Source organism: Balaenoptera acutorostrata, chromosome 14 (assembly GCF_949987535.1).
Source record: "Balaenoptera acutorostrata chromosome 14, mBalAcu1.1, whole genome shotgun sequence".
NCBI classification, from domain to species: domain Eukaryota; kingdom Metazoa; phylum Chordata; class Mammalia; order Artiodactyla; family Balaenopteridae; genus Balaenoptera; species Balaenoptera acutorostrata.
In genome coordinates, this window is record NC_080077.1 from 27445309 (window position 1) to 27680831 (window position 235523).

The following is a 235523-nucleotide window of genomic DNA, read 5'->3' on the forward strand; positions in this document are numbered from 1 at the left end:
AAGAAATAAATTCAAAGAGGTTAAATTAGTTTTCTAATTTCTCAAGGCTCATTGGTAGTTATTAGAGTCTCTACAGGAAACAGGATAATGTGAGGTGGGTTTATTTACAAAAAGACAAATTGCAAAGGTATGGAGGGGTTATAGGGAAGTTTTAAGGGATTGTGCAGTAACTTGGGGCCAGCAGTTTCAGAGCCATCATCATTTCTAGGTGCCAAAGGACAAGGTGAGGGATGAGTATGAAAGCTTGTACTTCCTTTAGGATCTGCCATCTTGAGAAAAGCAACGACTTCCTATTGAGCAACACAGCCAGCCGGAGGTGACTCGTGAGCCCCAGTATTTGTCCTTCCTCAGAACCCCTGCTGGACTCCCCATTGACCAAACCCAATTGGTAAACAGAAAGCAAGGAAGCCCATTGATTTAATTCATACAGATTAGCCTCCGGGAGGCAGAGACTATGGGGATATGAATGGAGAGTGGCTCTGGAGGGGAGAACTCAGGAACAGCAGGCCAAGGCAGGATTGGATTCGTATTCTTGTTCCTACTCTACCATTCTACCATGCACTAAAATGTTTGTCTACATCCACGGATCTTATATTTGTAGAAATAATTCACGGTCCAGGATGATTTGTCTTTCTCTGGAGTGAGTTTTGTTTGTTGAATGTCTGGAGTTACCTTAATCCAGTTTCAGGGTTTGAGACGTTTTTCTGGGTTACTCATATGTTTGGAAGGAAGAGTTGCTATCCATGAAAGGGTCGTTTTGCGTCCAATTCACACCTACTTCTAGACTAGACTATAACACACTTACTTTTTCTTCATCCTTTGAGGTGTCAGAAATGCAGTTCAGCCTCCCAGTCACCTAATTCCTGTGCACAAAAGTTGCCAGGCCCAAAGCAGCCCCAACTGTAGGCACACCTTCTGAATCCCATTCCTTTCTTTCAGAAGCTGGCCAGATAGTTCCCAATTGTCTCATTAGTTCTTTGATGCCTTTATTTTAAATTTTAAATTTTGTCCAGCCTTCTTAGTCTTCTTTAGTGAGAGGGTTGACCAGTATTACCTAATCAGTTGTAATCAGAAGCAGAAATCTCTCCCTTATATTTCTCTAGCTCTTTATCAGGAAAATTCTTTGCCCTACCTGTAAGTGTTCTCAAAGGTGTCCCCAGGGCAATCGCTAAGTGGAAGTGCAATGGACTCTGAGGGAGGATATAATTTTGACTAGTAAACTTCAGTTCTGTTGCCATGCCTTTTTAAAGTGTAAAGATGTCACAGACTATTTACGAAGTTATAATTCTATCATTCATTGACTGTGATTTAATCTTTGCCAAAAGCTTCTAGGGAAGCCTGCTTTTGTGGTAGGGATCCAAGCAATATGTTACTTCTCTATTTCCTTGAATTCTTTTTTTTCCCTGATGCGGAATGCCAAATTGTGAGCTTTCAATGAACAATATAATCCCCTCAGTTCCTCTTTTTTATTAAGTTAATATAACCAGAAAGCATTGTATCTGACACATTATTTTAGATTCCTCTAAAATAATGCCTTCACTGAATTAATATTTAATATCAGTTTCTTGGTTTTAAAAATATTAAATCTAAATTTGAAGAATATATATACTTTTTTTACAAATCCATATTCAATTGCATTGTATTCCCCAATGTCCTCTATATCAGATTCTATGTAATAAAGTCTCTATAGAATTCAGTGCCAGGTTAAGACTTGACTCTTCACATGAATATATGTACTATCATGTGCTTTCTTTTTATTTTGGCAGTCAAAACACAGAGCTAAATTTAGCAATCAATTGAATTCTTAATTTATCTTAGCTGCTTGATATGTCTTTTACTGGCTTCCTTACTGATTTCTGATAATTTAAAATTATATTTACCTTGTTTTGTATGTAGCATTAAATACTTTTTAGAATTAGGAGTATATAATATTCCTCACTCCCTCTTGTGAGAGTGCCAGAATCACAACTGACTGCTAAACAATCATCAACAGGAAGACACTGGAACTCACCAAAAAAGATACCTCACATCCAAAGATAAGGGAGAAGCCACAATGAGATGGTAGGAGGGGCACAATCACAATAAAATCAAATCCAATAACCACTGGCTGGGGGACTCACAAACTGGAGAACAATTATACCACAGAAGTCCACCCACTGGAGTGAAGGTTCTGAGCCCCATGTCAGGCTTCCCAACCTGGCGGTCCGGCAATGGGAGGAGGAATTCCCAGAGAATCAGACTTTGTGGCTAGTGGGATTTGACTGCAGGACTTCGACAGGACTGGAGGAAACAGAGACTCCGCTCTTGGAGGGCACACAAAAAGTACTGTGTGCATCAGGACCCAGGAGGAAGTAGCAGTGACCCCATAGGAGACTGAAGAAGACCTACCTGCTAGTGTTGGAGGATTTCCTGCAGAGGCAGGGGGTGGCTCTGGCTCACCACAGGGAGAAGGACACTGGCAGCAGAAGTTCTGGGAAGTACTACTTGGCATGAACCCTGCCGGAGTCCGCCATTAGCCCCACCAAAGAGCCTGTAGGCTCCGGTGCTGGGTCACCTCAGGCCAAACAACCAACAGGAAGGGAACTCAGCCCCACCCATCAGCAGACAAGCAGATTAAAGTTTTACTGAGCTCTGCCCACCAGAGCAATACCCAGCTTTACCCACCACTGGTCCCTCCCATCAGGAAGCTTGCACAAGTCTCTTAGATAGCCTCATCCACCAGAGGGCAGACAGCAGAAGCAAGAAGAACTACAATCCTGCAGCCTGTGGAACAAAAACCACATTCACAGAAAGATAGACAAAATGAAAAGGCAGAGGACTATGTACCAGATGAAGGAACAAGATAAAACCCCAGAAAAACAACTAAATGAAGTGGAGATAGGCAACCTTCCAGAAAAAGAAGTCAGAATAATGATAGTGAAGATGATCCAGGACTTCAGAAAAAGAATGGAGGCAAAGATCAAGCAGATGTAAGAAATGTTTAACAAAGACCTAGAAGAATTAAAGAACAAACACCTAGAAGAATTAAAGAACAAACAGAGATGAACAATACACTAACTGAAATGAAAAAGACACTAGAAGGAATCAGTAGCAGAATAACTGAGGCAGAAGGATAGATAAGTGACCTGGAAGACAGTATGGTAGAATTCACTGCTGCAGAACAAAAAAAAGAAAAAAGAATGAAAAGAAATGAAGACACTGGGAAAAAAATGTAAAAAACACAAACACATGGAGGCTAAACAATACATTACTAAATAACCAAGAATCACTGAAGAAATCAAAGAGGGAATCAAAAAATACTTAGAGACAAATGACAATGAAAACACGATGATCCAAAACCTATGGGATGCAGCAAAAGCAGTTCTAAGAGGGAAGTTTATAGATATACAATCCTACCTCAAGAAACAAGAAAAATCTCAATCTAACCTTACACCTGAAGGAACTAGAGAAAGAAGAACAAACAAAACCCAAAGTTAGTAGAAGGAAAGAAATCATAAAGATCAGAGCAGAAATAAATGAATAGAAACAAAGAAAACAATAGCAAAGATCAATAAAACTAAAAGCTGGTTCTTTGAGAACATAAACAAAATTGATAAACCATTAGCCAGACTCATCAAGAAAAAGAGGGAGAGGACACAAATCCATAAAATTAGAGATGAAAAAGGAGAAGTTTCAACGGACACTGCAGAAATACAAAGCATCCTAAGAGACTACTACAAGCAACTCTATGCCAATAAAATGGACAACCTGGAAGAAATGGACAAATTCTTAGAAAGACATAACTTTCCAAGACTGAACCAGGAAGAAACAGAAAATATGAACAGACTAATCACAAGTAATGAAATTGAAACTGTGATTAAAAATCTTCCAACAAACAAAAGTCCAGGACCAGATGGCTTCACAGGTGAATTCTATCAAACATTTAGAGAAGAGCTAACACCATCCTTCTCAAACTCTTTCCAAAAATTGCAGAGGAAGGAACACTCCCAAACTCATTCTATGAGGCCACCATCACCCTGATACCAAAACCAGACAAAGATAATAGAAAAAAAGAAAATTACAGACCAATATCACTGATGAATATAGATGTAAAAATCCTCAACAAAATACTAGCAAACAGAATCAAACAACACATTAAAAGCATCATACGCCATGATCAAGTGGGATTTATCCCAGGGATGCAAGGATTCTTCGATATATGCAAATCAATCAGTGTGATACACCATGTTAACAAATTGAGGAATAAAAACCATATGATCAGCTCAATAGATGCAGAAAAAGCTTTTGACAAAATTCCACACCCATTTATGATAAAAACTCTCCAGAAAGTGGCATAGAGGGAACCTACCTCAACATAATAAAGACCATATATGACAAACCCACAGCCAAGATCATTCTTGATGGTGAAAAACTGAAAGCATTTCCTCTAAGATCAGGAACAAGACAAGGATGTCCACTGTCGCCACTATTATTCAACATAGTTTTGGAAGTCCTAGCCACAGCAATCAGAGAAGAAAAAGAAATAAAAGGAATACAAATTGTAATAGAAGAAGTAAAACTGTCACTGTTTGCAGATGACATGATACTATACAGAGATAATCCTAAAATGCCACCAGAAAACTACTAGAGCTAATCAATGAATTTGGTAAAGTAGCAGGATACAAAATTAATGCACAGAAATCTCTTGCATTCCTATACACTAACAACAAAAGATCAGAAAGAGAAATTAAGGAAACAATTCCATTCACCATTGCAACACAAAGAATAAAATACCTAGGAATAAAACTACTTAAGGAGGTAAAAGACCTGTACTCAGAAAACTATAAGACTATAAAACTATAAGATGAAAGAAATCAAAGGTGGCACAAACAGACAGAGAGATATACCATGTTCTTGGATTGGAAGAATCAATATTGTAAAGATGAATATACTTCCCAAAGAAATCTACAGATTCAGTGCAACCCCTATCAAATTACCGATGGCATTTTTTACAGAACTAGAACAAAAAATCTTAAAATTTGTATGGAGACACAAAAGATCCCGAATAGCCAAAGCAGTCTTGAGGGAAAAAAACAGAGCTGGAGGAATCAGACTCCCTGACTGTAGACTATACTACAAAGCTACAATAATCAAGACAATATGGTACTGGCACAAACACAGAAATATAGATCAATGGAACAGGATAGAAAGCCCAGATATAAACCCATGCACCTATGGTCGACTAAATTATGACAAAGGAGGCAAGGATATACAATGGAGAAAAGACAGTCTCTTCAATAAGTGGTGCTGGGAAAACAGGGCAACTACATGTAAAAGAATGAAATTAGAACACTCCCTAACACCATACACAAAAATAAACTCAAAATGGATTAAAGACCTTAATGTAAGACAGACACTCTAAAACTCTCAGAGGATAACACAGGAAGAACACTCTTTGACATAAATCACAGCAAGATCTTTTTTGACTCACCTCCTAGAGAAATGAAAATAAAAACAAAAATAAACAAATGGGACCTAATGAAACTTAAAAGCTTTTGCACAGCAGAGGAAATTATAAACAAGACGAAAAGACAACCCTCAGAATGGGAGAGATATTTGCAAATGAATCAACGGACAAAGGATTAATCTCCAAAATATATAAACAGCTCATGCAGCTCAATATCAAAAAAACAAACAACCCAATTAAAAAATGGGCAGAAGACCTAAATAGACACTTCTCCAAAGAAGACATACAGATGGCCAAGAAGCACATGAAAAGCTGCTCAACATCACTAATTATTAGAGAAATTCAAATCAAAACTACAATGAGGTATCACCTCACACCAGTTAGAATGGGCATCAACAGAAAATCTACAAACAACAAATGCTGGAGAGGGTGTGCAGAAAAGGTAAGTCTCTTGCACTACTGGTGGGAATGTAAATTGATACAGCCACTATGGAGAACAGTATGGAGGTTCCTTAAAAATCTAAAAATAGAATTACCATATGACCCAGCAATCCCACTACTGGGCATATACCCAGAGTAAAACATAATTTAAAAAGACACATGCACCCCAATGTTCATTGCAGCAGTATTTACAATAGCCAGGACATGGAAGCAACGTAAATGCCCATCAACAGATGAATGGATAAAAAAGATGTGGTACATATATACAGTGGAATATTACTCAGCCATAAAAAGGAATGAAATTGGGTCATTTGTAGAGACGTGGATGGACCTAGAGTCTGTCATACAGAGTGAAGTAAGTCAGAAAAAGAGAAACAAATATCATATATTAATGCATATATGTGGAATCTAGAGAAATGGTACAGATGAACCAGTTTGCAAGGCAGAAATAGAGACACATGTAGAGAACAAACGTATGGACACCAAAGGGGGAAAGCGGGGGCAGGGTGGTGGGAATAATTGGGAGATTGGGATTGACATATGTACACTAATATGTATAAAGTAGATAACTAATAAGAACCTGCTGTATTAAAAAAAAAAAAGAGTATATAATATTTCTACTTATCTTACCTGAGGATACAGAGAAAGAGACAAACTTGTCACCTAAAGCAAAAGCTAGTTAGCTAGGAGACACTTGCCCATTTCAGGTTTAAAATTCACCATTTTGCATCTTCAAGAAGAAACCTGGGAGCCCAAGATAGGCAATGATTTTTCTCCTGTCCACCATTACCACATTAGGTGTGCTTTTGGCTTAGAAAAAGGTGCACCTTCTATACAGATGAATTGCAAAAAGCACAACTGCTGGGTGATCGAATTAGAAAAAGGCTTTCATTCCTCCAGACAGACACCCTGAGGCAGGCCTGGCAAGCTGAAGGCAGGCAGGATTTCAGCACCACGCAAATGCCCTCTGCCTGGTGCCCCTGCCTATGCACAGGACTCAAATTTGAGTTGTAAATGGAACCATCTGAATTTACCTACTTTCAACTGTTTATCAGCTATAAAAATGGAAATTTCATTTGGTTACCCATTGTGTAAGATTAATCAGCTAAACCATGCCTTTTAGGTGGGAGAGCCTTGGGACTAAGAAAAGTAGTCTTTCAGCATTGCATTGGGGTTTGGGTGCCAGTAATCAGTAACATCTTTAAAGTTATTAAATCAATTCAAAGTAAAACAAAGTGAGCAAAATAAAACAAAATTATATATGAACAATGGCTCTGAAAAGATCTGGAAGGGAAGCAAAGGTGACATGGTCTAAAAATTATGGTTTTTAGAAAATAGCTTGATATATAATATTGGGCCTTATTTGTGTAGTCAAGTGCTCTTTGAGAATTTGGGCATTTTAATTTTCCAGACATGGTCCCAACGACTTTCCTGTGTTTATTGTTTTGGGCCAGTATGGGGTGGAGGATTATACACTTTCACAGAAGTTTGGAGGTTTGACAAGTTGTTGGAAATATTAAAAGATACACATCTATTAGTAGTCCATCAACATTTTGTTTCCTTATGATCACGGATTCACTAAATATTTACTTTCCTAATGATATCAAGTTCAAAAGCAGATGTGGATCACATAGAATCCAGTTTCCTTACTAGAAATTTACTTCTATCGTTTTACAAATCTTTAGAAAAAGCTAACGTCACTTTGCTTCATTAAGGATACAATTGTGCAGATACAATTGTTCAGCTGCTAGGTGTTTTCCCCCATTACTATTTTCTTCCTTCTTTTCACTGTTTACTACTCAACTGTTTTATCCTTCCTTTTCCCCCTAGCTTGCATATAATTTGCAATATTCTTCAACCTTTTTCATAGAACTCATTCATCTCGGTTCCTGGAGATGGGAAGCCCAAACCTGTTACTTTATTTCACTGCAGCTTTCACTGGTTTTCCTGAAGTTATAGCATTTTGGAGTTCTCTGAGAATTTACACATCTGTTTTTGCTTCCCAAATAAGTAGATACTTTTCGATTGCTCTTAAGCAATTCAGGCATTCCCCCCCCCGCCCCGCCCTCCCGTGGTGCAATTTAAAAAAATAGCAGTAATCACTTAATTTCCCTCTTTCATCTGGCGGATGATGAGTTGCCAAGTCCAGAATAGAACCGGTTTTCTATCTGAAGTAAGTATGCGCGGTGTTGGGGGAAATTTTAAGAACCCAAATGGGAACGCTATACCGTTCAGCACTTGGAGCTAATCAATTATTCATGATAGCAGAGCTATTGAAAATTTGAAAATGAAAAGTACCAGGGGCAGACACGATACATTTAGCCTGCCACTTGCGGAGAGTCACTGTCACCAATAAACCACCCTCCAGTTCAGGCCGGCTGCAGGACTGTAGTTGAAGTCTTCCCGCCTCGCGCAATGCTGGCCTCCAGATGCTGCCCTAGTCCTGCCGGCGCCGCACGCGCGACCGGAGCGCGCTGCCGAGCGAGGCCGGCTGGGGCCGGAGGGGGGCGCCCTGGCCAAGGGGAACGCTGCAAATGCCTCCTGCGCTGGCTCAGAAGACCCGAGTATTCGCAAGAGAGACTTTTTTTGCGCCATCCTGTCGTCGCGTGCGCTCCGGGCTTTTGCCTACTCCAGGTCTTCTTGGGTGGGGGGCCCGGTGGGTGACGGTGCAGAACCTTGTCCCCGCGCGGCGCTCGGGGCTGGATTGAGGTCCGGGAGCCGCGGCGCATTCGGTTTAGTCCGGACTCGAGCTTCCCAGCAGCGCCCTCCCCCGGGGCGGGCCCTGACTCTCGGTGCCGCGACGAGTGGGCGGCCAAGAAGCCGGTGGCCGACTGGGCGAGTGGCTGCAAGGAGCGGTGAGACTGGAGCGGCCAGGCTGGTGCCAGGACGAAGCGGCCGCGGCGATCGGAAGAGAAACGAGGCCGGGGAAGGAGGAGGAAACAGAGCAGATGAAGGGGAGCCGCCGCCGAGGAAGGAGGCGGATCCTTTCGGCGGCCGCTGCAGCTGTTCCGGGACGCGGTCCAGGGAGTCTGCACGCCTGTGAGGTGCTGGCCAGGTAGCTCCCCACCCAGAGGGCGCCCTCCCCAGCCCCTCCCAGAGCGCCCGGCACGGAAGGAGCCAGGACCGCGCTCGGGTGGCCAGGGCGCACCGCACCCCGAGAGGGGCGCCCTTGAGCCGCGCCGCGGCGCAGGTTCGCTAGCCGACTTGTCCGCCCGCCAAGAAAAGGAAGCGCTGTCCCTTCCCGCTCAACCCGGTTCCCCACCCCTTGTACTCTACACCCTGCAGCGGGCGAGCGGCGCGGCCACGGAGGCGCCGAGGAGGGGCGAGCCGCCGCCGGGCAGCGGCGTCCCTTCGGGGGAGAGGGCGCCGGAGAGGAGGCGGCGGCGCGGCGCGACGCGGGATGGCAGCTGCTTAGCCCGGCGCGCGCGGAGCAGCCCCGAGCTGTGGCTGGCCAGACGGTGCGGCTGGGCGGGGGACGCCGCCGCCACTGCAGCGCGGCCGGGAGAGATGAGCGCGGAGGCGGGCGAGGGCATCACTTTCTCCGTGCCACCCTTGGCCGAGGGCGGCAGCTACCGGAGGGGAGGAGCGGCGGCGGCCGCCGAGGGCGAGGAGAACCAGCTGCCGCCGCCGCCACCGGGCAGCTTCTGGAACGTGGAGAGTGCCGCCGCCCCTGGTGCTGGGGGTCCCAGTGCCACCACCGGGAGCAGCGCCACCCGGTGCCGGGGCAACTCTGGTGGCGGAGGAGGCCGACGGACCACGGTGGCATATGTCATCAACGAAGCGAGCCAGGGGCAGCTGGTGGTGGCCGAGAGCGAGGCCCTGCAGTGCCTGCGGCAGGCGTGCGAGACGGTGGGCGCCACCCTGGAGACCCTGCATTTCGGGAAACTGGACTTTGGGGAAACTGCGGTGCTGGACCGTTTTTACAATGCAGGTGCGTGTGCAACCCCTTCCCCATCCTCCGCGGTCAGGGTTCACTTTTTCACAGGCCGCCGCAGGGGGAAAAATGTTTTTTGTTTTCTTTCCTGGGCAGGAAAAAATAATTTCTGGGCAGCGATCGTGCTTCCTACTTATTTACTTCTCGCCCCATCTTAGAGGCAGCGAGCCGCGCTGCGTGACTGCTCCGGGCGGCCTCTCGCAGCTCTGGGGAGAGTGTATTTGTGCGAGAGTCTGACTGCCCAGCCACCGGGAGCCCTGGGGTGCGTGTGGTCTTCGAGAACTTCTGATCTCGTGCATTGCAAGATATTTGCCCCAATCAGCCTTTCTACATTTAGTGTTTTGGTTTCTGTTCTGTTAGGTTTGGCCTACATTTTCCTTCTATATAAACCTGTGCCTGTTTTAGATGATGTCCTCATTTTTTCTGTGTACTTTTGAGAGTACAGAAATCATGACTTCTGCCACTCAGCCAGCTGCAGGCAGAGTGGATGTGTATGAATTTGCATGTTATGTCATGATCTTCCCAGCTCCCTTTACCTTAAGTTTAGTGGTTTGATTTCCCATCTCTTACCAATTTGAAGTTTTAAGTAATTACTTCCAAAAGCAACTTTGTAATTTACACTAAACTTGTATGATATCTTTGTTAGGATTTTGGTGAAAGAACCAAGGCCTGTTTTTTATTACTCCATATGCCCTGATGGGCTGGAAAGTATATAATTTTAACATTGTTTAAAACACTGATATGCTATTTTAATAACTAAGATTAGATTGGTCATTAAAGTGTGCCCATTAAAGTGGTTGCTAGAATAATTCATGAAAAAAAAATCTTTTCAACCTATTACAGATTTCAGAGTGTCATTGCAATTCAAGTGACTGCAGCAATTCGCTATCTGTTAGCATGTGTTAGAGATGAAAGCATGTTATCGAAATTAACCTTTAGCACCCTGTACAACCAATGTTGAGGATATATACGTATTTTTTTTTTTTATAAGTGGGGGCATAAGTGGTTTCAAGCAATAAGGTTCTTGCATTTGTGATCACGTAGAAGGTTTTATAATCCAGTCTTGTTTCCAGTTCTAATTCTCTTCAGTCTCTTCAAAACACCTGAAGTAGGCTTGTGTCAGTCTTGGAATTCAGCCAAAGCTGAATATTTTAAGAACAAGAAGAACTTCATGTTAAGGAAGCCAGACTAAATAAACTAGGACTTTGGTTCGGGTATATTTTACAGTCTTGGTCTTCATAACTGGACATGAGTATAATATATTTTAGCTTGGTTCTTTGTGTGGCTTGCTTTTCTAAACAAGAAACATAACTTTTCTAAAAATTACAGCACTTTTATTTTTGGATTATAATTTGGAAGAAGTTTCAAAGAACTGAAAGGTATGTGAGGAAAACACCCAGTGAAATAATAAGCCTGTTTTTATTGCATTGATAGATTGGGTATTTTTTATAAAAGTAATCTTAAATTCTACGCTAATTTGAAAGAGTTTCCTAACAAGGCTCACATACTGTTTATTCTCCAAATACTGTCTCTGGGAAAGGGAGAGAGAAAGATTAGAAGGGACCACACATTTGAAATGTATCTCGTTTAATCCTCCAAACAAGCCTGTGAAGGAAGTGCTTAGCAACCTTCTTAGATGAGAAAACCAAGGGGTCCATCACTGGCCCAAGGTCATAGGTAACAACTGGTTAATGGAGGATTTCACTTTGGGTGCCTGATTCTAAAAAGTCTCGCTTCGCCCTGGCTACCTCCATTTAGCTGGGCTGATTTACTCTCAGAATCAAGAGAGGGGAGCATCAAACTCATGTGACAGAGAGCTGGCAGGGACCTTATGAGCCATCTGGGTGCCATGTGGAATAGTGGGGAGGAGGACACGCTCTAGGAAAACCAGTGTTTCTGGGCCAGCTCTGTCCCATCCCACTGCTTTGTTCAACCTGGGCAGGCCCCAGTTTCACCCCTGCCTGTGACATGATCTCTGAGCTCTCTCATTCAGCATGAAGATGTTGAAGATGTGACCGAATAAGGATGGTATCAGTTTTGTCCAAACCCTTTGTTTTTCTAAACTGAGGGCGGCCAAGTTAGATAGTAGTAGAACTTGACTTCTGATTTCTAAAAGAGCGCTTGCTCGTCCTCTACCAGGGTTCAGCAGATTTTTCTGTAAAGGGCCAGATGGTATAAACATTTTAGACTTTGCAGGAGGTGTCTCTCACAACTCCTCAACTCTGCAGGTCTTACTCAAGAGGAGCCATAAAGAGGACCTAAACAAATCATCGTGGCTGTATTCCAGTAAAACTTTGTTAATGGACACTGAAATTTAAATTTCATGTAATTCACAAAGTATTATTCTTTTTTGATGTTTCTCCCCCAACCATTGAAAATGGAAAAACCAATCTTAGCTAGCAGGTCTTACAAACACAGGCCTGGCAAGGTTTTGGCCCCATGCTGACCACTGCTCTGCATCCACTACCTCCACTCGAAAGTTGAACCATTAGGATATAGTGGGAAGAACATCAGCCCTCAAGTTCCATCTGAGTTTTCATCCTGGCTCTGCTCTGAACCACATAATTGTGAGTGAGGCCCTTTGTCTCCTTCAGCGGCCTATAAAGTTGACCAAGGATGGAAGTAGAGGGGGAAATTGAAGTAAATTTCTAAGATTCCCTCATGTAATCCTGTGAGTTTGAAAAGGGAAGGCAGCAGGGTGTGCGGGGACAGAGCATCGGAACAAGAGTTTCAAGATCTGGATCTGGTCCTGGTTCTTCTCTCATCTGGAGCAAGTAATTTAAAATCTCAGAGAAGGGTTGTAATAATTGGGTTCTAAGATTCCTTCCAGCCCTCAAATTCTGTACTTTAAAATTATGACAGTATTGATTAAAAAATGAATCACTTCAGTCCACAGAGATGAATGAACTGCTTGTATTAATATGTATCACATTGCCACCTCCAGGAGCTCAGGGTCCATGAGAAGCGCAGATTCAAGTCCTGGTTGTGAGGGTCTATGCGGAATGCCTTGGGCTTCCAGGAAATAGCCTCTAGAATCAAACTGGGGAGTGGGGTTCAGAGGTGACCCCAATCTGCAATAGAATGGTAAGCAAGAGGGACTTAACAAGGGCCTCAACATTTAAAAAGGAATGTTGGTGTTCGAGCAGCTCAGCTTAATAGAATGAATAAGAACTTAAAGCTTCGTTACATTTTTAGAAGCCTCCGCTATCTTTGTGTACTGATATCTTTCTAAAGGATAGATTGTAGTTAAAGGTTTTCACTGATTTTCCCTATTTGATTATCGTTTAACTGTAATCGAGTTTGTTCTTTGACTACACTTGTCATTCTCTCTTTCATTCCCGTTCTGAGAGGAAACTAATGTTCTATCAAAGATTTTATGAAAATTCATTATACTTACGTATACAATACTGTCACTCAGAGATGGCAGTTGCCAAGCTAACAACACCCCTTCCCAGCCCCCTGCATTGTAGGCAGTAAATTTCTATAAAAGCTAAGAGATGTCAGTGATACAGATGTTAGTGATACAGATGTTAGTGATGCAGAACTATTCCATTCAGCTAGACAGACCCCAACTGGCAGGGTCTCCACATTTTTTAAAAAATGAACATTAGTTTTGTGAAGTATGGCTGGTATAGGCTTTATTATTCCCCTACTTTGCTTATGGAAAAAGCGAACCATAAAGAAGTTATATTCGTTCATTCAGGCTAAATGATTCAAGGTTGCTGCTTAGATCCAGGAGCACACTTTTTCTTAGAAATAGTATTATAGATGGTGGTTAAATTTGGGACTAGACTATAAGAAGCCTTGTTAACTCAGTGTACTTGAAGTGTGAAACGCATTTATCTGTTTAAACATTCAGGAAATTATGTTCCTGCCAACCTAAAACTGGGACTTTTTAAAAAAGTTAATTTATTTTTGGTTGCGTTGGGTCTTCGTTGCTGCGTGTGGGCTCTCTCTGGTTGCGGTGAGCGGGGGCTACTCTTTGTTGTGCTGCGCGGGCTTCTCATTGCAGTGGCTTCTCTTGTTGCGGAGCACAGGCTCTAGGCACGCGGGCTTCAGTAGTTGTGGCACGAGGGTGCAGTAGTTGTGGCTCGTGGGCTCTAGAGCTCAGGCTCAGTAGTTGTGGTGCACGGGCTTAGTTGCTCCGCGGCATGTGGGATCTTCCCGGACCAGGGCTCGAACCCGTGTCCCCTGCATTGGCAGGCGGATTCTTAACCACTGCGCCACCAGGGAAGTCCTAAAACTGGGACTTTGAATACATCTTTCCCTGTGTTAGAATCAGGAACTTTCACGTTCATATAGCTTCTGGTAGCATCCTGGCTGGATGTAGGAACATCACTTTGGATTGGTGGTGTTGAGAAGAGGGGCTCTGGTGAGGCAGAGGACAAAGGAAGGATTGGGTGGCTTTAGGGAGAGGAGGGAGGCTGGGCCGGGACGGAGGAGGAAGGATGCTCAGCGAAGGAGGAAGCGATACCGGCAGGGGATCCATAAACACTTTCACCTTCGTCCCCTCCAAACCTATTTATGGGGCTTGACTTCCAGCTGATGTAAGACCCAGGGACAGTGCTCTGCTCAAGGCCACCTCACTCCCTCTCAGGGGGCTCAGGATTGGATGGCTGCCTGCTTCCCCTTTCCCTGCCCCTAGCCGGAACATCGCCAGGCCTTTCTCTTAGGCAGGCTCTCTGTATTGCAATCTCTTACTCAGCCTTTCACCCAGTAGCAACAGTGGGTAACAGGAAGGAAACACATGGAGGCTGAAATTTTAAGAATTTAGCCTTTATATTTTCATCTCTATAGTGTTCCCGCCTTACTTGGGTTTGTGATAAAAGTCACCCATTTGGGCCATGTCACTGGACAGGCATCTGAACTTTCTGGGTTTGGTTCCGCTTGCTTCCAGCACAGCTCCTTAGGACTTCCAGTCTTATTTGATAACAAAACAAAAGCAAACATAACCTTTGTCTCCTCTCTATCTCAGACTGAGAAGTTCCTGAGAGTCTTCCAGCCCACTTCTGCATTTTCTACTTTTAAATCCAGTGAGGCTTTCATATACACTGTCTCATATACTTGGAGGGAGAAGTATACTTGGGTGGCGTCAGTATTTCCTAAATAGTGGTTCCCATGAACCGGTTTAAAAAAATTGAAGACTGACATGAGTTTGTCAACATTTTATTTTTCCAAGTAAGTGTATTATAAAGAGAGAAAAAGAAAACTTGACAACCAGCCAGCTACTGCCACGATTTCTTAAAAAGAAAACACATTTTTTATGTTGAATTAGGGAAGGCATAACCTTAGAATAAAGAATAGCTTTTTGCATACAGTAAATGTATGGAAAAATGCATTATTTATTATTATTTTTCCCATTTCACCATGATGGATGAAAACTTTATCATGCCAATTAACAGAGCAGTGTTTGAGAACCTCTAGTCTAAACCACCTTATAGCCCCTTCCTACCTCCAGTCACTGCTTCTTCACCCAAGAAACAAGCCTTAGCAAAATTATCAAAAGAGCAAACATAGGCAAACTCATAAAGAAAAATTCTAGTTTAGGAAGGGATTAAAAAAAATATCCCAGTGGAGGCCCACTCATGGTTTTTCTCTGGGCTGTTGACTTTTTGCTGGCATAGCATTGCCTGCCCGCTGTGAGCTCAGAACACTGTGCTTCCTCTTGCTTTCTTGGAGGCGAAGTTAAAATTTTCCAAAAAGAGCTTTTACTAGAAAATTGGAAAAAAGCAAAACGAAAAACAAAACTCCAAAGCACAAAAATGCATTTGTTTTTAGAGCACCCCTTTCTTTTTTTTTTTTTTATAGACTTTTTTTTTTTAAGTATTTGTTTTTTTTTAAATTTATTTATGGCTGTGTTGGGTCTTCGTTTCTGTGCGAGGGCTTTCTCTAGTTGTGGCAAGCGGGGACCACTCTTCATCGCGGTGCGCAGGCCTCTCACTATCGCGGCCTCTCCTTGCGGAGCACAGGCTCCAGACGCGCAGGCTCAGTAATTGTGGCTCACGGGCCCAGCTGCTCCGCGGCACGTGGGATCTTCCCAGACCAGGGCTCGAACCCGTGTCCCCTGCATTGGCAGGCAGACTCCCAACCACTGCGCCACCAGGGAAGCCCGAGCACCCATTTCTTATCCCAGATAGTCAACTGCAGATTGTCACCACTGGTCCTGCTTCCCAGGCTCCTGGGATCCTGGTTTCTTGCTTCAATTTGGTTGCCTTTTGTCTGCTGCATATGTTCATCAGTTGATAGTTCAAGTTGGTTCCACCTCTAGGTGAAGCCTAATTATGGGCACACACTTGGCCTTGTCTCACCAGTGGCCTTGGCTGGTGCCAGCCTTCTGGGAGTTCTCTGCTACAAGTCAGTTCCTCTCTGGTGGCTGCAGGGACTGTCCCTTGCTTCCTGTTTTGGAGGCCTGGTTAGAGGCCCGTTCAGTTCCTGTTTCTGGTTTGCAGGATAGAACTGGTTCACTGCTTCTTTGTGGAGCAGTGGGAGGTTGACAAGCACAAAGCCCAATGAATGTGCAAGTTTCCACCAACAGGCACCAACAGGTTCTGCTTTGCAAGTAGTTGCCCTAAGCGGACCCTTCAAACAGCACCCCACTCTGCCTGAGGCAAGGTGAGAGTTGAGACTATAGTAAATGAGGTGGGAGTGGGCAGTGTTGCAGGAACTACAGCTGTGTGAGTATCAGGAAGAAACCGGTAACCAGCAGCCTTGGGAAAGGTATATCTTGAAGAAAACAGCCTCACTGTCCCATAAACTGGATATAGATAAGTGGGGAAACTGGCTGTTTAAGAAAGATACCCCTTATTTTCAGGGAGCAAAATTAGATTTGCAAATTTTATTAGTGTTATAAAAGAAAAATAGGAAAGCAAAGCAAAATTATAATTTATTTTAAAACCCACTGGTGATTCTAATATGTTGACTTCTTTCATTGCTTTAATATATTGGCTTTTATCTCTGGCTGGAGATGTTGACTTAAGAAGCTCATCAAGGGCTTCCCTGGTGGTGCAGTGGTTGAGAATCCGCCTGCCAATGCAGGGGTCACGGGTTCGAGCCCTGGTCCAGGAGGATCCCACGTGCTGCAGAACAGCTGAGCCCATGCGCCACAGTTGCTGAGCCTGCGCTCTAGAGCCCATGAACCTCAACTACTGAGCCCACGTGCCGCAACTACTGAAGCCTGCGTGCCTAGGGCCCGTGCTCTGCAACAGGAGAAGCCACCGCAATGAGAAGCCTGTGCACAGCAACAAAGAGTAGCCCCCACTCGCTGCAACTAGAGAAAGCCTGCGCGCAGTAAGAAAGACCCAACGCAGCCAAAAATAAATAAATAAATAAATTTATTTTTTTAAAAAAAGAAACTCATCAAAATATGTGTCAGATTATTGGAGGAGAGAGGGTATAAGACAAAGCTGATTTTTAAAGTCTTGTCTGATTATTCCAAAAAATTTTGAAAGTGAGTACTTACATCTTATGCTTTATTTTGTAATTTTGGTTTTTTCCAAAAGAAAACATAAAAACTAAAAGATACAGAACCCAGGCTACATTGTGGCAGTTTTCTTAGGGGGACACAGAAGAGAGGAGAAAAAATTTAAATGTTAACAGCATCTACTACTGAAAATCCTAGCAGAGCGGATCTGTGTAACTTGAATGCTTCAGAAGTTGCACAAGGTAACAGTAAACATTCCATTACAAGCAAAGCATTTCTGTTACAGTAGGTAATCAACAATGGGCAAAGCAATTGCCTTTGGTATATGATTCATGCAGGAAGGAAGTTATATTTCTTTGTACAGCAAGGCTTTATAAGAGGTCATGGCCAATTATATTAGTATTTTCCAATACTTTTAGTCTCTTCTAAGAACTCTTAAGAAACAGAAACATGGAGGAGAGCTACTCTAGTGAATTATCAGTGGATGTCAGGCCATCTGACCACTGACTCCAAACCATATAAAACCAGGTATTTGCCTAAGCCAGAGAATTTGCTCTCCTTTCAAAATCTTAGTTACCCCTATTTCTTATTTAAAAATCATCCCAAAAGAATTAAGGAAACCCAGGCTATTACATGTCAAATACCTCTTTTTTTTTTTTTTTTTTTAAATTTTTATTTATTTATTTATTTATTTATGGCTGTGTTGGGTCTTCGTTTCTGTGCGAGGGCTTTCTCTAGTTGCGGCAAGCGGGGGCCACTCTTCATCGCGGTGCGCGGGCCTCTCACTATCGCAGCCTCTCCCGTTGCGGAGCACAGGCTCCAGACGCGCAGGCTCAGCAATTGTGGCTCACGGGCTTAGTCGCTCCGCGGCATGTGGGATCTTCCCAGACCAGGGCTCGAACCCGTGTCCCCTGCATTGGCAGGCAGATTCTCAACCACTGCGCCACCAGGGAAGCCCTGAAATACCTCTTGATATCACATTCAAGTTTTCTAATAAGTTCATTGTGACAAGTGTCAGCTTAGAGCCAAGGCAACCCAGGACCAGGAGTGTGATTCCTGCTGTCCAGGGGCCATGGCGGCTTTTACCTCCAGCTAGGTATTTTCCAATTTATAGTTTGGTCACACTGGGGCGTAGGTGATTTTATGTTGCTAAATCAGAATGATAATGTAAATGTATATTGTTCTATGCAATGGAGTCCTCTTTTGATTATCTTATTTGCTCCAGAAAATAAATAGATGTGGCAGTGTAGTCCTCTGTCTTTCACAGTTGAGGCAAGTCCTCCTTGGAGAAGGGTATTTGACTTGGCCAGAATAAATCAACTGGTTGAGTAGGGAGTCGAGCTCACCTCTTCTGAATCCCAAATAATCCAGGGTTTTCCCCAGTATACTACAGAGAAAACCATGAAAAAAACCAGTAAGATAATAAAATTGGTTCAAAGGATAATTTGAAGAGCAGATATTACACACACACACACACACACACGCACACAGACAATCAGGAATGCTGAAATGAATTTGCTAATAGATGCCAAACTGCTAATGTACTGTAAGGCAATTCTGTAAGTATGAATGTTGGAGTCATCTTTTCTATAAGGTGGAAATCTATTGTATCTCTACCAAACAATATTCATTTGTATCGCTGTGGACAAGTATTATTTGCGTTACTATCAGTTTTATACAACTTAACGTTTATCTCAAAAGCATTATAAAATGCTTTTATCACTAGAAAGACAGTCAAAGGTGCTTTTTTTTTTTTAAAAAGTCAGATAGTTCCCAGAGGGTGCCTTGACCAGAAACAAGTCAGAAATACACCAGTGTGTTGCTTGCAGTGTCTGCAAACCCAGCTTCATTCATATACTAGGAAATCATCATTACTAACAGGAACTTCAGTAGTCTAGATCACTCCAAACAGGTTTATTTTTTGGAGGGAAAAAATGCATATAATATTTTAGAGGGCTGGCAAATTGCTCTAAGACTCCACACACCAAATATGTTACTTTGATCTTGTAATTTAAGGCAAGTCATACCCAAATGAACACCATGTGTTACTGAGTGCCAGGTGCCGTGGCAGTCACTCTACATGCCTGATCTTATTCCATCTTTATGAGGCAGATAATGTCAGTGGATCAGTTTTACACATGGGGAAACTGAGGCCCTACAGAGTTATCCACTTTCCCAGTGCCACTTGGTAGAACCAAGTTTTGAACCTAAGACTGTCTGATCCCAGAGTCTGTTCATTTATAACTATGCTCTCCTGTCTCCTAGAAATAAATTTTCTGTTTGAGAACATTTAAATTACAGTCTTCTCATCAGTAGACATTTGTCAACTACTTAAAATCTGCAAGATTTCTTCCTAAGGTCTGCACAGAATTAGGTTAAGAGTGCAATTTCTGCCTTTTATGGTCTTAGAGTCTGCCCATTGAATTCAACAATTTAATAACTAATTATTGGGAGCCTACCACATGCAAGGTGATGCTCTAAGTAGTGAATAAGTGAAAAATCCAAGGGAATTTTTTTAAGGACTTCACAATACGGGTGATTTCATTGAACTGGACACATGAGAACAGTGTTCATTACTGCTATAACAGACATGAAAATGCATTGAGAATAATAATCTGACACACCTGTAAACTATGCGTTAGGCTCTTCACTTTATTTTTATATGAAATCAGGATCATGTTCCAAAATTATTTAAATAAATACCCAGATTTTATTAAAAACCTTTAAGGTCTTTTATAAATATTGACAAAATCTCATTAAATTGACTTCAAGGAGGTATTGTAATTCTTTAACGTGGAAGAATTTTTTTATATAATGACTCATAGAAACAAGTGGAGTTACTACTTGAGACTTAGAATCTTTTTTCTTATATACTGTTTCTACAGTAGTGGAATTTGATCTGTATTTAAATTCTCTTGTATTAATCCTTTCAGTTTGTGAAAAAAATTGAGGCTATTTTAGGTAATTGCAACATGCCAACAATGTAGTATCACTTTAGGATTCCTTAGGCGTATGGTCCATGATAAAATTGTGTTGCTTGCTTGTTGATAATGCCTGGGGCCTATGTATGGTCCTTGGTTGACAGAAAATAGCTTGAATGCCAAGTTACTGAGTGGCTGGGCAAGAATGAAGACAGTAAACAAACGAACAATTCCATTTAGAGAATGGAATCTAAATGGCAGACACGTATTAGACACCTTGTTGATGCTTGCAGAGCCATATCTGTGTTATGGTATACATAAAAATGACTAAGGTTGAAATCTGGGCTACCTTTGAACTTTCTAAGCAATATTATGAATGCACATTTTACGTAACCTTTCTAATTATTTTTTTAATGTTTATTTATATTTTTATTTATTTTTGTCTGCATTGAGTCTTCGTTGCTGCGTGTGGGCTTTCTTTAGTTGTGGTGCGCGGGCTTCTCATTGCAGTGGCTTCTCTTGTTTCAGAGCATGGGCTCTAGGCACGCGGGCTCAGTAGTTGTGGCTCTCAGGCTCAGTAGTTGTGGTGCACGGACTTAGTTGCTCCACGGCATGTGGGATCTTCCCAGACCAGGGCTTGAACCCGTGTCCCCTGCATTGGCAGGCGGATTCTTAACCACTGCACCACCAGGGAAGTCCTCTAATTATTTTTGAGTCACATACATACAGTTGATGTATGTTAGTTCTACCAAGACAATTTCTAGATTTTTAGGAATTGGTCTTGGGAAACTAGCTTTGGTTGATCCACTGAAAATTCAGATCTTCAGATCTAGACAGTAGGATTTTAGCTTTTCAAAACTAGCTCTTGGTCAGTTTACTGTTTACTATTTATATACAGTCAGAGTAAGAAAAGATTTCTAGACTATGTAGAGTGGCAGAGTCTGGCTTTAAGACCTAATGTATCTCTGTGTGTGTGTGTGTGTGTGTGTGTGTGTGTTGCAAAACAGGGTTGGGGTGTAAGTTGCTTGACTTGACCTAGTGAAATTCGAGAACAGTGTTGTAGCTTGCACGTGAGTTATGACGAGAATAGTTGGCCTAACTTTTCTTGCCCAGCAACTTAGTGCTGCCAATAGTTTACGTGCTTAAAGTATACTTGGCAGTTGGTAAATCTGAAATAAAGTTGGAAAGGAAATGCTAGCCTAGGCTCTTAACAGAGTCCTAGACTCTTCTTTCCTTTATAAATTCAGTAGTGTAGAACATTTATTTGATCATTAAATATGCCACATGAGTGGGTTACCCAAGAACTGATCCTGCTGTGTTTACTAGAGTGTCAACCTGCAAATCTGCATTTGTGTTGTTTCCAAAGTCTAAAATTAAGGGTTGTCAGCATTATGAAATCTTTGCACAGTCAGCTCTGCTTTTGACTTAACATTTAATTTCCAGGAGTATTTTGTTAGTGTTTACCGGTCCATATAGCATGTATTCAAATGAGTGACACACTTGGTCATAAGTTTTTATTTTGATTGATTTATGTCACACCAAGGTATAAGTGACAAAAATTCATATTTATCACGAACATAGTATGTTTCCAAAGCTCACTTTTTAAGGTTCTTTTGAAGAAATGAGTTAGATGCAAAGATGTACTAATGAAGAAGTAAATTGCAGGAGCGTTTACAAGCTGCTAACATGTAAATATTCATTAGCATTCATTAATGACAGGGTTAAGGCATGGCTTGCTTGGATTTACGGAATGTTTAAAAGTTCAGGCAGAATCCTGTTCTCGATTCTTTGTTTAAGGCAACAGAAGTCAGAAAAAGGCAGACAAGAATTGTAGGTGACTGAGCTTAAGTAACCTCTGTGGAGTTTTATGGTTACATTTATAACTGTCATTCGGTGCCCATTTATGAAATCTTGGAGAAGGTAAAACCTTGATAGCACGAGAGCGACACTTTTCTGTGTCAGCCAAATCTCTTATACACTTGGAACCAAAGTTAAGATATTGCTCTATCTTTCTGGTTTGCCTCCAACATTGAATCATATTTTCACTGTTTGGTGAAAGGGAGATAAGTAATGGAAAAGTGCTACTTCACAATTTCCAAGCTGCACAGAGCTCAGGGCTCTGCATTTAATAAAACTCTGTTTTATTAAAGAAGCAGGTTTCATCTTGTTAAATATATAGTGAACATTCTTCGTGATTGATAATCTCTTAATTATCCAAGGCTGGTAGCTTCTTCTTATTACCTCTTTCCATTTATTGTTAATCTTGGAATAGCCCAAGAGGGGCTAGACACCATCCGTAGCAGCAAGTAAGTTGTTCACACAAAAGCTGTTGCCACTGTGTTGTGACACTGCTTGGGAATTTTGAACAAAATTGTACTATGATATTAATGTGTTGTCATGCCTTAATTTTCCCAGACCACCACTGTTTAATAGGTCTGTGCTTTCCTATGAAAATATCATTAGACATGTTGGAATAAGTTTGCAGAGACAGATGTATGAAGCAGCCCTGATTTTTCTGTTTTCAAATTCCACTTTTTTGGGTTGGTTCTCCTTTATTTATTTGTCAGGGGAGCAAGGGCATGTTCCCTAAACAGAGTTCTGTGCCAGAGGATAAGCCAACTTAATTTGAGAAGATTTTCTAAGAGCATTAAAGGAGGAAAAAAAAGCTATGATTGGAGAATCCAAGGCCCTAATCTGCTTTCAGTTTTCAGTTACCTGGTCTAAACTGTGAAAGCTCCACTTAAGACTTGAACTGGCTTATGAGCTTCTGATGACTTTATATTTATTTATTTATTTATTATTTATTTCTCATAGAATTACCTTCTCAAGTCTTGTAACTGTCCACTTTAACCACAGAAGAACGTATTGCCCAACATTTGAGCTATAATATGTGGTCACCAGGGAAATTCCTTCCTAAATCCAGCATATGGCATAGTTATTTATGAGCTGGAGCTTAGCATTCTTTTTTATTTAAGCTAAGGATAATCATGGAACTCTTTAACTTTCTATTTTTTAGCCCCTCTTTAAGATCTGTGTAATTTTTTATTGATGTTTATGTTAGTCTGTCACCTCTTAAAATAATCTCTTAAGAACTATTATGTTTACTTGATTCTTTGGGGGATATAAAAAGAAGCTGTTGCTACATAAGTGTTGCATCATATGTGAAATGACTAAGAAGGAACAACCGAAAAAGTCAAGTCCAATGTTGTAGGATAATAAGAAACCCTTTGTTAGAAAGGTCTGACATAGAAGAAGCAGTTTCAGGTACTTTAAAAAAGGATCGTTAAAGTATAATTCCACGTCTCTTTTCCTTGTCTGTCTTGTTTATCCTGTATCTCTAGTACCTAATACAGTGCTTGGCACTTAGTAGGCACCTGATACATATTGATGGATTGAATGAATGAATATTGCATTTTCCCTTCCTGGTGTTTAGTTATTGATTTTGCTATCTGCCTTTTCTACTTAAGTGTGAGTGAAGTTCCTAGGTGGCAAAGATCACATTTTATGGGTCTTGACATCCCCCAGGTCTTCTGTATCTGTGCTTGACCTATAGATCTGTGCTTGATGATGAAGTGGCCGCACTTACTGAATTCAGTGAAATCAACCCTTCTGTTGAGGAGCCCACAGTCCAGTGCAGGAGACCAGCTGTAAAGATGGAGTAGGCTATGCTGATTGCTGATTGCCGATTGCTATACTAGAGGTTTATATAAAGTGCTTTGAGAACACAAGTGACAGAGGATTCTTCTGGGGAAGAAGGGAGTGTGGAGGAGGTTGGCTAAGGCTTTGGATAGAAGGTGATATTTGAATTGGGTTTTGAAGGATAACAGTGAAAGCACTTATTACATGCCAGGCATTTTAAATTATGAGAATAAGTGAGACTCCCTATAAGAAAGAGGTAGAATAAAAAGAGGGCCTATGATGGAACAGAGACAACACCAGCACTTAAAGATGGACAGAGGAAGGCATCAACTAGTGAGAAAGAGAAGTGGCCAAGAGGTAAGACAAGGGACGGGGGAAAGTTCAGAGAGTGGAAGGGAGAGGAAAAGAGTGAGCTAGCTGAAAGCGACAGGAAGAGGTCAGAAGTCAGTAAAGTTGAATGTTTCAGAGAAATAGCTGGACTTGGAGATTAGAAAGCCCCTGATAACTTTTGCCAGAGCAATTTCAGGAGACTAGGTGGCGGTGGTTGTCTGGAATAGTGTCTTGAGTGATTGCTGGTGAACAACAGGAGGCATATAACCAAGAGTAGTTTTTAAAGAAGTGTGTTGCAAATGAACCCATCTACGAAACAGACTCACAGACCTAGAGAACAGACTTGGGGTTGCCAATGGTGTGGGGCTAGGGGAGGGGTGGGCTGGGAGTTTGGGTTTTACAGCTGCAAACTGTTACATACAGCATGGATAAACAACAAGGTCCTACTGTCTAGCACAGGGAGCTATATTCGATATCCTGAGATAAACCATAATGGAAAAGAATATGAAAAAAGATATATATATATAGGTATAACTGAATCACTTTGCTATACAGCAGAAATTAACACAACCTCGTAAATCAACTATACTTCAATTTAAAAAATAGATAAATAAAAATAATTTTAAAAAATAAACCAATGTGTTGGTGAGAGAAGCAGAAAGAGAAGGCAGCTGCTGGCAGCAGTGTACCCTGCTCCCGGGCTAAGGGACCTTGCCTGGTCCTGCTGGTGTTTATGCCTTAGAGACACGATGAGGTCAGTAAGCCTTTGTGGGCTCACGTATTATTTAACATTGTTTCTGGGGGAACGTGGAATACAAATTCCCAACCACTTTCTTCCAGAAAGAACTTCGGAGTGTGACCCTTTGTAAATGTACTTGTTTTCTTGGCTAATTGTAATTAGCTGAAAGTAGAGTTGCTTTTCCTTGTGAAATTCTGTAACTTAGATAAATTTGAATTCACAGTGATACAGCTTAAGTTGAGGGTTCTTTACTGGTGGAACTCAGTTTACAGAAGTGTTGGACTTGTTCAGGAGGTGGAAGTGTTCACTAAGAAAATGGTTAGCTCAGGCTAGGTAAGTTTTTCATTCTTTTCTCTCCAATGGCCGGATTTCATAGGTTTTTGAAGCTCAAAGAATAAGAACTGAGATCAAAAATGCTTTTGTTATTTCCTCAGCCACTTGAAACACTTCATTGCATATAAGACTGGCCACTTACACGTAAAAATGATTCTTTCTTTAAAAGAGATCTTTTTTACTTAGTGCCATCTCACTTTGTAAACCTACAATGGAAACACATTTTTTAAAAACTCTGACTGCTTTTTAGGCTTTCTTCACCTTAGGTTCCAATCACTCCTGAGCGGAGAGCTGCTCTGACTACAGTACTGGTATAAATCCTGGGTTACTTTGAAGGTGCTCTCACTACCAGACAGGCTCCTTCACTTGTATTCTTTGTCTATTTGTCCATTCCAAAAGAAGCTCTCTCCCTCTCAAAAAAAAGCTTATCTGAATAGTTACTATTGTTTTACTGGCTTATCTTGGAATCATCTCCCTTCAGCCTTACCTTTTATGCATCCAGTGAAGGACACATGTGTCTGATGTTGACTCATGTTTCTGATGATACCCCCTTACTCTTTCGTGTAATACTTACTGGAGTAGGAGAGAGAAGGAACACATTTACTTAGGAACATTTGCTTAGAAACATTTTGTTTACCTAAGGATGACTTTACCAAGGACTAAGTTCTCTCTCTCTCTTTCTCTTTCTTTCTTTCTCTCTCTCTTTATCTCTCTTTCTTGCTTTCTCTCTCTTTCTTTCCTTTAGTAAAAAACCATTACAGAGCCCAATCTTTTAAAAACTTGTCTCGAAAATCAGTTCTCAGGGTGAAACTTGAATTTTCTAAAAGAGCATTTCCAAAGAAAACATATTTTAAAATATTGGGTTGTCAAGATAGTACAGAATCTTCTAATAGTAATAATATTATTATTATTTGATAATAATAATAATGGTAATTACAATAAATAAAAAGATTAGAGTAGAAAGGTTTAGTTGTACAGGTTTCTAGTAACAATATGGGGGATTAGGTGGATTTCATTCCTTTAGTCCATGTGAAATGAACAAAATGCCTTTTTTGGTGTCAGATGTCTCCCTACTATGTCTTTTTAGCTAGAACCCCCAGCTGTAGCTTCAACGGTCTGATGTATACGCCACATCTGCTGTGGTCCCGCAGATACCTTCAAACTCATTTCCCTACAGAAATTGGTCCCCTCCTCTAGTTCCTAACGTCTCATTAAATGGCACTCAATTGGGACTTCCCTGGTGGTCCAGCGGTTAAGAATCTGCCTTCCAATGCAGGGGACGCGGGTCCCCTCCCTGGTCAGGGAACTAAGATCCCACATGCTGCTGGGCAGCTAGGCCTGCGTGCCAAACTAGAGAGCCCACGTGCTGCAATTACTGAGCCCGCACCCTGCAACTACTGAGCCCGAGTGCTCTAGAGGCCGTGCACCACAACTAGAGAGAAGCCTGCACGCTGCAATGAAAGATCCTACATGCCACAGTGAAGATCCTGCATGCCACAACTAAGACGCAATGCAGCCAAAAAAAAAAAGAAGAGAGAAAAAGAAAAATGGCACCCAATTTTCAAAACCAGATTCTTTTAAAATAATCATGAATTATATACATGTTAAGAATATCAGTCCTTTATTTTTCCCAATGTATTACTTTATTTCCCTAGTTTGATGTTTAGTTTAATTTTTGTCTTAATTCTTGACGTATTTTTATAGTCAAAACTATTATCTTTTGTGAATTCTACTGTTACTTTTAAGTGTAGATTCTTGCTTCATCTGTAGATCTGAGAATTATTTATTTGTACTTTTTTCTAGAAAATTTAATAGACTTTCTTTTACACTTGACTCCCTCCTCCATCTTGAGTTAATTTTGTTGTAATGATGTAGGAAAAGTAATGCGTCTGTATGCCAATGTACTGCGATTCACAAAAGGAAACAACTTGTGAGCTAAGTGAAATTTATAAACATGACATTTCTTTAAATAGCACTTACTGTTTGTTCATGCACGTCTGAACTACATCCGTTATTTCTATAAGTGATCTTGTCTCTTGCTCTGAATATTACCTAATGCCTCCAGCCCATTTCTCGGAGGGAAAGATACCCCTTATATGGCTTCCCCTCCCCTTGGGGGAAGAGGCAAACTTAGCAATCATTTAGTTTTTACTTTACAGAAGTCATTTACTTTTTAGTGTAGCACATTGATGTGCTTAGAGTTAGAGTTATTGCTGTATGTAGTAGCTGTCTGCTCCAAACATCCCCTTCTTCCTCATTTATTCATTCGTTCATTTGTTCATTCATTCAATAAACATTGGTTGGGTCTGCATCATGTGCCAGACTTTGGAGAGAGAAAGCGGCTGGGACATAGTCCCCGCCCACAGAATACTCAGGTGGTGGTTGGTCTTCACTCTCCCATCTCCTCACCATTTGTTTTCTGTTTACTGTTACCCCATCCCACTTCTGTATATTTATCTCTTCTTTTTATTTTTTTAATCTATTTTAAAAATTGAGGTTATAACATAGACCATAAAATTCACTTTTTAAAAGTGTCTAATTCAGTGGTTTTTAGTAGATTTACGAAGTGTGTGGCCGTCGTCAATATTGAATTCCAACGCATTTTTATCACCTCAGGAATAAACCCTGTGCCCATTAGCAGTCACTCCCATGTCCCTTTCCCCTCAGTCCCTGGCAACTACTGTTTTTGGTCTCTCTGAATTTGCCTATTCTAGATATTTCATATAAATGGAATCATACAGTATGTGGCATTTTGTGTCTGGCTTCTTTCACTTAGCATAATGTTTTCAAGCTTCATCCATGTTGTAAACAGGTGTCAATACTTCATTCCTTTTTCTGGCTGGATACTATTCCACTATGTGGGTATATAACATATTTTGTTTATTCATCTGTTGATGGACATTTGGATTGTTTCCACTTCTTGTCCACTATGAATAAAGCTACAGTGAACATTTATATACAGGTTTTCAGTTCTCTTAATTGTATACCTCGGGGTGGAATTGCTGGTTCATATGGTAACTAAACTTTCCGAAGAACCATTGACACACTTTCTAAAATGGCTATATCATTTTCTGGTACCAAGAACAATGTATGAGGGCTCCAATTTATCTACATCCTTACTGATGCATGTTATTGTCTGTCTTTTTGATTCTAGCCATCCTAGTGGATATGTAGTGGTACCGCATTGTGGTTTTGACTTGTATTTTCTTAATGACTAATGATGTTGAACATTTTTTCATGTGTTTATGGCCATTTGTATATCTTTTTTTGGAGAACTGTCTCATCAGATCTTTTGCCCATTTTAAAATTTATCTTCTTATTGTTGAGTTGTAATAATTCTTTACATATTCTGCATATAAGTCTCTTATCAGATATATGATTTGCAAATATTTTCTCCCATTTTGTGGGTTATTTTTTCTTTTTCTTTTTTGATAGTATCTTTTGAAGCACAAAAGTTTTAAATTTTGATAAAGTCCCATTTATCTATTTTTTCTTTTGTTGCTTGTACTTTTGGTGTCTTAACATAAGAAACTGTTGCCCAATCTGAGGTCATGAAGATTTATACCTATATTTTCTTCTAAGAGTTTTATAGTTTTTGCTCTTGAATATAGGTCATTGATCCTTTCTGAGTCAATTTTTATATAACATGTGAGGTAAGGGTCCAGCTTTATTCTTTTGCATGTGGATATCCAGTTGTCTCAGCACCAATTATTGAAAAGACCATTCATTCTTTCATCATTGAATTTTCTGGCACTCCTGCCAAAAATCAATTGACTATAAAAGCATGAGTTCATTTCTTGATTCTGTTCCATTGATCTGTATGTTTATCCTTATGCTAGTATTATATAATCTTGATTACTTGAACTTTGTATTAAGTTTTGAAAAGGAAGGAACTTTGAAAAGGAGTCTGAGACCTCCAACTTTGTTCTTCTTTTCCAAGACTGCTTTGGCTATTTTGGTTCCCTTTGTATTTCCATATGAATTTTAGGCTTGTTCATTTTTGCAAAAAAGACAGTTGGGTCTTCTTACTATTTTTAACTGTCCTTGATATCCTTTCCTTTCTCTTTAAAATGTTTCCCTTCCTGTTTCTCTTGCCTTTCGTGGCTTTTGTGACAGCCAGTCTCAACTTTTGCTTTTTATTTATTGGCTATTGAACTGATCGTGGAACCATGGGTTGCAGAGTTTTCAGGTTTTGGGCATTTATTGTCATTGTCATACTCAGGGTTGGATAGATTTCACTTCCTCCCTTGCTTCTTTTCCTCCTTTCTTTGTTTCCTTTCTCTTTTTCTTCTTCCCTCCTTCCTTTCATCCTTCCTTTCTGTGGGGTTGGCACTTATCAGAATTAGGGATGTTAGTAGAGTCTGACTTCAGAATAAATGGGGAATCACTACTTACCTCTGTCTGCTTATTACTTAAAATTTAAATATTTAAATGTGAAAAGTCAAATATTTCTTGAATTGTGGTGATAAACTTATGATTTGGTTTCTTATACAAAACATAGAAAATCTGGTTTTTATAAGAAAAAAACATTAAAATGTTAATTTTCCTATAACATACTTGTTAGTTCATGCTCTCTTTAAAAATAATCCCAGTTTGTAAATATTTCCAGGTTTAGCACTCTGTGTTTTGCAGACAACATCTTAGTGTTAAGATATTAGATGAAGGAATGGAGTTTATTATAGGTTTAAACTGCCCAATATGGTCTTATGTTGGTGTAATGTGAAACCTTCTCTGAACTGTTGCCTTAACTTGGGCAAGCACATTGACAAGCTCTTTGCTCTGTAAATCTCTTAATGACCTCTGTCCCCAACCACAGATTCCAACCTGTCTAGTTCCATTGAGCCAGATATCCTACTACCTAGTACCCTAAAATGCAGTTGTTGACTGCTGTGTCTGGTAATGAAGGGAAGAGTCAAAACTCCGGTAATCTATCAGTCTGTTCGTTACCATGGGTGAATCAAGGTGAATTGCTTGTGGAAGTATGGAACAGCAAGGGCACAGACTTGACCTACTTGGCTATGAGACCACTGGTGCCCAGCTGTTTTAGTTTTTAAATTGTGAAGGATGACCCAGAGGTCATCCTTATGGGCAATTCTTTGCTGAGTTATTGCTTGGCCTTGTTCGAAGGGGAAACTAGAGCTTCAACTCAGAAACACACCCTGCAGAACAGTTGGTGCGGATTTGCAGGTGAGGTATTTAAGCGGACAGTGCCTGACTGCTCCCCGGGGTTGGGATGGGGGTCCTGGCTTTACCTGAAGCTTCCTTGGTTGTATGCTGTACCAGGTAGATTCCTGCCCACCTCATGACCTGTGGCGCAGCTGGGAGGGCTCATCGGGGTTAGGGACTGTTTCTTGGAATGTTCACATTGGGGATTTCTGTCTCCACTGATGAGAGGACTGGAAAAAGAAATCATATCTTCCTCATGAAGGGAGGGAAGCCATATACTGTAATGATGGAAACGTGGACTGTGGCACTGACAGACCTCTGTGTTTGAGCTTTGACCCTCCCACTTACTGGTTCTGTGTTCTTATTTCTCTAAGCTTTATTTTCTCGTCTATAAGACGGAGGTCAAAACAGTCACTGCCTTATAGATCTACTGAGAAGGTTAAATGGGATCGTGCAAGCAAGGAGCTTTGCACAGTGCCAGGCAGGTCATAGACTGTTGGAATAAAAAGGACTTTAGAGACCATTTAATCCAGTACTTAATCTGATGCTTGAATCTAACAGGAGGCTCTTAGATGTGCTTTTATTATGTTGCCATATTGCCTTATAAATTTGATTTTCATGGTGGTGGGGACATCTAATGATGACTCCTGACTTTGCTAAGATACTGTTTAAAAAGTTCTCCGTTGCCTGGGCATTTGGGGCTGGGAGAGCGACGCAGTCCTGGAAGCAGATGTGTGGCAGTCGTGGTGCCCCAAGTGACAGATTTGCAGGGAGCCGAGAGGTGACCCCACAGAGTTTACACGTTTCAGTTCCCGAGACATGGTGGGAAGAACACATGCTTTAGGGTTAGGAGGCTTGCTTTGAGTTTCGGTTCTGCCTCACATATCCTCTCTGCGATGAGAAAGCCTATATTTACCATCGATTTGAGGATTAACTGAGAAAATAGGAAAGGAGCGGGCAACATTTATATATTCACAGTGACGATTTATTATTTTGAGAAGTGTGTGTTTCACTTTTCTGTGTGCTGCATAATAAACCGTACAAAATGCAGCGGCTTCTAACAACAATCTGTTATTATCCCTCACAACTTAGGGCGTCGACTAGGTTCCGCTGGGCGGTTCTTCCGTTTCACGTGTAGTTGGTTGGGTCTGCAGTCATCTGGGGGCTGGACTGGGCTAGAATGTCCAGGAAGGCTCATTCCCATTCCTGGATGTTAGTGTGGGCTCTCTGCAGTGGCCTCAGTTCTCCGCCTGTGGCCTCTCCACACGGCCAGGTTGGACTTCTCACGTGGTGTTTGCATTCTGAGACGGAGTGTTTCTCAGAAGAAGGAAGTGGAAGCTGTTAGTTCTTTTATGTTTTGGTCTCAAAATTCTCAGGACTTTGGCTGCATTTTGTTGGTCAAAGCAGTCACAGTGCCAACCCAGACTCAAGAGGAGGGGGATAGCTCAATGGGGAAGCGGCCACGTGCAGACCGAGGGGTAAGGAATTGATGGTGGTGGTCTTTGGAAACATCCACCAAGTCTGAATGTCCTTGCGTACTTCACACCATGTGGGAGTGCACATGTGCAGCGGGTTGATCCCCTAGTGAGTAGCTCTCTGCCTGCTTCGCTTCCATGTAGTAGCTAAGTCACGGAGAGAACCAAGGCCTGAGCCTCAAGGAGAATCATTGAATTTTGAGAAAGAAGCAATTAAAACTCAAAATGGAAGGTACCTGAATGGATTCAGCGAGAATATACTTTACATGGAAAACATTTTTTCCCCTATAAAAAAATTTTTTTTTTCTCTACAGATAGGGCTGGTAGAAAATTTGCTGTCAAAATACTTTCCTGAGACTTTTTTCTGTCCACCAGAAGAAGGTTTGTCTGAAAGCTGACCTGGTTCCCCACATATTTGGGTCTATTGGGATTAGATGGTTGAACAGAGACTGGACGGCTGAAAACTTGCCCTGGCTGCCGCTTGAAGTGGACAAGGCAGTGCACAACTTTGTGAAAATCCAGTTTATACATCCAAGACTCCAGATCTTTTTTATTCATTCATTCATTCACTGGCCATGCTGCGGCTTGTGGGATCTTAGTTCCCCGACCAGGGATCGAACCCACGCCCTCAGCAGTGAAAGCACGGAGGCCTAACCACTGGACCGCCAAGGAATTCCCCAAGACTCCAGATCTTAACTGACTCGTTATGCGAAAAAGTGGAGATTGATGCTTTTCAAATATCTGTGCAAATTAACATGCATCCAAGACTTACTACCCCATCTCAGCTTTGGTAATGGACAGGATTTGTTGTTTTTTCCCTCTAACTGTGCAGAAGACAAGGCAAGGAAGGAGTAGGGCCACAGAGAGGACCAGGTGGTAGCAATGGCCTGGCCATTAACCAAGAGACCTCAGGAGGCTGGGAATAAGAAGGGGGAGAGACCTCCCCTTAGGGTCAAGTGCAGATACAGGCATGTGGTTCATGGACTGGTTTAATCTGCAGGCAACGTGCCTATCCCTAGAGAGGTTTGCAGCCAGCATTAAAGTTTCCAGAGAGATAAAGACAGAGTACAGGAGGTACTTTACCTTGGTGCTTTCCACCTGTTGAATTCTACATGGCTTTAGAAACTCGACTAGAAGTTTTCTTTTCTTTTTGTACTTTTCCTAATCTAAGCTCTCCTCCTGCCTTGCCCTCCCACACTCTCTGCCTTGTTTCTGGTGCCATCCATGGATGGCTGAACCAGTGACAAGCATGAGCCAACCTCTCTTTCTAATCTTTGCCCACAGAAAACCTGAGAGTCATGGGCAAACATCGGCAGACAGTTCTTGGCTGGGTATCCTATCAAACGTACTGTTTATATTTGGAAAAAGCATTGGTTCTTCTACTTGGCAAACAAAGTGTGTCCAGCGTTAACCATACAAAGTCAGAAGCTCCGTTGTTCTGTTGGCTCTTTCCCATACCCACTCCCTTCCCCATTTGCTGCCCTGCCTCTTTCTTGCAACTCTTCTCTGGAGGGGCCATCAGTATAGATTTTCCTTTCTTATTTTTGTCCCTCGATCCAAATGGACAGTGTTGTCCTCTGCTTAAATTAGAAACCGAAAGTATATGCCTGCCTTTCTTTAAGGCCATGGATTTTAAATTCAAAGAAGTTGAAGTCTTAATTTTAAAATTATTTTGTTTCCTTTTTCTAGCACCTTGTTGGTCAACGAAGACACTAGCAATCTTGAATTTTTGGTAGAATTGCTGACTGAGCCAGTCTTCCCCAAACGCATTCATTCTATCTGTCTTTGATCTCAAGAGGGCCGTTTGGTGGCTCGCTCTTTTTACCTTCCTTCTCCATCACTTCTCTTTTGTGTTGTCTGAGTAGTCGCTAAGAAATGGCTTTTTAACCAGTGCAGTTTCTTGCTTACGGCTCCTGACCAGCTGCAGGAGGAAACTAAACTTGTTAGCACAGCATTTGCAAAGTCTGCCCAGGTTGGGCGTCCATTTGCCTCCTCGGCAACTCCCTCTCCCAAGCCGTGTCTGGACCCAGATTCAGGGCTGTTTCCCTAATAAATCAAGCTCAGGGATCTCTCCGTTTTTGTGTACAAATGTCATTTTCCGTTTGTTTTTCCATTACCCCCCTTTCAAGTTCTGTAGTTTTACTGTGATGATAGGTTTTAGACCCAGTGATTTGAAAATGGGACCCAGTTCTTCTAGGCTCCTTTCTTCTTCCTGCCTGGAATTTACTTCCCTCCCTTGCTGGGGAGCTCCTCTGCATCCTCTAGGCCAGTTCTGTAAACCTCTCCTCAAGCATCCCCACCCAGGCAGTTAGTAACTCCCTCTTCTGTCTTCCCACAGTGCCAGCTGCCAGGCTTCTACTGAATTTTCATGATTGGCCTCCCTGTTGAGACTGTTAGTTTTTTAAGTTAGGTTAAGGTCTGTTTTCTTCATTTTTGTGTCCCTAGTGCTCACCTGTAATAGGTGTTCGATAAGTATTTCTTAAATAAGTAAATAGTACCGTTAATTAAATTCATTGAACATATGTGACTTAAGGATTTGATTATTTTCATAAGCAATACCTCACGTAAGAGCTTTATTCAGAAAATCTTTTGCCTTTTGTTCTAGCTGTTGCTCATGGCTAAAATGAAAGTGGATCAATATGTATAATGGCATGTGTCTTGACATTTAGTATAGGATTTACTAGTCTTAACTGCCTTTAAGTCCTTTATTGTTTTGGGAAGGAAAAAAATAATCTAGGCTAGTGACAAATAATTGACTGCTGACTATACTTTGCTGTTTAGGCTTGAGATGTTCTTGCCATTTTATGGCAATTTGAATATCACAATTGGATACGTTTCATTTATTTTTTTTAAAGATTTATTTATTATTTATTTAATTTATTTTTAGCTGCGTCGGGTCTTAGTTGTGGTGTGCGGGCTCTTCATCTTGGTGCGCGGGCTTCTCTCTAGTTGTGGCATGTGGGTTTTCTCTCTCTAGTTGTGGTGCACGGGTTCCAGGGCGCGTGGGCTTTGTAGCATGCAGCACGCGGGCTCTAGTTGAGGCACGTGGGCTTAGTTGCCCCGCGGCATGTGGGATCTTAGTTCCCTGACCAAGGATCGAACCTGTGTCCCCTGCATTGTTAGGCGGATTCTTTACCCCTGGACCACTAGTGAAGTCCCTGGATGCGTTTTAAAAATACCATCGTTCTTCCACAAGATGAGGGAGGACTGATTGAATCATCCCATGTGGTTTCTATCCGGCTGTCCCTGGTGCCTGTCAGAACAGGATTCAAAAGTTAGGCAGTGATCGTAGCCCCCTCTCCTGGCTTATTGCATTTATTTGGCACTTGGAGATATAAAAAACTAGGTAAAGACTTTCAAAACCCATTCCCTGCCTCAGTAACTTAAAACATGTGTAAAAATGTTGTTTTAGCTTATTTTCATTTCCCCTTTAAAGTGCTGTGGACTTTTCCCGTGATAATAGTAGATACAGCCTGTTCTTTGAAAATCGGGGATAGTTTGTGTATGGGTAGTCTTCTACATCCTCTAACTTGTACTTTATGTATAGTTTTTAGTATAATGGCTATTTTAGGAAACTTTCTTCTTTAAAGATCTCAGGACCATGTTACTCTTAGGTTACGATATAGATTTTTGTTACTGATTCCTGCCTATCATCAGCAATGGGAAATACGGCACATACATGAGTCAACTTCTTATTCATCTCTGTCCCTATTGTTCAGCCTAGCACCTGGTGTATAGTGTTTATTCAGTAAATATTCATTGAATGAACAAGTAAATTAGGCTGTATAGAGACCAATTTACTTTCAAAAGCCTCTACTTAACAAAGGTTTGGCACATAGAAAAATAGGCAAAAAACAGGATTCCTACTGTGAATGTAAGATGTACAGAAACTCAAAACACATTTTTATTCTCTCAGAGGGACTAACAGTTTAAATCAAGGCAGAATACACTTAAACCTAATAATTGATTATTTATAAATTATTGAAGTATAAACAAAGCCTTCACTTATGAATTTGCCAATTGCTTCCTGCTGGTCTCTATTTTACTGATTTTTCTAAAGCTCAGGTAAGGGAGGAATAAAAATGTTTTTCTTCCAAAATCTACAGATCTGGACTGAATGCGTTAACTACAAAAATTATTTGATATGCCAGTTGAAAATAGTTGGGAGGGAGGGCAGAACCCATTTTTTAAAAATGAGAAACAAAAGGTATTATTAGTCATAGTAGTAGCTTAGAGTCCTGGAAGAATGTCTCAGAGACCTGTAAATGCAGCATAAATGCAGAGACAAGTTTCATTTTGGTTAAATTTTCATCATATAAATTTATAAGACTTTTAAAAAAAATCGTAAAAGATAAAAATTAATCAGAGTAATAAAAGTGAAAAATTCCAAAACTTTATTATGTAATGATTTTTTTGCAGTGCTTTAAAATATTATGTAAGAATAAACTTTGCAGGGGCTAAGAAGCTAACTTTTAAAGTGAATGAAAATTGTTTAATTTAATTTTATTTTTTAAAAATTTATTTATTTTTTATAAATTTAATTAATTAATTAATTAATTAATTTTGGCTGCATTGGGTCTTTGTTGCTGCACGCCGGCTTCCTCTAGTTGCGGCGAGCTGGGGCTACTCTTTGTTGCAGTGTGTGGGTTTGTCACTGTGGTGACTTCTCTTGTTGTGAAGCATGGACTCTAGGGCATGCGGGCTTCAGTAGCTGTGGCACACGGGCTCAGTAGTTGTGTCTTGCGGGCTCTAGGGTGCGCGGGATTCAGTAGTTGTGGCACGCGGGCTCAGTAGTTGTGGCTTGCGGGCTCTAGAGCACAGCCTCAGTAGTTGTGGTACACGGGCTTAGTTGCTCTGTGGCATGTGGGATCTTTGTGGACCAGGGCTCTAACCCGTGTCCCCTGCATTGGCAGGCAGATTCTTAACCACTGTGCCACCAGGGAAGTCCCAATTTTAAATTTTAGTGTGATGTAAGGACACTAATTTACAGTGCATTTAAATGAAAGTAAAATCAAAATAGTATTTGCTCCTAAATTACTAAAGAACCTAATGTACCAAAATATTTAAATAAAAGTCTTACATTGGGTGCCTGTATTAAAATAGGCATTAGTTATTTACACAAAGGCTATTACTTTAGTTCTGATACTTTTATATAACACTCATGACTAGTTTACCACTTTAAATGGTTTCATTTTTACGTTCTCCATTTTATATCTAAAATGTATTCAGATATTTCAAGGTATGAAAAGAAGTCTCTAAGATCTATAAAATGAGTTCTCTGATTAATATGTCTGATGAACTTTTTTTTTTTTTTATAAATTTATTTTATTTATTTATTTTTGGTTGTGTTGGGTCTTCGTTGCTGGGCATGGGCTTTCTCTGGTTGCGGTGAGCGGGGGCTACTCTCTGTTGCGGTGCACAGGCTTCTCATTGCGGTGGCTTCTCTTGTTGCAGAGCACAGGCTCTAGGCACGCGGGCTTCAGTAGTTGTGGCTCTCAGGCTCTAGAGCGCAGGCTCAGTAGTTGTGGCGCACGGACTTAGTTGCTCCGCGGCATGTGGGATCTTCCCGGACCAGGGCTCGAACCCGTGTCCCCTGCATTGGCAGGCGGATTCTTAGCCACTGTGCCACCAAGGAAGCCCTGATGAACTTTTAATTTTTCTAATAGGTAAACACAGTAGCAAAAGGGGATCTTGTTAATAGTTAATATATGAATATTTCACAGATCTGTGGTGCTATCTGATAAGACAGGTGACTCTCATAAAAAAATTCTTGCTTCCCAATATTTAAACAGCTCCCCTGATCTTATTTCTCTGCACATCCAGCCATGACTCTCTTCCTGTGTTGAAATTGAGATGCTGTTATAGTTGTATTTGGCTGGGTTCCTGAGGAATACGACAATTCTGCCCTGGAACTTATTTTCTTGAGAGATCCCAGAGGTAGGTATGTGGCCAGAAAATGCAACAAGGCAAAGCATCTCTTGATTATTACATGGGCCTCTGGCCTCAGGCCCCAGTATAAAACTGGTGAGCTAGGCTGGAGCCCTTGAAGATCTCCTTCTCTGGGCTAGGTGGCTTGAATGGTTTGGAACCAAAGCAGGTCAAAGAGCCTTCCTATCAGTTTCTACCACAGCACTGAAACCTCTGAGTTTCCTCAGGTCTTAACCCTGACTGGATGGAAGTTCATGAAGGTGCTGGAGGAGCAGAAAGGAGCTTTGCTTCAAGGCCTAGAGTGGCTCTGAAGAGAAAGCCCATGTATACACTTGAGAAAGTGTCTCCTGGAGGTGCCTTTGGGGTAACTCTTCCTGATAAGCTGGAAGAGGAAAAGGAGACCTTACCCATGTACTGGACCATCAGCTCCTGCGAGGCCAAAACATCTCTGATAAAATTCTTGAAAAAGTAATCTCTGCTCTCTGACTCATGTTCTTTACCTCTTATGGTTGTCTTTCCCCCCATCACTTATTAGAAATTCATCTCTTCTGATGAATCCACAGAGACTTCAAGTATCACATAATATGGCCTTTTGTCTTCATTCTCCTTAACAGGAAAGTACGTGAGGCTGACAGCTCTCCCTCTGTCTTTCTTACTGTTCTCTCATTATTTAGGATATCTGGGATGAAAAGATGGTGTCAGTCAGTTCAGGCTGCTACAACAGAATACCATAGACTAGGTGGTTTAAACAACAAACGTGTATTACTCACAGATCTGGAGGCTGGGAAGTCCAAGATCAAGGCACTGGAAGATTCAGTGTCTGGTGAGGGCCTGCTTCCTGGTTCGTAAATGGCTATCTACTCATTATGTCCTCACATGGTGGAAGGGGTGAGGGAGCTCTTTGAGGTCTTTTTGGTAAGGGTGCTAATCCCATTCGTGAGAGATCCATCCATATGACCTAACCATCTCTCCAAGACCCATTCTCTAAATGCTATCACTTTGGACTGTGTTTCAACATGTGAATTTTGTGGGGACATGATTGTTCAGTTTATAGCAGCAGGAAACCATGGAGCTTATGGTACCCTTAGGGAGCTTATAGTCTAGTTGGAAAGACAGACATCCCAAAAGATCATTTCACTGTGCTCTGACATAGCCACGTTGTTAACTTTCAAGTACATATTTGCAGCCCATTCTTCCCTCCTTAGCTCCATTTCCATGTATCCAACAATCTACTGAATGAACATCTCTTCTAACCTCAAATTAATGCTATCATCTCTCTGAAACCCGTGTCCCTGGTTGTATTTTCTCTCCAGTCATTCAGACTAGACACCTCAGTGTCATCTTTGGTTCCTTGCTCCTTATTCATCCATTCATCTGAGTGCCTAGCCAGCCTCTATGGATACAGAGAGCCTACAGTACTAGCTGTAGTAAGCACTGTTGCTGCCTAACACTGGGTTCATATAATTTCACAGGAAGGAAAGGTAGAGAACCCCGCGTTCACAGGAAAAAAAGCAAAAAGGCCTCTATTACTGTTTTATGGGTTGATGACTCAGATTTATTTAAATACAGGCTTCCCACATACGAAAAATTATCTAAAATGTAGACATTCTTTTGTATAGCATTTGTGGTCCCCTAGCAGGTCTTAAGAAAATGTCACTCAATAAACAAGCAGACAAGTAAACAAATAATGACTCCCTGTTGGGATAAGTACCATGAAGAAAAAATAAGACGGCATAGGGCAGAGGTGGACTAGAGCCAGGAATTGTAATGGAGGGGCAAGAATTACTAGGAGGTGGTATTGAGACACAGAGCCTGAATGATGTGAAGGAACCATGCAGAGATCTGGGAGGAGCGTGTATCAGGCAGAGCAGGCAGAACCCACCTTCTAAAGCCTGCACTCGGACTTGAACCCAGATCCTCAAACCCTTAAACCTCTGCCTGACCTCTGTCTCCCTTGCCGCCAGCCACTGTCCTAGCCACGCTGAAATTCTCCCTTTTCAAACTCTATGTCTTTGCATTATTTCCTCAGTCTAGAGTGAAACCACACTTCAGAACGCATCTGAAATGTCATATATAACCCACACACTCTCCCATGCACACCTCCCTATCATATAGCCCTTATTGATGCAAATTACAGTCGATTTGTTTAAAATCCTCCTCCGCCTCTAGACTGTAAGCCTTTGAAAACACAGACTTATAGATTAATCATCTCAGTAACACCAGTGCCTAGAACCATGCTTGGGGCATGATAGGTGCTAAAAAAATTGTGGAATATTTGAATGAATGAGGGAGAGAGGGAAGGGGAGAGGGAGGGATAAAGGGACACAGAGAATGAATGTACAAATCTTTCTTGGAAGGTATGAAGCACCCTGAAAAAGATGAACTAAAAGTAAATAAAGGTGACTTTAAAAGAAGACTAGAGATGTTTTTATAAATTGAGCTAGAACCGTGCAAACTATTATATACAGAATGGATAAACAACAGGGTCCTACTTTATAGCACAGAGAACTATATTCAATATCCTATGATAAACCGTAATGGAAAAGAACATGACAAAGACTGTATATGTATGTATAATTGAATCACTTTTCTGTACAGCAGAAATTAACACAACATTGTAAATCAACTATACTTCAATAAAATAAATTTTTAAAAAAAAGAAAGAAATTGAGCTAGAACCCAAATGATTACCGTGGTCATTGGGATACCATCAAGCATAATCATACTAAAGGTTCACCTATACTTCTAGGGTGGTAACCTTCTAAAAGTAGGAGTAGCTTGGCTTTTTCTTTTAAGTCGGTGTGTTTTTGATATTTTACATGTTTGGTGAGTTGGACTACAAGAATGCAAACCTGAATCTACTTTCTGTATAACCACATCCCTTCTTGAGCGGCCTGGGTTGGGAAATAATACTTTGAACCAGAAAACAAGAACCGTAACAACACGCTGTCTTCTTCCCAAGCACTGTTCACAGCCTTTCTAGGCTGAGGTCACATTTTTAAAACATTGCTCTTTGATTGCTGAGAAGGGTGGGGAAGGATTGTTTAATTCGGCACCTGCGGGCTGTAACTTGCCAGCAGATTTCTACATTAGAGGCATTTTGGCATTTTTATGTTCGCTGGATAGAAGGAAGAAATAAGCAGGTTATTGTCTACCAATATGTTTCTTTGTGAAAATATTACTATATTTGACCAAAGTTCTCATAACTGTATTTAACATCCTGTTAGCGTTTGCTTCTGTTTCTTTAGTGCTAGTAAACTCCACATCTCCCAAATTCCCATGGGCTATAATAATGCAATCTGGAATTCAGTTCTTTTTACTAATCCGTGATTTAAACTACCGAAAGACATTGCTGTAATCCCCAAATAAAAGCTTAACATGCCTGGGAAGATGTCGGATGACGGGTCTTTTGGTGACCTCATCCAAAATGAAGGTGGTAAAATCATAAACCAAAAGAGCAGCCAGAGCCCAAGGAGAAGCAAAGATTATGAGCAGATTTCTATAGAGCACTTGAATTATGGCAAAGGAATGCTGCTCTGGAAGGATTAAGCAGTGAAGAAGAGGGAGGGAAAAAAAGAAAACCAGAAAAAGAGGGAAATGCACTCACTGGAGTTAGAAGTCATGAGAAAACGACCTAACGAGGTCCCCAAAGAGAGGAACAAATTCTCTGTTTTACTTGTCATTCTGACAAGCAAAATTTTAAAGTTATATCAGAAAATCCAGAATTTATAGCATCCCTGAAACACTAAGTGAGATTAGTGGAAAGCTTTGCATTTAGTAGTTGATCCGTAGAAGCAGGAGACAATTGTGTAAACACACTGCAGGATGAGGACTTAGAACTACTTAATTTAGAGAGGGGAAGAAAATGAAATGTCTGAGATGATAGCTTTTGACCAATTTAAGACCCTTTTTCTTCCCATCAATCGAAACCAAAGATAAATTGGGGAGAAAAAAAGCCAAATTTTTTAGTCTAGATTCAGAAATACCTTTTAAGAGCAACATGTTCTAAAGCTACCTAAGATACCATGTGATCTTGTTGAGGAAGTAATGTGACAAGTTATTTTTAGCAACAAAAATACTTCGATGCACCATGAACTCTAACAATTCATCCCTTCATCATTAAGGAGAACTAGTGGTCCTCGACAGTTCTTTGAGACACCAAACTAGCATGAGAAGAGTTGTTTATTGTCTTTCAGGGGACAGTAGGACGTGCTTTTGAACCATTCTGTATTGGCTAATGGAAAAATGGAAGGGCAGGGGGCTGTGACTTTTCCCAGAGTCAATGGGGTAAGGAGGGAAGGTGACCACATCTTGTCTCTAATTTCTGCTTTGATGAGTATATTGGTGTAGGGGTGTTTGTGTAATGACAGTTGTTTGCATGTTGCTAAGTTGGAAGAGGATGAGTTTGAAAGGTGCATCAGTAGGTGGTTCACCTATACAGCTGCTTGCCATGAACTGTACTGGGTTGCTCCTTAAACTCTGGATGGAGACGTGCTGCAAGGCGCAGCCTCCATGAGCCCCCTTCATCCCTGGCCTCTAACATCCAGCGTTATTCACTCAGTCACTCAATAGACATTCGTGTAGGCTTATGTGATGCTGATGAATTAGGCTCGTTTTTTACCTGGAAGCTCACATCCTGTTGGACAAGACTGATAAAAAAATGACAGATTCTAAGTTCATGGTAATTGCAAACTAGACTTTGTGCTGTGGGTGACAGAAGATCTAATAGGAGGTCATTTTCGAGCTCAGCCTTTTAGAAGATGAGTGAGCATTCTGTTGGTGTGAAGGGGGTCATCTAACTATGGGCATGAAAATGGTCCTGAGACACTAAAGTCTAGATTCATATTAGTCTAGATTCATATTAGACAACCAGGTAGCATGGAGTGATTGCATCTTCACTGGTTGCCTTAGCATAAGTATCCTACTGGGGCCCCAATAATTATTAAGGCAAAATCTTTTACAACTTTTCAGCCATATTATATAATTTTCTATATTGTTCCACTTTTATTTCTTAACTAAGATCAATAATTTGCCTATAACTGTATAAGAAAGATACTGAAGAAACCCCTTCCACTGGCTGAATTTTTCCTCCTTAATTATAAAAATTGTGTGTACATATGTATTATATATATTATATGTGTGTGTGTGTGTGTGTGTGTGTGCAGGCATCCAGGAACCTTAATTGGTGTTGATCTATTTAAAGCTGTTTTAAAGTATTCTATGCCCTTTCCCTGGAAGTAGTTGTCTCATTTTTTTTTTTTTTAATTTATGTTTATTTTTGGCTGTGTTGGGTCTTCGTTGCTGTGCGCGGGCTTTCTCTAGTTGCTGCGAGCAGGGGCCACTCTTCATTGCGGTGCGCGGGCTTCTCATTGTGGTGGCTTCTCTTGTTGTAGAGCTTGGGCTCTAGGCACGTGGGCTTCAGTAGTTGTGGCATGTGGGCTCAGCAGTTGTGCCTCGCAGGCTTTAGAGTGCAGGCTCAGTAGTTGTGGCACACGGGCTTAGTTGCTCTGCGGCATGTGGGATCTTCCCGGACCAGGGTTCGAACCCATGTCCCCTGCATTGGCAGGCGGATTCTTAACCACTGCACCACCAGGAAGTCCCTAGTTCTCTCATTTTTTATCACAGTTCCTACAAAATGTCTACTTCACCTTTTAATTTTCTTAGATTTGCCTTCAATTTTAAATTCTTAATCTCAAAGGTATTTCTTATTGTACTATGCCACATGTTAAGTTCTGTAGTTTAATTTCACCTTCATTCTTACACAAAAAACAAAATACCAAAAAACTTCCCACCGTTGTATTGACATCATGAAATCTGATATGGAATCTTTTTTCTTTTTTTTTTTAACATCTTTATTGAAGTATAATTGCTTTACAATGTTGTGTTAGTTCCTGTTGTGTAACAAAGTGAATCAGCTATATGTATACATATATCCCCATATCCCTGCCCTCTTGCATCTCCCTCCCACCCTCCCTGTACCACCCCTCTAGGTGGTCACAAAGCACCGAGCTGATCTCCCTGTGCGATATAGCTGCTTCCCACTAGCTAGCTATTTTACATTTGGTAGTGCATATATGTCAGTGCTACTCTCTCACTTCATTCCAGTTTACCCTTCCCCCTCCCTGTGTCCTCAAGTCCATTCTCTATGTCTGCGTCTTTATTGCTGTCCTGCCCCTAGGTTTGTCAGAACCATTTTCTTTTTTAGATTGCATATATATGTGTTAGCATACGGTATTTGTTTTTCTCTTTCTGACTTATTTCACTCTGTATGACAGTCTCTGGGTCTATCCACCTCACTACAAATAACTCAATTTTGTTCCTTTTTATGGCTGAGTAATATTGCATTGTATATATGTGCCACATCTTCATTATCCATTCATCTGTCGATGGACACTTAGGCTGCTTCCATGTCCTGGCTATTGTAAATAGAGCTGCAATGAACATTGTGGTACATGACTCTTTTTGAATTATGGTTTTCTCAGGGTATATGCCCAGTAGTGGGATTGCTGGGTCGTATGGTAGTTCTATTTTTAGTTTTTTAAGGAACCTCCATACTGTTCTCCATAGTGGCTGTATCAGTTTACATTCCCACCAACAGTGCAAGAGGGTTCCCTTTTCTCCAAACCCTTTCCAGCATTTATTGTTGGTAGATTTTTTGATGATGGCCATTCTGACTGGTGTGAGGTGATACCTCATTGTGGTTTCAATTTGTATTTTTCTAATGATTAGTGGTGTTGAGCATTCTTTCATGTGTTTGTTGGCAATCTGTATATCTTCTTTGGAGAAATGTCTATTTAGGTCTTCTGCCCATTTTTGGATTGGGTTGTTTGTTTTATTGATACTGAGCTGCATGAGCTGCTTGTATATTTTGGAGATTAATCCTTTGTCATTTGCTTCGTTTGCCAATATTTTCTCCCATTCTGAGGGCTCTCTTTTCGTCTTGTTTATGGTTTCCTTTGCTGTGCAAAAACTTTTAAGTTTCATTAGGTCCCACTTGTTTATTTTTGTTTTTATTTCCATTTCTCTAGGAGGTGGATCAAAAAGGATCTTGCTGTGATTTATGTCATAGAGTGTTCTACCTATGTTTTCCTCTAAGAGTTTTATAGTGTCTAGCCTTATATTTAGGTCTTTAATCCATTTTGAGTTTATTTTTGTTTGTGGTGTTAGGGAGTGTTCTAATTTCATTCTTTTACATGTAACTGTCCAGTTTTCCCAGCACCACTTATTGAAGCGGCTATCTTTTCTCCAATGTGTATTCTTACTTCCTTTATCAAAAATAAGGTGACCATATGTGTGTGGGTTTATCTCTGGGCTTTCTATCCTGTTCCATTGATCTATATTTCTGTTTTTGTGCCAGTACCATACTGTCTTGATTACTGTAGCTTTGTAGTATAGTCTGAAGTCAGGGAGCCTGATTCCTCCAGCTCCATTTTTCTTTCTCAACATTGCTTTGGCTATTCAGGGTTTTTGTGTTTCCATACAAATTGTGAAATTTTTTGTTCTAGTTCTGTGAAAACTGCCATTGGTAGTTTAATAGGGATTGCACTGAATCTGTAGATTGCTTTGGGTAATATAGTCATTTTCACAATGTTGATTCTTCCAATCCAGGAACATGGTATATCTCTCCATCTGTTTGTATCATCTTTAATTTCTTTCATCAGTGTCTTATAGTTTTCTGCATACAGGTCTTTTGTCTCCTTAGGTAGGTTTATTCCTAGGTATTTTATTTTATTTTTTTTGTTGCAGTGGTAAATGGGAGTGTTTCCTTAATTTCTCTTTCAGATTTTGCATCATTAGTGTATACGAATGCAAGAGATTTCTGTGAATTAATTTTGTATCCTGCTACTTTTCCAAATTCATTGATTAGCTCTAGTAGTTTTCTGGTAACAGCTTTAGGATTGTCTAGGTATAGTATCATATCATCGGTAAACAGTGCAGTGCAGTGACAGTTTTACTTCTTTTCTGATTCGGAATCTTTTTATTTCTTTTTCTTCTCTGATTGCTGTGGCTAAAACTTCCAAAACTATGTTGAATAATAGTGGTGAGAGTGGGCAACCTGGTCTTGTTCCTGATCTTAGAGGATATGGTTTCAGCTTTTCACCATTGAGAATGATGTTGGCTGTGGGTTTGTCATATATGGGCTTTATTATGTTGAGGTAGGTTCCCTCTATGCCTACTTTCTGGAGAGTTTTTATCATAAATGGGTGTTGAATTTTGGCAAAAGCTTTTTCTCCATCTATTGAGATTATCATATGGTTTTTATCCTTCCATTTGTTAATATGGTGTATCACATTAACTGATTTGCGTATATTGAAGGATCCCTGCATTCCTGGGATAAACCCCACTTGATCATGGTGTATGATCCTTTTAATGTGCTGTTGGATTCTGTTTGCTAGTATTTTGTTGAGGATTTTTGCATCTATGTTCATCAGTGATATTGGCCTGTAGTTTTCTTGTTTTGTGGCATCTTTGTCTGGTTTTGGTATCAGGGTGATGGCTGCCTTGTAGAATGAGTTTGCAAGTGTTCCTCCCTCTGCTATATTTTGGAAGAGTTTGGGAAGGATAGGTGTTAGCTCTTCTCTAAATGTTTGATGGAATTCGCCTGTGAAGCCACCTGTTCCTGGGCTTTTGTTTGTTGGAAGATTTTTAATCACAGTTTCAATTTCAGTGCTTGTGATTGGTCTGTTTGTATTTTCTATTTCTTCCTGGTTCAGCCTTGGAAGGTTGTGCTTTTCTAAGAATTTGTCCATTTCTTCCAGGTTGTCCGTTTTACTGGCATATAGTTGCTTGTAGTAATCTCTCATGATCCTTTGTATTTCTGCAGTGTCAGTTGTTACTTCTCCTTTTTCAATTCTGATTCTGTTGATTTGAGTCTTCTCCGTTTTTTTCTTGATGAGTCTGGCTAATGGTTTATCAATTTTGTTTATCTTCTCAAAGAACCAGCTTTTAGTTTTATTGACGTTTGCAAGTGTTTCCTTCATTTGTTTTTCATTTATTTCTGCTCTGATCTTTATGATTTCTTTCCTTCTGCTAACTTTGGGGTTTTTTTTGTTCTTCTTTCTCTAATTGCTTTAGGTGTAAGATTAGGTTGTCTATTTGAGATTTTTCTTGTTTCTTGAGGTAGGATTGTATGGCTGTAAACTTCCCACTTAGAACTGCTTTTGCTGCATCCCATAGGTTTTGGGTCATCGTGTTTTCATTGTCATTTGTTTCTAGGTTTTTGTTTTTTTAAAAAATAAATTTATTTATTTATTTATTTTTGGCTGCATTGGGTCTTCATTGCTGTGCGCAGGCTTTCTCTAGTTGCAGCAAGCGGGGACTACTCTTTCATTGCGGTGTGTAGTCTTCTCATTATGGTGGACTCTCTTGTTGGGGACCACAGGCTCTAGGCACGCAGGCTTCAGTAACTGTGGCATGCAGGCTTAGTAGTTGTGGCTCACGGGCTCCAGAGCGCAGGCTTAGTAGCTGTGGTGCATGGGCTTAGTAGCTCTGAGGCATGTGGGATCTTCCCAGACCAGGGCTCGAACCCATGCCTCCTGCATTGGCAGGTGGATTCTAAACCACTGTGCCACCAGGGAAGCCCTCTAGGTATTTTTTAAGTTCTTCTTTTACTTCTTAAGTGATCTCTTGGTTATTTAGTAGCGTATTGTTTAGCTTACATGTGTATTTTTTACAGTTTTTTTCCTGTAATTGATATCTAGTCTTATAGTGTTGTGGTTGGAAATGATACTTGATATGATTTCAATTTTCTTAAATTTACCAAGGCTTGATTTGTGACCCAAGATATGATCTCTCCTGGAGAATGTTCCAGGAGCACTTGAGAAGAAAGTGTATTCTGTTGTTTTTGGATGGAATATCCCATAAATATCAATTAAGTCCATCTTGTTTAATATGTCATTTAAAGTTTGTGTTTCCTTATTTATTTTCATTTTGGATGACCTGTCCATTGGTGAAAGTTGGGTGTTAAAGTCCCCTACTATGATTGTGTTACTGTCGATTTCCCCTTTTATGGCTGTTAGCATTTGCCTTATGTATTGAGGTGCTCCTATGTTGGGTGCATAAATATTTACAATTGTTATATCTTCATCTTGGATTGATCCCTTGATCATTATGTAGTGTCCTTCTTTGTCTCTTGTTATAGTCTTTAAAGTCTATTTTGTCTGATAAGAGAATTGCTATGCCAGCTTTCTTTTGATTTCCATTTGCATGGAATATCTTTTTCCATCCCCTCACTTTCAGTCTGTATGTGTCCCTAGGTCTGAAGTGGGTCTCTTGTAGACAGCATATATATGGGTCTTGTTTTTGTATCCATTCAGCCAGTCTATGTCTTTTGTTTGGAGTATTTAATCCATTACATTTAAGGTAGTTATCGATATGTATGTTCCTATTACCATTTTCTTAATTGATTTGGGTTTGTTATGTAGGTCTTTTCCTTCTCGTGTTTCCTGCCTAGAGAAGTTCCTTTAGCATTTGTTGTAAAGCTGGTTTGGTGGTGCTGAATTCTCTTAACTTTTTCTTGTCTGTAAAGGTTTTAATTTCTCTGTCTAATCTGAGTGAGATCCTTGCTGGGTAGAGTAATCTTGATTGTAGGTTTTTCCCTTTCATTGCTTTAAATATGTCCTGCCACTCCCTTCTGGCTTGCAGAATTTCTGCTGAAAGATCAGCTGTTAACCTAATGGCAATTCCCTTGTGTGTTATTTGTTGCTTTTCCCTTGCTGCTTTTAATATTTTTTCTTTGTATTTAATTTTTGATAGTTTGATTAATATGTGTCTTGGAATGTTTCTCCTTGAATTTATCCTGTCTGGACTCTCTGTGCTTCCTGGACTTGGTTGACTCTTTCCTTTCCCATGTTAGGGAAGTTTTCAACTATAATCTCTTCAGATATTTTCTCAGACCCGTTCTTTTTCTCTTCTTCTTCTGGGACACCCTATAATTCGAATGTTGGTGTGTTTAATGTTGTCCCAGAGGTCTCTGAGACTGTCCTCAATTCTTTTTTTTTTTTATTCTGCTCTGCAGTAGTTATTTCCCCGATTTTATCTTCCAGGTCACTTATCCATTCTTCTGCCTCGGTTATTCTGCTATTGAATCCTTCTAGAGACTTTTTTTTTTCATTTATTGTGTTGTTCATAATTGTTTGTTTGCTCTTCAGTTCTTCTAGGTCCTTGTTAAATGTTTTTTGTATTTTCTCCATTCTGTTTCTAAGATTTTGGATCACCTTTACTGTCATTACTCTGAGTTCTTTTTCAGGTAGACTGCCTATTTCCTCTTCATATGTTTGGTCTGTTTGGTTTTTACCTTGCTTCTTCACCGGCTGCAAATTTCTCTATCTTCTCATTTAAGTTTAACTTACTGTGTTTGGGGTCTTCTTTTTGCAGTCTGCAGAATCGTAGTTCCCGTTGTTTTTGGTGTCTGTCCCCAGTGAGTGAGGTTGGTTCAGTGGCTTGTGTAGGCTTCCGGGTGGAGGGGACTGGTGTGTGTGTTCTGGTGGGTGGGGCTGCATCTTGTCTTTCTGGTGGGCAGGGCCATGGCTGGTGGTGTGCTTTGGAGTGTCTGTGAATTTAGTATGATTTTAGGCAGCCTCTCTGCTAATGGGTGGGGTTGTGTTCCTGTCTTGCTAGTTGTTTGGCATGGGGCGTCCAGCGCTGGAGTCTGCTGGCCGTTGGGTGGAGCTGGGTCTTAGCGTTGAGACGGAGATCTCTGGGGGAGCTCTCGCCTATTGATATTACGTGGGCCTGGGAGGTCTCTGGTGGTCCAATGTCCTGAACTCGCTTCTCCCACCTCAGAGGCTCAGACCTGACACCAGGCCGGAGCACCAAGACCCTGTCAGCCACATGGCTTTTGGGAAGTCTGAGGTCGTCTGCCAGCATACAGTAGATGTTCTGTAGGAGTTGTTCCACATGCAGATGTATTTTTGATGTATTTGTGGGGAGGGAGGTGATCTTCACGTCTTGCTACTCCGCCATCTTGAAGGTCCCCTTTTATGTAGTCTTTAATACATTTTCTCAGATTTTGTTTGCCCTGTTCCTTTTCATTGCATATGTTTTGTAAAGAACCCTCCTTATTTGTTCAAAGAAAAATTTCTCTCCCAATTTTTTTCTGAATAAGTACATATTTGTGCAAACTCACATAAATAGACGTATTTGGGATTCATTATGGATGGTTATAAGGCCCAGATGTGGATATGTAATGGTAAATATTAACATTTTTCCAAGTGCCTCCTTTATCTGAACACATTTCAGAAAGCTTATCAGCTAAGATTTTCATGCCCGATGCAGAAAGGTGGATTAAGACAGTTGGGTAAGGATATGAGAAGGATAACATCTCATACACTGTGCCTACCTACGTGCGTCCACAGCTTTACACATGACTCAAGGAGTACTGGTTTATTTAGGATTTCTCACTTTGGGACAGAAAATGGAAATGAGTTTCTTTCAGAGACTTGGCATTTTGAAATCTCTCTCTAAGATTATGGTAATAGATGTTATTGCCCCAAAAGAGTTAGCATATATCTGATAGACTGGAGTTGTTTTTTTTGTTTGTTTTGTATAGCAGTGTTTGCCATGTTGGCTAAAGTTTGTTTCATTTTATGCTAAAACATCCCCTATATCCTGTTTACGGATTTGCAATATGGCTGTTGCTTCAAAGGGTGGTCACTGCCCCAGCAGCATGGGCATCATCTGGGCGCTCGTGAGAAAGGCAGAGCCTCATCACTCCCTCCTCCCACAACTGAATCAGAATCTGTTTTCTTAAATTAATTAATTAATTAATTAATTTTTGGCTGCGTTGGGTCTTAGTTGCGGCACATGCGATCTTTCATCATGGTGCGTGGGCTTCTCTCTAGTTGTGGCGCACGGGCTCAGTAGTAGCTGCACGTGGGCTCTCTAGTTTGGTGCGCAGGCTTAGTTGCCCCATGGCATGTGGGATCTTAGTTTCCCGACCAGGGATTGAATCCCTGTCCTCTGCAATGGAAGGCAGATTCTTTTCTTTTTTTTAAAAAAAAAAAAAATTTATTTATTTATTTATCTGGCTGTGCCGGGTCTTAGTTTCGGCATACAGGGTCTTTTAGTGGTGGCATGTGAACTCTAGTTCCCTGAGCAGGGATCGAACCCGGGCCCCCTGCATTGGGAGCACAGAGTCTTAGCCACTGGACCACCAGGGAAGTCTTGGAAGGCGGATTCTTAACCCCTGGACCACCAGGGAAGTCCCCAGAATCTGTTTTTTCAAGAATATCTGGTGATTCGTGTACACGTTAAATTTGAAAACTCTGGTCTTCACTCACTAGTTTTACTTCATAACCTCCCACTTATTCTCCAGTTATTGTCTTTAATCCACCGGTCTTACGAAAGACACTAATGACAGTAATTTAAAGACGCACATCGTTTCTCAGCCTTTGTCATACATTTTCAGCACATACCATGTTGAAGGCTAATCAGTTCTGTAAGTCCCATTAGCAGCTACACTTTGAAAAGTAGTTCTACCTAATTTCACCCCGGAAAACCCTTTTATTGGTCCTTGGCTCCGTATACATTCCTTGGTCAGAGTACAGCCAGAGAGCAGGCATGTTAGCAGAACTGGAAGTCCTGTTACCTTATGAAGGGACTAGAGATGTATGTAACCTGGAGAAAAAAGATGTCAGAAATGCCAAGATTGTTGTTAAACATCTGAAGGCTTTTGGAGGAAGAAGAATTTGGAGGAAGAGGAATTTTTTTCAGGGTGGCTTTAGGAAAGTGGAACTAGAAACAAAAAGAAATTTCAGCAGATTTTGCACTTAGAAGAATTTTAAAATAGAATTTGAATATTCCAGCAACAGTGGAATGCATTTCTTCCAACTACACGTGTGGAACAAGCTGACCATCCTTGGAGTACAGAGGGTGCTCAAGCCAAAGTCTCTGGGAGTACTGACGGGTCCTGGCGGGGAGATAACCGGGTGATTTCTGCAAAATTTTCTCACCTTCATTTTTTGTTGTTGCAAAACAGAAAGAATATTATCGTGCATTCTTAAATTCTTTCTTTTTTTTCCTTTCTTAAACAGTGATTATACATAGATTTTGCCTTTCTTTCTTGGGCATTAGAACCCTGTCTGGCTTTATCTGTATGGATGGGCCACAGCTTTCTACTAGGATGGTTTTCAGGATGCAATCTACTTTCAGTGTTACATCTAGTATTCTTTCTATGATGTTCAGTGCTTCACTGGTCATTTTAGTCTAAGATCATGGGGCCAGTATCTTCAGGCCACAGTAGTTGGAAACTCATACATCTCTAAATTACAATTAATGTTTTAACTAACAGTTCATAATCAGATATCTTATTACAGTTTAGATTAAGTTCTCCTATGTGTATCCTTTTTCACAGACCTAAAAATGAGCATGCTTTTATTTTTCTGGCCACTCAAAATTTTATGTTTTTCCATTTGATTCCCTTATGCCAAGTTTTTTATAACATAGACCTAGGGAAACCTTATTAATTTTAATGTTAGGCCATAAACCTGCTGTATGTACCATGGCAGGTATTTGCTTTATTGAAGAAGTCAAGAATTTTAGATACTAAGTCTAAATTTTATTGGGATTTTATTGGGATACCAATTGAGCTTTGGTGGAGGTGTAGAAAATGATACAGATGAGGGTTTTTTTGAAATTGATAACATTTCACTATTATCTTCCTCTTTCTTTTAAAAAAATTAAAAAAATTTTTTTTTGAACAGGTAATATATTTACAAAGTTGAAAAGGTACAAAAGTATGTACACTGAAGGGTCACCCTCCTACCATTGTTTCACTGCCACCTAATTATTCTCTCCGGATTCAACAACGATATTAATTTCTTCTGTATCCTATAGATACATTTGTTAATACATAGCAAGGAAGTGCATGTCTTTTTTACAGAAAATGATAACACACTTTACTTTTCTGCATCTTGTTTTTTGTTTGTTTACTTAGTATATTTTGGAGATAAAAATAATCTAGATATTAAATCATGTTAAGCATCTATGATTCTCTAAAATGTGTCTGGAACCTATTTGTATCCTTCCATTGTTACTGCTATCTCCCTAGTTGTAATAACATCTTCTTCTCATACCTGGACTTAGGCAAGTACCTCCTGGCTTATTTCTCTGCTTCTTACTTGCCCTGTTTCCAGGCTGTGCTCTCTACAGCAGCTGGCTGATCCTCTACAGCTTAAGTCCCAAAAGCCAACTTCCCAGAATCAATCCAGGTTTTAATGAGAAGAAAACTTTAGAGATCAACCGGATTTCAACTTATTAACTTGAAATGTGACTAAGACATCACTGGATCTCACTGACTATCCTTGAAATTGTCTAGATTAAATTATCTGCCTCAAAAAAGAACAAATAATACATGCCTTCATTGAAAATATTGCAAAGTAGCACACAGATTTCACCCCCTTCTTGTGTACGTGTGTGCGTGCACACACGCGCCCTTTTTCTCTGTGTAGCTGGAAGGTATTGAGGAAACAATAGAAACATGCAGAATACCTGCAGAAAAACAGATGGAAGCAATGGCAGGAGCCAAGCTCATGAATTAAAGGGATTTTATTTTCAAAGTCCACCTTGTGAATAGGGTGTTGTGATTTTCATGGTCAGGAGTAAAGATGTGCTGGGGGTCATGGCCTGTCTGTACTCCCAGCTCAGAGAAGGGGGAGAAAGATCCATTTGCTGGGAGAGTTACCAGCATCTTCCCTCCCTCCCCATAGCAGCCAGAAGGAGAGAGCTGGCTGACCTTTGATTTAATGCTTTGTGTGCCCAGATAAAACCTGTTTTCTAGGCCACATCGGTGTTATTTCATTACTGAAAAGTGCGTTCATGTGTTGAGGGTGGGAAGTTGAAAATGCAAGGGAACGTGTTTTCTTCCCCCAAATTTTTATATTGGTGGAATACATGGGTATAATTATGTTTAGCCCGTTTTTAGTAATTTGATATAGGAAAAGGGAAAAGTAGTCATTATTCAACTAGTTTAAAGGAACTTTTCCAAACAGGATACATAACAGATGCAAAGCACCAATTAAAATTAAATTGCTCAAAAAATAAAAATATTTAATAACTGCCAAGTGTATGCCAGCTGCTGCCCTGTCAGCATTCTGAAGAGGAAAAATTGAGTTCCATCCAAACACTGCTTACCCTGGTCTTCATTATAAGAGCCGTTTATTTTCATTAGTATGCAAATGAATATTTGTTGGCAACATTTCTAAGGAGCACAATAATGGGTCAAAATGCTGAAATAAGCAGTCTGTGCTTTGCTTCTAGGCAGGTTGCATGGTTGATGGATGAGTGAGCGTCTTTAAATCAGCTTCCAAATTGGTAGTTTTGAGCCCTGCTGAAAATTAGAATCACCTGATTCTAAAAATCCTGCTGCCCATGCCACACCCCACAGCGAGTAAATCAGGATCTTTGGAGCGAGTTCTCAGGCTGTTTTTGGAAGTTTCTAGGTGATAACAACCTGCAGCCAAGGCTGTGACTCATCTTGAGATGACTAGGTCTTGTAGCTGCCTTGCATCTGGCTAGGACTCCCAGGTGTGGGGTTGGTGAGGGCTGTGCAGGGTGTGAATGCCAGTGCACATTGGGGCAGATGGGGTCGAAGGGATCCGCTTTCTGCTACTGGAGTGGAGTAGCCGATTCCACACTTCGGTGGCAGGGAACTAGATCCGCCTTCCAGTACAATCTCAGGATGTGTGGGAGCTCCTGCAAAAGGAGCCCTCTTTATAAAATCTGACGTCATGAACACAGCCTTTTTGGGGCAGGGGAGAGGGGTCTAGGATTCTTTTTTTTTAAAAAGTAGACTTTATTTTGAAGAGCTGTTTTAGATTCACAGCAAAACAGAGCAAGAGGTACAGAGATTTCCCATATACCCCCAGCTCCCACAGAAGCATAACTCCCGCCCTGCCCCCAATCAAAATCCCCCGCCAGAGTGGTACATTTGTTACCATTGCTGAACCTACATTGACACATCATCAAAGTCCATTAGGGTTCACTCTTGGTATTGTACATCCTGTGGGTTTTGAGAAAAGTATAATGACATGTATCCACCATTATAGTATCATGCAGAGTAGTTTCAGTGCCTAAAAGTCCTCTGTGTTCTGCCTGTTCATCCCTCTCTCCTCCCTAACTCCTGGCAAACACTGACCCTTTTACTGTCTCCTAAATTTTGCTATTTCCAGAATGTCGTATAGTTGGAGTCATACAGTATATAGCTTTTTCAAATTGTCTTTATTTCACTAGTAATATGCACTTTAAGTCCCTCCATATCTTTTCATGGCTCGATAGCTCATTTCTTTTTAATGCTGAATAATATTCCATTGTCTGGATGTACTGTAGTTTATTTATTCACCTACTGAAAGACATCTTGGTTGCTTCCAAGTTTTGGCAGTTATGAATAAAGCTGCTATAAACATCCATGTACAGGTTTTTGTGTGACATAAGTTTTCAGCTTTTTTGGGTAAATACTAAGCACGATTGCTGGATCATATCACTAGAATATCTTTAATTTTCTATGAAACTGTGGAACTTCTTCCAAAGTGACTGTACCAGTTTACATTTTCACTAGCAGTGAATGAGAGTTCCTGTTGCTCTAAAGCCTCACCAGCATTTGGTGCTGTCAGTGTTTTGAAGTTTAGCCATTCTAATGGGTGTGAAATGGAATCTCATTGTTGTTGGGGTTTTTTGTTTGTTTGTTTTTAATTATTTTTTATTGAAATATCGTTCATTTACAATGTTGTGTTAGTTTCAGCTGTATAGCAAAGTGATTCAGAGAGATATATATATATGTTCTTTTTCAGATTCTTTTCCCTTATGGGTTATTACAAAATATTGAGGAGAGTTCCCTGTGCTCTACAGTAGGTCCTTGTTGGTTATCTATTTTATATATAGTAGTGTGTGTGTGTTAATCACAAACTCCTAATTTATTCCTCCTCCTCCCTTTCCCCTTTGGTAACTGTAAGTTTGTTTTCTATGTCTGTGGGTCTATTTCTGTTTTGTATGTAAGTTCATCTGTATCATTTTTTTTTAGATTCCATATATAAGTGATATCGTATGATATTTGTCATTCTCTGTCTGGCTTACTTGATTTAGTATGATAATCTCTAGGTCCATCCATGTTGCTGCAAATGGCATTATTTCATTCTTTTTATGGCTGACCAGTATTCCACTGTGTATATATACCACATCTTTATCCATTCATCTGTTGATGGACATTTAGGTTGTTTCCATGTCTTGGCTATTGTAAATAGTGCTGCAGTGAACATTGGGGTGCATGTACCTTTTCAAAATATGGTTTTCTCCGGATATATGCCCAGGAGTGGGATTGCTGGATCATATTGTAGCTCTATTTTTAGTTTTTAAAGGAACCTCCATACTGTTCTCCATGGTGGCTACACCAATTTACATTCCCACCAACAGTGCAAGAGGGTTCCCTTTCCTCCACACCCTCTCCAGCATTTATTATTTGTAGACTTTTGGATGATGGTCATTCTGACTGGTGTGAGGTGATACCTCATTGCAGTTTTGATTTGCATTTCTCTACTAATTAGTGATGTTGAACATCTCTTCTCTTATGTCTTTTGGCCATCTGTATGTCTTCTTTGGAGAAATGTCTATTTAGATCTTCTGCCCATTTTTTGATTGTGTTGTGTTTTTTTTGATATTGAGCTGTATGATCTTTTTCTATATTTTGGACATTAATTCCTTGTTGGTTGCATCATTTTCAAGTATTTTCTTCCATTCTATAGGTTGTCTTTTCGTTTTGTTTATGGTTTCCTTTGCTGTGCAAAAGCTTTTAAGTTTAGTTAGGTCACATTTGTTTGTAAGAGATGGATCCAAAAAGATATTGCTGCAATTTATTTCAAAGAGTGTTCTGCCTATGTTTTCCTCTAGGAGTTTTATAGTATCCGGTCTTACATTTAGGTTTTTAATCCATTTTGAGTTTATTTTTGTGTATGGTGTTAGAGAATGTTCTAATTTCATTCTTTTACATGTAGCTGTCCAGTTTTCCCAGCACCATTTATTGAAGAGACTTTTCTCCATTTTATATTCTTGCCTCCATTGTTGCAGATTAATTGACCAAGGGTGTGTGGGTCATTGTTGTTTTAATCTGCATTTCTCCCTGATGACATATGCTGTTGAGCATTTTTTCATATGCTTACATACCACATACCATCAATATGTCTTCCTTGGGTGAGGTGTTTATTCAGGTCTTTTGCCCATTTTTAAATCTGGCTGTTCACTTTCTTATTTTTAAGTGTTTTTGTATACTTGGGGTAACAATCCTTTATCAGAATTTCTTTTACAGATCTTTTTTCCCAGTTTATGGTTTGTCTTCTCATTCTCTTAACCGTGTCTTTCTCAGAGCAGAAGTTTTTTTTTTAAATAAAATCCATCTTATCAATTATTTCTTTTATGGATCATGCCTTTGGTGTAACTAAAAAGACATTGCCATATTCAAGATCATATAGAGGTTCTCCTATGTTATCTTCTAGAAGTTTTATACTTTTGCATTTTACATTTAGGCCTGTGATCCATTTTGAGTTAATTTTGTGTGTCTAGATTCATTTTTTTTCATGCGAATGTCCAGTTGTTCCAGCACTGTTTCTTGTAAGGCTATCTTTGCTCCAGTGTACTGCTTTTGCTTCTTTGTCAAAGATCAGTTGACTATATGTGAGTCTATTTCTGAGCTCTCTATTCTGTTTTATTGATCTGTTTGTATATTCTGTCACCAATACCACATTGTCTTGATTACTGTAGCTTTATAGTAAGTCTTAAAGTCTGGTAGTGTCAGCCCTCCAACTTTGTTCTTCTCCTTTAATATTGTGTTGGCTATTCTGGGTCTTTTGCCTCTCCATATAGAATCAGTTTTTTTTATCTTTACAAAATAACTTGTCAGGATTTTGATTTGGATTCCATTGGATCAAGTTGGAAAGAACTGACATCTTGACAATATTGAGTTTTCCTGTCCATAAACTTGGAATGGAATATCTCTCTATTCATTTAGTTCTTTGTTGATTTTCATGAGAGATTTGTAGTTTTCCTCATGTAGATCTTTTACATATTTTGTTATTGTATGTATTTCATATGTAGGCTCCTAATATAAATGGTATTCTCTTTTTAATTTCAAATTCCATGTGTTTGTTGCTGGTATATAGGAAAGTGATTGACTTTTGTATATTAACCGTGAATCCTGAAACCTTGCTATAATCACTTGTAAGTTCTAGTCGTTTTTTTGTTGATTCTTTCAGATTTTCACATAGATAATTGTCATCTGCAAAGACAGTTTCATTTCTTCCTTCCCAATAGTATACCTTTTATTTCCTTTTTTTGTCTTTTTGCATTAGCTGGGACTTCTAGTACAGTGTTAAAAAGGAATGATGAAGGGGGTGCATTCTTGCCCAATTCCTGATCTTAGTGGGAAAATTTCAAGTTTCTCACTATTAAGCACTGTTAACTTTAATTTATTTTATTTATTTATTTTTTTATTTTTGGCTGTGCTGGGTCTTCGGTTCGTGCGAGGGCTTTCTCTAGTTGCGGCAAGTGGGGGCCACTCTTCATCGCGGTGCGGGGACCGCTCTTCATCGCGGTGCGTGGGCCTTTCACTATCGCGGCCCCTCCCGCTGCGGGGCACAGGCTCCAGACGCGCAGGCTCAGCAGCTGTGGCCCACGGGCCCAGCTGCTCCGCGGCATGTGGGATCTTCCCAGACCAGGGATCGAACCCGCGTCCCCTGCATTAGCAGGCAGACTCTCAACCACTGCGCCACCAGAGAAGCCCAGCACTGTTAACTTTAGTGGGGGTTTTTTGTACATGTTTGAACACAGACTTTTAGTATCTCGATTCAACAGCAAATTGTGAACATCAAACTCAAGCTTTCCTACATATAACCTTAGCAATTAGAAGTGGTTATGATTGGAACATTATATGTAGAATAATTGCAGTTTTGCCCCCATACCATATGGGTGTGTGTATGTACATATGTGTGTGTACGTGTAATAATTGTATAGGGAAAAGCCAAGAAAGAAATACACCAAAACGCTTAATATCTCTATGTGATAAGTTTCAACCATAGATCATTTTAATATGCATAATATTTTACTTCTTTAATGCTGAGGACTAGATACACTATATTTCTGAGAGTTGACAACATTTAAATTTATATCATTTACCTGTATATAGTTTTATTGTTTGATAAATTTAGTAAAGAGAGTCACATTGATGGGGTCATGTTGATAGCTTGTTTAGCTTTAACCAAGACAGTCTTATTGATAGAAAAGCAAGTGCACATATTTAATGAGATATGATGACAGTTACTGGGAATTCAACATGAAGAAGTAAATAGTGGCTCCAGAAGTGAAAAACATTTACCATTTTAATTTAACCCACATTTCTAAGAAAAGGAAAAAATGTAGTTCTTCTTCAGAGGGATAGTCTCCAAGTAAAAGGCAGAAAATTGCTCCTTTGTTATTGAGCCCTCAAGCTCCCTTTCACAAGTCTGATTTGTTTATGACAATAGGTACAAAAGGAAGATCTGCAGTTTAAGAAAATAATTTGTGTCATACTTTTTCTAAAAGCAAGCTAACATAAAAATAATTCAGGGGCTTCCCTGGTGGCGCAGTGGTTGAGAATCTGCCTGCTAATGCAGGGCACACGGGTTCGAGCCCTGGTCTGGGAAGATCCCACATGCCACGGAGCAACTGGGCCCGTGAGCCACAATTACTGAGCCTGCGCGTCTGGAGCCTGTGCTCCGCAACAGGAGAGGCCGCGACAGTGAGAGGCCCGCGCACCGCGATGAAGAGTGGTCCCCACTCGCCGCAGCTGGAGAAAGCCCTCGCACAGAAACGAAGACTCAACACAGTCATAAATAAATAAATAAAAGAACGTGAATTTCAAAAAAAAAAATAATTCAGGAATCATAGTCAAAATAGCATCTGGGTTAATTGTGGTATGATTATGGATGGTGGAATTTCAGGTAATTTTTCTGGGTTTTTTTTTCCATTGTCTCAGTCGTGCTCTGAAAGAAATCACATGGGAGCAGAAATAGCTGGGGAGAATATAGTCTTTCAGATCTGGCTGCCTGGTTTAAACCAGTTCCCAAAAGACCATTTGGGACTTTTAGTCCCAGACTCAGGGAACACGTGTTCTGTTGTAAAACCAGCTCTGGCTTGTAGAGTCTAAAGGAAACTTGACTCTGACTTGTGTATTTTCAGTAGAAATGGTAAGTAAACAACAGAAAGACGAGAGGACAAATATAAGCTCTTGGAGGAAGATGCAGATTCCAAAAAAGGAAAACCAAGATTAGAGTGAAAGAGGGGCCAGGTGAAAAGAGGGAAACATACATACACACACACACATACCACACACACACACATGCATGAGTGCAGACAATGACCAAAGAAAAGGTGAAAAATCCCAGCAAAATGAAATGCATTTCATTGAGAGTAGCAAGAGGCTGAGTTTAAAAGCTGTCTGATTCTACTCCGTGCCATTTACACAGTTTCCTCTATTACCTGGGTCTGGGAGATTTGGCAAAGCAGTTTATGTCCAAAAGTAATTTGAAGAACATCCAGGGCTGAGGTCTTCGTCTAGTGAAAGACCCAGGGCCAAGCTTAATGGGGTGAGGAGGGGCGGTTCTTACTGAGATTTTTGACAGCTGCAGGCCCCCTGCTGCCATGGCCTATGGAAGGTGACAACACAGTGGGACAGGAGCTGCCCCATCGCTCAGGGTGACAGAGTGACGGGCGCTGTACTAGAAATTACAGTGGGACAGAAGGCATCATCTGGGATTGTTTGAAACAAAACAAGATATGTGTTCGGCTGGCCATTCCAGCACCTTCTGGGGGCCTTGCAATTATTTGCCCTCGTCTGCCTCCTTCAAACCCCAAAATGCTGACCACAAATGTTGGTTGTTTCCATATGGTCTAGGGCCTCTCTTGAAGATGTTCTTTAACTAGAGATTTTGTCAAGGCAGCAAGAGTCTGTTGAGGGGAATGAAACTCATTTTATGGATTTTATACGCCCTGTTTATCAAACAGGAAAAGTACAGGAACCTATTTATATAAATTGTGGACAGTTCTCCGTGGTGGAAATAAGGTGTGAGGGTACCTCCCAATCCATGGCCCGCTCTCTAATAATGGCTAATAGGCACTGAGGGCTCATTGTTGTTCAGCCCTTTCTATGACAGGGACTGTTGTTCTTATTTGACAGATGAGGAAACCACTGGGGGAAGGTGGGTTTCCAGCGTAGGGCTACACAGATGAAGCACAGACTCGGGCAGCCTGACCCCAGCCAGCTACCCCCCGCCCCCACCTGGCAGGAGGGACACCTGGCTGTTTGTAATACCTGGTCAGTACTGACTACTGATAGGCCACATTTATTTTGATCTCCCTTTATTTCCACTTCTCCTTCAGATCGCATCACTTGGTCAGGGAGCCCCATCAACTAACTAGCTCTCTCTGTTGTACCTTTCCAAACGCCCTCTGTTTTATCATTTGCATTTGTTTTTGTATGATTATTTGATTTTCTGTCCCCCCACTAGAACGTAAGCTCTCTGAAGACAGGAACTCTGCGTGTGTGTGTGTGTGTGTGTGTGTGTGTGTGTGTGTCTGACTTTTGTATCCCTGGGCCTGGCACGTAGCAAGGATGAGTTGAACTGATGGCTGAACTGGTACCTGGTGTGTCGGAGCTGACGTGGCCATAGGTTACTCTCAGTCCAATAGCAGCTGCTCCCAGAATAGATGCATGTGCTGCCTGAACTCTACTCACTGTAATTTCAGTTCTTTAGCTCTTTCTGTTTCTGGTTGTTAATATACACATAGAAACAAATGCTGAGAATTCGGGAGATATATAGCTCTCCTTGAAGCAAATTAATTGTGTTAATGCCTTTAGCAAATACACATTTTGTGCTCCTCACTGCCTCAGAATACTCTCCATGGCTGTGGTGATGTTTGGTAAACATATCTTTCGGCCAGAGCACTGCCTGGAAGACTTTTTTCTCTTATTCAGAAGCCTTTCCTGTTGGTTGGTTTCTGTTTGTCTCTCCTGCGTCAGCAACGTGAATTAAAAGTTGTCTCCTCACCAGAGTCTTCTGTTCAACTCGTAGGCATCAGCTACCTTCCAGTGCACAGACAGCAGATCCCTAGCTGTCGGATTGTGAGCGGAGCGAGCTCTGCAAAGGGAAGGGAGTGAAACTCACCTTGGACCAAGGAGTAGGGGAGAGGGATAACATGGGCATCCCAGTGACACATAAGGGAAGGGGATGTATTTAGTAATGCAACTTAGAGTGTGTAAAGGCACAAGCAAAATGAAATCTCTCTCTTCCTGGTAAGAAAAAAGTTTTTATTGAAAAGAATTCCAGAAAAAAAAAACAAAACCCACAACATTTGTGCAATTTATTTTACTGTCTGTAAACTTCCTGCAGGAAGACCAGGTAGATGGAGCAATAAGCCTTTCCTTGGTCAGTGGGAGGTTGTGCCCATGTCCATTCTTAGGTGGTGGGGCAATTCTTCTGGCGGAGAGAAACTCCTAAATTATGCAATCACAGAGTAGCCAGAAATGGCCTTCCTTCCCAGCCTCTGTGTACTGAAATATTACCGTTTCTCAAGGCTTATCTCAATGCTGTTGCCCCTACAGTGCCTTCCCTGAGACCCCCATCAGAATCAATCACTTCTCATTCAGTGCTCCCGTGGAATATTTACATCTGTTTCATTTCACCCTGGACTTCTGTAGCTCACATGCACTTGAAGGGCTGATGTTGATTTCTTTGACCTCTTCACAGTCCCTTGCACAGAACAGATAATAAATGCTTGTTAAAATAAACAAGTGTGGGAGCAGAGGAAAGGGAGCATTTCCAGGGTGCTGTGATGACTGAGATTGAAGCAAGGTTAAGAAACCCCATCCTCCCATGCAGTGTGATAAGCAGCTCTTGGAAGGCTCTAAGGAGGGTATAACCTAATGGGTAATGCACGGAAGGGGGTTGCCTGTCATCTCCTGCCCGGCCTATTGCTGTGTCTATGGAACAGGTGTCTCCCATTTTCCCCATTGCAGAGCTGCTAAAGCGGTCTTTCCTTCCCTGTCTTCATCCTAGTGTGGCTGGCCTTTGAGATGGACTGACAGCTCCTTTACTCAGTGACATTTTTATCATCCCATGAATGTGTTGCATTAAAACAAACGAACTGTAACTCTCCTAGAGAATAAGTGAACTCCTGAAGATTGACAGATTTAACTTTAGTGAGAAGGCAAAAAAAGGACCCAGACTATTTCGTTACAGTTAAGGTCAGCAGCCTAAGTCTGACAGCAATAAAAGGATTATTCAACAAAGAATAGTTTCAGTTCTACTCATTCTCTCTAATAGGTCATCTTCCAGAAAGAAGTGTTTAAAAAACCCCAAAATGAATCGTTGTACTCTACTGAAATATCAACATGTAAGCTGTGGAGTGAAATCATTGCTGGCAGAATCATATTTACACATCTGTTGTGCGAACAGAATTACAGATACTCTTAAAGGAAGAACAAAGTAAATTTGAATAAAAATAGCGCACATTTTGACTAGATGCCGATTACTTATTAGGTGTTGGGAGTGACTTTGACAGCGTACAAAGAAAGCAAAAGCTTGGCGTCTTTTAGAGACATGCTAGATGAATCCTGCTTTAGGGGGGTTTCCACTTGTCTGCACTTAAAGAATCCGGAGCACCGTGGAGCTCCCCGGCACTTACCCACACGTCTTAGATCTAGTTGCCTTTATGAGTACAACAGACGACAGTCATATATGCAAGAAGTAAAAACCCTTTCAAACTGGCCTGCTGGCCGTGGTGAGTCACTATTTTTGCCAAACAAGTACTGTGCAAGCTGGGCTTCTTTCATTTGACTACCTGTGTTCTTTCTACAGCAGGAACAGTACAGTGTTTATTGCTTGCAATTAAATTTCATATTGCGTGAGGAATAACACTCTTTGATAAAGAATACATATGTATTAAAAAAATAAAAAGAAAAAGAATACATATGTTGTGTGGTCCTATACGCCAGCAGTTAGCTTTTTTTTTCCTTTTTGTAATATAGGATTAAATTACCATGCTCCTACCACAGGCTCTTATCACACTTAAAATAATTTCTTAATATCATCAATCATCCTGCCAGTTGTCAAATTTTCTCTGTGTCATGATTTTTTAACATTTATTTTAGTTAGAATCCAAATAAGGTCCCTACTTTGCAATTGACAGTGTCCCTTAAGTCTCTTTTAATATCTAATTTTTCCTTCCATCGCTCTCCCTCACCTCCTGTAATGTTTTTGTTGAGGAAACCAGGTCATTTTTCCTGTAGAATTTTCCATAGTCTGAATTTTCTTGATTGTATCCCTGTGTTACACTCCTTTAATCACTATTGTTGTTTATGTAGATATAGCAAACATTTACTACAGCTATTTCCCTAGACAGAGTGAGAAAAATCTCCCCTTAATCAGAACAACCTTCAGTGGGAATGACATTGCCACAGCCATTTTTGCTTTGGAACTACGGGAGATAATGTTCAGCTGTTCTCTGGCCGCTGTCTTTTGTCTCTGCGTGAATAAGTTGAAAAGGTGTAAAGCAATTAGGGAAGAGTATGTCACTCAGGATGCACATCTATGAGGAACAATTAGATTCTTTTTACAGAAACGATCACAAATGGACTCTTGTAACCTTACACAACTTAACGCCAGTGCCAGTTAATCCGGTTGGTAAGGATGACGCTTGTCTAAGAGTCTTACAATGACAGAGGGCTACTCTGTGTGCTTGGGAAATTCACTGAAGCATAAATGCAGACAGCTATGAAGAGTTAATTAAGATTAAATATGAGAGACCTAAAAAAAAAAAAATGCCATACACCATAAAAACTAGAGTAAACTCTTAAAAAGCCTGTTCAAATTTTTCTGAATAGCTCTTTCAGTATCTAGTGAAAATAGATTGGTTACTTAAGGACTGAAATTTAGTACATAAAATGAGTTTATAGAGATCTAAATTTGTGATTATAGACCCTTAAACCCAGTATACCCTCAGGAAATAGAATAATTTCAAGGAGAAAAATAGTTTTCAACGGTGACATAGACATTTTTGCCGTCAAAGCAGCCTCGTATTCCATTTCTGCATATAAGGTGCACCATGGCCCTGTCACATAAATAACTTTAGATTAATTCTGACTCATACTTTTCTTATGTAACATACTCTTTATAGATCATTGTCCAAGTCTACTGTAATTGCCGTAACATTAAAAAATAAATTCTCAGATTATAAACTAGACCCTTTTTTGTACATGCTACACAACTTTTTTTTTTTTTTTTGCCATTCCCCGCGGCATGAGGAATCTTAGTTCCCCAGCCAGGGATTGAACCCGTGCCCCCTGCAGTGGAAGTGGGGATTCTGAACCATTGGACTGCCAGGGAAGTCCCTAGACCCTTTTTTAACTTGGAAAGAGAGTTAATACTTTTTGATGTAGGACCTATTTGTATTTCTTTAATAAGCAAAATTGTAGGGGACTGCTATACCTGTGACCAAGAAATATCACTTTTTAAAGTACTTGCTATTCACCAAAGATAAAAATTGTGATTTATTTACTTTCCTTGTGCACTGATAATAAAGGATTCACTTGAAGATTGAATCTAGTTAGAGTATTTACAGGGCTCCCTTAATGACACTTACTAAACCACCATCAAAATATTGTGTGCTTGAAATTCCTCTCTGATAAGAAGGAAGGATTCTTTATTAGCCCAGTCTTCCTTGTGACCAAGAATACTCATTTGTAAGATTGAGATTTTCATGTCTGGTTAAGGTTTTTGTCTGTAGCCAGTAAGCAGAATAAAATTGAACTCCATTCTTTGGCGTCCCTCTTTTCGTCAAATACTCCTTTACTACATCTTAGGCAGTAGAAGTAAGGAAAATAATAGAGTTTTTGGTTCTTATAAGGCTTGGGTTCACATCTTGCTTCTGTAGCTGCAATAGTTAACATTCTTACTATCACAAACGACGTAAAGTTCTCCTAAAAAAGAAATGTACTGGGGTCATGACTTCCGAGAGCAGAGGTAGTGCCGCCTTCTGGCATGTTTCCAGGGATGTCCACAGGATGTAAGCTTGTTCTTGCCGTCCCCTGGGCTGGGCTTTCCTCTCTGTTGGCCACCAGCACCCGAGCTCTGTCCTAAAAAGTCTTCACCTAAATTGAAGGATCTCAGCATTCTCCCTTCCACTTTATTATTTCTCAGTCTTTGTTTTGTATTACTTCCCTTTCTCTTAAAAGTATCCCTCCTTTTTTCCAAGTTGACTTTTCCCCTTCACCTTTGATCCCATCCCATCTGTCTTATCCAAAAATATAGAGACGGTCTCCACTAATTACTTCCGCCTCTTTAAAATCTTAATCTTTCTACTAACGTTCGAGCACACCATCCTAAAACTAAACACCTTTAGCACTTTCAAATCCCCTTCAGTTGTTTGATCTCTTGGTTTCCTTATTGAATGTGAAAATCCCTCCTCTGGACCTTAGTGGGTGTTAATCCTCTTCCTTGCTGGAGAATGTCTGTGCTTGTTACCTCCATTTCCTTAGCTCTTACTCAACACCTTTAGTTCTGCTGTGTTCACCTTCCTCATCATGTGGCTTCTTTATAATCCTTGCGGTGGGCTGAAAAATGACCCTCACCCCTAGGCTTCAACATCTATGTCAAAACACAGGAACCAGTGAATGCTACTTTATTTGGAAAATTTGATTGCATATGTGATTAAATTAAGGGTTTTGAGATGAGATGATCCTGGATGGGCCATAAATGCCATCACAAGGGTCCTTATAAGAGAGAGGCAGAGGATGCTTTGACACCACAGGCACACATACTACAAGCCGAGGAATGCTTAAAACTTCTAGGTTCTGGAAGAGGCAAGGAACACATTGTGCCCTAGAGCCTCTGAAGAGGCCTGATCCTGGCCCTGCTGACACCTTGATTTTGAACTTCCAGCCTCCAGAACTGTGAAAGAATAAATTTCTGTTGTTTTAAGGGACCAAGTGTGTGGTAATTTGTTAAAATGGCCACAGGAAACTAAATACAGCCCTCTTTTGACATTCTGGACAAAATTATTGACCAAAATGAACATGTCCGAGTAACCAGTACCTAGGTCAGGAAGCAGACCCTTACCAGCTCTCCAGAAGACCCCTGGAGCTCCTCTCAGCCATTGCCCCCCACCAAAGAATCCTCTATTTTGAATATCACATTTATGAACCTAATATGAACAGGATCATAAAGTACCTACTTTTTTGTATCTGGATTCTTTCTTTTATCAGTCTGTTTGTGAGATTCATCCATGTTGTCACATAGGGTTATAGATTTTAAAATTCTCATTGCTGTATAGTATCCATTGTCTGTATATAGCACATGGTATTTCTTCTACTGTTGATGGTTTATAAATACTGCTGTTATGAACATTCATTACATGTCTTTTGGTGAACATCTATTTGTGTTTCTATTGGATGTATAATGAAGAAAGGATGTCCTGAGTCAAAGATGCCTTCTCATTTCTTTCTATACTAAGTTGACAATCTCATCTACAATTCTACTTCAACTATCACCCATCATTCTGACTCTTAAATCGCTCAGTCTGATTCTCATCTTTCTGCTTAGATACAAAGTGACAGCTGTCAGATACACACACACACACACACACACACACACACACACACACAATGTTTAATGTGTCCCAATCCAAAGTCAAGTTACTACCCAAAAAAAGGTTCTTCCTCTTGTCATTTATTGTGTTAATGACAGGTCATCAATCTTAAGCATTCAAGTTCAAAACAGAATCATTTTTAATTCTTTTTTTGATTATCCTGCATCCACCAAATTTCTAAAGCTTCCCCACCATGATTTCCCCACCATGTTATCTCTATATTAGTTTAGGGGCACATGTCCCTTGAATGACTCCTTAACTTAACTGGTTTCCCACTTTCCAGTCTGTTTTGATACTCATCCATCCACAAATTCTAGGTTTATCTTCACAAAAATTTGATCCTGCTGCACCCCTTCTCAAAACTCATGGACATGGATGGATCACCACTGATTGTAAAGTCAAGTCAGAATTCTTTACGTTGGCTTTCTGTGCCTTCATAATTTGATTTCAACATCATTTTGATGAGTAATTATTCATCTGAGGCTTCATCAGGTGGTATTGAGTTATATATTCGCATTGTCTTCAATAACATGATAAATTGCTCAAAGGGCTTCCTATGAACATTTTTTGTAGTGGCTGCATATAATGACGATATATTGAGAGTTTCCTGTGCTTAGTGCACATGTAACCCTTACAACGGTTTTGTGTGGTAAATACCTGCGTTACTATCCTCAATTTACAGTTGAGGAAACCGAAACTCAGAGAATTTAAGGTGTCTAATGTCACCCAGCCAGAAACCTAAGTAGGATTCAGACACTGGAAGTCATGAAACAGCTTGCCTGCCTTTTGCATATTCATGACTCCTCTCAAGGCCGCTGGAGATGGGGAAGTTTCCTTTCCAGCTTTTCAGCTCTGTGGTGTGCTTTTCTGAGGCTGCATCTCCTCCTGGCCGAGAGCTGTGGTTCTAGGTCCTGCCACTCTGGGCTGGGCACCTCCTACAGATGTGTGCTCTTTCCCGCTTGCATTCTCTTAAGCTGGGGCATCGTGAACCGAACTCTTGCAGCTATTGCCCAGGCAAGGTGACTTTAGTTCTTACACCACCAATCTTATTTGGTTCTGCTCCCTCCTTCCTTCTTTCCATACTTCTCTCCTTCCCCTTTCCCCCCTCTTTCTTTCTCTTTTGTTTCTTTTTCCTCTCTAGGCTTCTCCCCTTTTCCCTCCCCGCACCCGCCCCCCTTTGGTAGGTGCAATGGCTCTCAACATTTTTACAAGACCAACCTCTGGAAGTGCAAACCGTCCCTCTGATCACTTACCTCCCAGGCTTCTTTTCAGGTTAAAAAAACCCCCAATACCTCAGTATAATAAACATCAAACAAGCAAATTAGGGCTGGGGTGGGGAGATTATATATATACTTTCTTGAGCAATATATGAATGATTCATGCTTGAATCACTATGCATACATTTATTGGAGTTTAGGGATGAGGAAATTGGGGGCCAAAATCTATTGTTGATACAAATATGTATCATTATACACAGTAGGGTTAACTAAATAACATACAAGAAAATAAAAGGGTGCTGATGAAACTAAATGAGTAGTAAGTTAAAGCAGGAATTGCCAAACCATGACCAATTCAAAACAACAATGATGATGGATTATTCTTCTATCCTTCCTGAAAATCTCAGCAATTCTAGCTGTACAATAGGAGTTTTGCAATTTCTCAACATTGTATCCCTGCCAGACTTTAGAAAACTGACTTAGAATCTTCAGGATACTCTCCTGGGGCACTACTTTTAGGCTATGAGTAATATTTTAGTAATTTTCATATTGTAGATTAGTTGTAAACAGCCCTTATTCATTCATAAAAGAAAAATCAATGGAATGCAGGTTATGCTTCCCTTAAGAATTAGGAAGGGATGATCATTTGGGGGTTAGTGTCTGTCTGCTCTTTAGAGAATCTCTCTTGGTTCACCCATTAAGGATCCCATTGGGAATTGACATAGTTTTCTATTGTGGTTTTCTGTATTTCTCAACCAAGTCCCAGGTACCCTTCCTTTCCTTGGCTTCTTCCGTAATGCCTTTGATGTGCCGGGGGTGCTGTTTGAGGTGCTCCACTTTCTGACTCCATTGCCAGCTGATGCCTCACCCACGTAGGTTTCTGTCATCCATCCTACCAGAGAATGGCTCAGGATGTTTGCTGAATTAAACTGGAACTAATGGGTCATTGTGGGGATTAATCCATCATGACTGGATGGGTAGTTCTGTGTGATAACTTGGCAAGTTTCCAGTGATTATGAAACTTTAGAGCACCTTGTAGACTGCAGAACAAGCTGAATCACTACTGGGCTCTTGCTTTGTCATCAGCGATCCTGATGCTTAAGGAAAAAAACTGAATAGATAGAAATAAACATTCGTGTCTTCCTTCAATGCTGCTTTTTACAAGCAGCAGCAGCAGCTCTTGTGAGCTATTTAACTAACAGACATGGTTTACCAAGGAAAAATTAAATAGAAAGTAACACAGACCATGAACCACTGCCATTTGCTGACCAAAATGCAATAACGCACAACAGTCTTATGTGATTGTCCTAGAAATTTATTATGCTTTAATAAACTCCTGGCAAACCTAATTTGATGCTCCATTTAGCGTTAATTGAATTGGAACAAGGAAAGAAACTACACCTTATATACAACTGTGAGAGATTTTAATGTCTTTGCCTATATTTTTGAATGACTGACTTAGCCTTAAATTTTGAAATGTGGCCATTTTATGCACAATATTACCACAAAAACTCAATTAGACGATTATTAAGTACATTTACTCATGAAATACATTACAGGAGTATATGCAACAGTCCCCAAATCTATTTTTGCAATTCATTTTTGCTCTGATCTTTGGAACCTCCATATTCTATAAGTGTAGTATGTGGCTAATTTAAGAATTAAGGGCATGGATTCTCCAGCCAGATTGCCTGGGTTTGAATCCTGGTGCTACCACTTTCAGACTGATTTTGGGCTGACTACTTATACATTCTCTACCTCAGTGTCCTGAGATAATAACATTACCTACCACAAAAGGGGTATTACGAAGATTAAGTGATTTAATATTTGAAAAGCACAGAATGTCTGACACGTGTAATTACTAAATACATGTTTATAAAATAAAGTGGGTAAACTGTACCCCATATAAGTGGGTTTCAAAAATGGTGGAGTATCAGGCATTTATTTAGTTTGTTTTAATTACATCATCTTATGCATTTTTAGCGTGTCTTAGGATGATTTCACAAGGAAAAAAATTTTCACCTGTTTATTTTATTACTTTTGAGAAGATATGCATCAGAGTCAGAAGGTAGCCATAATAAGATAATATTTTCTTTAGTTAGATAATGAAATATTATTGTGTAAAAAAATGCTGTGTAACTAGAAGTCCTAGCCAGTATAACAAGGTAAAACCAAACAACCAACCAGAAAACAAAAACCACGAAAGACATACAGATTGGAAAGGAAGAAAGAAAACCATTTCTAGTTACAGATGATATGATTGTCCATGTAGAAAATCACAAAGCATGTACCAAAAAAAAAAAAAAAGCTTCTTGAACTAATAAGTGAGTTTAGTAAAGCTTCAGGATACAAGGTCAATATACAAAAATCAACCATTTTTATGTACTAACAATGAACAATTGGGATTTGCAATTTTAAAAAGAGTACCATCTACAATAGCACCCCCAAAATGGAACAGGTATAAATTTAACAAAATATGTGTAGGAACTATATGTTGAAAATTACAAAATACTGATGGACAAAGTAATCAAGGAAGACCTAAATAAGTGGAGAGATATGCCATATTCATGCACTGAAAGACTCAATATTGTTAAGATGTCAGTTCTCCCTGAAATGATCTATAGTCATCATAATCCTAGTCAAAATTCTGGGAGAAGTTTTTGCAGCTATCAACGGATAGCTCTCAGCTACCAATTGATTCTAAAATTTATACAGGAAAGCAAATTGAAGAACTAAAATAGCTACAACAATTTTGAAAACAGAAGAGTTGGAGGACTCACACTGCCTGATTCCAGTACCTACCATAAAGCTACAGTAGACAAAACAGTGTACATAGCACACACGGTCCCCAACTTACAACAGTTCAATTTACGATATTTGGACTTTATGGTGGTGCAAAAATGATACCCATTCAGTAGAAACCATAATTCAAAATTTTGAATTTTGATCTTTTCCCGGGCTAGTGGTACAGTCCTCTGTTGTGATGCTGGGTAGTGACAGCGAGCTGAAGCTCCCAGTCAGCCAGGCAATCAGGAGGTGAAACAACCGATACGCTTACAACCATTCTGTTTTCACTTTCAGTACACTATTCAATAAATTATATGAGATATTCAGCCCTTTATTATAAAATAGGCTTTGTGCTAGATGATTTTGCCCAACTATAGGCTAATGTAAGTGTTCTGAGCACATTGAAGGTAGGCTAGGCTAAGCTATGATGTTTGGTAGTTTAAGTGTATTAAATGTATTTCAATTTACAGTACTTTCAACTTACTGTGGGTTTATCTGGACATAACCCCATTGTAAGTTGAGGAACATCTGTATTGGCAAAAGGTAGACACATAGATCAATGGAATGGAATAGAAAATCCAAAACTTTTTGGAAGAGAAAATCAAAATGGATCATAAACTTAAATGTAAAATGTAAAAGCTATAAAACTTTCAGGAGAAAACAAAGGAGAAAACTTTTGTGCCTTGGGTTAGGCAAAGATTTTTTTGAGATACCACACCTAAAGCACAATCCACAATAGAAAAAAATTTTGATAAATTGGGCTTAAAGTTAAAAACTTCTGCTCTCCTAAAGACACTTAACAGAATGAAGAGGTAAGTCACAAACTGGGAGAAAGTATTTGTAAGTCACATATCTGACAAAGGAAACATATCCAGATGATATAAAAACACACAAAACTCACAGTAAGAAAACAAACTCAACAATAAAAAAATGGGCACTTGCTTTGAACTTTACAAAGCAGATGACAGAGTAAGTTTTCCTCTATGGAAATTAAGAAAAAATTAAGAAAAAAATACAAATACATTAGAACAAATCACTTATCTGAATTTGAGGTAGGAAAAATGCCTGTCTTCTTCTGAGTTATCATATGGTATTATGGTATTTTAAAATTACTATACAATTAAGCATTTTTAATGTTCTATATTGCATCCCCAAATGGGTCTGTTCCTGTTTAGATGTTTAGATCTAGTGAATACACCTTAGTTTGCTTTTACCATTTATTTTAAATGTCTCATTTCTCTCTTCATCTGAAAGCCTTCTGCAGCGTTTGTATTTTGTTTTAGCAACAAATTCCACGAGTCAGTTCTCTGGAAAGAACCCATTTCCCCCCTCTTGTCACTACTTTAACTTAGCATTTTTCTTTGTATATCTCTCATTTATTTTTCATCGACAGCTGTTTTATTTGGTTTCTCTCAGCCTCATTGTATGCCTTCTCTTGATTTTAAAGCGGCGTCGCTGACTGTGAGTGGCTGGCATCTGTGGGAGGAGCAAGCCGTGTGGGCGCAGGAGGCAGATGGGGCGTGTGGGTGGGATGCAGTGACTCAGTTTGTTCGGGTGTTGATTTTTGATGTGTAAATGGTAAGGACCCCAAAAGAAAGCTCTCCATTTGTATTAAAGAGCCCTGAAGTCATGGTTAGCCTTGAAAACATCTTTTGAAGCTCCTGTGACCTGTCCTCCCCTTTTATAACCTCACTCAATCTTCTAGGTCTTTAGCCTCCATTTGATCTGATTTATTTCTCCTTCACAGAATGCAGACTCTAATTTCACATTCATTAGATAAGGCCGACTGTCTCAAACAGCCTCTCGAGGGTCTGTGTCCCTTTTATAAAAGTGCTGCACTTTGGTTTTACATTCAGTCACACGGGGCTTCGATGTTCTTTGTGTATTCTGGTGGGTTCCTAAATTACAAAAGTAATCAATGTTCATAATAGAAATTGTGAAAGACGTAGAAAGTATAAAGAGGAAAAGGTAATTCATAATTCCATCACACAGCTATTATCACAGTGTACACTTTGGTATACAACTTTCCAAAACTTTTATTCATGTGCATATATACGCATAGAATATATATAATAATCTATTCATTATAATGTATACATTATATTTTAATGTGTATGCTATACATTATAATGTATATATTTTAATATTTTTCCTTAATATAACTTGAATTTACCCCAATATTAAATGTTCTCCTATAATATAGTTTTCAGTGGCTGTATAATGTGCCATTAATTGAATTTATCAGTGTGTGTGTGTGTGTGTGTGTGTGTGTGTGTGTGTGTCACCGTTTTTCTACTGATGGATATTTAGGCATTTTCCATTGTTACTGCAAAAATAATATTTCAGTGGATATACTTACAAGTAAATCTGCCACATGTATAGGAATTTTCACAGGATGAATTCTTAGGAATGGAATTATTGAGTCAAAGAGTGTGCATAATTTTAAGGACTCAAGTCTCCTAAAATGTTTACACTTCCCCACAGCATGTAAGAGTATCATTTCTTTGCATCTCCATTGGGTATTTTGAAATATCTTAGGCCACCTGTTAGGGAAAAAACTTGACACTTTATTATTCTTTTAATGTGCATTTATTAGTAGTGAGATGTAGAATATTTTTATATGTTTACTTACCATTTTAGTTATACTTTTGTGATTTTACCTGCCTATGTCCATAGCCTAATTTTCTATTGTAATGTTCTTATTTGTTTTAGATTGACCAATCGCGATAATTTATAAAGATATTAACCTTTCATATGTCACGTATTGCACATATTTTAAACAAGTTAGCATCATCTGTTAAATTTGCTGTATGTTAACATTTTCATTTTAATTGTGAGTAGGATCTGTTTAACTATTAACATTTTCCAGAAGCTTATTATGATTATAAAGGAAGCTCTTGGTTTTCATAATTTTGCTTCTTGACACCTTACTAAATTGTATTATTACTCATAGTGGTTGTTTAATTGGTTCTACTGGGTTTTTTTGGTTGGTAATTGTAACATCTGCAAGTAATGATAATTAAGTATTTTATTTTATAGAATTATGTTTCCATACTTTGTGAAATCTTATTGCATTAGTTAGGATTTTCAGAAAGTGTACTAGTAGTGAGAATAGTTGACAGCCTTGTCTTTTTCCTGATTTTCTTGGGAATACCTGTAAGCACAAAGTTGGCAGTTGTTATGAAATATATATTATTCTTCACTTTAAAGAAGTACCCTTATATTTTCAGTTTGCCGTTATTTTTAATGAGAAATGGAAGTGGATTTTGAATTTTAGTTAAAGTATCAATACTTGGGGCATCTTTGGGAATGCTGATGATTTTTTTTTCCATTGAGCCATCCTTGCATTCCCAAAATAAATTTTAAACCCATGATCTAGTGGTCTTGTAGTATAATGCTTGGTGCATTTTGCTCAGTTTTCTTTCATGTTTTTGTCTGTATACATAAATGAGTTTGAGACTAATCTGAATTTTATTTTTGGGACACTGTCAAATTTTGGTATCAAGTTTATGCCACCCTGGTGTTAGTCATCTATGAGCTTTGGAAGAACTTGTATCTGTGGTTATATTCTCCTTCTTAGTCATAATTTCTATACCTTTGATTTCTCTTTTTCTTGATTATACTTGCTAAGGACTTGCTAGATATTAATTATTATAAAATACAGCTCTGAATTGAGTCATCATCTTACCTGTTTGCTTTTATAAATCTCATTTTACATTTATGACTTCCTTCTGTTTCCCATGGATCTGCTTCTGGAACCTCTGTTAACTTGTTTTCAGTGTTGAGATTTAACAGAGAGAGTAAGTCCTGCTTCCCACCATTGCAGACTCTCCTTAGTTTCCAGTAATTATATGACCCCCTTCTTGTTTTAAAAGTGCAGCTTTGCTGCAGTTTGTAAAACCACTTCTGATAGAACTGCTAATTAAAAAGTCAGTGGTAAATGAAGAGGGAAAGTCCCTATCATTTCCTCATTTCCTCTTTGAATACTAAGTAACTGAAACCGAAAAGTGCTTACTGGGCATTACTTAGGTGTCATCTTTTGGAGGACTTTGTTTTCTGTTTGCAGATATTGCCGTGGTGGAGATGAGTGATGCCTTCCGGCAGCCGTCTTTATTTTACCACCTTGGAGTGAGAGAAAGTTTCAGCATGGCCAACAACATCATCCTCTACTGTGATACTAATTCAGACTCTCTGCAGTCACTGAAGGTACCTCACTTGTTTACTAAATATTTACTCTAGGCACCAGAGTTTTAGGGATAACTCTCCGTCATCCAAAAAAAAATTCACGTAGTGTATGTTTATGAAAGGATGTTTTTTGTTAGTCCAATAAGTATGTAACAGTGACGAATTACATTGTGAGGTTTATCTGGAATTCAATGTGGAAATTTGATGATACACAGATAGGGGAAAGACTTAGTGTTGATTTCTGAGCTCCGATCGGAGTTGCGGTTGAGGAGACTGTGGTTAATAGAAAGTTGTCAGTACGCACACTGGAGAAGGAAGAGGAGATTGCATAAGGTATGGACAGCCCTCGTGCTGTGTCACCATTGGGGGTGACTCGTGACCACTGGGCACCCCCGTCTCCAGCTAGAAATACGCTGCCTACTGAAAGTACTCTGAGTAGAAATTCTCTATCACCAAAAATTGCCATCCTCTTTCGCTGGGATATGATTTCAATTAAAGTGGGAAAAGGGGAAGGAAAACTTACCGTATTTGTCTACAAAATTCAGCATGTCTCATGGCGTTCTCTCCATTACAGGAACTTAATGATAGGAGGGTATTTCCTCCACCCAAAAAGATTGCCTAAAATGCTTTTGCAAGGCCAAGTGATCTTACACTGTGTGATTCTTTGAAAAGCATCTAACAGTTCAGCACATAACTCATGCTGAACCTGATATCATTCATTTCCTTTGTGAAACTTCCATCTACCTCTTTGTGGCTTTTTCTCATCTATACTTTCAAGTTCCCAAATCAAAGCCAACCTTGGAACGTGGAGTCCTAAAACCCAGAGCCATACTTCTAATAGCTTAGGAATTGGTAATATGAAGATCTCTAACCCAAAATCCAAGCCAAAAAAAATTTAATAGTATTTTGCTTTTATCTGAATATCTGAAGCTTATATTACTTTCTCCAAAAAATCTGCAGAGTGTCATTTAGCAAATACCTTTACTGCATACCAGGCATTGTGCTGGGGATTGATAGGCTATCCCTTTCCAGAATACTCTGAAATAGTACTAAGAGATTTTCCCCAACTCCGTCTAAATCTATTTTTCACCTGGAACAATTCTTTAAGCAATCCCTACTTAATTTTGCCCCGGATGTACCCCTTTAATTAATGTATCATACATTTCATGATGGTGTATTTTTAATTAAACATTTTGATTTGGTACTATTTGCAACATATTTTAGCAGTTGATGAAGAGATTATTTTATTTACTCTTTGTATTCTGCTATTTTATTTTCTTTGCATTAAGTTTATTTTCAGCAGGCAGTGTTGTGTTGGACATTTTTCACACTACACTATTTTTATTCTTGTCCTACTGGTATCTGGAGATTTAATTTTATAGCCATCCTTTCCTAAGGAAATTTTTTTTAATTACATTTGAGAGAAAGAGATAAAGCTAATCTTATCAGAAATTTGTGTGGGACAAATAAACTGATTTATTTAATTGCTTTCAGCCAGCCTTTGTATAGAAGCGTTATTGGTATTTGAGTAAAACAGTTCTTTAAAGAGGCTTGTCTATCTAAAATATACTCATTTATCTTGTACATAATCACTGCTTGTTACTGAGCACTTACTATGTGCTAGGTACTAGTGCATAGTGCTTTACCTACATACATATTCACATTTAATTCTTAAAACATCCCTGTGGGGTATATATTCTTTTTTTTTAAAAAATAAATTTATTTGTTTGTTTGTTTGTTTATTTATTTATTTATGGCTGCGTTGGGTCCTTGTTGCTGCATGCGGGCTTTCTCTAGTTGTGGTGAGCAGGGGCTACTCTTTGTTGTGGTGCGCGGGCTTCTCACTGTGGTGGCTTCTCTTGTTGCAGAGCATGGGCTCTGGGCGCGCAGGCTTCAGTAATTGTGGCTCGTGGGCTCTAGAGCGCAGGCTCAGTAGTTGTGGCACACGGGCTTAGTTGCTCCGCAGCATGTGGGATCTTCCTGGACCAGGGATCAAACCTGTGTCCCCTGCATTGGCAGGCGGATTCTTAACCATTGCGCCACCAGGGAAGTCCCTGGGGTATATATTCTATCACCAAATTATAAGATTGCAAACTGAGACTCTGACAAATTCAATCATTTGCCAAAGGTGATATGGAAAATTTGGGACCAGGTCTGCCTGATTCCAAGGCCTGTTCCCCTTAACCACTAAACTTGATTGCAGTTACTTTTAGTTAGAAGGATATCAGACATTCCTGCTAAGTGTGTTCATTTAGAAAAACCCATCAAGCATACGTCCTGAATTGTTCCATGCAACATCTATCCCTTCTTTTGTCTTCCTCCTTCCATTGACTGTATGTTATTGAGTGTATTCCCTAAGCTTTTGCCACTTTCTTATTTAGTTTGTTCCTGGCCCAAATAGGTATCTGGTTGCAGAGGACAAAGTTCTGGGGTAGAAAGTGTTTTTTTTTCAGTCTCTGAGCAATGGAAGTTCCTCGGGTTCTTTCTGAGGAAAGTCTGTGTGTGTGTGTGTGTGTGTGTGTGTGTGTGTGTGTGTATTTTTAATTTTTAAAATTTATTTCTGTTGCAGGTAGTTATATGTGTAACTGTTACCCCTGCCATCTACCAACAGAAAGGAAAACTGCTGTGAAATAAGGCAGAACAAGAGATATTTATAAATAATATATTATGTATGGATTAACCAAATAAGAACGAAGCATCTCCCTATTTTCACAGGGCAAAGACAGAATGAGAATGTTATTCTTATCACATATCTAGCTTCACTTAGGTTGATTCTTTGGGCATCTAGAAAGTACAGCTGCACCAGTTTTATTTTCATCTACTGCTCTTTGTTGAAGAGAACAGTTTTCCTTTGGCAGCAAATTCTTAGGAAGAAATCATAGGAAAAAATTTTTTAAGTTTAAGCTTCTGAAAAATAATTGTTAGGAACCATATAAGTACTTAAAATCTATGTCTGAGTTTTCATATGAAAGCATGTTTAGAATCTAATCAAATCATGTACTTGCAATAGGATTCGTAGTCATTTTAACTTACAAGTACTCTCTTATTGTAGCAAGAAATATTTAATTTTCTTCAAAAAAAAAGATCATCGCTGCACTTTGAGAAAGGGAAATTGATAGATATTCTTTTTTTTCTTAGCATTGTAATAACAATGTTCACAATTTTCTCTAGATAAGTATCATGAAAACTTCTTATGTGCCTATTAATGAGACTCTTAATGCTGAGATTTACATTTGCTTGAAAATAAGAAATTGCTGGGAACAATTGTTTTCTGATTTATTTCGTGCATCAGAGAAATTATCAGATCTTCCCTTGGGGTCTCTCGGTAAACGAGACAGAAGGTCTGGACACCATTGGCCAGTAAGTTGTTGGGCCGATACACAGAATGCGTCTGTCATCAGAAAGGGCTTGGGAGAAATGAATGGCTGTTGTGTAGAGTGAGGAAGTTGTTTTAATGGACCATTTCTTCTATCATCAGAAATTCCTTTACAACGACAGCTCTCAGCTCTAATTCTTGTGATTCTTCCCCCTTTTCCCTTGTTTAGCTCCCTCTCTTTTTTCTAGGCTACTCTCCACTCACATTAAATAATGTTTCGTATAAAAACAATGCAAAACAAAACAAGGAAATACCACTTAAAAGCCAACAATTAAAAGCCCTTATTATACCAATGGCAAGGCTGTGGAGAGTGGGAAACATATGCATTGCTGGTGGGAGAGTATGTTGGCACTACCTTTTGAAGATCAATTTGGCAATAGCTTATAGTATCAAATGAGCGTATCACCAAGAGTCAGCAGTTCTGTCTCTAGATGTATACTGTGAAAAAAAAATCTTCGGCATGCATAAGGAGATATAATCAAGAATGTTTACGTTAACGTTGTTTGTAATAACCTCTCCCCCAGAGGAATTGGTAAATATCTATCAACAGAAGGATGAATAAATACTTTCTGGTATAGTCATTTAATGGAATCTTATAGAGCACTTAAAATGAATTAACTAGAGCTTTCTGTACCACTATCAATATATCTCATAAACAGGGTTGAGGGAAAAAAAACTATAGAAGCTTGTGTACAGTATGGTGCCATCTACACAAAATGTAATGACGTGCAAGACAATTTTTTTACCATTTATATTATAAAAGGATAGAAGGGGCTTCCCTGGTGGCGCAGTGGTTGAGAATCCGCCTGCCAATTCAGGGGACGCGGGTTCGAGCCCTGGTCTGGGAAGATCCCACATGCCGCGGAGCAACTGGGCCCGTGAGCCACAATTACTGAGCCTGCGCGTCTGGAGCCTGTGCTCCGCAACAAGAGAGGCCGCGATAGTGAGAGGCCCGCGCACCGCGATGAAGAGTGGCCCCCGCTCGCCGTAACTAGAGAAAGTCCTCGCACAGAGACGAAGACCCAACACAGCCATAAATAAATAAATAAATAAATAATTTTTAAAAAAAAAAGGATAGAAGTATGTATGGGAATTATAAATAAGTTAAGAATAGTTACCTCTTTGAAGGATAGGAGTGGAAAAGAATTGAGAGGGGATGACAGGAGTCTTCAACTATATGTGTAATATTTCTAAGACTAGGTGGTATATGCATGGGTGTGTGAATAAGTTTTGTTTATTTTAAATTTTTTAAATTGAAGTATAATTAACTTACAATATTGTATTAATTTCAGGTGTACAACATAGTAATGATCACCATAAGTCTAGCTACCATCTGTCACTATACAAAGTACATTACAGTGTTATTGACTGTATTCCCTATGCTGTATACTACATCCGCATGACTTATTTATTTTATAACTGGAAGTTTGTACCGCTTAATCCTGTTTACCTATTTTCCCCATCTTCACACGCCCGTCCCCTCTGGCAACCATCAGTTTGTTGTCTGTATCTATCAGTCTGTTTCTGTTTTGTCTTGTTTGTTTGCCTGTTTTATTTTTTAATTCTGCACATAAATGAAATCATATGGTACTTGTCTTTCTCTGTATGACTTATTGCACTCAGCATAAATATTCTCTAGCTCCATCCATGTTGTTGCAAATGGCACGATTTCATTCTTTTTAGGGCTGAGTAGTATTCCATTGTACATATATAAACATACATATGTACCACATCTTCTTTATCTGTTCATCTATTGATAGACATTTAGATTCTATATCTTGTTTCTATATCTTGGCTATTGGAAATAATGCTGCAGTGAACATGGGGGTGCATATATCTCTTCAAATTAGTTTTCATTTTCTTCAGATAAACACCTAGAAGTGGAATTGCTGGATCATATGGTAGTTCTTTTGAGGAACCTCTATACTGTTTCCACAGAGGCTACACCAATTTACATTCCTGCCAACGGTGAATGAGGGTTCCTTTTTCTCCACATCCTTGCCAACACTTTGTTGTCTTTTGATGATAGCCATTCTGACAGGTCTGAGGTGATATCTCATTGTAGTTTTGATTTGCATTTACCTGATGATTAGTGATGTTGAGCATCTTTTCATGTGCTTGTTGACTATCTGTATGTCTTCTTTTCAAAAATGTCTATTCAGATCTTCTGCCCATTTTTTAATCGGGTTTTTTAATATTGAGTTGTATGAGTTCTTTATGTATTTTGGATATTAATTCTTTATTAGGTATATCATTTGCAATTATCTTCTCCCATTTAGTAGGTTAACTTTTTGTTTTGTTGATGGTTTTCTTTGCTGTGCTAAAGGAGTGTATGATTAAGTTTCATATTTTTATATACTTGAAATATTTCATAATTAACCTTTTTTAATGAAAAAGTTGTTATACTCTGTTATTTCCTGTAGCCATCAGGATAATTTACATATATTTTGGGCATTTGAATCTCAAAATATTTTTTTAGTTTCTTTTTTCTAATGTTCTAGCTGTGGTTAGAAAGCCTCACATGCATTTGGATCTTTCTTTCTGCACTAGGATAGGCTTTATTCCCATTTTATCCATTGCAGAATAAATGTTTGTCTAGAGATTGATACATACATCAGTTAGTGGTGACACAGCTTGTGTTGAAGCTTAATGATTATGTGAGATTATTCCTTATTCAAGAAATTTAGTTGTATTTTTCTCTGTAACCATTGCTTTTTTTTTTTTTTAATTGGTCCAGGGATCCTTTATTTATATATTTATTTTGGCTGCGTTGGGTCTTTGTTGCTGCACGTGGGCTTTCTCTAGTTGCAGCAGTGAGCAGGCGCTACTCTTTGTTGCAGTGTGCAGACTTCTTGTTGTGGTGGCTTCTCTTATTGCAGAGCATGGGCTCTAGGCGTGCGGGCTTCAGTAGTTGTGGCGCACGGGCTTAGTTGCTCTGCGGCATGTGGGATCTTCCCGGACCAGGGATCGAGCCCGTGTCCCCTGCATTGGCAGGCAGATTCTTATCCACTGCGCCACCAGGGAAGTCCCTGTAACCATTGCTTGAAAAGTCACTTTCCAGATGGGATTTGCTTTCATAAACTGTTCTCTACAGCAGTCTATCTACATGCTTAATCCTTCACGATCTCACTGAATATAGTACCTGCACGAGATATTTGTACACCCATGTTCATAACAGCATTACTTACAATAGCCAAAAGATGGAAGCAACTTAAATGTCCATCAGTGGATGAATGGATAAAACAAAATGTGGTATACACTTACAATGGAACATTATTCAGCCTTAAAAAGGAAGGAAATTCTGACACATGCTACAACGTGGATGAACCTTGAGAACTACCTTAGTTGCTCATTCAAACAGTTCCATTGTACCTAGACCCATGATGTGTATCTGTAGATACAGAGACACCCAATCTCCTTTAGTGCTTCTATATGAGAAATTGGACATTGTCTGTTTTTCTGGTAATCATTCATTTCCACCTGAGCAAATGGTTATAGTTTTGCAAAGAGCAGGCAGTGATGCCCATGTTGTAAATTTTGATGATTATACCAGTTTCTAGTAAATTGGTGAGGAGCTCAAGGTAATTTTTGTTATAAATACCTTGAACTTAAGTTAAATTTTTACATGTATTTGGCAAATTTGCTCAGATTCTGGAGTGTTCTTAAACCCATAAAACTTTTTTTTCCCTCTTACACCACTGCTTCCTTTTCTTAAAGTTTTATCTCCCTTACCAAGATAAATAACTAAGATGAGTTTAGCTTTAGATTGAATTGCGTATGAAATTAAAATTTGTTATTTTCCCAAAGGTTTATGATTCTTTAGTTTAATAATGAATTTTTACTGCATTCTTTTCAAAAAGCACTCTAAAATAGCACTTAACTTAGTCAGTGGTACAAAGTACACAGTAAGTATTAGGGAAAAAAGTCATTTGAGAATATGATCCTATAAAGTAGTCTAACGATTTGTGAACGTTGGTCCTGCCCCGTATAACAGTGCTGCTGCTGGACATTTTCATAAGTGTCTTGCCTACTTGATAACTAACCGTTGATTTGTAAACCACGGCATTCTGTATCTCCCCTGTTCAACTCAGCCATCACATACACTTTTTAATATTTCATGGAAAGATTTTTTTTTTTCTGTTGAGAGAAAAAAAATAGTCTTGTTCTTTTATTTTACTTATTCCAGAAATGACTAACTTTCACCTGAGCTATAATAATTCCATGTCAAATTGGGGGAAGAAAAAGAGACAATTTTGGGGAGGAACAGCTAAGAAATACCTGTGAGCACTGCTGTATCAAGATTTTCTCTCAAGATCTTGAATTGACAGACTAGATGAATGATTTCTTTAGCAGGAGTTGATTTCCAGTTGTTGAATCCCTGAGGCTGGGGAAAGGGCTTGAGACTGGAAAATCCAGTTTTCTTTGATGTCCATTAGCAATATGACATCTTCAAAGGAATTATCTATATACTGGATAAAGTATGCCCTTGCTTTCCTTCCTAATTCCTCCTTTCCCCTCCCCCATCCCATTGTTTCTAGCATCTTATTTCCATTTTGTCAAAGGGAGAAGGGGATCTATGCTACGTAGTGAATGGAAGATGACGTCCTATCTCTGGGTTGGCACCAGGTATTCTCTTCATTTGTAGAGACTTCCATCACAGGCCCATGAGCTCGAATACCTTAAAAAGCAAGAAGGAATACCTCTGCGCACAGAAGGTGTGAGTCTGAAAGCCTCCTAACTCCCACCCAAATGGGGCAAGGCTTGCTGGATTCTGTTCCCTTTTGTTCATTATAAATAATTGATTCTTTCTGTGGAAGTTGATCTTTGTGGCGCTGCAACCCATCATCCTATTTGAGCCCTTTTAGAATGCATCCTTGAAATTTTTACTGAAATCTATGTGTAAAATGTAATTTACTGTGCCGAAATTCATTATATTGTAACTTTGCAACAATACAGTTTGTTTTTTGAGAAATACTTGTACTTGAATAATATGGTCCAATTAGGCATTGCTGAAAGAAACAGCTGATGACAAAAAAGAGGAAGTTGATTATAATAATAACAACACATTATAAGAAGTTTGTGTTAAGGAGCTCTTTCAAATGCTGTACCTATAAAATGTCACTCTTCAGCATCTCAGCCGTTTAAAGATATGTATCTACTTACAGTAGAGTTCTCCCACCAAGATAAATTGTTTTTTAACATGAAACAAAAGTAATAGAGGAGGAGAAGAAAGTCTAGGATTTCTTTTAGGATTACTTTCCAGCCTGGGTATAATTTAACCTGATTTTTGGTACAGGTTGTTTTTATTGACAGTTGCTCATATGTCTTACCCGTGATCATGATGTGTTCTTCTCCATGATCATGAACAACACAGGTACAAGATGCCTCTGTATCTGATAACGGTGGGAATTGAGTTGGGGTTGTCTGCTTTGATAGTATTAATACCTCATATTGCATATGGCTTTAAAACACTTAAAGGTCTCTCATAAATTTATTTCATTTGGTCTTTCAAAATGACCCAATGAGATAGACAAGTTATGTGCAGATTGAACAGATAGAAGCTGCTTTCTTTACAGATGAGAACTAAATCCACAGAGATGCAATGACTTAGAGGCACACACAGTTAATAAGTGTCAGAGCAGGACAAGCCCCATATTCTTGGACTTGTCATCAGGTACATTTCCCTCTAAGTCTGTCCACAGATTTCATATGTCCGTTAAAAATATGATTTTCCAGGTTGTTGTTAGATTTTTTTTTTTTTTAACTCGAGCTTTTATGTAAGCATAACATGCAAGCACAAGTCTACTTAGTTCCCTCACTTTAAAGATGGGCCAGTTCTGTGACACCTGTGTTGGAGTGTTCTTCCTAAGCCCGCTCAGCGTGTGGAAGGGTAAAGATGAGTCCCACCTTCTCAGTGAGGCCTGTGGTGTTCACAGCAGCCCATCTGATATTTCTTTATTTAGCTTTGAAGCATTGAAATCAGGTAAGAGGATGGAGGTGGGGAGTACAAAAAAGATTCCTTTTTTCCTAACTTTAGTAGAAAACTCGCCACGTTCCCCTGGAACAGAAGGATATATCAGAAGAGACCTAGAAGGTCACCAGCAGGGAGCCATGGTCTTTTTTCCTGGCCAAGAACACCCAGCCCGCTCCTTTCTTTTCTTTCAGGAAACAGATCCTGGTTGCTAACTCTGTTTCTTTCACCCTGAGTCCATTTGACTTGGCAACCTCACACCCGCTGTTCCCACTTCCTACTTCTGGCTGTAATTACCTAAATGTTAGTCACAGAAACTTTCCAATTTTGGGGACTCTCCATTTATTTATCCTTACGATGACCTCTTCAATGTTACATTGTCCCAAATAGCTCTCAAAAGTTGTCTTTGTCTTCCCTTGGAATGAGACCTAGGCTAGATTGTCTCATTTGTCTTGCTTCCAGGGTTGGTTATCAAAGGGTCCTGGAGTATTGAAAAAACATTTGAGGATGTTTCTCTTACAGCCAGTGAGTGCACTGATCAAAAGCCCCTAAAGACTTTAGGCAAGAACAAAGTTGTAGTGGGGTAACGCATCTTCAGAAACATTTCACTGGTAAGGAACTGGAATTTATGTTGACTTTTATTTTTTTCATTTCTAGGCACTTTAGGGGAAAAGTTTCCATGAAGTGATGTGAGATATTGCAGTTGCCTCTTAAATTTATTCCCTTCGTCCTTTTTTTTCCTTCAATGGATTTAGCACAAATTAAACATTCACTATTCTACCTCGGTAGTTAGATGCCTTTTGAGGTCTTGTTTACTATTTATTTGTCCTGAGTTAAAATGCACAAATAGTACCTTTCTTTCTTTGAAGTTGATGCCTCCTTTAAGGTTGCATCATAAGCTGTAAGTAAACTCTCCTTCAAGAGAGCCATTTGTATCCATTTGGCTTCTATAAAACATGAGCAAGCGTTCATAAGAATTCAGTAGATTGCTATAGGGGTGATTTAATATAGTTTTAGAATTTGTTATAATGCGTGCATTACCTGAAATGAAAGCAAAGAAGACGTGTAAGAGGGTTATTACTTCAGTGAGCAATTCTTCAGGAAGACATAACGTGTTGGCTGCAGGCCAGTAGCAGCTGTGGGTATTTCCTATGGTGCCAAGCAGAGGGGAGGCTTCAGCGCACTCAGCCCTCACCACAGCTCCCTTCATCACCACCTCCATTTCTGTGCCAGATGCACCAAACAGAAATCATGGTAGAGTAGCTCCTGTGCTGGGCATGAGGACATCTCTCCTTCCACTGGCACAAGGACAGTGCTGACTCTGATAGACCGTTAGCCAAAAGTAAATGATAGAATACAGAGTTGGAAGGGACCAGCGATCACTCAATCCAATTCTTCGTGTGTTATATTAGAGAGAGGTGAAATGGCACGTGGCCACTCAGGAGCAGAGCCAAGACTTACACATATCTATCCTAATTCATAGTCCAATATTTTATACATTCATTAACTAATTAATGTATTCACCCTTTTATTGAGCACCAACTATATGCCCTGCAATCTGCTAGGCAATCAGTGGGGATACAAATATGAACTAAACATGGCTCTTACATCCAGGGAACTCATGATGTAGGATAGGAGAATTGTACGAAGCAATATTTGCAATGTTGTATATGCAGTGCTTCATAGAGGTCCGTATGAGGGATCATGAGGGCAAAAATAAGGACATCACCTGTTTCTGTTAGGAGGTTAGGTGTCATTGAAGGCAGTCAAGGCCTGCTTCACAGAGAACAGGTTTCTTATGCTATACGCAGAGCATGCTGTGTGGTACAGGATGAAGATAAGGGTGTGTTTTTTTTGTTTGTTTGTTGTTTTTTTACTTAGAGGGATAAGAGAAGGGCATGCCTATCTCAGGAAAGGGTGTGGTTTGCTACTCTGGAGAGATGCTCCGTAAATTAAGTTTGGAAAATCCCACATGCTATGTCCCTGGCTTTGCTATTATCCAACATTTTCCTATTTATGTTTTTTGTGAACCGTGTGTGTGTGTGTGTGTGTGTGTGTGTGTATGGATGGGTGGAGAGATGCATTAACTACCTGTGAAACACTGTGGGAAAAGCCACTTTCAACCTTCCTCAACAACATCACTCATTTGTCTCTTAATTTCCATCCCCCAGGGCACCACCATTGTCCAAGTCCTTATTTTGGCATCCCTGGGCTTTGGCAGTAGCTACCTAAATGCTTTTTCCCATCCAATACTAAATACCACTAATTCATATTTTTAAAACTTTAACAATGTTTACCTTTTAATTATTTATCTTTCTTGGGTAATGCATTCACCTGATACAAAAATTTATAAGTGCAAAAGGATATGTTAGTGAAAAGTCATGCTCCCATCCTTGTCCCCCAGCCAGCCAGCTCCCCTCTCCATTGGCAACCACTGTTAATAGTTTCTTGTATATCCTTCCAGAGAGATTTTAGAAATACACAAATTAGAATTTTCTTTTTCTACCTTTTATATACATAAATAGGAGCATAGGGTAACAACCATTCTGTCCTTTGCTTTTGTGCACTTAGCAGTATATCTTGGAGACCTTTCCATATCACTCTGTAGAGAACTTCCTCATCCTTTGTTCAGCTGCATTGTATTCCATCGTATGGAGGGACCATAGTTTATTCAGCCAGTTTCTAGTTGATAGAGCATTCGTGTTGTTCCAAACCTTAGCTTTTACAAACAATGTCCTTGTGTGTGCTGATACTTCTTTATGTATATCATTCACCTAAAAAAACCCACTTTTACTGTCATATGCCCAAATGCCCACACAACAAAGTACTTTATTTTGACATTCAAGGCCTTCTTCAGTAAGGCCCCAGATAACTGTCTAATATTATCAATGTGTGCCAAAGTGAACTTTCTGTTTTAGCCCAATGATTGAATTCAAGATCTTCTTCAAGTACCCCTTTATTTCTCTCTTCTGTACTTCTCGAAATGATCTGTTTTCTTTAGCCCCCAGTAATGATATTTATTGTTTCCTAAATGGGCCTTTGTGGTTCCTAGTCCTCTAGCCTGGATCTCCACCTCCCTGCTTTGCCTTTGGAAGGTGTGACCTGTTCTTGGCTCCTCTTGAGTTCCACCTTCTCTGATGATCTTTTCAGCCTTCCTCAAACTCTAGGAACATCCTTCTCTTAGAAACCCCAGCCCTTGCTATAGTATAGCTCCTTCGGTGTAGCATGTGTGTGCATACATGCCTGTGCGTCCAGGCTTATAATGTTTCTTTATAAATGTGTATATGTTCTTTTTTCATCAGCAAGACTGTGAGTTATTGATGGGTCTCTTTTAGTATTTTATATACATCTTTATGACTCTCACAATTACCCTGCACGGTTCCTTCCTCTATAGATTTTTGTTTCCTCATCTGTTACCCATAAACGTTCAAAAATCTTACATGCTCCTCCAAGCCAAAGCCCTCCTAGGTTCCCTTTTGCCCCATATTGATCCTGGGATGAATGACAGGTGGTCCCCTGGGCCTTGCGTTCCTCCTCTGCTCCTCTCTTACCTCGCCTGAGCTGGCTCCTCTTCTTAGCCAGATGGACCACCCTTTAGGCTCCACAAATGCCTTACATTTCCTGTTTCCATGGCAACATACATGCCATCTTTTCCAAAACACTGTCCCATCTCTCTTTCCTAAATCATGATTCCCCAGCCTCAGTGAAGCCCTTATGCCACAGCCTCTTCTAGATTGTCCCTTCCATGTCTCTAGTCATTTTAAAGTCTAGGAATAATAATATGTTAGCTAGCTTTATTGAGAACTTTCCATACACCAGACACGGTATAGCCACGTTATTTGCATGATCTCACTTATTTCTCACAGCCTAGAAGATAGGGACACTGCCTGCAGTGTATTTATCACATTTCACTTCTTATGGAACAATACGTAACAATATTTATGACTAGTTATTGTCAGATGTTCTTATTGTCTACATGTAGATTTGCCCACTCTGACAAGTAGCCAATACCCTTTATTTCCAGCTTTATTCCAAGCATGCTGCTAGGTTTCTTCCCAGGGCATAAGTGAGATTGTGCTTTGGGAAAGCAAACTCGTTTAAATCTCTTCCCCAAAAGATTGTAGCTATAAGATAATTCTGCACATACATACTCTGCGGAAATGATTTTTTGGTTATTCGGGTTTTGGATTCTACGTGTTTATGCTTTTTTCCTTCAACCGTAGACGGTACCTTTGTGCATTCTTGTCTCCTCCATCAGACTGTAAACTTAGATGCAGAAGCTTACTCTACACCTTCTGTTCACATTTTAAATTTCCAATTGCTAAATTAATAAATAATAAAATTGTTAATACAAATTTTTCTACGTAGAATATTTTAATTAATTAGTTGAATTAATTTTGTTTTAACTTCTGCTTTACTTTTCTCTTTTCTCATTTTTCAGGAAATCATTTGCCAGAAGAATACTGTGAGTATTTTACTTAACCCTTCCAGAAACTTTTTTATCTTTTCTTTTCCGTCAACTGATCTCTGGTATATTTTCCATTTCTACAATTATTAATTTCTATTTCTTTTTTTCCTCTTTAGAATTTCTAACATATCAATATAAATATGGGTTATTTTACATAAATATTCCTTTATAGTGAAACTTTATACTAATGGGAGATGACACTGATACCTGTTTTCTTCTATATATAATTATGTTTTAGAAAAAAATTTCCATACTATATTCAATTTTGTGTAATTATGAGTGTTACTAAAGCAGCATATATACATACACTGATACACATATGTATGTCTATCTGTATATACACATATATAGATATCTATGTCTATATTTACACTGTATCTATACACTATATATACAAATTATAAATATACATACACACACACGTACACACACATATGGAGATTTGTATCGATATATTGATATATACATACCTCTATCATCTTTATATTGGTACTGACTTAAGTTCCTAAGTCCTTTTATTTCTATTATAATATCACACACATTCTATTCTTTTTTTTTTTTTTAATTAAATTTATTTATTTTTTATTTATTTTTGGCTGCGTTGGGTCTTCATTGCTTCCCACGGGCTTTCTCTAGCTATGGCGAGCGGGAGCTACTCTTCATTGTGGTGCACGGGCTTCTCATTGCGATGGCTTCTCCTGTTGCGGAGCATGGGCTCTACGTGCGCAGGCTTCAGTAGTTGTGGCACACGGGCTCAGTAGTTGTGGCTTGCAGGCTCTAGAGCACAGGCTCAGTAGTTATGGCTCACGGGCTTAGTTGCTCCGCGGCATGTGGGATCTTCCCGGACCAGGGCTCAAACCCGTGTACCCTGCATTGGCAGGCAGATTCTTAACCACTGCACCACCAGGGAAGTCCAAGTTCCTAAGTCTTGTAGACCACACTTTAAGACCTTTGAAACCACACTGCAAAGTTCTTACCCTCCACACAGAATTAAACAAAAGTTAAAAAGTGATAAAAATAAATTTAAAAAATTTTAAATGCATGGAAGATAATTATAATATATTCTGAAATCAGCCTTGTTATGCCAATGGTTTTTCATTTTGGAAGGTAAGCCAGTATTTAAAACCTTAAAGAATGTATCTCTGAAACTTAGAGTGGAAATAACATACTACATAAAGATCTGCACATGGCTCCATTTAAGATGAGGATTAGAGGATAAGATTAAATTTACAATGATGAGGATAAGATTAAATTTACAATGGGTAAATTTCCCTTAGATTGGAAATTTAAGAAATAAAGATTTAAGAAATTTAAGAGTTCAGATCAGAGACTCATTGCAGCATAAATAATGTTGCCGTGATAAACTCATTCTTCACATCTCAACAGGAAATGAACAATTACTGCTTCATGCATCAATTCAGTGTAACAGATTTTGTGAAGCAAATGTTGATGGAACATGAACTGTGTGCCAGGTTTTGGGCTTGGTCCCACAAGAGACTCACTATGAAGGCTGAAATTAAAGACAACCCATTCATAACTGTCCCAGGAGACAACAACGGAGAAGTGCCAGAGTCTCGCTGGGGGAGAAGGTCAAGCAAATAAGCAAACAAACAAATTAGAATTAACATAAGGTAGTGTGCCAAAGAGTGGGCGCCCCTTCCCTCAAGTGGGAATGGAAGGTCTTTCAGAGGAGGTGGCATTTACCTGAATGGCAGGGAAGAGCTAATCATGCCCAGTGATGGGTTGGATGTGTGGGGAAGCAGGTTTATAAGTTGACCCTATACTGCACGTTATGAACAAGTCACCCATTGACTTGAGGAAGCTGCTGTGTTTCCGGTGCTGGGTGTCCTTCTCAAAAGTTGAGTATTTTGAGCATATATTTCAATATGTTTGACTGCTGAGAGCATATCTTCCCAGAAGCTTAATTCATTTTCCATACATACTTATGTTCACCTTTATGTAACCTTTAAAAATTGAAAAACAGAATTGGCATTATTATTTTTTAAAACAAAAGCAGTGAAGATAATCGGAGAGAATACATCTAGATTTTGAGCTGCGTGTTTTTATAGCCATGAAAACAAGCATGGGCCGGAGAGATCAGCCTTGTTATTTTGTGATCATGCCTTAGTATTTTGAAATGTAAAGAAATGTGCTGTGGTCTTTCTTTTTCGAGAAGTAGGTTTAAATATTTTAGAATTAGTATCTTATTAATAAAAGACAGTTGTTGCAACTGAAATGTCTTTTCTTGATCACACAGTCCTTGTTTTTATTTGCTTTGGATTATTAGTTATTTCAAACTCGGGGTTTGGTAACAATCTGTAAATAAAAATCACAGTAATGATATTTCTAAGTTATATGTGAGCCAGCTTGGGAAATAAATGTTCCCTTATTATTAGTGTTCATCATTTTGAAAAAGTGCTTTTCTCAGCAGCTGTTATCTTTTTAAAAAACACGAAGGGTGGGAGGGAGATGCAAGAGGGAGGAGATATGGGGATGTATGTATACATATAGCTGATTCACTCTGTTATACAGCAGAAACTAACACAACATTGTAAAGCAATTATACTCCGATAAAGATGTTAAAATAAATTAATTAATTAATTTAAAAAAAAACAATCCGAAGTCCACAGCCCGCTCCCCTCGCGCACACTTCCTCCCCACTGCGTGCTCGCTGGGCTGGCTCTCAGCTCAGGCCTAGAAGCATAAGCATCCATGTGCCTCCTGCTGTTTTCTGCTCTCCCCCTTTTTTTGGCCATAAACAATGGGACATTGAAAAAAAATATTAGAAAAAAAATATTGCCTTAGAAACATAGGGAAGAGACGCCAAAAAAGAGCAGTGAGGCCAGGAACTTGGGAAAGCCTTAGCGTGCTGAATACCTTCAACAAGCATTCTGAAACCTCATCCCATGGGGTTTGAAGACAGTTTCAGGAATCTGATTTCCTCTGCTGTTTGCATGACTCTCATTTTCTCTCCTTACCCACCTACTGCTCAACACACACCCAGACATCTGATAGGCATCCTCTCCCAGAATTAGTTTTACACAGATGCATTGTTCCCCAATATCCAGTCTTTCAGTAATAATGTGTGCTGGTTCATGTCTTACGCACAGATACACATGGTATTAAGGCTTCTGAGGATACAGAACTTTATCCAGCAGCAGAAGAAACTCTAATAGTGCTTTTCTGGTTTATTGGCTTCTCATCTGTTTGTCCTTATTTTGTGACTTAGAAGATTCAGAGCCTTTCTTTTGTAATTTTGAGTCCAAGTGCTTATCTAAAACAAGAGTATTTGATTCTGTTGCTCTTTTATGTAGCTCCCTCATAGCTTAAGCTCCAGAAGCTTTGAAAAGCAATCTCTTGATATACTTGCCTTTCTTTTCTGTTTAGACAGTGGCTTGGGTAAAAGGATTAAAATGGTGGACCTGCTGTGGGATCTTGGTAACATTTTAGTAGCAGGATATGTTTATTTTTCCTCTTCCCCACTAGTCTTCCAGTTATTGGTCCGTGAAGGAGAACTTGCAAAAGGAACAATTTAATGTGCTTGATTTAAAAATCAAATCTCAACCTTTGGAGGTTCTTCTCGCACTTTAAATGGAAGTCATGTCCAGTTTCTGCTTCATTACCTGAAATACAAGTGCCTCAAAGAATAACATGTTGATAAATAATTAAACCTAGCTGTAAGGGCATTTGACACTTCTCATCTGTTTGCTACGAGGCAGTAACTTGGCTCATGCAGGGGTCCGTGCAAGGTGGCCTGAGGCAAAGGGGTTGGTGTGCCGGCAGGTCAAGGCCAGGCGGGAGGGTGCCCAGCCCCCAAGCCATAATGGCAGGCCCTCTAGAGAAGGAAGTCCTGGCCTGGAGTCCCAGACACATCACAGCCCAGCTGTGTGACCTTGCCAAGCCTTACCTGAAGCCTCACCTGTAAAATGGAGACAAGATCCCCTCCCTCAGTGGGCTGTTGTGAATGTATGGCCATTCATTCCCTGGCACATGCCAAGGTGAATAAATGTTTGCTCTCATTTGTTTAGTTCAAAGGATAAGAGAAGTGATGCATCATTCTCTGTAATTCTGACATGGAACAAATAATTTGGGCTCCTGGACTCCCTAGAACAGTGATAAATTGAGTTTTCCACCCATCTCATTCTAGTTTTCAGCCCCCTGCTTTTTGCTTTCTCTCTGGATTTTTCTCTTAGAGGTCTCTCCCATTTCCTCAGATTCAGCCATACCAAAGAATTACCAGGTCTGTATTTTGGCTTGAAACTCTTTTTTTTTTTTTTTTTTTTTTTTTTTTTTTTTTTATTTATTTTTGGCTGTGCTGGGTCTTCGGTTCGTGCGAGGGCTTTCTCTAGTTGCGGCAAGTGGGGGCCACTCTTCATCGCGGTGCGGGGACCGCTCTTCATCGCGGTGCGCGGGCCTTTCACTATCGCGGCCCCTCCCGCTGCGGGGCACAGGCTCCAGACGCGCAGGCTCAGTAGTTGTGGCTCACGGGCCCAGCTGCTCCGTGGCATGTGGGATCTTCCCAGACCAGGGCTCGAACCCGTGTCCCCTGCATTAGCAGGCAGATTCTCAACCACTGCGCCACCAGGGAAGCCCGGCTTGAAACTCTTTTACATTCCAATCACACATGTCCAACTCTGTTTTGGACATTATCCCTTTAGATGTCCTGTTCCCCTTAAATCCCAACTTTTCAAAAGTGTGCATGTCACCCTACCCACCCCAAATCAAATCTCACCCACTTGAAGTTCTTCTCATATTTTAACTGGAAGTCAGGCTCTGTGTATGATTCGTTACCTGATACATATCTCGTGCCCCCGAGTGTAATCTGTTCATAAATAATTAAGTCTGGTTCCGCCTTCTGAATTCTTGCTTTTTGTTAAGGATCCCACTCTTCTTTAAGGAGCCCCATTTACAACTCTGGAGTCACCTTTGACGCCTTCCTCTTCCTCTCTCTCAATATCTGTAATCAGCTGGCTGGTCTCGATGATTTTTTCTTCTTGATGTCAAGTGCACACGTCCACTGTTGCTGCTGCCAATCTGGTCATGCTTTGTAGCTTCCCACCTAATTTCCTTAAATCTCGTTTCTTTCTCTTTCAGTTCTTTCCGTTTTCTGGCCAGACTGTCAAAATGCACAACTTTGTTTATGTTTTCTTTCCTGCTCTGAATCCTTCCATGATTCCCACTGCCCAGCATATGGAGTTTGAAACCCTTATGTATTCACTTCTCCTTCCCTGAGCCCTAAGCTCTGGTCAAGACTCGCTTACTCAGGGGTGTCCAGTTCAATTTCTCCTTTATACTTCCCACCTCCACTTTTGTTTGCACCCTCACTTGGCATCATCAGGAGCGGACAGAAGGCGGTGCTGAGTGAGCGGAGAGTGGCACAGGCTGAGGCTGGAGAGAGAGGCAGCGTTTGGATAGTCAGGCCCTTGTAGGCTACCGTGACCTGTTTTATCTTCATGCCAGGAGCAAGCGAGGGGGCTTGAAGCACCTGAGGGAAGTCATCTGATATAGGTTGTTGAAAGATCACTTTGACAGCTGGGTAGAAAATAGATTGATGGGCAAGAAGAGAAGCAGAGAGCCCAGCTAAAAGCCAATTACAATGGCTCGGGTCAGGTATGTTGGTGGCATGGTCTGCAGTGTTGGCAGAGAAGATGGAGGGAAATGGACCAGTACGAGGTGGAATAGACAGGACTTTGATAGGCTCTGGAAGGAAATGGAAGCATCAAGGATAACTTCAGGGTCTCTAGATTTAGTAACTGGGACACTAACAGAGCCACGACTGCGATAGAGCAGCCTGGAGGGGAGCAGCTTATTCTGGCATCACTCACACATTGCTGTCACGTGGGCAGCCCTGAACTGTTAGCTCTTATCATTTCCATGTATTTATGCTGTGTCTCTCTGACTAAAGTTTAAGTTCCCTGAAGGCCAAAGGCTGTGTTTTAAGCTGCCCTGTTTTACCTACAGCATATATCATTTTGCCTTAGCCATGAGAAATGGTGAATAAATATTTAATCAATTGATAGAAACTCTGCCATACTTTTGTTTAATCAACTGTAAGTCCTAATTATTTGAAGTAAGGAATTAAAGAAATTGGAAGAGATTTCCGTTTTCATAGGTCACCAAATGGGAAATGAGGTTTTTTTAAATTTACCTTCACATTCAGGATTATTATTTAAAAGTAGGATTTAGGGTTGCGTCAGTGTGGAGTCTGCAGGCCAGCTCACCACCTCCTGGCACCTCCTCTTCCCACAGATGTGCACTGGGAACTACACGTTTATTCCTTACATGATAACTCCACATAACAAGGTCTACTGCTGTGATAGCAGCTTCATGAAGGGCTTGTCAGAGCTCATGCAGCCGAACTTTGAGCTGCTCCTTGGACCCATCTGCTTACCTCTTGTGGATCGTTTCATTCAACTTTTGAAGGTGGCACAAGCAAGTTCCAGGTAAAGTTTAGTAATGCTATTTGGTGGTGATAAAGAAGTGTTCATCTACTTCATTTATTTGTGCAACTTATCAGATGTTTCTTACATGCAGTACTCAGCCAAGAACCAGGGAAAAATATATAATACCCTCTACGTGGATAAAATAGATGCTGCCTCGTCCACCTCTTGCATTTTGTCCACTTTATTCAGAGGAGAACAACTTGAAATCAGAAAAAAAAAAAGAAAAGACTGTTAACTGTGTTGTAGTAATGTTAGAGCTAAAAATATATTCAAAGTACAGAAATATTATCTGAATAAATGTCCAGAGACTTTTAGTGTAAGGACAAGAACTCTCTGAAAATCTCTGAAAGCACTATTATATTTTAGTTAAGAGCAGTCATTTAGGTTGATAAATGGTGATGCTGGATCGGAAGGAAAATGTTATATTATGTTCAAATCACAGGCACACCTAATTTATTTAAAACAATTTCTACTCAAACCAGTAAAATGAAAAATAAAGTTTTAGCATTTTAAGTGGTACATTGCAGGGTCTTGGAAAATTCATTATCATGGAGTGTCTTTACCTTTAATTCTTACTGAAGCAAGTTAATTCTTACTGAAGCAAGGCGGAGTGTAAAAGAACAGGGTGCCCCAATTTTTAAATAATACCAGATAGATAAGGTGTTCACTCTGTGCATCTTAACGAACTGAAAGGTATGAATGCTGCAGATGTCTTTCGTTTCCTTATAAGATCATTGCTTTTCATTGAAATCCTTTCTAATATTAACTCTAAAAAATGTGTGTTTTCCCACCAGCCAGTATTTCCGGGAATCTATACTCAACGATATCAGGAAAGCTCGTAACTTATACACTGGTAAAGAACTGGCAGCTGAATTGGCAAGAATTCGACAGCGAGTGGATAATATTGAAGTCCTGACAGCAGATATTGTCATAAATCTGTTACTTTCCTACAGGGATATCCAGGTGAGCAGCTGCTGAAAGTCACGTCTTTGTCATGTAGCATGTTGGAGGAATGAGGGAGTGTTAATATCCAGTTTTAGTTAGCTATTAAGTCATTCATGTCACTACATGTAATTTTTTATTGACTCTCCTAAGCTTTCCATCCAGAGATTTTATGATAAATGAAACAGACTCATATAAGTTAACCATCAGCGATTGTGAAAGACTTGTACGGTAAAGGTCTTTTTCCTCCAAAAGAACAAAAAGAAAAATTTGCATGCATAGCTAATCTGCAGACAGCCTGTTCTATTCCATTAGCCTCCGGCACACCCATCAGTCAATAAGTGAAAGCTTTGTTTTGGCAAATAGCAGAAATTTTTAGAGCTTTCCAGACATATCTCTTACTCCTGGAATTTGTGTTGCTTGAAATTGATAGTGCTGGGTCTAACTAGATAGAAGTATGAAATGTGCAATTGATTAATTATAAAAATATCTTTAAAAATATATAAAGTAAAGCATGAACATGCAATATTATTTTTATTGGGATGTCTTAAAACTTTTAAATTATGGTAAGTAGCATGAAATCCTCTCTGAGTTGGGGATTTGCTATTGGATTTTTACAGTAAAATTTAAGCGACTTCTGGTTTCTTATTCCCAACCTTTCAGGCCCGAGTAAAGCATCATGTGAACAACAAAGATTCACATATGTGGAAAAAGAGTGGCACTTAGGATTCCATGACTAGAGAGCTTACTTGTGTTGAAACAGAACAGTTTTGTTACTTATAACAGAAGTTCAATTCGTTGCTCCATGTCCTTGATATTTTGGAAATTATTTCCCTGAAAGTAATTGATGAGACCCTGCATACCAGGAATCTGGCTCCAGGGAGAAGTAAACCACCCATATTTAGACAATGTAGCATTACCATGTTAGGTGGTTTATTGTTTTATAGGTCAGATGTGGTAACTCAATATTTCTAATGTTTTATCTATATAATCCAAACCCCTTATTTAAACAAACAAACAGTTTCTTCTTGGTTTTAGATTCTTCAAAGCATTCCATGGGTTCTAGTTCTTTTTTTTAATGCCCTTCTCAGATTCAGGTAGCTGGTTGGCCAAAGGCATTTCATTGTCAGGACTTTCTCCCAATGGTTTAATTCTGTGTTATTCTCCTCTTGTTTAAAAGGACTATGATTCTATTGTGAAGCTGGTAGAGACTTTAGAAAAGCTGCCAACCTTTGATTTGGCCTCCCATCACCATGTGAAGTTTCATTATGCATTTGCACTGAATAGGTAAGAAGAAAAAGTTTCCATCCACAATGTGCTAACATATTATTTTTTAACCTCCATATTCTTTCTATGGTATGTTTTTGCTATAGTCTTGCAACCACTCCCTATTAGAATGTAATGTTAATATTTCTGCTTCAACCATGTAAAATATAGGAAACATGCATTCTGATTTTTTCTGACTTTTTTGTCAGTAAAAAAATGTCCCTCAGTGCTTGTATATTTAAATTCTAAAAATTCTTTTTCTTCTCTGTCAAAATTTGTATTTGCTATTTATATATTTTTTAGGATTTTTTAAATTCCATGGATATGATGTTATCTTTAAATATACTCAACACCAAATGATTATTTACACAAAAATGAACTAGAGTAGGGATAGTTATATCTAGGTGAACATATTCCTAACCAGAGAATATGTTCACTGGGATTGCCCTGAACATACCTAATTATGATTAAAACTCTGTGGGCCGCATTTTAGGTCATGTGTCCATGAATCTTCTAGGACCAGGACTAACACTGCTCCTTCCAGTGCTGCCTCCCCGCCTTCTGTTGGCATCACGGCTGGCACCTTCCTCAGTGCCACTTTCTACCCAGAGTCACCGTGGAAGATCATCCCTGTGCTGGCCATAGAGAGGCCTAGAGCACTGAACTGTCCAAAACTTAGTTGTGCTGTTCTCTGCCATGGCGGAGAGTTGAATATGTATGTAATTACTACAACTGGAGAGAATGATAAAAAGAAAAAGGGAGGGGACCTCACATCTATCATTCATTTGCCATGAAGGCTTAATTATTTTACCGATGAGGAAACTAAAGAGGTGGAGTAAGCATATCGTAAAACTGGGGCTCAAACCCAGATCTAGCTGATGCTGGTATTTGTGTTCTTCATCACTAGGTTCTCCTGCCTTTGTCTCCAAAGAAAAGTCAGCATGCTCTTCAACCAGAGATTGTGTGTTTCCTTTTTTATCTACCCAAACTCTAGAAATTGCTAACTTTGTCAGTACATGTATAATGAAAGTCTATTTTATCTCCCCATTTATTAAACATCTTTTTCTTTAGAGATTTGGCAGAGTGAGATGAAACCTCCAGAGATTATCTGTTCCAACTGGTTTTCAAATAAATCCTTTTTGAAAGATGAAATGAAAGACGGAATGAAATATATTCTATATTGAAATGAAAAATGAAAGTCCATAGAGCCTCTTATATTTTCCTTTATCCATATTTTGTCTCTGTCTTTCCTACAATAGAATCGAATGAAATGATAAATGTATTTGTATTCAGCATTATTCTAAACTCAAGGTATTTAGTACAAAGTGTAAAAAGGAATTTCACACACAGAAAGATTTAAAATAGTAGTTGAGAATACAAATAACTCTTTTTATATAACAGTTTTATTGAAATATAATTCATATACCATACAATTTTATTTAAAGTGTACTATGATTCAATGGATTTTAGTGTATTAACAGAGTTGTGTGACCATGAACACCAAGACTTTTAAAACCTTTGTATCACCACCAAAAAAAGCCCCCTCCCCATTAGCAGTCACCCTCCCATTTCCTCTCAAATCCCCCAGACCTAGGCAACCACAAATCTACTTTCTGTCTCCATAGATTTGCCTACTCTGGACATTTCATATGATGAGCTCATACAACATGTAGTCTTTGTGACTGGCTTCCTTCACTTAGCACAATGATTTCAAGATTCAAGAAATAATTCTTAAGAGAATTTTAATCTTTGAGAACAATCTATACGTACTCGCTGATTTTAAAATGAGCTATATAAAGCAGCTTCCTAGATAATTAATTGGTCACGTGTAGAAAATAAGTGACTCTTGGGTTAAAGTTGGATTGTTGGTATTGTCTGTGAATTAGTTTGCTCAGTGTTTCAGAGTAAAAGCCATTGAAACCTATAGTATCAGGGTTTTGTCTCTGTTTGGATTCCTTGACTCTGCCCCATTCAAGACCACAGACTACATTCCTGATCTCACTCTATCAACTTAAGTTTGCACAGAGACTGTAGGGAAATTGGAAGGACTGTGGATGGATAAGCACAAATCTATCACCATTAGCAGAAAAGCAACTCAAAAGAAATCCTTGTTAAACGCAGTAGACATGCAAATAGGATAAAAAGATTTACAGAAGACTCTCAAAATATAATTGTTGTTTTTATCTTGCCAAACTTCACTAATGTGAATCAATATATTAAATAGAGTTTTAAAAAGATAATTGGCCTGAACTGCTTCTGTAATCTATACTGAAACAATGATGTTTCCTTCCTCTACCTTAGGAGAAATCTCCCTGGAGATAGAGCAAAAGCTCTTGACATTATGATTCCCCTGGTGCAAAGTGAAGGGCAGGTTGCTTCAGATATGTATTGCCTCGTTGGTCGAATCTACAAAGATATGTTTTTGGACTCTAATTTCATGGATTCTGAAAGTAGAGACCATGGAGCTTCTTGGTAAGTGCACAGGATAATATACTCGATAAATCCATAACATAAAAAATTGTTTGCAAATGAGTGTTAAATTATTGTTATTATCCTTTTGACTGTGTATTATGAAATAAATCTCACAATTCATAGCTTTAGTAAATAATTTTGATGGAATTCATTTAATAAAGCAGAGTAAAATGGGGTAAATTGGTTGAAAAGATAATGATTTAAGAAAAAAGAATTTTACAAGGTATTATAAAGTATAATACAATAAAAATATAATTTGGGGGAAAATTCAAGAGACATGAAAGAAGACCTGAATGGAAAAATATACCAAGTTTGTGGATGAGAAGACTTGATATTTTAAAAATGTTAATTCTCCACAGCAGGGCTTTTCATGTAATTCAACAAATTGATTCTAAAATTTATTCGAAAAACTAAAGGGCCAAGAATGGGCAAAGCAATTTTGCAGAACAAGGTGGAGGGACTTGCTCTCCCAGATAACAAGACATACTATAACAATGTAATAATTAAGATGTTGCAGTATGAGTGCAAGCATAGACAAATAAAACACTGGAACCGAACAGAGAAGCTGGAACAGACTGAGATATATAGATTTGAGACTAGATTTATGACATGGTATGCTTCATGAGGCAGAGTGGAAAGAATAGACTCTTCAGGAATGGTACTGGGAAAATTTGTTTATCTGCTTGTAAAATAAAAATGAATCCCTAGTCTAACCCATGCACAGAAAATAAAATCCAAGTGAATTAAAGATCAAAATTTTTTTTAAAAACAACCTTTAGAAAAAATATTTTTAGAATAAAATATACAAACTGAATTTATGACTTTGGGATAGGAAAGAATTTCTTAAACAAGGTATTTTTAATACCATAAACCATAAAAGATTGGGAAAACTAGAGTCCACTAAAATTTGCATCTGCTCATCAAGGTTCTGTCTTTTGGACAGAGTAGGTTCTATTGCACTGATCGTCCTGCCAATAACAATTATAAACATTGGAAAAACACTTTAAAAAAAAGTTTGAAAGCTCCGAAGAGTGACTAAAGATAGTAAGAAACTGAAGAGTTTTAGATCTTTAGATGAAGGGTATCACATTAGATAAGATCCACTTTTAAATGCTTTTTCCTTTGGGGGAGCTCTCTGATCTGCAGGCACAGGGCGGTTAGAACTCAAGATGAAAATCATAGTTTCACTGGTTGGAGGAGTTAGTCTGAGGCTGCCAGAGTGCCTGGAAATTGAGTGATAGACCCCCTAAATGAAGGAGCCACAGAGAGAGCCCAAAATATAAGTATAAACTGCCCTTCCATTCTTGGCTGATCCCTGACATGTGCACATGTGGGGTAAAACTCAAAGGAGTTCAGCGGAAAATAGCAGCCAGAAGGCTGGAGCTGAACAGAGATTTCAGCAGTTGTGTAATGCAGGAGAGACAGAGTTTGGAGTTTGAACCTCACCAAGTCATAAGGGCTTGGGTAAACAGTTTGAGCTTTCCACTGAAACTCCAGAAGGTCCAAGGCTTCAGAATAAAAAAACTACATCCCAGGACTAAGGAAAATTAAGAGGAAAACCAAAACAGAGCTACCCTAATAAAACCTAAAACCAAGATTCCACATGAACAAGGTGAACTGCCAGTGATTTATTTGCGTGTTGGAACAAAATTCAACACTCTTAAGAGGAAGATAACAGAATCCAAACTCTCTACAACATATCATTCCAAAATGTCTACTACACCATCAGAAGCTACTAGATTTGTGAAGAGATAGGACAGTATGATCCATAGTAAAAAAAAAAAAATCAGTCAATAGAAGTAGACCCACAGACAACAAAGATTTTGGAATTAGCAGAGAAGGATATTAAAATACCAATGATAAATATGTTGAAGAGACTACTGGAAAAGATGGATATTATGGGTGAAAATATGAAGAATTATAGGAGATAAATGTAAACTGGAGAAGAACCAAGTGGAAATTCTAGAACTGAAAATATAGTATTCAGAGTCAAAATTCCATCCAATGGGATTAATAAATAGGACACAATGCAAGAAAGGATCAATAAACTTGAAAACAGGTGATTAGAAATCATTCAAACTGAAACAGAGAAAAGAAAAAGATTGAGAAAGAAATTAATGGTCTCAGTGACCTGTGGAATAGCATTGAGCAGTCTAACATACGTTATTGGAGTCTGAGAAGTAGAGAAGAGAGATGATATATCAGGAAAAATATTTGAAGAATTAGTGACCAAATATTAACCAAGTCTGATCAAACAAACAGACAAACAAACAAAAACAGCCCACAGATCTAGGAAGCTCAGCAAAAACCCAAGCAGCGTAAATACAAAGAAAAAAATTCCTCAGGACCTCATAGTCAAATTCCTGTAAAACAAAATTAAAGAACATATCATAAATGCAGCCAGGAAAAAAGATACATTATATTCAAGGGAAAGAGTGAGTTCTGACTTTTAATCAGAAGGAAGCCAAAGACAATGGAATAACGTCTTTAAAGTACTTAAAGCAGAAAACAGTCAACCAAGAATTCTCTACCCCGTGATAATGTTTTTCAAAAGTGAGGGTGAAATAAGGATATTTCTTGATAAATAAAAACTGAGATAATTTGTTGCCAGCAGACCTTTACTACAAAAAATGTTAAAGGAAAATCTTTAGGTTGAAGGGAGGTGATACCAGATGGAAACATGGATCTGTCAGAAGGCATGTAGAGCACTGGAAATGGTAAAAATATTTATGAATACATAGAAAAGATATCAACAAAGTAAAAAAATAAACCACAGGCAGAGAGCAATGCATGTAACCAATATGGGATTTATATTCAATATATATAAATAACTCCTAAAAATACTTAAGAAAGAAAGAAAAAAGATTAAAAATGGGCATAGGAGAAGAACAGATCACTCACAAAAGAGGAATCACAGATGGCCGACAAACATATTTTAAAAAAATACAAAAAATGCTCTACCTACAAGCTAAAACAGACATACCATTTTACACTATGAAGATTAACAAAAATTTATGAATTTGACATTGTCAGTTGTTGGCAAGGATGTTTGAGAAATGGGAGTCCTAGTCCACTGCTGGTTGTGGTAGAAAATCTTATGACTACTTAAAGATTTTGGTATTATCAAGGAAAGTTGACAGTTAGCCTTCCCTAGATCCAGCAGATCTTCTCCTAGTTTATACCCTAGAGAAATTCTTGAAGTTTCTCTACATAAAAGTTAAAACGTAAAAAAAAATAATCTTAAAAGAGTTGAGCAAAATAACCAAATGGCAGGATACATAGAGTATGATTTCGTTTATAGAAACTTTAAAAACAGTCATACACATCTAGTAAAAGTAGAGACGCATGAATGTACATCATAAATTCCCAATTCAGTAGAATAGTTACCAGTGGGGAAGGAGTAAAAAGGGATCGTGAAATGCTTCACATGCAGCTGCAAGAATATTTAAAACATTTTATTTCTTAAGTTGAGTAGTGGGTATATGAGTGGGAAGTGTTGCTTATATTATCCTTCTGTACTTTTTAGTATTTCTAAAATGTTCCCCAAAGAGTGCCTGATTTAAAAAAAATATTAAAGGAGGTAGACTTACAGAAAGAGACAAATACCATATGATATCCTTTATATGTGGAATGTAAAGCATGGCACACAGGAACCCATCTACAAAACAGAAACAGACTCACAGATGTAGAGAACTGACTTGTGGTTGCCAAGGGGGAGGGGGTTGGGGAAGGGATGGATTTGGAGTTTGGGGTTAGCAGATGTAATTATATATGGAATGGATAAACAACAAGGTCCTACTGTGTAGCACAGGGACCTATATTCAATATCCTATGATAAATCATAATGGAAAAGAATATAAAAAAGAATGTATATATACATGTATAACTGAATCACTTTTCTGTACAGCAGCAGAAATTAACACAACATTGTAAATCAACTATACTTCAATTAAAAAAAAAAAAGGAGGTTGACTTAGTTCAGGTGTTCCTCAATGATAGCCGTAACTTTTTTAAAATTGTGAAACAGAAATCTTAACGTTTCAAAATCTTGTATCACCTTAGCAGTTTAATGGTGGCCTGAAATTGGGATAATAGGTTATAATAAGGGAGGAAAACTTCCTAGGTTTTCATTGACAGCTTTGGTTTGGACTTTTAAATTTGTATTATAAATTGTTACTGCAATTCAGAGAGTTTTACCGTTTCTCTTAACCAATTTTTTCCCTGCTGTTATAAAAGAGAAATGTTAACTATGCAACCGTTCTATTACCAGAAGATTTCCACTTTTAGAAGATTCTTAATTGTAGGAGAATTAGAATCTGATATTTGGAAGCACTGTGCTGGTATAAATGCTTTGATTTGGCAGTGATAATGAAATGCATAGGTAATTTTTAAAAGCCTGATTTTCATGGTCAGCAGATTCAAATGGAAAACATCTTATGAAGTTAATGTGCATCGTGCACAGGAATAAAATAGAAGTGTTTCCCCATTTGAAAAACCAAACAATTTAGACTACTGAGAGCTTTCAAGGTCACATAAAGTTCAATAAAGGAACACAGGTTTTTTTTTCTGGTTGTGTTTTTGTTTTAACTTTCTATACTTCCCGATTCTGGCTCCTTTTCAATGGTTCCCATTTAGCTGAGGAACATTAACTACATTAACTGTCTCTCAAAAGATCTTTGTGTTCAAAGTCTTCAGGTCAAATTGAAGATGTCAGTTTTTTATGATTTCATTTTAAGCTATTCATTAATTTTCTTTTTTTTTCAATTTATTTTATTTATTTATTTTTGGCTATGTTGGGTCTTTGTTGCTGCGCAGGCTTTCTCTAGTTGCGGCGAGCGGGGGGCCACCCCCCACTGCGGTGCGCGGGCGTCTCATTGTGGTGGCCTCTCTCACCGCAGAGCCGGGCTCTAGGCACGTGGACTCAGTAGTTGTGCCACACGAGTTCTAGAGCGCAGGCTCAGTAGTTGTGGTGCACGGGTTCAGCTGCTCCACAGCACGCGGGATCCCCCTGGACCAGGGCTCGAACCTGTGTCCCCTGCATTGGCAGGCAGACTCTCAACCACTGCGCCACCAGGGAAGCCCTCATTAATTTTCTTTTTTTTTTAAATTTTTATTTATTTATTTATGGCTGTGTTGGGTCTTCGTTTCTGTGCGAGGGCTTTCTCCAGTTGCGGCAAGTGGGGGCCACTCTTCATCGCAGTGCACGGGCCTCTCATTATCTCAGCCTCTCTTGTTGCAGAGCACAGGCTCCAGACGCACAGGCTCAGTAATTGTGGCTCACGGGCCTAGTTGCTCCGCGGCATGTGGGATCTTCCCAGACCAGGGCTCGAACCCGTGTCCCCTGCATTGGCAGGCAGATTCTCAACCACCGCGCCACCAGGGAAGCCCTCATTAATTTTCTAGTAAGAACAGGGAAAGCAGTTAGAACTCAAAGCCTTTTCATGGGAAGAGCCTTAGGAGTTGACCTGGGTGTGTCACTCACTGATTTATCGAGTAATATAAGAATGTCACTTCTACTGTAGATTATCTGTCTGTAACCTGCCATTATTATCATTATATCCATTTGTCCTACAGGTCGTTAAGAACAATTCCCTCCTATTTTAAAATAGGTGTTTTTTCATGCCCTCACATTTGTAAAGCCACTTCAGTATTTCTTAGTGTTTCAATCCAACTCCCACAGTCCTGCAAACACACTCATTCGTGTTGGTGTGTTGGCATCATCTGTAACCTCCCTTTCTGTTAGAGCTGAGAAGTAAAAGCACGTTGTCAAGGTGCTGACCTAAGAGGGCTTTACCGAGGTTATTAGGCATCTGGCCAGACTTACCCAGGATTATGCATTTCCTGAGTCCCAGAGGGTTGTTGCAACTGACCTTTTTTGACCCATAATCCTCTGAGCTTTCACTCGTCAAGTGCCGCGATGGGATAAGGAGTGAGTGGAAGGCAGTCAATCCCTAAAGCTTCTTTCCATGGACAGTTTCCATAGCCTGAATCATTTTCTGTTGGCTTGAATGGACAGTCATCTACTGAGCATGGAAAGTTTAGGATAAGAGCTTCAACTCAATAGAAAAAGAGCCCCAAGCAGTTGGGATTACAATGGCACATAGAACTCTTTCTTGAAATTTCCCTTCTTTTTTAAAAAAAATTTATTTTATTTTAATTAATTTATTATTTTTGGCAGTGTTGGGGCTTCATTGCTGAGTGCAGGCTTTCTCTAGTTGTGGCGAGCGGGGGCTACTCTTCGTTGCGATGCGCGGGCTTCCCATTGCGGTGGCTTCTCTTGTTGCAGAGCACGGGCCCTAGAGCGCGCAGGCCTCAGCAGATGTGGCGCGTGGGCTCAGTAGTTGCGGCTGTGGGCTCTAGAGTGCAGGCTCAGCAGTTATGGTGCACGGGCTTAGTTTCTCCGTGGCATGTGGGATCTCCCCAGACCAGGGCTCGAACCCATGTCCCTGCGTTGGCACGCAGAACCCCAACCACTGCGCCACCAGGGAAGTCCCGAAATTTCCCTTTTTAACATCTTTAATGAGTTTACTGTTCCTGACTTACACCACAGGGAGAAAGCTTGACACTCCTCTGAGCATTCATTGTGTTTGGTATGAGTACTATTATCAGGGCACTTTTTTACTTCTAGGGAGATCTTCTAATGCACGTCTATTTTCTGAGAGGTTTACTTGGGATTCAGAATGCAAAAATACAAAATAAGAAAAAAGTTTACGGTTTAGATTTTTTTTAAGTTTGGAGAATAGTAATATGTTGTAGAACAAACTTTACTTGTTGAAGCGTATCTGGGACAGAGGGTGAATGGTTTAAAGGAACACATCCTGCTGATTTAAGTATAAAAAAAGAGTAGTTCTCTAACATTTGATGTTTTTCATTGTCACTTCCTTAGTTATTTTTGGTCACTGAAGCTCTTGCGGATGGCTAAAATAATGCTAATTTTTTTCTGTATGTAAGTTTCTATAATCCTAGTTAAGGTATGAAAAATGCCTTTTTGATCTTTAGGTAACTAAACTGAGTTTGACTTTTAGTTATTAAATGGTTGTAGCTTTTTTATCATGGCTTGTCAATATAAAGTTAAATATAAGTTAAAGAAAGCAGCAATGGTACCCATCACAAGTGCTGCTTTGAGGATGTTTGGGGCTACTATAGAATCAAGAGCAAGGTCGGGACTTTCCTGGTGGTCCGGTGGTTAGGATTCTGAGCTGCCAATGCAGGGGGCATGGGTTCGATCCCCTGTAGGGGAACTAAGATCCCACATGCTGCAAGGTGTGGCCAAAAAAAAAAGAGCAAGGCAAGAGAGTGAAGCTGGGAGGATAGCCAGCTTTCAAAGGAAATATTGTGACCCAAGAGCCGAGACTTACATCCTAAAATAAAAAATAAAAAAAAATGCAAAAAACAAAACCCACAGAGTTTCTGAAGTGACAGACTGAAATGGAATGACCCAAGGCAATATTATGGACCATGACTTGGAGGTCATGGAAGGTTCATTGCCAAGATTATCTCTACAACTTCTTTTTTAACCTAATCTGAAAAAAAAATAACCACAAAGTAGTTATGCTGAATTCATATGTAGAATGACTTACTGAGAACATTTTGATATATGCAGTATTTGTTCAACAGGTAGAAATAATAATCAATCCCTTAAACATTAGAGTTCACATAAGGTTTTTGTATATGTTATTAACCACTGGAGGCTTAACACACCTTGTAAAGTAGGCAAGGCTGACATTTTTCTTTCCATTTTACAACTAAGGCAAGTGAAACTCAAAGAACTTAAGTGAATTTCTTGATGTTTTGTGATTAATAAAATTTCAAGTACAATTTTTTCAGTTCCAGTGTTGTTTTTACTACATCCTAGGCTCACTTTCCTGGAATTTCTAGGAACAAACATTTCTAGGAATATCTGTACTGTTTTGTTGAGGAGGCCTGGACTTTTGGGAGACCGACATGAAATAAATGTTGACTCAGTACTTGGAAACAGTGTGATCTTAGGCAAATTACTTAACCTTTAGGAAATTCAGTTTTCTTATTTGAAAAATAAGAATAATACCTACCTAGATGAATTAGAATATTCTTAGCATCCTAAAAGTAGCTGAATACCTTACTCCAATGGGCTTAAGCAATAAGAAAATGTAACTTCTAAAGCATGAAGTCCAGAAATAGGGCTGGGTATGGTTTAGGTTGAGTTGGCAGCTTAAAAATGTCAGCCGAGGGCTTCCCTGGTGGCGCAGTGGTTGAGAATCTGCCTGCCAATGCAGGGGACACGGGTTCGAGCCCCGGTCTGGGAAGATCCCGCATGCCACGGAGCAACTGGGCCCGTGAGCCACAATTGCTGAGCCTGCGCGTCTGGAGCCTGTGCTCCGCAGCAAGAGAGGCCGCGACAGTGAGAGGCCTGCGCACCGCGATGAAGAGTGGTCCCCACTCGCCGCAACTGGAGAAAGCCCTCGCACAGAAACGAAGACTCAACACAGTCATAAATAAATAAATAAAAGAACGTGAATTTCTAAAAAATAAATAAATAAATAAATAAATAAATAAATACAAAGCTCACCTTTAAAAAAAAAAAAAAAAATGTCAGCCGAGTCTGTTTCCTTGTTATTGCTGTGGGTGGCTCTGCCCTCAGTCTGGCCTTCTTAGAGTTGCAAGGGGCTGTGGCCATTTCAGGTATCTATCTAACTTAGCTATGCCAGGTCTGAGACGGGAGAAAAGGAGGCCATCACGTTTTGTATCTTTTTCTTAGGACTAAGAAAACACTCATAAAAACCTACCCCACACTTTCCTTACATTTCTTTATGCTTCTAGTATTTCATCATCACCCCAACGCTACACAAGTCACTAGCAAGGAAGATGGCATTATTGCAAATGGTTTAAACTCATCACTTTAGGAGGAATAGATGCTCTGTTTGAGGGATTAAATGAAGCAACATATGTTCAGGTCCTGGAATTTAGTAGGCCCTTAGAGTTATATCCTTAGTATATAATATGAGAAAATATTTTGTATTTCTTTATATAATGTTATATTTATCCATGTTCAAAATGGACATTGACTAGATTAATGGGTATTGATTAGATTCCTTTTTCCCAAAATATTCCTGAGTTTCCTTTCTCTTATTTCTGGATCTAGTTGAACATTTTAGCTAATGAGGGAAAAGAGAGTCTGTATACTTTGTACATAGGACTTGCTAGAATTTCATATATCAATACCATAGCTGTCATGGGGTCACCTGGGATAGGCACTGATTGCTTGAAATCATATTTGGTTTTAGAGATCATGGTATTCTTGAGGGGAGATAGGAAGTCATTTTCAGAATTTTGAAAGGGAATTAGGTGCCTATACTGTATTAACATAATCATGTCTCCCTGTTGTGATGCCAAAAAAGATCCATAGCCAGGAAATTAAAAGCATTAAGTCTGTTTTTAGCATTCATACGTTCATTATTCCATAGTAACTTGGGAAAGAACAGACAGCTTTGCCTTATCAACTAATTTTCTTTTACGTCAGTGACAGTGCTATTCAAACAGTAATGTGTGCCTAATAACTGTTTAGTTTTTACATGATTAATGGGGTTGGCTTTACTTTGGAAGAGTTATGTAACAAACCAATCGACATACAAATAAAGACCAATGTCTATTTTCCATTTGCCAGATTAGCCCTTTTTTTTTCTCCTTGGCTTTGAGATATCTTTCTCTGTGTTATCTCTATTTCTACCACCCTCTTCCCCCCTCCCAGAGTTTTATCTCACCATTATTTCACTGACATTTTTGTTTAGTCCTTGGTTGTCTCTATAAGTGAGTTTCCAAATTTTGGATGATTTTTATCCTTAGAACACAAAACCTGAAGAGTTCTTCGTAACTCAGCGTGACACCCAGCTCATTGGTGTCCAGATGTAGATGGCTCTTAAGAGACCAGCAATTCCAGGATGACCTGGAGACTTGGGTAAAACACAGAGTGTGCCCATGATTGCTTTGTAAACAAGTGCCCTGATGCATTGCTCTCATGCCTTGACCTTGATTTAATATGGGATTCAACAGATGACAGATTGCGTGAAGCTCTGTTGTGGCATGACCAAGTCGAAGTCCAAGAATGATCATATTTAATAAGTCACTGTGGAGGTTTTCTAATTGTGGCTAATGAGCATTATGCACCTAAGGAGAGAAACTAAGGCTTGCTTTCTGTAACCCAGTCGTCAGAGGGATGAGTGAGAGAACTAGATGTTTGCCCAGGCATTATGATGAAAAGGAAGGAGCATTTGGAAGAATAGGGGTGATTTCACTTAGTGAACCAAAGCAGTTGTTTCCAGGCCTGGCTGGATATCAGAATTGCTTGGGGAGTTTTTCAACTATGCAGAGTTCTTTGTCCCTGGAAATTTTGCTTAGTGGGTCCATTTTATTGAATAGATTAACCGTAATTGATAATATGACTGTTCCTTTTTTATTAAATGTTTAGACTTTCCCTGTATTTTGCTGTCAGTCCCTTCTTCCTAAATCTTTACTGCTCTTCATATCTTTAAAGAATAAGTTTAAACCCCTGGCCCTACCTCCCCTTCAGAGCTTTCCCAAATCTGTCTCCTCCCATCTTCCCAGCCTTCTTAGAATATGGGTTTTGCATTTTAATTTGAGGGAATTGGCAGTTATTGGAAGGATACGTTTAGATTGGTCATAAACATGTGAGAACTCTTCACTCTCAGGAGCAATCAAGTAAGTGCCCATTAAAATCCTGAGCTGTGCTTTCTTGTTTTCAATTAGCAAGAATGAAAAGAGCCGAGAATACTTTCATTTGGCATGGGTGCGATATAAAAGTCTCTCTCCTATACTGCTCTTGGGAATGTGAATTGGTAAGAACTTTCTGGAACGCACTTTGGCATTATGTATCGAGAGCCTTGAAATAATTCATGTTCTTTAATCCAGTTATGTACTTCATAAACTATCCTAAAAAAATAACAGATATGGAAACAAAGATGTGTTTACAATGTTCCTACACTGAATTGTATGGTAACGAAAAATTGGAAGAAACCTAAATGTCCAAAAGTAGGGAAAATGTTAAATGGAAGGATAACATCCCCAAGTGATGGAATATCATTCGTTCAAAGTTGTGTGTGTGGAGGGTTGGTGGTAAAAATATACATAAATAAAACTTATCATTTTGACCATTTTAAGTGTGTGATTCAGTGGCATTAAGTACATTCACACTGCTGTGCTCTCATCACCACTGCTCACCCACAGCCTTCTCAACTTGCAAAACTTAAAGTCTGTACCCATTAAACAGCTTTCGATTCTCCCCTTCCCCCAGCTCCTGGCAACCACCATTCTTCTTTCTGTCTCTCTGAATTTGACTACTCTAGGTATCTCATATAAGTGGAATCATATAGTATTTGTCTTTTTTGTGAATGGCTTATTTTACTTAGCATGATGTTCTCAAGGTTCACCATGTTGTAACATGTGTCTGAATTTCCTTTTTAAAGGCTGAATAATATTCCATTTTATGTATATACCACATGGTGTTTATCCATTCACCTGTCAGTAGACACTTGGGTTTGTTTCCACCTTTTGGCTATTGTGAATAAATGCTGCTATGAACATGGGTGTACAAAATATCTGTTTGAGTCCTCTGCTTTCAATTCTTTTGAGTATATGCCCGGAAGAAAATTCAGGTTTTGTGAATTTCTTTCTTCTTTTTTTTAAAATTTTTTTGGCTGCGTCGGGTCTTAATTGCGGCGCATGGGCTCTTTGTTGTGGCACTCAGGCTTTCTCTCTAGTTGTGGCCTCCAGGCTCCAGGGCACGTGGGCTTTGTAGTTTGTGGCACACGGGCTCTAGTTGAGGCGCATGAGCTCAGTAGTTGTGGCACTCAGGCTTAGTTGTCCCACAGCATGAGGGATCTTAGTTCCCCAACCAGGGATCGAACCTGTGTCCCCTCATTGGAAGGTGGATTCTTTACCACTGGACCACCAGAGAAGTCCAGAAAATTGTGGTTTTAAACAAATATTTAATAGTAACATGCTTCATGATATCTTATGAAAATTAAAAAACATTATTAAAATAGCATGATTCTCTTTTTTTTTGGAAAAAAATATGCAAATAGTAAAAGGACTGAAAGAAGGTAGTTAGAATTTTGAGTTTTTAGATTTTTCATCCTGACTTTTCTTTAATAATAAAGATCATATACAAATAAGTAGTTTGAATTGGAAAGGGTTTCCCCGCCATCTCCAGATCAGATCAAGAGAGTGATTTGGCACTAGTTTTCATCCCGTGCTGTCTTGCTTTACCTCTGAGTTATTTTATGAGTGATAATTTCAGAAATATCCCTGGAGATGTAAGGCACCGTGAAATTCTAATTTAATTACTTGTATGTCTCACAGAAAGAATCACAGCTGTTGTATCACAAAGAAGGAAAATGACAGCTAAATAGAAGGAGCTTGAGTTGAGCTCAGTTTCTTCTTTGATGGAAAGTAGATGCTCTTTAGCTTGAAACAATTGATTCAAGAATATTTTCTTTATTCTTGACTTTGTTGAACATCTCAGTACAGATGCAAAAAGTGAGCTATGTCTTTCTTATAAAGAGCTCATCACTCCATTATCAAGTACTTAGCTCTTTTAGAGCTAGCTTACAATCAGGTGACAAATACAGTGCTGATAAAAGGCAGCCCTTGAACAAAAATCTGTTGCTTTGAAAACTTGAACAAAAACTTTGCAACTCTTCAATGTAATAATGAGTTGAAGAATACAAATTATTTATCCTCTTTCAACAAATATTTAGTACTAAAATAGAAAAAAATCAACAATAGCGGAAATAACTTGATACAGTTACTCAAATATACTTAGTAGAATTTTCTTAAGATGCCTGGTTCCATCCTTAAGATTTGTTTCCTTCATGAAGTCTTAATTTAGCTTCACTTACCTCTAATCATTTTACTTCTCTATTTTTATAGATAGTTTTACACTATTAATCACTGTTTATAGATTTCTTTGTGTAAGAACTAACATATTGTTCATGTTCATTTATCCTCTTGCTAGTTAAACTGTAAAGTTTTCAATGACATGAAATGTCTTTGGTGCATTTTTATGGGCACATTCAGCAGTATTGCCATATCAGTCTTTTAAAAATATTAGTCTATAGTCTAATAAGATTGATCAAATACATTTTGTGACAAACACCATTCTTTCCAAGAATATATCAATACCTGTTTGTGTAGTATATAGAATCCAAGCTTTATCCTTAATATAAAAGCAGTTCTATTTTTATTTCTCATTATTATTCTTCCTATTTCACCCAAATCCCTTTTACTGAAAAGCAAAAACAAAAGCAGAGGTAATGAAAAAGGACTAAAAAAAATTTTTTTAAACACACACCAAAGGATAAGCAGAGTCATACAGAGAAGAGGGCTCAGGTTTGGAATCCAGCAGAACTGGGTAAAGTTCCTGCTCAACCACTTTTAAATTGTGTGACTGACTATTTCCATGCTTCAGTGTTCTGATTAGTAAACTTGAGAGAATCCTTCCTACCTTAAAGAGTTGTCAGAATTAGAAATATTATGCTCGAAGTGTCAAGTACAATGCCTGTACCCAGTAGGTGCCCAGTCATTATAGGCAGCTATTGTTATTGTTTCTTTTACTATCTGGTGGTACCCACAGCTTCCTGTGGTAGAGAATATCATCAGGGCTATATTGTATTATTGTTAGAAATACACTGTCCCTGTTCATAGGAAGATGATATATTCCCACCCCATGACACCAGGTTCGAGTATGTGTGTTGGTTGATACTCTTTATCAGCAGAAGCTTTAAAAGCTATGTCGCGGCTGTGCCACGTATACTTTTCCTTAGCCATTTTCTGGGGAAAGCTCCTCCTTCAGACTGGGTCCCAGAGGGAGAACAATGTCAGGCAGAGCTGAGCCAGCTGATACAGAAACTTGCAAGCCACTGGGATTTGCTGTTGATACTTGGCACACTTACCCTAAAATGACTAATTTATCAACTTCAGGCAAAATGGATGGTTTCATTATTTTAGCATCTATATTTATTTTTATCAAGTTCAAATTTTTTAAAAAAAACAGTGAAATGATAAAATATATATGGAAAGTTAGCACCAGGGAACACAGATACTCCAGTGATAAGGATCAACATGCTCTTTAAAATAAGCTTTTTAGTAACAGCATGAAAAGTGAATCATATGCCACTTCTTCAGAGGAAACTATACTCTCCCTAGCAATAAATTAAAGGAGTTTCTCATGTAAGACTCTAAGTAGGCAGCAATGAAAACTATATAAACAATATCTTCAATATTGTTATTAAATAGTGAATTCCAATAAAATTAAAATGTAATGTGGTGAAGATGATACACAATTTAGTAATGTGGTCCAAGGATGTAGCTTTCTCGTCTTGTGGTCTTATCAAGGTCAGGATTTAGATTACTAGGGAAGTGAATAGATTATTTTAATTTTATACGACCTGCTGTATTTATCACTTGTCTCAGCTTGGCTCTTGGTAAGAAGTGGATGCAGTTTTTCTTCATTCAGCAAGTATTTTGTTACCACCTGCAATGAGTCAGGCATCCTGACGGATCAGGCACTGGAGATTTAGTACTCAACAAGACTGACAAGGTCCCTGCTCTCAGAGAGCATACATTCTATAGTGGGAGATAGGTGATAAAAAGAATAATTTCAGATTGCTATAAATTCTGTAATAGATATAGAACTATTCAGTTTCCTTTCTTTTTCTTGTGTCATGCTAATCTGTGATTTTCAAGAAAATTTTCCAGTTCACCTAAGTTGTCGTATTTATTGGGAAAAGGTTATTCCAAATATACTTTGTTTCTTTTTAATGCTAGTAGGACCTATACTAATGCCCCCCTTTTCATTTCTGATACTTTTGAATAACAGTAATTTGTATTCTCTTTCTCTCTCTTATGAGCAGTCTACCTAGGAGTTTATCAATTTTATCTATCTTCTCCTAGAACCAACTTTTGGCACTGTTGATTTTCTTTATTGCACATCTATTTTCTACTTCATTGATTTCTGTTCTTTCCTTTATTATACCCTCCTTCCACTTTGTGTAGGAATATATGCTGTTATATTTCTAGATGGAAGCTTAGAGCATTGATTTTTCAACCTTGCTCCCTTCCCAGCATATGCATTTAAAGATAAAAATTGTTCTGCATCCCAGAAGTTTTGATGTATTGAACTTTCAATATCGTTCAGCTCAAATACCTTTTAATTTTCAGTGTGACTTTTTTGACCCCTGGGTTCTTCAGAAGTAGGTGCCCAATTTACAAACATATCTTTCTTTCTTGTTCTCTAGTTTAATTCTATTTCTATGAGAGGTGCCTTTACAGCCCAGGATATAGTCCACTGTTGTTGGGTGTAGTGTTCCACGTAAGTCAGGTAGATTAACTTGATTAATCATGTTATTCAGATCTTCCATATCTTCACTGATATTTTTTGTCTGCCTGTTTGATCATCACTGAGAGAGGTGTTTTGAGATCTCCCACTATGAATGTAGATTTGTCTATTTTTTAGTTTTGTCAGTTTTTGCTTTATGTATTTTGAAGCCATGTTAACAAGTGTGTTTAGGATTATAAATCTTCCTGTGGAACTTACCCTTTTATCATTATGAAATGTTCCTCCTTATATCTTGCAATAATTTTTGCCTTAAAGTTAGTTTTGTCTGATATTAATATATAATCACAACAGATTTCTTTTGGTTAGTAGTTGAGTGATACATCTTTATGCATCATTTTACTTTCAACCTAACTGTATCCTTATATTTAAAGTGTGTCTCTTTTAAATGCATTATAGTTGTTTCTTTTTTCTTTCTTTTTTTTCGCTGTTGTTCTTAAATCAAATTTGAGAAATCTTTTTTATTTGGAGTGTTTAGGTCATTTACATTTAATGTGGTAACTGGTAGTTGTGCTTATGTCTTACCATCCTGCTATTTATTTTCTATTCCATATCTTCTTTGTTCCATTAATCCTCCATTCCCTCCTTTTTTTTGATTAATTTAGTATTACATTTTATTGTCTATTAACACTTTAGTAACACTTTTTATGTTATGCTTTTAGTAGTTCCCTAGAGGTGACAATCCACATCCTTGGCTTTTACAGTCTACCTTAAATTTGTACTTTACCACTTCCTGAACAAGGAAAGAAACGTAGAGCAGTGTAAATATTTAATAGTTTAGTTAATATCTTTTATATATAGTCAAATATTTACCCTTTCTGATGCTCTTCCTGCAGTTCAGTGCTTCCAACTGGAATCACTACTCTTCAGCCTGAATATGTTTAGTATTTTCTGTAATGCGGGTCTGCTGGCAACCAATTCTGCCAGTTTTTGTTTGTATGAACACATCTTTCTTATACCTTTTCTTTTTCCTTTTATCACTCTAAAGATGTTGTTGCATTATCTTTTGGCTTCCATAGTTTGTATTGCAAAGTCAGCTATCAATTGTATTGCTCCTTGGAAAGTAATGTATCTATTTCTTTCTGGCTGATTTTAAGATTTTCCTCTGTGTCTTTGGTTTCGACATTTAGGCTGTGCTTATTATTTTATCGTGTTTGAAGTTTGCTGAGCTTTTTGGATCTGTGGGTTAATGTTTTCAACAGTTTGGAATATTTTCGGCCTTATGTCTTCAAATATTTCTTGTGTTCTGTATTCTCTCTTTCCTCTTCCTGGGGCTACAGTGATACATATGTTAGACCATTTAACTATATCTCACATGTCTCTTATGCTCTGTTTTGTTTTTTCCCCTACCTTTTTCTCTCCCTGCTTCAGTTTTGATATTTTTCATTGACCTGTTTTCTTTATTTCACCAAATCTATCTTCTGCTGCGTCTAGTCTGCTATTAAACACATACAATGAATTCTTATTTTCAGGCATTGTATATTTTAGTTCTAGATTATTTGATTCTCTTTTTTTAGATTTCAACTCTCTGTTGAAATTGTTTCTCTTTTCATTCATTTGTCCATTTTTTTCTTGATTTTCTTCACCATATTTGTAATAATTATTTAAAGTCCTTGTCTACAAACTCCAACATCTGAATGATCTGTGAGGCAGGTCCTCTTGTCTGTTTTGCTCTTTTGTTTATTGGTCACATTTTCCTGACTCTTTGCATGTCTCATAATTCTTTATTGTACGCCATATATTTCGTATTTAAGAATTACTGAGACTGAAGATGATTTTATTTTCTCTCGTAGAAGGCTCTCACTTTCCTCTGTTAGCCAGAGAGGGTGAGAAGCTGATTACCTCAAAAACCGCAACTGAGTTGAGTTGGTCTGGGTTTCAGTTTTTGGTTTTTTTTTTTAATTACTTTATTTATTTTTTAAAAATTTTTATTTAATTTATTATTTTATACAGCAGGTTCTTAATAGTCAGCGATTTCATACACATCAGTGTATACATGTCAATCCTAATCTCCCAACTCATCCCACCACCAGCCCACCCCACCCCCGCTTTCCCCCCTTGGTGTCCATACATTTGTTCTCTACATCTGTGTCTCTATTTCTGCCCTGCAAACCAGTTCATCTGTACCATTTTTCTAGGTTCAACATATATGTGTTAATATACGATATTGGTTTTTCTCTTTCTGATTTACTTCACTCTGTATGACAGTCTCTAGATCCATCCACGTCTCAACAAATGACCCAATTTCGTTCCTTTTTATGGCTGAGTAATATTCCATTGTATATAGGTACCACATCTTCTTTATCCATTTGTCTGTCGATGGGCATTTAGGTTGCTTCCATGACCTGGCTATTGTAAATAGTGCTGAAGTGAACATTGGCATGCATATGTCTTTTTCAATTATGGTTTTCTCTGGGTATATGCCCAGTAGTGGGATTGCTGGATCATAGGGTAATTCTATTTTTAGCTTTTAAGGAACCTCTATACTGTTTTCCATAGAGGCTGTCTCAATTTACATTCCCACCAACAGTGCAAGAGGGTTCCCTTTTCTCCACACCCTCTCCAGCATTTGTTGTTTGTAGATTTTCTGATGATGCCCATTCTAACTGGTGTGAGGTGATAACCTCATTGTAGTTTTGATTTGCATTTCTCTAACAATTGGTGATGTTGAGCAACTTTTCATGTGCCTCTTGGCCATCTGTATGTCTTCTTTGGAGAAATGTCTATTTAGGTCTTCTGCCCATTTTTGGATTGGGTTGTTTGTTTTCTTAATATTGAGCTGCATGAGCTGTTTATATATTTTGGAGATTGATCCTTTGTCTGTTGATTCTTTTGCAAATATTTTCTCCCATTCTGAGGGTTGTCTTTTCGTCTCGTTTATGGTTTCCCTTGCTGTGCAAAAGCTTTGAAGTTTCATTAGGTCCCATTTGTTTATTTCTGTTTTTATTTCCATTACTCTAGGAGGTGGATCAAAAAAGATCTTGCTGTGATTTTTGTCAAAGAGCGTACTTCCTATGTTTTCCTCTAAGAGTTTTATGGTGTCCGGTCTTACATTCAGCTCTCTAATCCATTTTGAGTTTATTTTTGTGTATGGTGTTAGGGAGTGTTCTAATTTCATTCTTTAACATGTAGCTATCCAGTTTTCCCAGCACCACTTATTGAAGACACTCTGTTTTCTCCATTGTATATCCTTTCCTCCTTTGTCATAGATTAGTTGACCATAGGTGCGTGGGTTTATCTCTGGGCTTTCTATCTTGTTCCATTGATCTATGTTTCTGTTTTTGTGCCAGTACCATATTGTCTTGATTACTGTAGCTTTGTAGTATAGTCTGAAGTCAGGGAGTCTGATTCCTGCAGCTCCGTTTTATTCCCTCAAGACTGCTTTGGCTATTTGGGGTCTTTTGTGTCTCCATACAAATTTTAAGATTTTTTTGTTCTAGTTCTGTAAAAAATGCCATTGGTAATTTGATAGGGATTGCATTGAATCTGTAGATCGCTTTGGGTAGTATGGTCATTTTCACAATATTGATTCTTCCAATCCAAGAACATGGTATATCTCTCCATCTGTTGGTATCATCTTTAATTTCTTTCATCAGTGTCTTATAGTTTTCTGAGTACAGGTCTTTTGTCTCCCTAGGTAGATTTCTTCCTAGGTATTTTATCCTTTTTGTTGCAATGGTACATGGGAGTGTTTCCTTAATTTCTCTTTCAGATTTTTCATCATTAGTGTATAGGAATGCAAGAGATTTCTGTGCCTTAATTTTGTATCTTGCAACTTTACCAAATTGATTGATTAGCTCTAGTAGTTTTCTGGTGGCATCTTTAGGATTCTCTATGTATACTATCATGTCATCTGCAAACAGTGACAGTTTTACTTCTTCTTTTCCAATTTGGATTCCTTTTATTTCTTTTTCTTCTCTGATTGCCGTGGCTAGGACTTCCAAAATTATGTTGAATGATAGTGGTGAGAGTGGACATCCTTGTCTTCTTCCTGATCTCAGAGGAAATGCTTTCAGTTTTTCACCATTGAGAATGATGTTGGCTGTGGGTTCTCATATATGGCCTTTATTATGTTGAGGTAGGTTCCCTCTATGCCCACTTTCTGGATAGTTTTTATCAAAAATGGGTGTTGAATTTTGTCAAAAGCTTTTTCTGCATCTATTGAGCTGATCATATGGTTTTTATTCTTCAATTTGTTAATATGGTGTATCACATTGATTGATTTGTGTATATTGAAAAATCCTTGCATCCCTAGGATAAATCCCACTTGATCATGGTGTATGATCCTTTTAAGGTGTTGTTGGGTTCTGTTTGCTAGTATTTTGCTGAGGATTTTTGCATCTATATTCATCAGTGATATTAGTCTGTAATTTTCTTTTTTTGTATTATCTTTGTCTGGTTTTGGTATCAGGGTGATGGTGGCCTCATAGAATGAGTTTGGGAGTGTTCCTTCCTCCACATTGTTTTGGAAGAATTTGAGAAGGATGGGTGTTAGCTCTTCTCTAAATGTTTGATAGAATTCACCTGGGAAGCCATCTGGTCCTGGACTTTTGTTTGTTGGAAGATTTTTGATCACAGTTTCAATTTCATTACTTGTGATTGGTCTGTTCATATTTTCTATTTCTTCCTGGTTCAGTCTTGGAAGGTTATACCTTTCTACGAATTGTCCATTTCTTCTAGATTGTCCTTTTTATTGGCATAGAGTTGCTTGTAGTAGTCTCTTGGGATGCTTTGTATTTGTGTAGTGTCGGTTGTAACTTCTCCTTTTTCATTTCTAATTTTATTGATTTGAGTCCTCTCCCTCTTTTTCTTGATGAGTCTGGCTAATAGTTTATCAATTTTGTTTATCTGCTCAAAGAACCAGCTTTTAGTTTCATTCATCGTTGCTATTGTTTTCTTTGTTTCTATTTCATTTATTTCTGCTCTGATCTTTATGATTTCTTTCCTTCTGCTAACTTTGGGTTTTGTTTGTTCTTCTTTCTCTAGTTCCTTTAGGTGTGAGGTTAGATTGTTTATTTGAGATTTTTCTTTTTTCTTGAGGTAGGCTTGTATAGCTATAAACTTCCCTCTTAGAACTGCTTTTGCTGCATCCCATAGGTTTTGGATTGTCGTGTTTTCATTGTCATTTGTCTCTAGGTATTTTTTGATTTCCTCTTTGATTTCTTCAGTGATCTCTTGGTTATTTAGTAACGTATTGTTTAGCCTCCATATGTTTGTGTTTTTTACGTTTTTTTCCCTGTAATTTCTAATTTCATAGCGTTGTGGTCAGAAAAGATGCTTGATATGATTTCAATTTTCTTAAATTTACTGAGGCTTGATTTGTGACCCAAGATGTGATCTATCCTGGAGAATGTTCCATGCGCACTTGAGAGGAAAGTGTAATCTGCTGTTTTGGGATGGAATGTCCTATAAATATCAATTAAATCTATCTGGTCTATTGTGTCATTTAAAGCTTCTGTTTCCTTATTTATTTTCACTTTGGATGATCTGTCCATTGGTGTAAGTGAGGTGTTAAAAGTCCCCCACTATTATTGTGTTACTGTCAATTTCCTCTTTCATAGCTGTTAGCAGTTGCCTTATGTATTGAGGTGCTCCTACGTTGGGTGCATATATATTTATAATTGTTATATCTTCTTCTTGGATTGATCCCTTGATCATTATGTAGTGTCTTTCCTTGTCTCTTGCAACATTCTTTATTTTAAAGTCTATTTTATCTGATACGAGTATTGCTACTCCAGCTTTCTTTTGATTTCCATTTGCATGGAATATCTTTTTCCATCCCCTCACTTTCCATTTGAATGTGTCCCTAGGTCTGAAGTGGGTCTCTTGTAGACAGCATATATATGGGTCTTGGTTTTGTATCCATTCAGCAAGCCTGTGTCTTTTGGTTGGAGCATTTAATCCATTCATGTTTAAGGTAATTATCGATATGTATGTTCCTATTACCATTTTCTTAATTGTTTTGGGTTTGTTTTTGTAGGTCCCTTTCTTCTCTTGTGTTTCCCACTTAGAGAAGTTCCTTTAGCATTTGTTGTACAGCTGGTTTTGTGGTACTGAATTCTCTTAGCTTTTGCTTGTCTGTAAAGCTTTTGATTTCTCCATCGAATCTGAATGAGATCCTTGCTGGGTAGAGTAATCTTGGTTGTAGGTTCTTCCCTTTCATCACTGTACGTATATCATGCCACTCCCTTGTGGCTTGTAGAGTTTCTGCTGAGAAATCAGCTGTTAAAACCTTATGGGAGTTCCCTTGTATGTTATTTGTCATTTTTCCCTTGATGGTTTCAATAATTTTTCTTTGTCTTTAATTTTTGCCAATTTGATTGCTATGTGTCTCGGCATGTTTCTCCTTGGGTTTATCCTGTTTGGGACTCTCTGTGCTTCCTGAACTTGGGTGGCTATTTCCTTTCTCATGTTAGGGAAGTTTTCGACTATAATCTCTTCAACCTTTTTCTCGGGTCCTTCCCCTCTCTCTTCTCCTTCTGAGACCCCTATAATGTGAATGTTATTGCATTTAATGTGGTCCCAGAGGTCTCTTAGGCTGTCTTCATTTCTTTTCATTCCTTTTTCTTTATTTTGTTCCACAACAGTGAATTCCACCGTTCTGTCTTCCAGGTCACTTATCCGTTCTTCTGCCTCAGTTATTCTGCTATTGATTTCTTCTAGTGTATTTTTCATTTCAGTTATTGTATTGTTCATCTCTGTTTGTTTGTTCTTTAATTCTTCTAGGTCTTTGTTCTTTAATTCTTCTAGGTCTTTGTCTTCTAGATCTTCTCGATCTTTGCCTCCATTCTTTTTCCGAGGTCCTGGATCATCTTCACTATCATCATTCTGAATTCTTTTTCTGGAAGGTTGCCTATCTCCACTTCATTCCGTTGTTTTTCTGGGGTTTTATCTTGTTCCTTCATCTGGTACATAGCCCTCTGCCTTTTCATCTTGTCTGTCTTTCTGTGAATGTGTTTTTTGTTCCACAGGCTGCAGGATTGTAGTTCTTCTTGCTTCTGCTGTCTGCCCTCTGGTGGATGAGGCTCTCTAAGAGGCTTGTGGAAGTTTCCGGATGGGAGGGACTGGTTGTGGTAGAACTGACTGTTGCTCTGGTGGGCAGAGCTCAGTAAAACTTTAATCCGCTTGACTGCTAATGGATGGGGCTGAGTTCCCTCCCTGTTGGTTGTTTGGCCTGAGGCGACCCAACACTGGCGCCTACCTGGGCTCTTTGATGGGGCTAATGGCACACTCCAGGGGTGCTCACGCCAAGGAGTACTTCCCAGAACTTCTGCTGCCAGTGTTCTTGTCTCCACGGTGAGCCACAGCCACCCCCCGCCTCTGCAGGAGACCCTCCAACACTAGCAGGTATGTCTGGTTCAGTCTTCCCTGGGGTTACTGCTCCTTCCCCTGGGTCCCGATGCACACAGTACTTTGTGTGTGCCCTCCAAGAGTGGAGTCTCTGTTTCCCCCAGTCCTGTCGAAGTCCTGCAGTCAAATCCCACTAACCTTCAAAGTCTGATTCTCTAGGAATTTCTCCTCCCGTTGCCGGAGCCCCAGGTTGGGATGCCTGATGTGGGGCTCAGAACCTTCACTCCAGTGGGTGAACTTCTGCAGTATAAGTGTTTGCCAGTCTGTGAGTCACCCACCCACCAGTTATGGGATTTGATTTTATTGTGATTGCACCCCTCCTGCCTTCGCATTGTGGCTTCTCCTTTGTCTTTGGATGTGGGGTATCTTTGTTGGTGAGTTCCAGTGTCTTCCTGTCGATGATTGTTCAGCAGCTAGTTGTGATTCTGGTGTTCTCACAAGAGGGAGTGAGAGCACATCCTTCTACTCCACCATCCTGGGTTTCAGTTTTATTTGACCCTGTCTATCTCTGTTTTCTTCCTGCTTCCTGGATGTGAGCACCCTCATCTTTTGATTGAGAGCCAAGCAGGGCTCTATCTTATCCCTTAAATACTGTGGAAGATTTTATAACTGCCCTTTGGAGTTTTGAGTTTGACTCTTTATTCTCTTATATTATACAGCTCCAGACTTTGGAGGAGATTGCCATCTATTTGTTGCAGGCTCCTCCCTCAAGTAACACTTCACTCCTAAGTACTGCTGGACTTCATATTTCACTGCCATTCCAGCCATACCTCATCCCCAACTGCCCATATAGCCAGCATTCAACAAATGTCCTGTGGAGAAAACCGGCTGCACATTTGTGGTTCCTCCAGGTTTCACCCTGTCATGCCAGCCCATGCAACTATCGGGAAATCCACTTGCTTCTCTTTTCCCTGGTAGAGTTTCAAATAGGTAGAGTTTCTCTGCCTATGCCGAGCCTACGCTTAATATTATGGTTGGAATCAGCAAATGCCCCTTTAGCGACAAAAGCAATTCAGCTCTCCTTGGTGTAGGACACTTCCCTGTTTGGAATTTTATTTCAGTGATTTTGTTGTTGCTGTTGCTTCCATAGATCTCCAGCATCTATAAAAATATGTTTTTGATGTGTATCCTTTTTCCCACCTAGTTGTTGTAGCAGGAGTGATGGCTCCCAAGTAGGCTATTACATCTTACTTGGAAACTCAGGTTTTCCCCTGACATTGACTGTTCTTCTAATTTAAGCAGTTACATAGCTTTGCAACATTTGGAATACATTTTATTCCATACTCCATTTTATAATATTGTGGGAAACTTAGGAAGTACTTTTTCATCTTGTAACAATTATTCTTGTAACCAAATTTCTGATTACATATTTAATGTTTTTTCTTAGTATAAACCCATAGATATGGAAATCTTGTGTCAATAGGTATGCATTGCTTTTTTTAGTATTTTACAATTTTTGATAGATATTGGCAAATTTCTGCCAAGAAATACTATACTAATGTACTTTTACAGTGTGTGAGAATTCCCACTTCCTTAAGACTTTCTCCTTAATACCCAGCTTATTATTATGGAGTGCTGTGAGCCATAAAAAGTATAAATTATTAATTTATTGCATCTATATTTTGGTTAAAGTATTTTTAAATGTATTGTTTATGGTAACAGAAAAACAGATATAAGCCCAATTTTTCATTTTGGTTAGTTTGGCACATAGGAAGTACTTAGTCAATATTTATTGGTTGATTTGGTGTTATCTTGCTTTCTGCATCTTCCTTTGAATATGTTGAAGAGAAGCATTCCATGTTCTTTTCTTTCAGGAGAAATGAAAGAATTTATTTGTTGAAAAATATTATGTATCTTGATATGAATTTGTAGAAAGTATAAAGTATTGGTAGAAAGAAAGGTATTAACTCCTTTCTTCTCCTATATCTTTTTTTACTGGGACCTTCTACTTGCCTCTGAACAAACACAAAGACCTTTGGGTCTTTTATGAGTCTAAGACTTATAAATCATGTCTTTCCTTGATATGACCTGCTTTGGATATCAGCAGTCTGGGTACATGCTTTTTCCATTTTAGATTCGGGAAACACCTGTACTTCTGGAGAGATAAAAATGCTTTTTAATCAGTAGCAGTGATGCAGTTGGAAATATTTTTTTCTTATTTCACATACATAACTATTCGAGCCAACTAGTTAAGATTAATACTTATTTGATTTTTGTCTCCTTTCAGAGACACTTTTTTTGCTTAAAAAGTAAGACCCTTAAAAAGGGCACATGATTCTCAATATTCAGAAAAGATGTACTTTTCTTTTGAAGTTTACATTACCATTTTAAATTATGGAAAACTTCAAGTGTATATAAAAGCCAAGAATATACTCTAATGTACATTATTGTGCCGGCTGCCATTTTGGCAATTCCCATCTTTCAGTTTCACAGTTAATGATTTAAATAAAAATGCCTTTATCTTGGAATTTTAATGTGTTTTTCCCTAGGTATCCTTTTTATTGTATCATTAAATGGTTATTCATTAGGTATTTAGTCTTTATATTTTCCTTGATCTGATTTTTTTTTTATAGAAGGCAATGGTAGATTTTTTTTTTTAATTAATTAATTTATTTTATTTTTGGCTGTGTTGGGTCTTCATTTCTGTGCGAGGGCTTTCTCTAGTTGCGGCAAGCAGGGGCCACTCTTCATCGCGGTGCGCGGGCCTCTCACTGTTGCGGCCTCTCTTGTTGCGGAGCACAGGCTCCAGACGTGCAGGCTCAGCAGTTGTGGCTCACAGGCCTAGTTGCTCCGCAGCATGTGGGATCTTCCCAGACCAGGGCTCGAACCCATGTCCCCTGCATTGGCAGACAGATTCTCAACCACTGCGCCACCAGGGAAGCCCGCCTTGATCTGATTTTTTAAAATAGCTATTTCATTTTTCATGTTTGGCTCAGTTTCTATTAGTCACTAGGGCATTTATTTTAATTTTGTTCTTCTTCATGCTCTTAAATGAAATAATATTGAATATTGTTGCCTGTTAAATGACATATGTGAGGAGACCCTTGAATGGAACCTAGGAAGTGTTACCTTGAAAATACAGTGGATGTACAAACACTGAAGTCTTTTCAAATGTTGAAACGTTTTTAAAGGTTGATATTCAGTTTCATGCATATTCAGAAAAGTGTTCTCATTCTCTTTGAGCCAAAATTAGTATGCACAGGCACAGTCTCTGTTTTCCTTAATTTCTTACTGCAATTGACATTCTTTATTGCATTTCTATATCGCTCTTATGGAAGTGATTGTTTCAGTATGTTACCTAAATGATCTTCCTCATTGTTTTGTGTATATATATATATATATATTTTTGCTTTGTGTATTTTTAATGCTTTTAAAAACCACTTTAAAAATATGTACAGGCAGAGCTATAGTCTGGGACATCAGTTATTAGGGAACAAAAAAGGAGAAAAGCAAGATTAAGAGTCATTCCTAGAATTGGGAGGGAGACTGGCGTTTCACAAGATGCTTCTGAATTGCTGGAATGATAGGTAGGACCTAGGCTTTCCTCTGGTTTGTCTTCTTTATAACACATACACACACATGAAGAAGATAGGCTTTTCTTGGCAGTGATTATTCACTTTTTATAATTTTCCATTTTGATATCCAGGCCCAAAGAGGTGTGGCAACTGTTCAGTCTAACCCAGTACCCCTAGAAAGACAAATGCATCAGCTCTCTTCTCTAGGTTTTCTCTCCTATAAGTTAAGTCCCCAAATCCCCTAAAACATATGCACACCCAACAGGAGGTAGGTGTACCCTACCCATTTGCAAGTAACTCTGAAAATCCGTAAGCAGAAGCAGGATGACTGTGAAACTAATGAGGCTTAAAGCTTTGGGCTCCTCACTTGCAGCAGCCAGCCCTGAGAGAGGCCCGAACAAATGTTTTCACATAATCATGTGTTTCTATACGATTAGCAAAAAATAAAGCATTTTAATGTAATCCGTCAAAAAATAAATAAATAAAATAAAAATATGTACAGGGTTCTTATCTTTAAATTTTCACTGTTTACACATGTTTGCGCACACACACACGCTCTCTGGAAGACTTTGAAGAGAGGATTTTTTTAAAGACTGGAGATGCTATGATGAGGCTGAGTTAAGTGGGGGGAATGCCATGTTGCTGAGGGTGAGGGTATACAGTCACTTAAGCATTAAATCCTAATAGCACACTAGATTCTGGGGTGAAGGCCAGTGGAATATTTTTACTTGCTCAGGCCTTGGAGTTGTGCAAACAGAAGCTATTGCAAACTCAAAGTTTCATGACTGAAAAAGTAAACTTGTACATTTGTGTGTGTGTGTGTTTTTTTTATAGGTTCAAAAAGGCATTTGAATCTGAGCCAACACTACAGTCAGGAATTAATTTTGCGGTCCTCCTTCTGGCATCTGGGCACCAGTTTGAATCTTCCTTTGAGCTCCGAAAAGTTGGTAATTATAGCTTGACGTTTTCCATGGAAATCAAGAAACTGTACCCAACGATACAAAGAAAAAGAATCTTTAATAGATAGTCCCTTTGCTTTCTGTGCCATCTGACTTCCTAAAAAACAAATTACATCTCCTTATTTAATGTTTCATATTGTGCAAAATCCTGACATTGGGTTGTAATTCAGTTTTTAGTTTATTTTACCTGATATTTTTAATTCCAGCTCAAACTAGTATAAAAATATGGGCTCTGCATTCAGCCCTCAACTGCCAAATAAGGTAGTGTTTAGAAAGTGGGCATTGTGGAACATCCGGGAAGTTTCCTATTTTAGATTGATTTTGCTTTCCTGGGGCTGAAAGAAAGAAAGAAAGGGAGGAAGGAAACTCTGATATTTCCTGTTTCTCTTTCTTGTACACCTGCCCCTATGATTTCAGTTTTGTTGGAGGTGGAGCCTCCCAAGCCCCTAGAACAACAGGTCAAGCAGATGGCAGTCTTGGCAGTGACTGGTCTCCTCAGAGACCGTCTCTGAATTGTAGCCATTGATAGAATGTGCTTTTTTTCCCTTTTATCAGTGGACATTGTCTCATATGCTGACCCTTCTTTGGAATTTTTGAAGATTAGGATATCTCAGTGAACAAATTTTGTGTGATTTCCTTGATTCTGGCTTTGATAACATTTTTTAAGGTTCTAGATATTGAATACTATCTAAGGTAATCAGATTTTGCTCTTTTGAGTGTCTAACCCCTCTCTTTCAGAGACCCTTTACAACTCTTGCAGAAGTTTTTACTACAGACATAGAAATAGTTTGCCATATTTTTTGTACAGGAAAAAAAATTTGATCTTAGTTAAGCTATGAATTGTAGAAGAAACTTTTCCTTTAAGATTTTTAACTGGAGAAATGTTTTGTTTAATTTGTCATAAGAAAAAATGAGCCCTGGACTTTTTTTTTACATTATTTGGGAAAGACTAATAAAATGGCCTTATATGATGTTCTGGGAAATCTTTGAGACAAGTGAAGTTTGAGTATTAAGTACTTTTTAAAAGACGCAGACTAAAAGAATGATACAATGCTTGTTGCTGCTGGATTGCAATGGTATTCAATGCACAAAGTTTTATTTGAAATAACATTTTTAGTTGGAAAATGAAATCAGAAAAATATACACTTTTCATAAAATATAATTATTTTATTATAAATAATTATTTATTATAATTAAGTTTTAATTATAATAAAATTCTGCTTCTAAGGTTATTTAACAAACTCTACACTAGCCAAAACTCCTTATGCATCAGTGATCTAAAAATGATTTGTATTGCTCTGTTGTTGAACTTGAGGTTGAAGCATGCAGATCATCACAGAATTTGACACTGATTTGCATGTGTAGGTAGAGCACTAACATAGTGGTTTGAAATGTACCTATTCTAAATTCTCATTTTTAAGTTAAATGTAGATTAAGACGGTCGTAGATCTTAAATGTTCTCACCACAAAAAAGAAATGGAAATTATATGACATGTTGGAGGTGTGAGCTAAGGCTACAGTGTGATAATTTTGCCAGATATAAGTGTATTGAATCAACACATTGTACACCTTAAACCTACACAGTGCTATGTCAATTATACCTTTCAAAAGCTGGGGGAAAGAAAAAGGATGGTCAGCACTCTGAGGTTTGAGGAACTGTGATTAATGTAACTTTGTAAAGGAAACACACTTCAATTTTTTCTAAGAAGAGCTCATTCATAATACATGTTGAACAAGCATTTGAAAGCATATGAAGTTGAATTTTTAATTTTGGAAATTGCAAAACATACACAGACTTAAAATCTGACTTGACAATGAATTTTTAGTTCCCATAAGAGCTAAGTTTTAGGCTTCTGAAATACTGTGATATACACTCTAAATTATATTTCCTTAAAAACTAAAAGGCAATTAAAACTCACTAATTTAGATTCTACTCAATCACAAATTATGCTAATCAATATAGGTTGACCTAAAGTTAATATTTATATGGTAAAATAGAGTTAAAGGGATTTTCAAGGAAAACAGTTGACTAAATAAATGAATATTTTAATATAATAATTTTATTAATTAATGGTATATAATAAACAACAAGATTAATAACATATTTGGCATATTTTAAAATATCAGTTGCATTCTCTTTTTAATCAAAATTTTTAGTAATTTATATCTTCTCCCACTTTTTTTTATTATTGGTCCCCTGCAAATATACAAATTAGTCTGAGTTCCTGAGTTCTGATAGTAATCAGACTTTAATTTATAAAATCTTTTCTTTAGATGTATTTTGAAATTTGATTTATTCATAAAGGATAAACAATTAAAGATTAAGATGTCATAAGATGATCACTAAATCTGAGGCTTTCCAAATATATTATCCTAACTTTAAGAACTCTAATGTAAGAACAGTTCTTAACTGTCATAATCTGTTGCCCAAATACTCTTAATTCTAGTTGTGTGTTTGTTTGAGGTTATGACTAATTACTTCATGATCTGTGTTTTAATTTCCCAGTTTTTGAATAATCACTGATGTTTGGACTATTTAGAACTAGGATTTAAAAACACAGAACCGCTTCTTACATCTTTATCCTTTTTTCAGCTTCACAAGCCTTAAAATTAATATTCAAACTTTGGCTAAATAAAAGATGATTCTCCCATCTTCTGTGGAATTTTTCAACCATGAGACACTTTATGAGATGATGATGTAATAAAAGAACAGTGTGATTGGAATTGAGACAAGCCACTATTTGAATCTTATTTTCAGGGAGCTATTAAAATAAAATTTGTATTACTGAACATAAAGATCCATGAGTCTAAAAGGATAATCAAGAAAAAGAAATCAAAACTAAAACAAAACGCATCACCAACCACAAAACAACTCACTTGCCATCTGTGGAAGTGACCAAATTCTTAGAAAATTGAAAATTATAAGGAAAAAAATTCAGTACTTTCCCTTCCTTTTAAAGGGATACTATAATTCATCCAGTTGAGGAGGTAAAGCTCTTCTTAAGACATGCTACATACTAACTGTATATTCTTCAGGAGAATGTATTCTTCAAAATAATGCTAGCTAATAAAGTAGAAGGAATGATAAAGTTGATAATGCTAGTGATATTAAAATAATGATTCTGACAAGGATCATCAATTAGAACTAAAACCATTAATATGCTTATTTTTTTAAATTTTCATTTGCCATATTTACATGATACCAAAGCTCACCCACAGATTGCTTGTTAATCACAAAGGAACAGACGTTCCCATACAGTTCATTGTCTATAGCCCCTCCAGGGATCCAGCTGTCAGTGATCCAACCAGCATCCCTAATGGTGGGATGGCTGGATGTGTGCCACCTGATATGGTGAATGTGAAATAAGCAGCATCTCCTGTGAAACAGTCTTGCCAAAAACGTTTAACCCGAATCTTAAGATCTAACAGTGGGTTAATAGGAATCACGTTGACTAGAAAAATAAGTCAGACAACACCAGGAAGTGCCATCAGACAGATCCAGAATGTGAAGACCTTCTACAAGACTCCCCTCTTGGTCTCTTCAAAAAGTGTCATGGAAAACAGTGGGGGTGGATTGGTTAGGTTAAAAGAGATTTAGAGACATAAAAAAACAAATGCAATTAATGATTCTTGTTTGGATTCTGGTTTGAGGGGGGGAAAAAAAGCTATAGGAGATATTTGGGGAACAATTGGGGAATTTGAATCAGTACCAGATATTAGATAATATGAGGGACTTATTATATTTGTTAGGTGCGATAATCAAAAGGGATATGTAGGAGAATTTTTAAACATACATGATGCAGTATTTAAGGGTGAAGTGTCATGATATCTGTAATTTAATTTGAAGTGGTTCAGCAAAAATATTCAGGAAAATGAAGCAATCGTAAAATGTTAGCAGTCGTTGAAAATGTGGTCATTCATTGTAGTAATTTTTCTGCTTTCATGTATGCTTGGAATTCTTCACAATGGAAAGTTAAAATGAAAAGAAGCTAGTCTCCACCAGGGCTGTGTGACCTTCAACAAGTTACTCAACATCTCTCAGCTTTTTTTCCCCCTCATTGCAAAAAGGATATAATCTCTAACTCATTGTGGTGTTGTTTGGATTTGCAGCGTGCCATGAATAGTGCTAGGCGTGTAATGAGTGTTCCGTGGAGGCTCCATTTCCTACCTTTCTTTGTTAAAACAGCCTTGAATCTAATAGCAACTGCAAGATGTAAAAACTATGATAGAAACTAAAGTATTAAAAAATCTTCTTAGAAGTCAACCAGTTCTAACTAGAGCATTGTCAACATTTAAATCGCCTAAACAGATGATTGAATCAAAGACCTGGTATTTAAAACAGCAATGACATACTGTTAATTGCTTATAAATTTAGCCAGACTTTCTTTTTTTTTTTTATCCATTTTATACACATCAGTGTATACATGTCAATCCCAATCGCCCAATTCATCACACCACCACCCCCAACCCCCCGCCGCTTTCCCCCTTTGGTGTCCATACGTTTGTTCTCTACATCTGTGTCTCAATTTCTGCCCTGCAAACTGGTTCATCTGTACCATTTTTCTGGGTTCCACATATATGCGTTAATACGCAATATTTGTTTTTCTCTTTCTGACTTACTTCACTCTGTATGACAGTCTCTAGATTTATCCACGTCTCTACAAATGACCCAATTTCGTTCCTTTTTATGACTGAGCAATATTCCATTGTATATATGTACCACATCTTCTTTATCCATTCATCTGTCAATGGGCATTTAGGTTGCTTCCATGACCTGGCTATTGTAAATAGTGCTGCAGTGAACATTGGCGTGCATGTGTCTTTTTGAATTATGGTTTTCTCTGGGTATATGCCCAGTAGTGGGATTGCTGGGTCATATGATAACTCTATTTTTAGTTTTTTAAGGAACCTCCATACTGTTCTGCATAGTGGCTGTATCAATTTATGTTCCCACCAACAGTGCAAGAGGGTTCCATTTTTTCCACACCCTCTCCAGCATTGTTGTTTGTAGATTTTCTGATGATGCCCATTCTAACTGGTGTAAGGTGGTACCTCATTGTAGTTTTGATTCGCATTTCTCTAATGATTAGTGATGTTGAGCAGGTTTTCATGTGCTTCTTGGCCATCTGTATGTCCTCTTTGGAGAAATGTCTATTTAAGTCTTCTGCCCATGTTTTTTTGTTTTTAATTTATTTTTATTTATGTATTTTTGGCTGTGTTGGGTCTTCGTTGCTGCGTGGGCTTTCTCTAGTTGCGGCGAGCAGGGGCTACTCTTTGGTTCGCGGGCTTCTCATTGAGGTGGCTTATCTTGTTGTGGAGCACGGGTTCTAGGCACGCGGGCTTCAGTAGTTGTGGCTCGCGGGCTCCAAAGCGCAGGCTCAGTAGCTGTGGTGCACGGGCTTAGTTGCTCCACGGCATGTGGGATCTTCCCAGACCAGGGCTCGAACCTGTGTCCCCTGCATTGGCAGGCGGATTCTTAACCACTGCGCCACCAGGGAAGCCCTGCCCATGTTTTTGATTGGGTTGTTTGTTTTTTTAATATTGAGCTGCATGAGCTGTTTATATATTTTGGAGATTAATCTTTTGTCTGTTGATTCATTTACATATATTTTTTTCCCATTCTGAGGGTTGTCTTTTCGTCTTGTTTGTAGTTTCCTTTGCTTTGCAAAAGCTTTGAAGTTTCATTAGGTCCCATTTGTTTATTTTTGTTTTTATTTCCATTACTCTATGAGGTGGATCAAAAAAGATCTTGCTGTGATTTTTGTCAAAGAGTGTTCTTCCTATGTTTCCCTCTAAGAGTTTTATAGTGTCTGGTCTTACATTCAGGTCTCTAATCCATTTTGAGTTTATTTTTGTGTATGGTGTTAGGGAGTGTTCTAATTTCATTCTTTAACATGTAGCTGTCCAGTTTTCCCAGCACCACTTATTGAAGAGACTGTCTTTTCTCCGTTGTATATCCTTGCCTCCTTTGTCATAGATTAGTTGACCATAGGTGCGTGGGTTTATCTCTGGGCTTTCTATCCTGTTCCATTGATCTATATTTCTGTTTTTGTGCCAGTACCATACTGTCTTGATTACTGTAGCTTTGTAGTATAGTCTGAAGTCAGGGAGTCTGATTCCTGCAGCTCCGTTTTTTTCCCTCAAGACTGCTTTGGCTATTCGGGGTCTTTTGTGTCTCCATACAAATTTTAAGATTTTTTGTTCTAGTTCTGTAAAAAATGCCATTGGTAATTTGATAGGGATTGCATTGAATCTGTATATTGCTTTGGGTAGTATGGTCATTTTCACAATATTGATTCTTCCAATCCAAGAACATGGTATATCTCTCCATCTGGTGGTATCATCTTTAATTTCTTTCATCAGTGTTTATAGTTTTCTGCATACAGGTCTTTTGTCTCCCTAGGTAGGTTTCTTCCTAGGTATTTTATCCTATTTGTTGCAGTGGAACATGGGAGTGTTTCCTTAATTTCTCTTTCAGATTTTTCATCATTAGTGTATAGGAATGCAAGAGATTTCTGTGCCTTAATTTTGTATCCTGCAACTTTACCAAATTGATTGATTAGCTCTAGTAGTTTTCTGGTGGCATCTTTAGGATTCTCTATGTATACTATCATGTCATCTGCAAACAGTGACAGTTTTACTTTTTCTTTTCCAATCTGTATTCCTTTTATTTCCTTTTCTTCTCTGATTGCTGTGGCTAAGACTTCCAAAACTATGTTGAATAATAGTGGCGAGAGTGGACATCCTTGCCTTGTTCCTGATCTTAGAAGAAATGCTTTCAGTTTTTCACGATTGAGAATGATGTTTGCTATGGATTTGTCGTATATGGCTTTTATTATGTTGAGGTAGGTTCCCTCTATGCCCACTTTCTGGATAGCTTTTATCATAAATGGGTGTTGAATTTTGTCAAAAGCTTTTTTTGCATCTATTGAGCTGATCATATGGTTTTTATTCTTCAGTTTGTTAATATGCTATATCACATTGATTGATTTGCATATATTGAAGAATTCTTGCATCCCTGGGTTAAATCCCACTTGATCATGGTATATGATACTTTTAATGTGTTATTGGATTCTCTTTGCTAGTATTTTGTTGAGGATTTTTCATCTATATTCATCAGTAATATTGGTGTGTAATTTTCTATTTTTGTAGTATCTTTGTCTGGTTTTGGGATCAGGGTGATGGTGGCCTCATAGAATGAGTTTGGGAGTGTTCCTTCCTCCACAATTTTTTGAAAGAGTTTGAGAAGGATGGGTGTTAGCTCTTCTCTAAATGTTTGATAGAATCCACCTGTGAAGCCATCTGGTCCTGGACTTTTGTTTGTTGGAAGATTTTTAATCACAGTTTCAATTTCATTACTTATGATTGGTCTGTTCATATTTTCTATTTCTTCCTGGTTCAGTCGTGGAAGGTTATACCTTTCTACGAATTTGTCCATTTTTTCTAGGTTGTCCATTTTATTGGCATACAGTTGCTTGTAGTAGTCTCTTGGGATGCTTTGTATTTCTGCGGTGTCTGTTGTCGCTTCTCCTTTTTCGTTTCTAATTTTATTGATTTGAGTCCTCTCCCACTTTTTCTTGATGAGTCTGGCTAATGGTTTATCAATTTTGTTTATCTTCTCAAACAACCAGCTTTTAGTTTCAATCATCTTTGCTATTGTTTTCTTTGTTTCTATTTCATTTATTTCTGCTCTGATCTTTATGATTTCTTTCCTTCTGCTAACTTTGGGTTTTGTTTGTTCTTCTTTCTCAAGTTCCTTTAGGTGTGAGGTTAGATTGTTTGTTTGAAATTGTTCTTGCTTCTTGAGGTAGGCTTGTATAGCTATAATCTTCCTTCTTAGAACTGCTTTTACTGCATTCCATAGGTTTTGGGTCATCGTGTTTTCATTATCATTTGTCTCTAGGTATTTTTTGATTTCCTCTTTGATTTCCTCAGTAATCTCTTGGTTATTTAGTAATGTTTTGTTTATCCTCCATGTGTTTGTGTTTTTTACGTTTTTATCCCTGTAATTGATTTCTAATCTCATAGCATTGTGGTCAAAGAAGATACTTGATATGATTTCCATTTTCTTAAATTTACTGAGGCTTGATTTGTGACCCAAGATGTGAACTATCCTGGAGAATGTTCCATGCGCACTTGAGAAGAAAGTGTAACCTGCTGTTTTTGGATGGAATGTCCTATAAATATCAGTTAAATCTATCTGGTCTATTGTGTCATTTAAAGCTTGTGTTTCCTTATTAATTTTCTGTTTGGATGATCTGTCCACTGGTGTAAGTGTGGTGTTAAAGTCCCCCACTATTATTGTGTTACTGTCAATTTCCTCTTTTATAGCTGTTACCAGTTGCCTTATGTATTGAAGTACTCCTACATTGGGTGCATATATATTTATAATTGCTATATCTTCTTCTTGGATTGATCCCTTGATCATTATGTAGTGTCCTTCCTTGTCTCTTGTAACATTCTTTATTTTAAAGTCTCTTTTATCTGACATGAGTATTGCTACTCCAGCTTTCTTTTGATTTCTACTTGCATGGAATATCTTTTTCCATCCCCTCACTTTCAGTCTGAATGTGTCCCTAGGTCTGAAGTGGGTCTCTTGTAGACAACATATATATGGCTCTTGTTTTTGTATCCATTCAGCAAGCCTGTGTCTCTTGGTTGGAGCATTTGATCCATTCACGTTTAAGGTAATTATCGATATGTATGTTCCTATTACCATTTTCTAAATTGTTTTGGGTTTGTTTTTGTAGGTCCTTTTCTTCTCTTGTGTTTCCCAGTTAGAGAAGTTCCTTTAGCATTTGTTGTAGAGCTGGTTTGGTGGGGCTGAATTCGCTTAGCTTTTGCTTGTCTGTAAAGCTTTTGATTTCTCCATCGAATCTGAATGAGATCCTTGCCGGGTAGAGTAATCTTGGTTGTAGGTTCTTCTCTTTCATCACTTTACGTATATCATGCCACTCCCCTGTGGCTTGTAGAGTTTCTGCTGAGAAATCAGCTGTTAACCTTATGGGAGTTCCCTTGTATGTTATTTGTCTTTTTTCCCTTGATGGTTTCAATAATTTTTCTTTGTCTTTAATTTTTGCCAATTTGATTGCTATGTGTCTCGGCATGTTTCTCCTTGGGTTTATCCTGTTTGGGACTCTCTGCGCTTCCTGGACTTGGGTGGCTATTTCCTTCCCCATGTTCGGGAAGTTTTCGACTATAATCTCTTCAAATATTTTTTTGGGTCCTTTCTCTCTGTCTTCTCCTTCTGGGACCCCTATAATGTGAACGTTGTTGCGTTTAACGTTGTCCCAGAGGTCTCTTAGGCTGTCTTCATTTCTTTTCATTCTTTTTTCTTTATTCTGTTCCGCAACAGTGAATTCCACCGTTCTGTCTTCCAGGTCACTTATCCGTTCTTCTGCCTCAGTTATTCTGCTATTGATTCCTTCTAGTGTATTTTTCATTTCAGTTATTGTGTTGTTCATCTCAGTTTGTTTCTCCTCTAATTCTTCTAGATCTTTGTTAAAGATTTCTTGAATCTTCTCGATCTTTGCCCCCATTCTTTTTCTGAGGTCCTGGATCATGTTCACTATCATTATTCTGAATTCTTTTTCTGGAAGGTTGCCTATCTCCACTTCATTCCATTGTTTTTCTGGGGTTTTATCTTGTTCCTTCATCTGGTACATCGCCCTCTGCCTTTTCATCTTATCTGTCTTTCTGTGAATGTGTTTTTTGTTCCACAGGCTGCAGGATTGTAGTTATTCTTGCTTCTGCTGTCTGCCCTCCAAACCTTTTTAAATAGTGAAAAATATCTAGATGGTAAGAACTTGGTAAAACGATATAATCATCCATCAGCAATAGTCCTTTAATAATTTGGCCCTAGAGATCAAGAACCTTAATAGTGCTGTACCTGGGACCAAGTATAACACTACCTCTGAGACTCTATCCTATGGAAATAATCCTAAATATGGAACAAATTTTATGCAGTATGATGTTTATTCCTGTATTCCTTGGAAGGGTGGGTAGAGAGGGGTTGGATAGAGAGAGATACTAAATATAAAAAATTAGAGCCATGTTCTTAACTCCAAACTTAAAAGATTACTATCTGCATGTAGAAACAGGTTTCATACATCATGTGGAAAAAACATAAAAGCTAATTCATAAAAGATATACAGACACATGAAAAGACAGTCCATCTCAGTGGTTTAAAAAGGGCAATGTTTCCTTTTTCCTCCATCAGATTGGCCAAGATGAAAGGACATGATAGTGTCTATAATATCAGCACTTGAAATGGGCATATCTTCTGTCCCCAACAAGTCCAGGTTTAAGACTTTATTACAAAGAAATAATTGAACAAGTGCACAAAGCGACATGTATAAGAATGTTTATAGTAATAAAAAGCAGGCACCGTCTGCATTTGGGTAAATTAAAATGACCCATCCATATACTAAAATACTATTTGCCATTTAAAAAATAAAGCATTTTGTCCAAATGCTGAATGGCTTAGGGTAACAATCATGTGACAAATTTATGCCAAGGCTAACGTTAATATCACCCTCATAGAATGAACTTCTGGCAAGCATAAATAAATCTGAAATTTTTTTAAAAAACTAATATTGTAATTTTACTATTAAACACTTTCATAGTCCCTATTTAAATGTTTAAATGGTTTGGCGCTAGATCAGTCCTGCATTCATTGTTCCCAAGTATGACTCAAAAAAGAGATATTCATTTTCAACTGAGGTTGATAGAGACACATATTTTTAGTACCTGATTTTCCCCCTGCACTTTCTTCTTCCATTTGTATTTGTTGTATTTTTTATGTCCAGATAGGAGATCATGGATGTTGTTGCATACACATGTGTAATTTTTTTCATCTCATGAAATTTTAAGGTGGCAAAGCTGTTCTTTTTAATTTATCATCACAAAATGTGAAGAATTCCCAGATGGACTTTTTCCTAAAAATTTCTTGGCTTAAGTGGAATTATATGATAAAAAGCAGCATAAAGTTTTATTTTTGTTTTTTTTTTAGAATTTCACTTTTATTTATTTATTTATTTATTTATTTATTTATTTTTGGCTGTGTTGGGTCTTCGTTTCTGTGCGAGGGCTTTCTCTGGTTGCGTCAAGCAGGGGCCACTCTTCTTCGCGGTGTGCGGGCCTCTCACTATCGCGGCCTCTCTTGTTGCGGACCACAGGCTTCAGACACGCAGGCTCAGTAGTTGTGGCACACGGGCCCAGCCGCTCCACGGCATGTGGGATCCTCCCAGACCAGGGCTCGAACCCGTGTCCCCTGCACTGGCAGGCGGATTCTCAACCACTGCGCCACCAGGGAAGCCCAGCATAAAGTTTTTTAAAGGTTGTTTTGTTAAAGTATAATTTTCAAAAAAGATAAATTTATGACTCTCCGAAAATATAAAATATGATTCTATTTAATTTAGTTAACATGGAAACAGTAAGAGGCTATGTCCCGTTTAAAGTTTATTTAAGAAGCTAGGGTATTCATAATTGAAGAAAGAAATGTTAGAATCAGATATCTGAGTTTGATTGTTTTAAAAAGCTTGTTTATGTCCAACAGGTTATAAATCTTAGGGATTCACTGTTTCACTAGGCAGAACTTATTTACATCTCTCCTGAACAAAAACATATTATACAAGTTAACAGGTAAACTTCTGTAAGATCGTTAATAAATAGTGAGATGAACTAGCTACACTTTCCGTAGGCAGTCCTTGAGTGGGCTTATGCCTCCATATGATATTGAAGTGACATATTCCACATTTTTACCTTACTCCCAAATCTCAGATAACTTTCCTGACATTTAGTAACTTTCCTGTCATATGTTATGGATGTTAGTGGCAATTCTACGGAGATATATTTTTTTTAAGCAAACAAATCCTTCCAAATGCAAAAATAATACAAGGCAGAGTAGAGATAAAAAGTTAGAATGAAATGCAAAGAACCCAGAAGTAACAAAACAATGTTAAAAAAGAACAAAGTTGGAGGATTTACATGACCTGATTTCAAGTCTTGTTACAAAGCCACAGTATTCAAGACAGTGTTATTTGTCAGTTTCCTTATTTCTTTAACTTTCTAAGTGTATAATAACTGTTTTTGCATATAAAATTATTAATTATTATAGCATTTTACTCTTGCAAACTATATATACTGTATACATTTATACTTCAACTGATGGATAGAATTTCAGCACATTTCCCTTTCAAGTAACTAAAGAATCCATGATGTAGTAAGGGAAAGAAGGAGGTTACACAGCAAGAGGTTGAGTGTTATCACCTTTTAATTTATGCATATATAAAAATTCTAGAATGATGTACATCAGTGTGACACTGGCAGTTATTTTGTGGTTTTCAAATTGAGGGAAATTTTCACTTGCTTCTGTGTACCTTTCTGATTTGTCCACTTTTTTTTTTTTTTTTTTACAGTGAACTTAAGCCCTTTTTAGAATCAGAAACTTAACAAAACTATTTTAATCTGAAAGGAGGAATGAAAGCTTAGTTTTGCTTTTTAATAAAACGCCAGCTCTGCCTGCCTGCCATGTGTTGTAAAGTTATTCTTCCTATTCATCTTCTAGGGGTGAAGCTCAGTAGCCTTCTTGGTAAAAAGGGAAACTTGGAAAAGCTCCAGAGCTACTGGGAAGTTGGATTTTTCCTGGGAGCAAGTGTCCTGGCCAATGACCACTTGAGAGTCATTCAAGCATCTGAAAAGCTTTTTAAACTGAAGACACCTGCATGGTAATAGTAAATTGTTAGGTGTTTGTACAGTTATTTTTGATAAAAGCTCCTATCACTTGTTTCTAAATTGTTAAATCTGTTGAACTGACAATTAGGGGATTTTATTTGCTTAGAGAATAAAATGCAGAATCTAGAGGAAAAAGTGATTGATGCTCGTAAATAAAATGTGTTATATGTAGGTTCTGATGACTTTGGACACAGGTGTGTCCACTGGCCACCGAGCTTAGCCTTTCCATCACACTGACCAACCTGCTAGCCTAGGTTGGCCAGTGTCACCCACTTGAATCGTGCAAAAGCCTCGAATTTTACACCTGCAACTCTAATCAGCAGATTCACAAGCTTCCATCTCAGCCTTCCCAGCCTCTGCTCCAAACATGTGCCCTTTGTTTCCTTCATGACCTAATCTCACTTTTGGAATTCTCATTCTTGATTTTCACTTCTTGTTACTCAGGGTTTACTGACACATTTAGATGTTTCCTGTATTATGTGTGTTTTTCTAATTTCAAATTTTTCTTGGGATGTACCCAAGTCTCATCACTATGGATGTGGTAATTGGAGAGATGAAAACAAAATTCCATCTGCATTTAGGACTGTTTTTTTAAATGCTAATTTTATCGTGCATCACATGTAATGATTGACCATTAGCTGAAAAGACTTTTAAAGGTTAACTGTGATATCAAGAAAGGCTCAGAGTGCTCAGAGCTCAGGCCACTGACTTCTTTTCATCAGAGGGACCATTTGAGGAAATTCCCACCATGGTAGACGTTCATGGCTTCTTAAAGCATTTCCTCACATTCAGATCTCCTTTATTAGCAAATCCTCCCCAGCGTTGCTCCCATAGTGATCTTTCTAAAGTGCACGTGTGACCCTTCCCCTCCACTGAAATCTTTAAATCAGAGTAGTTTAATGGCTCCTCACAGCCTAAGGGATAAAGTCCACCTCCTTGGCGTGGCAAACAAGGTTTGCCCTTAGTCATTAAACCTCAGCCGTTGTCACACCCCTAGGTTTACGCTGATCTCTATTTACTCTGAACACGCCAGTTTCTGACGTCATGCCATTGTGTCTCAGCACACACTGAGCGTCGTCTTCCAGCCCTCTTCTCCACCTGGGGAACACTCGCAAATCACATCAGCTCATAAATCACATGCTGGCCTAAACCCCTTCCCCACACCCAGAGAGACGATGGTGGATGTTGTTACATACACTGTGATTCTTTCATCTCCGGAAATTTTCTTCTTTCGTGTTTCCGTCGTTCTTTAGTCATATCTCTATTGATACTGACTGTATGACTTTTGTTAGTCGTATCTCTGTGAGTTACAGCTCCGTGGGCATTTATTTCATGGTGCTATAATACCTGTTACATTTCTGTCTCCTCAACACCGTGTGCAGCTTGAGGACAGGGCTGTACTGTCAGTAGCATGTCGACGGCAGGCATTCAGCAAATGGCATGAAAATAACTGAACCAATAAATGCACACGTTACATGCAGCCAAGTTGGTTATTTCTTTATGACGACCATTCCGATGATGGCTGAAGAGGAGACTGAAGCATGGGTATAAAGAGCTTTGGTCTGAGGTGTCTTGGCCTCTGTTGATAAGAAAACAGACGTTATTTTATGCAATAGTAATAACAACCACAAAACAATGCTTTGTTTCCATTAACTTAATGTTAACTCTCATGTTTGTAGTTTACAAAGTGCTTGCTTACCCATTATCTCGTATAATTATCTTGCTCCTCATTTTTTCCTGACTTTTTCCTTTGAGGCACCATCTGTCTTAAGGTTTGAGGATATTTGTATAATATATATGAGCTGAGTTACTTTAGAGCAAAATAATATCCCTTATGATCGGTCTACTTAGAAAAGCTTTCTCAAGGGAGCATATTTTAAAACAAATGCATTAACCCTTTTCTTGAATAGAATAGGCATTACTTTAAAAGTCATGTTTTAAGTAGATGTATTGTTCAGTCCAAGTTACTTAAGCTGTCTAAACCTCAGTTTCCTCATCTTTACAATGGAGGTAAAATGGCCTACTTTACTGAATTTTTGTGAGATTTAAGTGAGATAACGTGATAGTACATGACATATAACAAATAATAAAGTTTAGTGACTTGGCATGCATAATTATTAATGCCATATTTAAATTACATTTACAGAGTAAGACTGGGATAGATGGAACAGGTGGTTCTAAATTTGCTTATTATGTGTCATATCTTTTGATTTTTTTAGGTACCTCAAGTCTATTGTAGAGACAATTTTGATATACAAGCATTTTGTGAAACTGACTTCAGAACAGCCCGTGGCCAAGCAGGAGCTTGTGGACTTCTGGATGGACTTCCTGGTTGAGTCCACAAAGACAGATGTCACTGTAGTTAGGTTTCCAGTAAGTACTCTTCACGTAACTCTAAGGACATTTATGTTTTGTTTCCTTTATTTAAAGAACATCTTGCACTTGTGATTGTGACTGTATTAATCTGCTGGTTTTCATGCCCTAAAATGAAGATGGTCATCTGGTTAATATATTTATTTTCTACAAATTGGTTTGCTTTAGCTTATTTTTAAAAATAACTTCTCACAATCAGAGAAATAAGATACATTTTCATGTTTTTGCCATGAAACTTGTTGGTTTCCTTTGATAAGTTGTAACATGTGCTTTCCCAAGAAAAGATTATCTCTTAGCTCAGGAAGTCAGAATATCTCTTCAGACGAGATGAATGGCTGTTTTTCATTCATACTACAGTTTTGTTGACATTGTCAACATCAATATCAGCAACATTATTGTGGTGAAAAGTGTCAGGCTCACCTGCATTGTTACTCCATCACTACCACTTACTACCCATGTGGGTCAGAGTTAGATGCGGTGTCCCCAGTCACTTTTTTTTTTTTTTTTTTTTTATAAATTTATTTATTTGTTTGTTTTATTTATGGCTGTGTTGGGTCTTTGTTGCTGTGCACAGGCTTTCTCTAGTTGCGGCGAGCAGGGACTACTCTTCGTTGCGGTGCGCAGGCTTCTCACTGTGGTGGCTTCTCTTGTTGTGGAGCACAGGCTCCCAGCGCACGGGCTTCAGTAGTTGCGGTATGCGGGCTCAGTAGTTGTGGCACGGGCTTAGGTGCTCCGCACATGTGGGATCTTCCCGGACCAGGGCTTGAACCCGTGTCCCCTGCATTGGCAGGAGGATTCTTAACCATTGCGCCACCAGGGAAGTCCCCCAGTCACTTTTTACAGTGCTTTAGAGGATGGGAAATGATGCCTTATAGGTTCTGGTCTGCCATTCATTTTGGCTAGTCTCTATCAAATTTACACATTTAAATGTATCACACACACACACACACACACACACACACACACACTTTAAAAATATATTGTCCATCTCAGCTGGTGCCATCCCCATACCGATAGTTCTTGGAATACCATGCAAAGCAATATAGCTTTAGCATCCAATTCAAGAATCACTGGCAACTGACTGTGTACACAGATCTCTTCCCATGTCAAAGTGATGCCATAAATCTCTCTGTTTTGAGCTCTCTTTGTCTCAGTCTTTCATACTCAGAGGTGGTGACAACTCTCAATTTTTTTTTTTTTCAATTCTTTCTATAAAATCTTGTTTTCTAGTTCTTGTTGGTAGGATCAAATGTTTCATTTAATTAAATCCATCACTGGCATTAACTCTCTTCCTTTACTCTTGCTTCCAGATGAAGCCGTAAGCTCAGCAGGATCTTTAGTTGAAAAGCCTTTCAAACTAAAACACTTCACTCTATTTTCTAGCCTAGATAATGTGTAGTCTAGGAAAATACTTATCTCAGAGTGAGCTGGCAGCTTGCCTTTAGCTGGTGCTCTGATGGTAGTAAACGTGGTAGTGAAAGAAGACAGCACAGAACTGAAGTATTTAATCAACTGTTGATGGACTAAGAAAGTTGGCTATGAGAGGAAACCACTCATATGAGAGGTAACCACTGAGCTAATTTAAATTACTTTACTGTCACAAGGTGAATGTAAAAAAAATAAAACCAGAAAATAATAAGAGAGAAGCTAGGAGAATATAGGTATATACTCCAGGAAAGAGAGGCTTTCTTAAGCAACAAAGGGACCTATAAGCCCCAAAGGCAAACATTGACCAATTTGGTTTCATTAAAAATTCAAGTTTTTGTTCACCTTAAAAAAAAACCCACCATAAACATGGCAAATGCTAGATAGGGAGAGAATATTTAATACTAGTGCTGCAAAAGGATCAATTTGTTGAATATGCAAAAAAACAAAACAAACACAAACAAACAAAAACAACTCCTACAGACTGATAAGCAAGAGAAACAGAAAAATGGTCAAATCCTATGAAAAGGTAAGTAACCTCACTAGGTAGCCAAAAAATGCAAATTAACACAAGACACCATTGTACCTCTGCCATTTTGCATGTGTGCAAATGTATGTGTAGGATAAATTCCCAGAAGTGGAATAGATTCATATTACATGTTGCTTTCTGCAGGGATGATATCAATTGACATTCCCACTGGCAATATATGAAACTACCTGCTTTCACAAAGTCTCTCCAAACAAGTGTATTTATCAGATTTGTACTTTTGCTAAATGTATAGATGAAAAATGGCCTATTGGGGTCGTTTGAGTTAGTATTTCTCTTATTATGCGTAAGTTTATGCACATGATTAAGTTCATATGTTTAAAAGACCACTCAGTGATTTAAGAAAAAGAGAAGAATTTGTTGCCAACATTTAAAAATGAAGAGAGTTGAACCTTCTGTGCTGGCTGTGAGGGAGTAATTGGTCTTGATACTGCTATAAATTGCTGTAAAATCTGAGATAATCTCTTCTTGGGAAAGCACATTTTACAACTTATCAAAGGAAACCACCAAAATATATAAAACAACTGTTTGCAGGCATTAAACAGCAATCATGTGAGGGCTGCCATCCTTGAGAGGGGAGGTACTAGAGCTGAGTCCCACCTTCACCTGCTCTTTTTTCACTAAGATGATTTTTCTGGCTGCAGCCCAAGGAAGTGGCTTCTCCCTAGGCAGCACTGGCAAGGATCAGTGTTCAGGATCCTAAGACAGCTGGAATATGAGGGACAGGGTGTTGGAGAAGGGGGAGCCTTGAAGAGTGAGCCCCAGGATTCTGCCTGTGTATTTCCCTTGAGCCCTAGGGCACCTCCTCGATGGTGTGAATGAGGAGTAAGCACGCCCTGAATAAACACAAATTCCAGTCCCAATATTTGATTAAAATTGGGTTTTGGATGAAACCTACATGGCTTAAATAAACTTTATCAAGGTAAGTTCCCTTGCTGATTAGGAGATCAGGACCAGAAGTGGCAGAGAGCATCTTTTGGAAGGCTGACAAGTCTGCAGAGATTCCAGAGCATGAATAATGCAGGGATAAGATGTTAGACTTTGAGCCCAGACTGTGGTCCACAAAGCATCTAGTTGAGAGTATAGAGCCCATGCTTTACAAGTAAAGGCAAAACTAAAACAAAGCTGGAATAAAAGTATGCCTTGATAGGATCAAGATCATACACTGATAATTTAACTGTTATGTAGATGAAAAAAAAACCAAAAACAAAAAAACTTTGGAAAGATATTATCCTGAGCCTCTGCAAAGTGTCATTCAGATGTATTAAAGATTACTAGACATTCTAAGGAGCAGGAAAAAGTGACATAATAAGAGCTAAAACCAGCCAATAGAGGTATTCCCCAAGGTGATTCTCATGTTGTAGTTCCCAGGTAAGGACGTCACATAAGTATAATACGATTTTAAGGAAAATAAAGGAAAAGATGGACAAAATGGATGGAAAGGTGGAGTATTCAGCTGAAAAATAAAGTTTATAAAACATCAAATGAAAAATAAGGAGAATTCACATACAAATCCAGATCTTTAACTACTCTTGAAAAATTAAAGGGATGGGGAATTCGTAACTGCATTCTCCAAAAGCAGCAATCTCCTGAGCCAACTGGATGCTACCATTTAAGAGGTCAATTACAGTCCCATTCATCCTGCTTCACTCACTCACCTTTTCCACTCACTCCCTGAAATCACTGGAATTTGCTGCCCATGCTCTACTGCATAGAGAAAGGCAAGCTTCTAGTGCCTGTGGTTCTGCGTCAGTCACTATAACTCTTTGTGTCCTTAGAGTAGCAGCTTCTGTAGCTCACACTTGTGAAGGCTGTGATAGGTCTTGATTGGGGTGATTACGTTATCCTTCTTTGGAAGTGGGTTTGACCAGGTTACTTATATTAGAAAATATTTAGGGGAGATTGGGTCAAGATGGCAGAGTTGAAGGATGTGCGAGCACTCCCTCTTGCCAAAGCACCAGAATCACAATAAACTGCTGAACAATCATCAACAGGAAGACACTGGAACTCACCAAAAAAGATACCCCACATCCAAAGACAAAGGAGAAGCCACAATGAGATGGTAGGAGTGGCACAATCACAATAAAATCAAATCCCATAACTGCTGGGTAGGTGACTCAAAAATGGAGAACAATTATACCACAGAAGCCCACCCACTGGAGTGAAGGTTCTGAGCCCCACGTCAGGCTTCCCAACCTGGGGGTCCAGCAACAGGAGGAGGAGTTCCCAGATTCCTTTGAAGAACCAATTAATGTAGGGATCTGAGTGTATGTATCATATTGAGAACTCCATAATGGACCACGTAACAAATAATGATACTGGTGTGAATATTATTGAGAAGTAATCTACTTTGAAGCTAAGTGTTAGTTTAAGGGTTTAAAGGGTGATCCAATGTCAGTTTGAAATAACTATTTCTTGACCTATATGGACAAATATTATTGTTGGAACTAGTCTGGTAATGAAAGCATATGAGACAGACTTCAGACTTTGAAGGCTAGCGGGATTTGATTGCAGGACTTCGACAGGACTGGAGGAAACAGAGACTCCACTCTTGGAGGGCACACAAAGTAGTGTGCGCATCAGGACCCAGGGGGAAGGAGCAGTGACCCCATAGGAGACTGAACCAGACCTACCTGCTAGTGTTGGAGGGTCTCCTGCAGAGGCAGGGGGTGGCTCTCTCTCACCATGAGGACAAGGACACTGGCAGCAGAAGTTCCGGGAAGTACTCCTTGGCAGGAGCCCTCCTCAAGGCTGCCATTAGCCCCACCAAAGAGCCTGTAGCCTCCAGTGCTGGGTTCCTCAGGCCAAACAATCAACAGGGAGGGAACTCAGCCCCACCCATTAGCAGACAAGCAGATTAAAGGTTTACAGAGCTTTGCCCACCAGAGCAACACCCAGCTCTACCCACCACCAGTCCCTCCCATCAGGAAGCTTGCACAAGCCCCTTAGATAGCCTCATCCACCAGAGGGCACAGCAGAAGCAAGAAGAACTAGAGTCCTGCAGCCTGTAGAACGAAAATCACATTCACAGAAAGATAGCCAATGAAAAGGCAGAAGACTATGTACCAGAGGAAGGAACAAGATAAAACCCCAGGAAAACAATTAAATGAAGTGGAGATAGGCAACCTTCCAGAAAAAGAATTCAGAATAATGATAGTGAAGATGATCCAGGACCTCGGAAAAAGAATGTAGGCAAAGGTCAAGCAGATGTAAGAAATGTTCAACAAAGACCTAGAAGAATTAAAGAACAAACACCTAGAAGAATTAAAGAGCAAACAGAGATGAAGAGTACAATAACTGACATGAAAAAGACACTAGAAGGAATCAGTAGCAGAATAACTGAGGCAGAAGAACGGATAAGTGACCTGGAAGACAGAATGGTAGAATTCACAGCTGCAGAACAGAATAAAGAAAAAAGAGTGAAAAGAAATGAAGACAGCCTGAGACCTCTGGGACAACATTAAACACACCAACATTCGCGTTATAGGGGTCCCAGAAGGAGAAGAGAGAGAGAAAGGACACAAGAAAATATTTGAACAGCTTATAGTCAAAAACTTCCCTAACATGGGAAAGGAAATAGCCACCCAAGTCCAGGAGGTGCAGAGAGTCCCAGGCAGGATAAACCCAAGGAGAAACATGCCAAGACACATAGTAATCAAACTGACAAAAATTAAAGATAAAGAAAAATTATTAAAAGCAACAAGGGAAAAATGACAAATAATATACAAGGGAACTCCCATAAGGTTAATAGCTTATTTCTCAGCAGAAACTCTACAACCCAGAAGGGAGCGGCACAATATATTTAAAGTGATGAAAGGGAAGAACCTACAACCAAAATTACTCTACCTGGCAAGGCTGTCATTCAGATTCGATGGAGAAATCCAAAGCTTTACAGACAAGCAAAAGCTAAGAGAATTCAGCACCACCAAACCAGCTCTACAACAAATGCTAAAGAAACTTCTCTAAGTGGGAAACACAAGAGAAGAAAAGGACCTACAAAAACAAACCCAAAACAATTAAGAAAATGGTAACAGCAACATACATATGGATAATTACCTTAAATGTGAACAGGTTAAGTGCTCCAACCAAAAGACACAGGCTTGCTGAATGGATGCAAAAACAAGACCCATATATATGCTGTCTACAAGAGACCCACTTCAGACCTAGGGACACATTCAGACTGAAAGTGAGGGGATGGAAAAAGATATTCCATGCAAATGGAAATCAAAAGAAAGCTGGAGTAGCAATACTCATATCAGATAAAAGAGACTTTAAAATAGACAATGTTGCAAGAGACAAGGAAGGACACTACATAATGATCAAGGGATCAATCCAAGAAGAAGATACAACAATTATAAATATATATGCACCCAACATAGGAGCACTTCAATACATAAGGCAAATGCTAACACCTATAAAAGAGGAAATTGACAGTAACCCAGTGGTAGTGGGGGACTTTAACACCTCACTTACACCAATGGACAGATCATCCAGACAGAAAATTAATAAGGAAACACAAGCTTAAAATGACACAGTAGACCAAATAGATTTAATTGATATTTATGGGACATTCCATCCGAAAATAGCAGATTACACTTTCTTCTCAAGTGCACAGGGAACATTCTCTAGGATAGATCACACCTTGGGTCACAAATCAAGCCTTGGTAGATTTAAGAAAATGGAAATCATATCAAACATCTTTCCCGACCAAAGCGCTATGAGATTAGAAATGAATAACAGGGAGAAAACCATAAAAAACACAAACACATGGAGGCTAAACAATACGTTACTAAATAACCAAGAGATCACTGAAAAAATCAAGGAGGAAATCAAAAAATACCTAGAGACAAATGACAATGAAAACACGACGATCCAAAACCTATGAGATGCAGCAAAAGCAGTTCTAAGAGGAAAGTTTATAGCTATACAAGCCTACCTCAAGAAAAAAGAAAAATCTCAAATAAACAATCTAACCTTACACCTAAAGGAACTAGAGAAAGAAGAACAAACAAAACCCAAAGTTAGTAGATGGAAAGAAATCATAAAGATCAGAGCAGAAATAAATGAAATAGAAACAAAAAAAACAATACCAAAGATCAATAAAACTGAAAGCTGGCTCACTGAGAAGCAAAATTGATAAACCTTTAGCCAGACTCATCAAGAAAAAGAGGGAGAGGACTCAAATCAATAAAACTAGAAATGAAAAAGGAGAAGTTACAACAGACACCACAGAAATACAAAGCATCCTAAGAGACTACTACAAGCAATTCTATTCCAGTAAAATGGACAACCTGGAAGAAACGGACAAATTCTTAGAAAGGTATAACCTTCCAAGACTGAACCAGGAAGAAATAGAAAATATGAACAGACCAATCACAAGTATTGAAATTGAAGCTGTGATCAAAAATCTTCCAACAAACAAAAGTCCAGAACCAGATGGCTTCACAGGTGAATTCTATCAAACATTTAGAGAAGAATTAACACCCATCCTTCTCAAACTCTTCCAAAAAATTGCAGAGGAAGGAAGACTCCCAAACTCATTCTACGAGGCCACCATCATCCTGATACCAAAACCAGACAAGGATGCTACAAGAAAAGAAGATTACAGACCGATATTGCTGAGTAATATAGATGCAAAAATCCTCAACAAAATACTAGCAAACAGAATCTAACAACACATTAAAAGTATCATATACCATGATCAAGTGGGATTTAACCCAGGGATGCAAGAATTCTTCAATATATGCAAATCAATCAATGTGATACAGCATATTAACAAACTGAAGAATAAAAACCATATGAACATCTCAATAGATGCAGAAAAAGCTTTTGACAAAATTCAACACCCTTTTTTTTTAAATAAATTTACTTATTTATTTATTTATTTATGGCTGCGTTGGATCTTCGCTGCTGTGCGCAGGCTTTCTCTAGTTGCAGCGAGCGGGGGCTACTCTTCATTGCGGTGCTCAAGCTTCTCATTGCATTGTTGCGGAGCACATGCTCTAGGCGCGCGGGCTTCAGTAGTTGTGGCTCACAGGCTCTAGAGCGCAGGCTCAGTAGTTATGGCGCACAGGCTTAGTTGCTCCGCGGCATGTGGGATCTTCCCAGACCAGGGCTCGAACATGTGTCCCCCTGCATTGGCAGGCAGATTCTTAACCACTGCGCCACCAAGGAAGTCCGAACACCCATTTTTGATAAAAACTATCCAGAAAGTGGGCATAGAGGGAACCTACCTCAACATAGTAAAAGCCATATATGAGAAATCCACAGCAAACATCATTCTCAATGGTGAAAAACTGAAAGCATTTCTTCTAAGATCAGGAACAAGGAAAGGATGTCCACTCTCACTGCTATTATTCAACATAGTTTTGGAAGTCCTAGCCACAGCAATCAGAGAAGAAAAAGAAATAAAAGGAATACAGATTGGAAAAGAAAAAGTAAAACTATCACTCTTCACAGATGACATGATAGTATACATAGAGAATCCTAAAGATGCCACCAGAAAACTACTAGAGCTAATCAATGAATTTGGTAAAGTTGCAGGATACAAAATTAATGCACAGAAATCTCTTGCATTCCTACAAACTAATGATGAAAAATCTGAAAGAGAAATTAAGGAAACACTCCCATTTACCATTGCAACAAAAAGAATAAAATACCTAGGAATAAACCTACCTAGGGAGACAAAAGACCTGTATGCAGAAAACTATAAGACACTGATGAAAGAAATCAAAGATGACACAAACAGATGGAGAGATATACCATGTTCTTGGATTGGAAGAATCAATATTGTGAAAATGACTATACTACCCAAAGCAATCTACAGATTCAATGCAATCTCTATCAAATTACCAATGGCATTTTTTACAGAACTAGAACAAAAAATCTTAAAATTTGTATGGAGACACAAAAGACCCCGAATAGCCAAAGCAGTCTTGAGGGAAAATAATGGAGCCAGAGGAATCAGACTGCCTGACTTCAGACTATACTACAAAGCTACAGTAATCAAGACAATATGGTACTGGCACAAAAGCAAATATAAATCAATGGAACAGGATAGAAAGCCCAGAGGTAAACCCATTCACCTATGGTCAACTAATCTATGACAAAGGAGGCAAGGATATGCAATGGAGAAAACAGAGTGTCTTCAATAAGTCGTGCTGGGAAAACTGGACAGCTACATGTAAAAGAATGAAATTAGAACACTCCCTAACACCATACACAAAAATAAACTCAAAATGGATTAAAGACCTAAATGTAAGACCGGACACTATAAAACTCTTAGAGGAAAACATAGGTAGTACACTCTTTGACATAAATCACAGCAAGATCTTTTTTGACCCACCTCCTAGAGAAATGAAAATAAAAACAAAAATAAACAAATGGGACCTAATGAAACTTAAATGCTTTTGCACAGCAAAGGATACTATAAACAAGATGAAAAGGCAACCCTCTGAATGGGAGAAATATTTGCAAATGAATCAATGGACAAAGGATTAATCTCCAAAATATATAAACAGCTCATGCAGCTCAATATTAAAAAACAAACAACCCAATTAAAAAATGGGCAGAAGACCTAAATAGACATCTCTCCAAAGAAGACATACAGATGGCCAAGATGCACATGAAAAGCTGCTCAACATCACTAATTATTACAGAAATGCAAATCAAAGCTACAATGAGTTATCACCTCACACCAGTTAGATTGTGCATCATCAGAAAATCTACAAGCAACAAATGCTGGAGAGGGTGTGGAAAAAAGGGAACCCTCTTGCACTGTTGGTGAGACTGTGAATTGATACAGCCACCATGGAAAACAGTATGGAGGTTCCTTAAAAAACTATAAATTGAATTACCATATGACCCAGCAATCCCACTACTGGGCATATATCCAGAGAAAACCATAATTCAAAAAGACACATGCACCACAGTGTTCATTGCAGCACTATTTACAATAGCCAGGTCATGGAAGCAACCTAAATGCCCATCGACAGATGAATGGATAAAGAAGATGTTGTACCTATATAGAATGGAATATTACTCAGCCATAAAAAGGAACGAAATTGGGTCATTTGTGGAGACGTGAATAAATCTAGAGACTGTCATACAGAGTGAAGTCAGAAAGAGAAAAACAAATATTGTATATTATCGCATATATGTGGAAGCTAGAAAAATGGTACAGATGACCCGGTTTGCAGGGCAGAAATAGAGACACAGATGTAGAGAACAAACGTATGGACACCAAGGGGGGAAAGCAGGGTGGGGGAGGCGGCAGTGGTGGTGTGATGGATTGGGATTTTGGGATTGACATGTATACACTAATATGTATAAAAAGGATAAGAACCTGCTGTATAAAAATAAAATACAAAAAAAAAAAAGAAAATATTTAATTGAATTGTCTCCATTTATCTCACTACCATATCCATTCTCATGCTTCCAAGAAATAAGTGTGACCCTGGGCAAAAGAAAAGAGACAGAAGTTTCTTTGGGAAATGAAAGGGCCCATCGTTTATTATTATTTGAGTTCAGGTTGATTTATTCTTTTTCCTGACCTCTCTTCTGTGTATATTTTCTTTCCTTCCTACATTGGAGACCATCAACCCATCACTTAATGTCAGGCAAGAAGAAGAGGAGGTGGTGCTTTCACAGGCACTATAGGAGCTTAGATATGTACCTCTACTTAATATCTGCTCTTTAGAGTTTACAGGCCTTGCTGTCTTCCTTCACACTTCAGAAGTTAGCCGTTAATTGTAATGTTAACCAATATAAAAGACTAGAAACTAAAAGCAAGAATGTGTATACTCTCTAGGAAGTTGTATCTTGCTGGTTTTGTCAAATTGCCTCCTTTTTTCTTGTCTTTTCTCAGGCTTTCTGTGACATCCACAATACGTGCTACAAGTTCTTCACATTTTGTCGTTTCAAGGCCAGTTCAAAGGGCTCAGCGAGCATTAGAGAATAATTATTGCAACCAGTTTTTATTCCTTATCTCAAGATAAGAAACACATAGTTCAGATTTTATCTATTAGAAATATTTGAGACAATACCACCATCATTTAAGAATACAGGAGATAATCTGTGCTGTGCTTTTCTAATGTTAGATAGCAGGCCACGTCATTAGGGAACAAGGGATGTTCTCATTGTCAGTGGAGTGACTTGGGTGCGATTTTGGGAAACCCACCTTTTATTCCCTATTATTCGTTTTAATTTCACAAACACTGGGATACTTAGATTTGAGAACACCATTTCTGCCAAATTCAGATTGAATATTAATGATTTTCATTATTATTAATTGGTGCCACTTAGCTGTCTGTTGATGGGAATTTGGACCTTGATTCACACAGTATGGTTCTGAATCAGACTATGTTCCCCAGTGGGCTCTTACTGTGTGTTGATTTTGATACATGCCATCTTATTTTCATAGCTAGAGCCTGGCCAAGAATTCTTTATGCCCTTAAAGTTTTTTATGCTCGAGTAAAGAAAATTTTGTCTTTCTAATCCCCTTTCTCTAGTTCTCTGTACCTTAACTTAAAGAAAAAGAAATATTCCAGTTTCTCTGAGTGTTACGTATTTTCTTTTCTTTCCAAGTATTTCTACTTAAGACTGCACAGAAATTTTGAGCTAGATAGGTGCCTTTAAGTGTCTGTACAAATAGGTAATATCTGTAGCACCTTTGAAATCAGGGCACGTTTGGCATTTTAATGTTATTTGCTCCTAATATGAGATATTAGCAATAATATAATACATCATCCAGTCTTTTGATGGAGATTCTCATCTCACTTGTCATATATCCCTCATATATCTCCAAAACAGGAGCAAGTTTTATTTTTCTCTTTCTCTCACAAAGTTAAATAAATCATTATTAAAGATACCGGTCTTATCTTGAAGGCAGTGCAGAAACATTTTATTATTTCATACAACTACGTTCACTTCTTTGGTTTATATATAAAACTCTTTCAATAATAATCAAAATCATTTCTCAATCCGTTTATAAGGGTATGAAAACCATACTACTACATCTTTATGATAAGGTGTGGCCGCAGAAAATCAAAAATAAGTATGTGACACTCTATATATGGAATCTTTTCTGTGCACAGAATTATTAGTTTTACCACATTTCTGCCTTTCTTTGACACATTTATATTTATAGAAATAGATTATGGGAAAAGAATATGAAAAAGAATAGATATGTATCTATGTGTAACTGAATCACTTTGCTGTACACCTGAAACATTGTAAATCAATTATAAAAAAATTTAAAAAACTAAAATAAAAGATTCTGTATTGATTGTAAGATAAAACAAAAGTTTTTGAATATATATATATATATATATATATATATATATATATATATATATATATCTCATTAGTAGATTCCCTGGGGATAGCAAACCAACATATGGATTTCAAAAATTTATTTCTAATTTCTTTAGCAATGAAAGGTGATGCATTATTGGAATTTATAATAATTGTTTAATACCATAAAATGCTCAAAGGACTCATAGGGGTAGCAACAATCAGGAGTTAAAATGGTTTTACTCCAGCATTGGACTCAGCCTCATCCGTTAATCTCCTGTGTCAGTGCAGTGTTGTTATAACAGCTCTAAATGGCTTAAATCTTAAGTCACTAATATTAGCCTTATATTTTCAAGGTATTAATATTAGAACCAACCAAAATCTATCAACCTTCGTATTTGTCTCTCAACAATGAAGTGGAGGAAAAGACAATATCTATCTGGCACGTACTTCCTGATGACAAGGTAAATTGTGCAATTATTAAGACAAGAGCATTCGTAGCAAAGGACTTTAGACCCTTCAGGCATTTATATATTCCAGCAAATATCTGCATTAGTTAAGAAGAAATAGCTTCCTGTGTATTTATCTTGGCATAAATACATTCTGTAATATAGAAACTGTTAAATTTTGGTTATGGATTTCACTCACTTAATAAAATATAATTCAACTGTTTGGATTTTTATTGTAGATGGCATAGCCCTCCAAAGGGCACCCAAAATGGGATTGTTTCTGTTTTGCAAATTCATGCTATAAATTAAATTATGTGCCAAAGACCTGATACTTAAAATATATGATTTAAAAGATTCATATCTTAATTCTAGGAAGCCTGTCAGAATAACGCTATTTCTAGTCTTACACTGGTATGATTAGAGTTATAATTGCATCTCGGCGGTTGGTTATAAGAGTAGCTGCTACATTTCAGGTTAGCCACTGACTTATGCGCTGGGTATAACATGAGGTGGGCTGCGCTGCCACTGGTTTTCAAAAGAATCTTAAATGCTCTCATTTCCACTCATAACCATCATTTGGATAATCCTTACGTTTCTGTATTTCATCAGTTTTAATGCATGTACAAATCATCCTACTATTTTTAAAAAATAGAAGCTTTTCAAGAGCTGATTCCAGTCCATAGGATAAACCACAGAAATGAGGAGTTTTGCGGCAAAGTAGTTTTGTGGGGTTTTTTTGTAATTACTTTGTAAAATACCCTTGTCATTTTCCTTAAACATCATCCGTGCACTCAACAAATCTTTATGGAGCACTTAGTCTGTGACAGGCACTACCAGGCTCTGTGTTAAGCACGAGGGAAACGTGTATACAAAATAGGCCAGATTCCTGCCCAAGAGTTTACCTTCTACTCAGGGAGCCAGAAGATAAACAAATAAATAAAGGATATAGGCATATTAAATGGTGAAGAGCGGGAAATAAAGCAGAAAAGGGAATGAGGAAGTCTATTTGAGGGTATGGGGTTGCAGTGTTTTAAAATGTCAATGTCAGTTTTTTGAAATGTCTTTGAGTCAACAGACCTGGGCTCAAATCCCTTGGGCAACATGGCATCTCCAAGCTGCGGTGTTCTCCTCTGTGGAATGGAATAATAATAATAATATCCACCTCAAAAGTTGTGAAAATTAATCAAAATAATGTAGGTAGAGTATATTGCACAGAGCCTGGCATATAATAAATGCTGAGTGTATTTTAACAACAGTAACAACAACAGTAATAAAATGGCGGCAGTACGCAAACCCTAACATTGAAAGCCCAGAATTTAACCCTGCTCTTCTCCTTAGATGACATGGCAGCAATCATTTGGGAGGTTGTTCGTGTTATATTAGGGAACTGTGATATTGCAATTTATAGTAAGAAATATATATATTTGATCTTAGTCCCTGTTTCTGCCACAGAGTTCCTAAAACCCTTGAATTTCCTGGGTGCTGAGAGCCACAGAGGTGTCTTTTGTTATGTTAATGAGGTGATGTTTGGAAACCACCTAAGGATGGGGTCTGGTTGCCAGGGGAACCAACCAGTTGATTAGAGGATTGAAACTTTCATCCCCACACCCCTGACTTCCAGGGAGGGGACAGAGGCTCTGGTAAATTAATTGAACCGAAGGAGGGGGTCCTTGGAACCTCCAGTCTCTACTCCACTTGGAGTCATGCCATCATGACGAAATTGATAATGACTAATATAACTATCTATTTGCATCTCATTAACCTTGTTTTAAAGTACACACTGTCTTATTTACATTATTTTAAATTATATGCATACTTGTTCTCATAAGCAGAAGTAGAGTAGCCATCCACTTGAAACTACAAAACCAAGAGAGGTTAGAGACATGAACGTTATTAGCTGGGAGAGATTTTCAGAAGCTTGATTGGGAAAAGCAAGGTTATCCAAGGACACTTGGAAACAGAATGGGGCTAAAGGAATTAGCGATTAGCCAGGCCCTGAGGGTGAGTGGAGAGCCAGAAGTTATTTGGAAGGCACAAAAAGAAGAGAAAGTAAGCCAGAAACTTTTGGAAAAAGAGTACTATTTCCAGTTGTTATTATTTTCTTTTTCTGGAGGTTCTATGTTCAATACAGTTAGCCTTGTTTTGATTCTCTTATGTTTTGTGACAATTGTAGAGACAATTTTTATATTATGCTAAGAAGTATATTAGGATATAAATTAGTACATTAAGAAGATTTATAGATTTAGGCTGTGAATTGTCCTGCTTCCATTTTTACCATCTTTTGATCAAGAAATATTACATTTGCATTGTCCCCACTGCCTATTACCTTTAGTGCTAAAAATAGTCCTTGTTCAAAAATGTAAGCTTTCTTAAATCAATCTGTTTCCATTTTAAATTCTTGTCAGTTTCTTTGCAAACCCTCCTTCTATCCATAGTGTGTTCATTACCACTGCCATTTTCTCTGTTTTTTAAAATAGAAGTGATATAACTGGAATGAGGACAAGCAATGAAGATAACTTTGTTATTATTTTATTAGTTTAAAGCAACTGTAATGGCTATAATTAAATAACAGATAAGCAACAGGTTTAATAGGTCTTACTGTTAAACAGGAAGTGGAGTTTTTGGTCATAGAATGTTTAATTTTTTTCCTCTGAAAGTGGAACAACAGAATGTTGCTTTTCATTTATCATATTTACTTCTTTACTCCCTCTCTCAGTATTTTCATTCTAAAATGTGGGATGAACAGTTATACGAGCTAGTATATACTTTATATTGCAATTTTCAAAACTTTAAGGTCATTATACCAAGTCCCAAGAGTTCAGGGAGTCTTCGAGAGTTACTCTATGGTCAGGGGCAAATTAATTGAAATCCCAGTCTTTTAACAGCTCTCCCTGGTTGCTGCTTAAAGTAAGTTGGTGCTTGAAGAAAGTCTGCATGAATACATGAAAGAAAAATCTAGACTGAGGAAGAGAGAAGTTATTTGCAAGATATTTTAAATCATTGTTATTTAGAATTCCCCTCCTTTGAGGTTTGAAGCTAAGCACTCCTGGCCTATCTGGTGGCTTCTCAGGCCAAGGTCGCAGGGTCCCAGTGGAGGACTTAGTGTTGACTCCCCTCCCTCACTCCAGCTCCAACCAGTGGCCACTCAGAGAAGACCCAGGAAATTTCTTAGGGGAATATATTAATCCCAGATTCTAGATTTTGATGATATGATGCTCTCATCCATCAAGGAAGTTTTTTTTTGTTTGTTTGTTTGTTTTATTTATTTTTATTTATTTTTATTTATGGCTGTGTTGGGTCTTCGTTTCTGTGCGAGGGCTTTCTCCAGTTGTGGCAAGCGGGGGCCACTCTTCATCACGGTGCGTGGGCCTCTCACTGTCGCGGCCTCTCCCGTTGCGGAGCACAGGCTCCAGACGCGCAGGCTCAGTAATTGTGGCTCACGGGCCCAGTTGCTCCGCGGCATGTGGGATCTTCCCAGACCAGGGCTCGAACCCGTGTCCCCTGCATTGGCAGGCAGATTCTCAACCACTGCGCCACCAGGGAAGCCCCCATCAAGGAAGTTTTTAACTACAAAATTCCCAACTAAAAGTGGCTTAAGTAATAAGGAAACATTGTCCCATATTACAAGAACTTCTGAGGTAGATCATTCTGGGGGTAATTTCAGTGGCTTAACAGTGTCATAATTCTGGTTGGCTTCTCTATGTACTCTTGTTTTTTCTCTTGTGGTCTTAAATAGCAACTCCAAGCATCACTTCATGTGGACAGCATCCAGAGAAGGTTAGGGCCTTTCCCCTGGACCAAAAGTTACATCACATGTCCATGCCTAAGGCAATCACCAGCAAGAGAAATGGGCTTACCATGGCCGATTTAAGGAATCAGTTTCACTGTCCCTAAACCTTGCCACCTGAACCTGAACAAAACACAGGAATTCCTACCATCTTAGCTCAGTATTAACTCCTTGTCTTCATTCTTGCCCTACCTGGGGCATAGGATCTGAGGCTAACCAGTTCCAAGAAAATGGTGCTTGTGCTGACTGGATTAGGTTGAGTGTTGGTTTGGGGCTTGTTGGGGTTAATTATCACTCCAGTTCTGCCTCTGCTCTGCCCTTTTCCCCTGATTCCCACACGGACCCAGAAGACCTTACCTGTTGGCTTTTATAGCTCACCAGCGCCTCTCTGTGGTGAGAGGCAAGGGAGGTGGGGAGAGAGGACTCCTCATCCCAGATCACTCCATCTCAGGCCCTGGGCTTTGCACCACTGAAATGGAACATTTGCTGGCAACACTCACAACCTTCCAGGAACCTAAAATTCTGGAAATGCTCTACTTCTTTCCTACAAAACCAGCCCAGTCAATCTGGGAAATCTCTCCTCGGCTGTTCCCAGAACAGGGCTGATGGAGGATAGATTTTACCAGGGCTGTCTTGCAGGTGTTTGTCAGTTGCTGTGTTCCGTCGCAGGTTTATACACTGCCCTGCCGGCTCCGTACTCAACCCCACCTCCTGATCCTGGGGATGCCCTTAGAAAGCAGCTCAGTTGCAGGCTCTGAGGATAAGGCGGCATTGTATGCAAGGAGTGTGCAGGTAACAGCTGCAGCTCTTGGGTCACATATTTTTAGAAGGTCACCTGAGGCCGACAGGATTTAGAAGCAACTTTCCAAATTACCAGCTGAAGCTGCCGGCTGCTGTTTTAATTTAAGTCCCTCTGTACTCCTGTTAAGAAAGCTGCATTCCATGAGTACCTTTCTGTGGTCTCTGCCCTCTCTGGGCCTCGTGCACAGCAACATTTGCTCTGTGTTAATTCAGGTCGCATCCCCATGACCTGACTGATGTGCATTGAAAGTAGTTTTTTAGTAAATCTACTTCAGGTTTGAGAGGATCTATTTTTAAGTTGCATGGCTCTAGCAAAGAACTAGGTGCTGTGGATATAAATTGTGGCTTTTTGAGTTGCTTTGGCCAAAAGGAGAGTTCTGGACCATCTCAGAGCCATGGGCTTCATTACCCATTTCACTAGCCCAGCCAAGACCTCAGCCTCTGGCAGTATTTTAAGTGGGTGGATAAGAGCTTGTTTCCCTGGTTGTTTTACATTTACAGAATTGAACTGCAATCAGAATTGACTACAATACAGTATTTGAACTGCAATCAGAATTGACTACAAAACAGTACAATACAGACTTGACTACAACACATGTATCAACTCCTTTATTTCCAGAAAAATATTTATGTTATTAATTCTATTCAATATATTGTTGTCACAAATATTTTTATAGGGAATGCCATCTAGCTTGTCATTTATTTAATTTAGATACATATGAATTTAATACTAATTTTAACTCAGATTTAGTAATAAGCTCAAGAAATAAATTCCCACATTTTTTTTTCACCTTGGCCCTGTAAATCATCCATGTTTATCATATGATAATTAAATGTCTTATGTTTAAACTTTATTAGCATATTGACTTTTGCATAAATTAGGTAACGACACATTGTAGCAATGATGGAGACCATATACATGTGTCTACACACATACCTACTTGCTGAACTATTTTCTGAAGAAATAGAACCACCATTTTAGTTAGAAAATGTAACTAAAGATAATTCAGAAGTAATTATCTTTAAACCTTGAAGAGATTTTATTCAAATTAATGTTTTTCTTTCTCAGAAAAGAAATATCGCTCGACTATAATAATTGAATTACCTTGATCACTGGGTTTTTTTTTTTTTTTTGATCACTGGGTTTTTTACTTGAAAATTTCAGGCTCTACAGTTATTATGTTAATCTGCTAAAAATCAAGTTTTAGAATTTAATGAGACTAATTCTCCTAGGTTCTCTTGGAAGCTGTTTTATTGAAGTACAGAAATTATTAAGTAGAGTAAATATCACCCTTGTGGCTTGAGAATGAACTGCAGTTTCCATCCGGATAGTTTGTCTGTGAAGAATTATGCACCAGGAAAAATGACTCTGTGTATATTTTTAAAAAGTAATAAAACAAAATTACTGTTATGTTATTTTCATTTGGATGACTCACCCTTTGTTGTTGTTGTTCTTCCCCTGTGTTCTAGAAAGGTATACATGAGTGGAATTTTAGTGCTTCTTCTGTCAGGGGAGTGAGGTAAGTTTCCTTGGTGCATTTCGTTTACTTAGAAGATGTTTTTCTAGAGTATGAATGTCTTGGATAGGACTTGTAGTCATGATTTAAAAAGGCAAAGAACTTCAAGAATCCTTCTGTTGATGAAAATGCTCAGCCTTCTTCAGACTCACTATCTCCATTACAAAAAGATTTGCAACAAAACCTTCACTGTTTGAACTGACTCTGCACTTGTCACCTACTTAAAATGTGGTGGCAGAGAGATAAATGTGAACTGTGGACCAGAGTCAAGGTGAGGATAAAAGTGAGCTGTGTGGGGTCCTCTCTAGCTGGGTTTATGTTAGAGAATGGTTTTTCTGGTCTTTTGGTATCCCAGGAACTAATCTCTCTTTAGATGTATTGAAAACATACATATCATCTGCCAGGTTGTGTCCTGTAGCTAATATTAATATGGTGAGATTATGGGAATTCATTTTTCTATGACTTTTCCTGAGGTCACCGTTAATGAAGTGTTCTTGAGGTTACAGTGTCTCCCTTCAGTTCTGACATTGCCATCATAATGCCAACTCCTGGGGTTTAGAAATGAGATTTATTTCAGAATCAAGAGCCACTGGTTAAATGTTTACATACTTGTTCTACAGAAGTTTATGAGACACCACCTCTTGCAAATTTCAAACCAAATTAGTTGTGTTTACTACTGTGTGCCCCATATAAACAGAAATGAGAAAAATCAGATCTCTGCGTGCCAGTTATACAATACTCTGTTGCTTTTGGCATAATAGTAATTGGTTTTGTTGGAGCATATGAACCGGCAGACTCGTCTGGGTCACTGATAATTGGAGTTTGCCTGGTAAAAACACCCGTTACCTCATGAATGATGTGAACAGAAACAGGCCAGACTGACTCATTATATATCTTTCCAATCCATGCCTTCTCAAATAAAGCATTACTCTCTTAATATTTAATTTTTAAGACCAGTCATTAGCAAGACATTACTTATTGCTGCCTTTTTAAGCCATCCATCTAGGAAAGTATGGTAAATATAAATTTCACTTTATCAGCATGGAATGATTATATGCAGCTACTGTTGGTTTATATGTTGAGAAACTTGAGTTCCAGTGTGACTTCAAAGAGAGCTAACTTTTCTTGACTTCCTCCTCTATAAATAGAAGACAAACTATAGAAGAAAATCCAGCTGTCAGCAGTTTGTCTTGCATCAGCTTAGGACTTGCTCAGCTCAGTCAATGGGCATTTATTGAGCACCAGCTATCTGTCAAATGTTGAGTCCTGTTCTGCTAAGGATACACAAAGGACTAAGACGTAAACTCTGCTCTTGAAACACTCACAGCCCAGCAGGGCAACACACATTTAACAACTAATGACAGTACAGTGTGAGATTAACAGACATATGTTCAAAGACCAGAGGGACAAGAGGAAGTCTTTCTGTTTCAGGTAGAAGTAGTGAAGGGAGAGAGGGTAAGGTCTAAGGTGGGCCTTAAATGGTGAATAGAATTTCTTTAAAAGGTCAAAAATGATGTGCATTCCAAATGGGAGGAACAGCAGATGCAGAGGCATAAAATAGGGATTGGAGAACTATAGCCCACAGGCCAAATACGGCCCGCTGCCTGTTTTTGTAAATAAAGTTTTATTGGAACTCAGCCATGTTCATTCATTTATGTATTGCCTAAGGCTGCTCCAACAGCAAAACTGCGTAGTGTGGCCTACAAAGCTTGATATATTTACTCTCTGGCCTGTTACAGAAAATAGTTGCCAACCCTTGGCATAAAAGAGCATGGCCTGACTGGTAAACTCAAAATTGTTTCAATTTCTGTAAAGTAAACGACTTGGCTGAGTCCAAATCAAGTGCTGTTTCATATTTCTTCACTCCTTTATAATCTCAACAATAATGAGGTGCTTTACCTGCCTCCACACATTGCCTTCCTAGCTTCGGAAGCATTTTATTGTTCGACACATCTTACGGAACCAGAATCACCAAGGTCAGTAAGCCAGTTGATATTTACGCTTTTCTTTCGAGCACACAGTTTAGTGCTACAGCAGGCAAGACCCCTTCCCCATGCTAAGTTGTAGGACACATGGCTTGTGTGCCTACAATACCCCAGAGCAACATTATCTGCAGATACAAGCAGGAGGACAATGCTCAGAATATTAAATAATTTTAGTGTTGTGGTACAGGGAATGTCACTTTTTAAAGTGCTATTTATAACATTTTGGTATAAACAACACTGATATCATAATTGGGACTGAATATAAAAAATATTTATTTTTCATTACAGTACATGGAAGTATTGAGATTACTGTGAATAATTCTTTGTTTGTTTCAGTATTTCTAAATTTGAAGAACGATGCTGTTTTCTTTATGTGCTTCACAATTCTGATGATTTCCAAATCTATTTCTGTACAGAACTTCATTGTAAAAAGTACGTATTAGTCACTGTTTATGTGCGAAAAAGACTGTTCTTACCTGATCATTATTTTTAATTAATGAATGAACATGTAGCTCCTGTAAAGAATTCATGGCCATGTGCTTATATAAATATTTCATTTGCACTGATATCTTATAATTATGTGGCATGTTTAACTGAGAATTTGGGGACCTTTCTTTAATAAATCAACCTTTTTCTTAGTTGTAATTTATTTTTCCATAGACAAAACATTAACCAAATTTACTAGTTAATTGCCAAGTATTATGACTCGTTTTTAAAGTGCTTATGTATTAGGTGATTACCAAAATTTTCATTCTTGAATTCTTTTGAATAATCTCACCATCGTCTGCAACAGTGGCTCCTAGCTCTGGTTCATATTAGAATCAACTGGTGGGCTCTAGAAAGTGCCTGAGCCCGACCCTCGACGAATTATATTGGATTTCTAGGTGGAGGAACAACTTGAGCTAAGAGCCAGTGATGTAATCTACACCAATAAAAGATAATCCAAAAATCCATGGACTGCATTGTATGTTTGGGTTAACCTCCCTGGGTATATTTGTCTTGGGCTAATAACTAAGTACTTCCTGGTCCCTTAGAACACAGTGACTAATTGTGGGGACCTATAGAAGTGCGTGACAATTTAGACACCAAAGTGCAGGTAAAAGCCAGCATGGACTTAAGATTTTGCTGGGGGTTGTTCTTTCAAATAATCACTATTTGACCCCATTATAAATGATTGATATGCTAGCTACAATATACAGTCAATCATTTTTATCTTGGTACCAAAAATATGTATGTTTAATTTAAGATTCTTAGCTAGAGTTTTATCTTTATTATTGTAAAATGTGTAGTAAAAAGAGTTGGAAGTAAGAAAGAATTCCTAGCACATGTATGGTCGACTTTTCTACTTACGCTTGAATTCTCAAGGCTATTCATTTGTTTCAGTGATAATTATAGCTAAGATTTATGGAGTACTGACCTCAGACCTCATATCTATTTTAATTTTCAAATAAACTTTATTAGGTAGGTAATATTAATATTTTTGTTGAAAAGAGTAAAAGAAAAAAGTAGAGTCTTGGAGAGTTTAACTAGCCTATAATCATATATAGCCAAAAAGCACAAAAACCGGGATTTGAACCAGGCGCATGTTACTCCAGAATCCAAGCATCTAAAAATTACACTGTACTCCCACCCCACTAGAAGTGTTATATTCTACTTAGAGAAGTTGGTGTTGAAAATTTTTGTGTGGGTAGCTGATGGAAGTCTTTACCCCAAATCTTAAAGTCTATCTTTAAACCTAGAATTTGTTTAGATCTTTCATGTTCTTCCTTTTGGTTGAACTTGCTTTTGTCTGTAACTCATCAGGATATGTAATCTTCATCAGAGCATACCATCATTCTGATCAGGTTTGGGATTTTCCTTTCTTGTCTTTAACCTCCAAAGAATGTATATATAGAGAAAGGAAGAGTGAGGAACTAGGCATCACACACAGACTCCATAGAGAGGCTTCCAACTCCATAATGGACTTTGTCTATTTTGTTCATTGTCATATTCCCAAAGGCCAGAACAGTTTTTTATCCTAGTGGAAACTTGAATATTTGTTGGATGGATGGATGGATGGATGATAAGAGGTACTGTATAAGAAAAGGTTTTTTCCTTCCTATGTAGGAAGAAAACCAGTTCTTCCCTACTGTGTTTCTTTCCTGTGTGTCTCCTTTATTCCTCACACAAAACACTTCATTTCTGACATTTCTGGTCCCCAGATGTGTGGAGGTTTTACCCCACAACAAGCAATTCTCTGTGACACCTACAATTGAACTCAGTCTACCTGGAGATAGAGTGAGATCCCACAGGTTAAAGGCTCAGTCCCATAAGACTGTTTCTTCCCCTGACTTCAGATGCCAGTCACAAGCCCAGATTATCACCTGTGCTTTAGATATACCGGCTATAGATCAGAGGTTCCAACGACCCCCTTCTTGGGTTCGATTAATTTGCTAGAGAGGCTCACAGAACTCAGGGAAACACTTACTTACATTTACCAGTTTATTAAAGGACATGATACAGATGAACAGCCAGATGAAGCGATGTATAAGGTGAGGTCTGGGAGGGTCCCCAGTGCAGGAGCTTCTGTCCCTGTGGAGTTGGGGTGCATCCCCCTCCCTGTATGGGTATGTCCACCAACCCAGAAGCTCTCTGAACCCCCTACTACTGGGATTTTATGGAGGCTTCCTCGTGTAGGCATGAACAATTATTAACTCCATTTCCAGCCCCTCTACCCACTCTGGAGGAAGGTGGGGGAGTGAAGCTGAAAAATTCCAAACTTCTAATCGTGGCTTGGTCTTTCTTTTGACCAGCCCCCATCCAGGAGTCCACCCAGAGTCGCTTCATTAGAACAAAAGATGCTCCTGGTTCTCTATCACTTAGGAATTTACAAAGGTTTTAGGAGCCCTATGTTAGAGATGGGGTCTTAGACAAATATTAGGACACAAGAGATGCTCCTAGTGTTCTCATCACTTACAAGGGTTTTAGGAGTTCTCTGCCAGAACCTGGGGACAGAGACCAATATTTATTTTCTACTATCTCATAGGCACAGAGATAGCATAAAGGTTCTGGGTTGTGTTAGGGAAACTTTTCTTGTCACACAGTAACCTGCTCTTCCCTTGGGCTGGCAGTGCACGGCATCACCTGCCTGTGAGATCATCAGCCCCTGTTCATAGTGCCTCCCTTACTCCACGTCTGGGCTAGAAACCATTAGCATCCCTTCTGAATGGATAGACACAGCTAGCGTTGCAGAGGGAAGAGATCTGTTTCTTACCATAATTTTTGGGGGGAGCTCTGAAGTGACCTCTAGGGGAAAAAAAAAAAAAAAGGAACTTTACAAGAATAGTTCCTGAAGAAAATGTTTGTCACCGACAGAAAGGTGGCTTCTGTCACAAACATATAAGCTAGCCGTTCCTGATTCCATCAGTGTTTTGCAGACTGTATATATGGGACCCCACATGTATGACACTGAGGTGCTCAGGCAGAATATTCAGTAACTGAGATCAAATGTAGTGGCCAACACTGTGTTGCAGAGTCAGCTCAGAATTTAGAGACACTATTCCAGAATCTGGGTATTTTTGTTATGTCCCATTAAAAATAGTAATATTAACAGCAGCAAAACAATAATAGCTAATATTTAGTGAGTGCCCTGTGCTGAGCACTTTACAAGTATTACCTCAAGTCATCTCCACGACAACCTATAAGATAGATACTCATATTCCCCATTTATAATTAAAGAATGAGGCTCAGAGAGGTGGAGAAACTTGCCCCAAATCATGCAAATACTAGCAACCTTGGTATGATATTCAAGTCCACATTCTTAACATTTCTATGACCTTGTCTAGCCTTACTGTTCTAATTCTATAACATATCATGTTACTATTACTTGAAGTGAGGCATTAGGTCAGAAATTTCTGGCAAATCCTACCAAAAATATGAAAAATCATATTTTTCGCACTGATGCTGATATTTTGTTTATTGCCTGACTCTTCCAGGTCCCATTTTTTTGCTCTGAAGTCACTTTGAAACGTGCTTGCTTATATTTAATATCTTATGTATTATGAGTGACCACATACCAATTTTCATTGCAGGTTTTTTGAAATGGTGAACACCATTACCGAAGAGAAGGGGAGAAATACAGAGGAAGGAGATTGTGAAGGTGACTCCCTGGAGGTAATGACTTTGGTTTCTGTGTTCATTTTACTAAATTTCTCTGTGGCTAATTTTTTAGAATGAACTATTTAAAGCTTTACTGAGGGAAAGGGGTGTGTGTGTGTGTGTGTGTGTGTGTGGTGTGTGTGTGAGCTTCGTGAGTAGTGACAAAGGGTAGAGAGCTCAGCCAGAGTCTGTAAGCTTTCCCTTAATGTTTAAAAGCAGCTTCTAGAATTCCTTTGGTTAAAAAGGGCTGAAAAGCAAACATTGGAGAACTCTTAGTCAGGAATACTGAGTTTTTGTATCTTACTCTGATAGTAACTATGCTTTATCTTTGAGGGTGTTGATAACCCTCAATGCAAGAGTCACAGTGCCCTTACACATTTTTTATTCTCCTCTGAGTTATGTTGCAATTCAGACAAGCAAAATTCAGTGAAAATTCTGAATGATAGAACCGTTCTCGGTCCTCGTTCGTATGCTTAGGCAGAGCACCTGAAACAATGGAAGATTAACAGGATAAAGAGAGGAGGTGATAACAATCACCCCAGTGCAGTTGCTCTCCACCACTGTGCTTTTCCTTGCACCTCCTAGATATAGTACACTGCAGACACCTATTTTTCGACTGTGTCCATTTTCTCCATCATGTCTGTCTGCTGCGTATAGCACAGCATTCCACCACAGTGAGGACAGTGCTGGGGACTTTCAAGAGAGCTGACGCTCGCACTTGAGCATCTTCAGTGTCTGAAGGATAACACTTCTCCAGGCATGGTAGTGGGCCTCTGTTTTCTCCAAGCCTTTCCCAGTGTATGACTTGGGACCGAATTCTGAATCCAAGCAATATTGAAAATTACATTTCTAATGTTAAACTGAAATTGAAGAAACTAGAGCACCAACCTGACTGGTATACGTAGTGTATTAGATCACTTCGGTAATGTCATCTCGTAGGCTAGAAGTTTTAGGTAAGCATTGAAGGAGTAGGGTAACAGTCGAGGGGAATTTAAATATAATAACCAATTGTCAATTCTGTCTGTAGTTAAGTTCTATACTTCTCTAGCAGTTGTGTAGCTTTTGATATTCCTGGATAAGCCTAAGCCTCTTTCATTTAAGTTATAAAAAGATGATAGACCTAATTTGGAAAAAAGAAATCTTCCCCACGCACTAGCTTGCTGTCTACAGGAGTAATAGACAATGCTTCCTATTTGTTATGCTTTATATTTTGCACTGTTATATTTTCTTATTTAAGTGATTGTGGTTAGGAGCTAGATCTCTTGATTTCTATATCAGTGCTCTTTTGACTGCACCTCATTATCTCTGTTTTTATTTGGGTTAAATTTAGAATCACTTGATACTTAGCAACTGCCAGGGTAAAAGTTAACAAAGACAAAGAAAATGAAACCGTTTCATTAGTAATAAATTAGCAAGTGGATAGATTTGAAAATCCATAAAGTTATTTTACAATATCATAAATTGCTGGGTTTACAAAAGCAATAACAGTGATAGCTATCCTTTATTTCATACCCTTCTTTGAAAAACTAAATCCATCTTACAAAAAATACACATAGCACAGACAGGCTATGGTAGCCATGTTAGAGAAACTTGGTCTTCATAATTGATTGAATCAACAGTTCAGAGACTCTGCTTTAGGAACTCATTTAACCCTATGCATTGCATAACATGGCTTTAATTGCCTTAGAATTTGTGGTGAATCTGGCCAGCTGATTTTCCTAAGACTCAGTCTCCTATAATGTAAAAGGGGTAGGTAGATCACTTTTCAGACAGCTGTCAAGAAGATCCAGGGTCAAGATCTCCTGATCTGTGTGCAGTGGTACTAAATGGGGTGGATTTTGTAAGACACCCTTCCTGATCAGACAGTTCTCCTGCAAACGCTGAGAACACTCACCAGCCAAATATGGAGGAAAGTGCTCAGGTTTCTTCCTAGGAATATCCAGAGGGTTTTAGTAGGTCTACTGACCTCACAAAAACCAACTCATACCATAGTGCTCTCTGATTCATCAAGGTGCTCCTAACTCACACTTCTCAAGAAAGCACAGGTATACTATTCTTTTTTTTTAAAAAGTTATTTATTTATTTTTATTTGGTTGTGTCAGGTCTTAGTTGCGGTTTGCGGGCTCCTTAGTTGTGGCATGTGAACTGTCAGTTACGGCATGCATGTGGGATCTAGTTCCCTGACCAGGGATCAAACCCGGGCCCCCTGCACTGGGAGCGCAGGGACTTAACCACTGCGCCACCAGGGAAGTCCCACTATTCTTTTAATGTTAGAAAAACACTCATGTACTTCTGTCCTTTGCATTCTATCAGAATAATTTAAAGTCTATGACATAGAATGGCTTCTACAGTATTCCCAGTGGACTGTATAGTCTATACAGTGAATTCAAGAGTACTTGTTTTAAGTATTGAAGTAATATTTTGGCTTAGTTTGCCATTTTGCCACAACTAGTGACATTGCTGACGTTGTAGTCTTGGGTGTTCTGTTAGCATATTAATGAATGGATACGGTGATGTGCTGGGCTGTGAAGATGATGACATCCATCTTGGCTCTCCCTCTCACGGAATATCCCTTTGTAGCCAGAACACCTCTACAATATGAGTTATTAAATAACCTTAACTTATATTTTTACATAACTTATGATAACTCCATTATACCCTTATCACATTTCTTAGCTATTTCAACATTCTCAACTCACATTATTTTTTCAGTATTCTAAATATTTGATTAAAATGAGTTCCTTAATTTCATTACCACAAACTGAACTCAAATTTCAGCCCATGAATGACATAGCAAAAATAATTCCTCCTCTTCCCATTCTTTATAGTATAAACAAGAAGGATTACTTTGGAGATTTGTATGCAGAATAATTATTTTCTGATCTTTACCTTCATTTGAGATAGAATTAAAATTGTTTCAATACATGTGTCAATTATTCCTGAAGCCTTTGGGTACCTTGGCCCGAAACAAAATTAAAATGTTGGAAAGGTCAGATGCTTTCAAAAAGTTGTTAACTTCACTTGGGGTGGCATCAGCGTTTGGCAAACATTAACTATTAATGTGGTTCCGTAAACCACAAATTTGAAGCTAATCTTAAGACTTCCTGGTGTTTGAAAAACTTCTTATTTGAAGCCCAAGTTAAGATTTACTTTTCTTTCTGATTTTAAAAACTGAGGTTTCTTTGAAGCATTATAGTTGTGGGAGGGATTCAGCCTCCTTCGGTCATGGTCAGACCCCTCCTCCAACTGATCGTATCTGACTCTGCTCTAGTAAGATCCTTGTGCTGGGGTCAGTGGTCTGGGGTTCTGGCTCTAACTTTGCCAGTAGCCAGTTTTATAACTTTGGACAAAATTCTTACTCCTGCTGGGTTAAGATGATATCATTCCTTAAATGAGAGTTGAACAAGAAGATCTTAAATGTCCTTTCCTAGCTCACATTTTTTATACTTTTCAAGGTTAGTATAAACTGTACCAGGTCTTTTAAATATAGCTCAATACCACTTTCAGAGGACTTTTCTGTTTTTAAACAGAAAGAGAAACAACTTCTTTTGATTCGAGGCCATGTTTTTTGATTCAAGGCTGTCTTTTGAAATGGAAGGGTTATGAACCCATATCTTAAATAGTTTAATGTATTAATAAATTTATATTGAAATCATTGAACAATTGATTACAGTTAACTATAAGAGTTCTAACACTTATCCGCTGTGGTCCCTGTTTTTGTTCTCCCAGCCTTTCATAGCTTCACTAAGAACAAGGGCATCTACACTGTTACCCAAGCCAGACACCTCAGAGCAACTTCTGCTCCAGCCTCCCCCCCAGCATTTCCTCCAGTCCCTTCACCCCATTCTATCACTCCCCCATCTCAGGTCCTCAACATCTCTCATGCGGCCTGATATCTCTCCTGCCATCAACACACTGTCCCTGCCATCACTGGAGAGATCTCTCAGGCAGATTTAATCCGGTGACTCCCCTAATTAAAAAGTTTTCTTTTGGTTTTTTTTCTTAATTTTTTAAATTGGAGTACAGTTAATTTACAATGTTGTGTTAGTTTCTGCTGTACAGTAAGGTGAGTCAGTTATACATACACATATAGCCACTCTTTTTTAGATTCTATTCCCATATGGATCATTACAGAGTACTGAATAGAGTTCCCTGTGCTATTCAATAGATCCTTATTAGTTATCTATTCTATATATAGTAGTGTGTATATGTCAATCCCAATCTCCCAATTTATCCCTCCTCCCCCCACTGCCCCGTTCCCCCCTGGTAACCACACGTTTGTTTTCTACATCTGTGACTCTATTTCTGTTTTGTAAATAAGTTCATTTGTACCATTTTTTTAGATTCCACACATAAGCAATATTATATGATATTTGTCTTTCTCTCTCTGACGTACTTCACTCAGTATGACGATCTCTAGGTCCATCCATGTCGCTGCAAATGGTATTAAAAAAAATTTAAAAATTAAAATGAAAAAGCTTTGATGCTACTCTTTGTGGAAGATTTCCGCACCATAGAACGCTCTTACCTCCCTGGCTGTAACTTAGCTTTCCTTTGCACTCTGCGGTCCAGCAATGCCCGACTCCTTTCCATTGCACTCTGCGGTCCAGCAATGCCCGACTCCTTTCCATTGCACTCTGCGGTCCAGCAATGCCAGACTCCTTTCCATTACTCAGACAGCCAGGCTGTTCCTGCCTCTGGGCTTGACATGCAGGTGCCCAACTCCACATGCTTTTTCTGCTTTGTCCTACTTGGTGACTGCTTCCTAATTTTTTGAGATCCAGCTCAAGGGTCATTTTTACTTTGAATCATTTTCAACACCCCTTCTCACTTTTCCCTGCTCTTACAGCATTTTTGCCCACTCCTCTGCCCTAGCTCTTCTCATTGCCTTGTAATTCAATAGCCTGCACCAGACTGTTTACATCCCAAGGCTGGACTGTGGTTCTCTTTCCCTTTTCACCACAGTCTTGCGGGGTGTCAGGTATCCAAGCAGAAGTTCATTCGGAAGGCTTAGAAGGGTTTGAAGCTGGGGAGTGACAAAACCAGAGTTGTTTAAACCATATCTCAAACTGCGGGGAGGGGGATATGGATTGCAGGGGGGCAGAGTAAATGCTGGGAAATGAGCTTGAAGATTGTTTAATCAATGTAAGTCCATAATCGAGCTGAATACCATAATCAAGCCACTCTCAGCCCATTCTCTTCATCTCTCTCTCTCTCTCTCTCTTTTAGTTCCTTGAAAAAACCATAAACTACTGAGGTCCTTTGGTTTTCAATACAGAATATGTTGTCTTCCTCCTCATGCCTCTCCCAAACATACATATATTCTCCCTCCCTTTTCCCCTCCTCCTACTTTTTCTTTAATGCATTTGTAATTTTTACCTCACTGTTTTATCAAAATGGGCATATGATTGACACAAGCCTCAGGTAATCATAGCAGCTGGCCTGTGAACCTGTTTATATGTAGTTTCCAGGGTGCATAGAGAGGAAGTTGCCCCCTTGTGGGATGGGTTAGGGACAAGCAAGATAAAAGGAATGTTTTCCTTTTACTCAAACATCTGCCGGATGATGAAATACCTTACCGTTTCTTCTTCTGTTGATTTGTCTCACAGACATTAACAGTGAATGATGGTTTAGAATTCATTTAAATCAATTCAGAGTCATCCAGTAGCACACTGGTTTGTTTTTCTTTGGCATCCTATTTCTGTTTTTGTACAGATCTCAAGTTGAACATCCACAGTTACTGCACTGCCTGAGAAGAGCTATCACTTCTGGTGTTGTATGATAAGAATATCAGTTTGTTACTCATTCATTTATTCTGTTGCGAGAAAGAAAACTTTTTCCTCTACCACCTCAGGTTCAGTGATTGGGAGCCTGCAAATTAACTGATGAAAGACAGACTACAGAAGAAAAGACAAAGTTTATTTCTGTATGAGGGAACACACAAAGAAGTGATTCCTGAACAACTAGAGTTAAGAGTTTATTTATCTTAATAAGAAAAGTTCTTAATAGGACTTCAAGGGAAAGCAACATGGTGGGAAACTAATGAGAAACAAGTGGAAGGTACTGAAAGTTTTGAAAAGGTTTGGTTTAGTAATTTCTTATCCAGGTATAAGGGGTCCTCAACCTCCTGAAGAGGGGATTATGGCAGCTGTATTTTTGAGAGGCTTTGCTTACGTCAGCAAAAGAAGTTTAGGTAAGGTTTTTTCTGCAGCTGCTATTTATTCAGATGTTTTCAGCTTAAAATAATCTTGGTACCACATTAGTGGGTCCAAGTGGATTCTATCAACTCACTCAACAAATGTTTATTGGACACCTGTGGAAGGCGCTCTCTAGGTGCTGGGGATCCAGCAGAGAACAAAATACAGAAAATCCCTGTCTTCACTGAGCTTACAGTATAGCGGAAGACTGATAATAAATAAGTGAAATACATGCTATATTTGATAATGATCAGTATAAAGGAGAAAAATTAAGCAGGGAAGGATTTAGGAAGTTACAGTGAAACAGGGTGTATAATTTTAGACAAGGAAGCCAGGGAAGTCTCCTTGAGAAGGGAAGGTCTGAGTAAAGATCTGAGGGAGGAGAGAACTATGAGATTAGATATTTGTACCTACAGCATTTTTCCTATTCTATTAATGCTCTTAGTAGCATTAATGTTTTCATTAATTATGAAATAAATTAATGTAGTTATTAATGTTTTCAGCATTTACATATTACTAAGGCAATATAGACTGAAAATTAGCAAAGCTATCATTTGGCTCTTTGAGGTGACTACTCAGCTAAGGTAATCAAGTGCCGGGGGAAGTGCATATGGCTTTTTAGAAGGTGGCTGTTTTACTGTGGATCCCTGGACGGTGCAAGGACTAAGTGAGTCACCACTTTGTTGTTTGGCCTTGTCAGGACTGTCTTCCTACGCTCATTCTCCTCCCAGTGCCAGTTTAGGCAGTTGTGGGCAGGCAGCAAGAGAGGGCTGATTCTAGAAGCGTTCCTATCACTGCTTCAGAATGCAGTGGTCTCCCTCAGCAACAGCCTGACTTGCTAACCCTTTGCCGTAGAAATAGAATGCGAGCTATATAAGCGGTGTAATTTTATTTTTATTTTTTAAAATACTGAATTCCCCCTGTCCCCACCTGCCTGTTTCTACGTACTTGTCATTTAACAGACCCTGCCTTCCCTTGGCTTTTGGCCAATGCTCTGTTCTACTTTTTCTGGCCATCACTAGTAATTCTGTCTTCTTGTAGATCAGGGCAGTTTTCTCAAGCCTGCTTTTTCAATTTATATCTCTATATTGTAAGAATAGGAAAAAGGGGTTAAAAAAGAAGGAGAAACCAAGCGGCAACTACCCCACTGGAACAGTTTTCAGTTTTATTGAAAGCCCTTTTGATTTTTACTATGACCGCTTCATTTAACAGGAGTCAACTTCTATACTTAATATTGTTTTTTTAAAAAAGAATAGTCTGTTGATGCTTTACATTCCTTAGGGAAACTAAAACTTGAGCAGTTTCATCAAGGCTTATATATTCTTCTCTATGTTAAGTAAGTATCCCTGTGGCAAAGCTCCTTTCAATCAAAAATAAATGGAGGGGCTTCCCTGGTGGCGCAGTGGTTGAGAATCTGCCTGCCAATGCAGGGGACACGGGTTCGAGTCCTGATCTGGGAAGATCCCACATGCCGCGGAGCGACTAGGCCCGTGAGCCACAATTACTGAGCCTGCGCGTCTGGAGCCTGTGCTCCGCAACAAGAGAGGCCGTGATAATGAGAGGCCCGCGCACCGCGATGAAGAGTGGCCCCCACTTGCCGCAACTAGAGAAAGCCCTCGCACAGAAACGAAGATCCAACACAGCCATAAATAAATAAATAAATAAATAAATAAATAAATAAACAAACCCGAAGTTTTTTAAAGAAAAAAAAAGAAAATGAGAACAAAGTTTCTTCCTTATAAAAAATAAATAAATAAAAAATAAATGGATAGCAACATTAAATGTTTTGTTTTGGCACCTGGTTTTTAAAAAGGTTCTCATCAATTTTTTTATAGCCTGATTGATTAATTAAGCAAATAATCACTGAGCCTCTACTACAGGCCAGATATGGCTAAGACTAGGGACAGAGAAATTAAAGTCCTGGTTCTCAAAGAGCTCAGAGTACTGACTGGAATGCAGATTTGGGTAAGAGAAGAGTGAAAAAAGTGTGAGCGAGTGAGGGCAGAAGGCCTTGGAAGCATATCAGACCAGAATCTAACCCAGCTTTTGAGGGTCAGGTGGACAGTTCAAGAAAGCTTCCTTGTTTTGAAGGCAGAATTACCTAGGTAGAAAACGCATATGTGTAAAGGCACAAAGATCTGTGGAACCTCCCTGGGAATTTTGGGGGGACACTGATGAGATAGAAGGTTAGGCACAGAGGCAGCAATAAGGTCCTGAAGGGCATTGATGCCAGGCTAAGGAGTTTGGATTTCATCCAGAAAGTCATGAGGAACCGATAAAGCAGAGGCAGTGGTATGAACATGGAAAGCTCACTTTGGAACTTTGAACTTTGGAAAGTTCACTGTCCACTTAATGGAGAATGAATTAGGGAACAGGGCAACAAGAGAGGAGAAGACAGGGAGGCCAGTGAAGAGTCTAGAATTAGTACAGAAGCAAGGAAGGCCTGAAATGAGGCAAGAGCAGTGAGGATTAACCTGGTGGCATTTGCAATCAGTTTGATGTGGGGAGTAAGGAGAAGGGAAGAATGGAGTCTAAGATGGCCAAGAGATGTCTACTGTATGCTGGAATAAGCGAATGGGTGTTCAGTGGGTATTGACAATGTGCTGGAACATCTTTACAGTACTGGTGTTTGGAAACAGAACTAAGAACTAAGATGCAGCTCTCATGCTGTAAAAGGATTTTCCTTCACCGTTGACAGTAGAAAGAACGGAAGACTTGGAACCTGTTGAGCTGGTTTAAACCACTGCTCTGACATATTTTCAGTGGAAGATACTTTTTTTTTTTTTTGTAATGTAGAATTTTCTCTCTTTTATTTTTTTTTTAACATCTTTATTGGAGTATAATTGCTTTACAATGGTGTGTTAGTTTCTGCTTTACAATAAAGTGAATCAGTTATACATATACATATGTTCCCATATCTCTTCTCTCTTGCGTCTCCCTCCCTCCCACCCTCTGGAAGATACTTTTGATCATTTGTAAATTGGAGCTAATCATAGACCTTCCCTACTATGACAAAGCCTTATTATGACCATCAAATGAGGTAGGTTATTGAAAGCTGGGTTTGTTTCTTTTAATTATAGTGCATTATAATAATGTAAGGTGGTGGTAGTACTAGGTTCAGTGTACAGGTTTCCGTCCCTTTGATAGGCCACACTGGCAAAGATGAGCTACTTTGGTGATGGTCCCTGTCCTGCCTCCTGCCGGCCTGGGTCCTGGCTGGTAGATTTCCAGCATGTATGGTACAGCATGGTGGAAGTCCGGGCTGCAGGAGTTGGATGTAGAGACTTGGACTCCTTCAAGTGGAATTTTTGGACTATGTTTACTGCCTCTTTGCTGGAGTTTTATCTTCTAGTGTGGGGAAATTGCTAAATGATCCCTGTTTCCTATTCTCTCATCCTGTAAACATATCTAGTTTTCTCCTCTGGTCTAAGACAGCCTTCAGCCATATATTAGGTAGCTAGGAGTATTCTCTATTGTACATTGGGTACAGTGTTGCCACTGGGCAAGTAGACACCTCTCTTCCAGAGCTTGGCCTCTCCCCTCTGCCAAAGAAGGGTCTACAACAGGGAGACCAGTGCTCACCCGGTCCTGGCATGTGGGCATAGCTTTCCCCAAAAGAATACAACCCGATTGCCTTCTGTCAAGGCTTGGAAACCTATTGGAAACAAATAAACAAGCTGGTAACAATATGCCCCCATATTCCTCATCCTCTGTGACAGTGGTTTCTCAAGTTGAGAGTGTATACCCCAGAGAGTTCACCAAGTAATCTGATTACCTACCTTTGTAGGTAATTTGTCCTTTTTATCTCTGCTTCCTTTTATGATCTTCTCTTTGCCTTTCATATTTTGTAGTTTCCCTATATCATATCTGAGTGTGAATTTATTTTGATTTTTCCTATTTAGGGCTCAACTTCTGGAGGTTAGGTTTGAGTCTGTCTCAAATCCGTCTGGCCTTTTTTAGAGTGTCTTATCCTTTTCTCATGTTTTGGATTTCTTATTTTATATCTTTATGTTAAATGTACTTATTTTAGAGTTTCAGTTTCTTTTATTTTGTGAAATTTTAGGGATTGATATTTGTCAAATCAGCCAACACTCACTGATGGTGAATTGTTTCGTTGTATATTTTAAAATTTTGGATTGTGAGCTTAATTTCAGTGGTGCATTATCAGTGAGAATCCTGCATAGCCTGTATTAAGGGAGTTTTCCTTTTAAATGTTTTGCTTTGTTTCTGTTGTCACTCCAGGGATTTCCCAGGCTCAAGACCAATTACGGGTATTAATTATAAGTGTAAACGTGAACTTCAGACAGCATGAGGATCAGCCAGTGGTTGGAAGTATTCAGAGAAGACTTGTTTTTGTCAACTCAGAGCTTAGTCTAAGACAGACAAGCTTTCTTTTTCTTTCTCAGTGCAGTGGGCTGACTTTTTTCTAATCTACCATCTCACCATGTTACAGTCCTCAAGGACCCTGGTTTTATGTGTTCCAGCTCTTCACCTTGCATAGGCACAAGGTTTCATTTCCTGTCCCCAACGAGCATTAAGACCAAAGTCTCAGATAAGGAATTGGTGAACTGTAGCCCAAAGACCAAATCCAGCCCACCACCTCTCTTGGTAAATAAAGTCTTATTGGAACAAAACCATGCCCATTTGATTGGGCTGTTTACAGTGGCAGAGTTGAGTCACTGCCACAGAGATCGTATGGCTCACAAATCTGAAAATATTCAATATATAGCTGTTTACAGAAAGTGTTTGCCAACCTCTGCCCTAGATTAATAAGTCTGAAAGCCCTTCCCTCATCCCCACCTCTTTGGCTGCAGGGGACATCATTTCTTGTGATTATCCCTTTAGTGTTCCTTTTCCTCTTAATCTCTAGCTCCTTGAAGTCTTCTTTATGCTTTTATAAGCCTGGCTAGGCATTAAAAGAATTTTATTTTATCTAGGTATTTTGGACAGGAACATTTTCTTTTTTTTTTTTTAAGTGATAATTTTTTTTTAAATTTTATTTATTTATTTATTTATTTATTTATTTATTGGCTGTGTTGGGTCTTCATTGCTGCGTGCGGGGCTTTCTCTAGTTGTGGTGAGCAGGGGCTAGTCTTCATTATGGTGTGGAGCACAGGCTCTAGGCACACGGGCTTCAGTAGTTGTGGCGCACGGACTTACTTGCTCCACGGCATGTGGGATCTTCCCGGACCAGGGATCGAACCCGTGTCCCCTGCATTGGCAGGCGGATTCTTAACCACTGCGGCACCAAGGAAGTCCAACATTTTCACGTATCTAGCCTACTGTATTGCCAAAACCAGAAACTCTTCTGATACTGTCTTTGGATAGTAATATATTCTTTTTTGTATTTTCTTGACTGACCACTTAACTTGATCATTTAAAATTTTTCTTTTCTAATGCAATTCTTTTTTTTTAAACATCTTTATTGGAGTATAATTGCTTTACAATTGTGTGTTAGTTTCTGCATTATAACAAAGTGAATCAGCTATACATATACATATATCCCCACATCTCCTCCCTCTTGTGTCTCCCTCCCACCCTCCCTATCCTACCCCTCTAGGTGGACACAAAGCACCAAGCTGATCTCCCTGTGCAATGCGGCTGCTTCCCACTAGCTATCTATTTTAGATTTGGTAGTGTATATATGTCCATGCCACTCTCTCACTTTGTCCCAGCTTACCCTTCACCCTCCCCGTGTCCTCAAGTGTGTTCCCTATGTCTACGTCTTTATTCCTATCCTGCCCCTAGGTTCTTCAGAACCATTTTTTTTAAGATTCCATATATATGTGTTAGCACACGGTATTTGTTTTTCTCTTTCTGACTTACTTCACTCTGTTTGACAGTCTCTAGGTCCATCCACCTCACTACAAATAACTCAATTTTGTTTCTTTTTATGGCTGAATAATATTCCATTGTATATATGTGCCACATCTTCTTTATCCATTCATCTGTCGATGGACGCTTAGGTTGCTTCCATGCCCTGGCTATTGTAAATACAGCTGCAATGAACATTGTGGTACATGACTCTTTTTGAATTATGGTTTTCTCAGCATATGTGCCCAGTAGTGGGATTGCTGGGTTGTATGGTAGTTCTGTTTTTAGGTTTTTATGGAACCTCCATACTGTTCTCCATAGTAGCTGTATCTAATGCAATTCTTTAAAGCCATGAAATTTTTCATCTCCTTGTCATTCTTTTCAACTATTTTGTAATTCCCATGATCTTTTACTTTTTAATCCCTTGATAATTTTAAACTGTAATAGTTTTTAAACATAGTTTTTGGCTGTCATATTTTTAATATCTTATAGTCAAAGATCATGGTTTTTATGACAGCTATTCTTTGAAATTTGTCAAAATTTTCTTTGTGGATTAATATGTGACTAATTATTTTATATTTTTCATATATGCGCAAAAGGAATTTATATCTGGATACAGGGTTCTCTCTGTGTTTGTTATACCAAACTTGTTATTTGTGCCATTAGGGTCTCTATTTTGAATTTGTCTGCTAGATATATTGGTTTCTAAAAGAGTTCTATTAAAACCTATTGTGGTTTATATTTGTCTAATTTTCTCTGTAATTTTGTCAGCTCTGTATATTTTAAGGCTATGTTGTTAGTGACTGTCAAAATCCATGATCATTTTCCTCTTCTGGATTATTTTTTTGTGTTAAAGTTAACTTTGCAGGTTTATGAATGTTAGAAATCAGGGTTTTTTTAATGGCTAACTCAAACCCTTCGGTGAGTTGAACCTAGCTATGTGCTGCCAGTTTTATACTCTAGCAAAATGTAGACAAAAGAAGGAGCTTGTGCTTATGGTCTCTCCTGCTGGTTTGTAGTTTTACATTGGGTTTCTACAGACACTTGGCTTGATCATTTGATGACCCTGAATCCTGTAGTTTAAGTTCACAACAAAAGCTGTGCCTTTCTGGATGACACCTCCAGGTCTGAGAAGGTCCCCACCAAATGTCGCTCTACCCCTTTCATTTGATCCATTTTCCATATTCAACTGACACGCTTGACACTTTGGGGTTTAGGGCTGTAAATATTTCCTTTTTACATCAAAACTGAAAATTTTTCCTTCATTTTTTATTTTTAAAATGTTTTTTTAATCTTGGGGAATTGGGAATCGGGGCTGAAGTACAAATAATCCTTACTTTATTATTGTCAACCAGTAGGACCTCAAAATTTTCCTCTTAAGCAAAGCCTTTCAGTGGTTTTATTCCCCTGGCAGAGAGTGAAATACTTTCATAGTACCAAAAGCTGAAAAACAAAAGAAAGGTTAATGAGATGTGATAGCTATTGATAGACACGGATGCTAATCATACTCATCTCCAGAATCAATGAAAACCAGGATTCAGTGGGTAAAAAAAATCCAAGTGGGCTTTTGGAGAAGCAACTTTATGGATTTAAATACATAGTCCCCCCTTTATTCATAACAGTTGTGAAAATATAAACACTATGCTCTGTGTTGAGTCTGTTTTTTGGTTCTTGAAGCTGTTGCTTTGAACTTCGTCTTATTCTTTCCCTTGTTAAAGCCATTTGATAAAATAAGGAAAAATGCTCTTGGAAAAAGTTGATGTTTAAAATGTGGACGGCAACTAATTTTCAATCTTCTCTCCCCCTTTTTCCTTTTGTAGTATGACTATGAATATGATGAAAATGGTGACAGAGTCGTTTTAGGAAAAGGCACTTATGGGATAGTTTATGCAGGTCGAGATCTGAGCAACCAAGTCAGAATCGCCATTAAGGAAATCCCAGAGAGAGATAGCAGGTACAGTAATTGTGACTAATGAAAGCTGTTTTCTAAGGTATTTCGGTTGTTAATAGCATTTTAAAAAATATTTTGGTAATATTCTAATTAATGAAACTCTGTCTGAAAACTCCATGGCTTTAATTAGCACCCTCTGAGGTTTAGCTGCTGCATCATTCAGTGATTCAAGCACAACACTTTGGTGGGGAAGGATGGCATCTCTGAGGTAACAAGGACAGGACTTTCAAAGAGAAGAGAAGAGAATAGTCCTGTGTGTGTTGGGCTCAGGTTATGTTGGATCATGGTTGGTTTATTATCTGGATAGATGGGGAATAAGCACCAGCAGAAATGGTTTGAACCAGAGGTTCCAATTTCTGGTCAGACATGTAATGACGTTGGAAGTCAGCAATCCATCCTAAACATCAAGTGGAAAGCTAGACAAACTGAGAAATCAACAACTCTACTTTTTCCGAGCCATTGGAAAAGCGATGTCACAGGACAAACCATCCCCCCCCCCACATTGGAGACACAGTTGTAGGGCAGAAGCCCTATCAGATCCTCACAAAGAATGTCAGAGAAGGTCCCCTTCCCCAGGCTTCCGGCAGAGGTAGAGGGGAAATAACCATTTGGAAATACACCTGTTCTTAACGAGGCCTGCCCTCAAGAGAAACTATTCTACCAAAGCCTAAACTCTGTGTCCTCAGAGCCTAACTAACCTAGGGGAAGAGACGTGCCCAACCCCAGGCCACTCTAGCCATCCTATTCCACCGAAGCGGGGACTGAGAAACATTTGTGAAGTTCACAGCCCAGCAGTGCAGGCTCACTAAAAGACAGAGACTAATTCACAAAACCATAGAACAATGCTTCCCCTCACCCCATGCCTCACCACCATACCACTAAAGGTCTATTTAGCAGAGTTCTTTTTACCTAATACAACATGTCCAGCTTTCCACAGCTTCTTTTGTTTGTTTGTTTTGGTTTTTTTTTTACAAAGCATACTAAAAGGCAACAAATACAGTTTGAAGACACAGAGCAAGCATTAGAACCAGATTCAGATATGACAGGGATGTTGGAATTATCAGACTGGCAAATTTAAAACAACTGTGATTAATATGCTAAGGGCTCTAATGAAAAAAGTAGAAAACATTCAAGAACAGATGTCAATGTAAGTGGAGAGATGGAAATGCTAAGAAAGAATGAAAAAGAAAAGCACTGTAACAGAAATGAGTTTGAGGATATGTCGATAGAAACATTCAAAACTGATAAGCAAAGAGAGAAAAAGACTGAAAAAATTGAACAGAACATCCAAGAACTGTGGGATGACTACAAAAGGTGTGACATACCTAAAGGGAATACCAGAAAGAAAAGAGAAGGAGAAGAAATATTTGAGGAAATGGTTTGAACCACACATAATGGGGCCTTGAGGAAAATGGAATGGTTTTTAGGAACAAGAAAGTTGTGCAGGGAGCAGAACAGCTGTGGTGGCAGGGTTATCTGTTGCTCTCTGCTCCAGTGCTCTGTCCTACCATTTGTTTCTCCAAACAACAATTCTCTCTTCTCTCAATCTCATGATTTCTGCTGCCTCATAGCTTTTCTTATGGCTTCTCTTTGTAAGGTAGCTGCTCCTACAATCAATTATTTACATTTTCTACATGTTGTGGATTCAGACTCTGAAAGAGAGAGAATTGGATTGAGTCTCTTGTTACAATATTTCTTATTCGGCCAAACTTCAATGCTGGGCTACATCATGGACTTATTTTGGCTTCCCCTCAAGTTCACGGTATTTGGCCACCATGGTACAGTCACATGATCGGCTTTCTTCAGAAAGGACACTCCTGTGTTTACCCAACCTCTTAACATGGCCCAAGCTGAACCGTGGATTTTTTACCCTCAAATGTACTTGACCTGCAGGATTCCCTGTCTCAGTTAATCTCACCCCACCCATCCAGGTGTTGAGGCTACTAGAATTCATTTGGATTCCTCTCTGTCTTGGTTTACATTACTCCATCATAAGTTCTACTGTTGTCTCAACCTCTAATGTTTTCTGAATTTTTCCACTCTTTCCCATCACCAGTCTAAGCCTTCGGGTTTTCCACCCAGACTCCTTACTGCAACTGATTCATAACTAGTCTCTGCATTTGAGGTAGGAGATAGATGGGCCCCTGGGCTGGACAGCTGGTGTTTGTCGAGTGGAGTAAAATTGAAGCCTTGTTTTCCCTAGACACTCCGAGGACAAAATTAGTGGCCGGAGCTGAACTCTGCTGAGGTAAAGAGATAAGATGACCACTCCTAAGGTCAAGGAAAACTTCCCTGTCTGCACATGCACAGGAAGCCTCCTTGGGGGTCAAAAAGGGAGGGGGCACCACCCCATAATAAGTGTAGACATGCACCCACAGGCCTCTGCAGTGGAATCCATCTTAGCAAAACGTTGTGCATGCATGTTGGGGAACAGGTCAGGTGTAAAAAAAGAAGCAAGATAATTGGCCAGAGGTAAACAAGGACCCGGAAGGACTGTCCTATATAAGTGATTTAAATCACCTCTTTACTGCGCTCCTCCTCTTTAGAGAGGACGCCTGTACCCTTTCTCTCTGGGTGTGTATTTCTGCCTTGCTTCTGTCTTAAATAAATAAATGGTTTCTTAGTGTGCTCTCCCACTTGTTGTGCTGTGTCTCTAATAATAAACTTTGTACCTGTTATACAGTTTTTGCCTCCTTGAAACATTCTTGCTTTCAAACGGGGACAAGAACCAGGGGAACTTTGCTTTAGCCTCTAGCCCCTGGTGGGCTAGCAGCTAGGATTCCTGGTTTTCATCCAGGCTACCCAGGTTCGACTTCTGGGTGGAGAACTAAGATCTCTTCAAGCCCGCTCACTGCTGGCTCTCCAAGATCACTTCACTCTTTCCTCCACTCCTACTCCACCCTTCCTCAGAGAAGGCACAGAGATCGTTCTCAAGTTGAAATCACATCGTGTCACTACCACTTAAAACCTTCAGTGGATTCTCATGTAACCAGTGTAAAGCCCAGAACCCTTAGCATAGACATCTGCCTCCCTCTGGGGCCTCACCTTCTCTATTGCAGCCATGCTGTCCTCTCTCTGTCCATCAGGCCCACCAAGGCTCAGTCCCCAGATTTTGGCAGGATTGCCTCATTTTCATCAGTTAGGTCCCAATTCAATTCTCAGGCCCTCAGAGACGCCTTCTCTGATTACCCCAATCTGAAAAAGACACCCTTCTTTCCCATGCATCCAGTGTCCCAGGCCTCAGCTCTCTTTCTGCTTCTCCATACTTAGTCTCCATCCTTGGTGCATGACTGTGACAAGTGGCCACTCTGCCTTCAGCATCCATATCTGCATTCCAAGCAGGAAGAGGAAAAAGGAAAACAAATTTTCTCAGAAATGTCCAACATACTTTTATCTCTGTTTCATTGGCCAAAAGTGGACACCCGTAACTACAAAGGAGGCTAGAAACTCCGTAGATTTTAAGTTGGCCAGTTGTTTCTCCAAACAAGATCATAGAAAGAGGGAAGAACGGATATTAGATAGGCAGACAGTAAATTCAATTTTATGTTTTCTGTGGTATTTTTGCAGTTTCCCCTTGGTTAGTTCATGAGACATATATATATATGAATTCTTATGTGATGGTGATAGAAACTATTCATTAAATACCTAAGGGAATATACATAAATTTGTCATATTAAAATTTTTGTTAAATATTCCTATAAGTTCTTAAGTATTATATACATAGAGTGGATTTTTAAGCAATACAGAATGTTAAAGGGTTGTCACTATCAAATTGCTGCAGCAAACTCACTAATCTGCAGCAACATCACCTCCTTTCCCACCACCAGATAAATTTAAGTAGGTACTTGGAAGGAAACCACTTTTAAAACTATCTTTGTAGCTTAAGTTTATTAAGCTGCCACTGTGCACACACAGAGTACACCAACACCAATAAAGATCCATTTGGTGTAACATGGGTTGTTTGAAAATACTTGGCATGACAAGCCCTTCTCTTGAACAGCTAGTGTGGGACATCTTTTTGTTACCTCTAAAAGAAGATTGGGGGGCTTCCCGGGTGGCGCAGTGGTTGAGAATCTGCCTGCTAATGCAGGGGACACGGGTTCGAGCCCTGGTCTGGGAAGATCCCACATGCCGCGGAGCAACTGGGCCTGTGAGCCACAATTACTGAGCCTGCGCGTCTGGAGCCTGTGCTCCGCAACAGGAGAGGCTGCGATAGTGAGAGGCCCGCGCACCGTGATGAAGAGTGGCCCCCACTTGCCGCAACTAGAGAAAGCCCTCGCACAGAAACAAAGACCCAACACAGCCATAAATAAATAAATAAATAAATAAAAAATTTAAAAAAAAAAAAAAAAAAAAAAGAAGATTGCAGTGAAGTCTATCATGTTATTGTGAGATACAGCACACAAAGGTATTTCCACCTTTGTGACCTGGAGAGGTTTTTTCAGGTTGCTATTAACAAGATAGCAGTTACAAAGGATAATTGCTAAGATGGTAGAATGGGGGTATGAATAATGCATAATCCAGCATATACTAACCACTGCCATCTGTAGTGAAGGATCATATCAACAAAAACAGCTTCTTCTGTGTTTCCCTCACACTCTAAAAATGCTTTGTTAGAGCGTCAGAGTCGTCATAAGAGCGAGCTGGTGCATTTTAAGGACACTCTCATAATCTGTCCCAGCTAGTTGTTCATCTCAGGTTGGCTTCCGCTAACATTCTACACACCCCTCAACTATTAACTTAGATCAGGTATTTCCACCCAGCTGTATATTAGAGCCATCTGGGGAACTTTACTGATACTGATACTCAGGCCCTACCCCTCAGAATTCTGGGGTGGGTCGTGGGCATTGATATTTTTAGAAATCCTTCCGGGAGATGCAAATGTCCAGCCGAGGTTGGGAACCACTGCTTTGGATGGTTGTAGTGGGAATTTGACTCAGCAGAGGTGCTCTGGAGACACATATGATTTAATAATTTTTCAAAGCTAAATGCATGTATCTCTATCTGTACCATTTCTTCTTTCCATTGTCACAGCTAATTGAGAAGAAACGGGATTTTCTTGTAATTCCTGTAGACAAACATTGCTTATTGACCTGAACAAATTATAATTTCATGCTAATTGAGTGCTTGATACTTAAACTTTCACTTACATTTAGTGAGAATTGCTAGGTGTTACTAATCATTTCCATATTGGAGAAAAGTTCTTAGCCAGGATGAATCCTGACTATTATTGTAACTTTTGAGCTATCCTTTGGTTACATAAGGAGGAGTGTGTGTAGTACATTTGTTTCTCCAGGATCTTATATTTAAACATTTATGATTGATATTTAATAGAGTGTCAGGGGTGGGAGCCCTTTAATTATCATAAACTGAGTTAGCCTCTTGCTTCAGATAATTTAGTCATCTTGATCTACCAAATCTATAGAATTGACCCAATATTGCCACTATTTTATTTCATGCATATCAAGAGCAATCTTAGTAACTAGTGTTAATAGATTGTTTTAAACTCCATGGAAAAAGTAACTTGTAAATGTCTTCATAGTTGAGAGTCATTACCTAAGGATCTTCTTGGTAACACTGGTATTTCTTGTGTTAACTCATTCAAGCAATAATCAAAATGGTGTTGTCCCTAGTTGATACCTTGTTAAGGGGTTTAGTTTAATACCAGCCTTTAGTTCCTAGAGCAATTCTAAAGAAAACTAAAATTAGTAAAAGATCTAATATACAAGTCAATTTTTTGTTGTTGTTGGCAGCTTTCTGAGTAATATTTCACAGAATATAAAAGTTTGTTTAAATTAAATGAATTTGCAGGAATTCCCTGGCGGTCCAGTGGTTAGGACTCAGCGCTTTCACTGCCAGGGCCTGGATTCAGTCCCTGGTCAGGGAACTAAGATCCCACAAGCTTGGCGGCATGGCCAATAAATAAATAAGTAAATAAATAAATTTTTTAAATTAATTAATTAAATGAATTTGGGTTTTTTGTAACCTACTAATATATTATTCAATACTAACTGATTCTAGTATTCTTACTGGCATTCAGAAAAATCCATTCTGCTTATATGGATTTGCCATTATAAGATCTGAGCATTTCTTACACGTAGAACTGAAGCAAATTACGAGGCAGCATGTATTTTATGTTTTAGTGGTTAATGCCTTTCATACCTGTAGCCTCCATTGTACAACAGAAAAAAATTAGGGAATAGCTTTGAGTCTCTCTTTATGCTGACATCCTACCACAGTTAGTTATACAATAATTATATTAATATAATATATGATGATATATTAATATTCAGGATTGTTAAGAGCCTACAAACTTCATAGTACTTCAGATAATCATCAAAAGTGTTGTTCTGATTCCACATATATGCGTTAATATATGATATTTGTTTTTCTCTTTCTGACTTCACTCTGTATGATAATCTTATTTACAAAGCAGAAACAGAGACACAGATGCAGAGAACAAACATATGGACACCAAGGGGGGAAAGTGGAGGGTGGGATGAATTGGGAGATAGGGATTGACATGTATACACTAATATGTATAAAATAGATAACTACTAAGAACTTGCTGTATAAAAAATAAATAAAATTCAAAAAAAAAATGTATGGGTACCAAAGGGGAAGCGGGGAATGAATTGGGAGATTGGGATCGACAGCTATACACTACTGATATTATATATAAAATAGGTAACAAATGAGAACCTACTGTATAGCACAGGGAACTCTACTCAGTGCTCTGTGGTGACCTAAATGGGAAGGAAATCCAAAAAAGAGGGGCTATATGTATACGTATAGCTGATTCACTTTGCTGTACAGTAGACACTAACACAATATTGTAAGGCAAGTATACTCCAATAAAAATTAAAAAAAAAAAGTGTTGTTCTGTGTGTTCCAGAAATACAAAACACTTTCATCTTATAATTTGATAAAGCAGTATATACCAAGTACATGATTTTGAGGTCTGGTCTAAAACTGGTCTTTCAGTATGGAGGCTCAGTTAGGATTGGGTAAAAAAATTATGATAGAATAGAATTGGATAGAATAGAATCAAGGAGGCTTGGCATATAAATGGTTTTATGTTTTCTACTGAAGAGCTGCTGGGCCTTTCAGTAAGTTCTGGAATGAATATTAAAATTATTTGCAATTTTTATCTTCCTGAGCAAGAATCTCCTGGGACAATAAACTTATGAAGCCAGTGGAATAGAAGGTCATGTTAATGTGGAGAATGAGCTGTGTGGATGATTTCAATTTTCCTGGGTTCAAATCTTAGCTCTTTCACTTACTGGCTTTGAGACCTTGGGCAGGTTAGTTATCCTCTCTGTGAATCAATTTCCTTATCTGTAACATGGGCATCTTAGTAGTACCTTCTCATGGGCTTGTTGTGAGAAATGAGTTAATATATACAGAAGACCTAGAACAGTACCTGACACATTTCCCCTTAGACCCTACCAGGGCTCCAACTTCACAGAATTTATGGGATGAGAAATAAAGGCCTTAGATGGTCATATTTGATTTCATATATGGGGATTTTCCATTTGTATTGCTTAAATTTATACACAAAAGTCTGGCTACAAAATTAGCTCACTGGCATTTGCATGTCTTTCAGATACTCCCAGCCCCTACATGAAGAAATAGCACTGCATAAGCATCTGAAGCACAAAAATATTGTTCAGTATCTGGGCTCTTTCAGTGAGAATGGTTTCATTAAAATCTTCATGGAGCAGGTCCCAGGGGGTAAGAGATGGTTTTTTTTCTTTAAAAAGTGTAAGTTTCTACTATGTATCAATAAGCTACAAGGATATATTGTACCACACAGGGATTATAGCCAATATTTTATAATAACTATAAATGGAATATAACCTTTAAAAATTATGAATCACTATGTTGTACACCTGAGACTTATATAATATGGTACATCAACTATACCTCAATAAAAATAAATAAATAAAGTATAGGAAAACCTCAGAAAACAACTTACTTTAAAAAAAATATATGTTTCTAGGGCTTTGAAGAGGAGTAAAATTGAATGGGATTTACTAGTTTACAGGTCTTAATTTGTGTAAATGTACAGAAAAATTTGACATATGACATTACCTTACAGTTTATTAGGGGACAATAAATAAGTATGAGAACTGTTTTTGTATCAATCATCGTGACTTGGATTAAGGTTAGCAAACTGAGTGGTCTTTGACTGTATTTGATAATGACCATCTTCAGAGCAGGGACACTTTCCTATTTATATCTGAGCCCAAGTACTGTATCTAGTATAGTACCCGGGCCACTGTTAATAACCAATAAATGTTAGCTTAAATTCATGTTACATTATTAACGTGCTTTAAAGAATTCATTTGGATACGATTTTATCCACTGTTTCTCCCTACTTACAGGAAGTCTTTCTGCTCTCCTTCGTTCCAAATGGGGCCCACTGAAAGACAACGAGCAAACAATTGGCTTTTATACCAAGCAAATACTGGAAGGATTAAAATACCTCCATGACAATCAGATAGTTCACCGGGATATAAAGGTAGGATGAACTAGGATTCATTCTCGTAAGTTGCCTGATGAGTAATTGTTTTATTTGCAAAAGTCATATTGTCTTGTGGGTATTAATTTGGAATGATAAATAAATCCTAGAAACAGCACTCTGCCCTGAGTCAGTTATTGATATTCATGTCTTATCTCTTCTACTCAAGGAATAAACCCCTTAACCGTGTTCAACCAAAAAAGATTCAGTTTCCACTCTATGCCTGGCCCTGTTTCAGGTGCCCTGTGGGGCTGGCTCAGCAGAACAAAGTTAAACAGGACATGGTCCTCGATCCCGAGAGGCTTACAGGCTGGTTAATCTTTGTATCCTTGCTACTCAGTAAATATTTGTTCAATTAGTGGATGAATAGTTAGAAGGAAAAAATAAAACCCCCACTTCTCACAAGTATCATATACTCATGCGTTGAACTAAAATTAGATAATTTTTGAAATTCTCCTTAAAAAGGGAAAATTCAGAACTAGTAAATTTATGACAAAGTCTGGACTATTGAAAGTAAGTTAATCTTACACCCTAAAACCAACCCAAATACCCATTTATTTGTGCTGCCCCTAAATAGTCCAGAAAAAGAAGTAAAACAACATAGAAAAGAAAGTAAAGTGATTGAGAAGTTATAAATATCGTTAACTTATCATACCCATATCACACACAAATAGCCCCTACTATCTGTAAACCTCGTTTGACCTTGTGACCTGAGTAGCAGATTGTGAACTGATAATATGTAAATGAAAGTGGTGTCAAGAATTCACTACTGAGATTAACTATTAAGGAAGAGTATAGAATCAGTGTCCTTTTTGCTGTAAGGACACCTTTACTTACTAGACTTTCAAGCCAACAACAAACAATATTGGAAGAAAGATAACATTTTTGATTAAAATTCTCTCTTCTCTAGGGTGACAATGTGTTGATTAATACCTATAGTGGTGTTCTCAAGATCTCTGATTTCGGGACATCAAAGAGGCTTGCTGGCATAAATCCATGTACTGAAACTTTTACTGGTATGTTTTTGCAATGATGATAGAGACCTTATGTAATTAAAGAAATAATTGCTGCATTTGAGCATAATGTGAGAGGTAAATTTAGTCTGTGTTCTCACCAACATTAACGTTGATATCTTTTGATGCCCTGAAAAATGTTATAGAGAATTTGATCTGGCCCATTTCTTACCTCGTATTTATATGACTCGCTCAGTCTCCAGCTTAATGCCGCTGAAGATTTTTTTTTTAACTCTCAATTTGTTATTTGTTTTTCTTTTCATGTCGTTACTTCTCTCCTGGTTGGTCTACAACCACTATAATCCCAACAAGATTCCTTTTTTTAACGTTTCTTTAGCCTAGCCTCTCAGTGATTCTTACTTATACTTTAATCATTTCCCATTTGGACTATGCGTTCCCTCTTTCCTAATCTGTTTACTCCCTGTGGTCTGTTCCCCTACACAGCACATAAATAACTAAGATTTCAATTCAGAAAAAGGAAGTGACTCACTAACTCAGAAGCAGGGTGGGGAGAAAGCTTTCCTGAGAAATTAGGCAATGCAGCTACTGAGCTGCCGCTGGAGCAAACTCCTGAGAGGGTGGAGACAAAGTGATTTCCAAAAAGGTGACAGTAGCCAAGAGGAAACAGAGGCTCAGAGAGATTGACTGCCCAACAGTTATGGGGAGGGCATCTAGAACTCCAACCCTGCTCTCCACTCCAAGCTTTTACCACTCCATTATTCTGCTGATTCTCATGAAATGTTAAGTTCTTGTTATTGGGAATTCCCTGGCGGTCTAGTGGTTAGGACTCAGCGCTTCCACTGCTTTGGCCCCGGGTTCAATCCCTGGTCGGGGAACTAAGACCCCGCAAGTGGCATGGAGCGGCCAAAAAAAAAAAAAAAAAAAGATAATGAATTATCTTTGGTCTAATATAAAGCAAAATGGCCAGATGTCCCCCTTTCTGAATTCTGTGAGGAGGTGGCATGGCCTCCATTTTGCAGATGAAGAAATTGAGAGAGAGAAGGGACTTCATACCCGGAAGTCACAAGTGTTTGTAAATGATATAACTCAGATTTTTAATCCACCCCTTGTTCTTTGCTTTGATCTTCTTGCTCCAGTCCATCTTTCTCTCCACCTTGCTGAAGAATCTGTTCTGGAAGCCTGGAAAGGAGAAAGGAAGAGAGAGAGAAAGTCTGTAAGGCTTCTCCTCAGAACATTCAATCAGCAAATTCTCTGACCCCATTCCTACTCTCAACGGCAGTGGGTATTTCAGGGCACAGAATTAAACACATTTAGAATGTATTTTTTTGAACAAAATAAATTTCATCCTTCTAGCAACTTTAAATATATTTACATTTCTTTTCCTCATACTCCCTCCATTTGGCAAGAGTCACTTTAGATGCTGCCAAGACTCAGTAATTTCTGCAAAGAAAATCCTTACTTTCAGGCTCTTGATTTGGGCAAGGTGTTAATTTACTATCTGCTGCTTATCTTTAAAACATTTTTTTTTAAATCGCCAGAGAAGTTGTAGTAAAGCAGTCCTCCAGGACCCCTTTGCTTGGACTTCTTGCACTGACCTCACATGATGTGATGTGTGTGACACATATGCGTGGGTCTGTCTCCAGCGCTGATCACGAGGGCCTGGGGTGTGCAGGCCTCACAGCACTAACTCAGCCCTGGCCAAGGCACAGGTATAGGCAACCTCTGACGAACTGAGTTGAAAGACAGTGACCTGTGTGACTTCTTAGTGATTTGGTGAGAGGGAAGGCAGCAGCAACTACTGCCTATGGAGTGCTTACTGCATCCCTGTTAATTGTACTACATGTTATTTCATTGAAATTCATGTATCAACCCTAATCCTTAGGTATCATTTTCCCAGTCTATGGTGAGAAAATTAAGGTTCAAAGAGGTTAAGTAACTTGCCTGAGGTCACAAATCTAGTAACGAAAAGAGCTGCAATTCAACTAGACTTAACATGCCAAATGGAATGAATTAGCTTCTCCCGAAACCTGTTCCACCCACCCTCTTCTCTGTCTCAATTGGCCACTCCAAATTTAGAGTTATCCACGGCGCCTCTCTTTTCTCATGCTTCAACTCAATCCACCAAGGAAACCTATTGGCTCTGCCTTCAAAATGTGTCCAAATTTGGACCAGTTCCTCCCTCCTTCCACAGCTCCCACCTCACCTGCATGACCTCAATGGCCTGTTCTCCCTGCTTCCACTCTCACCCCTACTGTCTTCCCTCAACACCACAGCCAGAGCAATCCTGTAAAAACATAAATCAAGCCCTATCACTCAAAGACCTCAATGGCTTTCTATTTTTTGAGTAAATAGACACTGAAGTCCTTACAATGATGGACAAGGCTCAGACCTACTCGGAGTCCATTACATTTTAGACCCACTTCCTACCCTTCCCACCTTGCACAGGCCTTCCTGCACTTCCTTCATTACACCAGGCGGGGTCCTGCTGCAGGGCCTTTGCACATGCTTTTCCTTCTGTAACACTCTTCTCCCAACTCTCTGCCTGGCTAAGTCCCTCACCTCCTTCAAGCCTTAACTCAGATGTCATCTCAGTGAGGCCTGTGATTGCCCTGTTTACATGGTAGTCTTTTCCTGGGCACTTCTGATCCTCATCCCCTGCTTTTTTTTTTTTTATCTTAACACATCACTTACTAACATTTCTATAATTTATTTATTTATTGTACTATAGTTTATTGTCTGTCTCCCACTGCAAAAATGTAAGCTGTACAAGCCCAGGGATTTTTGCCTGTTTCAGCCACTGCTATATTCTAAGTGCGTGGCCCATAGTAGACCCTCAGTATAGATCTGCTAAATGAATGAGTGGATGTAGTGTGACATCAAAGTTTAAGCTTTTAACCACTAACTTGTAGTGGCTCCTGGGTGGTTGCAGTGGCAAAGAAATTCTAAAACAGATTATTTTAAAGTAATTTTTTATTTTAATGAAGATATATGAGCTATGGGTTTTACAGTTAATACTCTCACTTGTTTTCCTTGGGCTAATGTTCAGATTGGCTTGATCTTCATTATCCAACTCTATAAATCTCTTTATATTAAATATTGTGTCATGTGCTTGTGGAGTAAGGAGAGCAGATAGGAACACATGGCTAAGCCTGCTTTTTTTGGCACTTGCTCGATGGGGGATAATTAAACACAATTGGCAGATATTGCTCTTTGAAATATTACCTGTGAATAAAAACATTGCATAATTTATTATTAAGATATTACTTGAATTGTCCAATTTTTAAAATTCACTATATTTTTGGTCAATTGTAATTCCTACTGAGATATTAGTACAGCTTAAATTCTTTCATTAAGTCTATTTTAGATCCAGAGATAAAAAAAAGAGTGGTAGACTTCAACACATATTTTCTAAACAATCACTTGATTTTATTTACATTGTAAAAAATGATCACTTTGGGGGAAGCTATCAATGAAGAGAAATCATAACAGTTTTCTCCTAAGGGTAGTGATTTGAAGAGCGTGGTTACCTTATCCTTCGCCAGGAGAAATGCTTTCCTCCAATAATGTTACTGATTTAAGCTGAGAGCAGACATGTGGAGTCGTGTATGACTGTGAACATGAGCTACTGTCATGTAATGATGAGGTCTGAAAGATAAACCTGGCAAAATGACAATATGTGACAAAAATAATATACTTTTCCTTATTTTTATAAACACAGCCAGTTTCTAGCCTTTGATAGTGGATTTTATAGGAACTGTTTAGAGGAAATTTGTGTAGCAGTTTTCACCTATAAATCAGGCATGGAGCATTCATAAAAGGTGTTGCCTGTATTTATCAAAATGTCTGTCACTTTGGTTATGAATCAGAAAATACTGAAGTGGCTCTTTTGGCAAATGCCTCAGAACTTGAAATAATTCATTATGGCATCTTGGATGGGTTCCTGTTTGCTGATTATATCATTTGCATGAGTACATCAGAAGCCGGGGATATGCAATTATCTGTTCCTGTTCGCACTCCTGACTCATTGCTGGACTTTGAGAAATCACTCCAGGTTAGACGTATAAATTTAGCCTCTAGTTTGAGCCGATGAGACAATTGCGAATGAGTGTCCACTTGGGATATACGAAGCCAGAACTAGAACCGGGGTTCTTGGCCCCCACTTAATGCTCTTTGCGTCATACCACACTCTTCGAGTCTCTGATTCCATGAAGCCTTTTTAAATCTCCTCTGTTTTTCTTTCTATTCTTCTAAACTCTGGTGATTTGTCTATACTGATGGCTCATGACCTGTCTTTGACCCATTAATCTGTTATCCATGGACCACAGGCTCACAGCAGAAGCCACGTATGTTAGATTTACAGAATAACGTACACCCAAAACTATTTACATTATTTTTAACAGTGACTTTCAGAATCTTCATGCTTTCATGATTAAGAAATGAGAATGAAAACAGAATAACTGAGCATTCAATCAGGAATTGAGAAATAACAGACTAAGGAAATGGATGAATGACCTAAATTTTTCCTGGAAAAGATTAGAAGTATACATAAAGGGAGTCTTCATGTACTTGAAAAACTGATTGCAGAAAAATGTGTGTTGATATATTTTCTGTTATTCTCAAATGATTGTTAGAAGTTTCTAAGAGGTCCCAATGAAATGATGCCTCAATTATAATCAACTATCTAGGAGAGGAGAAAGTATCTATTCGTAAACAGATAATATTAGTAAGCTATTTTTATGTCACCAATGAAATCCATTATGAAAACTGCTATTTCCCCTTTTATTAACAGCAGAAAAAACTGGAATTCAAAGAAGATGAGCTATTAAGACCCGAATCATGCTTTTTTTTTTTTTTTTTTTCCGAATCATGCTTTTAAAGTTACCTTATTTCTATAAAGAAGTTGAAACTGTCATTAGGTGTTCATCTGTTTTCTCTTTTCAAAGTGTAACTGTGTTTGAATTATGTGCAGGTACCCTTCAGTACATGGCACCAGAAATCATAGATAAAGGACCCAGAGGCTACGGGAAAGCAGCAGACATTTGGTCTTTGGGCTGCACGATCATTGAAATGGCCACTGGAAAACCACCCTTTTATGAACTCGGGGAACCACAAGCAGCTATGTTCAAGGTCACATTTCATGTGTCTTAAATGTCTTAAAAACCAGTGGTTAAAGCTCTTCATAGCTCCTGGATGTTCCATGTGTGTATGTCATATTTTTTGAGGTAAAATGACAAGAGCCTAAGTAAGCACAATCTAAGATATAAAGTTCAAGATTCACTCCCCCCGGTCAACACCTCTGCCTCACGTGGAGCATCTCTCTCCACATTAGTTTTCCCAACTATAAAGTGCAATTCAGTGTAACTTCCTGTGACTGCCCTTTCACAATGCAGTATGAATAACACATCACTCCACAGAAGATGATTTAAGCTCTTTGGGAAACACAGTCTGAAAAATCTTCCACTGAGGGAGATATAAAAACATGTTTTATCCATTGAGGTATTAAAGACATATTTTCCTTTACTCCTCTATCATCATAGTTTGAAGGCTCCGTAGATAAAAGGGCATAGTTGCTATTTTAAGTACATCAACCTTATTCTCATCTTTCTACTCTTCTAGCCTGTTAATTTGCCCATTAGTAACTGTTTTGGGGGTGAGAAAGGAAGCAGCTGCATCTCTCAAAATAGGGAGCACACGATATGGAAATAGGCCTGAGAGAGCCCAGGGGCCACAGCTTCAGCATCCAGGGCCTGGGCAAACAGTGACCTGCCCATGAATCCCTGTAGTGCTCACCTGCCACTTCACCAAGCCAGAGGAACATGAAGCTAAACACCTGTTTCCCAAGAAGTAAAGCTCACATGCCTGCTATTCTCTAAGGCATCGGACTTTTGATCATAATTTGTTATTCCTTTCCCTGCCACTGATCGTGTTTCTAGCACTTACTCCGTTTGTGAATAGCTTCTTATGAGGGACCACATATTACATACCTTCTGTGTTTGTACAAAGCTTGGTTTACTTTAAGAGACAATATTGATAGGCTACTGCTGATACAGAAATAGCAGTGTAACCAAACCTGAAAGAACAATGAGAGCTGCTCAGGGAGCTGCCTTTCTGGACCTGAATGGATGTCTTTCTCTTCTTGGCCAGTCTTTCAAGTTTTCACCAATCTCTAGGACTTCACTCTGAAATGCTCCTCTGTTACCCACACGGTGCCGGGATTATTATACAACATGCTTTAGATGAGATAGCATACTCTGGCACAGATTTGCAATGTTTGAATCCAGGCTCTGACACAGTCAAACTATTTGATGACTTTAGGTAAATTACTTAACCTTCTTGTATCTCAGTTTCCTCATCTGTAAAATGGGTATAAAAATAGTACCTATCTAATAAAGGGTTTTGAGGAGTGGTTAAGACAATATGTGCAAAGCACTTAGAACAGTGTCTGACACATAGTAAATAAAGGCTTTATAATTATTACAGATAATTATATCTTATTATCTATATAATAATAAATTCATATAAGCTATTTAATAACAAAGAAGATTTCCTTAGGAAGTTTTCTCTGTACTAAATACATGAAAACATTACTGAAAAAAAATTAGAATGACGTCAATGAGAAGAAAGTTCTCATTGTTATAGAAAAACTGTTTTAAGTATTTTTATTTATTTATTTTTATAAATTTATTTATTTTATTTATTTATTTTTGGCTGCGTTGTGTCTTCATTGCCGCGCGGGCTTTCTCTAGTTACGGAGAGCGGGGGCTACTCTTCGTTGCGGTGCGTGGGCTTATTGTGGTGGCTTCTCTTGTTGCAGAGCACGGGCTCTAGCCGCGCAGGCTTCAGTAGTTGTGGCATGTGGGCTCAGTAGTTGTGGCTCACAGGTTCTAGAGTGCAGGCTCAGTAGTTGTGGCACATGGGCTTAGTTGCTCCGCAGCATATGGTATCTCCCTGGACCAGGGCTCGAACATGTGTCGCCTGCATTGGCAGGTGGATTTTTAACCACTGTGCCACCAGGGAAGTCCCAATTTTAAGTATTTTTAAATATCTCTTTTCATGTAGGCAATTTGAGACAGGGAAAACGTTCACAAACCATGGCACAGGAGAAACAACATATGCTTTAAGCCAAACAAATGAAGGTTCAAATACCAGATCTGCCTTTTCATAAGCATATAACCTCACACCTGTGAGCCTCATTTTTCTCATTGCTGTAACAGGGATAATATTTAATCCACTGGGTTGCTGGGAGTATTCAGTGAATCTCATAAATGGAAAAGCCAAGCACAAAACTTTGAGGACTGAATTATTATTTCATAGTGCTGCTGTCTACTATCTTAAGCTAATTACTATGCCTGTATCATTGATAAACTTACAAAAGTGCTCTGGAAACTTTCCATAACCTACAGAAAACAAGTCCTGTCTCACTTTGAGAAAAGCCATGAATTTGTAGTATATGATAAAGGAGCTTGTTGCATTAGGTGACCAGGTTATGGAACCCAGAGCCCATGGGATAAGATGGTCACTCAGAAATCACGTTGTGCTGTGTCTTAGGTGGGAATGTTTAAAGTCCACCCGGAGATCCCAGAGTCCATGTCGACGGAGGCCAAAGCATTCATATTGAAATGTTTTGAACCAGACCCTGACAATAGAGACTGTGCTAACAACTTGCTTATGGATGAGTTCTTAAAAGTTTCAAGCAAAAAGAAAAAGACACAACCTAAGCTTTCAGGTATGTTGTTGCCTTGAAGGGGATATAGGTCAGAGTCACTAAATCCTAAACTTTTAAGGTGGAAGATTTTTCCAGAAGTAAGCTAATTTGCTTAAAGACATCACTGAAAACTGGTCAGGAAGCAGTGTTACCATCAGTTTCACAAATGCTAGGGCCTCACACATAATAATCTTCCATCACATGGTTAGTAGGGAACTAGAATATAAGCATCTATATACTAGCATTGCTGATACAAAAATCAAAGTTAAAGGGGTGAAATGTAGCCTTTTCAAGCTGAAACTCCAAATTACCACAGATGGGCTATAGGGCTATTACAGAGCTGTTAAACTTCTAAGCCATCTAGATAATATGTTCTTTTAATTTTAGGTAGTAGAAAATACTCATTGCCTCTTAGAGGAGACTAGACTATCTTTCTGAATAATTAACCCCCCCTCAAAAAAAAAAAAGGAGAAGATTGCCAGTTATAAATAAAATAGCAGTGTAAAAATATAAATTGTCTTTTTGCAATAATTTCCATAACTCATTTCAGAAAAGAAAAAACAAGTGAATGATTCGTTTGTTGTTAGCATTTTTGGGGATTATGTGGGATGACATGGGCAGACTGAATGTTTGGAAAGGACATCAATCCCATTTCAAGCATTCACTTCATTTTTTGTTGATTTCTTAGTTTAACAACAAACCCAACGCGTGCTTATGTTGCTGTGTTTGCTTTTCTTTCCACAGCTCTTTCAGCTGGATCGAATGGTGAGTTTATTTTTATATTGTCCGTTGAGCTGAAGCTTGGTGCATCATAGTTAGGCTCTAGATTGCCTGTCAAGGAGCCTCATCCTCTGCTCCTGTTTACATGGAGGGGCTCCTCTGGGTACTAAGGATGTGTGACTGCAAGCCTGGCTGGGTTCATTCCTTCAGAAAACCCCTCACCTTTCTCCTTCATGAGAGAGGCTTCCATTGTTCCTCCCTGAATGGAAGACGGTGACTCTGTTTTTGAAATCTTCAATTTGAGAGGAGTCCATACTTTCTTATTGAGGAGCCAGTTGGCCACCTACTGGATTTCTTATGGAAAATTTCAATGCCAGACACCTTCCTCTATCACCTTTGGCGTCCTATATTCTCTCTGGATTTAGTTGGTCAGGACAAGTTGTGATTTTTAATATTGGCCTTTGAAGATCATAACTAGGAAGGTAAATCTGCTCTAGGAAGATCAACCAATGTATTTCAAGGAATAGGAAAGAAATGACCGTGGCTTTGGCTTTTCCTAAGTTGAATGAGCTGTGGATCACGTAGGCAGGGGCTTAACTGTTCACTGTGAGCATCGTGTGCATTCTTCCACAGGCCAGGGGCAGGCTTTGGCAGGTTCCTTAAGGTTCCTTAAGGTGCCTCAGCCCAGAGAAGAGGCCCAGTAATTGGGGTTTCTTGGCCACAGCCTTTCCAGATTCCTCCTTCAATTCTGAGAGTCAAGGAGAACTCTGTGAGGAGAACGCCCTCCCTTTCCTCCTTTCTCCACAAGCAGCCTAGACGCTGGAAGGCAGTCACTGCATTTCACAAGGTGGAGCCGGGGTGCTCCACAGCCTTCCCACCAGCCTGTTTTTGGTGTTATAAAATGGGCACTGATTTTGGACTTAAGCAGAAGTTGATTCACTTTGGACTTAGTTGGAAGTTGGTTCTGATCCCAACTGAGCCACTTTCTAAATATGTGACATGCCGCAATTTACTTGTTTCATCAGGCATTCTATGTTGGGAACAGTACCTACTTCACAGATTTGGTTCTGAGAACAAAATACAAAATATATAGCAAAGGAGGCTGGAGCCATGCCCAGAAGCTCGATGCATGGTAGCTTTATCCCTTCCATATGCGTCGGGTTTTGTTTTAGGAAGCATTCTCGTCACGCACATATTGAAATTATGTGAACTCAACTCTACACACTTGGCGAGAGAGAATTTAAGCTGATAGTTTTGCCCGCAAGCCCTCTCGGTGAGCATGTGCCTTAGAACAAGCATGAGATGGAAGGTGTCCATCTGCCCAACTCTGGGTCACCTTTCCCACACGCCCTCCTCCCTCTGCACTCAGGATGACTCAAGAGCATTTGGGACTCTGCTCTGGCTTTAGAGTCTAACTTTACTTAAGATATTTTAGAATGTTAAGGGACTTCCTGGCAGTCCAGTGGTTAAGACTCTGCGCTTCCACTGCACGGGGCACGGGTTCGATCCCTGATTGGGGAACTAAGATCCCACGTGCTGCATGACCAAAAAAAAAGATATTTTAGAATCTTAAGATTTTATAGAGTCAGAATTAAGAGGCTGGGCATTGGGGTCAGAGCTGGGTTCACGCATTAACTGGGTGACCTTGGAAATGACTTACCCTTAGTCACCTCATCTGTCCAGTGGATTCAGTTAGAAAACGTGCCCATGGGTCTTTGTAACTATTAAGTACGATTACACATGTGACATGCTTAGCAACTGCCCTAAGGTGGTTATTATGACTATTATTGCTGGTCTCTTCTTGCTCTGGCCTGCACATGCCCAGTGGCTCGTTTAGAATTGTAGACCACAGTGCAAAAGTCCCCTCTCCTTTTCCTAAAAACCCTCCTGTTCCTCCTCTCTCAGAACTTCTTCCAGGCCTCCTGAATTCTCTGGATTTTTTTTAATCTCCCAGTGACCCATCCCTTTCTGTTCTGCCCTCTTGGCCTGAGACATTGATTTGCTTGATAAAGATGTTTCTGGCAAAAACTACTTATTTTAAAACCAGTATTTGATGAAATGTAGGCACCTCCTATTGTGCCAGTTCAGTCTCCATCAAAATAAAATAAAAGCTTACATTTGTTATAGAATCATAATGTCTGAGAACTGGGAAAGACCTAAGAGATCATCTAGTCCACTAGTTTCCAAAATCTGTGTTTAGTAAAGAACCTTTTTTTAAAATATGAATCCTTAAGCAGAGCCCTGATATATGACTGAAAGAACATATTTGTTTCAGGAAAAACAGGGTTGGAACCTGTGTTCTAGAATCACAGAATCCTACTCATTCACCCCATCCAAGGCAGCCCCAAGAAATAGGTGAACCTTAAACTTCTGAGGCACACAGTTTACAAATTAGGAATCTGGTCCCTTATTTTATAGATATGAAAACTATGACTCATAAATGACCTTCCTAATAGGACAATAAAAACGAAGGTCTCAGAACCCAGAACTGCTGGGCCTGGTGCTTCCTCCAGTTTCACACCCCTGAGATACTCCTTTCAGAGCCCAGGAGGCCCTTTCCTCGCCGACCCCCTGCATGGGTTACACTGAGCGTTGGGAGGCACCGTGGTCCCACGACCAGCCGCTTACGTAGCATAATTTTGCTACTCACTGGAACGAGACACTTGACAAGTAATCTTGCTGTCTTTCAGTAGGTGTGTCCGTGTGTGCACGTTTTTAGAAGCATTAATCGTCTCCTTCCCCCTCTCGTGACACGCAGAGTATCTTAGGAGCATCTCCCTGCCAGTGCCTGTCCTGGTGGAGGACGCGAGCAGTAGCAGTGAGTACGGCTCAGTTTCTCCAGACACGGAATTAAAGGTGGATCCCTTCTCTTTCAAAACAAGAGCCAAGTCCTGCGGAGAAAAAGATGTCAAAGGAATACGGACGCTCTTTCTGGGGTAAAGACCTGGCTTGTTTTGGGTGAGAGAAGTATGTTGTGTGTCATTTTGTAAAGAAAATTGTGATTTGTGCTGTCTGAATTATTACAGCATCCCCGACGAGAATTTTGAAGACCACAGCGCTCCACCTTCTCCTGAAGAAAAGGATTCCGGATTCTTTATGCTGAGGAAGGACAGTGAGAGACGGGCCACGCTTCACAGGATCCTGACGGAAGACCAAGACAAAGTTGTGAGAAACTTAATGGAATCTTTGGCTCAGGTAAAACCCCTCATGGAGACTTCATTTCCCCTATTTTAACAGTGTCATAACCACTTGGAACTGTCGCACGTGATGTGAAGACATGAGGAAGCTGCCGCTCTCCTGATGATAAAACAAACCTACCCCAGGGATAGGCAGATCCCTAACACAGAAACTGCGTTTTTGAACATAAGCTATCTTTAAGTCAGAAGCAAAATTTTCATGTTGATGAAGTTCCAGCTGGTCCCTACAAGCCTTTTCACCCTTCATTCATTTGTTTATTCATTCAATCAATAAACATGCACTGAGCCATGTGAATTGCTAATTCTGATATTAGCATGAGGGTACCTGCCATTGGCTCCTCTGAGCATTTGGGAAACATCACAAATTCAACAGAGACCCCTGTGCTTGGAGGGCTATAATTAGATGGAAGGTGTTGGGCAATAATAAGTAAATTATCTAGCGTGCTAGGAGACCATTCGTGCTATGAAAAAACAAAGCTGGTCAGTCAAACTCGTTTTCCCTGGTGTATTTGTTTGCTAAGTTGTCGTAACAAAATACCTTAGACCCAGTAGCTTAAACAACAGAAATTTCTCTCTCACGATTCTGGAAACTGGAAGTTTAAAAGCAAGGTGTTGGCAGGTTTGGTTTCTCCTGAGGCCTCTCTCCTTGGCTTGCAGATGGCCACTTTCTTGCTGTGTCCTCACCTGCCCTTTTTTCTCTGTGTGCCCCTGGTGTCTCTTCCTCTTCTTATAAGAGCACTAATCCTATTGGATTTGGGCCTCACCCTTATGATCTCACTTAACCTTAATCACCTCCTAAAGACCCTGTCTCCAAATACAGTCACATTGGGGGTTAAGGCTTCAAAACATGAATTGAGGGGTGGGGGGAATGGCACTGTTTCACCCATAATACCTGGGAAAATGTATTTCCTGGGATTCTGTTTACAGAAATGAGGAAGAATCCCCTCTGAACTCTGCCCCAGTGGAGATAGGGTTTCCCCCACCTCCAAGCTGTAGGTGATGCCTCCTGTGCCTGGAGCAGAAGCTCAGGCCCCCTGTGGGTGTAAACCTCCCAGACATGCTTGGCCCAGACATGACACCTGCATCCTCTTTCAGTTCTGTTGGCATCAGGGACTTGTGTACCTGCTTTAGCACCTGTGGCCACCACCTGTCCCTCGGTGATCACTGTGGATGACACATAACTTCTTCCCTCCCTTCTGTCCTAGGAAAATAGCTGCAAAAAAGGATGGAGCTGGAGGGATTGGGTCAAGTTTTAGTCTCAGTCTAGCAGTTTACCTGTTCTCAGCTTTTATTGGGATGTAAATGGATCCAGGCTCTCTTTCTCAGCTCTTGCTCTATAGCCCCTGCTTGTCTTTGTCTCGAGAAGCCCACTAAGTTTCTCTGCTGATGCCATCGCCTTAGGAATTCTGTAATGTTCACATCTTTAGATCCCGTAGGAGGAGCTGAAAGGCTATGTGTGTGTCAGCAGGGTCTTTGGGTACAGGGAGAACTGAAATCTCCAGTTTCTGGGAACTGAAACCTCCAGGTTCTGGGTCCTCTGGGTACAGGGAGAACTGAAATCTCCAGGCTGGTTAAATCTCCAGTTCTGAGTTTCCCAGAACTCTGACTTGGGTCCTCGAGGGAAGCTGCCTCCAGCGAGCAGGGACTCTGAGGCCCAGAAAGGAGATGCTCTGGGGCGAGGGGCAGCCAGGCCTCTGAGTTGGAGGTAGAATGAGTGCTGAGGATGCCATGCAAGAATCTGGAGATGTGGAGGAGACAGAGGCAGTCTGGAACCTTTAGCTGTCACTCTTGCCTTTCTGTCTGCTCACTGTGGTCATTCAAGGACTGAGAATCGGATGGTGGAAGATAAGGGGAATCAAGTTTAGACGGAAGGAGCAACTGGGCAGTAATTGGAGGTCATTCATTCAACAAATACTTATTGAGCATCTACTAGATGCCAGGCACTGTTCTATGTGCTGGGGACACTATAGTGAGCAAAATAGAAAAAAAATCTGCATCCCTTTGAAGCTGACATTCTAGTGGAGGAAGAAAAGCAATAAAAACACAGTAAACACGTAGTTGAATATATAGTAACAAATATAGTTAAATGTATAGTTATATGTTGCTACATACTATGTGTGTTACGTATATGTTTCTATAAATGGTAAATATATAGTAATACTAGCAAACACTTCCTATGGGCCAGATGTTGTTCTTAGTATTTCCTGTGTCTCTACTCACTTAATCCTCTTGACAGTAGTCCTACGGCACTAGTTTTATTAGTATCCTCATTTTGCAGATGAGGACACAGAGGCACAGAGTTGTTGAGTAACTCACCGAGGCCAGGCAGCCCTAAGTGATGGAGTTGGGATTTGAATGCAGGCAGCCTGGCTCCAGGGTCAAGTACCACACTGCTCTCCCCACTGCTACCCCAGAGGGTGACAAGTGCTGGGAGAAACATAAAGCAGGGGAGGGGACAGGGCGTGGGTTGGGGGAGGGAATCACCAGCAGCCACTGTGGAATGAAGGCTTCTGTTTTAGGTCAGAAACACAGAACGCAGGGATTGCTTAAATCTCGTAATCATCCCCAATGAGTGTGCTTTTCTAATACAGAAAGTATCTGCTTGTTCGGGGGTTTTCTTTGTCTCCCTGCTGGACTGTAGGTCTGTCAGGGCAGGGACTGCCTTGGTTAGTGTCGTTGTCCCAGCCCTCAGCAAAGAACCTGGCAGGTTCCATGACCATGCTGAAATTCTTAAATTTGGAGTTGGTTAATCCTATTCAAATGTTTGTGACTCCCTAGTTTTTTAAGCACGCTTGAATGTTCTCTATGAAAGGAGAAAGGAAAGAAAAACTTAAAAGCGACTGTCAGAGGGCATGCCTCAGTGCACCAACATGAAGTGACCAGTGGGGACCAGAAGTGATTCTGGGGTCAGAATCACGTAGTAAATCCAGAATCGTCAAGGAATAGACAGGGTGCTTCTGACTGTACTGCTGGGGACTCTATGAATCCGCTCCTGTGGCATCCCATGGTGATCTTGTGATAGAGCAGGTCCTGCCCCAAGGTTACTGCTGGTTCATCCAGCTGATTGGGGCAATAGAAGGTAATGATTAGGAGCTTGGGTTCAGCCTCAACTTGACTTTAAGGCCTGGTTCCACCACATAAAGGCTGTGTGATTTGAGCAAGTTATTTAACCTCTCTGAGGCTGAATTTCCTAATCCATAAAATAGAAGAAACAATGGTATTCACCTTATAGGGTTCCTATAAGGAGTAACTAAGATCATGAATCATTGAGATAATAATAGAATGTATTCCACAAATGTTAACTATTATTGTTATTATTATCATTATCAAGCAGGCTAATAACAGTTATCTAGTATCTTTAATTTTCTTCTACTACCAGATGGAAATAAGTCTTTTCATTGTATTAAATATTTCTATTAATAGATACATCTTTACATTTAAGCCTACCCTTTAGAACAAGACTAAAAGGTAGATGTTGGTCAGGTCCTCAAAGCGGCCCATGAAAAAAAGCCCTTTCAATCTGTAACATCCTTCTGAAATCCACTCACCATTTTTAAGGAAGCTTAAGGGATAAAGAAGAGAGAGCCCCTTTGCAGGAGAATCTGTGATGGTCCTCTGAGTGGTCAGGAAAGGCGCGCTGTCAGATGCTACTTTCTCATACTGAATCAGTCTCACCTGGTACCTAAGATGCTTGTTCATGAAGGCACGTTAATGAGTGCACACGGAGAGGCAGGAGTGAGAACAGAAATAACTATTAGGTACGTGATGAAATATCCCAGACAGAAGAACATTTCCCAGGGTAGACAGCATTCCTTTGTAGGGCAGTGGCATCAAAAACCAGAAGCAGCATGTTTTCCTGTTGTGAAAACAAAGCTAATGTCCAAAAAATGATTGCTATTTAAACTGCTGGCGAACACATAACTGATTTTTCACTAAGATAAGCTTCCAATTTCTGAATAACTCACATTTTTCTTCTTGAACATATTTTCATGTTACTGTGATATTGCCTATGAATCTTTACTTTGGTTGTAATTTAGTTCGTGGTAAGAAAAGAAACAAAGTTTATAATTGTTCCCAGTCTGATTTTAAAATATTCCCTTAATGACAGTTTTCAAGCTTTTCAATATAATTTTTTCTCGTCAAAACATAAACATGAGAGGGAGCTCCCAAATGAAAATATATTGAGAGAAAGAACTTGATGGGACATTTCTCTTTTATTTTAATAGATTCCTAGAAATTGTAATTTTCACAGCCCAGCTGAGGAATTTAATTTTAATGATGCAATAACAAAATGTGCAATATGAGATAGAAATGAGCATAATAAAAATCCAGTTGTTTCTTAAAGTTAAATGAGGATAAATAACATCCTACTATGTTTCCTTTAAGGAAGCAATGTTCCTTGCTCAAAGTAAAAAAGAAGTTCAACTTGAGGGAGGAAATTTGTTTAAATATTGTATTTAATTTTTAATATGTGAAGTCATCCATTTGGTCCATTCTTATAACTAATTGCCTTATCGGTGGGTAAGGAATGGTTTCCCGGATGGAGTCTGAAGCGAGCCCCTTTTGACTGCAAGGAATTGACGCGCTTTAAGGGCAGTTGAAGGACTGGGGACGTGTAAGCAGACACACGTAGCAATGAGGGAAGTGGCCTCTTCAGGTTAATTCCAACCACGGCGCCTAGCTGAGCCTCACACAGGCTGAAACTAGAGTGTGATTCCAAGGGCCTTCAAGTCCCAGGAGTCAGTACATCTCTCCTCTGGCTCGGTTGCTGTTGGCCCACTTGGTGTACCGTTGCTGTTTCCGTCCACTTCTCTCCATACTGATCATCATTCTCAACTCAGTTGTTTTTGCTTCCTTCCTTCCTTATAACTGGATGTACTCTTGCCCCTATTTTATTTTATTTTTTAAAAGTTTTTTTTGATGTGGACCATTTTTAAAGTCTTTATTGAATTTGTTACAATATTGCTTCTATTTTATGTTTTGGTGTTTTGGCCATGAGGCATGTGGGATCTTAGCTCCCCGACCAGGGATTGAACCTGCACCCCCTGCATTGGAAGGCGAAGTCCTAACCACTGGACCGCCAGGGAAGTCCCATTGCCCCTATTTTATGACTTATCTCTCTGGGCAGACTTTGAGCCTGAGATCCTATGGCTGAATCTCTGTTTAGCTCCCAGTTAAAATTTCTGAGAGTGGAATCTTATGGCCCCAGCCTGTCCCTGTTTGGGCAGAGCTTTGTCTATCTGACTCTATCATGACTCTTAGACAATGTATGGGGCAGGTGCCTTTCCTCCCAAAGTCTGATTATTTCTCTTTTTTTGCAGGGGAAGGAGCCATATAGTTCAAATATGGTCTTTCCCCTTAGCAGGGGGCATTTCTAAGCCCAGTTCTTCTTGGCAGGGGCTGTGGGATGGCAGACCCATGGCTGATACATCCAGCACAGATACATCTGATCGACTGACAGATTACTGGTTATTCTTCACAGGGGGCCGAAGAACCTAAACTAAAATGGGAGCACATCACAACCCTCGTCGCAAGCCTCGGAGAATTTGTGAGGTCCACTGACCGGAAGATCATAGCCACCACCCTGTCGAAGCTGAAGCTGGAGCTGGACTTCGACAGCCACGGCATTAGTCAAGTTCAGGTGGTGCTCTTCGGTTTTCAAGATGCTGTAAGTATGATGTTTTGCCCATGTTTTCCCGCAGACTCCAGCCAAAATTAGTCAGAAAAATGGGATAAAAACATAACTTGTTATCTTTTCTTTCTTTAATAATTTCGATCAATTCTGTTCTCTTTGGATCATAAACAAGTATGAGATGGTTGCCTGTCCGTGTGCCTCAAAGCACCAGATTTGTTGTTTGGTGTGTAATCTTGTGTCTCCCCAGATTAGATACACATAAAATTGAACACCATGGAAGATAACAAAACTCACAAACCTCTCCCATGTCTGCACTTTGTTCTTATGAAATCATGTAGTCAGTCACTATTTATTTTGATGATTTTAGCAACAGAGCACACTTTAGTCCTGCACTTTCTAATTCTATATGAGACATGCCATCTAGTGGTCATTGAGAAAAATGTAACCGTACAGACCAGAATGATCGGTAATTTTTTTCCCCCCTGCTGTGGTTTCCATACAGAACATTTTAAACATACTTGTTTAATAAATATTCACTATTTCCTAGCCAGCAATATACTTCAGAGCACAGGGCATCACTGGATGAAAATTAATTCACAGGATCTGGTGAGAGATTGCTGAGGATTCCTCTCTCTCATACTGAGTTGCTATGCAACACAAACTTGAAGCCAGTTTTCCAGAAGCCTGATTCAAACCATATGCGATATTCTTGAATGAGACTTGTCTGTGGAACTGTGTACCAAAAAAAGCCTGAGGTCCTTCCTGGAAGGCCCTTACGAGGTGTGGGAGACTGAAATAAGAGTTCTTAAGTGGCAGGGGGGCAGATGGTGGTGGGATGAATTGGGAGATTGGGATTGACATGTATACACTAATATGTATAAAACAGATAACTAATAAGAACCTGCTGTATAAAAAATAAATAAAATAAAATTAAAAAAAAAAAAGAAAGAGAGAGCATTCTTGACAGTGCCTGTCGTGTGAATAGGGAAGCACTTTGCATAATTTTATTTAAATTCCCCAAACTGACTCACTCCTAATGTGTTTATTGCTCCTACATAGGCGATGTCTTGACAATTGCATTTGGTGCATCACATGATCGCTGATTTAAAACCAAATTGTAATCCTTCAGTGGCCACTTGTGCTCTCAGGAACTCTGTGTTAGCCGCTCAGTCTTGTGCTGTACTGTGGGCAGGGCAATGCTCCTGACTCCATTGGGGTCATGGAAAATGAGAGCAAAGCCTATCACTAATATTAAATGCTAAAGGCACACTCACTCTGTAACTAGCGAGCCCCAGCCATCTGCAAACCGAATGAAATAATTTAGTGACTTTGTGCTTGCCTACACATTTGGCTTCCAGCCTAGAGATTGGAAGGCAAATAGGCGAGTAGAATTCAGATTGAGAGTGGGTAAGTTGTAATCCTGGGCCACAGGCCAGGTCTCTCTCTCTCTCTCTCTCTGTCTCTCTCACACACACACACACACACACACACACACACACACACACGCCCCATTCTTGCTCACTCACTGTCCAGGATGGGAATGAACCCAAAGAATGGGCCAGATATAATATACTGTTTAATGAAGGGCTATGAGGAGCCGGTCATGGTGATAGAGGATCCCTCTTCCATTTACTACTTGTGACCCTCGAGAGGAATATTCTTAGTTACTAAATGTTATACCCGCATTTGTCAAATAAACAGGCAAGTCCTTTATGTAAGTACCAGGACAAAATCAGTCTGAAAGGACTTCCTAGAACAGGTGGGAACCTAGCAATGGTTCGCTTCCTTAGGAGCAACTACTCTAAGGAATTCCTCAGACAGACTGCCGTCTAAACTGGGGGATTTTGATGAAGATGGACCAAGGGCAGGAATAAGCAACTGGAGCTCCAGCTTTTGGTGTGAGATTACAGCTAGGTCCCCTTCTCTCCAGCTTCTTCTTAGATCTCTAGTCAGAGCCCTGTTGGGAAAATAGCCTCTTTTCTTAGATGCCCGTGTCAACTAGAAATTAGTGGAGTTAACTCAAATTTTAGGTAAGCCTCTCTTAGCCTTATGATAAAAGTTATTTTTAAAAAGGTAATGTGGGGACTTCCCTGGTGGTCCAGCAGTTAAGACTCCGCACTCCCAATGCAGGGGCCCTGGGTTCGATCCCTGGTCAGGGAACTAGATCCCACATGCATGCCACAACTAAGAACCCACATGCCGCAATAAAGATCCCACGTGTTGCAACTAAAGATCCCAATGCAGCCAAATAAATAAATAAATAAATATTTTAAAAATAAATAAATAAAAATTAAAAGGTAAGGTGCTTGGCTTATACATACAATGGAATATTATTCACCCTTAAAAAGGAAGGAAGTTCTGACATATTACACTAAGTGAAATAAGCCAGACACAAAAATACTATATGATTTCACTTTTGTGAGATACCTAGTATAGTCAGATTCATAGACAGGAAGTAGAATGGTGGTTGTCAGGGGCTGGGTGGAGAGGGCAAGGGGGAATTGTTGTTTAATGGGTGTAGAGTTTCAGTTTTGCAAGATGAAAAGAGTTTTGGAGATAGAAGGTGGTGACGCTTGCACAACAATGTGAATGTACTTAAGCCATTGAACTGGACACTTAAAAATGGTTAAGATGGTAAATTTTATGTTATGTGTATTTTACCATAATTTTTAAAAAGAAAAAGAAAGGTAATGCATATATCTACTTCAGTGTCTACTTAAATATGTGAAATATTACTAGTCACTAAAAAGAGATAGCATAAAAACAAAAGTTTCTAATGTGAACAGCTTTTCTGGAATAGTTTGGCAGATTATTCCCCCGTTGAAAAAGATATAAGCAACACACCATTGTAAAGCAATTATACTCCAATAAAGATGTTAAAAAGAAAAAAAGGTATAAGCAAGTGTGGGAAGGAAAACAAGGCATGCACTGTAGCACATCTGTAGGTAGCATGTATGTGCTCCTGTTCCCCCTTTACTGGTGTTTCCAAGTCACCAGAGTATGCTGCAGCACTTGGTTGTGTTAAACAGCAGTTATAACATTTAAGAATAGCAATTACTTTTACTTAAATCCCCTTGGACTCTTTTTTTTCCTCCTTTACCGCTTCCACCATCCAATCTGCTGACATCGTGAAAGGCGGAAGCTACAGGTTCTGAGTCCCAAAGAGGCAACATTCCCATTTAACCAGATTGCCTTTCATTTAAGTGGTGTATCTCACTCGCTTACATGAGGATCGCCAAACTTCATTTTGAAGTGGCAATTTTGCATTTGTTTTCCGCTGACGTAAAGAAATTATCCACCATTCAAGGTAAAGAAACCTTTTAGTTATTTTTGTTGATGGAATGTCATCCAGATGTGTGCATCAGCTAGGTTATTTGCAATTAAATATTAAAGTAGACCAAATGTCACTCTCTTCCTCCAGGTCAATAAAGTTCTTCGGAATCATAATATCAAGCCACACTGGATGTTTGCCTTAGACAGTATCATCCGAAAGGCGGTGCAGACAGCCATTACCATTCTGGTTCCAGGTCAGAAATACTTAATTACTTGGCAAATATTTAGTGTTTGATATTTTCAATTACCGTTCATTATCATTTATGGTGTCTCCTCACTGTTTTTAAGACCAGGTTAACCTTTTTTTTTAAATCTTTAAAAGCCACCAAATAATATTTATCTAGTGCATATAGTCTGAGCAATGGTACACCCAGCAAAACGTTTGCTATGAGTGAGGAAGACTTGCTTCCTTGTCTTTAAAGAGCATAGCTGGATATGAAGACAAAGAGAAAACTATCTAGGTGACCCAAATACATATGCATTTCAATATACAGATATCTGTGCCCACAAAGATATTCCCATGTCATCCTTTACCAGTAGTTCCCACACCTGCCGGTGCACTAGAGTGATGTAACGAACTGCGTGATGTAAGGAGCTCTTTAAATTACAGCTTTCAGAGCTCCGTCCCGGACTGGGTGAGAAACTGCTGGGGATACAGCCCAGGAATCTGATTTTCATCCAGCTTCCAGGTCATTTTGATACACAGCCAGGTTTAGAAATCACTGGTCTAGACAGGTCCCAGCTGTGTTTGCAGTGAGATACAAAAGGGGTAGTGTTCATGAAACCAGGTTTTATGGAGTAAGGGAGAGACGTATTCATATTCTAAGTCAAACTTCCAAAGTGTTTTGATAGTGTACCCATCAATAAAAATTTTAAGCAGAGCTCTTCCACCTTACGTGTGTGTGTGTGTGTGTGTGTGTGTGTTGTGTGGATAGGGATAGAGAAATAGGTTGATTTAGATATACGAATTAGAAACGTTCTATTGTACTAATTTTACATGTATTATAAAATGTTCTAAAGTAGAAATCTAAAATTATAAGTATGAAACACTTTAAATTTTATGTTATTTATAAATGGTACCACACGCTTTTAAGTTATCATCAACCCTTCTGAGTTGTGGAATTCCCTCTCTTCCCTCAGAATACCTTGTTTGGTTTGAGAGTGAGGAATTAACTTATTTCCTTCTTATGAAAGGAAGGAATGGAAGAAGTTCTAACGTCCCTGAACATGCTCTTCCTCTACAGAGCGCACCTGCACCCCTCGTCCCTCCTGCCACCTACCTTTGCATTCTTGTACCTTTACCTTCTTCAGGTCTCAGTTTACAGCATGCCTCTGCAGAGAGTCCTGACCGACCCCGAAGTCTACAGTAGGCTCCGCCATCACTCTCTCTCCCTGGAAATGGTTTTTCCCCGTTGGTGACACACCAATCAGAAACTGCTTTTATTTTCTTGTCTAATAGCTGTTTCCTTATTTTATTCTGTGCTAAGCACACTGTCCAGCATGGCGCCTGGAAAATAATAGACTCCTGATAAATATTGGTTGAAACAATAAGTAAATGAGTTTCACCTGGTTATAACAAATTAGTGTGAAAATTTTTGCAGAACTTCGAAAAAAATCCTAGAGAGGCTTTGAAATGCGTGACTAGCAGTTGGATGTGAACCTGAGGAATCTAAAGCTGATGGAAACCTACTGTAATGCTCTAAGGAAGTCAGCACATACTTATGTTTAGATGGTTGATCACTGGAATAAGCTTGGCTGTGGGAAATGTACCAAAGAGGGGTTATAAACCCAAAAAATACAAGAGGTGAGAGAGATTAGGTGTGTATCAGTAAAAGCGATAGGTATAGGCCATGAGTTATATCCAGTAGTAACCTAAATTAAGAATGCTCAAATGAGGAGAGGAGAGAGGGATTATACTTTGAAATAATTTAACTAGCATATAAATAATCTGTTAATCTAATTTTTGTTTAAAAAAATCCTTTTAAAATGGATAAATGCAATGAATTGTATCCTGGAATAGGAAAAAGAACATCAGTGAAAAACTGGCATAATTTGAAAGTAGTCAGTAGTTTAGTTAATACAATTGGTACTGTACTGATGTTAATTTCTTAGTTTTGACAGAGGTACCATAGTTACATAAGATGTACTGGGGGAACTGAGTGGAAGGTATATGGGAGTTCTCTGTATTATCTTTGCAGTGTTTCTGCAAATCTAAAATTCTTCCAAAATATAAAGTTTATAAAGCACACTGATTATCACACTGTAGGTGAAACACTGTTAAGTTTAGAGAGAGTGAAAGGGACAGTGCAGCGAGGCATGTCTCCTCTCATGGGTGTCCCCGTGATGGGCACTGCTTTAACCCAGCCATGTGCAGAGCAAGGCACGTTCTTTATGCAAAGGGTTTGCTAAGGAAAGTTATTTGTCTTTCCACTGTGAATTGGCTTCTTTGAGGCCACTAGGGGTCTCTGATGACAACTGAAATGACTGTTTGGAAGCATTTTAAAAAGTGGACCAAAAAAAAAAAAGGAATTCCCTGGCAGTCCAGTGCCAGTGGTTAGGACACCACACTTCCACTGCAGGGGGCACGGGTTCAATCCCTGGTCGGGGAACTAAGATCCTGCAAGCCGTGTGGTGCAGCCAAAAAAATAGTAATAATTTTTAAAATAAAATAAAAAGTGGAAATTTTAGAGAATTACATTAAGAAAGTATTTTTTTATATTCCTCTCGGGATAGGGGAAGACAATGTACACTGTACACCAACATATAAATGATGAAATATATGAACAAGAGGAATTGATTTCAAGCATTTGACAATTCCATCAAATTTCCAAATGTCCCTAAAGATTTTGTAATACAATTAAGATTCAAAGAAACACTAAAAATATCTCTCTTTATAGTCCCCTGATAAAAATTCCTTTTAGATGACAAAATACTACAATTTACCTACCAAATTTTAAAAAACATACTAAAGAAACCAACAAATTCAAAAGTATACCATCATAAATACATACATTTCCTAGATGTGTTTGCTGAGAGAACCCAGATCTTGGTTTCTAAATACCATTCTCTAATAAAAGGAATCAGAGCTCCTTGGAGAAATGGTTGATTTCCAGGCCTAGGGCAGAGGAAATACAAGATGAACTTGGAACATACTGTGATGGCAGAAAGTAATGAAGTGCCCCCAAGGGATGGAAGCTTATTCAAAGGACACTGGAGACAGCTTGAAGGAGTTCCCCAAAGTCTAAGCCAGAACAAATTAAGCAAAAATTAAAATAAAAGAATAATAGTATTGGATTATAGCCCATAGAATAAACTAAATATCCATGAGTCCATACTGATATAAGTAATTAAATAAATAACTCTATGGAGGAGAAGGGCCAGCTCTTTTTTTTTAGTAGAATTCCAATTAATTAATGTAGAAGGAATGAGGGAAATAGAAAATCACCATCAGGCAAACATCACAGTAATAATTATTGCAAGCAAGAACAATCAATGGCTCCTAAGATCAGTAGGCAAAAGTGTGCTGAGAAACAGGATATTTGAATGGTCTTGGGGAATCTCCCCACAAGATATCTACTAATTACAAAGAGAAAACAGTGACAACCCCTTTATCAAAAGATCAAGGTAAGCATCACTCGTAATAAGACACATCAGCATTATGTACCTCTTGATATGATGCACTGAGAAGGGCACAACATCACCTTTGTGGTATTCTTGTCAAAAATGCAGAGCCACAATCTCATCATGACAAGACATAAGTGAACTAAAAATGAGACACAGTACAAAAAAAACTGACCAGTACTCCTCAAAAGTAAGGAGGTCATGGGGGATAAAGAAATACTAGGGTTAGGACTTCCCTGGTGGCGCAGTGATTAAGAATCCGCCTGCCAATGCAGGGGACACAGGTTCGAGCCCTGGTCCAGGAAGATCCCACATGCCGTGGAGCAACTAAGCCTGTGCGCCACAACTACTGAGCCTGCGCTCTCTAGCCCGCAAGCCACAACTACTGAAGCCTGTGCACCTAGAGCCCGTGCTATGCAACAGGAGAAGCCACTGCACTGAGAAGCCCACACACCACGATGAAGAGTAGCCCCGCTCACCGCAACTAGAGAAAGCCTGCACGCAGCAACGAAGACCCAATGCAGCCAAAAATAAATAAATAAATTTATTAAAAAGAAAAAAAGAAAGAAAAAAATACTAGGGTACTGTCACAGATTGGCAGAGACTAAGAAACATGACAACTAATGCAGTGTGGGATCCCCGATCAGAAAAAGAACATTCTTGGGAAAACCAGTGCAATTCAAATAAGGTCTATGGATTAGTTAATACTGTTGTATCCATGTTAACTTCCTGGTTTTGTTAATAGTGCCAAAGTTGTGTAAGATGTTAAGTTTAGGGCAAGCTGCTAAAGGATATACAGGAACTCTCTGTACTGTTTTTGCAACTTTTCTGTTATCCTAAAACTATTTCACAGTGAAAAGTAAAAAATAAAAAAGTGTTCAATCTTCTTTCTTCCGAAAAAGAGCACACAGAACAGAGAGTACAGTGCAAGCCTCTTAAGAGTTTTTTTTCTCGGGCTGTTTTCCCACTTGTCATCAAGGATCAGCCTGTGGATTACTGGCAACATTAAGTATCTGTTGTTACTTCTCAAGTACAGTCTGGCTGTGGGTGACCAGATGGAGAAACGCTGAGCATGAAATCGTGTTGGCAGTGCTAAGGTAGAGAGAATCGACAATGTAGGCACACTTCTCATAGAAACTCTAATTGTTTAAACTGCTAGAGCACTTGGTATTACTACCAGTTGTGAAGCTGAATCAGTCATGTGCCCCATGTCCACATTAATGTAAAATTACCAGCATTGTAAACTATATGCAGTGCTTGATGCAAGGATCATACGTCGTTCTGACAAGTATTGTGATCCTAATTGGCATCAGAAATACCTTGTGTTAAACAAGCTTGGTCTAGTTATTTTCCTCTGGGGAATTAACCAGTTGGGGTGGAGTGGGAGGGTAGGGAGGTGGGAATAATATCGTTGTTTGATCCTGTCTTGCTGTTTTGGAAACATGCACCCGCTCTAATTTCCCACACATGGGCTTAAACGCCGTCCACTCATTCCAGGGTCCCCGGGTCCCTGCCTTTCTCCTGACACTTGGCTGACACATGTTATCTTTGTACATGCTTTTATGACTCTTCTGTATATTTGCCCTAGTTCTCCTTTAGGTTGTTATCTCTTTGAGGACAAAGACCAGATGCTCTGTCTCATTTGCATGTTTTACAATGTCTATTCGATGATGTATCCTCAGGGAGCCACCATTGAAAGACCAAAATAACAAAGTATTGCATTCACTTACATTTTTTAAAAAAATAAATTTATTTATTTATTTATTTGGCTGCATTGGGTCTTCGTTGCTGTGCACGTGCTTTCTCTAGTTGTGGCGAGCAGGGACTACTCTTCATTGTGGTGTGTGGGTTTCTCATTGCAGTGGCTTCTCTTGTTGCAGAGCACGGGCTCTAGGCGCGCAGGCTTCAGTACTTGTGGCACACGGGCTCAGTAGTTGTGGCTTGCAGGCTCTAGAGCCCAGGCTCAGTAGTTGTGGCACACAGGCTTAGTTGCCTGTGGCACGTGGGATCTTCCCAGACCAGGAATTGAACTTGTGTCCCTTGCATTGGCAGGCAGATTCTTAACCACTGCACCACCAGGAAAGTCCCTACAATTTTCTACTTTTTTCTAATTATTGAGAAAAATTTTTAGTCACTTGCACATAAGTAAAATGAATAATATATGATAATGTAAAGTGTACAGAGTTAGGGGAATGTAAGGGAACATTTAAATGTAATAATAAATATCAGAAATTTTCCTTCCCCCAAAGTGAGATTATATTCAGCAGGACAATAAACCTTTTAAATTGTTTTTAAAATTTCAGTTTAGAGACCATGAGAAAAAATTTAGAAAATTTAAAAGGCCTACTCTTGCTCTAATTTAATATAGAATTGAACTCTCTTAAATTATTTTTAAAGTAAGATTTTTTTCACTGTTTTGTTCCGTTATAAATACAAATAATCCTAGTAGGATAACTTACATTCTGCCAACATTTTTTGAGAGACTAATATGTCTTAGCCCCTATACCAGGTGCCAGGCTTACAAAACTTAAACACCTGATTTTGAGTCACACCTACTATAGATGATCTAGGAAATAGAATTTTGGAAGGAGAAAGGAGATAATGCAAAAAAAAAAAGCCGTGTAGAGGTGGAGTTTGGTTAACCTTAAGAGATAAAGGGTGAGGATGTGGAGAAATTAGAACCTTTGTTCACTATTGGTGAGGCTGTAAAATGGTGCAGCCACTATGGAAAACAGTATAGTGGCTCCTCAAGAAATTAAAAATAGAGCTACCATATGTTCCAGCAATTCCTCTTCTGGGTATATATTCAGAAGAATTGAAAGCAGGATCTCAAAGAGATATTTGCACACCCAAGTCCATAGCGGCATTATTCACAATAGCCAAGAGGTAGGAGCAACACAAGTGTCCAATGACATATGAATGGATAAACAAAATGTGGTATATCCATACAATGGAATATTATTCAGCCTTGAAAAGGAAGGAAATTCTGACACATGTTACAACATGGATAAACCTTAAAGACATATGCTAAGTGAAATAAGCCAGTCACAAAAAGACAAATAACTGCATGATTCCACTTTCATGAGGTATCAATAGCAGTCAAATTCATAGACACAGAAAGTAGAAAGGTGGTTGCCGAGGACAGGAGGGAGGGGAGAATGCAGAATTGTTGAATGAGTATAGAGTTTCAGTTTTGCAAGATGACGAAGTTCTGGAGATTAGTTGAAAAATAATGTGGACATATTTAACACTACTAAACTGTACCCTTAGAAATGGTTAAAATAGTACATTTTATGTCATGCATTGTTTCACCACGATAAAAAAAAATTTGAAAATAAACAAAGATTGGTAAAGGAAGTCAGGGCTACATAAACCTGGCCCTAAAAAGGGCACTCTGGGGCTTCCCTGGTGGCGCAGTGGTTGAGAATCTGCCTGCCAATGCAGGGGACACGGGTTCGAGCCCTGGTCTGGGAAGATCCCACATGCCGCGGAGCAACTGGGCCCGTGAGCCCCAACTACTGAGCTTGCGCATCTGGAGCCTGTGTTCCGCAACAAGAGAGGCCACGATAGTGAGAGGCCCGTGCACCGCGATGAAGAGTGACCCCCGCTTGCCACAACTAGAGAAAGCCCTCGCACAGAAACGAAGACCCAACACAGCCATAAATAAATAAATTAATTATTTTTTTTTTAAAAAAAGGGCACTCTGGTTTTGTTATGAGCAAAAGATGAGTTCTTGTTTAGATTGTTGAATTTGAAGTGCTTCCTGCACAGGAATATTTAGAGGTATTGGATGTAACAGAATCAGGGCTAGATTGTCATCCACACATCACATGTACTTACTCTTCATAGATTTTAATGAGCTCATCCATGGAGGGTAAGTAGAAACATAAAACTGAAGAATGGAATTCAGGTTCCAGCTTTTAAGTGGCAGGTAGTAGACAAAAAGGCTCTGACGAAGAGAAGCAGCAGCCAAAGATTTAAAGGAGAATACCATACACAGGTCAGTAAGGCAAAGAAAGAAAAGTTACCTGGAGGATTTGGCGATGGGTAGGCCCTTTGGTTGCCATAACGGCTATATTGGAGTGGTGGGAGGGGTCTTGCATCACTCCCACTTAAGAGCCCTCCCCCAGCACAGGGGCTCTTAACCTATGGTTCACAGACACTCGGAACAGGCTTCAGGGAGTCAGTGAGCCCTCAAGAAACCCAGGGAAAATGCTGTATGAATGTGCTTCTCTTCTGGGGAGAATCTCCATTGGCTTTCATCAGATTCTTGGTGGGTTCTGTGATCTAACGAAAGTTCTAGGTGCCCCACAATGAGACATCACCTCAGACCTGTAGGAATGGCTGTCATTAAATAGAACACAAATAACAAATGTTGGCGAGGAGGTGGGGAAAAGGGAACCCTCCTACACTGTTGGTGGGAATGTAAATGGGTGCAGCCACTGTGGAGAACAGTATGGAGGTTTCTCAAAAAACTAAAAACAGACCTACCATATGACCCAGTAATTCCACTCCTGGGGATATATCCAAAAGAAACAAAAGCAGTAATTTGAAAAGATACATGTATCCCAGTGTTCATAGCAGCGTTATTTACAACTGCCAAGGTATCAACAGATGAATGGCTAAAGAAGTGTGTGTGTGTGCGTGTGTGTGTGTGTGTGTGTGTGTATAATACTACTCAGCCATACAAAAGAATGAAAATTTGCCCTTTGCAGCAACATGGATAGACTTGGAGGGCATTATGCTAAGTGAAATAAGTCAGACAGAAAAAGACAAATACAAAATTTCCACAAATATGATATCACTTATATGTAGAATCTAAAAAAGACAACAAACTAGTGAATAAAACAAAAAAGAAGCAGACTCACTGATACAGAGAACAAACAAGTGTTTACCAGTGGGGAGAGGGAAGGGGGGAGGGGCAATACGAGGGTAGAGGGAAAATAAGGGTTATTATGAGATTATATAAAATCATGTGTGTGAAACTTTTGAAAGTTGTAAAGGGCTATAGAATTTAAAGAATCTTTCATTCAAAAAAATAAAAGTTCCATGTGTCATAGCATATGGAACCAAGACCCAGTATTTCTGCTACCCTGATTTCACTTAAATTATGAATGTAGTTCCTTTTGAGGGGCCATTTTGAGAACCTAATCACAATTTATAATAGTTTTTCCCATGGGAAGGTATCATCCCAGTTCTGAAGTGACATGCAGATGAACTCGTGTCATACAGTGTTTTTTTTTTTGTTGTTTTTTTTTTTAATTAATTAATTTATTTATTTTTATGGCTGTGTTGGGTCTTCGTTTCTGTGCGAGGGCTTTCTCTAGTTGTGGCAAGTGGGGGCCACTCTTCATTGCGGTGTGCGGGCCTCTCACTGTTGCGGCCTCTCTTGTTGCGGAGCACAGGCTCCAGATGCGCAGGCTCAGTAACTGTGGCTCACGGGCCCAGTTGCTCCGCTGCATGTGGGATCCTCCCAGACCAGGGCTCGAACCTGTGTCCCCTGCATTGGCAGGCAGACCCTCAACCACTGCGCCACCAGGGAAGCCCTCATACAGTGTTTTTAAGCTGGAGACTTGTAACTTTTACACTTTAGATTTCAATGGTTAGTCCACAGGTTAGGGTAGGACACACCCCAAATGTAACCCAATAGTCAAAAGCAGATAGTCTTACTAGAGTGAATATAAGCATTGTGTGGCATTTTCAGTACACGCCCCCCCCCTTACATTTTGAATGTTACAAGCAAAAAGCATTCTGTGTTCTTACTTTTGTTTATACAATCTCTCTATATCTCAATTTCCTCATTTCTAAGTGAGTTAATAGTTGCCAGATATTATATAATTGAAAATATGAATTTTAATTGTGTAAACAAATTTTTATATTCTTAACAGGTTTTTACATAATTGCTTTCTGATTTTAACATGTTTCCCACGTACCTTATGCGCAGTGTGGAAGTTTCTCTTCTGTTTGAATTAGATCACTCTGAGTTTATACATCTTGTGAATTTTGCTAATTCACCGGAAAAACAAATCTGAAGTAATGCGCAGAAATCCATCATCGCTTTTGGAAAAGCAGTTGGGAATACATCTCTTACTGATAGCAGGGGAGATGACATTCATGTCTTAAGCAATTAAGGCAATCGTTCTTATTTCATTAACAGTGTTGTTGATCATATGCTTATAGAACTGAGGCCACATTTTAGCCTTGCATCTGAGAGTGATACCGCCGATCAAGAAGACTTGGATGCAGAAGATGACCATGAAGAACAGCCTTCAAATCAAACTGTCCGAAGACCTCATGTGGTCCTAGAAGATGCTGTGGCCACCTCAGGGGTGAGCACACTCAGTTCTACTGTATCCCACGACTCCCAGAGTGCTCACCGGTCGCTGAATGTACAGCTTGGAAGGATGAAAATAGAAACAAATAGGTAAGTCCTATTCTGACATGGGTGGGTTTCTTTTTTCTTACTTTTATGTAAGTGCATGTGTTTGGGGTCTACTTTAAAGATTGGTCCGCAGAATATACAAAATATTATTCCTTTATCCCACTCATATAAACTTGATTTAATGCTTTATTCATTAAAATGAGAGATTTATTAGTCTCTTTAGTCAAATACGTTTTCTGCTTCTACCAGTTGAGTCCTTCAGCAGCTCTTCTTTGATCACTGCTTTATCTCCAAGTGCACTGAGATTTTCAGAGTAACTTAGTTGTAACCTCATAGACTCTCTGGGATGCAGACTCAGAGCAGCGTGTACCGTCCAACAGATAGCTGAAAGACAGGCAGAGAGTCTGTGTTCTTGAGAGCGTGTGATGTGGAATATCAGGTTCTTTCAGGAGAGGAAGAGCTCTGTTCTTGAGGAGATAAAATTAATGGTTGAAAAGCTTTTCATTTTAGAGCCTTGAAAGGATGATCTGTTGACCACATTTGTGATTCTACTTTATTTTTAATATGCTGTGTCATATCTGGAGTTTAATTTTGCTTTGAGAATTTGATACCACAGAACCCACATGATCAGGTTATTGAGTGAACAGTAAATATTTCCTGTTCTTCACAGATGTTGGCACAGTTCAAGGTCTGAATCTTTATGATTTATAGCTTCCTGTGCTGGTTACAGTTGACATGTGGGCAACTGACTTTATGACTTTGGGTTTTGACAGGGAAAACTTTTTTTGGGGGGGGGTGAATCAATAAATGTTGTTCAAATATTTAGCAACCTTAGTTGAAAATCCAAGTTGTTCACCAGAGAGATAAATCCATTTTATTTTTAGTCATAAGTTCAGGTTTTGGATAAGCTTGAATACCAAGCTTGTATGAGTAGTACAAACCTCATCCTGTATTTAGAAACGTGAATTTTAGTTGCGTGATTAAGTAAATCCATACATATCTTCTATGATTTACATACAGAAATCTTTCTGAATAAAGGGAAAGTGCCTTTCTGACTTCTTTATCCCAGTCTTGTTCTCTGAAACTCAGCTCTTTACTTCGCATCTCTATTACTTAGTGGAAAAGAACTGGAGCCTTTTCTAAGACTTCATCGAAATCTTCGTGTCCCTCTTTTCCTGCTCTTCTCAAGTAATAGTCCCATCATGACGCTCCATCCATTATAGTAGCTGTTGACTTCAGTCAGTTCTCTTCAGTTTACTGTCTGTCGCTCAATCCTGGGGTTGTTTTTTCATACCCACATTTTCATACCCAGAGCCACCCCACCCCACTCTGCCCATGCCTTCCAGACAGTAAAGCTACTTTATTTACCAGCGAGCTGGTACATTTGCTCCTCTGGCCCCTGAACCTTCTGTCTGCATATCCTGGCTTATGTCACTAGAATGTGTCTCTCCTGAGTGAAGTCTTTTCCTTCTCTCCTCAGTCCATTTGCGTTACCCTGACTTACACCCCGTCCCCGCCATCTGTCCACCATGCTCGATCCATCTGTAGTCCCTGAGGGCTGCCTTTCTCCGGCTGCTTTCTTCAGGTCTTCACATCTCTTTTCTGAGGGTCTAAGCTAGCTGAGGGCCTGCTTCCCACGTCTGCCCGCAAGACTGACCACATTTCTTTACTACATTAGTATGTTGTTAACACTTCTTACAGGGGCCCACTCATTTGTTTTTTCTCTGTGTATTTACACATGTATCTGTGAAATCTATATGGTTGTTGGCCTCCTTTTTTCTTTTTCTAGTAGGATCTCCCACAGCTCCTCCATCACCCCCAGAAAAGTGAGACCAGGTACAACATTCACTTCACATAGGATTTAAAGAAAGGGCAGCTGCTTCTGTCCAAGTGCTGATAAGGGGCTGGTCATGTCTATATTGGTCCTTGTAGTTTTCAGTGGAATATTCCTTGATATATAGATGCACATATATTGCAAAATAAATTGAGGAAATGTTAGTGTGTTTTTAGGAAAGTTTGTAAACCCTCGGGCTAGAAATCTTAAGCTTATATTTAGGATAATCACTGATAAAGATACATCACGTTTATCCAGCTCTTGATGATTGGATCATCGATAATACTAAATGGCAGAAAATAACAAAAAAGCTTTAGAATGTATGCTTTGCTTAAAGTATATGCTTACAGAAAATGTTCTGACAATAATTTGCTTCACACAAGGAGTTGGGACAGTACTGCAGAGGTAGTTAAAATCTAACTCAGGAGGAGCTGACTGGTTATCTAATTTCCCTTTCCTGCAATTCTGGAATTACCCGCCAACCCAGCTCCTCACCCACAGCCATCTGAGTTAAAAAATTGATCTCATGGCTGATCCTTGCCAAACTTCTCTGGAACAGAGAGGCAGTCATTTGCCTTGGTTTCAAAGGATTTCCCTACTAACTGAAGACAAAGTAAAAATAAAACTGATGGGCTGGATGGATATGCCCTTAAAAGAAATAACTTTGAGAGCTGGATTTGGGACAAATGAGGTGGCCTGTCCATGCTTTGCTTCCAACGTTAAGTTCTAGCTTTTAAGATAAAAAGGAAATATATAGTCTAGGTAAACATGGGTTAAATTCTAGAAAATTTCACTTGTGTTCTTTGAGAAAAACAATAAGAATATGCTGTCACTATTCCATACATGTAAATTAGCAAGAAAGACAAAAATATGTACCAGACCAAAAAATTGCCAACTTAAAAAAATTCATAATGAGCTTGCTATCTATTTCTTTGAATATCATTCATATTAGAGTAGGTAAAAGTCTCCCTTAATCCTCTGCTTCCCTCTTGCTTTCAGTTCCTACTGCTTAATCCACCTAATTGTGCACTGTTTACTCTGCAGTTGTCTTTAAACAAGCTGTCTTCTGGAACCAATTTCTCTGTCTGCCTCTCATTGTGTTTTCCTTTTGTCTCACCTCTGCTACCTACTCTACTGTGACCCTTTCTCGTACCTAATGGCCTCACGTGTCTCTGTTGTGTGGGAAAGAGGTGGAGCCTGGGGGTCAGGGAAACAAACCCTATTAAGCCCTGGATGGCCTCTTTTCCAGGGCCTGAGGCGGCAGCAGGGAACAGAACAGCCCTTCTTAAAGGCCAGGCACTGTGCTTGGCACTTCACCTATACTGTCTCATTTAGTGCTCACAGTAATCCTTTCAGGAAGTTCTACTTTTCCTTTTTACAAACGAGAAAACTGAAGCCCAGAGGCGTTAAGTCATCTGTCAAGGTTAACACAGGAAGTGGGTGGCTGAACCAGGATACAAGCCCAGGGCTGTCTTCTGTCGGGCTGTGCTGCCTTCAGACCATGTCAGCTGAAGCAGAAACAAACTTTTGGAATGGAATCTGGTCCTGAGTTAAATCTGTCAATACTCAGAAAGTGAAACAAATACAGCTTGCTAAGAGCTATAGGGCATGCAACAATGTACCTTGATGATCTTATAAATAATTATGTATCTTAAATTATTATAATTCTGAATCCAAGTTACTCGAAGATAGTTTTCTAAAAAATCAGAACATCTCTCTTTACAACCTGGAATGTTTTCCCAGAAAACTGTGTTGGGAATGGTGAGTGGGTTACCACTTGGCTCTCAGTTGTATAGTGAACCTTTCATGGGTAAGAACTATGTGTAATAATATTTCTCCTTGTTTCTTTGGAGAATGAATCAGATGCCAGCTAGGAACGAATGTACCAGGAACACAGCTATCCTTTTACCCACTTCACTGCTCCCCTTAGAAGGAGAGAAATAACAGTAGCAACCACAACAACCCAAGCAACCACCATTAACATTTATTGAGGATTTATTATACGCCAGGTACTATAGGTGACCTCACCTGTAGTTAACTTCTCAAATTTTCATAGTTTAAAAAAAGTGACTACCTTTCTGCTTTGCATTGCCTATCGTATTACCCATATTGACCAACTGTTTTAGATGAGGGGCCATACCTGCAAAATATAAGTCTGTTAATATCATATATAAACTTTTTTGCCATTTATGGTCATAAAAAGAAACAGAACAACATCTCTGAAGATTCTGGCAGACAACTGGGGGTGGAAGTTTTAAATTCTTGTCTGGAAACACGCCTTCTAGAGCTTTGCTGCTCAACTTGGGGGTCTCTGGGCCAGCAACATGAGTATCAGCTGGGAGCTCATTAGAAATGCAGAAGCTCAGAGGTCCCTCCCCTAACACTCCCCAGCCCCAGGTTACTGGATCAGAATCTGCATTTCAATAAAATCCCAGGGGTGTCTGTGTTCATTACAGCTTGAGAAGCCCTTGTCTAGAAGGTCACTCTGTGGCTGTTCTAGCTTTATTATCCTGTCAACCAATGTAATTTCCTTCCGCAGATTACTGGAAGAATTGGTTCAGAAAGAGAAAGAATTACAAGCACTCCTTCATCAAGCTATTGAAGAAAGAGACCAAGAAATTAAACACCTGAAGCTTAAGTCCCAACCAATAGGTGAATAGCAGAAAATTTTAAAGTAATACTGTTCAACCAGGCTGCCACAAAAAGCTAGAAAGCCAACAGGTAGCTTTATGGCATGGCTTAATCAGCATCTGTCACTTGTACCACAACTACAAGCAGAAGTTGTCTTAAAAAAAAATCCAGTTCTTAATTGTAGCAAGCTATCATTTCTTATAAGTGCAGTAAAAATAATATGATTCATAATCACCGTTTCCTGAGATTATGTATTATTGAAGTTAGTAGGGCTCTCCATTTTTTTGTCCTTATTTCTTTTTAAGATTTCACAATGAAATTACCAGAATAAAATAATATTTTTTGTCATTTTGCATTGGTATTCAGTGTTTTCTAGTGTTCCCACCCCCCTTATAACTTGACAAGGCTTAAACAGAATCAAGATACGGTAATAAAAAGTCATAAATTGGATACACCTTAAACTAATACAGTGTTATATGTCAATTATATCTCAATTTTTTAAAAAAGTCAGATGGAACTTTGAAGAAATCTATTCTGTGAGAAATTGAGTATGAAAGATAATCTTTAGACAATTTTATTTAGCCTGTTTAGAGGAAAATAAAGTTCATATTTTTTTTGTTCAGATATATGGTCCTTCCATATTATTGCAAATAGTGGAAAAACAGATTATTATAATTATATGGCTCTGCTAATTATGCTCATCTTCGTTGCATGAAAAACACACAGTGCAATTTTGGTGTACCATTTTATTCTAAGAAGCTATAACATTGATATGAAACTATAAGGTGGGAGTATCATTAATTATTGTTACTGACTCTCCATTTACTAGTATACTAAGCAGTGTTAAAGAGTTTTATTTATATTATCATGTAGACTACCAATCTCAATGGTTTCTATTAATTATACTCTGATAGAGAAAAATCTTTTAAAGTATCAATAAATGTTGACCAGGAGGGTCTCAGATGACCTCTGTTAGCTGAAGCTAAGAGCGTCCTTCCCTCCCCTCAATGCTGTTCTAGATATTCCTGGGTTGCCTGTGTGTCACCTGAATTCTCCTGGCGCAAATACTGAAGATTCTGAACTTACTGAATGGCTGAGAGAAAATGGAGCCGATGAAGACACTATAAGTCGGGTAAAGAAAACATTCTGTGGGACAAGCATTCTTTCACTTTGTTTCATAATGTTGAGTGCCTACTATGTGCTAGGCACAGGGGGTACACTGGTGAGAAATGCAGACCCAACCCTGCCCTCACAGACCAGGGTAGGCAGATGATAATCAAATAATCCCATAGATACAAGTGCGATTATGTCCTGGTCAATTCTGTGAAGGAAAGGTTATCACGTGTTACGAGACAGAGGGAGGGAGAAGCTGGGGAAGGTTTTTTGAGATGACCAGTGAGCTGAAGTCTAAAGGAGTATGTAGGAATACACTATCTGTATGTATGTTCTGGGGTGGGGGGCAGATGAGAAGGGAAAACTCTTTGGGGGTAGAGGTGCAGAATGTGCAGAGGCAGGTGAAAGCTCTGTGGTCCAGAACTCCTAAGGATTTTTATGTTGTTGAGTTGAAAATAAAGAGTAGGAAAAATCAAGACAGAACTGAAAGAAAAAAGTTCTTCTGTTTCTAATTCTTTCTCTTGTTTGTTAACTTTTTAATTCTCTTGTGACATTCTTAGACTCCACTGGGCAGCAGCTATTTATTGCTACTTAACAAACTAGACTAGTTAGTGAACTTATGGCAGAAACAGACACTTTCTATATAAACTATATTATGTCTATAAGAACCTAATTCATCTCTGCTCCCTATAGGGAGCTTTTGTAGTCAGCATGAATAGCATTTCTTTATGTTTTAAGATTACATAATATGTATACACATATATACATAGTAAGAGGTTATATTTTTATTATTTTATAGAAAGGGCCTCAGTACAATATTACATTGATTTCAGTTTTATATTTAAATTTTTTAAACAACTAAGAATAAAGATGTATTTCTCTTTACTTGATAATTTATTGGACCACTAAATAAAATTTAGGGTCTCCTTAGAAATCTGCATAACAAATTATATAAATTTAAAGGACTCTCTTGCCTATGGGAAATAATGTATCCAATCAAGTTCATCAAAATATTTTTCCCTTGGGCTTCCCTGGTGGTGCAGTGGTTGAGAATCTGCCTGCCAATGCAGGGGACACGGGTTCGAGCCCTGGTCTGGGAAGATCCCACATGCCGCGGAGCAACTGGGCTCGTGAGCCACAATTACTGAGCCTGCGCGTCTGGAGCCTGTGCTCCGCAACAAGAGAGGCCGCAACAGTGAGAGGCCCGCACACCGCAATGAAGAGTGGCCCCCACTTGCCGCAACTAGAGAAAGCCCTCGCACAGAAACTAAGACCCAACACAGCCAAAAATAAATTAAAAAAAAAAAAACTTTCCCTCTAACTTAGGTGCAAATCAAAATTAAGGAGTAGTAATTGATGATCCGCTAAATCACTGCCCTTCTTAAAAGATTTAGAATTAAAAGCTTCACTTAAATTCAGGACTCTGATTTTGTAGTAAGTATTGGAAAGTACCTTTTATCAGAAATTAAGTGTAAGCAACACTTTTTATCCACTAGAGAAAAATAAAGCTACAAAGCAGTAAACCCTAAATAAAAACATTATCTTATAAGCAGCAGGTGTAATTACAAGCAAGTCTTACCTATTCATCAGAAAACCAATCAGAAATTCTGTGTTGCTTGTAATCTTTATGCTCCTGGAAGGCATATGGATGTATTTCTTTGTAATTATTTTGTAATAGGGGAAACTTTTTTCTAATAATTCCAAAAAGATTATGTCTTTAGTGGATTTCCTTTTAGATTTTTTTTTCATTATTGCCAACGTTTACATTATGGATAGTTTGCTACTTATTGAAAGTACATAAAACATCTTACTTTTGTGCATATTTTACTTTCTCCACAGTTTTTGGCTGAGGATTATTCACTAGCAGATGTTCTCTACTATGTTACACGTGACGATTTAAAATGCCTGAGACTAAGGTACCACTTTTCTTTCTATTCAGTCTCATGATGGAAAGCGCACTGGGCTGAGATCAGGAAGCCTGGGTCCCTTCCGTCCTGGGTCACTACCTAGCTCTAACTAGCTCTACAGTCCTGGGTAAAGCTCTCTGGTTCTCAGCTGCTCTGAGAAACCTGAGTTAGTTGTAGAAGGCTATTATTGGGAGCTCTAATAAGCAATGTGTCTATATCAGTAAATGCAAAGTCAGCTGGAAGACTTTTCTTGATAACATATCAGATTAAGACCATACAGATATTCTAAAGCTGCCTTAAACAAATGCTCTAATTTGGTTCATGATTGTGTTATGCTTAATAGAAATATCACGATGAGGTACTGATTTACCATCCAAATACCTGCTATAATCTGATACAGTTTCTTATAATAATTTGGTTTTTCCATCAGGCCAAGCACATACATAATTATTACTCTGACCCACCTCTAGAAAGACACATTTCAAAAGTGCGGAAGGTCTAAAATGATGCTTTGGGCCCTGGTAGTCTGTGGGAGTGGAAAGGAAAGGCATGGAGGGATGAGGAGAAAATATATACAAAAAGAATACATAATGACTGATAAGACTTTGGGATCTTCATGTTCTGATCAGAGCCACTGAAAGCTAAGAAGTCACTTTCATATCTCAAGGGCACTGTTTCAAATGAAGTGATCTCTTCACCATGTTCTTGTGTCTTTAAACAGGGGAGGGATGCTGTGTACACTGTGGAAAGCCATCACTGACTTTCGAGACAAACAGACTTGACTGTCGCTCAATTTGTTTCCAACTTTCCACGGAGATTCTAAAAACGAATACAGACCTGATCTTCTAGGCGAGGGAGAATCGAAGGGAGAGAAAGAAGCTGCACTTTAAATCCAGTATTTGTTTACTCTAAATTTGTTAGAAATTTCCTAACTGCTTCTACTTCTATGATTCATAAGGACTCTTTGTAAGGACTCTCAAAATAATCCTAAACACTGCGATGTTTGGGATTATTTTAGTCTGAACATTTGTATGGAAATATTGTTAATTCAGCAGCTATAGCACTTCAGCCAAATGTTTATCTCACACGAAACGGATAGAACATTTCATGTGATTGTGCATCACTGGAACAAAACCAAAATGTGACCATAACTTTTTAGGCTTATATGTGTTTGTAATATGCCCTAATAATTTGAGTAGAAGTGCGTGATTTTGATTATTGTATAAAGTTTATGGGTTTTTTTTTAAGTGTGCAGAATCTGAGAGCAATGGTTTTTACTTACCTGTATTAATTGTAATATTGACTATATTTTGTAACTTAAGTTTCCGGTCTAGAGTACATTCGTTTGAGTCATTTATGTACTACTGAACTGTACCAGTTGCACCTGCCTGAATCCTAGTAACGTTAGCTTGTTCTAAAGCTACCCCTTGTGTCATATTTACTCTAAAAAGTAAAAAGACTCTCGATATACTGTTTTGATAAACTCTAAAGAATTCGTATTTTGTTTTGGCAATCTAGATAATTACTGTGTCAAAATTCTAACCGTTTCTTCATCTCTAACATTAAATAGAATCTGTCTTCTCTTCAAGTAGTCAAAGAACAACTGACCTCCAAGTCATTCCTCAGGGCTACAGAGTGGTAAAAGAGAGAACGTGGAAAAACAGAATAAAAGAAAGTCAGTGTCTTTTTCTCAAGGCCCCAAGTTACCATGGATGACTATTGTGTACCTCAAAGGGGCTGCAAATAGCATCCCAATGGAGAACACTGCATTTTCTATTCCCTTAATTTTAGTTCTCATATTTGAGGGAAATATTTTTATTTTAAGCTGGATACGTATTATATTTTATAAGCCTGCCCATGTGAATAGGATGAAGTCTGAAGCTCCTAGGTGGATGAATGACATAAACAAATTTCTTAAATACAGAGGAACCTGTTTATTATGCAAGATAGAAATATCAGAGCTGTATCATGACTTGATCCATACAGAACAGTCTTTGATAAAACAGGAGGCATCTTTACTTCTATGTAAAAATCAACATACTATATATATATATATATATTTTTTTAATATTCATTTATTTATTTGGTTTCATTAGGTTGTAGTTGCGGCAGGTGGGCTCCTTAGTTGTGGCTCCAGGGCTCCTTTAGTTGTGGTTTGCCAGCTCCTTAGTTGCAGCTTGCAGTCTCCTTAGTTGTGGCATGTGAACTCTAAGTTCTGGCATGCGTGTGGGATCTAGTTCCCTGAGCAGGGATCGAACCCAGGCCCCCTGCCTTGGGAGCACTGAGTCTTATCTGCTGCGCCACCAGGGAAGTCCCATCAGCATGCAATATATTTTTTGTATATTCCGTTAGAGTATGCGGAAAGTTCTCACTGATATGTCCTCATCTGATACTTGCAACAACATAGGTGCATCTTTTTCTTACATCCCAATCCTGAGGACAGATAGTTGCCTCCTGTGTCCTGTGGGGAAATCTCAAAGGAGGTGAGGTATAAATTAAATGATATATCATTTCACTCATATTGAAACACAGGGTAACTTCTTCATTAAGCCACAGTTCATATCCCCACCTGTAATGGTAAAGTGCTTTTTTTAGACCATATACAGGATCATGCTACCCATCTTCAGCCGACTCTTTTTTTTTTTTTTTAAAGTTCTAAGTTATTTGTCTTATTCTTTTTTTTTTAATTTTTATTTATTTATTTATTATTTATGGCTGTGTTGGGTCTTCGCCTCTGTGCGAGGGCTTTCTCCAGTTGTGGCAAGTGGGGGTCACTCTTCATCGCGGTGCGTGGGCCTCTCACTATCGCGGCCTCTCCTGTTGCGGAGCACAGGCTCCAGACGCGCAGGCTCAGTAATTGTGGCTCACGGGCCCAGCTGCTCTGCGGCATGTGGGATCTTCCCAGACCAGGGCTCGAACCCGTGTCCCCTGCATTGGCAGGCAGATTCTCAACCACTGCGCCACCAGGGAAGCCCCAGCCGACTCTTTAATGATTTAATCTCCCCTTGGGATCTTCCTCTTACCCTATATCTATGGGCAAATATTCCACTATCCCTACATGGTTCATAATACATTCCCAGACTAGCATCACTAGGTTTTTTTAATTCTTGTTTTCGTTTTTTTTTTTCCCAGAATTCTGGGTCTTAGTCACAAAAGAAGTCAATTCCATTATGGCCCAATTTTCATGAAAGGTTTGCATTAAAAGGCCTTTGGCATCCACCTAGGCCAGTGAGTCTCAACCCAGCTTCACATTATCATGACCTGGATGCTTTAAAAACTATATTGATGCTACCACCTCAGAGAAACCGTTGTTACTGGTTTGGGGTAGGGCCCAGAGATCTTTTTACAAAGCTCTACAGATAACTTAAAACTATCAAGCCCCACCTCCTAATTCCAAGTGACACCTGGAGAGGTACACGGACAGCCCCTTTCCATTGAGGTGGCAGTCAGATGGTTACTATTCATTGTTCATTTAGTGCAGCAAGAGTCCAAGTACGCAGGCCTGGAGCAAAACTACCACTCACCTGGTGACCTTGGGCAAACTAATTAACCTCTCCCAGTCTCGGTTTCCTCATTTGAAACGGGGGAAATAACATGGGATTGTGGTAAGATTTAAATAAAATAATGCAGGTGAGGTGCATAATGCAATGCTTAGCAGATAGTGAACACTGCAATGCTGCCTGCTAGCGTTACCTCATTATTCACTCCAAAGTACTTATTAAATACGTCCTGGGTACTGCATTCTGTGCATGAAGAAGACACAGTTCTTGCCCCTGAAGCTCACTGTCAGAGGTGGAATCAGGACAATAAAACAACAGTACATATAGTAAGTGCTATAGTTACATCTAACTGCCAGAGGGGGTCAAGAAAGGCTTTACAGAGAAGTGAAGGTCCAGAGCTGAACCCAGAAGGATGGTTTGTAACAAAACAGTTATGCATGGGTGCTGGCGGCAGTCTCATTAGAGAAACAAAACTGGAATTTGCTGGGGAAAGTAGATCCAGTGTTTCTTTTTAACCACATTTTGACCTCTCTCTCCCAATTCTGTCATTGCATATTTTGTTTCATTCATTCCCAAGCCATCACATGAAACAGTCTGACAGTGAGGAATTATTGCGAACCCACTGGAATGCTTACTCTGTGTGAGGCGCTGTAGCAGGAGGAGAGAGATACGTGAAGCCCATCAAGTTCAGAATGCAGGCAAGGCATGTGTGTCATCAAGGACATCTGCAGTCTGTCAACAAATCAAATAATTGATGGCTCCAGACTTTACGGACACCTATAGAGAAAGAGAAGACAAAGTCCCTGCCACCAAGTAATTCGTATCAGATTGAAGAGACAGATTTGCAGTAACAAATCACATCTAGTCTGTGTTAAAGGCTGAACAAATGGCAAGCTCAGAAGGCCCTGGAGAGGTTCAGAGGACAGGCTTGCTGGGAGCCTGGGCAGGTGGAACAGGCTTCACTGAGGAGGCCTTGGAAGGAAAGAATTATTAAATTAGTCAGGACTGGAGAAGTCGCTCTGGGCAGAGAGCTCCAAGAGCAAAGGCAGAAAGAGATTTTCAACGTGTTCTAGAGAAAGTGAACAACTTTTATATTGCATTAAAGCATACAAAAATTTTAACTCATTCAAATTCTTACTTGGCTGGAAATATAAATTATAGAGATGAAAAGTGGAAAATGGGATAGTAGAGAGCTCAGGATGTGATTGGGGGGTGGTCAGGGAGGGAAGTGAAGTTAGTATTTAATTATGTAGAAACGGGGACTCAGTATTTTTGAGCAAGGGAGTGGGTGTGTGTAAAGTAGCTGTGTATTAGAAGATTAACCTAGTGAAGTTGTGTTGGGTAAATGAGGGGGAACGGAAATTGAACAGAGCTGTTCAGAGACTGTTTCAGATGTGAATGAGGGTCTAGTAGGAGTTAGAGCAATAGGAATTGAGAAGGTGGAATTAGAACAATGAATTGACATGATTTGGGAACACGGATTTGGGCAGTGATGACAATGGAAACGAAAGGACAGATGTTGAGCGTATGTGAGTGAGAGAAGGATTCAAAAATAGGCAAGTTTGGGGTGGTGCTGGTCTGGGACATGTTGAATTAATGGCAGGGCATCGTGCTAGAATGTGCGGAGACCATTGAGAATGTATTGGTGGAAGTCAGGACTGAGGTCAAGAGTATTGATTCTGGATTTAGGAGTCACTTGGATGGAGCTAATAGTAAATGAGGACTGTGAGAAACAGAGTAGAGCAGAAAGGTTATGGCCTAAGATTTGGGGAGGAGGGAAGTTTGGGGACAAGTCGAGAAGGAGGAGGAATTTAAGTCCACAAAAAGACAAAAGAACTGGTCACAGAGGAATGAGAAAAAAACCAGGCCAGTGGTGTAAGCCAAGGGGAAGAGGATCAGGGTCGAGGGCTGCAGAAAGTCTAAGGGAATGATGGATTAAAAAATAATAACAGGTTATTTGATTTTGTGACCTAGAAGGTTTTTATAGACAGGTAAGAAAGACCACAGCTGGTTAAACAAAGATGGTAAGCTGATGATGGCATCAGAGTTCACACATGTATACCCTTTGGTGAACAAAACGTATGACAAGAGATTGGGAGGGTGGGAAGTCAAAGGAAGAAATGTTCTGAATCAAAGACTCCTAAATGTGTTTGTTGGGGCAGAGCGCCTTGAATGGAGGCACTCGAGGAGTAGGGAAGAGGGATGAAGTTTCAAAGGAGGCAGGAGCGGAGGGGGTGGCAGCAAGTTCAGCTCCTCCCCGGGAAAGGGAATCATGATGATTCCGTGAGATTCTGAGATGGATGTGGGAGCTCAGGACAGATGGCTTCCATGTTGTAAGTAAAGGACAACAGAAAGCACAACGTGGTGGTGTGTGACATTTAACGGACGTCATCCATTCCTGCATTCACGCAACTGTTACAGACACCGCGTGAGGTTTGGAATGCAAAGTCTGTACAGGGCCCAAGTGAAGAATTTTGGTGTGTTTCTTATTGCATTTATTTTTGTGTAACTTGTGACAAACTGAAACATAAGTTATCAAAAGAATGAGAGAAGGGATAAGCACACACAAACCCAAAAACCAAACACCCATACAAATAAAAACACCAATTAGTCTTCGATATTTTGGGGTGCGGGGAGTCAAAGAAAGAACTCATTGGTTTACTT

The 235523-nt window shown here is 39.1% G+C and overlaps 1 protein-coding gene across 3 annotated transcripts; it reads left to right on the top strand.

Annotated features, from left to right (window-relative positions):
• The first annotated feature begins 9042 nt into the window (after positions 1–9042).
• On the top strand, positions 9043–230884 carry MAP3K5 (mitogen-activated protein kinase kinase kinase 5). Of its 3 annotated transcripts, XM_007190926.3 has the most exons (30): positions 9043–9818; positions 75504–75643; positions 89411–89434; positions 95687–95880; positions 96675–96843; positions 98003–98109; positions 100390–100560; positions 127648–127760; positions 140341–140500; positions 142727–142880; positions 155502–155609; positions 161653–161702; positions 164021–164116; positions 167755–167836; positions 181653–181786; positions 189390–189517; positions 190171–190307; positions 191218–191323; positions 196251–196408; positions 198830–199007; positions 199731–199751; positions 202465–202642; positions 202733–202901; positions 208386–208571; positions 211960–212065; positions 221673–221916; positions 226248–226360; positions 227359–227471; positions 229292–229368; positions 230081–230884. In XM_007190926.3, exons 1-30 carry the CDS (start codon positions 9395–9397, stop codon positions 230139–230141), a joined length of 4101 nt encoding a protein of 1366 aa, XP_007190988.2. In that variant the 5' UTR covers positions 9043–9394; the 3' UTR covers positions 230142–230884. The 3 variants fall into 3 exon arrangements, with proteins under 3 accessions (XP_007190988.2, XP_028024513.2, XP_007190987.2); XM_007190925.3 differs by lacking the exon at positions 75504–75643 and having other exon boundaries at positions 9670–9818; XM_028168712.2 differs by lacking the exons at positions 211960–212065; positions 221673–221916; positions 226248–226360; ... (1 more) ...; positions 229292–229368; positions 230081–230884 and adding an exon at positions 209086–209316 and having other exon boundaries at positions 9260–9818.
• Positions 230885–235523: the final 4639 nt, after the last annotated feature.

Bases quoted from the DNA above. Each gene is read 5' to 3' on its own strand.
- MAP3K5 (XM_007190926.3), top strand. From the start codon at position 9,395: ATGAGCGCGGAGGCGGGCGAGGGCATCACTTTCTCCGTGCCACCCTTG. The intron at 208,572-211,959 runs GTAAGTATGATG...CTCTTCCTCCAG, and splicing joins TCTTCGGTTTTCAAGATGCT to GTCAATAAAGTTCTTCGGAA. The intron at 226,361-227,358 runs GTGAATAGCAGA...ATGCTGTTCTAG, and splicing joins GCTTAAGTCCCAACCAATAG to ATATTCCTGGGTTGCCTGTG.